The 241,287-nt window shown below is 37.6% G+C and overlaps 5 long non-coding RNA genes across 5 annotated transcripts; all 5 read left to right on the top strand.

Moving 5' to 3' along the window:
• Positions 1-14,698: 14,698 nt before the first annotated feature.
• On the top strand, positions 14,699-20,041 carry LOC135313293 (uncharacterized). The gene is made up of 3 exons (XR_010372911.1): positions 14,699-14,875; positions 15,534-15,592; positions 19,893-20,041. It is a non-coding gene; the product is annotated as an uncharacterized LOC135313293 (long non-coding RNA).
• A 2,305-nt stretch (positions 20,042-22,346) lies between these two features.
• On the top strand, positions 22,347-28,203 carry LOC135313291 (uncharacterized). The gene is made up of 4 exons (XR_010372910.1): positions 22,347-22,683; positions 23,512-23,610; positions 25,531-25,647; positions 27,132-28,203. It is a non-coding gene; the product is annotated as an uncharacterized LOC135313291 (long non-coding RNA).
• Positions 28,204-39,811: 11,608 nt separating this feature from the next.
• Positions 39,812-44,487, top strand: LOC135313169 (uncharacterized). The gene is made up of 3 exons (XR_010372791.1): positions 39,812-40,982; positions 43,014-43,085; positions 43,388-44,487. It is a non-coding gene; the product is annotated as an uncharacterized LOC135313169 (long non-coding RNA).
• Position 44,488: 1 nt separating this feature from the next.
• LOC135313170 (uncharacterized) lies at positions 44,489-53,791 on the top strand. Its single transcript, XR_010372792.1, has 3 exons — positions 44,489-47,197; positions 49,472-49,529; positions 50,949-53,791. It is a non-coding gene; the product is annotated as an uncharacterized LOC135313170 (long non-coding RNA).
• A 4,749-nt stretch (positions 53,792-58,540) lies between these two features.
• Positions 58,541-222,029, top strand: LOC135313290 (uncharacterized). Its single transcript, XR_010372909.1, has 5 exons — positions 58,541-58,884; positions 96,423-96,567; positions 133,223-133,324; positions 201,611-201,718; positions 221,939-222,029. It is a non-coding gene; the product is annotated as an uncharacterized LOC135313290 (long non-coding RNA).
• The last annotated feature ends 19,258 nt before the right edge of the window (positions 222,030-241,287 follow it).

Raw genomic sequence — 241,287 nt, 5'->3', positions numbered from 1 at the left:
TTGGTTTGAACCATACTTTCCATAAAGTTCAGAAAGAGCTGAACTTATTTTACTTCTGGAACTCAGCAGGAATCATATGGAAATATTTGAATTGCCTTCCAACTTACTGTTGCAACATTTTGGTGAAGTCAGCCTCACCAAAATTATTGACAAAACTCCATTGGTGTAAAAAACCTGTACAACTTTTTTTATTGCATTATTTGTTTTTACATTATACATACTGCTGTTCCCATTTTACAGTAGTATTAGTATTATAGGGAAAAGATTGGCAATAGTTAAATCAAAGCAGAATTTTCTTGGTTTTCTACCTTGTTAGTTTCAGCAGAATAACTACAAATGTGTTGGCAATAGATAAATATAGCTCGCAGGTTTGCCCAGCGTGCTTCCATCCTCTAACTCATTCTGTTGTATTTCTGCATAACATCACTTAAATCCACCGAGGCTATTACTTAGGCACCTAAGAGTAAAGGTTGTATTCAACCCACTGTAACATGTCCTATCTCTTATAAACCTCTTAAAGTTCGTTAGTGTATCTTATTGTTTGATCCTTGTAGCAGACTTTGAGGTATGTTAATTGGTTCAGAAGAATGAAAACCTGTGGGTGTGTATATACTATCTTTAGTGACCAGACCTACTGTGCAAATATAATACACAGTTATATTTATATACATTTATTCAATCTCAGTTGCTTTATCAAAACTCACTTGCTTTTCATTATAGTCAAATACAGGCAGCTTTTCTGATGTTTTGGCTCCCCTTTTTAAAAAAGTGAGTGTTTTGAAAACACCTTTCCATGTGGTATTGCAATAGGTCAATTTTCATAGCTATTTTGTTAGAAAGAAATCAAAACTAATACTGAACTCAGAGCACCAAAATAGGTCCATGTACTCGACAACTGAAAGGAGAGCAAAGATCTGTGAAATGTATCAGTGGTAGTAATTGCTATTTAAATTCTTTTGGTTCTTGCTAGTTAGTGGGGTTGTCTCCTACAACTAAAAATGTTATGATAACTAGACAATGTAAAAGTTGTACTAAGAATGTGCTCTTTTAGTCTTCTCTAGTTATTTGATCGGTGTAATACATTTTAAAGAACAGGCAGAACATTTTGTTTCTACAATTATGCTTATTTTAATAACATGCACTGCTATTTTAGGCCTGTTCAGTACAAAATCAGACTTGTAAAATATAGATTTTAAAAAAACCAAACTCAATAATGGACAAGTAACAGCTTGCAGGATCAATGCATTGCTCTGAAGAAAACAGGGGTGAAAAATTGGAGGGCAAGACTGGTGAAAGCAAAAGCGAGATCATCAGGTAGAGACGTGTTTCTGGAATATTTTAATTACTGAGAGTGTGCTTGTACGTAGAGCATCAACAGGGTGTAAAAATGGTAAATGGTTATTCCTAGTTACTTACTTCTGTTGTGCTGCTTTTTCTATTGAACAGAATTTTTTATTAGCTTTGTAGGTTTTCCACAATTTGTAGTGACTATACAATGTCCATACAATGCTTCTTTCAGGATATCTGGGTCACTATTTTATACTTACAGACTTTTATCAATCTTTTGTCAATGTTCATGGTAAAGTTTCCCAGAACATCTTCTGTGTAAGTACTAGTTTCTAAATTTGAGAGCTCCATGGATCCCAAGCACAGCTGGAACAAAGGAGAACCAAAAATCTGAAATTTTTCAAGTCACAGTGCACTTTTTCAAGAATCAAATTGATCTCATAGACCAATCTTTAGGAAACTTTAACACAAGCTGTTTTATTCAGCTTCAGAGACTTGGAATGAAACTGTACTCTGTGTTACTTTTTGTTAAGAACACTATATGCATAAGTAATATTAAAACTGAATATGTGGTTAGAGTCGAACAAATGAGGTCTGCAAGAACGGAGACTGGTATTTAAAACTTATGTTTGAGGTCAGGTAGACTGGCAAGTTAGTGCCTTCCTCTTTGCTTCTATTCTTTTTAGGTACTTGTTATGTCAAAGATGAGCTGCATTGCATATACATTAAGCAAAACTTAATTGTTTTACTTCAGCAAAACATGTGCATAATACTGTATTTCATTTTTACATAGTATGTCTTAGATTACGTTTTTGGTGGGTTCTAGAAAAAGATTTAAAAGAAAATAATATGGCGTTAAAGAAATAACTGGATATTCATATTTTTAGAAAACGATACTGCCCAAGTTCATTTAAATACCACTGAAAGACATATAAAGACTGCAAGACCTGACCGGGTTCTAAACACACATACTTACCTGGGGTGCAGTTACAACTAGGGCTGTATCTTTCACTCACAGCAATAAGGCAGCATAGCTGTGCATTTCTACAAAGCTTTAAACTACCTTCTCGCTTCTGGTAACAATAATATTTGGAGTAAAAAAGCTTACACTATCCAGAAAACTTGTAGTGACCCTAAGACGGTTAGTGCGAGGGTTGTCTCTTAAGTTCCTGAATATACTGTGTGTGATCGATATTTGAATTATACTCCTTTGAGAAGTCAATAATTTCATTTTACTGAGTCTCATTGCATTTTTATGTTACTTTCCACCCTTCTAGCACAGTATTGCTACTGGGTTGATTCTGAACTTTCTGTATCTTTCAGTTACTTGTAAATCTGGCAAATTCTTCTTCCTTATTACATAAAAACTTGTAGATACAGCAATCTATTATTAATCCCATATGTGATGTTTAGCATGTGTAAGTCCTTCAAAACTGGGGGCTTTTTATGGAAAATAAAAAAAATCTTTTCCCCTATTTTGATGCCAACTAAATATATTTTATTTTGACAGCCAAGAGGTGATGACAGCCCATTTAAAATGTCAGATCCTTAGCTTCACTGTTTCAGTGAACTGAGTTAAAACTGCCTTAAATCTCGCCTGAGAGGAGAACCAATATGGGCACACAAACCTGATGCAGAAACCTGAAGAAAAGGCACATGGATGGTGAATTTCTGTTACTTTTACTCTCTATCCTAGACTGTTCTTTTTGTACACATCAAAGCATCCCACACTGAATTAGATGTTGTGATGCTGAGCAATGCTCAGGTTAAATATGAGACTAGAAAAACCAGACAGCACTTTACCTTTGCCCGTCTCTTCCATTCCTGGACAAGGTAAAGTTCTCATTCAGCGTAGCTGCAAACACAGGGTTTGCTTTCTCTGTCTTCCACTACCCCATCTGCGCCTTGGGCATTGCTGCTCTCGAGGGCACTTCTCGGCCCAGGGAAGTCAGTTTTCCTTCAGCTTGGCACTGCCACTGGCACGGCGTGACATGGCTCCGTGGTGAGGGGATGGGAGTAGCGTGAGTCCCACCGGGTGGGACACTAAGCATTTCACCTCTGTTCCTGTTGTTGGAAAGTTTTAGCTTATTGCAGACCACCCTGCGCTTTCCTGACTAAGAGTTCTCCTGATTTCAAAAAAACCAGTGACCAAACAAAAGTAGGTCCTAATTACCTACATCTCATTTTTCTCTCTGATAGATTTTAATGGGTATGAAGTGTTAATATTGATTTCCACGGGAACAGGAAAGGGCTCGTGTTATCCAATACATACTGAAAATCCTGTGACAGTTACTGGAAGGCAAAAAGACACACTAACTCTCCTTTAAATTGCAGGATGAAAATTGTGTATTAGAACAATTATGCCTCAGGGTGAATGTGTAAATGTAATGATACAGAAACTTGGCTTCTTTTCAAAATATACAAGTCTATGACAGTTTGGTATTGGAAGGCTAGTGATTCTCATACGTAAAAAACCAGAAGCTGAGCAAAAATGTCAAGGTGCGACAGAGGGCAAACCTAAATGACTTCCAATAAGAAAAAGAAAAGTGTTCATTTTCAAAAGAATAATTGCTGAGTCTCTTTCTAGGAATATATTTATATCATTAAAATATCATTTATGTATTAGACATAATTATAAGTTAGATGGAATCATTTTTTAAAAGGTGCAAGTATATAAAGAAGCCTCCCACTCTGCACATTTACCACGCACAGAAACAGCTCACAGTACGGAGAGTAGGAGTTAATGGTCAGTATTCTTGCTGAAAGAAAATCACCATGGAGTCCCACGGGGACATATTCATCAGTCATCTGAAAAAGAGAATGAGCAGTGAAGTGACACAGTTTGCAAACTTATTCAGGGTAATGAAGACAAGGGTAGTGACAACAAAGATGCAGACAGCACTCTCAGGGACTGAGTGGTAAAATAGCAGACCAAGATCCATGTTGATATATGTAGGAAGAGAAATAATGGCAATTTAACATATATAATGGTAGGTAGTGAGTTAATTCTTACGCTGAGAATCTCGTTAGTCAGCATTGTAAGAAAGAGTTTTATAGAATTCAGCTTAAGTTTCCTCTGTGGTCAAAAATCCCAAATATTTTTAGAAAAAAAGAGAATAAAGCAGACAGTTTTGTGAGCCATTATACACACAGCTGCCATGTCACCTCACTTTGAACACTGGGTGCAGATCCACTCCGCCCTCTCGAAACAGTAGAGTAAAATGTGATACTATAGGGATAGCACAGTAAAAGTTGATAAGATACAAAGAAAGGTGACCAGGATAAGGAGAGGTTGGGACACATTTTGGGCAAATATTTGGGAAAAATCAGTAAAGGAGGTGGGAGTAAAGTATGTAAACAATGAAGTGCCACCACTCCTACATTCTTTCAGGGATATCTAAAACTGACCAGTCAAAACCTCACTGGTTTATAGACCACACTAAACTAGCTTGCTTTTTAGTTTATGCCAATATCACTATGCTTATGAAATGTATGTACTTGCATACCAGACTGTTGAAACATCCTATTTCTTTTTGTGAGAGAAAACAACCTTTTTATTTGCACAAACGTCATCCTTAGAAACATCTGCATAGCTTCTACTGAAGTTACTGGATGTCCTCCAAATTCTAGTGAGATGATAAACAATTGGGCACTGGACTGAGTAACACTGGAATTCATATGGATCCATAAGTTGTGAGTAAATGCCTTAGCACCCTTTCGAGCATCAGATCCTGCATCTCAGTAAGTCAATAATATATAATAGTTACCTTTAGTACCTCTACTGTGATCCAATTTAAAATGAACTATACCACTGTCACATTCATTTGCTTCCTATTTAATTCCTTTCTTTCTGGTGTTTCCAAAACCTTTTGTTCTTTTTTCATGGTTTAATATGGGACAAATTGAAGAAGAAACAAGAGACTAAATTACAAAAATATTTTTTTACTGTATCTCAAATTTTAAATGTCTTTTATCTCCCCCACCCCCCCGATTACTAATACCACCTGTTACATTTTGTGGAAAATGTGTTTTAAAACAACACGGAATGTGTGCAAGCCTTGGAAATACATGGGTTTATGACTGCGCTTAGGCTTACAGTCAGAGTACTCTTTATCTCCAGTCAAAGAAATGTTTAATCATTCAGGGCCAAGATCTGTTTTCAGCACTGGTTGTAATGGTGCTGGTTCAGAAATGCACAGTACTGCTTTGATTTCCATCATGCTTGGTTTGGGGAATCTCTGAGGAAGTGTGGTAAAAACTAGCCTAGAAGGATATGCTTAGCTTGTTTTGGCAGTGATTGCTTCCGAAAATCTCTCTTTAAGTCCATGTCAGTGTTTTGTTTTGCCATAGCGATGGTTTTGTTCAGAGTATTATATCTCATTCAGTTAACAGTATATTATTTTTTTGCTTTGAAAACACGTTTTGACTTCACGGGATAATTTCTAAAGGGATACTATGCTTTGTACTTATGGTGACCCTTAGGTAATGTGATGGTTTTACTAAACCATTGTACCTGTCTACTGTAAGATGGACTGTCAGAGTTAGTATTGCACTCTATGAACGAATGGTTATGATTTGTACAGCTGTGATCTGGGCAGAAATTCTCTTCTGCTCCAGCAGAAAATCAGATCTGGAGGAGTTTGGTGTTCTCTGATCTTTTCCACATATGAAAGGAGTATTTAAAAGTATAATGTCTTCCATGGTCTTATTTCATCAATTTGAAGGAAAAATAACAACAGCATTAAATGAATTCCTAAGCAGAAAATTGCCTAAGGACTCAGGCCCCAAATGGTTTAATTTCAATATAAAATGAGAAATAGCTATCCCAGCAATTTTTCCCTTCAGCTTTTCAATTCTGGCTCTGCATGTTGTGTAGCTTCAAATGTAGTGATACCCTGAGCATGAAAACAAGCTCTTCTGGATATTTTGAATCCAAATTTTTATGAATGCTCTTTTGAAGTTACTTATTTACGCACAAGCCTTTTTTGAGCTTTGTGTTCAAGTCAGCCACTATCGACTGAACAAGTGGGAAATTGGTGTTTATGCCTATTAGATCTATTAATATTTATTTTATTCAGCTACATCGCCTGCTTAAACATATATTAGCATCAAACCTTACAAGAGTAAGATATTAATTGGCTGACCGGTAGGGGGAGGGACAAGTTTGTAGATTTAGCTCATAACTTACACATTAATGACACCTAAGAAGTATAAGTGTGCAAAAACTACAGATGCTTGAGTTACTATTAATTAGTAACCAAATTAACCAAATCTGACTGTTTCTTTAAAAAAATCAAGTGATTTGAATAAATCCTTCTACTTAGATTCAGCACAGTCACCTTTAATTTGGTGTTGAATTCACTAGCAGATTCTGCAACTCTTAAAATCAGCTCAGGAATGCTAGAAATGTTTTCAATTTTTGATTAAAAACTCCTAAACCAGCCCCATTAGGTATTCTGGTAAGCGTGGTTTGAGCTGCAGGTCCTGAACGGTTTTGGTATTCCTTGAATAAGTTTAAAAAAAGAGACCAAATAGGGATGATTTAGTCTACTTCATACTGATAAACCCCTGTATTGTGAACCTTTGCTTTAGTTACCAGGATTTGTTCCCCCTTTAGCTCACACTTAATTCTCCAGCTTCCTTTTTAATCATTTGTAGTTTGAATCCTAGTTAGTATGAGGTAATTGTGTGTTGTGCCAAAAAGCACTTTGAAGCACTCTCCCAATCACATATAATTTCCCATATATTCTTTAAAGCTTCTACATATTCAAACCGGCTGTTTCCAACTCAGTATGATATTTAACAATACAGACTTATTTAAATATTCGAATTTAATTCCATGCTAGCTACTAGAATGATCCTGGATTTATTTTCTTTTTAAGTCTTTCAGAAACAGGCTTGGTGCTCTTCTACCTTTACAGGTAAGAACAGGCCAAATTGCTCAAACCTGGTAGCAAATGTTCGAGACCAAGGACGTATGTAAAGAACAATACAACGGTCCCCTCTTCTGTAAGCACATGACCAGCTACAGGTGCTGTAGCTTGGATGGGTTCCAAGGATCACGTATTACTTAAAATAAACAGCTGCCCTTACACAGCTAAACTGACATACCAACAGACAAAAATAACCCCATACAGTGCCAGAACTTGATCTATGGAAGCATCACACATGAGGTGAAGTGGTACTGCTTTATTTTTGATTCCAAAATGGCTCTCCCTTTTAAATAAGGTACAGATTAAAATATGATATTCAAAGCATAAGGGCCAAAGAATTTCACCAGATGTGCAATTACTATGAACTACAGAATATTACCTTCCAATATTGCTTGAGAAAACAAGGAGAGTCCTTGCAGAATAGCAGAAAAAAAGTATTCATATATTCTAAGGGACCTCTGTGCTTCCCAGGCTGATGAAAGGGAAATGAAGGTCACTGCTTATGCAAGGTGTGGCCTCTCGGAGACAATACCAGTAGTTTATTACGAGCAAAAAACATTCTGGTTTGACCAAGGTCATGCAGAACAGTTCATTTTATTCTGAAAAAAAAAGATTTTATTACGCTACATATGGCACAATTTAAATCTTCTCAACCTTGTGCCGAGAATGTTTCTTAGGCCACATTTTCTACTGTAATAGACTTATTTGTAGAAATTTCTGTAAGAAAGAACTGTCCTTGTCTTTTTCACAGGAAGATCATCTTCACTGAAAAAAAGCCCTTGGATGTATCAAAGAAGATTTACACCCCACCCCCACCCCCCGCCGCCCTCAAAAATTGTAAGACTAAGGTAAACATTGCACTCCTCCTCTTTTACATCATTAAGAATAATTAGGGGAAAAAATGAAGAGCCTAATTTTGTAGTTCTGTAGCTCTCAGATTATGCTTTGTGGAGTCCCGAATGCCCACTGACCTCTTCTTTTTTGTCAACAGACCGAGTTTGCATACGTTGTATTGGTTCATGAGCTTACATAAATTGCACTGCATTGTGGAATGACACAAGAGTGCGCTTTTTTAGGAACTCTGAAACAACAGAAGCAAATCTGGACCTTTAACTCTGTAGAGCAAGCACTTAAAGAAACTATGCAGTCCTCAGTTTACTGAGTCAGCAGTATGTGAATCCTAGTTTCTTGTTCCTTATACAATTCTTTACCTTGTGAGTTATGTGTGTAGCTCATGAAACTAAATTACAGTAAGATGTGGTTAGAACAAATTTGTTCATCCCTACACACAGATTTGCTACATCTGAGGACTAAGCAATGCCGAATCGGCATCATGCCCGTGGTAAGAAGTGGTAGCTGTAGGAACTGGATGTGAAATTATGTCATTTGGTTGTGCTACACCTGAGGCTGCCACCTGACTTTCCACACACTGCTTTGAGGCAGGCATAAAGGCTGCCCTCCATGAGCAACTTCGGATCACCTCCCCAGAGATTATTGTACATTATTGCCGCTCTTCTGTGCACAGTGGCAGCACCTGCATTGTTGAAGACCTTGTGTGCTGGAAGAGTGGCCGGGGAGGGTCTCCTGGTTCCCTCCTCTGCTTCGGTCCAGCTTCCCAGATGACTGAAGTCCCTTAATGTTCCTAGGGGGGGCCTGAGGACACTGCTGACTCATGGTAATTGTCACCTTTGCTTTATGAACAAGGAGCCCCTGACTTCGATGATACGTTGTTTTCTTTGGGATCTCATTAAAGGCTATGTAAGCTGGGAGTTAGCCTGAAACAAGATCCCTAACATATTATCTATGGGGAAAATCACCTTATTTTCTTGATTTTTTTTCTGTGCTGGAATGCTTTCCATATCGTAACTGAAACTTTGTCACAGATTCCTTTTACAAGGCGTTTAACAGTAACATAAGCTTCAGCTGAGCCCTTTTATGGTAGATATAAGGTGTTATACATAATCTTCTTAGGAGCTTTGCATGCGCTGCCTTATACAGGCAGAATAATAATAAAGTTATGTCGACTTGCTCACCAAGAAAAAAAAAGTTACTACAGCAAATTAAATATTCTCCTAAACAAGCATTTAATTAACAAAACAAGATACAGTAGTTATTGTTGGTCAATTAGAGATGTAATAATTACTCCTGATTAGCTGACAAGAACAGGATAAGTAGGCAATTACCATAAAAAAAACTAAAGTGTGAGTAAAATCAACTAAAGCATATATTATGTTCAAACAAGTGGTAACTGAAGTACATCATCAAGTCTTCTGTTCATCTTTTCAAGTACACATTAAATCTAAATTAAAAAAAATTCAGTATAAGAATGGTAGTATAGAGGCATAATTAAAATCTATAATTAATATATATTATAATAGTGTGTAGTATAGACCCTCCCTCTCCCTCACCCTCACTCTTCATTTTCAGTTGCTCCAATTTCTGTAAAAACAAGAAAAAAATGAGGCTTCTAGATTGTGTCAATTCTTCTCAGAGAGAAATTCAGGCTCAAATGGGGATATATTTTCTGAAGATTTTTATTTTTAACATTTACTAGAACTGGGGAAACAACTTATACAAATTAACATATTCAAGAATGTCTGCCCTTATTCTGTTCATAAATTATTTCCAAACTGATTGAAATTAAGGAATTCATTCCTATTCAGAATCACTCAGAAGTAGATTGTGCAAAGAAAGACTAGCTGTTCACTAACTCTTTTTATAATACTTACCTAAATCATATTCCATTGTTCCTTTACTTTGATTAGATCACTAAAATATTTATAAATCTGTAAAAGGGTAATCAAAGATTTTCTAGTGCTGAGTTCTTGAGGCTATCACTGAGATGCAGAGACTAACAAATCCATCCATTAATGAAAAATAAATTTGATTAGCAAATATTTAATCAAATGTCATTGACAGTAACTTAACCTTTCCCTTTTCACAGGAAGAGGTGCCTCTATTAGACACAAAGTAATTTTTATAATATTTGAAATAATTTAAAGGGAGATACTGACTCTGGACTGCACTGCTGTATATTTCTTTTGCTGCTCAGCTGCTGTAAAGAGATTACAAAATAAACTCCATCTGCTCTAAGGGATAGCTTTAAAGCGTGCTCAGAAGTGAATAAGTACTTTACACATCTTCTAAGGCTTGGTTTTCAGGGATCAGATTAGGGGTGAAAGTGGTCGTAGCCAGAGTGCTTTTACAGGCATTGGGGTCACGGTGCAGCCCACGCACAGGAGGTTTTTAGCAGCTGTCTAATTTAGATCAGGAGCACAGACTCTTCCCAAGGACTGAATTCTGCCCCTGAAGAAGGGTGCTACGTGCATTTCTTTGAAGGCAGTACTGGCTGCCATGTCCTTATCTCTAACCACTGCTCCCTGCCCTTCTTGCTCCTGTGCTGGTACCACTGTTTCCACAGCTTGGTAGTGAAATGAACAGGGGAACTGATTCCTTAGGAAAACCCGAAAGTTTAGGGATTTTTTTTAAGGGGGATTCCTTACTACTTTTTAATTATTTCTTTATGCTCTGCCTATATTAGATCCGCGGTTTTAGGAAAAATTATGTAATTTTTAGATGTAATCATACTTACATTGTCATACACTTCAAGATAGACGTGCAAAAATATTTTCTAACTGTAGCCAAGTCTTCTTTGAAATGAAGTTCAGACCATTTTCTTATTTAATTATTCTTAGTTTGATTGAGATATTCAGTATAATTATGTAGATCAAATAATGATTGTGAATCTGTGAAGTGATGGGTTCTGAATTCTAACATCAGATACTTCTATTGTTTTATTATTCTTCATTCATCACGTGCAACTTAAGAGGGGAGACATTGATTATACAGCTCTTTCAGTTCTCCAAGTACTTTAAAGATGCTCATCCCTTTTGCTTTCTGAGAAGCTGCAACTTAGACACAATGTTCAATTTATGCAGTTGTTATATTCCCACCATGGGAATACAGAGCACCGCAAGTAAGTTCTTTATAAAGATTATCATTTTGTTGGTATGGAAGATGATGCATATAGACCTCATTATATTAGATACTATCCTTACTCATCACCTTCTTTAAATAATTATACTGAAGGGTTCAGGGGAAGTTAAGCTAGTGAAAGGTCACTATTGGGTGGAACTAATTTTAATTTCCTATCAGGAAATGAAAGGCTCTTGCTTTTTCCTGATGCTAGGACAAAAAAAAAAAGACTCCATGATGCATTCATTATCTGCGTATCAGTCACCTTGGGTAAGTACACACAAATTCCATTCCTTTCCTTTCCCCTTCCCTTTCCCCCTTTCATCTTTTCAACTTTAGCACCTTTAGTCCTTAAATCATAGAAGTCCAAAGTACAGACTCAAACATCTGACTCTTTTTGAGTGTTATTTTGCAGTATTTGGTTTCATCTTGGCAAGAAACGTTACAATGCCAGCCTATTTTCCATTGGTTTTGTAACTTTATTTCTTAATCATGTCTAAACCACAAATTTGGCGAAAGCAGAAATGTTAAATGGACAACTATGAATTGAGAGTTTAGGTCTATGGTCTGCTGCACAGTAGGATTGGACAGAAGTCAGGAGTGCCTTCAATGATTGCTTAATGTTGTGGGCAGTAAAATCTTAGCCTGGGAATTTGGTAGCTCAAGAGAATAATATGATCTCAGTATATGTTCTTTAGCATGGTTTGGAAAGTGAAGCTTTTTGTCTTTGTTCTGTAGAATTGGCTCTTACTTTATTCCAGCCAGCCTTCCCCATAAATTGTGTTTTGAACGTCATGGTCTAACCCCAGCCGGCAACTAAGCCCCACACAGCTGCTCGTTCACTCCCCTCTGGTGTGGTGGGCGAGAGAATCAGAAAGGTAAAAGTGAGAAAACTCCTGGGTTGAGATAAAGGCAGTTTAACAGGTAAAGCAAAAGCCACGCACACAAGCAAAGCAAAACAAGGAATTCATTCACTCCTTCCCACGGGCAGGCAGGGGTTCAGCCATCCCCAGGAAAGCAGGGCTCCGTCACGCGTAACGGTTACTGGGGAAGACAAACTCCATCACTCCAAACGTTCCCCCTTCCTCCTTCTTCCCCCAGCTTTATATGCTGGGCATGGTGTCATATGGTGTGGGACATCCCTTGGGTCAGTCAGGGTCAGCTGTCCCAGCCGTGTGCCCTCCTGGTTTCTTGTGTACCTGGCAGAGCATGGGGAGCTGAAAAAAGTCCTTGACTAGTGTACGCACTGCCTAGCAACAACCAAAACATATCCTCATTATCAACACTCTTTTCAGTGTGAATCTAAAACATAGCCCCATACTAGCTACTATGAAGAAAATTAACTCTATCCCAGCCAAAACCAGCACAAACATGAGAGCCAGAAGGTTGCTGAACTTTCCAGTATCTCTGTTTCTTTACTGTGTCTTTTTTGTTTTCAGAAATACTTGTGGTGCGATTCTTGCTAATTTGTAACCTTAAGAGATAGATTATCTTGCCTGTACATCCATTCAGTTTTTACTGCAAAAAAACCCGAAAGGTATACATCCAAATATTTGTAGAAGTATAGTTATTTCAGTAGACTTGGAGGCAACTCTTAAAAACAGGGAACACTGTTTTAGTGCAGAAGTCAGTGGATCCAATAATGGACTACACTGGCACTGCTTAATCCCCCTCGCAACAAAGGCAATTTCAGCACAGTAGCTCTGCAGCAAAAGTATCTTTGGAGAAAGTTTGAAGGCATAGAACTTGTCATAATAACTTAAAAAAAAGGAAAACCTTTCTCCATGAAGCTGATAGGTCTACCTGGACTATCTTAATCTGCTGTTGGCAACTGAGTAGGAACAACTTTTGTGTTCCTCTGGCCTTTAAGCATCGGATCAGCTGGCATCAAGCATCGCCAGAATTCAAGGTCACCTTCTCACTGCGCTTTTCATCTGAGCAAACTTGGCTATGATGGGTGAAAGCCTGGACCAATATATAGTGATATGAGGAATCAATCCTTAATTCAGCAATAATAGCTAATTAAACATTGGTAATTTAAATAGATAGTCATAAGGAACATTTTCCTAATTAATGTACTGGCAAGAGAACTCTCTCAAGGAATGCCAAATTTATGTATTTTGAAAGCGCCTTACGTATTTGTAATTTGTTAATGTGACTCTGGAGAAACTTGACATCAGAAACTCTAGAAAAGCAGGCTGTATTTTAAAATCTTTAGCCTAATGGAAGTTGGAGCACTTAAAAAAACAGATGGAGAAAACTGAAGGGAAACCATGAAGAAACGTACATTTAATTTCTAAGGTTCCAGCAATTTAGAAATATTGGAACATGCTGAAATCTACATAGGCTTAAAATCATATCCAGCAATCCCAATATAACTACTTGTTGAAACTGAAATTTAAGTTGTTTAAACTTATATTTCCTAAAAAAACCAAAAAGCAAAGAAAACCAGCCCCATCATTTATATATTGCCATAGTTGTAGAAAGGTTACTATTTCAGAAGAGAGATACTAAGTCAAACAATCTTCTAAGTGTTATAAAACAGTCATTTGCATTTTTTCTTAAGTCAATAAGTGTATTACTATATGAGCAATTTTCCTGACACAAAATCAGTATTTCTTTGTATGACCTGGATTTTCCAGTGAAGGTGTCCAAATCATAGAGCATATCTAGTGCAATGAGAGAATATAACAGTATTTGAGTATTCATCATCACCATCAATATTATTATTACTATTAGCAGTAGATTAAAAAACCTGTATGCTTGATTTTTGTCATTATCAATAGCTCCTAAACAACTCACTTAGTGGTAAGGTTCTGCTGTGGTTTATTTTTTTAAACTGTGTCTGATCCTTACCTATGTTTTCCTGAAAAAAAAAATGTACGGTTGTATTCTAATGGTTGCAGCAATCTGGTCATTCATATAAAACTGGAAGCAACATTCTTTCCAAATTCAGAGTTATGACACACAAATAAATTCTGCGTGTGTGCTCTTCTGCAGAAAGGTGGACTTTCTGGCTAATGTTGTTGTTATTCTGATTCCCAAAGGATTTTTCTTTAGAAGTCAGGTTTGTGGAGTGATAGTTGGCCATGACAGCTACAGAGTGTTCTTGGATAACTCAGGTTTTTGTAGCAAGACCTGTCAGAAGGCAGACAGGTTGAACTATTTCACAAGCTGTCCATTTTTAGTAGAGAACTTGGGAAGTAGTAGTGATAAAATTTATAGTTGAGAAAGAGCAACCTGCTGTGTAGTGTCATGGCATTTTAGATCTAATCATAGAAGAAAGACATTCTTTTCAGTTGTATTTTTAAGATATCAGAAACCAATAAAATGAGCAGACAATAACTTCATTTTACACTCTAAATTACTGTATTTGTTTTTGAGGGGGTATAAGAGGGAGAAAGTGTGCGCTTTCAAATTTTGAGGACCGCTTTTCCAAGTACCATGCTGAAAGAAACTGCGCTGAGATAGAGACATAGAATATATTTTCTTCAGAAGGGACTTCTGGAGATGTCTGATCTGGCACCCAGCTCAAAGCAACTTCAACCCTGAAGTCAAGTTCCACTCCAGAGTTGAATGAGGCTGCTCAGGGCCTGGCCCAGTTGAAATCTCAGATGCATATTCCAGTCTCTCTGGACAACTCAGTGGTCTGCTACCTCATCAGCCACCAGACTGCACAGGTGCGTGGGGATACTGCATCCCAGGTGCAACACTCTGTGTTTTTCTTTATTGAGCTTCATGAGGTTTTTCCAGCTTGCCAAGTTCCCTTTGAATGGCAGATTTACCCTGCAGCTTTCCAGCCTTTCTCTTGAATTAAATACTTTTATATTTCACCTTTCATTTAAAGTCGTAGAATATTTTATGAAGAAGAGTATTGTAAGAAGCATTCAGGAAATAAGGAAACTGTCGCACAGAGATGCAGCATGTAATGTCTGAGGTGACCAAACTTTGGTAATTGTACTGCACAGTCCAAATGGAAATGAAAACCAGTTTTTTATATGTCTTTTCTGATCACAGATTGTACTAAAACTGAGTATATAGTGTCTGAACTTACAGATCGAGGGCAAAAACTCCATTCACATACCACTGCAGAACAGTCAATGACAAATATAATAGCGAGGTAAAATGAATGAGGAACATGGATCTAGAATGGAAACCTGGGGAGGAAAATCATGACTGACTTGCTTAGAAACTGTGTATTTACTACCTTCTCAGATATTTATTCTCTTAGTGGCTTATTAATATTTATCGTGTGTGTCAATATCAGTACAGACTCCACTAATAAGGACTTTTATATAATGGAAAATATTTTAAACTGTAGCTACATTTTTGTTTTAGATGCCTGAGTTTAAGAGTGCCTGAACTGCAGCAACTTCAAAAGAGCTAATTTTCAGTCGGTGAGTGGCAGGTTTTTTTAGTTTATCAGGCCTTTTGACATTTCCCCTTATGCTGAGCAAAGCAAACAAAATTCTTTTACTAAAAATCTAACTTTGTATTTAGTCACGTATCAACATAGTTCTATTTCTACATAGGCCTATGGGAAAATCTATTCTTTTTTAGATGATTTTTAAAGCAACTCCAGTGATAGGTTTGAACATTTAATCCTAAAATTTAAGGTGAAAACCACAGCAATCAAAATTGTCATTAAGCATAACTTTTATGGAGCCTGCAGTACTCTCTTATTCTCTATAGACCCATATATAAATAAATTCTGCAAATCTGTACTGATAAGAGAAGAAAATGTACTATGTTCCATAGTTAAAGAGCTTATGCAAATACATGTTGCAATATTACATCTGGGAGACATGATATTGCTGCAGTACTTCTAATATATTCATACTAATGCACATGGTCATACACACAACATACTCAGGATAAATGTGTCATTAAAACATAAAAATGCTGCCTCTTGTAAACGATGCATTTATATGCTCTTCAAACATAAGAATACATAAATTCATGGACATTAAACATAGAAGGGAGCATTAGATAATTTAGTTATAACATCTTTGGTACAGAAGAGTTCAATCTCAGCTACTACCAGGTACTTTGCCCAAAGAAACAGAGAATCTCTATTTTCATTTGCCTCATAGTTAATCGTATTCAATGCTTACAAATGTATATATACATGAGTAAATCTTTACAGTCTCCAGCAACCTACTCTGAAGTCATTAGGTTAAAATAACCTCAGCTGGTCCACCTGTGTGAGGCATTCTTACTTTTGTTTGATGGTACTGAGGCGTTTGATACACCTTTCTCTAAGACGTAAAAAACAACCTTTCAGAATTCAGTATTTTCTTGGCTTTCACATATATAATTATACAATCAGCTTTTGCCCCATGCTTTTTCTTAAAAGACAGAGGCTGAGATCTTTTCTTCTCACTATAAAGATTTTGTCTAGTATTTGTGACTCTCATTTTCATAATTTTTCAGTATTTCTTTTTTAATGTGGACATGAGATCAGAATACAACATTTGAGCATTGGTATCTTCAGTGCTACCTAGAAGGATTAACACCGCCTAACTGCTCCTGTCCATTATTTCTGAGTTTAGAAGACTGCAAGATAGCTTTATTTTAATTTCATTTTCCCATACCTAAGTTTGTTTTTCCAATATAATCCCCACAATAGACTCCTGTCCTTGGAAACCTTAGCTCAGCCTCCTGTGCTGTATCCAGGATTCAATCCCTTTTCATTAGATGAAAAACACTGCATTTTCTTCTTTTAAAACTCATCTTGCTGGAATGAGCCAGACTATCCAGGGTGAAAGGATTTTCAAGGAAGACACAAACGCTTTCTACTAATACTCCAAACCCAGACAGCAGCAAAATGGAAGCTGTGCAGTCGCGAGTAGCAGGACGGTGTGTTCAATAAGCTAATGAACACTGCTGAGAGTTCAAACACACTTGTTAGGCTGACTGCATCTGCATGCCTTTTGAATCAGAGCTAGCACGCGTCTGGCTGCCTCAGAGCAGAGCCAAAACCAACAGAAGTCAAATAAATATAACTGTTGTAATCCAAATCATACCAGATGAATGTGAGGCCTGATTATAACTATTTACCACTCAACCAATCCTTGCATCAGCCATAAATTTTATCAGCAGTGATTTTATGCTTACTTGCAAATCATTGCTCAAAATACTGAGAAGCATTTATCCTAGAGTCCTGTAGTGGAGTCCTGTATCACTCCACTACAAAGAGTGTCGTACGTTTTAAGTGTTTGACTCAAACTACTTAAGAAATACACACCTATAGATGTATACAGGTTGGAAGCATATATATTCATATATGGTTAGAAGTGTTCTCTAATAGCAAGAGACGCTCTTAGACAATACTAATAATTTGCTTAATGGTAAATTTAAACAAATCACATCTAGTAACCATATATAAATGTCACAAAAATGTGTCACAGTTTTTATCATTAAAAGGCCATGAAAACAGCTTGCCACACATAGGAGGCACAAAGGAGAAAGATATAGACTCATACTACAGAGTTAAAATTTCTGTCCTGAAAGTAAGGAAGTCTGCATACCTGTTTATTTAAAACTAGTAGCCTGGATTCTGGCATCCGTGTGAAAATCCGAAATGGGAAACATGAGTGATTTCACATTCTTTAGGATTGCTCTAATTTATAGTCTCGATCAACAATTAGATCCTTAGAAGGTTGCCAGAATACCATGTACTCTGGTCACTCCTCCCCTCTCCCCCTGGACTCTCTAGTCTTCGAGATAATTAAAATACTTGTTTACCGCTCAGGTCTTCAATTATGCGGTCAGTATCCCCAGCTGGCCACTTAATCCAGTTTGGGTTTGTTTTTACTAGTAGTACAGCATAAAAGGTACACCATAAAAGCTTGTGTGACAAGATCTTGACTATACTTTTCAGAAAATCAATTAAGTATTATTTGCTAATTTCGTTACTGCTGTCTAACTGATGACTTCAGAGTCTTGTTCTTTATAGTATATTAAGCATATGCACCACAATCAAATCTCTGTCTGCATAAAAAAGCACTGGTCCAAAATGCAGATGGAAGAGTAATATGAAATAATGGCCGTTTTGTTTATTTTTGGCTCTAGGCATATCTGGCTTTAAATATCTACTTAAGTACATTTTGTTTTCAGATGTAGCACCAATAGAGAAGTATGGTGTGCTTTTCCTAGGGAAGCTCTTTCGACTTAGGTTTTCTTGCACAGGTTCAGATTTTCAAAGGCAGTGCCTAGAGGACATGGAGGGATAAGAATATCATTAGCTCAGTAATTCAGAGCACATTGGAGTGACCTGGCTGTCCTAATTTTAAAGGTTATTTTAATCTTATGTAAATCTGTAACTGTCATTCACAAAAAAAAAAATATCTGCATAATATGTCTTGCATTTTAGTCTTTCTTGTCAACCACTTTTGTACATGAACATGAGTTAACTTATTTTTTCGTGTCTTCTGGTATGCCAGTGTCTTCTCAAGTGAAACTTTGAAGAACTTACTTAAGTTAGTTAAGTAGTTAAGTTAGTTAAGTCCTTAAGAAGGGGCTTTTCTCCCCCCTCCTTAGGAAATGCAGACTTTCCATTCTTATTTCTTTTTGCTCACCAAACAATTCTCAGAGTTATGTGCAGCTAGAATAGAAAAAGCTGACCTTTTCACAGATATGAAACAAATAATCTGAACCAAGGAAAATATTCAAATGCTTAGGCTAGATTCTGACCTCAGTACTCGTATTAGTGAAGGGTTATTCAGCTTATTAAAATTAATCCCATGTTCATGTCACTACCTGCCCCCAGAAGGCAGTTCTTTATTTTAATATTTATTATATTTCATATTCTCTACTTTTAATTAAATTTTATCTTTAGTAAATCCCTCTTTGCTTTGTTTCACCCCCTCTGTGATTCACTAGAGAAGCTGCATGATAGGGACTCTAATTTCCTGATTGGTTAAGCCTACTTCCAGAACACATCTCTAAAACTGAATGACCACATTTTAGATGCTACCAGAAAGTCAAAGAGAAAAGAATCAATGTAAGAAAATGCTCTCTCCTCAAAACCAGCAGATGATATCCTCTGCTCTCGGTTTGTACTTTCAAGTTATTTTTCACTGTTTCTTTGAAAGTCACCTTCTGGTCCTTGCCCTGTTTGGTAAAATAAAGACTTTGCATGGGAAGACATGGAAATATGCAAAAAAAACCATTTGCTTGCTTGTTTTAAACAGAGGAGGTGATTTTAAGGAGGCATGAATTTTCACAGATATTGGCATGTGGTAACATGTATGAAATTCAGGACATCCTGCCTCAGATACGTAAGAACTAGGCATCTACTCTTAGGGGGTCTCCTAGGCTCTCTAATCAATGCATAGAGCGTAATAAAGGTTAATAAATTAAGGCTGGAAGCCTCTGTAAGATAAGGGGGAGAATCACCCTTTGTAAAAGTCTGTCTCCCTTCAGTAATGCTAAATATCCAAACTATTTTCCAGCATGGTAAAAATCTATACATCTCTGAAGAACAGATTGACAATTAAATGAAGATCATCACTTCCTGTCATTAAAATAGTAAAATCAAGAAATACCACAACATCTTTTCAAAAACCTGAGCTTCCAGGTGCAGAGAGGCACCTCAGATACTTACACCAGGAAATTTACCTTTGTATCCATATAGTAGAATTATTTCTGTTAGTTTTGAAGTATTTGAATAATCTGGATTTTAATTGTTCCTAGATTTTAAATGCCCTGAAGCCCATAGCAATTTAGGGTGGATGGTGAGTACCTCAATTTATTTTCATATCACACTCTAAAATTGTTAAACCTTCCCATCCTTTCACACCTTTGTTCTGACTAGGAACACGGTGATAATGAAGTCTTCACAACAGCCGCGTCATGTTAATCTTTTATGTGTTGCTGTTGATTCTGGACTTTACCATTTTATAGTTCTTTTTGGTTTAACTCTCACAATGTCTTTGTTCATTGTTCTTGTTTTATGTTCAGCAAGGCTCGTTAGGTGATGAAAAAAGGCTTGAAGCATAAGAAACATCACAGAGACTGTCAATTAATATCTCATTAAGAAAGAAAACAACAACAAAATGAACAAATAAGCAAGGAAAACAGGCTAAGTGGAAAGGTGTTAATTGAGGAAGATCTGAAAGGCTTGAAAGATCTGAACAAAGAATTAAGAAAAGAGTGACTTTTTCACATGAATTCATTTGCTTGGAGGTTTGAGGAATTGGTCCTGCATAGCTTTGATGATGTGAAACAACATGAAGAATTCAGGCATAAGCAAAATTGACAGACTGGGAAAGAGAGTAGATGGACAGTCAGGATTCTGTGTTAGGGTAGGCAGAACAGACAGTCAAAAACTTCTTATTTTCAGATATCATTGGAAAAAATATATTCCGGTCATTTCTACTAGCAGAACACCAAGCCAGTGACTTGAAGTAAAAAAAAAAATAAAATCAATCAACATTGAAGACTCCTGCTTTCCTTGAAGGCCTTGGCGTGAGGGATGTGCAGCACATCTCAGGTCCTCGGAACTCTCCCATATTGGTCACTCTAAAAATTTTACATTGGTCTTCTGAGCTAGCTAGGTTAAATGCCAAAATGGATGAACGAAATTTGGAGACTAATTTAGGGATGAGGTTTTGTTTGTTTGTTTGTTTTTGTTTTGTTGTTTTTTGGTGTTTTGTGGTTTTTTTGTTTTATTTTTTTTTTAAGAATGACTAGAAGAGTTGGGATAATTGGAGAAAACAGAGAGGGGGGAAAAAAGGGAGAGACAGAACACTTCACATGTAAGTCACATCTATTTAAAATCCAGTTCAGATAACCACTGATAAAAATTAATTTCTTTGTGGTAACTTTCAAGAAACCAGTTGATATGTCCAGTGGAGATTACAAGTGAAAAATAGTTGAACTAAACCACTGACCACTGCATTATTGGCCCTTGCTGAGTATTCTAATTGATTAAGATAATTAATTTTGGTAAGGACTTGTTTCATACTGTTGTGCAGGTCTAGCTATGATTAAATAATAAAACATATAAACAAAATATGAAGGTAATTTTGATGCATTATGTTTAAGAGAAATTGTAGTTTGCCTTCTCTATGATTCCCATTAGTAGCATAATCATCTAGTATTGTGTGTTATTTTTCCTCTTATTTTCACTAAGACAAATAAAAAAAGTGTAAAGATCTTGGGATATTAAAGCTTTTTTTAATCTTGGATTTTTTTATAAGATGGAAAAGACTAGCTGAAATTGGCACAGAAAGAAAAAAAATAATCATGATTATTTTTAGAGCTGGCCTCTTGGGCTGGGTATTGGCATTTCAGCTGAATGGAGAAAATCTTACCTTTCCAGTGTCATACTTTCTTTGCATATTTTAATTTCTAACGCTGCCAAGTTAAACTGTTTTATCAAAACTAAATTGCCTGAACTAAAAAAATAAAAACAACAGCAAAACCTAGACCTTCTTCATTAACCACAGTGAATAAGGTGTACAGTATTTTTTCTCCAAGACCAATTTATTCTGTGAACCATGCATGCAAGCTATCAAAAGCTGTAAATTAGTGGTCACCTCAGGCATTAGAAATAAGAGCTCCTTTACAGGAGCTCCCATTGAGTCAGTCTTTTTCATCTTTGCTAATTAACACTTTTTTACCATTGCCTTATAATAAATAATTGAAACTATCGTGTAGGACATGATTCAGAAAAGAGCGAGCAAAAACTTTAAACTAGATCATTTTCAAAGAAATCTTTCTCTGATTGGCTTCTTCAGCAAAACCCTGAAAAATTAGAAAATAAACTGCTTTATGGCTTTAAAAACTCTTTGAAACTCTCTACTACCTGAACAACTTTAATTTATGCTCATATAGAACATCTTACTGGTGCTGAAAACCAAATATTTTGTTCCCTGAAAAATCCAGGTAAGCCTGAAAATACTTCACAGGAGCACAAGGTTCACAGCAATGTACTCTTGTAGTAGGTAAGAATGCTGCAGTATCACAGGATCTTCTAAAATGAGGAAGCACCTTTAGTATGAAAAGGGAGAGTTAATCTTAAAGCGTTTGGACTGCGTCTTTGATCCTAACTGCAAGCAGAACACCCAGCCAACCACACAAGCAAGGCTTTGCCCATATTTCTCGGCAGGTTTTACAGCATCCCAACTTTGTACTAATTCTGAGCTGGTATCAGCTTTTGAGTACCACCAAAGGCAGTAGTTATTTGCATATTTTCAGCTTCCTCAAGTAACATGATCACAAAAGAACATTTTTACGAACCTGGCTCTCATCTGCACTTTTGTGTGCTTCAAGCATTTCTGTAATAATTACACATACCTGCATAACCCTCATTTGCAAGGAGGACATTTCTGCCATACTGGGATTGGCAATATGAAGACTGGTTTGATTAAGCTGTGCTAAGCAAACACTGAATGCGCCATTTTCAGGATTGGTCCACAGAGCTTCACTGCAAGGAAATGCTGTACGAATAAATATCATTACAGAAAGGGAAAACCTAAAGGTAATTTGATAACCCTCTGCAGGATTTAGCAAGGTGTCTAAGAATGAAATGTTGACATTTCTGTGGTTGCTTTACTTATAGAAGAGGTACCTTTCATAAAAAGCAAAGCACTTACTTAACATTCCTCAAAGGTGGATCTAGTATTCTTCATTAGCTAAGTTTCAATTGCCTTTGTCAAGCTTGTCTTCCTGGCAAAGGTCTCTGTCAACTGTGAAATCCACTTAAGGTAATTAGTATTCTGCTAGATTTAACAGAGCCTGTGAATTAGAACTGTAACAAAAGAGAACATCTACTTGTTTCTTCATCATCAAACAAGTGGAGCTCCCAGCTCCTGTGGTGGCTGAATCTGACTCTTTTTCATGTCATACAGGCCACACTTAAGAGTAAGGATTAATAGCCCTGCTCAAAATTTTGATTTTCCATTTTACCAGAAAAGATGGTAGAAATAGAAATAGAAAAATGTTTCTGTTCTGATTCATAACAAGAGTAAATCTCATCGTCCCCACAATCAGGAAACAGTTTGTGTATTCCTGGTTGGATCAGCGTGTTCCTATACTGATCCAAATCAGTGGAACATTTTATTTTAAAATTTTCTATAGATGTTCAAATTTTAAGAATTTTGACATTTTCTTTGAGTTTTATTTGTAATTATAGTCACAGTGTTATTTTTACATTTGATTATGTCACAAAGGCACTGGCCATGTACAAATGTACAACTGTTACAGACCTCTGAAACTGCGATATAACAGTCAAAGTATTCTAATGCATACTTTAATACCTGTCACTGAATATTTGCCACTTGTTGACTGGAATATTTTCTTTTCTAAGGTGAAGGGAGTTTTTTTGATCCAAAAAAGGCATGCTGGAATAAAACGGAAAGCTTTGTTAGCATCAAGCCTGCACAGACTTAGAAACAAAAGGGCCCAAGTAAGTATAAGCCAATACAAAATATGGACAAGGATATAAAAACTGGGAAAAGATTGGGTTATTCATTATAAGGTCAAAAAGAGACAAGGAGGAAGATAATGCATCAACTGGCTGGAAATCTCCCTGTCTGTATACTAGTGCCAGAAATATGGTAAATAAACAAGAGAAACAAGGAAACCTTAATAGTTTTTTTAAACAAACATTCTGGTCTAAATTTAAAGATCTTGCCAGCATAACAGAATTTGATAGGGCAAGCCTTCTGACTGGAATAGTTTAATATTAAAACAATACATTATCAATAAAAATTGACATAACATGAAATGAAAATGTTTTGCCCTGTACTAACATTACAGGTGCACTCTTTGAACTGCAGACTATAAAGTCTGATGGTTCTGTTAGTCCTCTGTTAGCCACGAAGAATGGCTCCTTTTTACTCCTTAGCAGCCCAAGGGAGCATCCCCATCAGGTTCTAGTTTATACTTATTAGACATGCAGGCTCTTAATATTACCCATGCTAGCTAAATTCAAACTAGAATGGATGTCAGTACTGTCATCACACCTTCAGTATGCTGTGTAGACATCCTCTGAGATCAAAGTGTTTTCTATTTGTCTTGCAGTGACACAGTTTGACACTCTGAAGTATGAAACCTCTTCATTACAACAGAAGTAAGAGACATTTTGACGCAGAAAATCTGTTTCAGTCACTAGGAAGGGGTTGTCTACACAAAGATGATAGTGAGAAATTGGGAAGCATGTGAACTGAGAAATAGTAGCTGTTGCAGACTAATTCTTTGTTTGGGCAGCGTTGGAAGGTGCTTTCTGCAATTAAGCTAAAACCATTTAGAAAATGTTTTTAGTAAGAATTAGTAACAGCCACATCAGGGACTAGAACACATTAATAACCCAGGTCATTTCAGAAAACAGGGCTTCAGTAGAAAATTTTTCTCTTGCCATGAATTAAACTGACAAAAACATGAAAACATGGCAAAGTTCTGTACTTTTAAGTGTGAGTGTGAAATTCTGAATTTTTGAGGTTTTCTTAAAATTTCACATATAATTTCACATATAATTTAGTAATCGGGGGGGGGGGGATGATATAAATTCTTATCAAAATAGCAGCCAGTGCTTCTCCCAGACAGAGCTTTCACATTCCCAGTTGACCTGTGTATGTCCTTTGTATTGCTAAGGCACGCTCTCTCAGGGTAATGCTTGGGGAAGAAATTATTTTGCGCTGACTCGTTTGTGTGTCCATGCAGTTGCCCTGTGGCACTCTTACTGCTGATAGAATTCTTCAAACAGCTTTCATATCTCTGCTGACATACATGTATAGGTTGCCTTACTGTCTTATTTATGTATATACTTCAGTTTTTAATATACCGATACTTTTTCCTAAGTGCCTACTATCATTATGAATTGTCCAGGTGGCTTTTCAGAGCTGTGCTAATGCATACACATGTGGTGGGAGAGAAGGAAAGAGGGAGTCCAGTTGCCATCTTACTTATGTATTTATTTTCTTCTAAACGTACCTACATTTTTCCCTAAGTGCCTAGAACAATATATGCAATAAACAATATTAATCAATAACCGTGCTCAAAACATTTGGTTCCTTCAGTTCAGTGCTGGGAAACAAATGCAAGAAACTAAGTAGACCTTATAGAATGCCCTGTAGTTCAATAAATCCAAGGCCTATCTGATCACAGAGACAAGGTAATTTTAGCAATTGACATCTCATCTGCAGTACTCCCCTTCTGTTTTCCTTCAGCTTCACCTGGAGAATTATGAACCTTCCCCCCCCACCCTTTCAATTTATTTTAACTGTTATGAAAAAGGAGGAGAAATAGTTAAAAAGAAGTAAATGGGAAAGAGTCAAACTGTTTAAAGACTGATGGAGTACCACAAATAGCTTTAATTTTTACTCAGGACAAGACTTTCGGACAAAGAGGGGAAGAAAGAGGAAACTCCTAGTGTTAATTTCAAGGAAACGCTGAAATCCAGAAAAGAACTGAGAGAAGAGAGTTAGAAGGAAAAAGAAAGATTGTAAGTAAGCACAGTTGCATGTCTGAAGCGTTAGTTGTGTCTCTTGGTGTGTTTTCAGTTCTTCTATACGCTCTGCCCAGTTAATACTGTATTCAGTATTACTCCATAGTAACTCTTATTCCCATAAATCTGGGAAATAATATGAAAGCAGTTTCTTCTCATCAAAAGCTAAGAAGAAAAAAAACACGTAATTTTGTTTTTCAAAACCATGATCATACCAAGCACTAATTATAAAAAAGGTTATGCTCAGAGTTTTCACCTTTGTATGTTACAAAATTTTCAGTTGCTGAAGTTTCGAACTATTAAATGGAAAAACGCAAATGTCAAGAGATTCTTGTCTTAGGAAAATTAAGAAATTTGCACAGCTATTGTATATTTAGCATATAAGTGCCCTAATAGACTAGGCCTAATACAATGGAGAAAATTTATCAAATCTATGTAATAAAAACTGTAAAAGGTGACAGCTAACAAGTGTTTATCAAGGTTAATTTTTATTACTCAATTTTTTTCATAGCAACTCTATGATATCTTTAGAGTTAGATGTTGACATGACATGAACCCTCATAGCCTTTGAAATATAGTTCCTTTGACAGTGGTTTTTAGTTGAGTAATGGAAAGTGAAGACAACCTCTTCCCCTCCCTTAAAACGCCTATCTATGCCATCAGTATCTCTGTGAATTTATGTGAGAAAGAGAACACACACGTCTTTCTGTTGTATTTAAGAATTTATTTTCACTTTAAACACACCTATGTTTTTCCCTGTGTGTCAACTATGGATATGAATTGTTCAGATGGGTTTTAAGTCTATGCTAATAACTTTGTATTTTCTTCACGTGCTTATACTGCAATAATGCTCAGGAGACTTAATCATGGATGAGGACTCTTTGGGCTGTGAAGAGTGTGCAAACCCAGAACAAATTATTGGTGATCCAAATAATCTGATTTTGTCTACACTTTCTTCTGTCCTTCAGTAAGAATATCTTTAAAAACTGCTTTTCTTCACTAGGTTTGGAGTTAGAAAAATAATTTTCTTTGCTGTGGCCTGAAGATTTATTTAGCTTATATAGACTCTGCCATTTCAAAGTATGTATTTTATTATCTTCTTTTTTAAACTGCAAGACACATTTATTTGCAGAAGTTTTACTGGTAACTGAGTTGTGATACCAGAGACAATATGTTGCATAGGCAAATCCATCTCCAATTTGTATGTACACAGCTTGATATTCTTCTACATGGTTTGTATTTTAAGCACTGCAGTCTAGATGTTCAGGTTGATATCAGTCAAACAAGGGAAAATGGAGAGGCAAAATGCCTGCTTATCCTCAGGGATGCCATGACAAATTAGTAAGATGGTTTCATATTATAACAATGCTTTCTGTTGTTATGACAGTTGTCATATTTTAATTCTTTATGAGCTTTCATTTGGGCACTATCATAAAAATTCTTTGTACTAGCTAATTTGCTAAACCTCTTTTATTTCCCAGTTCTTTCGAGTATGTGCCGGCCTGGTCCCCTGTGAATCAGAGCATCCTGAGAACCACTCCATTTTCTAAGAGACTGTCTGTGCTTCCGAGGCATCATTTTGGCAGCAGCTGATGATGGCGATGCTGCAGCCATCCCCGCTTGTCCCTGGCTGTGGTGGTGGTGCTGCAGACAATAAAGCGACTCTGCGCTACTTACGCATTAGGCAGGAAAGTCAACTGAGAGCTATTTTAGTTGGGTTACAGCTGTCCTACACTTCCAGCATGGCACAAAGCATCTATAAAGCAACATTCGGGGCATGGGGTGGGGGGATTGTGACTGTCCTTTTGTATGCTGTTCTAAGCTGTTAAGTAATGCTTCTGTTAATATTTGTCATCACCAACCTGACTAGCTTCACACTGAAAATCAGGAGATAAATGATACAACTATGATTCCTAATCCCTGAGACAATTCTGCTCTCGACTCTCAAAAATACTGTGGGTTGGTATGTTGGGCCTTTGGCAAGAGATTCTTCAGAATTCTATTGCACTTCTTCATTTAATTTGGACAAAAAAATAACCCATCAGTGAAGAGTCCATTGTGTTTATTCTTAAGATATGAAGTGACTATTAGTAGCCGTCAGAGAGTGTAGATGACACTGTCCTGTACAGCTGCATTGTGGATATCCCTCCTCTAAAATAAATCTAAATAAACAGATAAAGCAGCAACCCCCAATCTTACTCTGAGGTCATGCATTGAGTGAATAATCTACTCTTGCTAGACAGTGGAAGCCTCTGTAGACTGAGAAAAGGTGTCATTAGCTGATTTTCATGCCAGGACCAAAACCAAATAAAGCCAGAGCTGAAAACAAACAAAAATATATTAGGCTGACAAAAAAGTCTCCAGTGGGAAATGGAAGACAACTAGAAACAATGGTAATAACATTTTCATGTGCTTTCATTACATGAGCAATTTGGGGATGTGCTGAACAATTCAGAAATATTTCAAATTGCTGGGTATATGCCATAATTGCTGGTTTACAAATATGTCAGATATTTTACCATGCAGGCTCCTTTTATTCACTACAAACAATTCTAGATCATACGTTTTCCATTTAAACTGTGAGAAGAAAATAGTGCAGTAGAGAAATAGTATTAATTTTCCTGGCTGCACAGATGAGGATTACTGAAGCATGATGTTATCCTGGCATTTATCAATATGTAATCTTAATTTCCATAGTGCTCTCAATTAGTCTTACTCTATAATAACTCAGTATAACATAGACTATCTATACTTACAAAACTAAGTATAAAGCTGAGTAGCCTTAGACAGTCGTTAAAATGGACACTTGCAAAGATGCTAGAATTAAATAGCAATTACCTTTCTTCTAGATTATCTGGTTTAACATTCATATAAACAGTTGATTTTGAACATTTGTTGGTGTTTGTATATATTGTAGCAGTAGTCACCCAATCTGAGGATTTAGCATAATACTAAATCTCTTTAACTGCTTACTGAAATTAGAACAATTTTGATATCATTGTGGATTTCTAACTTTGGGGTGGTAAATTTTCTATTTAAAAAGGCATGGAATTGTCCCCCAGAAGAGCAGTTACTTAGAGACCACAATATCTCTTCTTTATCTGATTTTACTGGTTCAGTGTAGAGAGAGGCAAAAGAAACCTTTTGCAATCAACTGGCACTGCAGGCCTGGAGGAAATGCCACCACTGATCAGGAGCTGTTTGACAATCAATGTGCATTGAGCAGTTCTTACTGTGACTGTTCACAACCCCACCAAAGATCAAGACCAGTGATGCGCTGTTTAGCAGATACTCTGCCTGGAACAAGTTATTCTCATGTGTTCCCTAATACATTTTTCCAGATTCTCATCTCCATCAAAACCAAATGATGTTCCACCATGGTGAAAACTTCAGTGGACTACCTGCCAGCTCTGAACAGCATTGGGTGGGCCAAGCAGGCACTGGGCAGTTGCTTTGGGATGCATTAACACAAAATCAATCTCCTGACCCATCTCTACTTAAGAGAATGTTGGTTCACACTGTGGAACAGCCTCAGAGCTCGAGAAGCACCTCCTTTTGGGCGAAACAAAACTGGAAGATGGACACTCCAAGAGCTTGCCTCCTGCACTTCAACCATCAAAGAATACTCACAGGGTGAGTATGAAGTAGCCCCTGCAGAGCACATATGGTGTCAACAGTGAATATGGTGTCAACAGTGAATTCTTGACAGCAAGTGTTTTGCTTTACTTGTGTGCTTCCACTGTACTGTAGAATTTGCCCTGGTAGCCGTTCCTTTTGGCTGGTGGAAGGGTACCGGTACCAAGACTAGGTGAACAGGCGGTCTTGGGATTTCTTGGATTGCCATATAAAAATAAGGGAATATCCTAATTCCTTCCGCCGTGTTACAATACTAAAAAAAGGAACCTGGGAAAATCTTGGCAACTTTTAGTCTGCTTATGTCACCAAACAGTGTCACAAAATGCGTTGGTCCCCCTGCCTCTGTATGATAAATTAACAGATATTTGTCTGTGAATCATTAACAGAAGTGAGCTTTAAACAAGGTCCTTGAAATTTTCTTTTTCTTGCAATGCCAAAGCCATGCATTGCAGAAAACAGTGCACAATGTCTGAGTAAACATTTTCTACGAAATGTGCATAAAGAATCATATTTTAATTGGAAAGTCTAACCCAGTGGAGGTTTTAGAAATGGAGTAGATTATACAAACAAAGATTTGTTTGGGCTGGATTGTTTGCAGAAGATTTAAAAAACAAAGAGGTTAGAAAAAATATGAATGTATTTATATTTTACTTCCCTCTGTAAATAGTGTGGAAGCAGTACCCTGTTAACACATCTCTTTGGTCTAATACAATTACTATATTAAAATTTATGTTGTTGATTTAAGGATGTCTGCTAAAACTGCCAAAGCCTCCCACTTGAACCCTCTGTCACCTTATGCTATTTAATGTGACATGATTATCTTAACTGATTTTGAAATTCATGTACAGATACACAATGCATTTGAATGGCTTTTTTCTTATATAGACAATTTGCATGAGATGGCATTGATGTAACTTAATTACAAGATGACTGTAAGCAAAATGCTAAACATGGACATAACTGTCCAGTACTGGAGAAGTGCCAACCAGAAACCCCATACTTAGAAGCAGCTTAGGTCTCCAATTTATAGGTTAAGCTTGACTCTTGCTGTAATGACATCTTCCTGTTTATCCTACCACTTTTGAGCCTTCCCATACAGATTTGAGGGTCCCACTAGACTAAGTGAGTAAATTCAGAAGCGATTATCTAGGTCTGTGTCTGTAAGTAATGTAGAGGATCATGAGAAAACAGTGGAACTAAGCTTATCATCATGATACATACTGGCCACCTAAATAATGACCAACGTTTTGTAAGCCAAAAATATTTCCTACATTTACTAGTTAATAATATTAAAGCAAAAGTAGATAACTAGGCATATAGGTCAGTATTTGCCTTGCAGTATTTTCCTTTATGGTAAATAAGCAGTTGCCTTATGTTTGTGGAGTGAGACTGGAATGAAGCTTGATGAAAATAAGCAAGCAAGGGTTCCTGTGAAGGTGGAAACTGCAAGCAATAGGTTCACCATCACTGATTCTGCACTGATAGTAAGTCACAACCAAGGTCAAAGTCTGAGCTTTGTTCAAACTTTGAAGCATTTCAGACTTAGGTCTTTTTATTTCATTCAGTCCCAGACCTGCTTATGATGGAGAACTGGTGTGTATACATGTATATATACACCAACATATAGATCTTAATTAGAAAATGGTAGTCCCGAAATGTCTAAGTGAAGGAAGCATTTCATTTTGTCCATTATTATGTTCCATTGTATGTGCTTTCCTATTGTGTCATATAGTGCAATGAGTTTGCATTCAACTAGGCAATAAGAAAGTTAAATCAATCCTATGTCCCGATGATATTACACCTACCTGTCAAAACCCAAATATTATATGATAGAAAGAATATGCTGTAGTAGAAAGCTACAGGGAACACAGCAGTGAACTACTGCGACTAGAATTTCAACCTCACCCTGAATAACGTTGGTATGGCTCTGTTCAAGAAATATTTAGGGTCCTTTCAACCGTGGTCATTCCTAACAGTCCTTGTAAAGTTAGATCCAATAAATTAAACAAATGTAAATTGTACTTGTTTTGTGACACAATACTTCAGCAATAATTGCACATTTCTCATCATCAATGTGATGCCATTTGTGTGCATTAAATGAGATTTAAAATCAAATTATATTTTAAATGTAGGAAATACACGGACAAGCATCAAGTCATTGTAACCTTCAATACGTGACCAAAACTCAGAATAGTAAACTTTGTTTTTTAGTTTACTTTTAACATTCAGTGATGTGCTTGAGTGCAGTACTGTACTTCTCTTGTCAATGGACATATGGTGGAAATACATTAATAGTAACAATGTGCATATTCTTATACAACTGACATGTTTGGAGAACAGTATAATTAAAATATAAGTAAATATATAAACTATATCAGATTCTGGAGCAGTTTCTTTAAAAATTAAAACCTTTCTTTTTCTTGCAATCAGGAAGAGAATATTATTAGAATATTATTCTCCCTTTAATCTCTAATTGGAAGAGTTTCTTTTGTAGGCTTTTAGAAAAATGGAGAATACATTGGCAAATTATACATAGAGGTCCAGAGCCTTCTCTATTATTTCAAACTGCAGATAATGGCTTCTTAAGTAACATATGGTTAATGTGCTGAAGTATTATCATTTTTTTAAAATCAAATTGAATATAAAATGCAAATATAATTTTTCAGTGTTCAATAATAACTAATGCATTTGAGCATCTGTCTTAATACATGAAAAAGTACAGGTTTTTCAGTTTGTCTTAGGTAACACCAAAGGTATTTTCTTTGAAATCCTGGCCTTACAATTATTGCCGTTATTCTACTAATTAAAAACTACAGTGAAACTGTTTAGATTTATATATAATTAACTTAAGTACAGTGAAAATCTGGAGGACGAGAAAAATGTCTGAATAGTTTCCATACCCTGCTTTGTGAAAATTTCCATTCCAAATTAATCTTGAGCAGGTATGATCTATAAGGAGGTTCGCCTGAAAAATAAGATCTTACTATGAGAGCATTATTTTTTATCAGGTGGCTAAACTGTAGAGCTGTTACTTTGGTAATGTTTTAAGAAATGTGATACACAGTGGGACAGTTCACAAAAATGATGAGCGTTCTTTAATGATGACGTTTACTAAGTGTGTTTTCTTCCTTATGGACAGAAACATGTTCTTTTTTCATCAACAGTGGCTGTGCTGTGGAAATGGGGTGTTGGATTTTTTTTCAGGGATATTTGTAAAATTTGAGCATGTTTTCTTTGAAATGAAAAAAAATTTAGTAAATGTTGAAAAGAGTTACTGTTTTAAGTAAAGCCCACATCCACAGCAGAGCTTTTTGTGGAACACAGAACATGAGGCACACGGGACTGGTGCTGTCAGCCTTTGCAGCAGCTGCACCATGGGACGTTTAACACTGTCTGTGCTCTTCCTCTGGTAAGCGCAAATGATAAGAAGCCATGAGTAGTTTTCGTTAGTAGAGACAGAGACTACAGAAATATTCTGGCAACCTTGATTTTTAATAATTTTTTTTTCCCCTGGCATGCTCTGGTTAGAGTTTTATTTAAAATGTTGATCTTTGATACTTGACATAGTCCTAGTAAACTATTACTTTTGTTGTGGATTTGCACTACAATTGAATATTTTGCTGATTCATAAACTGCCCGGTCCTTACTTGCTTTGATTTGCTCTAAGTTCTTATGTTGCACTAAGACTCTGTAGCCCAGATATTTTCTGCAATACCGTTCTTAACATCTGTGTTTTAGATGGTGATGCGAAAAACAGTTCAGCAGCTACTCAGGGTTGAGGACTGTCGCCTCATTTGTCTCCGCTCTTCAGCACAAGCAGAAGGCTTGTAATGTTCAAGCCCAGGTCTGTATCCTGAAGTGCAGCTCAATATAATCAGAGATATTGTTAGGCAGCATTCTACCCTAATGCTGTGGCAAGGAAAAGCCTGGGGCTGAGAAAGAACCGAAATAAACACAGAATGGGGATGGATAAGCCAGAGAAGAGATTCACTATCTAAAATGGAATATATAGGAGAAGATTGGACTGTATGGAGGGAGGATTCACAGATACAAAAAGTATGCGGATGAAGATGGAAGATTAGGAAAAAAACCCAGAATTCAGAAGAAATAGGCAAAAAAAAAGAAGAGCAGAAATCTCAAAGTGCAGAATCTCTTTTAGGTGATGCCCTAAACCTCATCAGTTCATCGAGGAAAGAGAAAAGCCTTATACCCCCCCAAGAATAAGAAACACTGCAGACAGAAAAAGTATCTTTCTCCTGTAGAGCAGGTTGTCTTCTGCAAGACAGAATAGCAAAAAAGAGAAACAGAGAAATGCCTGTTCTGAGGTGCATACTTGCCAAGTGTATGTCGCCTACCTCAGGAAAAATGAGGAAGCAAAACAAGAAGAGTCCCCATTCAGCCACAGCAGCATTCAAATTTATAAATGTTTAAGTACTCCTTCAACTTTCACAGGTTCTATATTTAAACATGCATTTTAATTGACCCCAGAAATAATTTCAGTTTATATATAGTTTGTATAAGCCTGGGGCCTACCTGTCCTAGGCCTATTTGAAGATTTATCTACAGAAATCTTTTATGAAGAAGGAGGGAGGATTTCATTTACAAAGGCCTAAATCCAAAAGCCTGTACTGGAATTTGGCTTAATTATTGATGTGCAGTTACACAGGGATTTCCCACACAACCTCCCAGCAGCACCAGATTACCTTGAATTTACAGTAATCACTGTAATCTGAACAGGATCCCTTGTAGGGAGCAGAAATATAGGTCCAGGTATACGAAAAAAGTTTCTAACTGCACACTTACAGGCTAGGACCACACTAAAACTGTTCTTAAATGATGCAGGTAGTGCTCTTTGCTACTTCAGATCTTTTCTTACCTATTTCTTCAAGGAAGAGAATCTTACAGGTTTAACTACAGTAGAAGGAAATGGATTTGCTTGGTAAAGCAAAATTACATGCAACTGGATAGTGTCAGGCTGAGGTCACAGTATGTGGGGGAAAGTCTTTTAAAGGTATTTGGGGTTCTATTTCCTTTTAAAGGCCCTAGTAGGATTTCCAAAAGCATATGGGGAAGAGTCCTCCACAGTATGCCTGACATAGATACTGGCTTCCTTTCTGAGGCTTTAAGTATCTAAGTACCTATAAAATCTAGCCTACAGTTCTTTTATGTCTTTGGTGGGGTCATTCCTGTACCCATATGGCAATGCGCCTACAATTTACGGGCAGTCTTCTTGATGAGTCCCTGGAAATGTCTTCCATACATGTTCAGAGCAAATGCTCCCATTCCTTCTAGAGCACTGTTAATAGGACTCTGTGGGAAAGGTTTCATTATGGTTACCCTTAAAACCAGCATAAACATGGGCATCCAAAAATAATACTTAGCCATCATAAAACTTATATTTACCAACTTTCATCCAACAAAAATTCAGTTTGTTTTATATATTGTGTTTTGTATATAGGGATCAGTTCAGTCACCTCTGGGGCAAAATTCAGCAGCTGTTTAATAGTGGCAGCAATGCTGCAGAACAGTTTTAGGACATAAAGAGTAGAAGAATAACTTATCTAATTGAAACTGTGTGGGGAATTTAAGTAGGCAGAATGTAATTACTCAAGCTGGAATTTGGCCATTCAAATATTGAAGCCTTTAAAGAAATGTTAATAACTATTCACAGCTTTAGGAATATATCTTCAAATCACAATTTTAATAAGAATAAGAAAGGGGAAAATACACTCAGCAGCTTATGTTAGGGAAATATTGTATTAACTGTCGAGGACAAAAATGAAGGTAAATATTTAAATACATCTGTTATCATGGGATAAGACTTTGATGTATCAATCCCATCTCCACTAAAGCTTCCTACTATAAAAATAAAACTCCCACAGTGAAGTATGTTCCTGTTTTGCTTTTGCTATGATAAATAGCTATCACAAAAAAGGAAATTTGGCATAAAGCATGGATAATAAAATATGTGATTTAAGAAAATAACTTAAGGCAGTGGTTTTTATTACAAAAAGGTACAAAAGATGGAGCAGAGCAGCAAGTTGTTTTGCATAAACACTTTAAAAATATTGTCTTTGTGATAGATGGCTTGTGTACTTCCTATTCCATTGTATTAGTGATTGCTAGCCAGTGTGGTTGTTCCTGAAGACCAAAAAAACTGGCAGAGTTAAAAAGGTGTCCTGTAATTATATCAGAAGATAATTGCAGTGTCTATTAGGTAGAACTAATTTACACTGATAATAAGACAACCTAGTCTGCTTCAAAGTTTCACTCTGAAAGTATATATAGCAAAATTTATGTACACTATCAGGTTACTGACAGTGATTAGAATTTTAGCAAGCCTCTTTACTAATTCTATTTCATTTAAAAAAACCTCCCAAGTAATATTTAAAATGCAAGTTGAAATCTGTTTCAGTTTGGATGGTTGGCTGAAGTTTAGCCAGATTGCATAGGAATCTGCAAGCTGACACAAAGGTCTGCACTGGCAATTGTGGTACTTGTATCCTCCTCTGCTAGTGAGAGCGATACCTGTTGTTATCAATCTTGTCACTGACGGTGCTAAGCAAGATCAGTTTGTGAAACCCTCCGAGAAATGCAAGGTTATGGAAACTAGTATGAATATCTTCCACATGGTGCAGTGCATTCCTGTGCAATAGCTACTGGTTTGTCTTGAAGGCATTAGAGCTCTGTTAGTGCGGTACTTTGTCTCAGCTTATTGTGGCTGAACTGATGAGCTTTGCTGCCATCCATTTGGTCATGATGGGTTTAGAGATTGCTGCCTGGTGTTCCAAAATACACTATAGACAGGCATCAAATTTATCTTAGGCTTAGATACAATTAAAGAACAATAACAACAAAAAACACAAAAGGGAACCTACAGTGCAGAGGGACAGCTAAGCGTTTTTGTTTGAGATTCAAAACAGTCAGCATACTGAGTAAGGTTGGCTGCAGGATTTAAAACTAATATGCTTTTTATGTGCTAGCTGAGCAGTTAAGGACTAGAGTGCTGTTCCCTCCTCATGACAAAGATTTCAAATCTCATCTTTCCAGAGTCTGCCCAAGGCTAGTTTACCCATTCCTGTTGTGACTGGGACTGCTTACTGTACAAGATTTGTGGAGACCAGAGAAAAGGGCATACCTGTATTTGACATTGCAGAAATGGGGTGAGTCTGGGTTTGTCCCTTGGGCCAAACTGTCCTTCCCATCCTTCTGCCAGGTGATGGTTGCATGCAGTCCTTTACATAATCATGCTCACACTGGTTTTCAGGCTGAAATGAAAATAAATGAGAGGAAACACTCAGGACAGTAAACAAAATAAGGAAGGTTGAATGTCAGTACCTTTTTCAGCCTCATTCCCCACAGTTGTCATCAGACTGCAATTATGTACCTTTCCAAATGCATCTGCGTGCCTGTCTGTGTGCCTCCCACATCCCCTGATAACTTTTGATGATTTCTGCACGGTTCATTGCAAACAGATTTGGTGGAAGGTAGAGGTCTCAGAAATAATTACAGGGGTTTGAGTTTTGTAGCCACAGACAACCTACGGAGGGAGGCTACCCACAGTCTTGCATAAATGCAATCCTGGACACCAGAGAATCCTCCCTGGAGAGGCCTCCTATAAAAAGCTTTATGGCAGAAAAATCTTTAATGAAGATTTCATTTTCTATCACATTAAACTAGACAACAAGAAAACCCCAAAACATGGGAAGCTTAACTTCCTTAGTTCTATTGGTTGTGGAACCACCTTTTATTTTTTAAATATGGCTTAATCATCCATAATTGTTTCAACAAGCCTCCCAAAAGCTAATAATGACATACTATGACAAATTTTATACATTATGATACATGTCCTTTAGGCTTTATAAAGGTTCCTTGTGATAGGTTTGACAAGCTTCCCTGAGGCAACTGAGGCTCCTTTACATAGTTCATTAGTTGAAAAGAGAAATGGGCTTCAAGGTGCTTTAAAAGGATTAATATTTTTTCAGTTCACTGTTCATGGGAAAAAGTGCACACAGAATAATTCAGGGCCAAATTTGGCTTCAATCAGAAAAATACATAATTTGGGGAAAAAATAGAAAAACTTAATAGCTGCTTGCATAGATTGATAGATTGATAGATGACTGTTCATGAGGACAGAATGTGGCTCAGACAAGACAACTGCTGTCCTTAATTTTAAAACAGAAGTAGTTTGTCCTCTTTGTGCCAGATGCTAACTTCACACTTTCTTCTTCCAAGATCGCTGCTTGCAACATTTATATCAGAGAACATTTATAATAAGCTAAGAGCATTTATAATAGGATAACCTAGGACAGGATAATGAGTGTTTCTCAGTCACTCAGGGAGAAAGAAGTACAAAAACCTGACTCTCGTCTTGAGCTATACTGCCTTGTCTACGGCTCAGCCATTAGTAAAGGCCTGTGCCTTAACATATTAGCATAACCTTTCCTCGTATTGTAGGTCAGAGAAAACTCCCATTTAAAATCTCCCTCATTTGTCAAGACAATTTCTCTTTTGACATCATCTAGAAGGTAGTTGCTCTTATTGCCATTATCTTACTATTTTTGCTGGAAACAGATTATGGGAGCAGCATCCATGGTCTTCCACATAATTACTCCCCTTCTGCCTTGCCACCAATCTTGATTTTTTGAGTGTGTCATTTAAAATGAACCACCGGCTTTTCCCTCAGGTGTAAATCCTGCATAGGAGTCTCTTCAGTGGCAATCATTACAATCTATCAGACAACACCAATAAAACAGATAATTAATGTTTTTATTCTCCTTCCTATCTCTCTCACAAGTCTCACGTATATATATCCTTAATTAGGGTTTTATATTAATGTTGTAGGGCTTCAAAGGTAATAGGACTGCAAAATTGACTAACATCAGTTGTCACTGGTAAGAATAGTGTTCAGAAAGTTCATGAAGATTTATTCCAAGCAAGCTTTAGTGTATCTAGTAACATGTATATAACTCTGAAATGAAGTAGTAGCGACCATAATGGCCAAAAACATCCCAAGGAATTTATGTATAGATGTGATTTATGAAAATATTCTGTAGGTATTAAAAGACCATATGTTAATATTCCCCACCAGGAAAAATTTAGAAATTTATGCCCTAAATAACTGGCAAATTTTTTAGTTGGTTTTTTTTTTTTTTAATAGTTATGTCATAATTAAAATGGCTTCAATAAATTCTGACTTTTGGTCATCAGATAAATTGTAATCCATTACCCTTTTTCCTTTAGTCATTCTTCTGTTATATTTTTAAAAGAGTTGTAATACTGTAAAAAATTTAAAAACTTAGAAAGCTTACAACAAGTTAAATTGTTATTCTATGAAATATCTTCAACTTATATGGCTTTTGAAAAATTATATTTAGAACACTAATGAACTGCATTTGTTATCATATGCATGTTTAGTTATTGCTGATAAAATCAGCACATACAGGCATAACAAATCTGTGAGGGAAAACCTGTAATGCTGGCCGCACAAAGGATTTTCATCTCTGTCTCTACTAATATAGCAAAGTCAAGCCTGGTTAAAAAAATGAATACACGCAGCTTATAAAACGTACTAATATGGCCATAGGCTTTTGCGTTCAGTGGGACTATTGCGCACCACCACTCAGATGATTTAACACTATATAAATAGGAGTGTCAATGGTTTAGAGAGATCCATCTTTCAGTTATGAGTATTTGCATTTCAACCAAGTTTTCTATCCAAATAGAACTTTCAGTAGCTAGCTAAAGATCAGTGGTGAGAATAAAATAGGTCCCAACATTCATTTTTTCCCAATGGCAGTTTCACATGACTTAGTTTTAAGAACTGATACAGCTAAAAATTCCTCCTTATTCAGTACTTGAAAATGTCTACATATTGTTTGTTTCAGTCCCAAATGTAATATTCTTTTAAGCACATCTGTACTACCATCTACTGGAAAGGTGAGTATGTGTCAGCAATCACTGTTTCCATCTGCTACTGAACCCAGAGTAAAAATAAAAAAAGAGATGAACCTTACATTCTCCCACAAAAGTGCATCATGGTGTGCACTTTAAGTTGTACTGACACTAGAAATCTCTCATTGGTAATCTTTTGCAGAGATCAGGTTGAACTAAGGCTGGATAGTTTTCATGAGGATATATTTCAGCCAAATGTGAGATATTCTTTATCATTTTCTTATGATAAGGTATTGTACATCAATAGTTCTCTTTCAGCTTCTGAGATAAACAGAGGGAGGACAGGGAGGGGGGGTGTGTTTGTGTTCAGTGACAGTCCTCAGGCAAGTAAGGGACTCGGAAAATTCAACAGAGCACAGCAGGGACCGGTACTGTGCATGCTCTTTTATGTGCTTCTGGACTCCAGATCTCGGTTATGTTTTCTCATGATTCTGTTCTGCCATTCCAGGATATCTTGAAACAGCTCTGCCAAGACTGGTGAATTGTATTCTTGTTTAGCAGGATGAAGAAACACCTTCTGAAGTGAGATTAGATTACCATTTTTTATATATACCTAACAGCCTGCGTTCTTCGCTAACCAGCTGTGCATGCACACACACAAACGCAAACACAATAGGAGTTTTGCAAATAGTACAGCTGGATACTGTCAAGGGAATATGAAAGCAATCTCTAGCTGCCTTGCACGTTATCAGCCTCCTAGACAATTACATCATTTCTGCAACTGCCCACACACTCACACTGTTACCTGCTTCTAGATAATTAAATAATATTTGATACTGATTAAAGGCTTCTCTGTTTTTATTCTTCCAAAACATGCACAGGCAGACGCAGGGAGAGATGTGCAGGAGTGTAAGATGTGTGTACATAAATGAAAAGCAGAGGATGGCAGCAGTGTTATTAGTTTCTGGATATGAGGAAATGGCTGTTCTCTGTATATTTATTTAAAACTGTATCTAGAATACTGCATAGGAATTATTTTAAAGGTCATTGTGTTGTTTTTAGACACATCAAGGACAGCTAAAATGATCATCATTTGTTCAAATAATATTTAGATGAGGAACTGTTAACAATGTATACTGTTATTAACATACATTATTTCAGCACATGTAAAGCAATGAGACGTGTTGCAAAGAAAACTTTAAAAAATATATTTGACACATTAGACCGAGCCTGTAACTACCGGGATATAGTTTACCATTGCCCTTTTGCCACTTACAAGTGAGTGGGAGAAGGAACCCTGCCTTTCCTTAGGAAGCCATGTAAAATCCATTGTGCATCATCAGAAATCAGACTAACAGCTCAGTTTGCATCTCTAAAAGCAGTGATAACTTATTTCTAATAACAAAATATGCAGTGCTTCTAAGAGGATGTACAGTGAATGCCTTCCACAAAGGTACCTTCATGACATCAGGACAGATAGTGAATAATCATCTCCCTCAGTCCCCAAGAAAAGAAAAAATAAAAAAGAAAATAGAAGGGAAAAATGAAACAAGCTAGCCCATAACCCAACACACTCCTACCTTTCACACATTTTGAGTAATCTTTGCTGGATTTTCACCTATTCCGCAGTGTCCTACTACACTGGGAGAACACAACATTTCATGGTGATTAACATACTTTACTGCTTCTTAGCCTTCAGCTTTTCCCCTTGTGTATTCATGTTTCTGTTCAGACTACATCAGTGCAAGTTCCTTCTGTCCCTAACCGAAGATTTAAGAACCTTCCCTGATGCTAAAGAAAATGTAGGTAGCTATTCAGTCTCTTTTCTCCTTTTTACCTTCTCAGCTGTGACATCCACCCCACCTTGTCTTGAATGCTTGCCTTCATGCTTTCCTTTCTCCAAACTGGATTTTACCTTTCTCACTTCAGTGGCTGCTTTCTGATACAGTTGTATGGTCTCTCCTCCTTTAGTTACTTAAAATTAACTTCTCTATAATTTTTAGTCCTGTAAGCTAATTTTTTTCCAAATCATCTTGCTTGATTGGCTTTCTTTGTCCCCATGCTAGTCGTTCATCTTAGAAAATGTTGTACCATCATCTTTCCTTGCACTTGCTAAAATTCAGCTGCCTTTACCTTTCACCACTTTTTATCATAAATATCCTATATTCCCTAAGGTTGCAGATACCAAATTCACTGGCAACAGTATTCACAGATGTAATACTGTTTCAACTGATAAATATCTCTACTACTGTCATTTTTCTTTGACCGTATTATCTGTGCAGGATATGACTTAAAAGTGTGAATTTTTTTCCTGATGCGATCTATAAAAATGATCTCTCTTTGAAATACTTCGTCAAGACTCAACTCTGCCCTAAGGCCTACAAAATTCTAGCTGTTAATCATGTTGAGGGAAGTGATGGGCTGTAACAGTAATTGCCTTCCTTTTCTTATTTCTTTTTTCTAATTAAACTCTCCATTACCCTCTTCTAGCTTTAAGTGAAAAAAAAAAAGCCCAACAACATATAATTAATAGCTATATCAGTTCTTCCCTTTCTTTATTTACTTCAACATTGTAGCTGTATTTCTTACCTATCAATCTACAGCACCTTTTAAGACTATAAGCCTGCTGGAGACCAAGGTTTGCTTTCTTCTTACTTGCTACAACTAGCACAACCATTCTCTAAACCTGAGGGAAGCTGTTGAATACTGCTATCAAATAAATGCAACATCTTCTCACTAGCTCACTGCTGTCAATTAGGCTAAAACCTATTCTACTTTCACCCTTTTTTCATGTTATGATAGAGGAAGGGAAGGGAAGAGAAAGGAGGGGGAAGAGAAAGGAGGGGGAAGAACCTATCAGTTTTATTTCAGGCTAAAATACATGTCTGGTCATACTTGGGCTGGTTGTATCTGTTGAATCTGAATCATTTGACAGGACAAATTGTTTGGCTGCTCTGCACAAGGGTTTGTAGAGGAATGAACTGAACTGCCGTCTGAGAACAGGATTAATTTCTCTGAGATATTCCAATATATATGTAAATTTCAACATACTCATTTCCACCATGTAAACGGAAACATGTACATAGAAACATGCAGTTTCCAATCTTCTGACAGCAATTTGGGGCTATCCTTGAAACTCTTCAGGCATTTTTGACACTATCCTCCAGACCGATATATATATATCAGATGTAGTTTTGACCTAATACAGGAAGGTATTAATGCACCAATGCAAGAACCAGTAAAACCGAATCATGTTCAGAACATTTCTTCCTTCAGTCATAGGTATAAAGTACGTCACCACCACAACCAGCATGTTCAACCCACCAAAAAAAAAATCACAAAAACCCTCCGACAACAACAGCAAAACCCCACAACCCCCTCTTCAACTTAGAGCCTGTTAAATTCTAAAATGTGATTATACTCTTTAGTTGAGCAGGGGGCCCAGCAGGAGAAACAGTAGCAAAACAACACCCTACACCCACTCCTGGGCTGCTGCTGAACTCATGAATATTGCAGAAACATTTTAGCTTGATGAAAAGGAGAGTGAAAAGATCAAATAAAAGCACTGAGTAGGAAAAATAGTTCTCTGAGCTATTCACAGTGGGAGGAGAAAAATATACTGAAAGTGAAGGGAGGTCCTTTTAGACTGGAGAACATTGAGATTGGAATGACATGATTTTGCTCTGTCATCATTAAAATGCATTGTTTTTTAAAATACCACATTTATACAGCTGTTTTCTGAGCCAGGGATGTAAAAAATGGGGGAAGCTATTCTTTAAATTACCTGTTTCTGAACGTTAAATCAATCCTATTTATTGTTCTTCATGTGGCAGGTATGAGTGGATCTAAGAGTGAAGAGTGCCACCATCAGGCCGACTGGCTAAATGGAAGCAATTTTTGTGAAGGTTAGTAACTCCCTCCTTTCCCAACTTCAAGGTTTACTTCTGAAAATACTCTTCAAAATTCTCTTATCTAATCTTACCTGAGCAATCAGACAAAGTTGATTGATCAGGTTATTTACAGGAGTTAGAGATTCCTCTGAAACCTCACACTCTTTTTGTTATTCTCCCTGTGTCACAGCACGTGCCTTTCTTCTCAGGTTTCACATTTTTCCACTTGGGGTCTGAGTTGTCTTTTGACTCTTTCATATAATGGCAACTAAATCAATCCTGGTCTCTTTTATTTTTTTTTTTCCCTTTTTGTTTAGTCTTTGAACAACAGGTTCTTTGGTTTCATTTATCGATAATCAAGAGAATAGTGATTGTACCTTCATTTAGTCTTGATGGAGAGCAGAGACGAGCATGTTGAGAGCCACCTTAACCTCTGAATTAACAATATATTGCAAGATCTCAACAAACATGGCAGCCTCATTCATCACATTTCATTCACACTGGGACTTCTTGAACTCAGAGGCATAGAAACATGTATTTGTTCTTTCACAGAATAAAATAAATAATCCAGTAAGTGGATTTCATTAAAAAGTTCATTAAAAGTGAAGCTCACTGCAACAAGCTGAGTAACAGACTAAATCTTGCCTTGGGCAACAAGCAGAATTTATTTACTTTTTGTCCCTTTATCTTCCAACCCTCTCATGTCAGACTGTGATGGATGAAGTGAAAAGAGTTTCCACACCAAAATCTGAATTCTCAGCAAATTGTTGACAGCTGGTGTCATTCCAAATTAGAGATAGGCTATTACTAGTGATCAGCTTATTCCATGAATTTAGCCTTTTTGACTGCTTGCAAATTATTTGTGAATTGGTTTTGATTTTTCATGTGCATTTGTTTGTAATTGATTTTTGTTTGAGATACTGTTTGTGTGGGTAAATGTTAATCATGTGGGAAACTGGTTTATCCCTGTATAAGCTTTGTAGTATTTTTTAGATATTCTTCTCGCTATTTTAATTCTAACCAAAAGAGGTTATTTTCTACTTAGCATTTATTCACTAGCATATTTTTTGAGAATTTGTTTTGTGAAAAATTTAAATTATGACAGAGAGATCTGCTATATGAACCATTCAACAAGTGTTTCTGAGTAAGTATACTCAGCTCTGCCTCTGTGAGAACATTCCTGCTAAATGAAACCTTTCTATCAAATGCTTTACGACTGGACAGGACAGAAAGGTCACAGCAAGCACCACAGCAAAAGCACATTTTCTTTGCAAGAACATGTAAAAATAACATTATGCTTCATTTGTGTAATTCTAATTCAGTGATCTCCTTTATCAGTTTCTTTCAGATTTGTCAGCTCGCTAGACACTGACAGTATCAGCAAAAGAGAGAAATTAAAGGATATGTAAAAACAAAATACCACACCTGTTTCTTGTTTATATAATTCCTTCCTGATGTGAAGAGTATTACTCTTTCCTTTTTTTTCTCTTTTTGCAACAGATAGCAATCATTTTAAAAAAGCACCTAAGCAGTAAAAATCTTCAGATTATCATTCTATAATTTGCTTATTATTTGCTCCCTGTCTCATCTTGGCTCTTTTTCTAATGAGCAGGATTCCTTCACCATTGATTTTATATTCTAAATCTCATGCTTCTCCTTTCTGACCAAAAAATATGAGAAGGAAAGAAAGACCAAACCAAGTTGTGTTGCTCTATGCTGTTTTGATGATTATATATACAAAAGGAACCTTGCTGCAGTGCTAGTAGAATGATCTTGATCATCTGGAAAATTTTGGCAGGGAGGAGAGACTTCACTCTGCTTTCTGCAGGTTGCTTGAACCAGTTCTTTTCCTTACCGATTGTAGGACGTTTTGTTCAACAGGGTCTTTAAACGCTTGCATACTATCTTTACTTCATATTTCTCAAAGCACAGAATTCATATTCATCGTTCCTGATCATGTTCGGTAGGAAAAATAGTCCCAGAATAACTCTTTACTCTCCAACCTTTATTTTTCAGTTTTGGGAGATTTTTTTCTCTCTCTCTCTCTTTGCCCTTCAGTTAGATCTAGAATCAAAAAACAGCCATTCTCTATATTTAGTTCACCAGTGGTAAAAGATGTCAGAAATCTCAGGAGACACTTGTCTCGTAGGAAGAGACAGGTCTGTATCAAAAGTGAATTCTTTTTAAAATGGGCTTTAGTTTGTGGAGATCTCATAAGCACATCTCTAATCAAAATGGAGTAATTGCTGCACCAAAGCAGTATTCATACAGAATATACATTTCAGTGCAGCTGAGCTTGAGAGGGAAGATTAAAATGATTTCAGGAAGGGATATGCATGATTCAACACCGAGTAAAGGAATAATCTTTAGAGAACACAGAAAAGTGGCTCTTCTCAGAAGTATAATTTCTGCTGCATGCAAAATGCATTAACATGAGAAAAGAGGGTTGTGATAAGGTTCCATAATACTGAAGCTACATTTGTTTGTTCTGATGCTCGTTGTGTGACATCAGTATTTATTGCCTTACTGATTTGCATTATATGTCAATACACATGCATCATCTCTGGGGCTTCCATGAATCACATTGCTCCTTTCATTTTTCAGGTGCCACAATGTCAGCCGGACTTGCGCTGCCTCCATTCAAGACTGATAAATTCAGCAATGATAGTCACCCTCCTTTTTCAGTATATATGCAGAATGTCTTTGCTAATTAAAAATGATCTAGCGTTGTAAAGGTACTTACAACACTGATGTCGTTTTCATCCCTGTGAAAACTGCACCCCTTACAACACCCCACTGATAGAGAATTACTACTATTATTTTCATTTTACAAATGCAAAATTGCAATAGACAGAAAAAATGACTTCTCCAAGGTTATACAGTAAGTCTATAGCAAAGAGAGGCATTATCTGAGATTTCAAAGCTTCAGGCTAGCACTATAACTATTGGACCAAACACTTGTCTTCTTTTCAAGAACACACAGTATCCTAAATAGAGAGGTGACACAAATCCTTAGAGGAAAGAAAATTAATCCTAAAGCACACATTTCAAATCTGTATATAACATTACGCCTACCGTACAATTTTCCCAGTACATTTCTGAAGCTTTAAGAGTATCAAGTATCAGAGAAGCTTAGATTCAGGTGCTAGTCTTTTTTTTTTTTCTCTCTCCCAAATAAGAAAAAACCCACAGGAAGTCTCCAGCAAATAGAGAATTATCTCAGTTTTCAAAGTTTCAGGCTAGCATTACAGCTATTGGACTAAAAATTAATCTCGTTTTCAAGATCCTTCAGCATCCTGAACAAAGAGGTGATAATAAGCTACTGCAAATTTGAAAGCAAGTAGGACTGTTGTTTGATTACTTCACTGCACAGTAAGTAGAAACAATAAAGCATGACATTTTCATATATTTTTAACAGTGGTTGATCAGAGTTTAAGGTAGGTGATACTCAAGTAGGAGAATCAGAATGAAGAAGGGGAAGACTCTTACATAATGTTTATTTTATTAATTCTCTCTTTTGTTCAACTCTGTTTAAAGAGAAAACAGACTGAGCTTCAGGTTATTCTTACTACATAAAGGTGATAACAGTTATTAAATTACAATCCCATTAACTTAGTATATTAGCCTTTTTTAAAAAAACTTCAGGAGTATTTCAGTTTGTCAAAGTAGACTGGTTCTTAAAAATGTGGTTGAAATCTCTTTCTGTCAATCTAAAATATAGGGAATAAAAAAATTTTTTCCAACAGTTTTATAAATGGAAAGGGAACAAAACAAGCAAGAGGCAGCATGTGCTCTAAAGCAGGCTGGGTACCATTTGCAAAAGTCATGTAACACACCCTGTAACAGACCGGTTCTGTTTCTTCTTCAGTTTAGTGGGAGAACTTGGGCCTTGCTTTTAGTGGTATTATTGAAATAATGAAAGATTGGTAAGCTGGAAACAAGAGGGTAGATAAAATGCACAGTTCTCTTTCAAATTCTAGGATGGCTGTAATATAAGTGGTGGAAAAAGAAGAAATAAAAAAAGAAAAATCATTATGATACAGATGTTTACAGATCAATTCCAGAGACAGTCTAGTTTTGGGCCTCCTTCTTTCTCAGATCTTTGACAGTCACATTTGCACATCAAGGTAAACTGTTTGCTTTACACGTTGACTTCACTACCACATTTTATTGATATTCATGTTTTAGTGAAATTCTTAACATTATGTTAATGTAGATCTATGTAAGAGTCTATCTTTTAGAACAAAGAAGTGAAGGGATATGCGAGTGGGATAGTTTTCTAGGATATTTATACTGGCTGTTTCTGGAAAAAGAATAATACAAAACCACGTTGGTATTAGAAAACAAAAATATTGACTTAAAAAAATGGGCAATTTGGCAGTGGTATTTGACACTGTTGCTAAACTGCCCTACTGACTGCTCTCTGGAGTGGCCTTCCCCACACACTTGCTCAATGAATATATAATTATTTACATCCGAATGAGATTTGCTTTACTGCCTTCTGCTGAAATTATCTATCAGGGAACTTCCCTAAAGAGTATTACATAGGAAGTCAGTCTCTACAGCCAACATAGCCTTGTCTGGCTTTATAATCAGTTAATCAAACTTGATTGAAAAAAATGACAGAGAAGACCTCCAGAACAGCCACTGTACTGCAGAGCACTCTAGGAATATGGGAAAATGATGTTCAAGTCCCTGCTACACACCAGTCAGGTAGATTGCTTCGAAATGGTGTCTCCCACTGTGGTGGGTTGATCCTGGCTGGAAGCCAGGTGCCCACCAAAGCCACTCTATCACTCCCCTCCTCAACTGGACAAGGGAAAGAAAAGCTCATGGGTCAAGATAAGGTCAGGCGGAGATCACTCATCAGTTACTGTCAAGGGCAAAACAGACTCAATTGGGGAAATTAGCTTAATTTATTAACAAACAATGAGAAGTAAAACCAAATCCTAAAACACCTTCTCACCCCTCCCTTCTTCCTGGACTTAACTGTACTCCCAATTTTCTCTACTGCGTTCCCTGAGCAGCGTAGGGGGACAGTCACTGGGGGTTATGGTCTGTTCATCATACGCTGTCACTGCTGCCCTTCCTCCTCAGCAGGAGGACCCCTCACACTCTTCCCCTGCTCCAGCATGGGTCCCCCTGCAGGGTCACAAGTCCTGCCAGCAAACCTGCTCCAGTGTGGGGTCCTCCCTCCACAGGTCCTGCCAGGAGCCTGCTCCAGCATGGGCTTCCCACAGGGTCACAGCCTCTGGCATGGGGCCCTCCACGGGCTGCAGGTGGCTATCTGCTCTACCACAGACCTCCACGGGCTGTAGAAGGACAGCCTCCCTCACCATGGTCTTCACCACTGGCTGCAGGGGAATCTCTGGAGCACCTCCTCTCCCTCCTTCTTCACTGACCTTGGTGTCTGCAGGGTTGCTTCTCTCGCATATTCTCACTCCTCTCTCTGGCTGCAGTTGCACAGGTTTTTTTGTTCCTCCTTCTTTAGTACTTTGTCCCAGAGGCACTGCCACTGTCGCTGATGGGCTCAGCCTTGGTCAGCAGCAGATCCCGTCTTGGAGCTGGCTGGCATTGGCTCTATGGGACATGGGGGAAGCTTCTATAAGCTACTCACAGAAGCCACCCCTACAGTCCCCCCGCCACCAAAACCTTGCCACAGAAACCCAATACACCCACATTACAGGGAAGTATTTTCACCACTGTTATTGCAGTACTCTTTTCTGCCTGCACAGGAAAGCGGTATCTAGGAGGAGACGAATGGTTGACAGCCTTGTGCAGAAGGAGACAGCTCCCTGCCCAGAACTGCTGCCTGTGTTACATAGGCTAACCATGGTCTGATTGCTCAAGTGCCATGGAAAGCATCACGATCCTTTCTTTTTTCTTTTCTGTATTAAAGGATTCTTTCTACAGACCTGTAATTCACATTGGGTACAAGCTAAACTTCCTAACACAGAACTGGATAGCAACCAAAAGTTACATGCTGGAATAGTGAGAAAACTTTGGAGGTCCCTTCTTACAGGACTACCATCAAGAAGAACAAAATACACACCTTTTTTTCCCCCCTCATCCGTTCCGTTCACTTCTAAATGGGTTAAGGAAGCTAAGTGATATCTGTACTGCATCCGTACAAAACATCTTTTCCGAACGCTTTCTTTGTTGCCACAGATAAAAGTTGTGGAGCAGCTCAGAGGTACAATCACCTCAGTAAACAACAGAAATCCATTTAACTTTGTTGTCTCTCTTGTTGTGGTGTGTTGTTAATAAATTAAGAAAAGAACCAAAGGCTATTTTCCAAGTGTGACTTTGTTTTTCAGCTTCAGAAAGCATCCCTAAAGAATTTCAGAAGGGGTGTCAATATTAGAGTGTATGACTAGAACTTTGCTATCACTTTTTTTCAGGTCTGCTGTAAATTAAAAGCAAAGCATGAGGTTCAAGTTGTGACAGCCTATCACGAAGGTATGAACCAGGTTTTTCTGATACTCTAAGTGAGTGTTTCAACCACATCGCAGTTAGTTAATGCCTTGGTCATTGCTCTAGGTGAGATGATTCTTTCAGGTTCAGTTGCTAAGCCTGTTGTAATGCATTGTACGTCTCCAGAGTCTCTTATTGAAAAAGCTATTTTCACTGAGGTAAAATGGGTTTTGCTAATAGTGAACTTTGCAAAACTGCACTCAGCTGGGTTACGCTGTATGTAATTGAAACTATATTCTTCTTTTCAGTTTTCCTCATGGCAGCAGAGACATACCTCATCACTGTAATTAAGTCATTATAAATATACATTGATTATTCTGAAACCTGTGGTCTGATATAAAAATCCCAGCATTACTGTGCTTGAAAACATCGCTTTGACATATTACTTACCATTACAGTATTGTACTCCAGCAAGATTGTAAACTATTCGGTATAATACTCTCAAGGGAATGGGGGAGGGAAGAGATATAAAATCAAAAACTTGGTACTGTATCCTCTAGTATTGATTTTAGTAAAATTGTGTAGTGCTTTCTGTAAAGGGCTAAAATACTCCCCTGCTTTGTTTTGGCTGTGAGAGTCAGACTTTTCATCTATCTAAACCTCTAAGGTTAAACCTACAACACTATTTAAAAAGAGTTTGCAATCCAGCACTTTATAAAAAAGTTCTGTGGATTGACACAAGCTGGGAGATGTAAAACTCAGGGATGTGAATAGCTGGCAACGAAATTAATAGTGTGGGCGGATTTATAATGTATATCATAGAACTGTATATCCAGGATTTCTGTGTTTCATCTGAAGGTTTTGGCAGGCTCTTACTATCTTAACATAAACTGGGTGAGAGAAACTTTTTTCTTTCTTATAACTAGTGAACAAATCAGTTCTACCCCTTTTTATTTCCTTAATCCAGCCTTTCTGATTTTGCAACGTTATTTTCAGTTTTATTGGCAACAAGAGAAATTTACTTTAAAATTCATATCCTGTAAGAAGGCGGCCCAAAGCCTTAGTGCTGGACAACACTGCCAAGACAAAGTTGAAGGATTCTGTTTGTCCTTCCTATGCCTGTTCTATGTATGACCCTCGCTTCAGACCCCTCGACTCATTATGAAGTTGGTGATTTAGCTGTTATATTGTGCTGTATTTATTAGCATCCGACTGCTCCATAACTTCAGTCTCACCTGTCAGTGACTCTCTGTTATCTCTCACAACACAGTCCATTAAAAATACTAAATTTATCACTCACATTCACTTGCTTTAAAAGTGTATCAAGTGGGAAGGAAAACATAGTGTATTAATTACCAAAGAGCCCAGTGTACTGTGCAGTCACCATTACTTATTAGTAGCTGCTTGTCAACAGCGCCTTTGTTTATCTGAACTTTAACAAGCGTTAATTTTGCTATTCTTCAGATTTGTGAAAACTTCTGTTACCTACAAGTACAGTGTAAATGTTCCTCAGGAGGAGGCACTGGATCACCTGCTGGGAAATCGGTGATTTTCAAAGTGGTTAGATCTCTCAGTGCTACTCAATGTCATCCTGTCACCATCCAGAGGAGAAAGCAGGCTGGCTGGTTGCTCGGCTTCAGCTCCGTGAAATAACTGTCAGCAAGGAGGCACAGAGAAATGAATGTTGTACCTTTTAGACCTCCACTCGCCACAACAGAAGCTCAACTTGCTGCTTTTCCTCACTTCTCTGTCCTCTGCTGGAACCAGTCACCCGAGGAATTGCCTGGGGACATGACTTCCTTCTAGAGTCCTGACCATCAGAAGGGTTGGCCATTTGCTAAGCAGAGCCACATGTGTTATGATCACAGGAAGGATGTGGTCCACTGAAGCAGAAATCTTAGGATGTTCAGTCCTATGTAGATTTCAGAGAAGGACAGAGGTGTCGGAAGGGACAGCTGTAGCTTTATCTAGCTCGGTCTTGGAAAACTCCAGGGATAGGAAGCCCACAACTGCTTGGGGCAATGTCGTCTCCACAGCTTTTTTGGGGGCTGTATCACTCTCCTAGTAAAGAAGGTTTTCCTAATATCCAGCCTAAACGTTCCAAGCCAAAACTTGTGGCCATTGTCCTTCATTTTACCATCTGTCACTACTAGGATGTACTGTCTTTATCATCTGCAGTTTCTATGAGTTAAATATTTGGGGCCAGCCCATGCTTCCTGCAAACTTTTCCTCATGTTTGTCAGTAGTTTCACCAGCTTCGGATCAAGCCTACATACAAATTTGACTATATCCATTTTGGTAATCTGAACTCAGCAAATCTGAATAACAACATTAATGGTAATTCATTGAACCATGCCTGGTTATAATGCTGACTTCGGTTTGCAGCAAAGGAGGAGCGCGGTGCTGGATTCTAAAATGAATATGTCAAAGCATACATTTTGCAGATCAGTAGAGGATGACTGATCTTTTTTATGCCTCTAAACATATTTATTTTTTCACTCGTAATATAGAATTCTATGGAGAGGGTTCAAAAACAAAAAAGGTAAATTCATTGCTAACCAGGTAATTCCACAAAAGTAGTATAATTATATGCTTTCAAAGCTGTGCATTATCATGCCTAAATGCCAGGACAAAGACTGCTTAAAATGCTCTTTATAAAGAAATATGGTTATTTTCTGGCTTTAGCTGAGGGATGGGCAAAGACACGCTTAAACACCAAATGATTTGAGTCTAATGTAGCAAACCAGTTAAGTGTGACCTTAATTCTAATGATGAATTTAGTTCATAGCAATATCTAAAGGATACTTAAATTTAGCCCTTTGATCCAGAGCACTACTTTTTTTTTCTTTTTTTTAGTGCTTGATATCTATTTGAAAGTGCTATTCTAGTGTTAACTTTGAATTTCTCACCTTTTCACTCACAGATATCCCTATTTATCATTTATCTAGTATCTGTAGTAATAATATCAGTAATATGATGCTAACTTAAAAGTTGATCAATATTGGACAATCTATTACGTACAACTGCTTTTTGAATTAGGATATAGCATCCTTAACCAGATCACTTACAATTTTGGTACAACTCTACAGAACTGAAGATGGTGACATCTTTGTAGCTGACAATAAAAAGAGGAGGAACAAGAGTCAGCAGAGAACTAAACAGCTAGCCTAAAAGAACTGGGACTGATGAGATTTTATGAACGATACTGACAATATTCTTATATTAGTATGAATATTAGGAGAAATAAATTTAATACAGTTGAATTGCATCCATTCAACTGAACACTGCCTCTTATCTCCAGACTTTCTGGAACTCTGGATCCTCATTCAGACAAACATGACTATTGCTTTCATCCTTCAAAGGTAAATTAATTGAATAGCATATAAATAACTTGGAGCTGTTACGGGAAGAAATAATAAACTTGTTTCTTGAGCATGGATAGGAAAACTTTTACTTCACTTTTTATAGAATTGTAGTAAAAAATTTGTAAAAAATATTTTATCTAAATAAATCGCTACTACCATCCCTTTATATGACCAAGGTAGCTGTTGGCTCCTGAGCTCTTGCAAACCATCCCAGTGGTGATTTATATTTCAAGTCTGCTAGAGGCACATAGATTCTGAAACTTATTGAAATCCTTTAGGTTAAAGGGTGCTATATAAATCTCGTATGCTTTAAAATATTTTTCCCTGTCAATGAATGCACACATATTTTCAGACATCAAGCAGAGATTGCACTGGGAATTTTGCAATACTGATGGGATATTGTCACTAGCATCACAGCAGTTATTGAATAATATGCATATTAAGGAAGACAACTGAGACCAGAGGTGACCTCAAAGTGAAATTCCAATCAGTTCATTGCAGCTCTTTCTGGGAACAGGAGAGATTTCATTATTTTGATCTGTACTGTCATTTGCAATACAAGCATACCCTTTAGTGAACCTTTCTAAAGCTGTTTATACTTACAGATTAAGATTCACAGTCTACTTTCCTTTGCAGGCCATTTAGGGAGTATCTGCTGCATGTGCAAGTCTTTATACTTTTTATTGAACTATATGCTTTTCCATTTCTTTTTTCTTTGGCTAAACTAATCGTGTGTTGATAGGAGCTCCTACTGCAGTAGAACAAACAGCCATGCTCTTTGTAGAGTTCAGCCATAGAAGGATGAAGAGGAAAGGAATGATTAAAAATGTTTTCCTAAGTATTTTCTAGTAATCTCTATGCTCTATGGAAAGAGCATCTTGAAAACCAAAGAAACATCCATATATTCATTCCTGTCTTTACGTTTGTGAAGTAAATGGTAAACTTAACTCTATTTTCTTTCTCTTCTTTCCCCCATGAAAATAAAATGCATTATCTGTTCACCTTAAAACAAGATGTTTCTATTCTCTTAGAAAGATGCCTAAGGAAATCTTCAGTTCCTAATCTAATTTTTCCCTTTTTTCCACGGCAGATAGGCACCTTCAAAAGTTATGAGAAAGTGCTTTAAACTCATACTTGCAAAAGAGACATATTCAACCACTGTGGGGAAGTGTGCAGATAGCTGCAAGATTCTGCTTCCTGGAAACCCTGCAATATTGCTGCCAGACCTTGCAATATGATATTTTTTAGCAGAAATAAATTAGTTGAGCTGATCTGAAGATCTCAGTTTTCCATGGGTTCTTGGAGTGCAACTCCCTTCTGTTAACTCATCACTGAATGGAGATGCTTTTTATATAGTATTTTAATGCTGAAACTGTCTCCAAATACAGGAGCTGGATTCACATCATTCCTCTGCCTCACACCTTTTAATCCTGTTTATCCCATCTGTCCAGAGAATCCTAATTATGCTGAGCTATAGCACAGAGGAAAGCATACTGCCTTTTTGCTGAAGTTATTCTATTTACTTAAAAGAAGTCAAGACTTGTCAGGCAAAGATTATCAGCATTAGCTTGGTTGGGTAACCAGTATGAGTTGTCCTGATACCTAGTCCTTGTCTGACTGATACCTTATCTATTCACATAACATCTACTTCTTGTAAAAACACATGAAGTTTATAAACTAAGGTCTCTCTCAAGTGAAAACTTTATTATGAGGCAGGAGATACATCTGACAGTGGCACTGTCTAATTTGTGTGGATTACACAGGTCACATTCAGGCATTCTGGAATTCAGGATTACACCACCAGGTTATCCTCTCCCTGAAGTGTTACTTTTCTTACATTATCTTTCCAGGTATCATTGGTTCATTATTTCCCTGTTAGGGTGTGATTTTTTATGAAGACAAAAAGAATTTTAAAAATCCTGTTGTAATGCCCTAAGAGGAACGGCGCAGGACTTATCATACTCCCTTAAAGTTCTTGGGAAACAGCCTAGCCTTGTTGTTTTCGTCACTGGAGCTGCCATTATTCTAGCTCACAGGACTAGGTCTGTAGAGAGTCCGTTGTGGTTATGAATTGAGAGTAAAAATCTATAGTCATACACTGACAGTGCATATTGTTGGGCAGGAATAGATAAAACCAACTGGTTTATATATAAACCTCTAAATTTTTTTCATACAAAATAAGCTTTCACAGCTTTAACCACACAACTTCTCTTTAATTTCATTTAAAGTTTTACACTTCATTTGATAGTCACTGAAATGCATTGTCTCAAAGTGGTACTAAATTTTGAGCTGTCATCACCAACAGGGCAGTCTTAATTTTGTCTATCAGTAGTATGAGAAGAGAGAAAAACATTTTAAAAAAACAGAGAAATAATACTTTGCAGAGTTAAGGCTTCAAGAAGACAAAGGCAATTAGTTTACTCTCACTGCTCAATCAACAATTCACAACCTGGAGAAGTGACAAGTCAATCATTGAATAGTGTGTCAACACATGTACCTCATCTTTGACGCTGGCATTATCCTGCTGTTTTTACATTCTCAGAAGTGGACCTGCTACTGAAACTTATCATTATATGGCAATTAGGATGATTTAATAACAGTAGCTTGATTCCAAGGTTTTCCATGTAATTGGTTATCTTTTCTGTAAATCTTTATGCAATGCCAAATTGGCAGTCCTCAGTTTTCACTTGTAGTATGTTTTTTTTGAGTGACTTCATTTTTTCCTGAAAATAATGTGCTTTTGACACTTATATCTTAGGCTTTGGAATTAGAAGGCTCTCTAAACATAACACAGAGACAGATTCCTTCCCACATATTGATGAGATAAATTATGGATTATTTAGAGACTTTTCTTTGTTTGTTTTCTAACTTTTATACAGAGTCTAACAAAATTAAAGAGAATTGACTTCCCCTGTCTCTCTCTGAAGTCTATGGGAGTGTTTATGCTGCCTCCAGTGGACCAAGGTCCTCTCCCCTAAAATTTACCTTAGAATAGACTGAGAGGCCACTTTAAGAGCTCAGCTGAAAGCTTCCCTACTGAGGCTAATTGTGGCACCTTTGTGATGTCCCCAGAAGCACTGTCAGCGAAAAAATATTTTGATCATTGAAGGAATTGGGCCTTCAGGCAGCCACTGACAGCAGTGACACTGTAGTCACTGGTATAGATGAATGCAGGGAATTCTGGCAAGCGCTTCAACTTTAAAGCAAATGCCTGTAAAAATCTCACCGAGTATGCTATTTCGGTAGAATGCAGACCAAACAGAGTATTTTTCATTTTCTTAAAGCAGGTGGGCTCTCTGCACAGACAGCACTGACATTCGGAAACTCCCAGATTTAATCTCAGTTTACACTCAAATTCCCCCTGTGATCATCACAGGCTACTCACATTGCTACTGTATTTAAATTCCCTTTTCCTAAAAAGGGCATGTCAGAAGGTTATTTAATGAAGGGAATTTTACATCTGAATCAATTGCCTCTGGAGCAATATACTGAAGGGAAGACATTGAGAGATTATCATGTTGCACAGCAACAGTGCATGTTTTAATCTCATCAGTGGTCCAGGCAGTGCCTGGTGGCCCCTGGCTCCTCTTATTTCCAAAGACATCATCCAACACCTCCCTGTTCCCTGTGAACTGCACTTTCTCTCTAACACTGGGACCATCCAGTCAGTCCATGCAGTGGAAGGGAGGGAGGGCAGAGGCAGCACGCGTGCAGAATGCAAGTGACTTTGGCCAGTACGTGCTTTTCTCCCTGACAGTATTGCCTCTGCTGTGACGGATTAGCTTCCTCAGACAGTCCTATCAGCACTGGAAGGTTCTTAGGCCTGAAAAGCTACCAAAACAGAGTGTTTAGCCTTGTCTGGACTCAGACTATTGTTTTGCAATGAAAGTTATAAATTGAACTTCAGCAAACAGTGTCAGTGAATAAATGGTGCAGCTGATGCTATAGCCTTTGAGTAGAAGAGGCCTTATAGTTTCTATCTCAAGAACATCAGCTAACACATAACACGAAGCTGACATCTTGCACCCTTATTCCTATTTTGCCCAGTCTTCATCTGCTGACTGCTGTTCCCATTCGTGTTGGCCTATGCCTAGGAAAGCATTTTCATTACTAAATAGAGGAGGCAAGGGATTTCAGATGCCTTCTTCAGAGCATAACAAGATTATAAGAGGAGTCATGAGACTGTTACCTCTGTTCATTGTTTGCATTAATTTAGACTTAGTAATGATGAAAATCCCTTTTCCCTGTTCAGTTACTGGATTCTTAAAGCTGTCAGCTTGTCCTGGTTGGAAACAGAATTTCAGTAAAACCCTCCTCGAAAGACTGCAAGAAATGTTCCTAAGCCAACTTATTGTCATTTAGAAAGAAGATTGAGTTTAAAACACCGTGAGTTGGCCACCACTTCATTTAATTAACATTGATTCTGAAAGCACAATATAAATTTTAGTGCTTTTTTTAATCACTCTTTCTTTATATTCCAGTTGCACTGATTCTAAAGCTTATATGATAATCATCATGCTCAAAGTAAAAGGATTTTTCCCATGCTTTCCATGCCTTAAATTGTTTTTAGATTTCCCAAGGGGCACACATTGTGTAAGATTATGATGATGAAGATTTTAAGGCAATTACATTTCTTTAGTTGGAAGCTGAAGTTAATGTTTCTGAAGGTTGCATTCCCAAGAGCCCTGGTGAAAACACAAGCCATGATGCCCCTCCTTTACATCTAAGTCAACCAACTGTCAAAAACAAGGCAGAAAGGCTAGCCTAGCTTTGTGAACCACAAGTCAATTTTTCACTTAATATATCTGCTTTTGGTTGACTAGAAGATGTCTATAACAGAACATTAACAAACACTGTAATTTGCTGGGGTCAGCCAGGTCTGTAGCTTTGTGACTCTGAGCCCTCTTAAATAATGCTATCAGCTTTCAAAACCTTATTAGGTTTAACCCATTTCGGCGCCACTGGCTTCTCGGAATCACCAATATACCTCTAATCAGAAAACCGCAGAGAAGCCAATCGGCTGCTATCAGAAACCTCAGTACAATTTTGTGTATTAATATTTCAGAAAGCATGTAGGAACACATGCTCCCTGCTGAGCATTACAACCAGGCAAGCTTCAGTAACAGCAGAGACTGATCGCCAGTAAACCTGGCCGGAGAAACTTACTGCTGTCTTTCGTCTGGCTGTGGATTTGATAAGCAAAGAAGGGAAAATGAAATGGGTTATTTGGCTTGCGATTAATACATTCCCATAACTGTCAGGTGAGAGGACACACAGAAGTTACATTGCTTACAGTAACAGAAAATACCTAAAACAGCTTCTTAAGGGCTAAAATTTTTGCACCATTACCGTACAGCTGATGTTACAGACCTTTTTTTTTTCCATCTCTGGTGAAAAGACACGCAGCATTGCTTAAGTGCTCCTCAGGCAGAAGCAGCTGTGCATCCTCGGTGTGGCTCGGGCTTTACTGTACTTAATATGCAAGCCACTGGAAAGGAAAAAAAGGAAAATGTTTTCCAGTGGAGAGAAACGAGACATCTCGCTTTCCTTCCGTTTGAAAGTTCGTATTCAAACACAAGGGAAACATAGTTGACACCTGTTGGCTTTTTTCGGTGTGGCACCAGCCAGACGAGCCCAGCTTTTGCTCGGGGTGGATCAGGGCCAGGGGGCCTTGGCGCAGGGGCCCACCCTTTAACCTTGTCACGGGCGGCAGCGGCGAACCTGAGGTGGCCGCTGTAGCAACGGCACTTTCCTCCCTCAGGTGGTAAAAGGGCTTCGTGCCGTTCAGCCTTCCTCAGCCGGGCTGCGGCGAGGCGAGACGCGCCGGTTCCCGGCCCGACCGCCCCTTGCCTTCCCTTCCTCCTGCCCGGTGAGCCGAGCCGCCGGCGGCGGGGAGGCCGGCGCCGCCTTGGTGCCCGGGTGCCGTCGGCGCCGGTCGGGGCCGGCGAGGGGCGAAGCCAGTTACCGCTGGGCGCTTCCCCGCGCTTCAGAGCACATCGGAGGAGACGGAGAGGTCGCCATGTCCGGCCGTGCAGGTAGAACCTCATCCCGACGCCGCGGTCCTCCCTTCTTTGTGCCACCGGGTGTGCGGGAAGAAGGCGGTGGGGGTGTTAAATCACTTTTTTTTTCCCTCACTTTGGACCCGTTTTATGTGGCTAGAGGCACCTTCTACTCGGGCGGTGCGAGCAGAGCCGCCGCGGGGCCGGTGCCTTGTGGCGGGCGGGAAGGGCGGGCTGGCCCCGCTCCTCTGCCCGCGTTGGAAGGGAGCAGTGCCAGTGTTAAACGGAGTACTTCTGAACTCTCAGCTCTGTCAGTTTCAAGTAAAAGGAGAGCTACTGCGAATGTTGACTGTCGTGGGACAGCTTAAGTCTTACCTATATTTAAAAAAAAAAAAAACAAAACCCAAACAAAATACTTTAAAACGTAAGTGTTTCACTAACATGGGATATTCGGTGAGGTATTTTTCCTGTGGAGCAGGTGACTGGAAGGAAGTATCGGTTTCTGTGTGGCCCAGGTTTAACTTGCTTAAAAATCGTCTCTCTGTAAGCTTCCAAAATAAGTAAATTTACAAACTACAAAAATATTGTTTCATTCGAAAAAAAATACACGTACATAATTTGGATGGCCTATCTAATGCCTGAGTGTTCAGGAGTCTCTTGTCTCATCCACTTTTTTTGCGCTAGACAGTAGAAGTTAATAATTTGGGTTGCTGTTATGAAATCAGCTTAAGGGGCCCTTCAGGACTGTCTCTTCTCTTCAGGCTTTGATTTGTTTGTTTGTTTGTTGTTTTTTTTTTTTTAAACTTCCTTCAGGCTAGAACACAGCAGGTGCTTTTGTTCTTTAGGCCTTTTGTAAACAAACTATGAAATGAAATTAACTGGATTTTAGACAGAAGCATACCCGTTGGACTTAATAGGTTATGGAGACATACAGATCAAAACAAATTAGTAAAGCTAATATTTACATTATAATCTAAAACCTTAGTATTGCTCTCTACAACTCCCTGAAAGGAGATTGTAGCCAGGTGGGTGTTGGACTCTTCTCCCAGGTCACAAGTGATAGAACGATAGGAAACAGCTTCAAGCTGCATCAGGGGAGGTTTAGATTGGATATTAGGAAAAATTTATTTGCTGAAAGAGTGATCAGACATTGGAACAGGTTGCCCAGAGACGTGGTGGAGTCACCATCCCTAGAAGTACTTAAAAGAGCTGTAGACAAGACACTGCAGGGCATGGTTTAGGAGACATGGTAGTGTTGGGTTGGGGGTCGGACTTGATGATTCTAGGGGTCTTTTCCAACCTTAATGATTCTATGATTCTATACCAAGAGTTGTCCTGACTCCAGGGAATCCATATTTGAGATGTTGCCAAAAGTTGATAAAGCTTATGAAACCAACCAAGGTTTTTTTGGTACTTTTTTTTGTTTGTTTGTTTTCTTTCCCCTATATTGATGCTAATGACATTAATGATATTTTAAAGGGGTTGTCCTGGGCAGATCAAAAGTGAGTGCAGAATTTTAAGAGCAAAACTTAATGGTGCTTGGTACTTTATAATCCTAAACTGTCTGCTGGTGCAGGTAATGCTCTACCATATCAAAACCTAGACTTTTTTTTTAAGTACTCTTCTGGATCTGTAAGTTTTTCAAACACACTCTTCTCACCAGCAACTTCCTTGCTTTCATATCCTGTTTTACCACTGTCTTTGTGCCAAGATAGTGTGGTGTGCTCACTCTCTGACTTCAATCTTTTCTGCTTTGTATGGCATATTAATAATATTAACAAGAGAGACAGATTTACCCTGATCTAGTAAGATAGCTGGGAAGCTGAACTGTTCACACAGGGTGTGAGAGATCTCTAGTTCTTGGTCATACCTCTTAGCAGAGTTCCCTAGTGTGTTGTAAATTATTACATAAAATGTAGTATTTGAACTTCTCTGCTTTTAAAAACAAGTGACCAAAACTGTTGAATGATCTCAACAAGCAACTACACACCTACACTAAGCAAGATGATCCATTTTGATCAATTGATAATCTGGGGATTTTTAGAACCCTGTTTACCTTCTGCCTGGTGTTTTTATCCGGAAAGAGCTTTCATTTCACTTTTTAGAGGTAAACACTGTCTTTGACCTTACCCAGGCATTTAATAGCTCATGCACGTTCTGTACGCTCTCAAAGGGTACTGACTCCAAGTTTGTGTCAACCAGTTCTTTGCATATCATAGAATGACATCTGAGATCAGATTACTTGAAAACAGACTCTTGGTGCCTAATTTCCTTTGTACTTTTCATGGTGGTTGACAGTTTTAATGACCTTGGAATACTGCTAATGCCAAAGAAGGTTGTTAAGACATGGAGGAAAAATACGGACATTAGACAGCAGGAACCAATGTGGAGGCAGCATAAGGAGACCATGAACCTTACAGGCCAGAATATATTGAGAATAAGTTAAACCATATGTCCTTCTATCACGTGTGCATGTAGGTGAAATGATTGCTATTGACTCTGAGCAAAACTGAGTTTGTCCATCTCTGCCCAAAGACCAAATGATACAAAGAGCAGATTGTTGCACATACAGCATACTGAGACCAAGTTTTGTTCTGTACTCTCTGTGATTCAATTTTTATATTATAATTCATGTTCATCTGAGAAAAGGAAGTTACAAGAATTAAACTTTTTTGTAAAGAATTTTGAAGATTTAATATTTATTATATATTTATTGATCCATTCAGCACTTAGTTTGATAGTAGCTAAAGGAGGAAGCTTTTAGGCACTAGTTTATAATGTCAAAATGCAAAACGTTTGGTAAAGAGCGGTAGCACCTGGAAGAAAAAAAACAATGACCATGTCTATCTGTAGATAACTAGATGTTCTTACCATTTTGTCAGTAATAAGAAAAAAGCTATGTATAAACATATATAAAGGAGCTTATCCAAAAGATCTCCTGTCTTCAGGGTAACAGCTTGTCTCTGGTGGTGCATTTTTTTATGGGGGAGACAAAAATACTCGACAAAACATTTGTTAGAAATATTTGCTGAACAATAAAGCCAAGTAACTTTCTGGAAATACAATAAGAACAAAGGGAAATTACTTTAATATTTAGGAATTTAGATTTTTTTTTCCTTGCTAATAGCACATTCAAAATGTAAAATTGGATCTACTAGTGCTATCCTTCTGATGAGTTGGTAAAGTAAGATTCTGTAAAGGGAAAGAGAAAGTTAATCTTTAATTCCACAATTATTCCACAGCATTATGAAAATAGCCATCTTAATGCCAATCTGACAAGAGAAAGAGATAAAGCTGTCTTATGGTATTGTGATTACTTTTTTTTTCCTCCAGAATCATGTTGGGGCAGGGGTTGTGTACTATAGCTTCTCACTGAATAAAGCTGAACCACCTTCTAATCTCTTATGCATAGATTCTTATGACAAGATTATGGAAATCCCCAGCTCATCCAGTTGTCCAAGGCTGGATCATAGAAATTCTGAAGCGCATGAGGAACATTACTAGCCATGATTGTAATCATGGAACTCATTTCTTGTGTGAGTAATCCTAATACACGGAAGTAAACCATTTTTTAATTTTTTTTTTTTATCTACCTAAGCACCCTGATCCCATTTTCTGTAGTGGGACTGTTGGCATGAATATGGATTAAAAGATCAGAGAAATGATGAAATGTATGAACTCTCTCATACCTGTTTTCTGGACAAGGGTCTACAGATCACATTAATATATTGGGAGAAATACATGTCTTTTTGTAATCTGATCATTGTAACTAAAATTTTTCTTATGGTGCAGACTGTTGGGGGGACCTTCTAGTAAAGGTTTTCCACACCTTGTTTTGTGCAACCTAACAGGCTTTGAAGTGGTAAATACAAGTGTAGTTAATGAGAAAAAGATTTAAATGTAAGATCAGTACACATGTACACACTTGTTTACAGAAGTGTTGAGGAAATATGCTCTTCAGACTGGGGGGAGAGGCGGGGCTACAGATGTCACTGGTACTTATCTTATAGTAATTTCATATTTTCATACTCAAAAATTATCCTGATTTGAAAGCAAGCTGGAAATTAAACCACTTCTTAAAATAGTCTTGAGACAGAAATCTTCATGCCATGTAATAAAATATATTTTTCTCAATTAAGGAAAACGTTTGCATTGCTTTTTTCCTACCCAAAGAAGTTGGGCTGGGAGAAACATACTTTTTTTGTGCTTTCATGAGGATTCAGGCAAAATCTTGTTTTGCTGAATTAAAAACATAGGCAAGGTTTCCTTTTGTTACAACAAGAGGTAAAAGCCTTCTTCCAGATCCTGTTGGATCCTGAGAGGTCAGCGGATCTAGATTATGTGATCTGTGTGGGGGCCTTATGTCATTGCTTTGTCCATGACCTCCTCCAGGGACCCTAGTTCACTACTAACAGGGTTCTCGTGATGTGCTGCTTGGCTCCATCTTCCCAGAACCAGAGGCAGTGATATCGTCTCTTCCATCAATGTTTCTAAGCCACGGTTTTTAATGCACATTTCAATTAATTGCATTTTTTTGTTGCTTTCCACTTCCAGCAGTTTTATTTTGACTCCATTTGCTTCCCCAAATATCCTGGGAACTGTACTGTTAAAGAATAACAGAGGTTTCTTTCCCTACAGATTAGACACCCCCAATGCCTCGCTACCTTGCTTCCAGCAATGCAAAACTGACGAAAATCAATGAAGGTCTTGCACAGTTTTACATAACATTGTTTGTCTGTCACCTTTCTGGAAGCCATATCTTACCTTTACAACTTCTGACCTTGCTATATATTATTATGAGTGATCTTCCAGTATTTTACTGGATGAATGCAGAGAAACTGGTGTCAGTAAACTAATGTTTTGCTGTGGCTTTGTGTAATGCAGTTATTACTTAAAACATAAAAGCTCATGTGGTGGTTGTGTACTTCCTTCTGAGTTATTAGCATCTCATGCACTTTTTACAAGCTGAGTTGTAGTTCATGGAGAAAAAAAATTGATACACTGAAAAGCACTCCACGTGTGCGGGCAGTATGGGTGCCCACATACAATGCTAATGAAATACTTGCTTTTGCATTGTGCATCACTTGTCCAGTCTTTCTGCCAATTGTCAGCGTAAGTAAGCACTTCTTGCAAAACTGCTTTAATTTCATAATGTTGTGGTTTAACCCAGCAGGCAGCTGAACACCACACAGCCATTCGCTCACTTCCCCACAGTGGGATGGGGGAGAGAATCAGGTAAAAAGGTAAAACTCGTGGGTTAAGGTAAAGATGTAAAATTGATAAAGGAATATACAAAGCAAGCGGTGCACAATGCAGTTGCTCACCACCCACTGACCGGTGCCCAGCCGGTTCCAGAGCAGCAGACCCCCAACCAGCTTTTTTGCCAGCTTTATATGCTGAGCATGGTGTCATGTGGTGTGGGACATCCCTTGGGTCAGTTGGGGTCAGCTGTCCTGGCTGTGTCCCCTCCCAGCTTCTTGTGCACCCCCAGCCTGCTCGCTGGTGGGGTGGGGTGAGAGGCAGAAAAGGCCATGGCTCTCTGTAAGCCCTGCTCAGCAGTAACTAAAAACATCCCTGTGTTATCAACATTATTCTCATCCTAAATCCAAAACACAGAACTATACCAGCTACTAGAAAGAAAATTAACTCTATCCCAGCTGAAACCAGGACACATCAATGTGACTGCAAGCTTTTGGGTCTCTAACTGACGTTCCTCCACCTTGTTCACACATCTCTAATCACAACACTGTAAAGTTAGCCCTTGTTTACAGAAGTGTCTTGCCAGCTGTTGTTCAGAAATCCTTCCTGATAACCTGTATAGTGAAGTAAACATCCTGGTAGAGGTGCATTTGTTAAGAAGCTTCAAAGCACTTGATTGTTGTTAACTATACTTGGAAATTACTCATTTGGATGTCAAAATTATGTTAATGTCTAGCTATTGGGACAGAAGTTGGGAGATTAAAGGATTAGTTAGCTGTAAACCTGCCTTTGTAGATTTATTAGAATTAAGAGATGAAAAATAGGTAGTAGGCTAGAGTTTTTGATTCTCACAAACTTCAATAGCTAATGATCTGACAGTGCATTGCTGGAGTGTTACTATTGGTGTCAATAGGTGCATCAACAGTCTCTGTATATTTGGGAGGATGGAAACATTTATGCATACATATAAATTAGTGTGGCATTAATGGTAGGAGTCTGAGGAGTGGCTATGGAGAGACCCTACCATTGAGTCACGAGGTTCAGACAGGACCCCCTTGCTTTCTAAACTCCTCTGAGAGGAGTCTAGGTGCGGCTAAGTCCAGTTTTAGTCTCAGACTTGGTCAAGGGTTTATTTTCTAGAGGGTTGTAGAACTAACCACTCATCAGAGTATTTGTTGTTAATAACTAATTTGGCAGATGCCCAGGCTGGTCACATTCAATGTGAATGATCATGGCTAGGTTAATGAATAGTGCAATTTATTAAAGCAACAGATATGCAGGTTCTTTGGATTACCGGTGATAAGATTGATGGTTACAAGGCACACACAAATACTAAGAAAATGAGTAACGCTGCCAGGCTACAAGTGTGTTAAGCAAATATGAAGCAACTCTAATGCATTGGAGATTTAAAGGGAAGCTATAGAGAGTTTTCCGAATTTTCCCGGGGAGAGACATGGTATAACCAAATGTTTAAATCTTACCCAAAGGCGTCCCAGTGGGGGGGGGTGGGGGGGTGGAGAGAGGCTCAGCCTGTTGACTGGTCCCAGAAGTCAGAGTGGTATGCGATAGTATCTTCCCTAACACCCTCTTTCTCTTCACACATTTTATACTATTTTTTTATCATTCAGGTGGAGCTTGAGTGATTAGTGCAAAATTTCCTTGCTTTACTTTTAAAAGTGTAGACTAGAAGAAATTCAAAGCACATGCCCAGTGAAGGGTGGTCGCACTTTAGAGGCGGGTAGCTTGTGGGATGGAGGTGTGTTTTGGTATTATAATGAGCAAAGTTCACCAAAAGGACAGCGTTTTGTCAAAAGTATGACAGACTGTTGGCCCAGGGTAGCAAATATGCAGCGTACCAGCTCCATGGCACCTCAAGTTCCCATTTATCACAGAGCCTGGCCGTGATGCCTCCACACCAGTCCACCCTCCGGACAACTCCTCTTAGAGTCAGTATGCCAAGTTCTCCTGGCATTGCTGACATCTAAGGTTAGTAGGGAACTTTTGTGGAATGGATTCCTCACATGTCAGGGTGAAGTGCAGCTGCTAGCTTCTTCAATGCTGTACATTTTCTAAAAACATAAGTTTAATTTCTAAGTCACCTTCAGTGATTATTCCACAGTTAGTGCATTTTCCCCTAATTTAATGTGTGTTACAAGAAAAATGTGTATGGAAACAGACCATCAATTGCTTTTCATGAAGGCTAGAAAGATTTGCGGGTTGTACCAGTTCTTTCATTAAACCCATTTCTGAAGAAGGGATGTTTGTCTCCTTTCTTTAAAACTAAAAAAAGAAAGCAATCGATTTGACATAACGCATTCAGGACTGCACCTAGGCATGATACGATTTGTTATTGTTTACATGAACAGGTTTAATTGCTCTTCAAAAATTGTCTTTTACATCATCTTGAAGTCAGGAGTATTCCATACGGATATGTAATTTGTGTTAATTTCTGTAAAAACAGGATATTTTTGTATGGCTGATAAGTAAAAGCAATTTCAGGTAACAGAGAAGCATCCTTTTTTTTCAGAATTTTCAACAAGCTGTCAAGAAGATTATTTTGGGTGTTAGAGGATGAGAATTGAGAAAAGCTTCTAAGTCTTCTTTTTATACTGTGTACCTCAGCACCTAAAGCACTTGCTTACCTGTTTTTTGATCCTAAATCTTATTTCTAAATGTTAATAATTTTAAATTGTAAATACTTAGGAGGATGCCAAAGTTAAACAGACCATTCTCCTATTTTTTTTCCCCAAAAGTCCCCCATCTTTTTCTCATGTAACTGGAAAACCTTCTGGCAGTGTAGAGATTAAGATACTTGCTTTGTAATTTTACTGTATGAAATAGTCCCTTTATGAATAGAATATTTAGGATATTGTAACAATTGATTTGCACTTGCAGTGCATATGACTCAACAGTACTGTGTCTGGTAGGATGCTTTTGCGTCGTTGATTACATGACCAAAATTTTTTCCAATTCTCAGATATTTTCAATTGGGTTGTAGAATCATTAAGGTTGGAAAAGACCTCTAGGATCAAGTCCAACTGTCAACCCAACACCCCCAGGCCTCCTAAACCGTGCCCTGCAGTGTCTTGTCTACATGTTTTTGAACGCCCCCAGGGATGGTGACTCCACCACCTCTCTGGGCAGCCTGTTCCAATGCCTGACCACTCTTTCAGTGAAGAAATTTTTCCTAATACCCCATCTAAACCTCCCCTGACGCAGCTTGAGACCATTTCTTCTCATCCTAATAGAATCAATATGCTACTCAGGAGAGCTTGAACCCGCACTCCCCTGCAAAATCAACAAAACAAAATCTTGATAGATGTCTTTGTTAGTGTAGATTCTCTTAGTTGCTTAAATGCCACAGGCAGCTGTTAAATGATTATTTTTTTATACTGTGTTTTTCCCATTTAAATATTCTTACTCCAGAACAATGGCTTTATGTCATGTTGAGGCTTCTGGCACATTGTTGACTTCCATTCACATCAGAGGAAATTGAGTTGCATGCAGTACTGCAATGAAATTGTTTGGTATTATTCAGTATTACCTTAAAAGATAATATAATGAAATTTAGTATCCAGCCAAAGCCTGAATAACTGCTAATGGTATCCTGTCAGAGTGAATCAGAAACTCAATATTGGACAGAGCTGTAAGTGTTATTCATTTTTAACATTGCCAGCAGAAATAACAGAACAAATGGGAAGGTACAGGACTGAGAGTTATCTGTGTAATTGGCACCACCTAAAGCTGACCTTTAGGTTTCCAAAGCATAATGTGTATCTTGGGTACATGGCAAGAAGAGAAATAATGAAATTGACAGGCTGGACTCATCATTGAGAAAAATATATAATCCATTTTACATTGACACATAATTCTTTGAGATTCTGGAAGCCATCCAAAATCCATTTTAGTATTTTCAGACAAATGGCTGACACTTTAATGATCAGCTATTTAAGGTCAACAATTTAAACCAGAGCGATCTACTTGTTCCAAATGAAATTTAATGTTTGAAAATGAGTTTAGCGTTCAGCTATATGTGCAGCATCTGAAAACATAAATTGACCTCCTAGAAGAAACATGTCTTCATACGTATCCATTTACATGCACATCTCATGATCTTAGAAAAGTTGATCAGTTTGATTAAGTGCATTTATCATGCTCTAATAACGTACACAGTGGCATGTGCATTATTTTATTAAAGTTCTACTTTATGAAAGGAAGGCTGGTTATAAAATGTTCTGTCTGCTGTGACATATTGAAAGACACATGGTGTGTATACCCAAATCATATATCAGATCTCGCTTTTCTAATTAATAAACATAGTGGCAAAATTTTGCTCTAGGCGTATTTTGACTTCTACTGCATATGTTTTTAAATATATGTTCCAAATGCTGGCCTGTCGGGTTGTATCATCCTTTATTTCATAACTTAGTACTCAGAACAGATTTTTGTAGGTATCCTGCCTACTGAAAACCAGCATCTTGGTCAATACAATTTATTTAAATGCAAAGAAAGCATTAACCTGTATTTAATATCATTCTCAGCATTACACATAACTGAATCAGTGCTTTGTCATGCTCCAGTGGTGTTATGCAAAATAATACCTACAACAGGATGAGGTAAAGTTCACAGAATTTCACAGTGCTTTTAACAAGAATAAAGCTAAACTTTAAGAGAATTAATTGCAACATTGGATGTAGAGCACTTTGGGTTATCTTTCTTCATCATTTGATAGAGAAAACATTTCCTACACATGCTTTCTCAATAGAAGATCAGAATAATTACAGATGAGTAAATGCCTCAAACCTCTTGTGTTTACACTGAGTAAAACAATATGCTGAATTGCCCTTGCCTGTGCTTATCCTTTCTCCCTGCTTGCCCCAGCTGGTTTAACGAATAGGTTAATATGAACAATGCGTGCAGAAAAAGCTGCTTTCTCTGAGAGTTTTCAGTAATTGTTTTTGAAGTTACCAGTCTCAAAAGACAATAGTTGCTCAGGAAATATCATTATACAAAGTTGCTTGGACTAGTCATACTACAGAACTACTATTCCTTGAAGTGCTGGTGCATTAAGCAGGGGGCTGAGCGAGGGGCCATCCAGAAGTCCTTTCCAAACTAGGTTATTCTCTGATTTTTTCATGGCCAGCTCCCACCCCTATAAAGCAAAATCATATAACTGAATTTGCTTCATTCTTCTGAATCTGCCTTTTTTCCTCAGTTGCTGTCCCATTAACTCAACTTGGAAATTAATGCTCCGGCTCGCTTGCTCTGCTGGTGGGACTTGCAGAGCTGGGTTAGGCCTTGTGGAAACCACGTGCTTGAACCGCAGTGATTTCGGCCTTTTGTTTTTGGTTGTCAAACAGGACATTAGTTGTCTTAGTATTTGATGTACTTAATTTTCATCCTTTTGTTGCACACTGAGAGGAGTAATCATACCCTTTTAGCTGATGGCATTTAATTTAATTGCCCAAGTCAGGATCTCAGTTGCACCCTGGAGCTGACAGACCCTCACTCCTGCCTGTGCTGGAAAAGGGGTGCATAGACCTGGCAGTCTGAAGTGCCTGCAGATGCATAGTGTTCTTGTACAGTACGGTACCTTGTGGTGGTAACTGAGCTATCTGGAAATAAGATCAGCTTTGCAAATGTATTCTTCCCAAAAGACTAAATTAGCTTGGTCAAAATGCAAATAAAGTGCTTCAGTAGACAAACTGGTTCATTCAGGCCTAGTTCTGCACGACCCCCTGATTTACAGGGAGTTATTCTTGAAGACCTGTCCAGATTAGGAGGGTACTGCTTTCGAATGGTACTGTACTGATGCAATGAACCCATTTAGTTCATTTATTGCTCAGCTGGTATGAGGTGGTAAGCAGTTGTGTGTGTAAGTGTGAGCTCCATCGTTTCTCGTGTCGGTTCCGGCTCTGCTGGAGCTGGGAGACGGACCTGCAGCACTAGGCAGGAGGTCCAGCGCTCCCTGAAAGCACCTCCCTGCAGCTGCCAGGAGGACGACTGGCTGCACCTTTAAAGTTCTTTAAACAAGCGGGGTCTGCACTAGTGTAAGGAGTGCTAACACAAGCTTAACTAGCCATGTTCAAAACAGTAAACTTATGCAACTTTCTGTGCCTTGATGAGGCAAAGAAAAGGACAGGAGAATGTTAATTGGTTTTGTGATATGGAATGGATGAGTCACCAGGTAAAATATTTGTAAAAGTGAGAACACCAGGGTTTGATTGAGAGGTGTTACTGTCTTTATTCTTCTTGGAACTTTATTAATGAAATAAGTATATTTATATAAGTATATAAGTATATATTTACCCTATAGGTAAATAAACAAAGATGATGAGAACTACAAAAAAATCTCCCTTTAGCATATTTACAGTAGAACTTGATGTTAAATATTTTTTGGCAGTTTGTTTAACCTCTCAATACTAAAAGGACTAAGGACTCATGAAAAAAACATTATTCACTAAATGTCCCATAACCTCGTATCTTCTTCAATTACTTACACCTAGTCACAGTGGATGCAAGACCATGTTCAATTGTAATTATCTCCTTGTGTGAAACAGTGCTAGCGTTTTATCATTTACACTTTGCCTGGTTGTAAATTACCCAGTCAGTCCTGGAACGTTCTCTCAGGAGCAGATTACATGAAGAAAACTTGAGAATGAGATCATCAAACTAGTAAACTCTTAATTCATAACTTGAATGTCAGTGTCCTGCTTTTGTTGAAAACACTGTTTGTGTTTTTTCCACCATCAGTGGGGAAGAAAATTAAAAACGAGGGGTTTATTTGAACTGCCTGAAAGGGATTATAAAAAAAGGAGAAAGAAGTTATTCACTGTTCTGTGGTTTGTATCAGGTACAGGCAGTTGGCTCTGCAGTTATGTCTCAGTCGTGTTTTACAATTAATATTGCTTCACTTTGTGCATAGGAGCTACCTGAGTGCTCCACTGTCAACACCATTGGAAGCTGTAGTGAGATCCTACGTGTCATAGGAGGTGATGTGTTAGTCCTAATGCAAACATCAAGCAGATTACGGGCTGAAGAGCAAGATGGTGCTTAATTACTTAATTATCACCTTTTTTTTTTTTGCTCACCCAGACCTTGTTACAGTTCCGCATTGCTAAAGGACTGCTTAGGGACAGACTGTACTGAGAAAAGTGCAGATGCTGTCTTATGTCAGTGCTGTAATTTCTGTTTTCTTTTCTCACCTTACATTGTGAGAAATAATCATCCTTATTTCTGCAAATACTTTTGGTCTTTGTTTTCACAGCACACCTTGGATTTTGAACAGCTCTGTTTTTTAAAACAGGGCCTTCGACAGCCAACAGGTGTTGATAAAGGTACGCAAAGAATTCTGTGATGTGTTTGATGGTGCAGCTTGGCCGTGGGCAAACTTTGTTGCTGTTGCAAGCTCTCTGAATATACAAAAAGGACTTCAAAATCAGACTTAAGCAGCTTGCCTATGAAGAGTGCGAGTGGTTCTGCTTGTGAGAGTAGCGCTGAGGATGAAGCTATTCTAGACTTACTTCTGAGGAGCTAGCTGTAGTTGAACAGGTTAGTAGTTAGTATGAAAATGACTCTGAAAACCAGGATAACATGTCTGGAGAAAGAAAATAGAACAGTAGAAATTTCGATTTTTAAAAAAATCTATTAAGTTGGTATCTATTAGTTGGTCTATGAAGAATTCCCTGAGGAAAACATCTCACTGAGAGTATAAGAGCACAGGGTAGACGGATGGCAGTTTTGAAAGGGGAATGTCCTAAAGGCACAATAATGGTCTGTTTGGTGTTGGAAAGGAGAGCAAGATACCAAACATGTATTTACCAGGGCCTTTCAGTGATCTGAAAATGGGAACATGGAAGACGATATATCCCACTCTGCTTAGCGCTTGATCCCGCTCTACTCGGCGCTTGTCAGGCCACGCCTGGAGTACTGGGTACAGTTCTGGTCCCCACTATACAAAAAGGGTGTGGACAGGCTGGAAGGGGTCCAGAGAAGGGCCACCAAGATGATCAAAGGACTGGGAAGCCTGCCGTATGAGGATAGTCTGGGAGAGCTGGGTTTGTTCAGCCTTGAGAAAAGGAGGCTTAGAGGGGATCGCATGACCATGTACTAGTACTTAAGGGGCAGCTGCAGAGAAGGTGGAGACTCCCTTTTTAGATGGAGTCACATGGAGAGGACAAGGGGGAATGGACACGAGTTGCTCTTGGGGAGTTTCTGGTTGGACACGAGAGGGAAATTTTTCACAGTGAGGACAGTCACCGCTGGAATAATTTCCCCAGGGAAGTTGTTGACTTGGCCACGTTGGACACCTTCAGGAGTCGTCTGGACAGGGTGCTGGGCCATCTTGTCTGGACTGTGCTCTTCCTAGAAAGGCTGGACTAGATGATCCCTGAGGTCCCTTCCAACCTGGGTTCTGTGATTCTGTGATATTGTTAGGAAAGGATATAAAATAAAAACATAAGAATGTTTGGACAAGTTAAGGAATGTTAAGGATTCTAGAAATACTCTGAAATCATGTTTGAAAACAGAGAAAGACAAAGGAAAGTATGGCTCCAATGCCTAACCATGGAAATAATGGATGAAATAAATGAGGCTGAAATGTTTAACGCCTTTGCTTTCTAATTTTTAAATTATTGGTGATCATGTGGTGACCAGCATGATCACAAAGCAGTTTCTATTAGCTATTAGGTTAATGAAATATAGGTCTAGAACATTTAAATAGACTACACATCTAAATTGGGAGAATGCGATGAAATTTATAGTAGGCTAGCTGTGGAGTTACCTGAAAAACTCTCTGAGTTCGTAGTATTTGAAAATGAGCATAGGATCCAGAGGACTCTAAATGAATGGAGGTCATCTGGCACCCTTACAGAAGCAGAGGAAGGAAGGTCTAAAATTCCGAACAAGTCAGACTAATGTTGATAACAAGGAAAACTTTGAAATAACTTATTAAGCAGTTTAAAAGCCTCTAAAGATGAGAAGAAACAGCCCAAGCTGTTCTGCCAAAACATTATGTCAAAAGCATTCTAATTTCTGTCTTGACAGAATATTAGTTTTAATTGACCTATTAGGGAGAAAAAGTTATGAATTACTGTGATTAGACTATAAAGTTCTTAGAAGCAAGAACGGGAAATAGTATCTATATTAAAGTTAAATGCACAATGGTGTATTCCTAGAGTAGCTCCTACAGTACAAACAGGCAAACATAAGTGGAGGATTTCAGGTATTATTTTTTACTTCTGTTAGTGATTTGATCACAGAATGGGGAAAAATCTAGTAAAAACTGAGCCCCTTCTGTGAATCATGTCTGATTCTTGTTAGTGTTATGATTAATTTAGCCTTCAAAGAAATTTCAATCAAAGTATACAATTTATTGAATAGAGACAAGCAAGCAGCGCTGGATGCACGGGGGATCCTTCCGCCTAACGTGCATACCGTCATACGATACTACAGGGTTTATATTCAGTTACTTAATTAATAACAATTAGTAAAAACACGCCTAAGTTTACACTCTTTGGTCAGTGATAAGCATTCCACTTGCCGTTGGTCAGCCGTATTTAAATTAGCCACGCTTGCCATGTAGATGAGCACGCATGCTCTTTACAGGTGTGGGGGGGCAAGTCTTTTTGGTCCTGAATTGGGTCGGTGGTCGCAATCTCCCCCTGCCGGAATTACCTTTCCCCCAGTTTTCATGCTTCAGCGCCTCCTGAGCCAAGAAGTTCCCTGTTATCACTGCTGGCTGATTTGTGGCCTTCCCTTATCTTCTTTCTCTCCTTTGTAGCAAGATGTTTCCACTGTTAGTCCTTGAAGTTACTGAGTTGTATCCTTTTAGGAGGCCTCTTGACAGTGAAGCATTCATTGCTAATGCCGTCTTGTCTGGCCTAAGCATTATTTATTATCTTGTTAAAATTCTCAGATGTTAGTTTCTACTCCTAACTAAAATTCTTTCTTAACAATTAACTACACAAATTGTCAATCAACATCCCAACCATTAAGACAGTTAACAATTCAATTGAACACTGAACGGCCTCTCCGTTACACAAGCACAAACAGAACGGTCAAATGCTAGAGGGTCACACTTCACCGTGTGACTCTAGCATTGTTCCATATTGACACGAATCAGACGAACACATTTTACAATCCCTCATCTTTTCTTTTTATGGCATTGATTCGTGTTTTTGTTTCCAATCTAGTCAATACTTGCTGAATTGGTATCAATTTTGGGTCTTCTTTTGTCTTTATTATCATCAAGGAATGAGTTTTCTTTTTCCTTGTTTCTGGATCAACAGGTATTGCAGTTATCTGCATTCCTTGTATAACCGAGTGTATTAGTCTAGTAAAACAGGGTATTAAACATGGAATTACTAACAGTCCTCCACATATCCCCAGTACAGCTATTCCAATTTTAGTAAGCCAATTATCATCCATAAAGTTCCACCCTAATTCTCCTAGATTGATTCCATTCCAAGTTTGAACTGGGACGTGTGCGATTTTCTTAATTTCTTTTACAAGTTCATTTACAGCTTTTCCTTCATCATCTATTTCTAGACAACAGTTACTAAGGTTAAATTCTCCACACACTCCTCCTTCTTGTGCTAGCAAATAATCCAAAGCTAAGCGGTTTTGATACAAAGCAGTTCTCATTTTGGTGTTCTGTTTTGCAATTAATCCAAGTGCATCTCCAGTCTTATTTACAACTATTTCTACCACAGCCTGTAATCTAATTATTCTATTTAACATATATATATTGGGGTCCTGTAGCCCCAAGATCCATCTTCTGCCCATGTAGCTGGATCATAATAAGCAATAATCCTCTCTGGAGGCCATTCATTATCTTTCCAATTTCCAATTTGTAAGCTCCGCTTATGACTTTTTTTTTTTTTTTTTTTTTTTTTTTTTTTTTCTTAACTCATCAGCCTCAACATACACTTGGACTCCCAGTCGCTCTCCCCGACTTATGGGTAACAGGAAAAAACTGGGTCTTATAGTTCCCCAATACACAAGATCCTGTCCAATTCTTTGGCAAATATGCATAAGCCAGTTTGCCGCAAATCCAATACTGTCCTTCAGGAGTTGGCCAACCTTTTGGTATATTTGTTCCATTGGTCCAATTCTTAGATTGATCATTCATCTCCAGTGGGTTTCCCCACTTATCCCAATTGTTCTGAGTTTCATTCCATAGGTAACCTCCCTCACACTCTAGATTACCTACTGGTCTTCCATTGTCTTTTAGATTCTGCCAGCAACTCCTTCCAATTATACTCGTCTGAAGCACCCATTGTTGTTTCCTATTACCCTTTCCCATTGTTTTCCAGACTTGGGGGTTACTTATATTGCTCCCCATAGCCTCCCATGGCCATCGTTCACCCTGGTTTGTCCCACCACAAACATAACAATTGGTTACATTCAGTGACTTCGCAATGTTTTCAGCAAGATTTACAAATAGATTTTTAGCAACTGTGGGAATTTCATATTTTACCCCTGTTTCTATTTCATGATAAAATGCTATAACCTTACTTGTTCCAATTAGTCTTCCTACTTCCGAATTTGTTTTCATTTCTACCCAATATTGGTAAGGGAGTTCTTTTGGATCATAGCATACGGTCCTGTTACCTTCTCTGCATAAAGCATACTGGGTCAGATTATGAATGCAGCTTCCTATTTCCTGGCCTTTACAGTCGTAGACAGTATGATATACCAAAGCTTGGGAACTTATCCGTCCCCTTCTAGTGGTTATCACACATTGACTGCAGTTGTTTGTCACAGCCAGGGTTAAGGAACTCACCCCAAGCAGGACTAGAAGAGGTCCGGTAAGGGCCATAGTGATTGGCGGTCACGGCCCAAAGGGGTTGCAGCCCTTGGCAGACCTTTTCAAACCACAGCACCAGTTCCCTATCCGGTCTTGCCCTCTTCCATAATCTTAAGGGGTGTCCTTTCCTGAGTTACCTCAATGTATTTAAGGATTCGTATGCTATGTCTGAAAGAAATCCAGGGTATACCATGGATAGCCTATTGCTATTCCCAGGAACCAATATTTAACTGATCCTTGTTATTGACATATTGTCTCCCCTAATGGGTATTCATTTAGGAGCTTCTCCGTTTACCAATTCTACAGGAGTAGTCACAATAAAATTCCCACAGCAACTTAGCTTATGTTCCTTGACGATGTCCTCATCAGGTTCTTCTGATGGTTAGCTTAGTTTCTCCGGGTTCAGATGTGACTGTCCACTCCTTCACTGGACCTTTCACTCGCGACACATGTGTCCACCCTTTTTCAGCAGTTCTCACAGCCGTTTCTGTAGTTAATAAAACAAGGAAAGGTCCTTCCCAAAGGGGAGATAAGTTTCTTTCTTTCCATGTTTTTATTAGAACCTTATCTCCTGGTTCTAACTGATGAATTGCAAATCCTAAAGGTGGTGTCTGGGCCACCATCCCAATCTCCCTTAACTCTTTTAATCTTTTTCCAATGGTAATTATATATTTTTGGATACTATGGTCTTCAATTATATTATTCCCCAAAGGCATCCCTTGAAAGTAGGGCATGCCATATAACATCTCATATGGTGATAATCCAGTCTCACTGTATGGTTTAGTTCTTATATTTAACAGTGCCAATGGTAAGCATTTCGTCCAAGGCAATTGTGTCTCAATCATTAATTTAGCCAATTGTTGTTTTATTGTTTGATTCATTCTTTCTACTTTCCCCGAACTTTGTGGGTGCCATGGAGTGTGGTATTCCCACTGAATGCCTAAAGATTGACATAATAGTTTTATTATTCTGGAAGTAAAGTGTGTGCCCTGGTCAGAATCAATGTACTGGATTATCCCATATCTAGGTATCAAATGTTCCAATAAAATTTTTACCACCATCTGTGCTGTAGCCCGTGCTACAGGGTAAGCCTCTACCCATTGTGTCAAATGATCTACTATTACCAATAAATATTTTATTCTCCCTACTTTAGGTAGTTCAGTAAAATCTATTTGTACTTTCTCGAAAGGTCTGTAAGCTGTTTTTCTCCCTCCTATTGCTACTTGTCGAAACACTTTCTTATTTACCTTTTGACAAGTTAAGCATCCTTGTGTAATCTGCTTTGCTATTTCAAAAATCCCAATACAGCCAAATTGTTTAAGGAAATGATCACTTAACGCCTTTGTACCCCAATGTGTTTGCGCATGCAAACGTTCCAATATTTGTCTGGCATAGGCTTTCGGCAGAATTTCTCTCCGGTCAGGCAATATCCATTTTCCTTGTTCTAACTTAGCCCCTATTTTTTCCATTTTTATCTTTTCTTCAGGGGTAAACTTCTTCTCTTTCTCCTCCTGTGTTTTTTTGCTGATGTCCTCCTGTGTTTGTACTACATTAATTTTAGCGGCCCTAGTTCTCAGGGCTGCTTCCTGGGCCTCTTTATCCGCTAAATTATTCCCTCGAGTTCGGTAATCTAATCCTTTTTGGTGTCCTCTCACATGTACCACTGCTATTTCCTTTGGTTCTCTTAATGCTTTTAAAATTTTTACTATTAATTCTTGATGTATTAGATTTCTCCCGTGAGTATTAATTAAACCTCTTTCTTCCCAAATTTTCCCAAAAGTATGGACTACCCCATATGCGTATTTAGAATCTGTAAATATAGTCCCGCTTTTGCCTTTTAATAATTCCAGGGCCTTACAGAGGGCATACAGCTCACAAGCTTGAGCTGACCATGATGGACTCAGGGGTCCTGACTCCACAAGTTCTAGGTCCTTATTAATTATTGCATATCCTGATTTTCTTTTCCCTTCCACCACTCGGGAGGAACCATCTATAAATAGCACCTCCCCATCTTCCAACTCAGTATCCCTTAAATCTGGCCTCACCTTAGTCTGGGTCTCAATTACCTCTAAACAATTATGTTGTAATTCTTTCTCTGATGACTCTCCAAACAAAAATTGTGCTGGATTCTGGGCAGAAGTCACCCTCAATTCTAAATCAGGGGAGTCTACTAGTATTGCTTCATACTTTAGGATCCGGCTGTCTGTTAACCATTTTTCTGCCTTCTGCTGTAAAATATTTCTGACATTGTGTGGGGTATACACCTTTAAAGGAGCACTAAAAGTAATTTTTCGAACTTCCTCTATTAATAAGGCTGTGGCAACCAGAGCTTGGAGGCAAGCAGGCCATCCTCTGCTTACTGGATCAAGCAACTTAGAGCAATACCCCACAGGTTTTTTGATTCCTGCCCAGTCCTGAGTAAGAACTCCATGTGCTGTCTGGTTGGATGTATTTACAAAAAGATAGAAAGGTTTTTCTAAATCTGGGAGGCTCAATACAGGTGCTTGTATTAATGCCTTTTTTATTTCCTCGAATCTCTGGTCATCTTCTATGCACCACTTGAGTTGGTTATTAGTTAATTTCTCATATAGGAATTTTACCTTTTCACTATAATTTTCAAGCCACGGTCTACAGTATCCTAATAATCCCAATATTTGTCGAATTTCCTTTTTAGTTTGTGGGGGTCTCAAGGATAGAATCCCAGATATCCTATCAGGATCTAGCTTCTTCCTTCCTTTACTCAGCCAATGTCCTAAGTATTTTACTTCCTGTTCCACAAACTGTAGCTTTGATCGGGACACCTTCAATCCCTTCTCCCCCAGAAAATTTAACAATTTAATGGTGGCCTCTCGGGTCCCCTCTTCAGTTTCTCCTGCTACTAATAAATCATCCACATATTGTAATAATTTTACCTCCTTGGGTAATGTAAAATCTTGTAAGATTTTCTCTAAAGTTTGTCCAAATAGATTTGGTGACTCTGTAAACCCCTGTGGTAGCACAGTCCATCTTAATTGTTGTTTTCGTCCTGTTTCGGGGTCCTCCCACTCAAAGGCAAAATAATTTCTGGATTCCTCATCCAGAGGACAGGCCCAAAAAGCATCCTTTAAATCTATTACACTATACCAAGTATATCTAGGAGAAATATGACTCAGTAAAGTGTAAGGATTTGCCACCACAGGGAACTTAGTGATCGTTCGCTGATTTACAGCTCTTAAATCCTGTACCATTCTGTATGAGCCATCCGGCTTCTTTACAGGGAGGATGGGTGTATTATGGGGTGACATACATGGTTCCAAAGTTCCTTTTTCCAGAAGTCTGTCAACTACAGGTTTTAATCCTTTTCGGCCCTCCCTGGGTATAGGATATTGCTTGATTCTAATTGGGCGATATGGATCTATAATTTGAACACTTATGGGGTCCATTTCTATCTTTCCAATTTCCCCTTCTTTATACCACACTGAGGGGTTAACAGCTTCTTCGTCTTTTTGTGTTAAAGTGTATAATTTAATCTGCAATTTATCTCCTTTACTCTGAATGCCCAAATTTAACTTCAAAATCAAATCCCTTCCTAATAAATTGTACTCCGCTTCAGGGAGCAAAAGTAAATCATTAAGGCAAATTTTCTTTTCTGTCTCTATTTCTACATCTTTCAAAATTGGTACTTTAAAAGGTTCTCCTTTTGCCCCAACTACAGACATATAGCTCTTCCCTTTTTCTAGTCCTTTTGGAAGTTTTTGAATGGTTGATTTCTCAGCTCCTGTATCTACTAAAAATAAAACTTCCTCTTTATGGGGACCAATTAATAATTTTATCAAGGGCTCTGTTGATGTTGGAGTCCCCAGAAGATATAGCCCCTGACACCCCTATTCTTCTTTAAACATTCTCTCATCTTGTTCCCGTTTTCGGCAGTTCTTCTGAACGTGTCCTCTCTTGTTACAGTAGTAACAGACGGGAGTTGTAAATCTTTCTCGGTAAGGTTGTCGCGGGGGTGTCTGCTCTATTTTTTTTTCCCTTTTCTCTCCAGACGGAGTCTTATTTTTCTGACTTTCTCTTACTGCTGCTACAAAAATTTTTGCTTTTGCTTTCTGTTTTTCTTCATCCCTTCTAACATAAACTTTTTGGGCTTCTCTAAGTAACTCCTCTAATCCTCTTTCTTGCCAGTCTTCCAGCTTTTCTAATTTCCTTCTTATATCCCCCCAAGATTTGGCTACGAATTGTGTTCTAAGGATTGCGGTCCCAGCCACTGTATTCGGATCAATTCCAGAATACATTTGTAAGCTTTTCCTCAACCTCTCCAACCATTCTGTTGGAGATTCTTCTTTTCCTTGTTGTTCATTAAATGCTTTATTAATGTTTTGCCCTCGGGGAACCGCTTCCCTTATTCCCTGTATGATTAACGTTCTCAAATCCCTCATATTCTGTCTTCCTTGAGGTTGTTGATGATCCCAGTGGGGATCCACATTTGGCCATTTCTGATCTCCCGGGAGCCCTGCCTGATTCTGTCTTTCCCAAATCCTTATTCCAACTTGCCTAATCATTCCCCTTTCTTCAGCAGTAAATAGGATTCCTAAAATGGACTGTATTTCTTCCCAGGTATAAGTATTGGGGCCTAGGAATTGATCTAGTTTTTCAGATACTCCGAGGGGATCATCTAATAGGGTCCCCATTTCTTTCTTAAAGTTTCTTACATCTGTGGTATTTAATGGGACTGCCACAAACCCGATGCCTCCCTGATTGCCTCCGAGGGGTACTTCTCGTAAGGGATATAGACAAGCCCCCTCAGATACGGCAGTCCTACTTCTCGTACATGCAGCCGATGGTTTATCTAATTCCGGTGCTGTTGGTGGGGGGGGGCAGGGATAACAGTGGGACTGGTGGAGATACTACGGCCACTGGAGGGGAAGCCGCTGCCAGAGGTGAATTATTAGGATATGGGGGCGGCAGGTTATCCAGTGGTTCCCATTTATCATCTTTTTCCCTTCCTTTTTCATTTTTATCTCCTTCTTCTTCCTCAAAGTTTTCATCTCTTTTCTTTAATGTAAGTATTGAGGCTGGAAAAGGACGTGAAGTCCTGATCCATAATTCTGCATATTCACTTTCCTCCTGACTAAAAGGTTCCTTTGAATTAACATATATATTCAAGGCCTGGCAAATCCAGTCTTCAAAAGATCCAAAAACAGGCCAAAAGACAAGTGGTCTTAAAGGTTTCTTCGGCCATTCAACCATACAATATTGAACCAATTTTAATTTACTTTTTCCTTTTCTGGGGCCCCTTTCATTCCAATTTCTAATCATTATTCCCAATGGACTTTCTGATGGTATGTCTGGTAATTTGCTCCCTTTCTTCTGGTCCTGGGTCCTCGAATTTGTCTGACCCATCTAGGAATTTTACTGTGGCAATTCCTACAGCCCTTGGTTACCGGTAAGAGTGTCTTGCAGGGGGTTTAGGACCTATCACCCACCCACGAATCCTATAGGAATCGCTTCGGTCCTTCACCGGCCAAGTCCCTCGCGGGAGATTGGAACCGCGGTTAGAAGACCTCCACAATCACTTCAGAACTAGGTTCTGTCTCAGTCACACTCTTACACACACAGGCAACCGAATCCCACCCAACCAAACGGTATACAACCTAAATCCTTACGACTCCGTCGTCTTCGTTTGGATCTTCGCGCGCAGAATTACGGGCAAAACAAACTGCTGCAGCCGGCAAGGGAGCTTATAAAAATTAAATTCCTTGCTTGTCCCTGTTCGGGTTCAGGATGGCGTTAGCCCTGACCCAACCTGACCAGGAGCCACCGAATGGTGGGGCGCCCCTCCTAGATCAAGTCAGAATTCAGGAACCAAGACCATCCCGGACGAGCCCCCAATTGTTATGATTAATTTAGCCTTCAAAGAAATTTCAATCAAAGTATACAATTTATTGAATAGAGACAAGCAAGCAGCGCTGGATGCACGGGGGATCCTTCCGCCTAACGTGCATACCGTCATACGATACTACAGGGTTTATATTCAGTTACTTAATTAATAACAATTAGTAAAAACACGCCTAAGTTTACACTCTTTGGTCAGTGATAAGCATTCCACTTGCCGTTGGTCAGCCGTATTTAAATTAGCCACGCTTGCCATGTAGATGAGCACGCATGCTCTTTACAGGTGTGGGGGGGCAAGTCTTTTTGGTCCTGAATTGGGTCGGTGGTCGCAATCTCCCCCTGCCGGAATTACCTTTCCCCCAGTTTTCATGCTTCAGCGCCTCCTGAGCCAAGAAGTTCCCTGTTATCACTGCTGGCTGATTTGTGGCCTTCCCTTATCTTCTTTCTCTCCTTTGTAGCAAGATGTTTCCACTGTTAGTCCTTGAAGTTACTGAGTTGTATCCTTTTAGGAGGCCTCTTGACAGTGAAGCATTCATTGCTAATGCCGTCTTGTCTGGCCTAAGCATTATTTATTATCTTGTTAAAATTCTCAGATGTTAGTTTCTACTCCTAACTAAAATTCTTTCTTAACAATTAACTACACAAATTGTCAATCAACATCCCAACCATTAAGACAGTTAACAATTCAATTGAACACTGAACGGCCTCTCCGTTACACAAGCACAAACAGAACGGTCAAATGCTAGAGGGTCACACTTCACCGTGTGACTCTAGCATTGTTCCATATTGACACGAATCAGACGAACACATTTTACATTAGTGTCAGGGAACCTGGGGACTCCAAGTGCGTAATAACGCTTGTACAATTTAGGAGAGGTCCGACAGAAGCTTTATTGGCTATAATCATAGCAAGAAAATGCTCCCTGCCCTCCCCGTAGCCCAGCTCCCCTGTTCCCTACCAAGGGAGTGCAGGCACCTCACCCATCTACTGTTTCAGGAAAAAAAGGTGCTAAACCCCAGTCATTTCGATGAACAAAGCCAGGTATCCATCCCTGGGAGGGATGGACTTGCTAAGTCCCTTGCTAACAGCCACAATTCAAAGAAGGAATCAAACAGAAGATAACGTGACAAGATGGAGCCAGGGCGCTCTGTGGAGCCTATGGGAGTGGTACACCCAGTGTTATCTGAGATCAGAAGTGGGGAGTTGGAAACAATCAGAGACTGTTAGCTTTTAGTCAAAAGGAAAGTTCTTTTAGTAGATAAAACTTCCTAGCTAGACATCTCAATCTTAAATATTATTTCTACCACCACATTACTTAAAGCAAAATTTGAGACTACCTATGAGTGAAAATACTGTTTACCCTTGGAGATCTTGCCAACATAGAATACAATTTCCATCCATAACTGGGGAATTCTCTTCTAATATTAGAATACATAGGTTTTGTGTAGTGCTTTTGGCAAAATGACATAAAACTCTTTGTTTGTGTTTCTTTATCTGTAATGTAGGACAGCAGAGAAATCTGCTTTATTAAATTTCTCGGTTTTCTCAGATGGGGAGCACCTCAAAATGCAAAGAACAGTAGGATTACATGAGAGTAGAAAGTGAGAAGCTTGTTCAGACTTGTTTTTTTTCCTTCTTCCATTCTAGTTTGAACTTGTGTATACCTGATCCATATTTAAATTTCAGTAGGTAGAAAATCTGAGTCCCCAGCTGGAAGCCTGAGATTTGTAGTGAATCTATTTTTGCTTTCACTGCACAGTTATCTTAGAACACATAGGCTAGCTTAGGTCACACCTCAGTAGCCCAGCAAGTATTTGACATGATCTTCATATTAGAAGCTCTGGTGGCCTTAGCATGCTGTTGATGCAAGAAGTATCGTCTCTCCTAAGGTACTGGAGCTTTAAAATGCAGAGGTTTGCAGAAGTTACCACTTAATACTAGTAAGTGTAGCATCTCAGTCAACGTGAGACATTGCATCGCGTGATAGAGCACACGTTTTTTTCACAAAGTGTAAAAGTGAAAGCCTGTTTTCCTTGAGCCTTGTACTGCAGTAATTCCAGCTCTTCCTTTATTCCCTTCAAAGATGTAACTCTGTAATGCTTCCAGTTGCCCAATTATCCTTTTTCAGCCAGTAGTCTCAGCTGTCTGTGTGTCCCTTAATTAAGAGTAACTCTTTTGCCTGGTTAACAAATACATGCGTTCATGTTGGCCACTCAGAAGACACAGCTAACTTTTGATGGCACCCTTGCCTTTTCATGTTGGAAACATTTAATGTGGGTATTTTCCCTATATCAGTTTTTCAGACTCCTACTGATTTTTCACAGAGCTTGTAGAAACTTCATCTTCTTGATATCTCTATCCTTCTCTCAGACTGGGTTAAAATTGGCCAATAAATCATAGCTTACTAAGGAAAATAAGCACAGAATGCAATTCCAAAAAAGTTTTGGGAAAATGGCTTTAAAATTGTAACAAGTATCAATCCTGCAGGTCTGTTTTAGAAGTGGTGGCAGAAAATCCAGAGGAGAAGTATCATAATTACAGTTTACCATTGGAAGTTGATTGATGAAAAAATTTTGCAGGTCTACAGCTAAAAGTCTAAGTCAAAGATGAGACCTGAAACTGTGAGAACATGTGTGATTAATAAATGGAGTGTGCACAAAAGCATAGCAGATAAATACCCAGTTTTCCTGGTAGTGGGTTGGTTGTTGTGCTGGTTTTGGCTGGGATAGAGTTAACTTCCTTCACAGTATGGGGCGATGTTTTGGATTTGTGCTGGAAACAGTGTTGATAACCCAGGGATGTTTTAGTTCCTGCTGAGCAGGGCTTAGAGAGCTAAGGCCTTTCCTGCCCCTCACCCCACCCCAGCAGCAAGCAGGTGGCGGGGGGGGGGGGGGGGGGGGGGGGGGCACAAGGGGTTGGGAGGGGAGATGGCCGGGACAGCTGACCCCAACTGACCCAAGGGATGTCCCACACCATATGACACCATGCTCAGCATATAAAGCTGGGGAAAGGAGGAAGGGAGAACGTTTGGAGTGATGGAGTTTGTCTTCCCAAGTAACCGTTACACGTGATAGAGCCCTGTTTTCCTGGGGATGGCTGAACCCCTGCCTGCCCGTGGGAAGGAGTGAATGAATTCCTTGTTTTGCTTTGCTTGTGTGCGTGGCTTTTGCTTTACCTGTTAAACTGCCTTTATCTCAACCCAGGAGTTTTCTCACTTTTACCTTTCTGATTCTCTCGCCCACCACACCAGAGGGGAGTGAACGAGCAGCTGTGTGGGGCTTAGTTGCCGGCTGGGGTTAGACCATAACAGTTGTGCTTGAGAAGTGGTCTGTCTTTGAAACAAAATATATATCATTTGTGTGATCTTAAATAAAAAATGTTTGATCAGTTACTTAAATCATGAAGGCTGAAGCAGTGTATTGAAAACCAAAAAAGGGTGTCTGATCTGCCTCCCCTTTCTGTGGGGCTTGTCCCAGTCACAACTGAGTGAAGCAGCAGAAGAGGCAAGAGGCTCAAGCATAAAAACACGCATATCCCATTATATCATAGAATAGGATCCCTTAATATATTATGAAGATTAGAAGTTATGATAAAAGCAGAAAGGAAGGAAATGAGAGAGAGAAGGAAACTTCTGACATTTTAAAGAGAGCTTGAGAGGGTACTTAAGCAACGTGGGCCTGGGGAAGCCTAGCAGTGCAGTTAAGATGGAGAGGTAGGATAGAAGAGATGTGCAGGAGGAAGGTACCTGTGCACTGAGTAGGTAAAACTTGGGGAAATATTCTTCCCTTCTTCAAAAATGGTATTCCTTTATCCATGTCAGTTTTAACTGATAAGTACAACAAAAATGACTAGCTAAAATACTGTTTATTGCCCTGTCATTCTATAGGTTGTTGGCCTAAATATCTTATGCACATGCCACAGACATAAAACTGTTTAGTTGATTTTTCTTTGGTGAAACTCCGAAGTATTAATGAAATTTTAATTTGTTTTGGCAAGTTGTGCATTTAGAAAATTATTTTTACTGGGGTGTAATGGATTAAATTTACATAACCACTGGAAAATAGTGATAAATGGCATGCTATTTTTCTAATATTTTATCTCCTTAAGTCTTCTATATCTTGATTAACTTCTATTCTTTTTCCATGGGAAAAATATCTATTTTTTACCACTTGCACTTCCAGGTTTTCTTTTCTTCTTCTGCCAGAATAATTGCCACTTGTAACTCCTAAGTTTTCCTGAACTGTAGGGATTTATACCTTTATGCCCAAACAGTCTTAAAACCACCATTGTCAGGCAATCTGAAGCATATTTTTGGGTGATTGTATGGTTGTCCTCTGTTTACAGTAATTTACACTTGAATGACCTATCGATCTGTTTCGGTGGGATCTGGAGTACCCTGTTAGGTGTAACAATGTATCTAAAATAATAGCTTCATGCCATATTATGTGCCAGAAATTCTATGTGATGAAAAAATCTGTATCATGGGATACAGCAGGCCTGTGAACTACTTAAGAGCTCCCCAGATATTTTGGTTCTGAGCATCTAATTCATGATTTTTTTACAATGACAAGAACAGAGCCAATGATACTGGATGTGCTTCGCATGCCTGCTAAACACACTTCACAGCACTACCTTGATTTATGTACTATTTCCCCTTTTTTAATTCAGAGCTAATTAAAGTCTTCTGACTGCTTTAAAGATACAAACTGCACTTCCCCCCCGCCCCCAATGGTACTGAGACACTTGGAAAGAAGAAAAGGAAAACCTACACTTATTTATTGCCCACACAAACTGCCTACCTTATCAGATATGTGAACTTTTACATTCTATATTCTCCAGCTTCTGCCACTGGTAAAGTCAGCACAGACCCACATATTGCTTTAAAGGCAGTTTCTCTCACCTTTTTAACTGCTACTTGTGTCCCAGGAGAAGATAGCAACTATGTGAAAAGGAATGATATAGAGAAGAATATTCTTCTGCTTCTGATCTGAATGTTCCTCATGTGTGTATTACACATAAAATACGAAAGTGTGTACTGTGAAGTATGTATGGTGCATTGCACTTCCACAATGGATTGCCTGGCTATTTTGTCATTTGGTCCAATTCAGTAAACAAGACACTTGTTCATTGGCTTTTTTATTTCTTAGCTAACATGGAAGCCAGAGGGATTGCTCTTCCTCCTGCCCCTCCACTCTGAGTACCTTACTGGTGTGAGGATTGGGACTTGGAAGAATGCCCGCTAGGCATTGGCTGTGCTTAGAAGAGGAAATATTACCGGTGACAAGTGAAGAGTTATTCTGATATAGGCAAAATAGTTCAGTGTCCTTTCCAATACATTGTATAATCTGTTTTTATACCACCTCTGCCAAGTCTGAGAGAAAAATATTTTCTTACAGTAGAGCTTTAGTGAACCGGTCATTAGAGATATTATTGGACAAACACTTTCAGTTTATCGTGAAAATTTCATTAGCTCCTCCCCAGCTGCTAACTGCAAATCTTGAATTAAACAAAGGATCCAAATCTCCTAAAGATTTCTAAATTTATTATCTAGAAATGTAAATCTTAACTACAGTTATTCCAAATTTTTGATCTATGAGTAGTGTAGGTTAGGAAGAACAGTTTTCGGAATAAAGAAAAGGACTATGTTAAAAATTAAAAATAAGGGGTTTTCTTCTTAGCTCTTTTTTCTTAGTTTTTAGTTACATAAGCTCAGATATTTAAAATGTTTCTTTAATAGAGAAGCAAAACTAAAGCTAACGTGTCAATTTAAATATTTGATATGAGCTGTCACTTGCTTTGGAGTAGTAATTCCTCCTGAATAAAAGCTTATTTATTGCAGGTGGAAATGCCTCATGTTGGTAAACAATATATTAAGGTGGATTAATAGTGGTATTAATATTACGGTGGAATAGGAAAAAGGCAGTTTTCAGAAGGGGACTTGAATTTTAAGGTAATGTTTATAAGGCAGCATATAGTAAAGGAAATCTTAAGTCTTTTCAGGCCATTTTGCTGTACTGACCAGCTGTGTTTCTTCCGGATTTATGGGAGCTAGTTGTTTTTGTGGTTACGTTTGAATAAAGTGACCGTGCTCAAAAAATGAAATACTGAGATTACTTAGGATGACTCTGTTCCCAGGCAACGGGATTTTGGTGTCAAAGTGTTAAAGATATCTAGGCTACCATCTTTTAAGAGACTCCAGAATTAATCATTATATCCATTTTGCCTTTAATGTTCTTCTTGATTTTTTTGTTCTTTTTAAGGCAGATGTACCCATCAGATGCTATAATTTCTGTTTGTACTGAACAACTTGTATGTTTTGTTAATATCAAGTGGTGTGAAGACAGTGTAATCTGTAAGAGTTTGTAGATTTTGAGATTATTTGAAGAGGCAAACTAAACACCTCTGTCTTGTCAAACCTGTAAGTCACTGGGCTGTGCAGAGGTTCTCTTAAAGAAGATCTGAAGAATGTAAGAGTGGCTTTTATGACGATCAAGTAGTGATGTTTTGTCACAACTATATGTCTTACAGCAGCTTTTCTTTATCACTCCAAAGCTCAAATCCTCACAGGGATTTTTATATGTATATAAATACACTACTCATTCAGGATGGGGAATCAGGGACTCCCTGGTGTCGTAGTATGGCAGTTCTGGTCACTGGAGCTTGTTTCACTTCCCAGACCAGCCCTTACAGCCAAACGGGGAGCTACAGGAGCACTATTTTCTGTTGTTCGTTGTATATACTCAGTATACAAAGGTTCTGGTTTCTGTGAAAGTCAGTTCTGAACTTGGTTTCATGAGTCACTGCATTCAGGAACTTATAAAGTTAGCCATTTGCTTTAGCTCAGCCTTGGTTAACATAAAATAAAAGTGCCTTTGGTGTTTTTCCTTTTAAAAGATTGCAGACTAAACACAGTTGAAAAAACTTTATACAGGTACAGACAGAAGACAATGAAAAACAAAACTGTATTTAGAAAATATTTAGATTAGCGTTGCTTTTTCTCCTCACTTTCTATGCATACAGCTGATGAGTCGACGGACGTTTTATAGATGTTTTGTAGGCTGATGATCTGAATTTTTTTTTTTTTTTTTTTCAACATGGTGATGTTAGCTCTCCTTCATGGAAACGAGTTGCAGTCTGGGGGATCCACACTTTCTGATGTGTAACTTGCATGGCTTTCATTTAAGGGGATTTACTTCCTTCTCTTTTACGAATGCCTTAGTCTTTAATATAATGAGGAATCAGTTTCAACTGTTCTTTGCACTTTAGCAGTAGAAGCATTAATATCCATTGGACATTGGTAGATGCAGCTGTCATCTATCCAAGTAGGTTAACAACTAGGCAAGCCAGAAATGTAATGTGAAGGCAATATGACACAAAATGTTATTTTTAATTGGCCTGGATAATGTTCGATAGGAGAGTAAAACCTTTCTGTGTATTTCTGACATTTGTATTATATATAAAAGATGGACGTTGCCAGTCACACTTCATACAGGCCTATAAATGGGATTAAGACAGGCACTCTATTACTGGCTGTCTTTTGAGACATAATATGATGGTTGGTAACTAGTCATTTTGGGGTGATACTGGGGCTGAGGTTCTGACTGACTTCTCAAGTGATACGATACTACATTTACAGAAATGATTCAATTTTAAAACCGCTTTCAACTATCAGTTCATTAAGTGATAAAAAGAATGTTGCTGCTGACATGCTTCGGCTTAAAATTTGAAACTCTTGCTGTTCTTTGATTGCGTAAAATGCTAATGTGTTGAATGTAAATGCTTACAAGTATTTTCCATATAAATGTAACCTATGATATAATTGCCAGTATGATTTTTATGTAAATGGTGGCATATGATATTGAGAAGTATAGGTCATTCAGGCAATAACAGTTTTTAAAATCAGAAAACGTTTCGCTAACATAAGTCCCTAATTCGTGTGATCTTGGACATATTAATTCATTGACCAGCAATACTTAGCACTAATCAGAAGGAAAAAAAAAACACCCAAAACTCTTGAAAAATAAGTGAAAGAAAATCTAATGCTTCTTGTTGTTGTTGCTGCATATACATTAAAGAGTTTGAGGCAGAAAACCACAAAACTCAGAACTGCTACCTTACTGCATGTTCTATTTATCCATGCTATAGAAAATAGCATCAGCAGGCCAAAATTTAATTTAATTTAAAAGTTAATTTTAAATGCCCCTTTGCACTTTGTCCGAGTTCTCTGTAACTCGGATAAGATAAACAGAAGTTAAATAATTGCTAAACCAGCAGTGAGTCCTATCTGAGAAAAGAGTGGCTTTCTAGGAAGCGGCCCCTGTTGAAAACTTTCCTTAGAGGGAGACAGATTTCTGGGAGAAAACAGTAACTAAAACTACAGTTACAAAAAAGAAAGTACTAGTTAAAATATAAAAAGCTATTTTGAACTGTACAATTAATTAAGAATTAAATACTATCAGTATAAGCATATATAAACAAATAGTTCAGTGTAATAGAATAAATAATGAATAGTTCAAGGCCTCCTTCCCATCTGGCTTTTTCTTGGAACACACCTTTTCTTGCATTTTGTTTATGTACAAGTCCATTAGTTTTATCATTCAGGTGGCAGCAACATCTGCTCCTGTGTGCAAGTAGGAGGCTCCTGTGTGGCCTTATGTCTGTCTTCAGAGAGGGATGGAACTTCCTTTGTACTCAGCAGTGAATGTCAGTACTTAAAAAACAAAAATGACATTAAGTTCTGTGATAAACACTGTAATTGACTTAACTTTGTGTTGCTAGGTATTGAAAAATCTATGTGAAATATATTTCACGAATTCAATATGTGACTGTGTTGTAGGTGAGATTTCTGAAATTCAGGCTTGCAGCGGTAGAACAGCTGACCATCTATTCTGATGAGAAGTGAATGTCCACAATGTAATATCCACCTCTCTGAGTAGGGACTGATAAAAGTTTGAAAATTAATGGTAGGATGAAGACTTAAACTTTTCCAGAGAAAAATAAAAATATTTTAATTCTTGATGGTCTTTAATTAGAACTCTGAAATAATTAATTTATGCAGTACATGTCTAACTAAATACTAAGAAAACAAATATTCTTCAAGCCATCACTGTAATTTGCTGTATTTCTCATATTTGTTATATAGTCAGTGACTTAGAAACCTGCTTTAATTTCTTTCTGAAGGCTTTGAAGTCTCATTAGTTAGTTGCTTAAGGTAACTGTAGATGTTTAAAACTGCATGCTAGCAAATATGTAAGTGGGAGTGTAAGTTTTTTTTCATTATGAACATGTTGAAGTGAAGGTCCAGTCAAATTATTACCTGCTTTCAAATTACAGTTGATAGATAGTGTGCTTCTACATTGATTAGCTAGTGTAAAATATCCTATAGAACTCATGAGGAGAAAATGTAAGTGGATATTTCTTCAGTTAAAAGTGCTATAGAAACTGAAGATCTCTGGGCAATGGAATTCTCCAAGGGGGCTATAAACACATGTATTGAGTTAATTAATGAGCTTTCAAATGAGTAAATTATTCTTCCTACATGTAAAGACATACCAGTATAAATAGAAACAAAGCGGAAAATATGGAATTTGGGGTGGGAGGAGAGAGGAAGGTGTATTTGTTGTTCCTCAACAGATAAATATAGAAAAGACCTTTCAAAAACATGAACTTAGGCAACAGTATTTATCAATAAGTTTGAGGCGAGGATACAATAGCTTTTTTTCTACATTTGCAATGCGATTTAGAAAGAAGTCTTGAAATTGATTTAAATTACAGAAGCAGAGACTTGAGACACTCAACTCAGCCCTGCAGTGAGACCAGAAGGAAAAAGCTAATCTTTACATTCTAAACTCACTTTTCTCCAAGCTGGCATCTTGGTCACTAAAAGGCTTTTATCATGTCTTCATGATTAATGCACAGAATCAGTACCAGGAGCAAGCTGATACCTCTCATGTCTATTCCTACATGTTTGGAAATCTTTTCCATTAACCTTAACTGGTTTTTCATATTCATGTACTACTTAATTTTGCCCAAATTTTTGTATTGCTTTAATAGCTTACCTTTTAAATTTTTGGTAATTGTAATTAAAACTTAAGTCTAGAAATAACTTTATATTGCGTGCAACACACAGACACACTCTGATACCTGTCTTATACATACTAGGTACCCACTTGTGTAATTTTTTGCAGGAAAGTTGAATATATTTCACATGTTGAGCATGATCTTGCTTTACTTTCAGCAGGAGAAATAGATAAATATTGGATTAAAAGTATTGGTAGTTAAGTGGTCACAAACAAATATGAAGATCTTGAGCAGAGAAAGAATAGTGGTTTTGTTTTATAGAGCGGGTTTTAAGAAGTCCAACAGACTGAACTCATGTATGTGTTTAAATCTTACTTGATGCTGCAGTCATGCTTCCAAACTTGAATTACTCCACTGTTACAAAGTCAAATAGATGAACTCTGTATGTTGATAGTCAAGTGGCTTGAGGATTTTGAAGGATATGATGTTGCTCAGATGACCTTAGTGTGTAATGTCCCAAGAAACAAGAGTAGCTTAATGGTATTATTCTTGCCATCTTTAGCTGAATGCCAGTGTTCAAGAAGTATCAAAAATGTCTTTCTCTTGTAGACTGTGAGCTTTCATATTAGAAGCTTCATACTCTTTCCTTTTTGGTTTTCCTCATATAAAATTGGTTGGTTAGGGAAGAGCAGGGAAGCACACTCCTCTCTCTTTTGTCTGAGCAGGTAGATGATTTGAATCCTTAGAGTATTTTCTTGACTACCATTCTCCAGATCTCCCAGGAAGAAGTAAAATTTTTTTGGGTTTTAAGTTGTTGCTAGCAAAAGATCTCATAATACTTGAATTAGAGAGGATTAAAGCCTAGCAGCAGGAGGTCACAGTGAAAGACAAGGACAGTTAGAGAGGAGGAGAGGTTGGGCAGTTTCCACTCTGTCCTGCAGTCATGAGGTCCCAGAAACCCTTCGTTGTGTTTTACCTCCTCCCACATCATCCCGAGGTCTCTGCCTTTACCTTCTCCACTTCATAGCCACTGGTAACTTGGGCCTTCTGCAAGGAGGAACAGGGCAGAAAGTGCTTTGGGGGAGAAGTGAGAGCCAAATAGAATGAGATACTAATTAATGCTTGTGATCTAGTGTGTGAGTAAAACACCAACCAGGTAAATGTTGGGTCCTTGCACAGTAAAAAATCAATTTCTAATAAATTTATCCTTTTTATAGTGATACTTGTTTTGGGGCATGCTATCTAATGATCTGCAGGTTGCTTGCATATTATTTTAAAAATAGTTTTTTGCACTGTAGATTGTATTTATTTATTTATGTATTCTCGAGTGCCCCAATTTTAATATGAAGTTTCTGCAGTTGTTAAGACTTTAACCTTAAGTCTTAGCTCCTAAAGTGATACGTAGAGAATGCTTCCACAAAAACAGCAGCAAATTTAATTGGATAGCCCTGACAAACATGATATGACTCAGATATTGCTGCTTTCCCCCATGTGCTTTATGAGGTGATGCAAAGGTATTTCCAAGTTCTGTGAAGGAAGTCTAAAGGATTGATGACAGTAGTAGCTTTATTTGAGCAGAGTGGTCAGTGAACAACGAGGTGTATTGTTTGTTTAAGCAATGAACTATCAATAACCTAACTTAAAATAATTGAATAATTGCCTGAACTTCCATAATTGTTCAGTATCTTTTTTTTTTATTAGTAAATAATCACTGGCAGTTTTGCTTTTTCCGCACTGTCCAGCATTCAACAGCAGTTTCAGGTATGAAACTTGTGGTTGGTGAACTCAAGAGATGTGAATATTAACCAAAAAAGCCAACATATACTGCTACTTTGACTCTGATACAGCTCATGTATTTTAGAATTGTATGAGAAGTCTGGTAATAGGATGAATGGCTAAATTCACATTTCCAGAATTGAAGTATTCCTTGTGGACTAAGAAAATGGTTTAATTTCTCCTCATTTCAAACAGTGTAATTAGCATCCCTCTTGCTCTTTTGAGAGCAGCCTTTATAACAGAGCTGAATAATTCTTTTGAACTTTAAACTTACAGCTGTGACTTATCAGTTCCAAGCCAGCCTCACCTTCTGCTTTCCAACACTCACGAATAGCTTTCTTAAAAATAAGTAGTGCAAGTGGAATTTAAACCAGTCTGCCTGTACCGATCTCCAAACTAGTCAAGTGCTGGGAGATGGGTCAATTTGACCATCTACATCAGATGCAAAAGCACAGTGAACCAAGGAGAACCTGGCGTGCATTTTGATGAAATGACAGCCCCAGACAGTCTTGCTCTGTCCCTGAGAAGCTTCGGGTAAACATTGAACAAGAAAGGCAACAGAGTGGAATGATGAAAAACCTGCTCTCAAGAGCCCTCTGGGCAGATGAGCAATTGTCCAACATCACCCTCTGAGACCTCCCGGAGAGGAGAGACCAGAGTCACTACACTGATTTGTGGTCATCCTTGCCAGCGTCTGCAGATGAGTCAACAAAACTTAATGGTTCATGTTAACAAAGGTTGCTGACAAATCTACAATAATCAGCACAGAAACTTGACCTCTGTATTTTGCCAAGAGGAGATCATAGACCAATTAAGCCAATGTAGTCTTTGTACCTTACCTAGGCTGAAAGCCAGATTGAAAAGGGTTGTGGAAGTCAGAGATGCCAGATGGCATAACAGCTGTTTAACATAAACTTCTCATTCACCTTGTTCACTACAGGCAGTTTAGACAGGGGATAACAATTGATAAAATTACCAATACTAAGCTGACATCTCAAATGCAGGTGTGTAGCTGATTATTAGAAGAATGCTGGCATTTAGCTTTTCAGGTACTGATGAGAAAAGTAGAGTCGATAACTCTTCTGGTTATTTGATTTTGTATCTGAAGAATGATTTAATCCTGCCTCATTTTACCGTGCCTATCATCAGGATACAGTTAAAATGTCCAGAATTCTTGGAATTGATCCATATATTTCTTAGCACTACAAATGCCTGTTTAAATTTTTTTTTAATTTCCTGTTGACACTGTAATCTTGAATTAGAAATCTGCAGCTTCCTTTAGGACTTGGGTGATTTTATTAATCTGAAGATCTGCTGGATACTGCTCTAACTTTTGCAGTTCAGCTGGATAAAACAAATCGTTCTCTGCCAAGGTGGAAAACAAGCTGATGCATCATATCAATGACATGTTACTGTTTTGGCAAATTAATTCATAAAATTATCAATAAATTATGGGTAAAATTTTGTTTGAGATTTTTTAAATGTTTATCCATCACCAGTTTTCAAACACAGAGATGCTTACATTTGAAGAAAGAGTCTCATTTATTCTTCTGTTATTGTGGAAAGTGAACTTCTTACAAATAGATTCTGATGTAAGAGTATTTATTCTGATGGTCACCATCATAAATACTGAAGAATTAGGTGAGGTTAAGATGTCTAGGTTTAATTCAGCCTACTGCAGTCTAAGGTGTTCTGGTCTGGAAATGTCTATGTGTAGTTGGTAAATAAAGCTGTATTGCTGCACATGCTCCAAAAACTTATAGCTCTAGCTGATAGATGCTTAAGGTCATGTAAGAAATAGGCACTTAAACTGTAATTTCTAAAGTTTAAACCTCTTTAAATCTGCTGAAAGAGCAAATCCATTAGGCCTTGTGATCCTCAAGCCAAAACGAACACTGACAAATAGCACTGAGCTCAACCTGAAACGTAGTGAGGGGAGAGGTTTTTCCCAGCTCTTATAAAACAGCCTGTTGCTCAGAAAACTTGCCCAAGAAGTAGAAGCCTGGGCTATGGAATTTCCTCAATGTGAGGTGTTGCTGTATGCTTCTATGGGAGAACTTATCTTGGGCCGCATATCTCCGGGACACAGGGCTCTACCCACCCTGGGGACAGTGATGCACAGACATCAATATGATGGATACAAAATGTCCATTTATTTAACTGCGTCACACGCTTATATAGCTCTTGCACTTCCTGTTCCTGCCACTCCTATGGGGAGGAGTCTATCTTTCCGTCACATCCCGTGAACTTCTGGTCGCCGATCTCTGTCTATTCCCCTACATGAGGGAGAAGGGACATGCCACATCACTTAGATACGAAGGTGTCTTAACTTCACAGCCTACAGGGCTACAGATTGGACCATCCTCCCTGCTTCTTGTGACAGGCTGCTGTGTAGAAAGGAATGCAAACTGGGGTTTGAGGAGTAAGAATAAACTGGAGGAAGCCTGGTCCTGTAAACATTGGCTCATTGAAGGCAGTCATGGCTTCAGGGATTACTTGTGAATTTTACAGTTAAATGAATACCTAAAATGCGCAAGTAGCATTACCAGTGTGGACCTGAAGGCAGAAGGTGGCTCTAATCCAGTCTGAAACCAGACTGATGGCCTACTAAGGTGTTAACTTACTGAATAATAAAGGCCTATGAAGTTCTTTTGAATTAAGTTTGGTTTCCTCACAGTTACGTTACTGTGCTGAGAGGCTATCTTTTGGGAAACGTCAGATGTAATCTAAAGGTTTCCAGTGACCAGCATGCATAGAAATAGAGACACTGTCAGATGGTCTGCGCACACTTCACTATTCTTGTGAGCCAGGCTCCAGTGATACTTAGATACAGTTTTCAGTAAAGAAAGCTCTACCAACTCAACCAGATTTTAAAAATGGTATTCTGCTTGTTTCTAGGCATGAACTTACAGAAATCATCATCATCAAAAAGCAATGAGATTCCTAGATGGGAAAGTGAAGGAGAGGAAGCCTGAAAGACATTTGCTTTCCTGTCCAGAGTGTTATAGAAAGGCAGGGGAAAAGTTGCAACTTGCACTCACTAGTAAGTGGATTTTTTTTTTTCCTCCTTTAGACTTCCTTCTAGACTGTAGGTTAAACTGGAACAATTTGAAGAACTACAGGTATGCTCATCCTTTTCTCCGGTTATCAGTGGCATCCTTGCAATAATCACAATGAAAAGAATGATTCACCCTGATGATGCAGAAAGCTTTAATACGCTCCTTTTCCTTTACTTTCCCATGGAGCTAACAGGTATCAGAAAGGGGCAGGAGATGAGAGCTCTTGCACATGTGCATTTATGTTTTCAGCATTGCCTGTGTGTTCAAAAGAAGAATCACTGTGGGACTCTTTTTTTTTTTTTTATGTGATGATCTTTTGTTGTATCAATTGAGAAAGGAAATAATCACTTGGGAATAGCTACTTTATAAAAGTTCGAAAGAATCCCAAAAGAGAAGAAAGTCATGCTTCTCTATACGATACAGCAAATGCTGGAAAAGGTGGGTCATTCTCTCCGCAAGCCACAGGACACATGAGGCCAAATTTAACCTTTGTGTAAATACCACTTGAAGTGACTGGAATTATCAGAGGATGAAACTAGGCAATCATCAGTGGGCAAAAAATAATAACTAATAGAGTTCTTTTGAATGTGTGGCAGTTTCATGTTTGTATGCACAAAGGCTATCGAAAGCTATTGACCGGTCAGGCATTACTTACTAATGTTTTTCCCCAACCAAGCGCTGATTAGCTGATTAGGTACATGTTTCCTTTCTTTTTTTATAAAAGTAATGGCTGTAATGGCTTTCTTACAGTCTGGAGGATATTACTAGTCCCAACCTAGGCAACCAGGTCTATTCATGGAAAGGTGTAGTGCAGTGTTGATCTGTAACATGACAGAGATCTCTAGACCTGACTCTGCTGGGAAGAATAGATAATCTTACAAACCACATTTTATTGCACACATCTACTCCATAATGAAGCTTTGTTTCTCCCTAGTTGGCTCACTTCTGGCTTTTTATACAGCCTACATAAAGGCTACCACAAAATTAAGAGAAGAATTAGATAAAAGTAAATAATCAGCATACACAGATCAGAATAGAAATTCAGGGACAGGTAAGGGAGGAGAGCACAGATCTGTATCTATGGAGACGCTGTGTCCCCAGTATTACATCAAAGTGAGGCTCTGCAGCTTTTGCTATAGACCCTGCTGTTACAATAGGGTTTTCAGAGCACGTAGGAGTTGCTTAATTCATATTTTCATTGGAAGCACCAGGATTTTTATCACTGATTGCGAAGTAAACAGAGGTTGCATAACACAAAGTACAAAGTAGCGTACCAATATAATGTTGAAGAAAGCATATTTTTAAATACAGAAAGTGTTTAAAACAGAACGTATGTGTATATGTTTCTGATTGTGTTCAAAGAGTTCTTCTATGAAGCCTTTGATTAAAAGTGATTCAAACCACAAGTAAAATTGCTCAGTAATTACTTCCAGCATCTTCTCACTAGTCTTGTATGTGATCTCAGATAATGCTACACTTCACAAAGTCTTACTCCAGGGGGTCCCTGCCACCTCTCTTTGTGTTGGCAGAAAAAAGAAAGTATTTAGCAGTAAGACTCAGGAGTCTGCCTTCAGACCTGTCAGATACCTCAGTGTCTGTATGTCTGTAGCTTCTCATGGCACCTTACCCCTTTTCCCTCAGCTTTGGCACCCAAATGGACTCATAAGTGCTAGCAGCCTCACACCAGTCAAAGGAGTTTAGGGAAGGATTATTTGTATTGCATTTTCTCCCTATGCTTTCTAGAGGAAAAGTGCGTTTTCTAGTTCTTTTCATCAGCCTTTTAGGAGTTTTGGCTTTTTCCTGCAAAAAGAAAGTGCTCTAGTTAGAATGCTTTTCATAAACAGAACAGTGGCTGGTTTATAAAACAAGTAGGTTTAGAATCATTTAGGTTTGAAAAGACCTTTAAGATCGAGTCCAACCGTTAACCTGGCACTACCAAGTCCACCACTAAACCATGTCCCTAAGCATCACATCTACACATCTTTTAAATACCTCCAGGGATGGTGACTCAACCATTTCCCTGGGCAGCCTGTTCCAATACTTGACAACACCTTAGGTGAAGACATTTTTCCTAATATCCAATCTAAACCTCCCCTGACACACCTCGAGGCCATTTCTTCTCGTCCTATCTCTAGTGACTTGTGCGAAGAGACCCAACAACCACCCCACTACAACCTCCTTTCAGGTAATTGTAGAGAGCAGTAAGGTCTCCCCTCAGCCTCCTCTTCTCCAGGCTAAACACTCCCAGCTCCCTCAGCCACTCCTCATAAGACTTGTTTTCCAGACCCTTCACCAGCTTTGTTGCCCTTCTCTGGACACGCTCCAGCACCTCAATGTCCTTCTTGTGCTGAGGGGCCCAAAACTGAACACAGCATTCAAGGTGCGGCCTCACCAGTACCGGGTACAGGGGCACGATCACTGCCCTGCTCCTGCTGGCCACAGTATTGCTGACACAAGCCAGGATGCTGTTGGCCACCTGGGCACACTGCTGGCTCATGTTCAGCTGGCTGTCAACCAGAACCTGCAGGTCCCTCTCCATGGGGCAGCTTTCCAGCCACTCTTCCCCAGGCCTGTAGCGTTGCCTGGGGTTGTTGTGACCCAAGTGCAGGACACAGCACTTGGCCATGTTGAATCTCATCCAATTCGTGTCGGCCCATTGATCCAGCCTGTCCAGATCCCTCTGTAGAACCTTCCTACCCTAACTTCTTGCTAAGTGTATTTTCCTAGCTGACAGTTTGGTGGCATTCTACTGCACTGTACAAGGTTTTGAAGAATTTTGCCTGTATTCACATATGTAGTTCTGAATCTTCTCTCAAGTAATTAGTTTTAAATTACTCTATCACTTTAAATGTCTAGTTTGTTACATCTACCTGCTGTGGTGGCTTTAATGTGCAGTGTTAGTAGTCATAAATCTGATGCTGCTGAATGAGCATTAATTGTAGTGGATCACATTCTTTTTTTATTAGAGTTTTTAGAAGGCCCCCCAAAATTGTGCTTGACTATTTAAATAACATTTATACTAGTTACCATTTATTTGTGTTTATTTTATTCTTTTGAAGAAATTAATGTGTTCAGGGAAAAAAATGGTGAGCAAAAAAAGTTTGCTCAAGCAAAAGATTTTTAAGTATTGAATTTAGGCAACAAAAGCTTGTATTTGTTTTTATTTGCTTTGTTCTCTTGTAATATTTGCGCTGATGGTTTCATTAGTTTCTTAATGTAAAGATATAATGTATATTGTACCCTCCTCTCACTGTGTACTAATTACCAGCTTGCAATAAATTTGGCAAGTTAGTTTGATAAAATCATCAGCAATTATTCTGATTTTTGCTGTTGTTGCTCTACAGATTTTTTCAGCTACAGAAATGCTGACAAATTCCCCTGGGTTTCCAGAACACCATTAGCCCTATACTTCTGTGTGTGTATTTTAGCAAAGGGTCTCCAACAGTAATTTTGAGTGTTTACAATTTTCAACCCAGCTGGTTGCAGAGCATCCACAGTGAGAGGCATGAAGCCAGTGCTACAATTTACAAGAAGAACATTCCAACTCCTTGAGGATTAAATGTAGTCTTCCTTAATCCCTGGCTTTTACTCTGAAGTATGCAATACTGATTTCATTAGGCAAATGCACTATAAATTCATCCCAAAAAGTGTTATTATGTGGGTTGGTTTTATTCGGTTGTTTTGGCAGCTCGATCTTTACATACTGTCCTCATTCTTACAATGAGAACATCATTGTATTTCTTGTATGATCTTTGGAAAGTTACTTTCTGGTTTTGGACAAACTTAATGTAATTGACACCTTACCACTTGTGGCTCTGTGGTTATCCATAATACAAACTAGTGCCAACTGAGCCCTAGTGATCAGAGAGTCAACTGGCAGGCTGCTAATCCTTTTTCATTTGTACTGTATTTCCTCCTACCTCAGTGATTATAAGGTTTATTTCACTGGCTCAATAGCCACCATTTAAAGAACTAAATTATTTCTCAGCATCACAGTGCTTGTTGCACTAATTGTGTGAGCTTTTTTTACATGTGGGAAAATAAACGACAATTAAGTAGTTTACTTTAAGACCATAAACTGCATTTGTTGCTTCTTGCTAAATAGAATAATGGGAAGCTTCTAATGTGTGTATGTGTATGTGTAAAATTCATTTGATTGTTACTCTGTTCACGCACATAGCATATAAGCCAGTTACTGTGTGCTCAGAGACATTAATTTTATAGTAGGTTGCTCGTATGATCACAGTTAGTCAGTGGAGATCATTCTGTGCTTCTCTGGGGCTGAGGTTGTTTACAGTGAGCAATGGGAAAGCGCTAATCCTCCCTCAGAGCTCTCCATCTGCAGAAGCAGATGACTGTTCATTTCAGAAATTTGTCCTGATATAGGGCAAAGAGCACATCTGCTTAATCACCCAAATGGCCCATTTTTATAAATGGATGCTTTCTTTTATAACTATCATGCACACATACAAATACAGACACAAACTCCACTGTAGTTTCAGTGATTGATTTCATTATTTTAATGGGTGATAATCCACATTATGGAATAACATGGATCTTTTAGGGTAAAGCCTGTACAAACCACTTTATTAGAATATGCTACCTAAAATAGTATGAGAAAACAACAGAACGGTTACTTACTACTTAACATATATATATATGTATTTCTTCTGAATACGTGAACTGACAGACTCCTAGCAACTGTTTATTGTAAAATAGATGCAAAGAAAGAATTATATATATAACAGATATTATCCCTGACCCAAACAAGAGAACACTATAGGTAGAGTCCTTTGTTTGAAAGACTGCTGCCAGAAGCACTGTCCCAGTACCCTACACGCTTTCAGCATTTCATGCTCAAAAGCAACCCTTTTACCTGCAGGAATAATGGAACAATTTTATGCATATAGAATTAGGCTGTGCAGTTTTCTTGTTAAGCCAGTACAGTTTGTAACAGCGGATAGCCGCTGGGAGAACACACTAAAATAGAAGTGGTATGGATTTCTGAGAGAATTCTGGAAGATTTTCCATATATTGGACAAATATTACAGTACTGTACAGTTTTCGTATTTTAGGAATGACAACATTATTTTTCTACTGACAAGACAGGCCTCAGCCCTAAGCAATAATAGAGCCTCTTAACTATGGCAGTGAGAGAGGCGACATGGAAGACAGTTTTCTATACTGTGAAACTTTTCAACTTTTCACGTTCTCCCCGCATGTTTCTTAAGGATTGAGAGAAGAAGGGCTTAACAAGTGCGTGTGTGTGTGTGTGCATTGAAGTTGATTTTCATAGGCAGAGAAGAGGAATATAGAGGAGAAATAAGATGAGACAAGCATTAAAAAAAAACCAACCCACCTCAGACACGCCAATGTGTGATCATCAAGTACCTGTGCTGACATCCCAAGTCAAGCTCTTAAATTATTAACACAGTTTGCCTTCTTTCCCGATGGGTGTTGTGCCAAAGCTGACATGCTTTGACTGAAATGTTTTATTTCTGAAAACCTGACATTTTTCCCACAGCCACAGTTTCATTAAAGCTTTTCCATTAGGAAAAGAAATGGTTCAGTGATGAGCTTCTAAGCGTGGACTCCACAGTATCTGTCCTACAGCACTGGTGAGGAATGAAGAGCAGCTACGTAGGGCTCCTGGAACGTAGCATACCCACCAGCACTCTGATTGTATTATACATGGCATACAATAATGTAGAAATACCATAATGTGAATGAATATTTTATACCTTTCCTGGCATAAAATATTAATCTGGTTATTCATTCACCTTTAATGAGCTAAATTAGAATCACATTTGAAACATTGTTTAAAACATTACCCACACTTACTTGTCTTATAAACACCCGTTAAAGATGCCACATATCAAGTTGTAGACCACATTTTTCTTCACATAACCCTCCTCCCTGAAGTCCTGCTGAGTTAGTGATATTTGTGTTGTATTTTTTGTTTAGTTATATGAAAAATTGTAAGAAACAGGAAGTGCTATATAGAAGTGCAGTTGAGACTGTGGAAGACACGCAAGAATAAGTTGTCATTCCTGTTCCTCCTACTTCAGTCTGGAGCAGATGCACAAGACTTCCTTTGTATCTACTTCTTGCGGTCACAGCGTGAGACTGTCTGACATGCCCACTCCAAATGACGAGGAGGCCTGGCTTCCTTCATTAGATGCAACCACAATTCAGACTCTGTGGTAGTACAGAATAAAAGCACTCATTTTACATCGAGCATACTCAAAGGAATGGGGAAAGCACAGGTTGAAATTGTCAGAACAAAATGAAGTAAAGTGAGGAAAGATGTAGTGGGGAATGGAAGAGTAATCAAAAAGGATGATGGGATGCTGGGTAATTGGCCAGGTAAATGGCACGAGAATGCAAAAGGGCATGAAAAAAGAGACGGAAAAGAGTAATCAAGGAGGTGAAGGAAGCGTATGTTAAGACACAAGACACCAAGTACAAGTGTTTAAACATTACCTGTGTGTTCTGTCAGATATATCTGAAGGGGAAGGTTTTAAGCAGTCATATTTTCAACTTTATGACTTAGTAATTACATAGCCTGACTGCCTCAGAAAAGTGAATTAAAATACAGTATTTAAACTACTATGAGCCGCTATCTCATCTGCCAGGTGTTAGGCATTTCATAGTAGCTTGAGGACTCTATTTATATGTATTATATGGCTTTAAATATTGTACAGATGTGAATACAATCACATCATTTTAAATGTGCACATTCAGTGAGGCATCTGCATTTTTCACAAACATCATAACTGCATAAAAGAGGGAATTGTGAATGAATCCTTGGATCTGTCATTTTAACATAAATATGTGGTAAATATTGTTAGCTCTCTATTAAAGGGGACACGGGCTAAATACAATGAGTGTTGAGAAGAGGTGTAATTTCCAAGTGCTTTGTGTTAAATATCTAATCAGCGTGGAAGATTCCATCTAAATCTCAGCAATATAACATGAATGTCTTTTGTTTCATCTTCCTACTGTATTTTTCAAAGAAAAGTGCAATACATTCTACTAAAAAAAAAAACCAAACCCCTCACCCCAAATTCCTAACCCTTGTTCCCAAAAAAATGGCTTTCAAAGTCATATTTTTATTACAAAGATTGAGTTGAATGCAATTCTAACTTAGACAGTTTTTCAGGGTATGGTTCTACAATGTAATGTTTGGTGAAAAGAAATGGGCCCCTTTATAAACTATGGAAAATAATTAAAATGCAGATATTTGCATCTTTCAGAAGTGATTCACATTGCATTGCTATCACCTGGTAGCCTCTGGTAGGTGTGGGTGTGATGAAGTAGCTGCTTGCTGCCTCCCAGCAGAAAGAAGACCCTGACTGCATCCGCAGTTCGTTCTTAAATGCTAATTTATGCCGGTACAGAGTAGAGGCAGTTGATCACACAGCTGGGCTGTTGTTTCACCTGGAAAGGGTATCGCTTCTGCATGAGAACGGTGTATTTCTATATGATCCCTTCTCTTTGGTCTGTTTAGTGTTGCTTATTTACTCCTGGTTTGTATTGGAATGGAACAGGCATAAGTACGTGGTTAACTGGTCTCAGATGGGCAGTTCCTTTGTGCTATAACTTGACCTTGCCAAGGGAAGGTCAAATGTGTAATCAAACCATCTTCAGTGGTTTTAAGCCTAAACCTACAACCATTTTGACTAGACACATTAATATTGTCAGATTCAATAAAGCAGATCGAGGTGGTTTCCTTGTCTTTGTCAGCAGTTAGTTGTGATCCTCTGGGAGAGACTCTATGTCAGTGTAACTGCAGGTGTAATTGCTATGTCATTACTGTGTTTATTAAATACGAACACAGCATGGCTGAGTTTGTTCTCAAGAGCTTGACTTCAGAGTGCCACAGACATGCCCCTTGTTGTGCTGGGTCATGTTTAAACAGATAATGTTTGCTGCAGAACTGATCTTCGGCCAACGTACCTGTCTTTGTTCTGGGGAGAGAGGCTTGGACTAACCTATATGGGAAGTGTAGCTTTATTTGGTTTAAAAAAATCCCATTGACTCATGTTTTATCATGATGTAACGATATGTAATGTTACATTTATGCTGGCAAAGCCATCTTGAGAGATCTGGCTTTTCGGATGTAGTCCATGTTACAAGCAATGTTTATCAAAATACATAGTTTTAATAGTTCAAAAACATTAATAAATTATATATCTTAGTAATTTACATTCAGGACTGAATGTTGTCAGAGCATGTTTTTGAAAACCTGAGTTCAAGCTAAAAAATTGCTATAATTTGATAACTAAATAAACACACAATTTTTCCGAAATGTGAAATTCAGAATATGGGACATTTTTTATGACTTACATCACTGTAGCTCCAACGACAGAGCTATGGATCAAGTTCCTGAGGACTTTCTACCTAAAACTTATGCCACTGCCGTTCAAGATTATTATATTCATAGATCTATTTGGTTATTTTGAGCAGAGAATAAAATTCCAAAAACACCTACAGCATTTTTATTGTAAGTTAATTTTTTTTAATAAATTCAGCACATCCTTCTGAGGAGAGAGTTATTATTACCACTGTAAAATCGTTTAGAATGCATTTGCATGGCTTAATTGACCTTGAATAATGCAAACTCTTCCACTCCGACTGACATGAGATGGAAGGAAAAGGCAGTGAGACTTGCATAATCTTCCTATTAAATTCAGACTGCCAAAATGAAAGGGAAACTGACTTAGAATTTGTCTGTAAATCACATTCCTCTTTCCACAATGACACAAAGAGATTCTGAAAAGAATTTGGTTACCCCTCAGGAAGGAACAATCATGCTTAATTTCAAGACATTTAATAATTGCTGACATTTTCTGTGGCTCATGGAGCTGTCCTTTATGACAATTACGGTTTCAGCAATGGTAGTCAGGTTATTTTAAGTTTATAGTAAATTCTAAATTATTTTTCCTGTTAGAGATTGCTAGTCATCATGCTGTTCCTCAGTGCATCATACAGCAATGCTGAGTTTTACTGAGATACCTAAGTAGCTTTACTTGTTGGTTTGCTTATCTGTCCATCCACAATGTGTAAACCAGTCCTTTCCACAACTCTGTACGAGATGCTTGTGTTTCCCTCTAACCTGTGATGACAACTCTGGTCTTCAGCTAAAATTCTTCTTAAGTACTTTCTCTGTAACCTTCACTTCTTCATGCTGTTGGTTTTCCCTTGGTGGCTTTATATAGTTACCTTAGATCTTTTAAAGACACATTATAATTATGTCCAGTATTTCCCTTTGATGCTGGTGGAAAAGAGCTTCTAGTTGGTAAGTTCGCAACTGTCTTTCCTCAAATGCCTCCACCATGTTTTGGGGTGTTTTTTTGAAGGCACATATTTTCCTATTTAAAGTCTGATAGATGGGGTCTACAGTTATATCTCGGAAAAAACCACACAACTTTACTCTGATTTTAATTTTTCTGTTGGGTTTACTGAGCTCTGTGGATTGCTTTTCTAATTCTGAAGTTGTGATTGCCTTGGAGCTACATTGCTTACGGTGATTCTAACCACAGAGGTATAGTTGAACAATAATAATCCAAATATAAGAGTTACTAGAATGCACATTACTAATCTTCATGTTGTACAACTACAGTATCTGTGGATTGAATTGGGCTTCCTTCTTTATTCTGTATTACAATCCTGCCTCCTCAGTTAAGAGTAGTGTTTGCTGCTTAATGAAGACTGAATACATGTTTCTAGACTTCTCATATTAATCATCCCCTGAATACTTCTGGTTTTGTTTCCTCAAGTTAGCAGTAATTTTTTCATTGCTGTCTTCTGTGGTCTTGTAGGTAAATAGTATCATTTATTGTACTTCCCTTGATACAAAGCCAGCTCCATTTTTATAGCAGCAAAAGCCACTGGAGAGTCTGTGGAAAAAGAATGGCCCCATTGCGTGAAAAATGTGGGAAAAGTCTTGAAGAGCTGGAGTTGTCTGTAAAGTTATAAAGCTTCTTCAAATACTGGAGTTTCTTTGCAAAGGAGCTTCCTTTTCCACTTCTCTGGCCTTATGAGAAACTTGGGATTGTATTGGGGCATCAGAGTGTACTTAGTGGTTCATTTCATGGCCTTTGTACCACACAGTTCCCCACCCTGGAGGCTGTTTGGGACCATGGAACAGCAGAAATCTAGTGGCCTTCTCATTTCAGGAAGAACACAGAATCCCAGCACATATATTAATTTTGCCGGAGTACATCTATTTATTATTTCTTTTATTTTATTGTCTTCCTAATTATTGTGAGTCTTCCATCGTCCTTTTGCTGACATTTCAGTAAATGTTAAAGAACAAAGATTAAAGAGCAGCCAATGCAAGTGTGACTTTAATTAAACTATTGAGCCAGGATATGTCATTCTGAATAATGCTGAACTTGCATTATCCAACATTGCATTGATTAACTGCATTTAAATGTAAATTTTGATTCCACATAACCTATGTTATTTTTAATCAAGATAATCTTGTCTTAGAATATGGCAATTTATTTCTGAATAAGTGTTAGTTGAGAATATAGTGTTTACCCTAGATTATGGTGGCATGCTCTTGGACCAAGAAAAGTATACTTTGAGCTATCCCATGTTTTTTCCTTCCATAGATATTGTAAGGCCTTTTGGCAATGTTTGTGGATTTTTAAGCAAATACCATAAATCTATGTAAAGTATGTCTGTGAAGTATAAGTAAGCATTGTACAGGGCAGGAGGTTGAAATTATTGAAAATTCAAGTGTCTGACAACTTCCTTATCATGTAAAAGGAAAGCATTTTAAATACATTTAAATAAATGGTTTGTATCAGAAATGGTGACCATTTCAGTTCAATATATGCAAAGCAATACATTTGACATCTCATTTAGAACTGCAGGTTTTGTTTGAAAATTGATCTAACCTAAGAAATATTTGTACTCCCAAAGAGAAAAACCAACTTCTTTCAAATAGAATGACATTTTAAGCATTTATTTAAAATTATTTTGAATTTTGCTTAATGAAAAAACCACAACCCTAAAACATTTAAATTTTAACCAGATTATTTGTTCTGTCTTCTTTACCATAATACTGCATTCTATATATTATGGTATTCTATGCCACAATATAGATCAGCTGCCTAGTTTGCTGACTGAATCAAGAGAGTCCATTCTTGCTATATTTAATGAAAAAAGGCACTGCTACAAATTTTATATTATGGTTGCCTGGGAAAAGGAATCAGGATCAGTAAGGGCAGCTATTTGCTTCAGTTCTTTTAAAAACAAGTAGAATGCCGCCATCTCACTGCCACTTGTGCATATGAAAATAACAAAAGTACTGAGCACGTGAATGGTGAGCAGTGAATGGTAAGACTGGGTTGGTACATTTGCTTTGTGCCCTTTTTCCCCCCGTTCAAGTTGATAACAGCTGATATCAAAGCTCCTGCAGCTCTGAAGCATATCGCTCCATTTATGGCCAGTCTAGCAGAATGAATCTTTTCAAACACTAGTTTAAGGTTAATCTATTTCAAGTACACTCACTCGTGGGTTATTGCAGCCTCTGCATCTTCTACAGCTGAGTAAAAAGTAATCTCACTTAGGCTGTTCCCACTTGGAACTCAACTGGGTGTTCATGCAGCTGAAGGATCTATTGATGCTTTCCACTATTTGGTGTGTACATGAAAATTGTTTGATAAATATTGCTAATATCTTTGCTACATAGCTTATCGTTTTAAATTTTGGACAGGGAATGCTCATACCATCTGACTAGCTCAATGAGATCCATGTTACGGGTTGATGGAAGCCATTCAGACTAGGCTGGGGAGTTATTAACCACCTTTGTTTCTTTTAAATATATGGTAGAGTGAAAATTAGCTAGTTAGGAAGCCTGCATACCTTGCAATGCACTTCTGTGAGACAAAACAATTAATGGCCTCTTGTTTAGTTGGGGTAAACAGAGTGATCAAACCCAAAGTATCATAAAAAGTTAAGAAAGTTAATGATACAGTTGTCATATTAACAAATACTACAGATAATATAAACTCAGCTGACAAACCACATCAGCAGTTGATAATGTATGATTAAGAATTGAATGTCAATGAACTGCAATAGCATAGATGTAATTTTGGTTTAAGAAGCAAATAGCCTGTAAAAGTCTCAAACCAAAAGTGACTGTATCTTTCCTAAGCTTACTCTGTATATCAAAGTAAATGGGAAAGAACATTTACTGAGTGAGAGTCTCTAAGCAGGGTTTAGTCATCCATACATCAAGAACAGCTTGGACCTTATGATGGACTAGTAGCTCCTTGCTGATGGTCAAGGTATCCTAAGACCCTGTCCTGCTTTCTGAATGGCAGTGACGTTGAGGATATTAAATATTTTTTTCTAAGAATAAGAGCAAACGTTTGCTTCTGTTATGCTTTCAAGTGTACCATTTCGTATGCCTAGTCTGCTGTGGTGTCTGAATCCTTAGCCTTGCCCGTTAGGCTGTAGCACCAAGGTCACATATATGAGGTAGGATATTGACAACCTTGCGGGATTTAAGTTGACTTTACTTTTTACAGGTGACATCCCACCAAACTGTAGATGTTACTGTTGTTTAAACTAGACTCGTAGCTTATTATCCTTATCATCATTTTTACAGCAAATGGAGAAAAATAAGCACTTCTAAGATAAGTTCATCTCATCCTGAGGTAGATGTCTGAAACAGACCACATATATCACAGAAAGCACCTGTTTATCCTCAACAATTTTAAAGACAGCTGAGGGTGATTAGCTCAAAAACAGATGTCTCTAGTGCAACAGTCTAAACCCAGGTGAGATAAATCTTAATATCCATGGGCGGCTATACTCTCCCTTAACGGCTTTAAATAAACAGACTCTCACAGCAAATGTATAATCACTTTCAAAATATTTATCACCCTACTAAGGGTTTTGAGTAGAGGGGGATACATTTTTTTCTGCTTTCAATGTTTAGCTTCTAGTTTTACAATACTAACTGCGCTGGGATGACATCTGTAAATATCATGTTGTTTTATGTAAGATTCAAGTCTTCCAGTAAACCAGTTTTAAAAATACACTCTATCTGCTTTTAAAGTAACTCATCGCTTAATAATAATCTTGTCCCATCAGCAGTAATTCTGTGAAGATATCTAAAATCATAGTTTTTGTCTTCTGTGTAGGAGCTCTTCTTTCAAATATATGAAATGATAAATAAAATTCTCTCTTAAATATAGGGGTTTTGGCAGCTTACTATTAGAAATTCAGGTTCTTGCTAACTCACAATGAAAGGAATAAAAACAAGTTAGAGTTTTTCCTGCTGAGAAATATCACTAGTGTCAGTGATGAAAGGGTTGTTCTCAGGGAACTGCAGAACAATTGTCTTGCAGCATTTGTTTAAATGAAGCCTATTTTATTGGCCTTTTGCACCTCAGAAGGACCTCTCAGATTCCGGTGGGCTGAATTCTTGTCATACTGTGATAAATTCATGCGGTCTCATTTTCACGAGCACTGAACAGACACTGCTCACGTTGAAATCCATGAGAGCTGTGTGAAATAGCGCTTCTGCAAAAGCAGGCCAAAAAGTTGTGGTGCAGTCTGTTATGCCTAGATGAGTTTGTGGGATTTGAATTTTTCTCTTTAAAAGTCTGTAGGCTAAACCACCTCAGGTTAATGGGAATGCTTGAGGATGTTGTGACATGCTTCTCTAAGCACAATTTTACACAAGCTCATGCTCTGTCTCACACACACACAAGGCATGCAGTCTTTTGAGGAGCAGAAGCTCATCTGAACATTCACATTGATAATATGCACACTCATACTGTGATGGTAGATATGGCCCCCACATCTCAAGGGACACTTTGTCAGTACATAAATAGCTATCTTATTGGGTTTGTATGGAAAAGTATATCAACAGTGGGAAAAATTATAAACATGTGATGTACAAATATGTTTATGTATGTATAAATGTAACACAAATATATAATAAAGACTTGACAGTCAGCAATTTCAATCTGGCTGTAGAGTAACTGGTGCTGAAGTGAGTAGCCAGCCGGGTCACTTGGTTTTTGTATTGTCTTGAAATGTCTTCAAAAGATCCTATGCTCATTAGCTTTTTTTTTTTAATATTATTACTACTTTTCAGTGGCTGTTTACACCAGATGTTTGCTCCTGTATATATGTATATGGCTATGTGATTGCAGCATAGGATTGCTGGGAACTACGCAGTATAACACATTTAACACCATTGTAAACATGCAAACATTCAGAACTACATGTGCCCTAGTTCCTTCTTCCCCCATCTCTTTCTCTGCTTCCCAGGACCTTATGAGGAATAGGAAGGAAAAAAAACCCAACTAATTGAAGGATTTTCTTGGATATTTGGTAGTTTTCCTCTTGTTTACACACAGTGCTTACAAAGTCATTTCAATTTCTTGATAATTTCTCCATAAATTACAAACTGACATAGATTGTCTGATGAGATCTTTGTGAGCAATATGACAGTAATGTATATAGCACTTTATGTGGTTTGAGAAGAGCAGCACACTGGGAGGAAAAATGTTTGTTTCTATTGAGAAAGATACGCTGTGATGTGGTATAAAGATTCTCTAAAAAAAAATAGACTTCTCTTGTACTTACAAGGAGAAAAGTGTTATTTTTGTTTTTGTTTGCTCTATTAATCTTATATATACTGTACTTAGTCTGTCAAAATCTCCTTTTAGAGGTATCTCCATGACCGGTGAAACATGACACATGAACCATGAAAATCAGAGTTGTGTGTACTGAGTTATTTTGCGGTACTGGTGGTTCTTTTGTAAGTTCAGCTAATAACAGCTTCACAGGTCAGCTGTGGTTTATAATTGAGTTAGATCATGTCCTTGTGGCTTTGAAAGAGCAGGTCATCCAGGGAAACGTTAACAGCTGTAACACTTGTAAGGCACTAAAACCAGTCATGATTAACCATAGTTTCAACTATCTTGAGTAGTGTCTTATCTATGAAGGTGCTACAGGTTGTTAGTTTAAATGTAGGTATGTAGGTGAATGTAAATATATGTGTTTATAAAAATAAATTTTTATAGGTAAATATAAGTGTTTACACATGTACTTATGTCCCATGGTATGAGTTTAATCAATATACTTCATAGCTTTACTTATTTTGAATAAAGATGGAAGAATCTGTTGCAGGTTTAGAAAAGAAAAATATTTTGGCTGGGATTATATTTTATTTAGATTTTATTAGGATTATATTTTATTTAGGCCATGCATGGAAAATACAATGTTTTAATGAATGCAACATGAGATCAGGGAAGGGTTTCCCACATTCTGCAGTTCTGTTTCTCATTTGTGTTGCTCTCTTAAGGACCAAACAAGAGGTTTCTGGCAGAAATAAGCTGCGGGCCTTGTTGAAGTCCTTTCATCTAGTGACTTTCAGCTCCTGTGACCAGTCTCACGGATTTTTATGGATTAGTTTCAGTAGTTCTCACAGATGAGTTTCACTGGTTGTTTCTAGGGAAGCACTGCAATGCTGCCTCCAAATTTCCCTCCCAGTGTTGTAGTGCACCTCTAGTGCAGATTGCTGAGCAATGAGAGCTTTACCTTGAAAAGCAGAAATTGCAGTGTTAGTGATCCAGGGTGGGAGCTTCATTGTGCTGCCAGAAGAGGGGAGTTGGATCCTTACTGTGATGTACAGCATTTCTGCTTCCAAAGTAGAACCTGCCCTGCAGGCAGCAGGCACGCCAAGTGTCATTTGCCAGTGTTCTTCCAAACCAGGACTGCAGCCTCTGGTTTTGTGCAGCTTCTCTGAGGCAGGGCCTGCAGAGGTTGACAAAACGGCTGGGTGATCGCATCCCAGAAGGTGATGGTGCTGACAGTTCTGCCCCGGGGGCCACAGGACCTCCAGGCCACCAGCGTGGCCTCCAGCGCCCATCCCGGCATGTCAGCCTGCTGCAGCGGGGACATCGTGTCTGCCAGCATGGTACATCAGTGTAATATTGGGGTCTTCCACTTCAGCCAAAGCTCTGCATACCTAGCTGTGATAGAAACAGAAGTTAAATCATTACAACAAGAAAAGGGTGGTTGTAGCTCTTACCTTGAAGCACAGCGTGGCCTGGGTTTGTATGCTGGAGCCAGAGCTGCATCACTGTAGGCAGGAGGTCCTGCTGGGCTTCGGATGCTGAGCTCTGGGGCTGACATGAAAAAAGAGCTGCTGTGAAGTTAGAGGCCTGCCCTAGAGGCACAATTGTCTGGTGGCAGAGATTAAAGTTGCTGCTGCTCTTTACTTGCAGTGAGCATCCTGCCCTGGGGGTAGAGGCACGCAGTGTCACTTCCAACATGACAGTAGCTCCTGGAGGCCGCGCTGTATGCCTGCCATGCCAAACAGTCTTGTCATGGAAACTGCTTCCACAGTAGGGGTTTTCCAGTGGTACAGTAGGAAATATTTGACAGAGGAATATGTTCTTGGTTCTGTTGAACCACATAGATGTAGGCAGACATGTCTCTACACACATGCTTCCAATTTTCAAAAATTCTGGAGAGAAAAAATAATGTTTCCCCCATCCCATCTCTAAAATATTTGCTTTCTATGTATTTATCAGGGCACTACGCTTGCTTGTAGGCTCAGTCTGTCTTGCGTGAGGTGAACTTTTTTCTGTTATATATGTAACTTTACTGAAAAAAACGACAAGTTTGAGTAAGGGATTTTTATTTCTCACTGTATAAAAGAGGACCTCACTCTTTTGGTTTTGTGACCTCTGAGGTCATGCTGGATTTTGGAGATACCTGTATGCAGACTGCTGGGGCTAAGGAGAATTAGTTTGTCTTTATTGTGTGGTCTGTGTTTCACAAGAAGCAGCTTGTGAAGGCATGACTGCTGCTTTTAAGGTAGAGAATAAGCTGTCCTCACCTCTCAATGCATCTGTACCGTAAGGGTGTAAAAATCTTTGTGTTCCAGTTTGCTTTTATTGGCATACCATTTTTGTGGGCAGAAGTGCTCAGATCACCTGTTTAACTGCTTTCGTGAACTGAAGAAAAGTAAACCATTAAGAAATGAAGCGTAGGCACAAGCTATTTAATTTTTAGGTTTTTATTTTTTTTAGTTTCAATATTATAAATTGATTCAGTCAACTGGAGATATAGACTAGATTTAAGAAAAGGGGTCTGTTTATTGTATTGTTTTGGCTGTTCCATTTGCATTATTTCAGTGAAGTTTTAATGAAATTGCAAAGAAATAACACTAATCTGGATCAGAATGTTTGGTCTGAGTGTATATTTTTAACCTGGAATCTGTGCCTAATACTTTTGATCATGGCAGTGTAGGACTGAGCCCTGTAGTCTGAAATTATTCAATAACATTAAGGTTGGATTTACAACAGCTTTTGTGTCATCTCCTTGCTGAAGTCATAGAAGAGTTGTAATAATTATCTAGGTCTGTGAACAAAGGAAAGCAGTTAAAAGTAGGGTGAATTGTGCTTTATACAATACTCCATGCATACGTAGTATAGGGTTGATTTCAAAATATTAGGGAAGATGATTGCAGATGCAAATATTGTTCAGTATTTTTCATTGGCTGCTAACAAAGAAGGAAATCACTGGTGTAACAAAGGGAATTATTAATGTTTCAAAGTTTTTTAATTACCTTTGAAAATTTTTCTCAGACTTGACTTTGAAGAATGTCTAAGAAATATCGTTTACGTGATAGTTCATTTACTGCCAGCCAATTAATTGAAGTAGCAGGTCAGCCAAGAGAGACCATAAAGACAGATATATAAGAAAAGTAATGTCATTTTAGTGACAATGAAAGGAAGAAGCAGAAGGCATATGTAATTCATATGTTTAATCATAAGGCATTGTATCGCATGCTCTGTATGTCAGCAGTCTTGAGGGACTTTGTCCTCTTCCAGTAAGATGACTTTCTGTAGTGCTCTGTGGCGCTGGGTCCCAATTACCATGGGACTGAGCCAGAATTTAGCTGAAATACTCAGTACTAAAGCTGTGTAGGGGATCTTACTTCAGTGTGAAATACTGGTGGTGTTGGGGTTTTTTTCTGCATGTATAATTTGAACTGTAAGTAGTGCTATATCAGAGGCGAGAAAGAAAACATGAGGTGGGCATTTGAGCAGGGGCTGTCCTACTGGAGGGAACTGAGTTCTTGTGAAAACATAGTTTTTATGTCTTTCACAGGCCTTGTATAACTCAGTAAAAACATGGTTAGTGATTCTTTAGATTTTGTTAATGGTTTTAGCAAGAGCCAAAATAGCTTTCCAAAAAGAAGAAAAGACCCCCCTCAAAATTGTCTGCTTTGTGTACAAGCAAGTACGTTTTATTTTTCTGCTCTCTACTTCCACCTGCTGAAAATGTTTCAGTCTCCAACCTAATCAGCTCTTTACTCCTCTTCAGACCAGCTGTAGGAAATCAAATGGAGATAATAGTGTGAATCAAGTTCAGGAAGTTTCAAATCTGATCAGAATCTCTGGCTACATCTTACGTCAATGCCTACAGTAGTAAGTTTCTAAAATACAGGAAATTACACTCTTGAAAATTAAGTGTTCAAGTGATGTATCTCCATTAAAAAAAAGGGTTTTTTTCTTTTTTTAACTAGTGATATGATGCTGCTCCGCATCTCTGGGTATGTTACAATATTCTCTCCATGCATGTTGAAATGATAAACGATTGTTGCCCTGTCAGTACAGGGGCATGAGATTTGGTTAGTATGGAGGGAGATATTATATTTGCTTCTTAATATTGGATTTAATACTTTTCTCCTTGCTCATGAAACTCATTTGCTTGGAATTAACTGAAACTTGGAATTCTCATGTAAATTCAGGACTACAGTATCATGAATTATTGAGAAAGTTGAAACATGTTTAATCTCCTGTATATGTACGTACATTTCACTAAACCACAAATGTCATCAGGACTTTTTCAGCATATATGTCTAAAAAGGAATGTCAGATGTGGCCATAAATTTATAATTTGAATTATCTCATAAGAGTAGCTTTTTACATTAGCCTTTGCTAGTAGAGAATTGATCTGATGTTCAATATGAGGTATCACCTTAATGTTACATGTTGTCAAGATATCCTTTTTACTGCTATATTATTATAGACTACTGCCTCTACAGTAGTACTGGCTTTTGCTTTGGCTTCTCAGGAGAGTTCACCACATGTAGTATATAAGGAAATACATTAGAACTCAATGAAAAAGATGTCTGGACCTGTATTTTTGTGTATTTGTAAAGCTCATGAAAAAGGCTGGCAAAACGATGCAATAGAGCTATGGCAATTGATGATCGATAATGCCGTGGGAACCAACTCATTAAGCAACCTATTGTGTTATTTAAGCGTTCACTTGGCTAATCCAAAACAGATGAGTGGGCTAGAATGGCAGAGTCTTTGTAATCTGCTCAAGGTGATAATCATATTTCCTAATGATACCTTAGGCAGCCAAGAACCATCCCACTATGATGTTTTCCTGACTTCGTTGTTTGTTTGTGCTAACATCGTGACGGGAGAAGCAAAAGACTGCTTTGTTCACCTTGTGTTTGCTGTGAATATCTGTGCTGATGACCCCTCTGCTGTTCAGCTCTGTTGGAGGGGAAGCTGCTTTTTAGGACTGAAGGTGTGCCTTCCGTCTATAGAAGCATGGAATACTGTCCCATAGCACAGGGGTCCTTCTCTGAAATGCTTCCAGTATGTTTTTAAATCAAGGAGACTTTTTGTGTGGAGTGGTGTGTAAGTTCAATGAGTGATTTTACAGCTGAATGGTTCTGATGCTGATCTTGTGAATCATTGTGAATCTCTACTAATTTCTGTATGTTTTAAAGCAGTGAAAATATGATCTGCAAATATGTGCATTACATCCCTACTGCTGACAGCAACATCAGTAAGGGTCGGGGCTCGTGGGTTGTTTAACCTTTGCAGTGTACTGTCTCGCCCCAGAAAGATGTAAAACATGAGAAATTTATTCATTAAGCAAAATTACGTTGCCCTGTAAATGTGCATGTTGGTGATGGCTTGTTTTAAAATGTTACAAGACCCATAAAAATCCTTGAAATGTATTTATTGGTTCGGAGAAATGGAGCTGCAATGCTTCCAAAATAGATATTAGTAAAACTCATTCAAGCACTGAAAAGTCATAAGGCAAAGCAGAAGTCAGAACATTAGTAAAGTTCAGTTGGTCGTTGAGAAAAAAGATGAAATACACATAGTGCAATGTATATATTGTCTTCTAACCCTTGATACATATTCTGCAAAGCATTAGTGGCATGCTCCTGCAGGATATTGTCAGCGCTTTAGAAATACAGGTATTAGACACAAACTGATCTGTAGCCCTGTCAATGTGTCCTTCCCCAATTACCTCTCAGCACGGGATTTTTCCTTTAACGTATTCCCCAGCTCATTGCCAATTTTAACTAGTTCAAAAAAGGAATTTCCATAACTTTTCTCCAAATAACATTTCTTACTGAGTATCACTATAAGTTTTCTTGATACTTCATCTAAATTTACATTCTCTTCAGTTCATCTGATGTAGCAGAATTTTACATTTCTAGTACCATCCTAATGTTATATTCTTACAGTCTCTTAGATGTGTTTGCATACATTTACAGCTTTTGCTGATTTTTATAGTCCTTTTCATCATGTGTTCAGTATTTACTGTTTTTTAAATCACAAGGAGCACTTCCCACACTTAAGAATTGTGAAGGTTTAGCTGCAGTTTTTATTTAGGTTCTATCTAGATTATATGCTTTCTTTTAGTCAGCATTATTCATTGCCCTTTTTTGCTTTCTCTGCATCCCTAAGATAAAATAGTAACCTGTGACTCTAACCCCTATTAATGCAAAATCCTTTTGGATCCCATTGTTTGAAGACAAGAAATGTGGTTTGACAGAGCGCAGAAAAGAGAATTAAACAATCTGGGTTTTTCCGTGAAAAATACGTAGCAATTGGAAAAATTATTAAAACCAAGAAGCAGATAAGTCCCATTCTGTGAAGGTTTGATTACCAGGGTTGTTTGTTACATACTTGTGACTGTTTTGAAAATTCCTGCAGACATACTTTTTAACCAAAAGTGTACTTTCTACTGTGCGGTTTTATTTAATGTTGTGTTAAGGTAAAATGAGGCAGAGATTTGATGCTGCTGATGTAACTGAGATACAAATGATGTTGTGCTAAAACTGACAGAAACCGTCGTTCGGTTTAGTCCTTTCAAGTAGTAAAGCAGAGAGAGCTCTTATTTTCCTGGTCCCAATTCTGAGTTATATATCCATATGGCTCATTTTCTTTACTGGTACAGATTTCAGTCACATATTTGGAACATATTACTTCTTAAGTGAATAAATTATGAGCACATGCTGCGCAATGTACTTTGTATTTTAATTAAAAATTATAAACCATGTATCTGCATTCCTGTCTGCTATGTTACATTGAAAATGAAGAGCTGGGTTGAGGTGTTCTGTGAGACAGAACTAAATGATACCGTAGAAAACCCTGCATATATTATTTCAAATTTGATTTGTAATTTGGAGAGGGTATTATTATTATTATCATTATTAATTTCTGTGAGAGGAAGAAAAGAGATTTATTTTTCATGTCCTAAATCTTTCCTCTTCATCCTCTTATCATCAGTGTTTGCCTCCACAAGGAAGAGACTTTCCATCACCTGGTGATCAGAGTGTATTGCTTTTAAACAGATTGTCCTAGCTGGCTTCACAGAGATTTTAGCACTCAGTGTATTGAGATAACACCAACTTGTCATTGCAGGCCTAACCCACAGCTGAATCCACAGGGAAGAGAACAAAGACATTTGTTTGGTTTAGCTGTCTTTAAAACGCCACCTCATGTAACTACAGTGTGAATGGCTGAAACATTGTAATACATAGTTACTAATGCCTGTGGAAAAATCAGAGGAAAATTTATATTTGAAAAAAACTTTACTAATGGATTTTTTTTTTAAATTTGAGAAAATATCTAAGGAAATACATCAGTCAGTTACCCATCAGTGTTCTGTATTTTTGCTTAAATTAATTTGTTGCTTGTTATACCATCCTCCTGTTCTAATTACCTTTGGTAAAGGTTTGCCAATTTATCTAAGGTCCAATCCACCACCTTAAATAAAGAACAGGAACTAATAAACAAGAAAGAAACAGATCTTGTGTGTGCGCGCTTTGTGAAAATGTTCCTGCTGATTCTAAGCAACTGACTGAAAGGACGACAAATGCAAAGCTATTTTATAAAATGACTAACGTGCCACAGTAAATAAACAAACAAGCAAACACCATTTACCAGGATGACCTTAGTGGTTTGATGGTAGTGGCAGGCTACTATTTTCATAATACTACCACGTGCCTGGTTGCTGTTGCAAGTAGCTTATCCTGGTGAATCCAACAGAATGGATTGCATGGCACTTGTGCACATATTAATGAAGTTTGGAAAATGTTTTGGCTGGATAATGAATGAATAAGGACTTTAAATATGTCTACATCTCAGTATAGTCCTCTTGGAAAATACAGTGAAGCAGCAATCCTTTTAGATCTCTGTAGAGCAGTGGGACACATCTGTGTATGGTGGGTCAGTAGGCACCATCACCATCTCACGACATTTTTCTTTTGTTTAAAAGTAATGTTAATAGTCCACAAAGATATTTTCAAATGAACTTGATTTGTGTCTTCCAGTTTTGTCAATACTTTAAAAACACTCTGGAAACTCTTAAACGTATTAATTTTTCAAAATCTGTTGCTATTTTATTGATTGAGAAAAAGCAGAAACACCACAGCAAGTTCCAATACTAACTTTAGATTTAGAAAAAAAGGGTTCTAGAAACTCATGTTATTTTGCAGTTTTAAAAATAATGCTGTTGGATGAGCATCAAAAGTTAGCAAACAGTGAGTGTTCCTCCATCAATTTAAAACACTAACCTCCCATAGTCAGCCATTCAAAGAATATTATATAACCAAGATGGTAGCCCCTTATTATGGTGTTTAGCTAATGGACTGCAGCTTTTATGACTAATCATTAGTTTAGGGATTTAGCTATATAGAGAATGGGCACAAAATCCTTTAATCTTCTTTCTTTCACTAAAATTGCGACCACTATAGGATATTAAGGTAACATAGTGATCTTTATAATGGTTTTGGGAAAGTCAGTTTTAGTAATACGAGTTAGGCAAATCTACTTTCTAGTCTTCAGAATTGTAAATTACATATTCACAATTCATGAAGCAAAAGCTGTTCACTGCATACTAACCGTTGTAATATAGCAGTGGCTTGGCTTTATGCATACTGTGTATACAGAATAAAATCTTTCATATTAAAAAAAGTTCTTATGCAATAGGTAGCATGCTTCTTATATCTCTATAAATGTAAAAAATGGCCCTGAGTTTTCAGAATTTGTGGCTGCTCATTTCTGGTGATTATTGTTTTCTGTAGCTGTTTTTTAACCAATTGAATATTTACACGTGGGCCCTTCATCTGTTAAATGGCAGGACAACCCAGATAATAGTCTCAGTTATGACAAATCTAAATTTTGTAGCGTGATGCGAGAGAGAGATATGGTTGTAATTTGGGTAATGTTGGCTCTGATCCTGGAAAAGATTGACTTTTTCCTAGCGTAGATAGAGAGTTACTGGAGTAGACGTTCATCTTTATGCATATGTGTAAGTGAAATCAGAACTAAGCGAACTTCACAGGTTTTAATTTAATTTTAGACTTGTCTTTTTTTTAAAATTTTTTGTCATACTGTTTTTGCCTGCTCTTCACTAGTAGTTACGCAGTTTGGTTTCAGTCATTCAGATGCCTGAAGGCAGAAATAGGTCTTACATAGCTTACATGAATGTAACTACATTATAGTTTATTTTCTACAGGCTTGACAATGTAATCATACCTGCTGTGACTGAAGCACAAAAAAATATTGAAATTTCTTATTTTTAGTTAGAAATCACAGAGTAAATAAATTTTACAAAGGAGTTAATTTTAAAGATGGGAAAAATTTGTCACTTTTAATATGAACCTGAGGAGCAAAAGGTAGGGGTTTCATCAAATTATGAGTTACAACTTATTAGCTTGTTTTATTCAGCACATTTCGGTCATTACAGAAGTCATACTACAGTGACACCAGTAGTTACAGAAATATTAAATATTTAGGCATACGTGTCTGAGAAGCAAGCTGATAAGCATTGTGGAGACTATGTGGATTGAGAAAATGAGGAACAAAAGTCTCCAAGTTACCTGCACAAAGGTATAGTTGAGTCTGCAGTGAAACAGTGAAGACTCATAGGCTCGGTTATTAGTAGCTTCTTTCTTCTGATGGTCACTGTTACACAGCACATACAAAATTCCTCTATCAGCACAGGAAATACTTGTGATACTGTTGTTCTAATTTAATTGTCAAATACGTTCCTGGTTCTTTTACTGTGATTTACCGTCACTTTGCTCCACCACTAGTCTTGTTTGCTTCAAGGGGCCACTCATATAATGAGCTTTCATGAAAATACAGTCACGAGAATGTGTTTGCAGTTAACCATTTTCATTGTTTGTAAATATCAACTCTGTAATGAAGTATTTGATGAACTTAAGTGTATACAGCATTTGTTTCATAAGCATCGCACTGTGCTTCTCTGGATACATTATATCCATCCTGAATAAGTGGAAACATTTGGATAGCACAAAAGCAAGCAAGTCAAACTTTGTATTTAAGTTGCTTTATTTATGTGCAGATGCAGAGTAATATTCAGAATGCTTTGAAAGTCTACCACTAGCTCACTAAGGCTTCTAGCGTGCCTGGATGCCTTTGTTAATATCCAAGGCATGGTGAACAAAGAACAGTTCAGTAATGTTATTTTGGATAATGGTATAGTTCAGTCAAGATGAGACTGCAACTCTTTTCACTCAACAGTTCCCAGGTATGTGACGTGGATGCTGTTATACTGGCAGACAGCAGTGGCAGTGCCTGGAAAGCAGTTGAAGAAAGATGGTTGACTGACCAGAAGCATGGCTGAGCTTGTATTGTTAATATTACATGGTGTCAGCATGAAATATAAAGGTATTCTTAAAGTGTTTTTTTTTAAATAAAGTAATTGAAGTTCACCAACCTAAAAGTGTTGAGCTCTCAATGAAATAAATCGGACTTTTGCATAGTAAATGCAAAAGTCAGATGGTGCACAACTCCAGTGCGTAAAACTTAACACTGTGCAGGAGAATGGACTGCAAGAACTTTATGCATTCACATTTGAAAAAAGAAGTATGAGTAAGAGGGAAAATTGTTGCCTTGTTCGGAGTCCTGGTATTGTTACAATCTCAGGGAATTTTTGAGCATAATACATTTGGTATTGAAAAAGAAATACCGAAGAAGTTAGATTGGTTCGTAATAGAGCTGAGCATATTCACACATTTTGTTTAGTATGTATTTTACATATCGTATAATTTAGAATAGAATGGTAGGGTGAACTCTGAGTTGTGGAAAAAGAATTATAATGATTCGAACATGCTGTAACTCTTTCTGAGGGTGGAAAGTAATATAAGTATCAAACTGAACAACAACAAAAAATTGAACCTTTTACATAGAAAACTGTTAAAAGAAACCTTCAAGTTATGTTCTTGTATGCGAATGACAAAGTTGCAAAATGCATATTTGGCAGAAGAAAAAAAAGAATCTCAGGTAAGTTGAGTAATCTGAAGTGTAAATGAGTTATATATATTTTTCAGCCTATTAACAGTAAGAAATGGTATATCAGAACCTTAGAAAGAACATAAATATCACTATAGGGGGTCTCTCTGTAAACGTTTCCAAAAGCAAGGATTGGTATGACTGAGAAAACATTTCATGACAAAGAAAATGAAACAAAAGAACAGCGTTTAGTGTTATGTATACATAGTTGCTGAAACTAGGTGAATAAAATAGAAGACCAAGCTTGACCTGTGAATATGTATTTTAATCTTATGTGTACCGCAAACAGTTCTTTCACCAGTGTGTTCAGGCACTGCGTAGAATAGTTTGTGTGTGATTAAAGTGCATTTTTTAGATGTCGAGTTTTCATTTGAAGATATCGAGAGGTAGAAAATGAATTACTTTTCTTGGTAATTTTTTCCTAATGGTTATTTTGAATTTGTCTGGCTTCGGCTTCTAGCTACTGAGTTGTGTTAAGCCTTTTTGTGTTAGAGACCTGTAGAAGCCCATATTTTCTCCCTTTGGAAGTGCTCCTATACTGCTGTCAAGTCACCTCTCAAATTTTCTTTGATGAACCGAGCAGACTGACATCTCTGAACATTTTTACAAGCAGCAGTGAAATAAATTTTTTACCTCTCCCTGAATGGTTTGAGATAGTTCTTTATAATGCCAGTCCTCAACATCATTTACCATGCTACCATTTTTGAGCTCATCACCCATAATTTTTTTTATTTCTTAATGATTTATATGTTGCATAAGATAATCCCTAAATTTAACTTCCAAGGAATCCTGCTTATGTTTATATTTGACTAATGACTGTTGTTTGAAAGCTGCTTTGGGCATTTATCTGCTAATCTGTTCTAAATTCAAATTAGTGTAAGCTTCAACAATACTGGATAGTGCTAATACTATAGTTTAAGGGGGTTTTTTTTTGCCAAGCAATATATGCTAGTAAAACAGACTTCTTACAAAGGTATCTATTAGTTTATATAATTATCTGTGGAAGCCAGAACGGACTATTCTGTATAAAACATGTTAAATGTAGTTTACTTTAACACTGAATATCTTCTTTTCTTGTGGTCAGTGCTGCACTGATTGCCCCATATTTTCATCAATGATGCTGCTTGCTATTTAAAAGCATAACTTGAATGCCCCCAATCTGTAGAATATCCCTGTTGTGTACAAGTTATGCAAAATTAATATCTCCAAATCGGGAAGTTCCTCAGGTGAATCACTTATGACTCCTGAGCACTAAATAATGAGGCTTGCTAATTTAAAAGAAGTTCTTGATCCATAGTCATAGTACCTCTCATTCTCCTTCCAGTACACTTCAGCATTTGAAATCTTCAGTATTGTGAAGTTGAGGGTTTTTTTTCTTCTGCATTACAGGCTGGACCTCAAAATATAGGTTCTTTATTCTCCAGTTTTTTTCAATGTTCTGCAACCCAGTTCTAGTTTGTATTTTTCTGTCCTGTGTTTTCAACGTCTGTGGTTCTTTATCCACAATAAAAAAGAAAAAAAGAAAAAAGCAATTATATTTTTAATGTGCATTTTCTATGCCATGTTCATTCCAGACATATTTTAAACAATATTTTAACTTTTCAGTCTTTGTCATCCAGGAATTTCAAGTAATACCAGCTTTGTCCCATTTCTTTTCAGCAGTATCTACTTATGAGGCTCAAAAATTAGGCCCATGTGAACCGCATGAGGTTCAACAAGGCCAAGTGCAGGGTCCTGCACCTGGGTTGGGCAATCTTGAGTAGCAATACAGGCTGGGGGATGAAGAGGTTGAGAGTAGACCTGCAGTGGAGGACTTGGGGGTACTGGTGGATGAAAAGCTGCACATGAGCCAGGATTGTGTGCTTGCAGCCCAGGATACGGTTGGTCTTCTGGGCTGCATCACACAAAGTGTGGCCAGCAGGTCAAGGGAGGTGATTCTGCCTCTCTGCTCTGGTGAGACCCCACCTTCAGTGCTGTGTCCAGCTCTGGGACCCTCAGCACAGGAAGTACATGGACCTGTTGGAGTGGGTCCACAGGAGGGCCACAAAAATTATCAGATGAATGGAACACCTCTGTGAAGAAAGGCTGGGAGAGTTGTGGTTGTTCAGCCCGGAGAAGAGAATGCTCCAGGGAGACCTTATTATGATCTTTCAGTACTTACAGAGGGCTTATAAGAAATAAGGGGACAACTTTTTAGCAGGGCCTGTTGCAATAGGACAATGCGTAATGGTTTTAAACTAAAAGAGGGTAGATTCAGACTAGATAAAAAGAATTTTTTTTGATGAGGGTGGTGAAACACTGGCACAGGTTGCCCAGAGAAATTGTGGATGCCCCATCCCTGGAAACAATCAAGGTTAGATTGGACGGGGCCCTGAGCAACCTGATCTAGTTGAAGATGTCCCAGCTCATTGCAGGATGCTTGGACTTGATGACCTTCAAAGGTCCCTTCCAACCCAAACCATTCTATGGTTCTATGATTTTCTTATTTGGGCCAGATTGTAATGATGGCTATGAAAACAAATTCGTGTTTTCTTTCTGTCCTTTCCAGGTTTGCTCATAACTCCCAAATGTGCTATATTTGCTTGGTTAGTACTCTCCTTTTCAGCTGTTGTGAATTGTCAGGCTGTTTTGACTAGCATTTGGTTTAGTAGAAATAGCTTCTCTGTCTGTGGATGCTGATATAGCGCCTTCTCCGCAGACCACAGAACTGGCATCTTGAGCTCCACAAAAGTTGGTGTCAGCATATCCAATTATTTTTTTCATTCTTGTTTGAGTGTAAGGATTTTCAAAATCATTCTTTTCTTTAACATGCTCTGAAGAGTCACACACTTACCAGTTGTATTTCCACGTTGTCTTACTATCATCTGCACTTTTTAAATCAGTATCCTAGGTGTACCAGAAAATTTAATGGTTATGATGCGTCTTAGGCACACATCTTGAGCTTTAAGAACAAAACAACCACTATATCAGTTCAGACTGTAGGCTCATCTCTCCTAATACCTTACCTCTTCAAAAGCATCCAATAAACAAATACAGGAGGAGCAGAGCAGAGTAGAACGATCCTTTCCTCGCATGTCCAATCAATGGCATTAGCAATTTCCTGAGGAATTGCATTCCAGATCATTATGCTTAACAGCCACTAATGGATTTATCACCTCTTTTTAAGAGACCTGAAACATCTGGCTGTTGTGCTGTTGTTGTGTTCAGTATTCTAACAGTTCGCAGTTCAGACTGTATGACTTCTTCAGATTGGTTAAAAAAAAAAAAGAGTTGTGCTTTGTACTCCTTGTTAGTATTCATTTTTCAGTTTAATAGGGATGTTGATATAACCTTTCTTAATAAAGCTATTAATAGCTTTATTAACTCACTCAAGAAGTTGTATGCTGGATTAGCACTTCATTTATTTCTTTGTGATTTTTTTTATTTTTAAACGCAGTGAATGGGTAGAAGGAGTCTATCCCCCTGTGATGACTTTTGTAGCCTTTAGGATCTGTAAAATCTGAGAGATACTGAGGGGAAATGGACCTCTTGCACCCACAAAAATAAGTGGTTTTCTAATTATCTTTCTGGCCTAGAACAGGAAAACAAAGGTTGTGTACCCTTTCAGTCTCCTCACTGTCTGTATCTTAGTGACCCCTTCAGTGTTGTAGGGAGGAATTACTGAGGAAGCAAACAAAATAGGTGCTTAAGGAGGTAAGAGGGCAAATGGCACTGACAGAGAAATCTCTTATTGCGAATCTGGCCTCAAACTTAGTCCTCTCTCAGGCTTGGAATTGCCAGCAATAAAAAGAGGCAATAAAGGAGCCTACCCAAAGGCGTCTTCCAGCAGTTTGAGATTTTGACCAGTTCCTTCACAATGATGAGAACAGTCCTACTTAAGATTAACAGAAATTGCCCCCAAATCACCAAAGATATAATCAGAACAGCAGTTGTGGTGGTCGTAAATCTCGCCAAGCTGGACAACTAGTGTGAACGGTCCTTTTGGGCCATTTAACAGTCACAGTATGAGGAAAGCAGGCAGGAATTTGAAAACAGTGAAAATAGTTCTATTGGTGCAGTTTGATAGGGCTACTCCAGGTACTGATGCTCCGTAAAGATGTACAGTCGCTTCACACCTGTCTGTAGTTGAGGACTTCTGGCTTGTCAAACCGAAGTTTTGGCATCCTTGCTTTCCTGAACTGTCCTTCACTTCATTTTAGAAACAGACCATACTCCCATGCTTGAAAGGAGACCAGTGCTCCTAAATTAAGGTTTCTGAGCCTCCTGATGGTAGCATTCTATCATTACAGTCCTGGAACAATTAATCAATAATGCCATATTGCCTTACAAACTAACTCCAATTCTACTGTTAAACTTTACCCAAGATCAGGAACCTGTTCAAGCCTGGAAATCAAAAACTGGGTACTTAGAGCTACTTATACCAGCTTTGAGTTCTCTTCTATAGCTCTTGCTAACTACCGCGCTAATTTCATCCCTTGCTTTCTCAGATTCCAATCCCAAACCCAGCCTTCAATGAGGAAAAGGAGTAAGAGCTAAACTAAAAATTAGAAATAAGACTTTTATCTCCTGATGTCAGCTGTCAGCTTTGCTCCACCCACCTGACAGCATTTAGCAATGGTTCAGGCTGTGCAACCCCAGTCTTTCTAAACCTGAACATTAACCTCAGTTCTAACCCTAGCTTTTATCTTTTAATACAGACTCAGCATCTAGTGCTGCTGCCTAAACTGAAAATAAGATATTCAGATCACCTAATGATTAATAAACCAGTCTCTATAGCTCTTATTTTCCTTGTGTTTTTTTTTTTTTTTTAATCTTCAGCTACAGTTACAATACCAGCTGAGAGTCTTGTGTGTCCAAGTTCTGTTTTTGAAGTTAGCAGCATTGTTTTGTTTTATTTTGAAATACCAGTTACTAATGTGTAGTGCTAATGCTGTTTGTTTGCTTCCACTAATATCATTGGTGGATTTTAAATTGATTTAATCACCCTTGTTCCTACATCCTCCGAACTGAACCTTTTTTGATAACGGCTTCACCAAGTTAAGGAATTACTTTGTTCAGTGGTTGCAGATTGCATTGAAAGGGTGGCATTTTACTAAGTTCCTTCAGTTTATTATTCACATGGGCTACTGTGCTATCTGTATTTTGAGCTGATATGTATTTCCGAAAGTATGTTTTTGTATGAATTTTGAGTGAACAGCTGAATTTTTCTGTGGTGCTTTATGTTAAATGAAGTAAAATCCACAGTGCCATTTATTGGCATGCCAATTCCTAGCTGTTCCTGTAAGTGCAGGCTTGTTACAGGAGCTCACAGATCAGCCATGTCAAACTATGTCCATAGGTGCAACTCTTGCCCTGCCAAAAATCTCTTGGGTGCTAAGGAGGTCTGTGACCTGCTAGGCTTGTAGCAAGTGCAACGCATCGCATGTGTCAACAGGTGGATCTAGAATGCCTTGTTTTCCTTAAAGCTAGTTAAAATACTTGCTTAAATGATGAGGAAAGTACAACTTTCTGTGTTCAAGTAAATATTAATATGGAGGGGAAATTAAGTCAAAATAAAGCATAAAAATATATTTAAATTTTGTGATTATGAATTTGCCTGGCCAAATCTATGAGAACCAGAAGGACTGGGTATAACCAAAATTATCCAATAACAAAATGATATTCTGGAGAATACTGTGCCTTTAATCTATTTTAAACATACGTTTTATTTAAAGGTGAAAAATGAGACAATGCTGGTGTAACTAGACTCTATACTTTTGGGGCAAAAACCCTAGACTTACACATTTCTGCTTTTAAGTTTCATATAATTTAATTTCTGTGACTCATAAAACAGGATGTTTGTTTTCTCTGAGACAATAATGTTATGTCAGTCATTTTATCTGCAAACCAGGTTAAGAAGATACCTGAAATGTTAGTGAATTGGAAGTGTCACCAAATATGTTTTGAAAATGTCAGTGCCAAGTTACAATGAAGAAATAGTAGTTTAGCAAAATGAAGTAGCGTTACATTTTTTAATGAGAGTTGCACGGTGAAGAAATGTCAATTTAGCGTAAAGAATTATCACTTCAACTTTCTTGACTTGAACTGAAAATCCTATTTTTGTGAGAAAAAACAAGTTATTCTTTTCCAAAGGATTTTTTCAGTTGCGTTTTTAAAATGTATGAAGAAAAGTATCTGTAGTACCAATAATAGGTAAAATAATGCTACAATGGTTCTTTTTGTAAGTGAGAATATATGTAAGTCAAAGAATTAATGCTTTTTGGTAGGGAGGTCTGTTTTAATTGAACACTATATCCTCTTAAAAATCTTGACTGTAAAAAGTCATGTTTAATTTCTGGTTGGAATGGATTTTCTTTTGATTTGGTGATTAATTTCTTGCATGCTTTATCTGTTTCCTCCAGAGTGTTAATATAGATGAAGAGAATATAAAACATTCCTTGGAGATAATAAGTTGTCAGATTTTGCTTTTGTGTTACACGTGGCATATGGGTATGTTTAAAACAAAAACTAATACTGCTGGAATACCTTTTTGGAATATAGCTAGATCAGACTTCAGACATTTGCAAAACTAAGAGTCCAAAATACGCAAAGATTGGGCATTCTCAGATTTTATCTTGTGGAGATTCATAAATTCCACTAGGAAACACAAAACTGCATTGCAAAGGATGGGGCGTTTTTAGTAATAGGTATCTATCAAGCTAAGAGAATGCAGTTTTATTGCAAGATCACTTACTTCAATGCTCAAACAGCATGTAGAAAGCTGATTTTACTTACTTTTTTTTCTAAAAGTCTTGACTCTAGGGAAGACTCTAAATTCATTCTATACACATACATGATAAAGAACGCTTCTGAGAAACAAATATCAGGTCATATGAGGAATGTTGAACCTGAAAGCAAAATTTCCTCATTATTTATTCTGTTATCATTAAGTATTGCTAACAGTAAAACAATCAAATGCACCTTTTCAAAACAGAAAAAAACCCACAAAAACTTACTGAAATGCAAAAGGAAGTATACGAACAAGCCGTTATTGATCCAGTAATAACGACGTAAAAAGGTATTGTACTTACATATGTGCTAAGGCGGATAGCACAAATGCTAAAATACCTAATCGTAAGTTAAAATGACAACCACAACAGATGATAATCCTCACTCGTTTTGGATTCTCCACACAGAGCTTCTCAGACCTCTTCAAATTTTCTTTTTAGTGGTTTAAACCCAAATTCGCTGCTGGCAAAATTGTGTCCTGAATATGTCAGGTACAGTTCCTATACTTTTGCCTAATATGTGGAACGTAAAGAAAGGAAAGGAGATTGTTCTCTTGTCCTGCTTGTGAAGAAACTGTTGCATACCACCATCTACCAGCTGATGGAGCCTGGCAAAGCACTTTCCTGGATACAAACTTTTGCCAATTAAATTTTTGCTGCTATTCAGCAGTAGCCTGGGAATGTATATGCGAGGTTATTTGTAAAATAGGTACTTTCAGACCTCTATGAATAGGAACATTGTGAGACCTTCACATGTTTTGCTGTAATGTAGTGCAATAACTTGCTACAGAGCATATATACTTAAAAGAAAAATCGGATGTGCTTAGATTATCAGAATAAATTTGTCGATGGTTTTTCAGGTAGGGAGAAAACTTTGCTGGACTGAATTGAGGATGTGGTTAAGGAACTTGCTCATTTTGTGCCCAGAGACTGTGAATTTACAACCTTGAAGTCAGGCTTCATGGTGTTCATAATTGGCATGGACAACTTAAACTGCTCTTATTTGTGGGTTTGATCAAGAAGGCAGTAATTATGCCAAATAAAACAACAGTGAATGCATCATTCTGTTCCTGGAAGTGCCTCAGTTGACTTGGAGAACCAGATTACTGGGAGAAATGGGATATAGAAAAAAGCCTGAACTGTCTGGAGCTAAGGAGAAATGTGGCAAGAAACGCTAGATAAAGCTCCTTAAAAGAAAACTAATTTTACGCCACTGAGGCTGGGGTAAGATGGTGGTGGGATAGCAGCTATTTGTGCTTCACACACTGAAAGGCACTGGTTTTCTTGCTGTTGAGGGAAAAGATCCCAAAAGTTGGGAAGAACAAGGAAATATGAGAAAATTAAGAACAAAAGCACTTGAGGTCCAAGTCTCAGAAAATCTGGCATACAATTTAAAATACTCTTTTGTAAGGCAATATTAATCCAGCAGGGCTGGAGCTGACCAAGTTTTGGAAAAATATGGAGATAAAAGCAGAAAATACATTTGATAGTTCAGTTTGGCTGTGTTATGTTAGGGAGATGTGACAGCAGAGTCAAGAATGGACGTGGAAATTTAATGGTACAGACCTGTAGTTAGCAGTTAAACCAGCACTCACACCTGTACAGTTATTGTGTGTAGCAGTGACCTCAGGATAATTCGGGTAGGAAGGGACCTCAGGAGGTCTCCGCTCCAACGGGCTTCTCACAGCAGGATCAGCTCTGAGGTCAGACCTGGTTCCTTAGGGCTTTATCCAGTTGGTCTTGAATAGTCCCCAGGACAAAGAGTGCACAGAACCGCTATGGGCAGCCAGCTCCGCTTCGTGACAGTACTGTAGTAATCTTATTGCAGAACAAAACTGGAAAGTATACTTGACACCAGGGGTCTGTATTGGAAGGGAAAAGAAACAGGTAAAGATTCTATATGGAAGTGTTAGATACAGTCTTGTGAGGAGAAATCTGAACACAGAAGATATGTTGGAAATATTGGTACACCTGCAGGTTCTGAGCAACATAGGAGTGGTGAGAATGCCTGACCTTCCCAAGATTTACCATCCGCTATTTGCAAATGTCTCCATCTGGTTTAATGCCAGGAGAGTGCCAAGAAAATAAAGGTTTATTCACTATCTGTCATACCCGCAAGGTGCTTTTGAATTTGATAACGTTGATTCACAGCTCAGTCCAGTACATGAGTCATCATGAAACTGAGGGCCTAGGACATAACTAGCAAAATGCAATATTAACTTCTCATCTTGTGATTTTGAGTTGTGGAGTTACAAGTTCTAAGGCCACTATTTTCCTGATACGGCAAACTCCAGTTTGTGAGATATTCAGGATTAGGAAGTAGTAGCATTATAGGTGTATTTGACTCAGTTATGGATATGCTGAATGCAGAGCAAGACAAAATATGTAGCTTGGCATAGAAAACTCATCTTCAGAACCTGATCAGAATATTAACTGAGAGGGATCTCATGTTCTGTGGAACAACTGCACACGCTGCAAACTTGAATCTAGATATAAAAAATTACCCCAGAACAGAGCTGCAGAAATTCCAGGTCCTGCTCAGATATGGGGAAGAGTAGCACAAGGTAGAGCTTTTGTGCTAGACTTAAGCAATTTCTATTAGAATCATAATCTTGGGTCAGCTTGGATATCACCAAAGATAAAATGTTCTGAGAGTCCTTCCTCATCCTCTTAGCACTAAGAAAGTGTTGGGAAGCATTTGTTCACAAGTATTATTTTGTTTGGCAAGCTATTAGACATTGTGGATCTCATTTGTTAAGGTGTGACAGCATCCACTATATCAGGTCAGCTAAAAAGCCTCGCTTTTTACTTTGGATTTTAATTTCACAAGACCTTATTCTGATGTATTCTCTTCAAATTTAATAGAAGAATAGTCCTGAAGGGTGCAAGTGTTTAAAGAGTATCCTGAAGAACAAGTATTCATCTACGTGGAATAGCTGGATGATGGTCTTTTATGAACTTTCTGACAATTGCAACTCCAGTAAATAGTTTTCCTCTTGCAGCAGTTGTAATATTTTTCTTTCCAGTAATTAGGGTGAATAAGTTCAGCTAACATCAGACTTTCCAAATAAAGTTATTGAAGTGAAAATCTGTGAAGATTACATGAAGCACTGTAAATTCTCTTCAGGGAATCCAATATGGAGGAGCGAGGAGGCGGTTTGTGTTCATCTGACTGTCTAAGTAACTGTCGCATCTTAGTCCTTGCACTTAAAATCTTGATAGCGCTGACTTAGGATAAGGGAACCTTATAGATTCCTGAGAATTCAAGATAGGTAGTTTCCTGTCACATTCACAGGAATGATGAGGAGGTATCTGTGCTTTAGGCACTGTCTTGGTGATTTCTTACTTTTTCTCTTAGCATTTGTATGACAGGGTTCCATATTCACAATATGGAAGTCCATCTGTAGTACACTGCAGACCCATTGGTGTTCTAGGATGATATTAGAGATAAGTGGAGTCTCTCAGTAGAAGTCCAGCAAGACGGCCAAACACTGTGTTCTCAGAATGGGAGGTGAATATGTGAATGCAAGCAGTAACTTGCAGAGCTTTAGAGACAGCGTTGCAGCGGTGAGTACTGAGGTCAGTCTCATTGGAGTTTATGAATAGGGAATGGACACCTTCAGATCTGCATAGACCCATGCATCTTTCGGCATTGTCAAAATGGTCCAAAAGCGAAGGAAGAGAATTGAACATACCTTGACTGGAGAGTTAGAGCACCATAATTACGCACAGGACACGAGCATGTGTATACATGTATTTGTGTACACACAAACAGACATGGTTATCATTAAAAGACACAGCCTGCATTTTGAATTCTACTTTCCTGCCTTCTTCCTAGGATAGGAAGGTCTAGGTCAATTAGCTCTCAGAAGTCACAAGTTATGTGTGTATGAAAATGGTATTTAAATAAAAGAAGAGCTGATGCTTAAGGTAGTAGATTTTAACTAGTGGGCTCAAAATACCGCCTTGATTAATAGATTTCATATGACCTTGAGCAAACTGTACTTACCCGACATGAACAGTGCTTAACTTTACATACAGTCCTAGTGCAGTTTAGCGGGACTACCTTCATGATCAGTGTGAAGAGCATTATCAGTGAACAGAGATGAAGTTAAGCAATTGCTCACAGTTAAAAACAAAACAGTTAATATTCTCTTAATGTTAATTATCTGTGACTTCCCATTAGCGAAGTATTGGAAAAAGCACTTTTTTCTTTTCTTTGTTTTGCCCAGTCAGGTTCCAGTCCTCGTACTTGATATGCGACTACTTGATATGTACATAAGGCTAGACACTGCTGCGTTGGAGCCACATCTGTATTTACAATTTTAATCCAGGTAATGCTTCAGCTCTCTCCTGTACAATATAACGAAATTCTAAAGCACAAGCTTTGTTAACAGAACAAAACAAAACAAAGGTAGAGCAAAAAACCAAGCACATAAGCTTGTTCGTGCAACTAGATTAACTGTTGTAACCTGCTGAAGGAATATTTTCATCCCCAAAGAACAAGGTGATTCACAAGGGTCTGCAGTAGTCATGCCATGAAGAAAATTACCTGTTGAAAGAAGGAGAATGTGTATTTTACTGTAAGGAGTCTGATTTGCATGCTGTAGGAGATCCCTAGGATGTTATCTTTAGAAATTTTTGGCCCTGAGTTAATATGAGAGTCCATTAAGATCTGCATCTCAATTGAAGCCTCCCAGTATATGTTAACACTTAACAGGAGGAAAGAGCAGGTTCTTGCAAAAATATTTTATTGTTCTTTTGATTAATGGAAGTGTGTATTTTCTTGACACTCTGGAACTTCCCCGGAAAAAAAAGAAAAAACATTTGGGAAAACTGTTTCTTAAAGGGATGTGCAATGATTTTTTGAGTCCAGAGCAGTAGTTAATTTTGTTATTTCCCTGAGGAGGACGATTTGATGAAGTAGTTCTCATAGGCAGTTGTAAACCTATTTTGTTTATGACACTACTCATTCTTTCCAAGTTTCCTAAAGCATGCCTTTTTGACCTGTACACTTGTTCTTCCCTTCATGTGGATCTTGGAAAGATTTGTAATGCACAAGGTACATTTCAGTGGTAGGAAAAGTTGTCAGTTTCCAGATGAGGAAACATAATAATACTCCATCATATTATGTTTGGTAAGCACCCAGCTCCTAGGGAGATGCAGCTAGCACCATGAAGTAGAAATGAAATATTTGTGATCGTGCTAAAGTGCAACTCCATGAAATGTACCCAGTGCATAAGAACTAATAGTTTCTGTGTAAGTGTTTGATTCTGCTTGTTTCATCAGAAGAGAATGAAGGGAAAAAAAACTATTTTTGAGCCTCTTCAGCTGTGAGAAGGAGCATTAGAGAGTGTAGGAGAACAGGCTGTTGATGAGTTACCAGAAGTAATTATTAATTTAAGAAAAATCTAAGCAAACAAAAGCGTTACTATAATATAAATGGCAAGAAATAAGGGACAAGAATAAGATTCAGACAATTCACCTTGGCAGAGTGGGTCATCACTGAATTAACTGTTTTAAATTTGGCAAATGTAACAGTTTACTTTTGCTGTACACAATATAAAAACCCAGTAAATTAAATACTCCAGTGTAACATTGAAAACCCTTGATACTGTTGAAGCACTGGAATGTGCGAACGTTAAATATATTATGAACAAAAGACTAGATTTGTGTTACAAAATAATAGATATGTGTTAATGAAGACAAATTGTATAGTATAAGATTTTCAATTTGATAGTGCCCTTATAATGTTTTTCACTACTTAGCGGGATGTGCTACAGGCTTAGACCAAGTAATTAGATTTTTAAGATTTATTTCCAGGCCAATGTTTTCCTAGGGCTGTGCATTACTTTATAATGCATTGCTTTGCCCTATAACTCTTATCGTGGGAAGATGTAATTATTTTAGTTTGGACTAGCACTGGGACACCAGCATTCGCTGTCTTGTGTCTCTTCTGCTACTATGTAAAGCAACATTACATTACAGACTTTTGATCAAAGTGTCTTTGGGTAACTTTTGTCAATCCTCATGCTGCGTGTTCCAGTAGCCTCAACTGTACCATTGCTTTAATTTCTGAGACTTTTTCTGCAAAGTGTTTGAATCCATTATTTTATGGACTATGGCTATTGCTACATTGGTGACATTGCTACGTTCCGTCAGTTGCATTAAAAAAAATTTTAATGTGGGCAAGAATAACAGGAGCAGCCTGGACAGTAACACAGTTAGCAGCAACTGTGAAGCAGTGTATGCTGCCTCAAAAATTCTGAGTATTTGCATGTCCAAAGGTCAGTCGAGGCGACTCCCAAGGGAATCCCGACGTGATAAGAAAAAGAAATTCAGTAAAAACAATTCACTGTGAAATAAATCAGCCTGTGAGAGTTTGTCAAACCTCATACTCAATTCATGCAATTACAGTCTTCAGTGCTGTCTATAAAAAGAAATGAGTTTGAGGCTTTGTGTGACATAAATAATTAAAAGTTACTTTTATAGACCCCCCCGCAAACCAAAGGTAGGGTGAAGTAGTTTATGGGCTTGAAAGGGTGCTCTGGTAATGAGTGAAAAATAGTTTATGTGTGGCAAAAAAAAATAATGTTGTTTTTATTAACAAGAAAAATATGAATATGAAATGAACTTAATTTTACCATTACTGCTGTTAATGTTATTTTTTCTTTAAGTTAATTTCTAGCTACTTGTCTGTGTCAACTGTTTATAATTTATCATCTTTCAGAGAACTTCTTAATCATTTGTTGACCTTTCAGCTTAGTCTGAGTCATTAAGTGCAATAAGAGGTCTTCTGTTCCTGCTTTCTTGCTTCCCTAAAGAATAATATTTATACCACAAGCTTAATGCTCCCGAAAGTATGTCAGTCTCTATAGCGTACCTTCAGACTTCCAGTAGGTAAAACCCAGCATTATTCAGTCTAACTGTGCAATTCCTATCATATCAGGTTTATAGGAACTTCACCCCAGGTGACTATTAAAAGGAAGACTGAATTCAGGATTAACATATTGACTTTCAAGGTACTTAACTTTGCCTCCTGAATAAATTTCTGTCTTACTAACCTGTATCTACCATGGCAGATTTCCAGATTCATTGCTGGGAATATATTTCTTTTCAGTAAGACTTTTAAAAAACCTTTGAGAGTTTTTTTTTTTCCACCTGAATTCATTAAAGGATTTACTGTCATCATATTTAGCCTTTTTGTGTGGTGTCTTTGCCTTTGAATCTCCCAGAAAGCGAATATGAATTAATCAGAATCATACCATGTACTACTTAATCTTTTTTTCCCTTAGCTATCACACAGGACCACATCATTTTTAACATATGACAGTTCTTTGGGGAAACTATATTCAAGCACTGTTTTCTTACTGTTATTCTCCTATTTCATCCACATTTCCCAAAATCTATTGTATACCTTCAAGAAACCACAGTAGGCCTGTACTATTAGATATATACGCAAGACTCCAACCTGGCTTTTCTTCTAAGAACAGAGAAAGAAATTTGTTTTATTGAGGTCAAAGAGAAAAGAAATCCGTACAGTTTGGGAACATTACTACAAGATTAAGATTAAATTATTTCTGTATTTCCAGAGGCTACATTAGTTTCTTTTCCTGTGCTGAATAATGTGTAATTTTGGGAAGCAGTGATAGAATTATTTAGAATCAACCAGGAACTCACACACAGATGAGAAATGATGCACGAAAAACCCATGACTGTTTTCAGAAAGGGCTGAAAGTTAACTGGTTTCTTCAGCAAATTCTGAAATATCATGTTCCTATCTCTCTTATCTTTTCAACTATAGGCAGGGTTTTTTTTTAATCTCCATTGCCAAGTTAGTCTTGCTGTCTGCTGCTATGGAGGTGACAAATTCCTTCTTGGATATGCTTCAAGGGAGGACAAAGCAATAGCATAATTCTGTTCTTAAAGAGGTTTGAGAATATTTTTAAAGTTACACTGAGTTCAAACATCTCAATGTTTCTGTTAGAATATGTGGTATTTTCTAGTGTAACACTAAATAACCCAAGCACTGTCAGTTATAGATTGTACTTCATGAGCTACATACAGAGAGTGTATTATAATGTGTGTCTTATGTCAAAAGGGTCTGTTGGTCATTTATAAACAATGGACCCGGTTAGTTTAACATTTCATAGGATGAGTTGGATACTTACAGCTTCTTCCTGACAAGTTCAACAAGATGTACTGAAGTCAGTAGTGTTCACTAGCCTGGAAGTAACATGTTAAAGGTTATATTCATTATGGTACACTATCTCAAAAGGCTGGAAGTTATAAAATGTCAGCTAACCATGTGTAATATTATGACAAAATTAATTAGGGCAAAGTATACTGGTTATGGCTCACTGCAAATGGCATTGCTGGGTAAGTTTCAACAATCACAGAGATAAAGGTGACAAAGTGCAAACCCGTCAAATAACACTTTATCATCCCCAAATTACTTCTGCTCATCCTTGATCTGGACTAGGAGAGTGTCTGTTCTGTAAATCTCCTTCAAGGAAAGTTCATCTAGTAAAACAAGTGGGATAAAAGTTAAACCGATTTCCTGATGCCTTTTAAAGATAATGACATGCTCTGAAGTTAGACCATGCAGAGAAGAACCCAAGTTATATAATAAATACTGTTTGATGAAAACCATCATTAGTATAGTGTTGAAACTAGAAATAGAGTTTTGGAAAACAAAGGTGTTTTTTTTTAAAAAGTAAAATGGGCAGTACATAACTGTGAAAAAACCCGTGTTTCTATGGTTCAGAGCAGGTGGTAGTTTTTATACATAGTATTTCTGATTTACTGCATAGAAGGATTTTAATTAAAAAAGCCTGCAGTAGCAGGTAGGATTTTCAGAGCTCTCTGAGGTTTCCTCCATTTAAAACTCAGGTATGGGGAAGCAAAGATGTTTATGAACCAAGTATGTCTAAACCTATAGTGCTACCTTTATTTCTCCCTTCCCCACCGGAAGGTAGACTTGTTTAGGACTGTTAAAATGTACATCTGTTGGCAAGAGCCATCTATCCACAGACTGGGTCTTAAAGTGTCATTACAGCCAGTGTCCCAAGGTCCTCCCACATAGTGCTTTCTACAAACAAGAAGGCATTTAAATATTCCCAACCAAAGTTCCTGAGATACGTACTGCCTCTATTCAGATTATTTTCTTCAATCTTGACTTTAATGTTGGAAACCAAAGTGCTTTATATAACACTGTGTAAGATTATTAACTCTGCAGGTTTGTTTTCCCCTTCTGATTTCATGATGATTTTAGAGCCAGCTACTGGGAAAAGTAATGTTTGAAGTTTTTGGTTTTATCAAGAAATGTCAATCAGACTTTCTTCTGAAATCTGAGGGTATATTTTTAGCACCAAAAATTATGGGCAGGTAAGCTGCAGTTACCGGCGCAAAACTCTTCCTAACTCTAGTGCAACTAAATCCAGGTTTGACAGCTTCTGCTGATAACACAATATTTAGGCTAGTGGCTTGTGTACTTCAGTCTGATGAGGCTATTAAGCACAAAAGATTAAAGCACACAAACAAGATGTTCTAGCAGGAGTGCTAAAAGTTACTTCATTTCGTATGTGCGTTTATATTAATGAAACGAAAAATGAGCTGAGAATAACATTCTAAACAAAATATGATATAGAAGAAAGTGGAATGCATGAATAATGCACAGAATTCTTAAGGAGTCTACCATTGGTTTTGGAAAAAAATGGTATTTATTGGTACTTAGATTTTCAGCACATACAACAAAAAACAGTCAACATCAAGTTATATCTCAATGGGGATATTTACATGCGACAACAATGTTTGAAAATGCGAGTCAAAAAAGATTGTTATGAGTAATTTTTTATTAACACTTTGCTAGTATTTACAGCCAGTCTTACAAAGTTGTAATGAACAAATCAACCATTAATAAAGTAGTCTTGAGGTATATATTTTTCCAAGCACAAGCATTGCACAGATCATTTAAACCTATTTTTTTAATCTCACCTTGTCAATATTTTACATTTGTACTAGACTTTGCTTTGAGAATTACTTTATATATGCACCTAATCATGGATACTGCAGGAACAAGTGTTTCTTTCTGCCACTTTGATTAGTCCCAATGAGATGAAGTGTATAAGGATAAGGGCCCTGATTTTAATTATTATTACTTTAATCTTCTTGTGTCCTTAATCAGGCAAAAGGCTCATTGTCTTCAGGTTGACTGTGCCCTTTAAGCACTAGTATAGGAAGGCAGCTATGTGAGAGAAAGGTCACAACTGGAGCGCGCCCAGAAGATAATTTCCAAAACTCTGTCTAGAATCCTCATATCCTTCTTTCTACCATATCTGGAGGTTTTAAAAACATTTATCCTATCTTCTGTTTGTTTGCCTTTACCTTTCTCCTATATCACTAGCCAGTTTTAGTGTGGCAGATTGCTGGGGCAAGTATTCAAGTTTTAGCCATCATTTCAGACAGATCTGCCTTGTTATAAATTGTAATATACATCATGTTATGATTAAAAGTATTCAGTGAGTTGAAATTCACAAAAAGAAGTAATTCTGTCCTGTTCGCTTAGAAACCAGGAGTATGTTTTGTTTGCTTTCTTGGAGGCAATGGTATAATAAAGAAAAGCAGTTCCATGTAGTTTATCTTACTTAGGAATAGATTATTTTGGAGTGGGAGCTGAGTGGAATTCATCTCCAATGGGATGTTACCTGTTTTTTTATAAAGCTCTTGAAACGTAAGGAAATGGAACTGTGTGTTGACCTCAAGAGGCCAGCTAGTCTTCATCCCAAGGCAACATTAATAACGTGCATGCAATACCTTATAGATGGTAATCCAACCTGCTCGTGAAGTCCTTGGTAACATTTCCAGTTAAATCCCTTCTATTCTTAAAAAATTTAAATCTGTTTTTAAAGTTAGAAAAGTTACAAGTGGAGATTTTGTTGGGCTTTTTTTTTTCTTTTTTTCTTGCCATTCATCGTAATCTTAAACTCCTCGGTTCTTGAACCACTCACCACAGTTACTGAAAATATAATATATTCCCTTCCCCTTGGCCTTTTTATATTTCTGAGTATCAGTATCTTCCCTATTGCTCTTTCCTCTTGTTATGAATAACTTCAGTTTGTGCAGTCTATAAGAGAGATCTTATTTTCTAGACCTCTGATTATTTCCAGTGCTTTTCTTGGACTCTGTCCAATTTGTTTTTGTCACTCTTGGAAGTGCAGTGTCCAAAATTGAATGCAGTACTGAGCTGAGAAAAGCAGAAGGAAATAACTTCATATGTTCTGAAGACTCTTCGCCTGTACATTCAGAGAAAAGTATTTGCCTTTTTCACTACAGCATCTCACATGTAATCCATTATATCCCACAGGTAATTTTCTGAATAGAAATTCTCTCTTAGACTCTTGTTTTTCACCCTGTATCTGTTCAGTTGGTTATTCTGTCTGAAATAGCCTAATTCTTCTGGCCTAAATTGTGTACCTGCACTTCTCCTTTAATCGTTGCATCTTGTTTTTCAGATAGTTTCTCTGATTTGGGGTAATGCAGAAACAAAATCTGTAAAAAGGTTTATGAAAATTCTGAGTATGAAGTATTGTAACATATTTTCTGAAAGTCTAATAAAGTTTCTGAGGATGAAGTAGTGTAGAAATGAATTTATGTATATGCAGAGATATTTGCTAGGAGATCGGATGTTCCACCCCATTCATGATGGGAGATCAACCTCCCTTGACCCGGTACTTCAGATACAGTACTGGAGCTATGCAGATGGATTACTTTTGCTTAGCTGTATGTGTCTGAAAAGTCTGCTTTACTCTGCCCTCTGTAAATACGTTTTTAGCACTTAGATTGTACTTCTGCCCTTCAAAAAGATGGGCACGTGGTGTGAAAACAGCTCAAAGCCAATGCAAAATCAATCTCAGTTGACCTATTTCTACAAGAATTTCACTGAAGGGGGGGAAAATTGGAGTATGTTAATAATCTCTAATTATCCTTCCTTATCGTCAGAGACCCAAAAATCTTCCTATCTATCCTTTCCCTGTCCTTTCCCCTGATGTACTTCTGTAGTTTTAACTTATTTCTAATGATTAATACAATGTTTTTATTACTAGTAGTGATGATTAATATAAAAACATGACGGGAAAAAAATGTTGTTCATACAAGTATATTTGCATTTTCAGGAGCTTTCAGAAAGGCAAATGACATGGAAATTATTATATGTTAAACTAGTAATTATAGGTTAAGCTAGTGTTGTGAACATACAGTACAAGAAATATATCTGGATTAAAAAACGCAGAAACTTAATTTAATATGATGTTAATTTTACTTCAATGAAATACAAATTCTACATTTATGTGTGTAGACACTATAGAATTTCCAAGTTCATGTCCATTAAGGCATGACCAAGCATCTAAATATGCAGTTTTTCTTGTTCTTGTGAAGTCTGGATTTCTACCAAAATATAGCTTGCTGCACATCTAACATCTGTGTTTTTCATCAGCTTCTGTTAAAATTTGAAATATCCCACATAAGAAATACAAATATGTAAGTAGGCCTGGAATGCTTAAAAATGTGGTCATTTGAATTTATTAATGAGGTTTGTTAAACAAATTGTTCCCAAAGTTTCGGTTAAACCTTAGTTCGTGTATTTCCTGTGCACATTTAGTGCATGTATTCAGATCTTTTAATAATATTCTCATTTAAAATTAGAACGCGTGTTGTGATGCAGGGCAAGTATTTAGTGCTCCTAAATTTGGGTTCCAACTCTTGAGTGGTAAAGACTGTTTTAACCTTCTGAATGTAGTTTTAATTTATTTTTAGTGGGCTAGAGGCAGCTAAAATTATTGTTACAAAAGAACTTCTAAACATAGATAACACAGCTGAGAGAACTAATTCTCATTCATTTCTGATATATGGTAAAACTCGGCTAGTGAATTTTCTCTGCCTAGCCAGTTCAATATTTATTTTTTTTTTTTTTTGTAACAGGTGGGTGAACAGAATAACCTGATTCAGTTAATGCTTCTTCCACACCATCTAATTTGGGAAGCCACTGGAGCTTCAGAATGAGAAATTAGGCATGTTAACAGGCATAGCCCATCAAGCATAAGGAAGAGCAGTAGTATCCTCACTGTTACTGTAGATAATGTATTCAAAGCCTGTCACTTTCTGATCAGAGAATATGTTCATTTAGATGTTGTGCAAGTCTATCCATTTAAATTAGCTGCAGGTTTTAGTCTTTGCTGCATGAGCCCAGGAGTCATGAAGACTTCTTACCTGCTGCGTTGTCCATCCAGTTATGCTGAATTAGGATGTATTAAAATTACTGAATTGTGTTATAAATAGAGATCCAGTAAAAATTACATTACTTGAAAAACTAAGCATTCTTTAGGAGTTGTAACAAGTTGAAATTCAGGTAGCTGATCTCAGTGTAAAGTTATTTCCTGTAATTAACTTAGTAATATTGGGGTTTGAGACTAACTTAACTAACTTAACTATGGTTAGAAGAAATAGTTCAATGTACAGGAACTAGAGTGGTTTGTGTTTGGTGTTTTTTTTTTAATCTGTGCTGTTTATTTAGGGCGTCAACAATGGAAATACAACAAATCGATATCTACAGAAATCTTTTGTTGTCTGTCTGAGAAACAATAGAAGTTTGCTGTCTTAAAAAAGCCTGGAAATCTATGGAAACATCTTACAAGGATAAATTCTGAAGCTTAGTAATAAATGTGTGTATGTGAAACATGTAAAGAGAGATTTCCTATTAGCCACTTACGCAAGATGCTATTTTAAGAAGGTCTCATTGAATTTAAAAATTTCATTTGGTTTAAGAATTTTTCATTTTATATTGGCTGGAAGTTAGTGTAAAAACCTGATGTTTTGTAGTTCAAACTACAGATACATATAGCTTTAGACAGTGTACTCAGGAAAAACTGTTGTGAAGCTGTATTTCAATCACAAAATTTAAATCTGTGTAATGAAAATAACATCTTAGATGGATAGTTTTAACAATATAGTTTGTAGAGACTGAGGTATTATTTCCAGTATATGGGAGAAAATGAAGAGTATAGAATATTTTTCTGCTTAAGTAAATTAAATACAGTCACATTTTGGAGGTTTGGCTCAAGCATAAAATTGATACTTTATTGTGGTAACTGAGACAAAATAACTTCAATAGATAATTGCTTCTTTTTCATAAGCAATTTGTATTGATGAAAATACTTCTTTTAAATTTAAAGATCATATATTTCCATACAACCACAAAAACCTGAAATTAAATATATGTGTAACCTAAAGTTGTAATCTGTATAAAGAAGAAAGCACCTGCTTCAAATTTTAAATCAGAGATGGCAGTAGCTCAGTGTAACAAGATTTCATTAATTAACACCAACTAAACGAGCAAACTAGAATGTTAATTTTGCAAGATCCTTCAGATCCTCACATCGCAGATTAAAAGGCATTTGAAGCAGAAAAATCACGTTTGTCTCATTGACATACAATATCTAACTAGCATTTGAAACTATGCTAGTTTTTAAATCTGATTTAGCAACTGTTAAGAATTTTAGAATGCTTTCCTTACCATACCATTGGATCTTCCTGTCGGTGAGTCCTTGCGTGTTGTGTGGCTACCCTGATGAGGATGTTTTTTAAATAAATAAAACCATCAACATAAAGAAAAGGTTTCTTCAAGGTTGTTAAGTATGCTGCTGCTGACACAGAAACCTGAGGAATTTGCAGGGGAATATTGAAACCAGGTAGCCTGTATGTCACTGTATTCAGCTACAGTAGTAGAGGATGAAATTACTATTCATAATGCAAGCACTTTATCACTGTTCTTGCAAAAAAACTGCCATTGAACTTTGAGACCTTGAAAACTAATATGCCAGAAACAATAGTGGAGAGATGGGAAGTTAGAAAAGGTAATTATTGAGCTGTTGTTAAATAAAAACCCATTTGGGTCCCTGTATCTGGAAATATAAAAAAAGAAGAGAGTTTGCTAGCTGGAGAGCTATCAGAAAAATGCATTTTAAGTCAAATCATTTTAGACTAGAGGGAATATAATTTGGGGTTTCACAGAACCTGTAGAGTTTTTATAAACAGTATCAAGAGTTTTGTTAAAATAAATAAAAATGTAAAGCTATTTCAGATAAACACTTCCCTTTCCCCAGGGGAAACTATTTGGTATTCATTAAAGCAGGGAGTGCGAGATGGTAGAGGGGGAAGGAAAAAATGGAAGCAACATCCAACATGCAGGTTTTTTTAACTGGCAGTAATCTGATCAACACTAGTAAAAACAAAGTTATCCAACTAGAGGTATAGGAAGCAGTTTGGAATAGTTCTAGTCTGATGTGGACCTCCTTTAGTTAAAGGACCTTCTCTTCTTACGCCCATTTTCCTACTGATTATTTTGCATGTGTTCCCGTTTTCCCAATTCTTGGCTCTCCTCTGTACTGTCAGACTGTGTTTTCCCATTTATTTTTCTTGAGGGAGGGAATACCCAGGACATGGTAGTTGTGTGAAATGGAGCAAAGTTCAGAGGCAGATCTGAATGGAGAAGGGAAATGTATTGGTTTTACTGGCAAAAGAAGACTGATTCCATCTAAGTGTTTCACTTTCTTTTGCCTTGACTCAGGAAACCCCAGGGAAGTGTTTTTTCTATGTTTCCAGGGAGGGTTTTGATTTGTTTGTTTTTGTCTGGCCTGAGCTATCATCTGACAGCAGTTTGTGATAGGGGTCAAGAATCTATTTGATTTTTTGAAGACTTCTGTGCTTAAGCATGCGCACACAGACCACATCTCAGATGTGTATGTACGCGTGGGGCACAAAGTGAGAAATGTTATCAGGAAGCCAGGTATTAAGAAGGCGTGCTTTGCTGTCTTAAATCTACAGTGTTTTTATATGTGATGTTGTTTGCAAGCTGGGGAAGAATTTCAATTTTGCGCATTAAAGCACTATGGTTGATACAAATGTCTGAGGTAACTGTGAATATCATCTTCCCTATTATAACCTTCTACTGGTTTGAAGTCTCCTCTGTTCTATCAGGAAGCAGTGTCTTGGCGCATTCAGTCTTAATCCTTGTATATACTGGAAGTTTTAAGATTTTGTTAGAGAAATACCTAAAATCAGATCTGTAACATTGCTTAGATATGATTAAAGTTTACCTTTCAATCCTGCTGGCCTTAGTAACCATAGTGTGGATGGAAATCTTGACAAATGGAAATATCTATGAACCTTCAGTCAAAAATTAGAACAGGAAAAGTTTTTTTTTAAAAAAGCATGCAAATCCTCCTGTGAATATTACCTTGCAACCAGGGCTTCAGAAAGCTTTTCAGGTAGATACAGCTTCTCTTGTGGCACGTTGGCAATTTAATGGGGAAAGAGTAAGTGCAGAAGTTCTGATAGGATCACCATCTTCATATATCTTCACATGTTTATTAATCCTAGTGTTTTTAAACTGTACTCAGGAAGAAAAAGGGAATTCAGGTCCTCATTGTATTACATTTCAAGTAGAAAGCACGCGAGCACACCACCATGCTAAAATTATTTGATGCTTATGTTAGAAGCAAAGAAAAAAATAACCACTTTGATCAATTTGCTGCCTTGAAACGACCTCTAATTTAACCATTATAGAATTATATTTGATAGTGGCTCCACCAGATGAGCCACTTTAGAAATGACGAATGTTTGTGTCAATTAATGCTCCTGTCACTTGTGCATCATCATTCGTCTAAATAAAAATGTAGGCACTGAATTTCAGCAGATTATAGAGTATGTTATTATATGAATATTTGTAGTGTTTTTAGTTAGCTCGTATTTGAGAAGTATGTGTCTGTGTTGAGAATATCTTTATAACCTCTTCAATAAAGCTTTAAATTAGAACTGCTGGAACATACTATTTTAATGAAGAGACCAATTCTTCAGTAAGATCGGTAGGCCTAGCAGAAGAGCGTGAAGTCTTTGTAATTTATAGTTGTCTTGAATCCATGCTACAGCAGCTGTCAAGTCAATTAAAGAATGTAGTAATATGTAATAAAATGGAATTTAGAGATCTTTTCTCAGTTGCTCTTTCATAAATAGACATGCTCTTAGAAGTTTTCATGAATAGACTGTTGCTTTAAATATATATATATGCTTTTAGGTTAAGTTTGTTTTGCTTGAAACTCTTCTGTTCCTAGCAAATGCCCAGTTATCACAGCTCTTGATGGACATGGCTCAAAAGTGGATGAGGCTTGTGGGTGCTGATGCTTATCCAGTGGATTAGTAACAGTCGTAACAAGAGCACAATCACGGTGTGTTCACCCTTCATCCCCTTCCCTCCATGCTTCATGGTGTGCTGTCTTTTCTAATCTGCAATGAGTTATACTGTTAAGATGGTAACAAAGCATGTTGTCTTGGCAAATCTGCTTAACCACTGACACTTAACAGTGCTTTTGCTTTGTGCAGCAGCTTTCCTGCTTTTTCCCCTCTCACCCTTGTAAATGTTTTTTATCATCTGAAAAGAGGGAGAAATAAATGTGTATCCTAGCTGATCAGTCTGAAAATGCCCCAGCATACCTGGTGCCTCCTGATGTTCAGCTTTCTTCCTAGAACATACGTGTGTTTTTTCTCTGAATGCACATTCAGAAGTATCAGAGAGCAGCTGTAAAGCTCATCTTTTCTAACCTTAGCTATGGAAGTCATGCAATCGTCCAAGCAGTTCTGGGCTTCCTGTCTGAGACACCAGGATACTCACTTGTCCTAAAATACGATCCTAAAATTGGAGGAATGACCAAGTTCTGAGACTTCATGAACAAGTTTTACAAAATAAAAATGAGAGAACATCCCATCGTGCAAAGCAGTTCCTCTGATAGGTACTACATGGCTGCATTTGAGTAGCTTGTTCCTATTCGTGAGCTTTCTGAGTACACGCCGAGCAGTATTTGTTTGTAGCCTCTTGTGAGATTACAAAAAATCCAATTTTCTGAATTGACTTTTTTTTGTTTCCTTTTGTTTGAGGTTCAGAGATATACTTCATTGGCTACAGAATGATGATTGTTGAGTTTGCTTTGCATGGTTTACTAGATCTGCTGTCTGAAGGCTTGTGCTGATGATGCTATTCTGTTACCGCTATGTAATTCAGCTTGCAAGGGGGAAAAGATGGCATCAGTAGACCAATGTGATGTGATTTATTTGCAGTTGAATTACAATGGTATTTTAAAAACTTCTTAGACAAAAAATTACTCATCAGCTGCCTTTTTGAAAGCTAGTAATGAACTTGGGGCCTGTTTGAAAAAGAAGAAAAAAAAACCAAACAAAAAAAGAATGCTAAGGAAAAGAAAACTATGTAAACACAAAATGAAACTCCCAAAGTATAGGGGAGATCACACTTTTTTGTTCTCCGTTCCAGTGAGTCCATTTAGCACATGCGCACTCTCTTTCTTAAGTAACGTACCGTTGTAGGGGAGTTAACTAAGGTACCTTTTTGGATAATAGGCTAGAGACTCTCATTGCTAAGTAAGGCGCATTTAATGCTAGGTAGCAGTAGACCTACAGTGGAATCTTTATGCTGTTTAGATTTGCTCTGGTTTAAATATAGAAAATAGTATTTGTTTCAAATGCATGTATATGTGTGTGTGTGTATGTATATACCTTAATTCCTCTGCCCCATAATTCCTCTGCTTTAGACAAAGAAAGAATGAAATTAAGTAAATCCAAACTATTTGGAAACATTTTCTACTGTATGTCGAATCTTGTAAATTGCCCTACCTTTCACATGTTCAGTACTTTCCACTGAAACTTTTGCTTTGTATAATAATCCATAGAAGAGAAATACATGTAACAGTTTAAGAAGGGTCAATCTCCAGAAATGTACATTGCTTTGGTGTTGCAAGCTGAGGATTTACAGAGAAAAACCCTCTAAATTTACCATCTCCTTTATAAAATGTGGCATTCTTGGTGTTTGTCACATGAAAGCTGTTCAACGTAATACATATATGAGTCGTACCTTTTTATGGGTAAAAATCATGGCCTACCATCCTGCATCAAATAACTTGGAAAAATGCAGTCATAATTAATTTATGTACATGGTCATTGTATCTATTTTATTGCACCTTTAAATAGAGATCAAAGGTACTCAAATGAAAAGAGAAAATGTAGCTGTATTCAAATGGCCTGAATTCTGCCCGTGTTCCTGAACCTGCTGTTTCCTAATTGTGTTTTGATGGCTCCCATTTTATCTCAGCAGTTTATTTAGAGCATCTGGATTGCTTTTTAGAGGCTCTCAGGAAGTGTTGACCTTTCTCTATTGACCAGATACGTGACTTTACCGCACTGTTTCCCAGGATGAAAAAACAGGAATATTGTGTTCAGCTGTATATACACTTTTACAGGCTGTCTTGAGTATTGCATCTTCTAGACTGAAACTTTTAAGTGATGCAGATAGGTCTGACTTAGTTAAGAGAATTAGCCACTGTAAGCATGCTAGGGTTACTTTCTTCTGTGCCAACAGGTTGAAGTACATCTCTATTCAAACCCTTTCAAGGTGCTGTTTACTATTCAGCTGCAACTTTATCTTTGTAGTTATTGTGGGTCTATAAAGCTGTTGTACTTTGTAATGGACAATGTATGTCTGCAAACTGTATAGGATGAAGTGGTTCTGTCAGGAGGTATCTAAAGGAAAGTTACTGATTGAAACCTTTTTGTTTCAAGAGTGGGATTAGTGTAGCAGTAGCTGAAGTAAGTCATTGTGGGCTACGATTCCATTTGGATAGTGTATATTTAAACTTATTACTTTTCTAATTTTGTCCAGGGCAAAGGAATGATATTCACAGTAAGACTAACCTGATTTTTGCATGTAGGCTCATGATACTGTATTTAAAGAAGCAGTTGCTGTCTTCAGAAAAGTATGTTAACTGCAGCTGTACCCATACCTGAACCATTTACGGTGGGGATGCTCAGCTCCTTGACGACTGAGGTCAGGTTGAGTTACAGAGTTTTGGTAGGTTGCAGAAGTTACTGAAACATTGCATTGCAGCTGGGTGGAAGTGTCCCCGGCCCAGGGGTCAGTAGGTAATTCTGATATGGAATATCAAGAAGATGAAGATTGGAATTAGCAGTGTAATGGGATGTAAGGGCAAATAGTTACGTCTGTTCGATCTTTCTGTTTGAGGGCAATTTCTTTTGCAGTTACCATATTTTTTCTCATTTCTGTTTGATGTTATTCCCACTACAGTTTCTGTGTAAAACGATGATTTGTCAAAACAAGAGATGTTCATGTGGAAGGTGGTGGTTTTGACTAATTCCAGAGGGGTGCAAGATTTCTGAGGAAAGCATCTCAGAATTATTTAGAGGTCTTACCTAAATAGTGTTGTAAGAATTATGATTATCTAATTTTTTTCACCATGATTTAGAAAAATTCTTGCTGTTAGAGTTTTACCCTTTGATTTGGTATGGTGCATTCTTATTTGTTGCTTTCTCTTTTGAATGGCATGATAAAGATGAGTATTAAGACATTAGTTCTCTTGATGCTGAGTATCTGTTTCTCATTTAATTCATTGAGCCTTTTTAGCTCATCAGTACCTTTTCTGCTAATGCACACACATAAGGAGAACATCTGGTGTTCATGAACATCTTCATAATTTGGAGTTTTAGCTTATGCTTATGTGCAGTCTTTTGTTCAGATATTGCGCTAAACTGTTGTTAGTAGGAAAGATGTTTGCTTTGCTTGATAGTGCTGTGTCTACAAGTGTGTAGGCGCATGAACTATCTAGATTTAATCTGCATACAGGAAGCACTCTACCTATAGTAGCGGTGCTTCCTTTCCTGGAATCTACTTAAACTTCCTGCATATTTCACAGATGTATGCAAGCGTATTCTAGATTTAAATAATTAATTTTAATAACTGAGGACAGTGTTAAAAGATCAGAATGTATGTAGCTATGAAATATTTTTGTAAGCTTTCCCTTGCTTTTAAACGGAAGTGTCAGATAAGAATGCTCTCATTTAAAAAATCTGAAACCATAAACAACATTTTATATCAAATATGCTTGTGTAGTAGAAAAAATAAAACACTTCTCTATGTAATAGTCGAGAGAAAGAATATTGAGATTTTGGGTCACATTCAGAACAAATCCTGTCCACCACTTTTCATGTTTAAAGTCCTTGAAAGATGCCTGAATATTCCTTGAAGGATGCTAACCTTTTGGCTAAGCAAACCTTGCGATTGCGGTCTACAATACTTTCATCCACAAATCAGAATGCACTTTACAAAAAGCAATCAGTAATACTTCATGCAGATATGGCTTTTTTATAACAGTTTAGCTAATCATATGGAAGAAAATAGTATTGGTAGGAGGTGATAGGATATGCAGAGGGGAAACAGTATTCTCCATTAAGTTTTTCAGACCTGCTGGTTGCTTGAGAAGCTCTGGTTTTCCAGGAGTTACTTTCATTATCCAAAATGCTTCAACTAATAAAACTAGCCACTAAAACTTTTTTGAATTTTCTTTTTTTTTTCCCCCCAAAAAATTCATACCCGAAAATACATTTTAATCTGTTTAAATATATTAAAAATGCAGGATAATTCTAACTACCTAACTTGACTTAGTACTCACCATTCCTAACACAGTTTGTATATAACAATGATGAGATACTCATATCTCGTACTCTCATGAGTATCGTAACAAGAGATACTCATGTGGAAGAGGGTGAGGGGTGCAAAATTCTTCAAGAAAACATTTTAGAATTATTAAAATACATAATGTAGTAACAGCAATGGTTGTATGAGAGTTTATCACCACACATTGTGTTCTCATCTCTATCCAAATGACAAAATTATAGTACTGAGTTATAGTGAATCACACTGTTCAGAGAGTATTACATCAGCAACATTCTCCATGCATAGAGGAAGCCGACTTCTTCCATTCATTATCTGATGCCCAAATCCAGAAGAAGACAGACAACTGAAGAAGTTTTTCATAAAAAATGCTTGTATAATAATGTTTTCTGAAACATCCTATCCCACTTTCTCTTGTTAAACATAGTTCAGTAACATTTTAATTACATGGAATTCTTACACCTCAGAAAGAAGCTCCTTGCTTGTGTTGAATACACTTTGGGACTGAACTTTAAATCACATTTTCTTTAATATGTGAGTGTTATTCTTAACTTGTGTATGGCATACGTTGCCCTTTTGGACAATAATGTTGAAAACGTTGTTGATAGAGTTTGGAACTAAAAATCAATTTATATTAAACTGATATGAAAAGAAATTTCTTTAAAAAGGCATGCACAGCAAAGCATGAATTTTTCATCCTCAGAGCTGTTTCAAAGTTTCTTTTAATAGTGGCAATGTGGCTTGGGTGGCAGCATACCTTAAGCAATATTCTGAGTTACTCTGATGAGTTTCAGGTTTCCTTCCTTAAGTTGTTTTCCATTCCAGTTTGATTTTGGTCTGGAAATACCATCAAAGTGAGTGGGTGCTATTTGATCAAGATATTCCTCAGAAAAAGCCTTCCCTAGCATAAGTTCCTCATAGCATTTAGAGATTCACATATGCATATGTACTAATCTATGTTCTTGGAAAGGTAAGACGAGATTACCTGCTTTCCTGTGCATGCCTATTTCAGCCTGTCTTTTTTCCTTAGCAGTTTAACACAAACTTGTGGATTCAAACACCAAAATCATTCGTATAAGTGCATGTTTTCTGTAGAGAGAGGCAAAATAGGAAGATTCAACTTGTGGGAACATTCATGCAACATAAGAGTCCGAATCTCTGGGAAGTACAGAGGCTTGCTCTGAGGCAAAAACAGTACAGACTGGTGAAATGATCCATTTGGAGAATACAGTTTAGTCACAGATTATATTCTTAAAAAATACGGAGAAACAGTGCATGAACTTCATTCAGAACATTGAATTTAATCCAGAAACATCATTATCTAATTGTATGTTCTGATGCTGTCGTAATATGATGAGACCATAAAAACAGTTCCATGCCTGATTCGCTGATAATACAGGCAACATTGCCATCTACATTGCAGTGAATTATATTATTTTCAAGTAATCCAAGAAGCAGGTGTGTTTGTGTGCTGTATGTCTACAGGCATGAGACACTAAAAATATATGAAGATTACAGAGGATCCATTACTCTAAGTTCATTTTCTTTTGAAATATTGATGTAATTGGAAAATTCAGTAACTACAACACAAGTACTCAATTCTGTATCTTACCCCACCCCCCAATAATATGGTTAAGCTTGTTTTTTTTTTAAAGCTCGGATATTTAGATTGCTTACCAAAAGTAAAGTTAGAAAGTTAAATGAAGCATTAAAAAGAGTATTGCTCTATCAATATATTGATATTTATCAGTTATAAACAGTAACGCAGAATTAATTATTTTTGAAATATACATGTATAGACAAAGGATTATTTTTGTTTAATAAAATTATTAATAGGGGTTTGCAGATAGTACACTCAAAGCTATTAAATAATTTAATTTATATGCAATATAAATACCATGACAGGTTGCCATGACATTATAGATACTTCAAAGAAGCTTTTGGTACCACAACTGCTGCTGTTAAGAATGTGCACTCTAAATAGAGATTGTGTTATTGTTTTCCAGATGACAATAATGAATTTTTAGAACCTTTTTAATTAGTTTTTATAACACTTTCTACAGTAAAATGTCAAATACAAGTAAATTAAATATAACAAAACAAGTTAGAAATATTTGTATGCACACAAACACTAATAAGGAAGAGCAAGGTTATAAGGAGCTATGACTAGAACTTACAAAGAATTAAAGGACAGACTCATAAATTTTCTTATTAAAAGACAATTTTTTTTCTTTCCCTTCTGTGGAGTAAAAACTCAGACTGAGCAGCCGTACTTCTGGGAAAAGAGTAACTGTAAAGGCTCCCCAAAGGCCGGAAACAGAAGAACCAAAGCTGTATAGTTTTAACTTTATGTATCTCTTGGTTTAGAAATCAAATAATTTAGAAACCCTTTAATGTTGCATTGGAAAAAACTAAATAACAATGATGAAATAAAATATTTTTTTAGATTTCTTTAAACCAAACCAAGTCTTCCTCCAAAAACAATTTTAATTGGTATCATTTTAAAACTCTAAGGGAGGTGGTTTTGCTTATTCTGTAGGTCAGACCTCCGATGAGATAGTGTTGGTCTTTTCCAGTGTGCTTTCAATTACAGCACTTTCCAACAAAATACTTACCAGCTCAGAGCTTCCTGAGTGCTGTGTGCCTGCGTAGCTTAAGGCAGACTTAATTTCACTCATGAGCCTATAACATGTATGGTCTTAGGAACATCAGAGTTGATCCAAGAATGACCCATTGCCTTTGGTCAGTTCAAGGAATACTTCCCTATAGCAAACATCTTAAGTATTATTGTTGCTAGATTTCCATCTCAGCATCCTCCTTAAGATGGGCGACACATGCTACAGACACAGGCATTTCTGTGAGGCATGTTGCTGTGATAGCTGTGAAGGGAACACCGTTGAATAGTGTGCCACGAGTCTTCCTCACAGGCTGCAGTTTCTCCTCTCATCTTTCTAGCCAAAATATGAATTACCGTGCAGGTGTGCTTCTGTGTTACAATACAAATGGTGATGCTGTAATCTAAAGACAGTTATCAGAGACCAGGACTGTTCAGGAGCAGCACACCTTTTGCAGATGTCAGTTCTCATCTGACTCATGTTCGTCCCACTGAGTGGTCGGTTCAAAACTGGCTGTGGAAAAGGTTTATGGTTCAAACATAGCACCTAATGTTGCAGCATCAGTAACAACATAGCAAATCATAGTGAAAGACGTTACAGGAAGGGGAATGGGATTCCTGGGAAGCCTGGGGTTTCCCAGGCTGGCAATGCCTGTGGGTCTGGGGGACCCTCTCTGTCCCCTGTTGGTGCCCACTGGGATGACCCTCCTTCCTGAGGGCCGTTGGAATTTCCTTGCTGCCTCCCTCCTGGATGTCTGGAGAAGCAGCACGAGGTGCATGCAGTGCTCTGGACTTAGTGACTGGCTGTTGCAGGTGCTGTTGGCTCCTGCTGCTTTGACAGCCCTTTGCCAGAGTCTGCTCTTCCTGTGGCTTCCAGACCCGCCCTGCCCCATCATTCATGTCCTAGCGCTCCTGTTAGCGTTCCCTGTAAGAAAACAACTTTTCTTACTGCTCAATGCCATGTACTGATGGCTTTCTAGTCAGCAGCTATGTTATGCTGCTGTATTTGTAAACCTCACCTACAGAGTTTGCTAATTCTTAGGTCAGTTATGTGGCAGCTCAGCTGGAACAGACAGGGATGACCTGTGATGGAGAGCACACCTGAGGACATGCTTCATTCAGGCTGGACACATCTAGCATTTTGCCTGGACTGGTGTCTTCCTCATATGCTGTCTGTGCTTCTTGTAGTGTCTTATGATTGATACCAGATGGACGACATGGCCTGTGATTCCTTGCAGAAGGGCTTACCTATTGTGAGGAGCAACGGCAGCTAGGCTTGTTAGTCCATGTTCAGCTGTACCTGAGTAAGATGGGAGTGCACAAGCATGAGACTCTTCTGGGACAGACCAGCTCGGGTAAGCACAGATGAAGTGCAGAAATTTATTTTAGCTATGGATTGGTTTCATCTCTTCCTCCAGAGCCTTATTATTTTTTCATTCTCTGTATAATTGTATTGCAGTTTTACTCCTGAACCCTGAAACCTTCTTTTGTCTTACTGTTAACTAAATAGCCTGGAAGGCTCTTAGAAGGACCCGTCTTAAATAAAGCTGAATTTCTTTTGTGGTTTGTAAAGATGCTAGTGGATGATCTCTCCTTTAACACCACTTCTTGGCATTGTCATGAAAGCTTCTAGCAGCCTTGACCTTCAGCAGTTCTCTAACTTCCTCAGGCTGGATGCTAGAACTAAAAGCTTCTTTCTCTGAAGTTGTTCCTTTCTTTAGTGGCAGCTTAATAGGAACTTTCAACAGAGCCTGCTGTTATGAGTACATCTCTGTGGAGAGGTTCATTTCAGACAGACAAATCACAACAGCTACAGCTGAAATCTTTGCACTCTGACTGATAGTTAATCTAAAAGGAGGCTTTTAATTATTTGTTTTTCTTTTCTTTTTTTTTTAAAAAGATCTATCCCTAAAAGACGTGTGCTCGTTCATTGTCCTACATACACAGGAGCACAGTCAAGATGCAAGGAATGATTTAATTAGGCTTCAGCTGTACTAACTCATCTGGCAAGTATCCAGCACTGACTCAAATAGGGCAGGTCATGAGTCTTCTCTGGTGGAAGCCTGGATTGCTTCCTGATTGATGTTATTGTCCACCTGTTGAAGAAGTGGCCCAGTACCAAAAGCCTTGCATACCAACTGGGTGCTGGCACTTCTAATTACTGATGCAACAGCTCTCTCTGTCAGGGTGGAGAGAGGGAGGGAAGGGAGGAGCATTGTGATGGTGCTGTGAGAATTAGATTTGTTATCTTGTCTTGAGAAGTTAAAAGAAATACCAAACTAATATTCTTTCTCAAAAAACAGCCACTTGTCATTGTTTTATTAGAACACTTAGCAATATTTCCCAACATCTAAAAATAAAAGCCAGTCTATGCCAACTTTGCCGTAGGGAGATTAAACCATAACTGAAACTAAAACCAAGGTCCTGATCATATTTCTTTGGCAGCCCCGAGCCTGTAAGCAGAAAATAGACATCTCCTTACATGTCTACGTTTTCCCTCAACATAGCACAGCAAGTAACTGCTGGGTATTTGTTTCTCCAAAAGAAACAGTTCTTCTGTTCCTGTGGTTTCTGCACCCCCGCGGCTGCTTCTGGCTGAACATTTCTCTTAAATGAAGTAATTTCAACAGTGGCTAGTATGCTTGGAGTGTGTACTGATAGCTGATACAAAATACAGGAAAATTACAGATTTTGTGGGGGGTGAGAGGGAGCTGGAGCAGATAGTGGCTGTAAAAGAGACCTGCTAAATCTTACAGTAGTTTTGCTAAATGAAATAAAAATTTCAGACAGAACTGAACGCTCACTAACCTTCATAGGATTTAGGCATTTTATGTTGGCTTGAATTACATGGCTGCTTTTTAAATATTTATGAAGAAAAACTTGTTCTTTCCCAAATTAACACAGATGATGTAGTCTTACACAAAACATTCAAAAGGGCAACCAGTTATTTCCTATTGAAACAAAGTTTCAGTTTAAGTGATAAATAAAAAGACTGTTGATTCACTGAGTTCACAGAACTAACTCAGTGGAATTCGTATAATGAGAATGTTTGCTTTTTACAGAACTTTAGGAAATATTTTGGTTCATTAGAAATATTTTGGTTCATTAGGGATAACATCTGGTCAACTGTAAGAAGTTTTTCTTACTTCAAAATGTTTTTATAGGAGACTCCGCTAATGCAGATATTTCCACTGGCAACTGGTTCTAAACAGAGGATAATGGATTCATCTATCAAGGGAAATGGTATATGTATTCAGTCTCTTGCCACCAAAGTTATAAGGTTTTCATGTAAATGCAAAAAGAAAGGAGTAGAACAGATGACTTCAGGCTTGTTTAATGTTCTTTCTCTGCTTTTTCAACTCTAGGCATATAATAGTCTTGTATATTTAGCTTCTAACATTAATACATATTTTAGCAACTCAGTGTACAATTGGTTCTGCTCAAAATCCTGTCAACCCTTCTGTTACACATACTATTTTTTTGAGGATGTTATTTAATTTATTCCTCTGTTTGAGCTAAAATGCCCAGGATAATATTACCAGTCTCGCACAGAATCTTGTCACATATCTGCCTATGCCCATTGCTGGAACACTTAGCTTGGTAATTGGAGAGATACATCAGATTCAGTTTTTTAAGCTGTTTCACCCATTGAGATTTAGCTTTCTATTCAGTGATCTTGTATGTGATTTTAAAGGTAGCTCACCTCAAGAATGTCAAATTATCTGTTAATTAGATAGTTTTCACTGATCCTAAAGGCTGGCGTACTATTGAAGAATGTGATTTTTTGATGTATCTTATGCTTTACTTTTTTTGTTGGATATTAGTTTCAGCAGCGATTTGATTTTGTCATGCCGCAGCTTTTTTTTCCGTTTTCTTTTTGTAGGGTTTCTTTAGCCTAACAATTGTAATTCAGTCTTCTGCTAGTTTTCATTGCTTCCCTAGATTTTTTTCACTTACTGTCACTGAATTGGTATTATAGCAGAAAGGATTCCATTTTATATCTAAGAGCAGATCTTTCTATTAAGTAGAATAATTTGTATGTATGCATGTAATATACAGAGATACATATTGGGGGAAAATATTATGAGAATGTTATTAACATAGCAAAGTAACTCATTTAAAATGTAAGAAATACCAGAATGAAGATTTTCCCATGCAAGCTTAATTGGCCTTTCCATGTATGTCATCTTCTTTAATTAGATGATCACTCTTTTTTTTACTTTCAGAGTCCACGCACAGGGCGCACTGCGTTACTGTATGTGCAGATATTCACAGTACTGTTGTTATCATCCCACAGACATAAAGGGGGATTCTGTTTTAGAAGTCAGGAGCTACAGCTTTGTATGGATCATGGGTCCCACCCTCTGGGGAATCAGGTGGTAGTGTTAGGAACGGAGGAACTCAGTGGGGAGCCTGGCATGTTGTCCGTGGGGCCTCCCCTGTGGGGCTGGGCGCACACATAAGCAGGCCTGTCCAAAGGAGTGATGGCATGTATTCCACCTACTTTGACATGTTTCAAGGTTCATGAAATGACACTTGCCGCTAGGGAAACAACAAGCAAGCAACTCCAGTGGAGAATTTCTAAGCAAGTTAACGTTGCCCTCATTTTAGAGGTGTAGAAGTGAGATGCTGAGAATTTAGATTGCAAAAGTTGGGTAGAAAAGTTGGTGAGTCAGAGAACAGACTTGTCTGGAGTAAGCAATTTTGGATGCTTAAAGAACTGCCCTCCTTGTCCTCCAGTGTAACTGTGAATCTTCAGTTCAACCAAATCTCTGCCTCTCAGAGTAAGCACCCTGAAAAATTAATTCATGCATACTTAATACAACTTCGATTCATATACTTACCCAGTATTAAGTGGCAACTTTGTGGGATAAAGTCCAGGTTTCTAATGTAACACTTGACTACACTAATGTGAACAGGGCAGAAGTCTGTGTGTAAGATAAAATGGTGTCAGTAATTTATTCTTCTTTGTATGCATTTCTTAACTTCTCAGGAACAAGAAGCATGCTTTCCCACTGAGACCAAAAACTATTTCTTAGGTAACAGAGGAATGGTGTGACCCTTGAAACCTTGTGAAGTTCCAAAATCTGGAATAGACATTTGCTGTCTGTGATAAATCTCTTACCATCGCTTGTCTGCTGATATTCTTGACCTCGTCCTGCCTCTGCTTTCTGCTCCCTTCCTGTGTTCTTGTCAACTTGCCTTATGATTCCAGTCCCATCCTTTCCCTATTCCATCTGTTCCTTAAATTTACATGAATGTTTTTGCAAACATATACCCCTCTGATTTTGCAACAAAATAGAATTGTTAAAATTCAGTAGAAAAGGAGAGGCTTTTTCGTTGTCATTTTCTGCTTTACTAATAATTTCTCAAAGCAAAATTCAGATGATGATTTTCAGTTCTAATCCATATTTATCAATTTTCATACTAGAACTATTGCTTTGTGAGCTATACAGTCTTAGCACATTGATATTACATGTGCCTCTTTCTACTCTTCCAGAAGCTAACTTTCCAAAAATGCAACCATGAAAAAAACACAAGAAAGATATGCTAGTATTGTTTTGAAAAGTACCTTACTTGACTTGTCCCTTTTAATATAGATGAGAAACTCTTGTGTAATTCTGACATTTACTAAATGATACCCAGCCAGTAAAACTGCCTGGAAAAATTGGTTTATCAAGTAGTTCATAAAGAAACAAAAGATGTGCAATTTTGCTCTGGGGGTCTCAAACAGCTCTGCTTCATGGCACATATGTTGCATGGTAAAATAGTCTGTGGTAGGTATCTCTTTTCACACTTTGTTTCGGAACACCTAACTTTCTCCCACTGAAAGAAAACAACAAAAACCCCTTTTTAGTGCAGTTCAGTAGAGGGCAAAACGCAACCTCATTTTTTTTTTTTCCTTCTTCTTTTTCCGGAATGGTTTTGATATCCGACACAGTGAACTGACTATTCTTTTGAGAAGCATGAATACAGCAATCAACCTGAGATATATTTGAATTATACTTAAGTATGTGAAAAGGATGAAATTTTTACTACACCTACTACTCTTAAGTAATCATGGAAATTGCAGATGTTTCTAGTACACGTGTAAGTTCACACTGTGTAATGTATGCTCCTTTCAATTAATATATATTACTAATTAATTTGAAGAAAGACATCTGTCTTTAAATTCATAATTAAAAGGAGGATCAAATATACCTGACTTCTGGCTCTTAAAAGTTGCCCATTGCCATGTTTCCCTAGTAGGTATTAAGCCATAATGTGAAAATCAAGAACTCTGTCTTAGATGCATAATTTTCCCATACAGAGTGTGTGTAAGAAGTAGAACACTATATAATCTTGAATACAAACATGGTAATTGAAGATTGTTTAATGATAGTTCGGAGGAAATAAAGAGCAAAGGTATATGCTCTATATTTTGTTTTGCTGTGACTTAGGGATCAACCTAGAATTACCAGAAATTCTTGCCTTCACTCAGACTGCCAGCCCTCGAAGCCTCTCATGAAGTGGGCAGCGTCGTCTTTTTTTTTTTTTCTCTCTTTTTCCTACCCTCCTTACCCCAAAAGAAATGAACATAGATGACTTTCTGGAGGAGGTACCTAAATTCCTTCTGCTTCCTGCTTCAGGTGTGCAGGTTCTTTTCTGCAGCTGTTTTTCACTCCCCAGGCAGATCAGCAGTTTACTGCTTATAACTGCACCCCGTATCCATTGCTTATACAAGGGAGGATTAGTAAAAGCAGTGGATGCTGCTTCTTGTTTGTCCGGGTTTTTTTGGTCTTTGTTATTCTTCTATCTACTTTGAACTTGAGCCAATAATATACAATAGGGTGTTACATGCTTGTCAGGCAAGCTACTATACTAATTTGTGAAACAGTTCTAAGCAGGATTATCAAAATAGGATTCAGGACTTTTTTTTTTCTCTCTCCTAACTAAATCTTTACTATAACTCCTGTTTTTTGCACATTAGCCAGAAAAATCAGGAATGATGTGCTAGGAGTGTGGATTCAGTTTTGGTGACATGAATCCTGGTGCCTGCTTCAGAAGGTTCTTTGCCTTTTTATAAGTAGTCTTTCAGTCTGTTTGAAGTATTTAAAATTGTTTCTTTCCCTTTAGAAGTATATTTTGCTGCTGAATTGTGTTATACAGAAGTGAGTCAACTTATGTAAATGACTATTCTGCATGGTGGAGATAAAAATAAATATATAAATAAATGAACAGTTTCAGACATCTGTGACAGAATTTCTAAATGAAACAATGGGAATAGTTAAACTGAAAAAATTGATAGAAGTACATGCTCACCTATTAATTCTTTTAAGTTTAAGTGTAAAATGCTACTTCAAAAGGCAAAAGTAAATCTCACACCTTCGGAGTTTTAAATCACCATTTTGCTTTTAAGCATGTCAGTTATTTGAGTCAATTAGCTTAATTTCACAATCTCTATTTAAATAAACACAACTGCACCATAGAATACTGTTCCAGAGCAGTCCATGCTGATGGGAACTACCTTACCATGAGAATGTCGTAGTGAAAGGTTGACACCCTGAACAAAACCAAGCCGGTTTTATTTAAGTAAGAAGTTCCAACTTCTTCCTCCGGAATTCAGTTCTGGGGGCCTTTCTTCAAAGGCAGACTTGATAGTTTCTGAAAAGATAGAAGTGTCCAATCTGAGACATCAGAGAAAGTCTGAATGTTAAAGAGAAAATACGTACATTTTCAAGGATTTATGTGATGGAAGAAACATTTAAGTCTGTGTTTTCAAGAATTTTGAAGTGTTTAGATTGTGTTTGTAGTAGGACATCCAAGGACAGCCAAACTGTCTTGGAAAGAGGTTTAGAGATTTACACAGGTATGTAAAAGTGATGTGCTGTGAGTACTAGTTGGCCCTAATAATAATGAATGGAGATCATTAGTTCAGGCAGAATGCTGTAGTAGCAAACCCCATTATATCTAGAAGCTGACATGATATGTCTGCACACTCCTGTGCTGTGACATTTCACTCACTGAGATAGAGTCGACTCATGACCAGCTCTGTGTGTGTAGTACAATGCAGGCCTGTCCTAAAGGTAGTGGTATGTTGCACCTCAGCATCCAAGTCCTTTATGACTTTAGCTTCTATCCTTTTGCTTGGGAGTTGCCACATCCAGGATTTCTTCATCAGTCTTTCTGCTGCTGATGTTTCATTAGCAGGAACTTTTTCTCCCTTGCTAATTTTTATCTAGAAATGCCCTTTCAATTATGAGTGACATAGGCAACTAGAAACCTACAGCAGATTCTGTTTCTGCACATCAGTGTGTTTTCCTGCACTCTTTAAGAAATTCGCATACTCATACAGATCTAGTCCAGAATATGTCTGATAGTGTTGTTAGCAGATTTGTTCTTCTTGTTTTCCTCATTATTTTCTCTTAAGCCATAAAATAAGATCTCAGGAGAAGCTTTCTCCACATAGAATATCTTTTTCAGCAAATTACTGTCTGCCTTTAATCCTGCAGTGTGTAATTGAAAACTGAAAATGTGATCAATAATTTCTCAACAGGTTCAGATAAATACAGTAGGATTACTTTTCTCCTGTCCCTCCTGAATTTGATTAAAATTGTTTCAGTACCTTTCCTCTGAAAGGAAAATATCTTCTAGAAGAGTTCAGCTTTCAGGCCTGATATTTTACATAGGTAAAAGCATCTGAAGGTAGAAGATTTGCATAACCACAAAGCTGTATTTCAAGATCTTTAGCTATTATATGTCAAGTGTAGAATAAGCAGTAATAATGTCATTTTGATTCTGGCTTACAAGCATCTCCGTAATTTTTTATTAATTCAATGTAAGATTTAAATTTTTATTTTTAAATTCAAGGCAGGAATAAGATTTAACTTCCATTCTCACCCCTGCTACCCATTGCTTCTTGTTCATTGTCTTTTCCTTTTGCACAATATACATTACAGTAATAAAGTGGGTATGGAATATACAGAGTCCACAACGTATGCTTTTTGCTTATTTCCAATGCTTTAACTCTCTTCCATCCCATGCAAACTCATTTTCCCTTATTATTTTAGCCATATTAAAAAAAAAAAAAGTTTTACATAAATGTAAAAGTGCAACTAAAAATTCAGTAGAATTGAGCTTTAATCAAATATTGTTATATTGTTTCTTAATAGTCAGCTGCCTGTGAGGCTTTCTTCCACTTAACTCTGCGAATGAAGATTTTAAATTATTTTTAGTACATGGAACTGTGCTAACATGAATATATGAAGATCATTGTTTGGAAGCCCTGAGTTAGCTTTTTAGGTCTATGAAAGAATAACTTGGAGTCAGTTTTTAATAGAATTGGTAATTTTGTCTAAACCACAGTTGCAAAAGGCATAAGGTGAGTAGGAAAAATAAATATCCTTTCTACATCAGCTGATACAACCGAGGAAAAAAATTGCAGGCAGGTTTTCAGGCATGTAAACTCTCTTTCTGTCACCCATGACAGTGAAAATATTTATGGCTAGTGTTCTTCTGAATCACCAAGCAGCCTGCATAATCTCTTTTCTTGGATTAAATCAGGTTTTTTCTTGTATCTTTGTATCTTGAACCATTAATGTCATATACCGTATTCTTTATTTTGTTTCAGCAGGATTTACAATTTATCAAAAAGTAACAGATGGGGGACTTCTGTAATCAAAGGGTTTGATCATACTAAGATATATCATTATCAGTGTTACCATTTTATGTGTACAAAGTGGTTTGGGTTGATTATTCCAGTTACTGAAGGTAGAAGGGACCAATTACCTCCGTCTATAGCATTGAGCACTACTGAAACATGGAAATTTACTTAAAGGAGTCCAGACATAACATAGCAAAGATTTCCAAAGAAAACTTCCATTTATCTAGTTACATCATCTTTCCACACCATGAATAAAGAATAGCAATGAAAATTAACGACTTACTTTTCCATCAAGTAACAAACACTGTCTGCCCCATCCACGGCTAAAAAGACTGTGAGAGAGAAAGGCCATTAAATACATCTTTTGTGAGATAACCCATCTTCAAAATCATACTGTTACTCCCGCATAAACCTTGAGAAGATGAACAACTCGAAGATCAGTCTTTTAATTCTACGGCCACCTCCAAAATTAACAGAAAACTAAGAATATCTGTTTTCAAAAATAAGAAAAAAATTCCTTGTAAATAGGTGAGTACAGTTTGCATGAAAAGCTTTTGTCAGTCCATCTGGAAAAAGTGAAGCGGGGTTTATTAATAATCGTTACATCTGATGTATTATTCTGTCCTAATATGACTGTGCTTTTCAGACCATGTAGATGAGCTAAGATTTCAGACACACACACACAAGAAGTTATGTAGAAGCTACCAGAACTATGAAGACTAGTTACCGATATTTTGTTCCTATGTTTTACTAAAATCAGCATTTTACATGGCTAAAAAAAAGGAGGAGGTGGAAGAGGAAGCTACTATTCCCTCTATTATTCTTGTAGACAACAGTTGTGCAACTCCTCTATAGGAATCTTTCTGCAAATGAATGATACCTACAACTAGGTAAATAAAACACAGAGAACGCAAGATATCACAGTCACAATTCAGGTTAGAAGCAGCAACTCTTTTGGGAGTTTTTATTTAGTAAACCAAACAAAAAAAAAAAAAATCCAGCTTGTCTTTCAGCTAAAAAGAGGCTGTTAAAAGGGTAAGAATTTCTCATGTACACTGAGAACCAAAAGCTACAGACCTGAGTCAGAGGGACCTATGAGATCATGTAACATATGCAGGGCTTGGCGTTAATCAGTATCGCTGGGATGTTTGCTGGAGGAGGATCCGTGTAGAGTGAATAAAGCCTTAGGCTGGAACAAACGCTGTAAAGTCACTGCAAAACTCCTCCAGAGTCTGAGAGGGGAAAAAATTTTTCTTCTTTTTTCTCTCTCACTATATGTTATGGTTGTGCGGGCAGTTTGGTAGGGCCTGATTCAGTTCTCAGTGACAAGGTGATTTTTCTGGCATTAGTGTGTTGTTGGCGTCTAGGTTTGGGGTCATGCATACACAACATACAATCGCTCAAAGTTTCCGAAGTTTGGGCTGGCATTACTTCTTTGTTTTCTGATGAAGGTGACAAATTCCTATAGAAGGGGTGCCACCAGTCAGAGTAGACCTGTGTCCTTGTCTGTTTGATGAAATGCCTTTGTTCTTCACGTGTGTACTCAAAAGCAGTCACACAGTAATAGTCCTTTCACAGGGTCCTGTTTATAAGGGAAGATGGCTGAAGTCAGGTGAGAACCTTTTCTGTTTTATGCCAGTTTATGAAATATGATTAGTAGCGGAGACCATCATCTTGTGTCTTAAATGCAGATGAGAACAGGGCTGAGCTCATGACTAACTGTTATTGTTTACCCTTTAACGTTTTATTTCAAACTGGTGTGCGAGGAAATGAGAGAGGACTTAACGGGCAGAAATCAGTCATTCCCAAAGGACAATCCCATGGCAATCCAACCATCACCTCTGGCGACTAAACTCAGGAGCCTGGCAGAAGTGAGCAGCCCTAGCGAGCCCGTGGGCAGCGTAGACTCTGTGGCTGACGTAGCACCTACGCAAGGGGTGTTTGTCCAGCCATGCTGAGCAGATTCAGGTTAGCTTGTGGCGATGCGAAAATTTTAATCCAGATAAAAATGAGCACCTACCTGTGAAGCATGGGAAACTGCGCATAAGTATTTTAGCAAATAATGGAAAGAAGAATACATTTTGCAAATGTTGCTTGGAAGGATTTGTCTTCACAGTTAATGAGAATTTTCTTACTTCATACTTGTGTTTTTTTCAGATAATGTTAGATATAAATAGTGGAAAACGTGAAAGGGCACATGAAAAGATGTCATGATGTAACTGTCTTTCCTGTTACATTTAAAGATTCCAAAGAAAGTTGTATGATTTTTTCACTGGAAGCAAGCAAGCATGCCTCTAGACTCCCCCCGCATTTGCTTTTGTTTTCATTCCTCCACTTAAGCTCTGAGCGTTCTAAATGGGAGATGGTAAATTGCAAGCTTTCTGCCGCCCTGTTCCTACGTACCACTTACTGCTTCAACAGGCTTTCTTTTTCTTAAAAATCAAAACAAAGCAAAACACATTTTGTTTCCTAAGAAGGGTCTTTGCCTCACTTACCGTTCTCCAAAAACTTGAATTGACTAGCACTGATGGGAACTGAACTGCATTTTTCACTTGTGCAGAATGTCATGCTAATACTTACAACTACTTAAAGCTATGCTTACTTAGCATTGGTTCTATTAATAATGGTGTGAAAATAACAGTGCTATAATAAGTAAAGCTGTAAATGCCGGCCTAATAATTATATGCTGCCGTGTAGTTTACAGGTTTTATGGAAACTGCAGTTAGAAAGTTACGAAGAATTATACAGATCTTTAATTGCACAATCTTTCAAATTATACAGTCCATGAACACAGGTTTTTTTGGTGCTTCATGCTACAGTAGTTAATTTTATATCCCCATAGTTCTGGAAACCAAGGAGTTTCTTTTAACAAGTGTGTGTTTTGGTATCAGCCAAGTTCTGAAGTTTTCTTTTCTTTTTTTTTCTTTTTCCTCAACTGTTTCTTTCATAACTAAGTTCTGAAAATGGTTACATGCAAAATTGCCCTCAGTTTTATTTTTCAAAGAAATCTAAGCTTCCTACTGGCAAGAAATTACATACTGTTTGTGGAGAGAGGGACCGAGTGAGAGGGTGGTTACTCAGTAGGTACCAGCATATGATATTCAGGGCGCACCTCTGTGGCTCTCTAAATGTGGGCAGCTCCTCGGACTAGAACTCCAAGGTTAGATTCTTGTACAATACAACTCTGAAGGCGAGCTCCCTAGTTCATGTGTGTATCTCACAGGCTTGAGCTAAGTGAATACTTGTCTTTTACATTTAGTGACCAAAACCCAATGGGATAGTAAGCCCAGGAACGCACAGATACCACATTTTGATGATGTGGAGTTCTTCTTGTGCTGGATGTTCCTGTGCATTTGGGGAAGGAGCAAAACACCAACCTATCCACTGATTTTTATAATGGCAAAAGAGTGGTCTAAGTGTAAGGGAGCTGCAGTACAGAGGAATTTTAACAGCATCATTTGGAAGGTTTCTGCTGTGAGATATCACCACCTCGTCTATAATGAACCCCCGTGAAAAAAAAAAATCAAAAAGCCTTTTTCTTCCACCACTGATACATAGTTGTCAAGTGTTTGTAGCTCTGAGATGATTACCAAATGTGAACTTTGGTTTAAAAAAAACCAAAACTTTTATCCATTCCGATACCTGTTTTCAGGTATGAAATGCAGGTCCTAATGTGTTTAAGAAGAAATGTTTATATTTGCTTGCCTTTCAGCAAATGTTATCTGTGCTTGATTTGGTATGGATTTCGCAGTTAGTCAGTTCTGCAGAGCCAGTTCCCAGAGAGTACTAGGGGTCAGTCTAGGGCTGAGCTCATGCACCCTTCTGGGAAAGAAAATTATCTTTAATATGCAGAATCTGCATTACATTAAAAGTATATCCTACTGTGCAATGTGGGTAAATTTGTATTGTGTGTTGGCATGTATTTTTGGATACAGTACAAATATTCTTCACATCCAAAAAGAGGCTGAAAAACATTGTATTTCTAGTGTGTCAGTGAGAGTGAGAAGTGAAAGGGGAAGGACACGAGGATTGGCTTTTTTAAATTTTGGAAATGTGAATAGATTATATGAATTCTCTTAAGAATCTGTTCTTCTTTCTCTTCCACCTTATCAATTATGCATACAAGTGCCTGCAGTATGTATACTTTCTGTACTGAGAAAGTGACCTGGAGGGTATCTACATTTTCCTTGGGAAAAGAAGCTAAAGCCAAGCAAATATAGTTTACCTCAAGATATTTTATACTTCGTTGAGATTGGATGGAGATTTACTCACTTGTAGGTGATGGGGAACAGAAGTCACTGAAAATAAACTCAAGCTTGAAGGACTGCAATGACAAGCAGGAAAAAAAAAAGAAACTATTACAAAATAATAATGCTTAAATTGACTGTCCTCTGCCTTAGCAGCTATGGCCAGCCTTTCTCCAACACACATTTTCAGTCACAATCCACAGAGGAAGGAGGAAAGTCCTTTCAGTTATGTTCTGAATTCACTGAACTGTAATCTCAGAATAATATATTCACATCTCAATCTATGTTTCCATAGGGTAAAAAAATCTTCTCCAGAATATCACTTCTGTGTTGTTCCTTCATTGTAGAAAGACGGACCAGGATTTTTGAAAAAGCTGAGGTTAGAAAAATGCCTTTGAGTGAAAAACAACAACAGATGTCTGATTATTCCATGGGAACCTTATTGTCATTCATTCTAAATCTCTTCTTGATGTAATTTAACATAAATAATTCAGAATAAGTAAAATGGAGTATGAAAAATGTCATTTGACAGAGATAAATTTATAAAGTAGTTGAAAGTGGTGTCAGGATTTTACTAGCTGGATTAAATGTTTACTGCAAGTATACGGATGTTTCATCTGAAGAGAAAAACACACTGATGTTTTTGTCATTTGTATGTATCAGCATAAACACACAATTCACCTTCCCAGTCATAAACAGGAACGTATAACAATTGCATTCTAAGATGCTGAGTCAATACCATGTTGTACATGAAGGAACAAGTCTTAGTGCCTTCAAGGAATCCTGTTAAATTTAGGTGCCTTTTTGTAGGGAACGATGCAACGCGCATTAGAGCATCAGAGCAAAATTTGGATCAGAAACCAAGGAAACTGACAGCATTTTTACTAATGAATATTGAGGGATATTGAAAGTGCTAGAAGTGAGAGTAAGACAAAAGGAAGCAAAAGTAATAATATTCTAGACCAATAGCTTATTTTACATTATTAATTGAAGGAAAATTAAACTATTCACTGATATTTAAGGATTAGATTTAAAGTTTCATTATTCATGCATTTAAAAATTATAATAAATGGTTAATACTAACAATTTTCATAAGTATTTTAGTAACTAACGATGTAACCAGTATGTATTAAGGATTTTAGGTGAACCTAGCAAGAAACTTCAGCATCTATCATTTCCTAATTTTTTCAAAATTCTCTCAAGGGAAATGGTACATAATTGCATACAGTGTAAAACTTGATCAGTCACATTTTAAAATAATGAAGTTTGTTCACTGAACTAGAAATAGCAGACTTGGTTTACAAGACACTGATATTCGTATTAAGAGAGGCTAGAGTTCAGTTATACTTTCTGACTTTATTGATAATACCCACAGTTATTTATGTTGGTTGTTAAAATGTTTACATTGATTTATATATTTCACTTATTTAAAAAAACCTGTTTTATGCTTTTTTTTTTGGTGAGATACTGACATACCTCTTGAAGAGCTGAAGACCACTTTCATTTTTCCGCTTTTATTTTCCCCTTCAAAAGATAGTAATTTAAATCCCAGTATTAGGAATTCTGGGTACTTTTTCTATGCCTATTGTTTTTTTCTCTTAAATCTGCTAGACCGTTTGCTAGAAAGTGGTACAGTGTGCTTCCTGAATAAGTCCGTTACGTCTAGATGCACTTGGATCTACGGAAAAAGTGGGTGAATGGTTGGATGTGGAATTTAGGGACCAGCTCTTGGTCTTTGGACTTCATCTGCCTTGATTTTGTACCCAAGGCTTTTCATGAGCATTACTGTTTCTGTACCTCTTATTTGGGAAAGAGGAATAACAGCGTTTCCATACCCCTCTCAGGCTGAATAATTAAATAATGAGTGTTCTTACACTTTCTTACAAACAGCTTTCTACATGTTACCTTGACTATTTCTACATGTTACCTTGACTGTTCACAGCAGTGGAAAGCAAGGATAGGGCAAACTCAATGTTTTTTACCTGCAAGGCTTTTCAAATACAGATCCTTCTAAAGAGTGTCTGCTGAGCTCAGCTGCTGAGATCAAACTGATTGTAATAACCTTGTTTTATAGGCTATCCTGTGTGACAGTCTGTGTCCCATATACTGTGCTGTCCTGTTGCTCTGCACAGCCTAGAGAGAAGTGATACGTCACGTATTCACCAAACAAGGCTTGTGAGAGGATGGAGTGCTCTGGTTCCTTCTATAGTATCACCTTTTAAGAGGCAGAGTTTCTACACGCTGCACCTTGCTCTCCGGGATCACTCAAAAGAAAGGAGTTGAGACACTCTTGTTGACCATGGATTACACTAGAATACTTTTCTTTTTTTTGTGTGTATCTTAAGCAGGTTAAAAACATAAATAGGATTTAAAAGTTCACAAAACATTTACAATGTGAAATAGCTATCAAGCTTTACTTGAGATATTTATATTCCTGAATATGCCATATTAAGTTTCCTTTAATGATATTTGATTTAAGTAGATGTGTAGCTTAGGTGATATTAATTTGGGGGGTGGTGGTTTGTTTTTTTTTTTGTGGTTGGTTTGTTTGTTTGTCTGTAGCTCAGGCCTAACAATATTGTACAGCTTAAAACTGGGGGGAAAAGCAATTCCCTTTCATTTGGAAAAGATGTTAACTGTGCTGAATTATATGATACAGAGCATGAAAACTTGAAAGAAAACAAAAAAAATTCCATATAATGCTTTAAAAAAATACTTAATGCAGGGTTCCATTTTCCTAGTTATTCCTTCATGAAAAAGGAATAAACTGTTAGAACTCTTCAATGCACTTTGCAGCTTCAGTAGATTGGGTTGAATAGGTCTCTTTTTACCTGGATTATCACTGCATGTGTATTGAAATCATGTTCCTTGCGAACTGAAATTTCATCTTGTTAACAAAGGGGACCGGCAGAGCTTTTTTGAAGTTAGCACCATTATTATGAAGCCTCTTCCTATCCTAGCATTAAACTACTAGAGCCAATTATGACATGACACTGTTTTGTCAATTAACGCTTAAAACAAATATTTGAAAATACCTAACTTAAGAACACGATAGCTATTCCTTAATACTTCATTTTTCCTTTTAGTGATACCCTAAAAGTGAATCCTTAAGGACATAAGAAAGGACTTTTTTAGTATTGCTTTTAAGATTTTTCTTGTATCAGAGAAGTCCCTAGCCCTGAATAATGATTCCACCATAAAGCAGCATAACTTTCATTAATTTCAAAAGTCTAGTTCCAACTATTGTCAGCTTCTGTGCCACCAGACTTTAACTTCCTAGGAATATTAAGTAACAGTGGCTGAAAATGTGCAAGAGTCACAGGGGTATGCACGTAGCTCGTAATTACAAAGAAACAGTTCATAAACATTCCTGAAAAGGAGTTGTAAAGGATGTGATAAAAACTAGTAAGAGGGCAAGTCCAAAAGCCGAAGGCTAATGAAGGAAAATAAAGTTGGGTTTTCTTACTCATTCAGACAGCCTTGCCATATGTACTGTTGGTATGCTAGGAGTTGGCATGTTCTACTGTAAAATCAATGACTAAAGAAATGGAACAGTTATTATTAAATGTGATTTCTGTTTACATTTGTATTAGACCAACATTTTGTATTCTCCAAAAACTTCCAGTGTATTTGAGATTGATTTTTCTGTTTCCTGCTCTTATACTTTATTCATTTGCTGCTAGATTGGTCTTGTACCGTAGAAGATGAGGAAGGAGCGAATTTGTTCAAAGTAAAACCTGAGGTATCAAGGCACGTACGAGATTTTGTACATTGAAAATATGATTTTTGCGGCAAGTGGGAGAACACCAGGAGGAAATAGCATCTGCCAGACTATTACTGGAGGCAAAGTGTGTTTCTTATTCAGTATTTGACATGTAAATTTTCGCAGCTCAGACTGCAATGATAAGCATGAAATGAAAATTAGAGGAAGTGACAGAAGATGGCTGAGAGCCTTTAAGAAAGTTTGCTCATTTGCGTGCATTTGGTGAACACAGGTTCAGCCTGAACTTCGTGTCCCAGAAAAGTGGCATGACATCCCATAAAATATGGTGTATTGCTTAAATTACATCTAAGATTATCTGACAGAATCAAAGTTTAAAGATCAAACTTGTTTAACCTGAATGTAGCGGCTAAAATTGGAAACCCATAATTACATATCTTCATCAGTAAGGTTACATACAGATTTTTCAGAAGTGATTGAAAACCTTCACCTCAGATTGTGTGGAAATACCAAGTGGACCATTGAGGTATGTTTTAAGTAAGTTACTTGGTACCCTCATTTCTTCTCTTGCCAGTCTCCTTTCCAATGAAGTTCAGCACTTTTACCTTCTGGCTCTTCAGAGAAAGCAGCACTTCTTTGGTAGCAATCAGAGGCCTGAACGGCATGGCATTACTTCCCTGGTTTGGTAGGTTCTCAGATTTAAAGATAGTTGATTTTTTTTTTTCTGGATTGTCCCCAGTTAGGATATGTCTGAAAAGTAGTTTAGAATAAAATCTTCAAACAGAGGTCCAGGCTGCAGTCAGCAAAATTATTTTGAAGGGTAGCAGTGTGACTTGAAGGACAGGCACAAACTGAGGAGATTTCAAAGGACTGGGAAAGGTCACAGTAGGGGGAAGGGGCTAACAGGTAAAAAAGAAAGAACAGAAGGATGAACTGAGGAGGTGAAGAGGACAATAGCTCTGCAGAATATAATACATAGTGAAAGTTGAATCCATAAAAGATGGAAAGCAACACTGGAATAATAAAGATACACTACCTGTGCACTACAAAGTCTGATGAAAAAGTAGGGGGGAGATTCTTTAAAAAAAGTCTATTTGAAGACAAAGTGAGGGTATAGAGAAAATTTCTGTAGATCATGATCAGAAAGGTTAGAAAACACGGGAGGGAAAAATAAAAGGGAAGTCTGGGAGGTAATATAATTGACAAGGTTGACAGCCTCCTTACCAAACTGAAGATAATGAGCGTGTGGAGTTACATATTTTTAAATCTGTTGAACAAATGTGATACTCAAGAAGGCAAAACATATTAGTGGGCTTATTTGCAATGTCACTGACCATGGAGAATTTTAGAAGGGAAGCTAAGCTTTTCTGACAAATATTGCAGGAAAAATAAAGCAAAAGATCTTTGCTTTGTAAGAGCATAACTCTTACAAAAAGTTACGTGGCTGAGTTTTTTTTAGTCTGTCACTGTTGGTTAAGTAGATCAAAATGCTAATTGATAAACAGATATTGAAAAATAGTCATTCCAAGTACTTGCAGAGAATGTCCACATACAAATGGGGAATTAGGCACATAAAGTACACTGAAGCAAAAAATATGCTGACTATAAATTACATTTTAAAATACATTTTTTTTAACATGGAAGTGAGCATTACCATTAAGCAGTCAAATCTTTTTTGTTGGTGACTTTGTCCAGTGATGGTCTTGAGAAATATTAAAACTTGTTGTGATATTATTTGTTGAAGACGGTATACATTAGTGCATGCCATGTCATAGAGAAAGATACAGGGTATTTCCTCTTTCAGTGTGAATCCTAATCCACTGAGGTCCGTTAAAAGGCTAATTTTGATGGATCTGATGAGAGCGTAAAGACAGAGCCAGGCTCTTTTTAGTGGTGCCCAGTGACAGGACAAGAGGCAGTGGGCACAAGCTAAAACACAAGAGGCTCTGTGCGATTCCTCCTTGGACACTGGCAGTGCCACTGGGATTTTTTTTTCGTATAAAGGTAATGTACTATGTATAATTTTCTTAGTAGCATTAGCCTACCCAAATGCGTCAGCAAAGACCTGTGTTCTTCAGAGAGTTAACTTTGCAAGCTCTTGATTAGGGAACATGTGATTTCCTATTCAATTAATAGGAAAGATGGAATTCAGTATCGAAAATGCATTTATACCAGCGGCATCTTACACCAGTTCAATGTATGTGGTATTAAATGAAGCTGATATATAACACTTATGATGACACCACTCCATTTTTGCATTTTCAAAACTTTAAGTTGACCTATGCCCTTTTTTACCTCATCACCTTTCTAGTCACGATGGAATCTAAATACACAGCTAAAGCTAAATAAGCGATTAAAGGTTTTTCAAACAAACGTGATCTCTCAAGCTAGCACATGTGATGATAAAGTACTAATCACTCTTGACCCTTTAGAGAACAAAAAAAAATCAAGTAAAACTTTTAACTGCTCTTAAAAACTACTTGCTGACGACTACTTATAGGTAGTACCAGAATACAAACGGAAATTCTTCTTTGAGCCTTCCTAGTTATCAGTTTTCACTTCCTTTTCCTACTTTATTTCTATTCACATCCCTAGAGTACCTAATTTTGACAGAAAATGTTTTTCATCTCTAGACTCTGAATGCCGTGAATCTCAATCATACTGCTGTTGATGGTTTAGCCTTCTTAATGGTTATAAATATTTAACAGTGGGTGCCATTAGACTAATTAGTGGTATATGCTCTAATCATTTCACATGTGGACTCTTACAAAATTTTCCTGTTTAATAATTGACATTTAAAATCTGTTAATAAAAAAATAAAAATCTGTTCTACAAACAGTTTCTTGCTATTTTACTCTCAGCTGGGCCACCTACCAGTACAACATCAATATTTGAAAGATACATCTTCAAATGTAGAATCCAGCTTTTTTCAGTAGCCAGCTGAAAGCACAGATGTTAAAGCACAGAAATATGTCTACAAACTATGTCTGAAAGGCATGCAGTTAGTAGACTGTTACTTGCCAGCTATTAACACTGCTGAATATCGACATAGGTCTGCTCAGGCTAATACAGGCCTATGGCTAAGCGTGGGCTGACAAATACACTTCCTTACCGCTCACTCACGTACACTGTAAACTATTAATCTCTTGCTTTCTGATAGCTGCAGCTATGCTGAAATGTTTTGCTGATATATAGGATTTTCAGGGATATTTATTAGCTTGTGTAACGAAGCAGCTGTTGATACAAAAGCTTTGATACAAAACTAGGACAAAGTTACCTGAAGGTAGGATGATTTAATTGTCCTGCCAAACAGATATATCCTGATAAGGTTTTCAGTGTGTTGACATGTTTTCTATGGGTGTCACTGTGTTTCCGCACAGCACTTGTGGAAGTTAGCAGGAATTAGTCAGTAGTTAGTGAAATTAATGTGTAGGCAGCATAGCACTAACAGTATGGAAGATGGTTATCTCCCCTTCCCCACCAAGAGCCATCCATCAGGAGCTTGTCTGAAGGCATTTGCTTTTTTAAAACTGTTCAAGGCTTTTATTCTTTTGTGTAAAGAGAATCGCTTGTTCTAGATGTACCTTTTGTGCTGTATGCAATATCTGCATGACACTTAAAAATACCAGTCAGAGAGTAGTTAAGCTGTTTGTTCCTCCATGTTTGGCTTTCAAAATCATTGCTGACCTTTTATAACTTAATTCAAGTGGTTCTCTGCGTAGCCTGCTTTGCTAAGTCGCAGCACCTTACTTCTCTTTGGTGAGACAAAGCAAGCAAACATAATTTTCCCTGTTATGAGTCGGTGAAGCCAGCTGGGGTTCTCAGAGGAACCATGTGGAAGGGATGGGAGATCTGCAAGGTCGTAACGGGAGAGCAGGCAGAGTCTGTGGTCAGAGTGATGGTAATACATCACATTATAGGCATTTTGGAGGAATCCAGGATACCTCTTGAATTTCACATGTGACTATTCGATGCGTAAGTTTTCATTCTGTCTTTTCTAGGATTTCAGTCTTTGAAGAATCCCTGTGCCATGTCTGATCATGAATTTTGCATGCCTTTCTTGACTTTGCTCCCTAATAACGCACTTTACTAAGACATGAAGTCCTTATGAAATTGGAGCTGTAAGTGTCATTACAGTGTGGCTTTCTCAGGTGGCAATTTCGGCTATCGCCAAGTATTTGTGAGATAGGAAGTAATCCAAAGTTATATGTGTCAGGTACCCTAGAACTTTCTATCAAAAGGATGAAGACATTGTGCTCAAGAGAGTGAATTCTTGGGAAGAGGCTGAAATGATAGAATGAACTTCCACATAAAATAAGGACAGTTGTAGGCTTTTCCTATTCAGTTCAATCTTACCCTATTTCAATGGGTGCAGTGAAATAAAGGCTAGGAAAAAAAAAAGAAAATAAACAGTGCCTTGTTAAAATCCTTCTGTAAAAGCATCTTTTCAAGCTAGCAAACTTACTTCAGGCCTCTTTATGAATGTAAAGTTAACAAAAAAAAACTAATGAAAAAATTAAGTCTTGAGAATAAGTGGGTACTTTAAAGGAAAGGAAGAAATAACACCCCACTTTTTCCTGTGGACTTCTCTTTTATAGAATATTGCCATCAGTAATTCAGAATCATTCTGTGAGTACTATGCCTGCATACTTGTGAACCCCATAACCATTCAGTGAGTAGTGTGAGTGTATTTGAGTGACAGTAAAAAAAGGAAACACAATGAAAAACAGTGAACCTATCACCAAGTAAATAAAAGTAAAACCAAGTCCTCTCTTATTACCAGGACTGATGAGGCATGAAAAAGAAAGAATCCATTATGAGATACTGATCTCATGCTTAGTTTTCAGAGCTGGCAGATGAAAAAAATCCTTAACAGATATCAAACAAAAGCATGGTTTTTTTTCTTGAATTGTTAACATGCTGACTATATTACTAGTCACCTTCCACTCTCAAATCATGATCAAAGTTTTATATAGGTTTTGTATCATTTTAATAAAGTATTTTTGCAGTTTAATTTCACAAAAAAATTACCAAAATTGTGACAAAACCACATGAGATTAAAACAACTAAAAAAATTCTATGGAGGTGGCAGAGAACATTTTAAAAATTATGCTTCTATAAGTAGGTAAGGAGAACACTGAGAGCTGAAGAAAGAAAAAAGGGAAAAAACCCCAAAAGTAGTAGCAAGCATCAATATTACTGAAAGTTATAAATTTCAAAAGCATCTACTTTTTACTAGGCAACTTAATCCTAGTTTCAAAGCCCTTAAGGTGCCTTAACCACATGGATTTTCAATATCTCTTAGGGCTAAGTTACACAGAGAAGTTGCTTGAGGGCCATATGTTACCAAGCCTCAGCTGCTATGCAGTAATTGCCTTCACTTTGCAATAATTGTGATATAGTCCATAGCAAATGCAGGGCCTTCTGAGATAATTCTGCCCACAATTAGAATGCCAAGGGGACTTCACACATGATGCAGACAACAATTGCCAATGTCAGTGGTATCCAGTAACTTCTCTGTGTGTCTTGTTTGTATATGCTAAGTGTATTTCTAAAGAATTTCCGTTTCAAAAGTGCAAATAGGTACCAAATAGAACCTTTTAAAGCCAGGCTCATAAATACTTCTTATAGTATCGATAGATCAGTATCTTCAATTGCTTTTTGAAAGCAGGATTTAAAATCAGATATATTTATTACAAAAGTTCATGAATGTTCCCTTTTAATCCCAATATTTTACTCAGTATGTAGGAAAAGGAAGAAATCCTTGCGTGCGAATACAAATACGGTGCAAAGTTGAGTTTTTACCTAATGTGGAAGATATGTTTTCATACTATTTAACATAGGTTGCGTAAATCTATATTATTAGAAACAGTCGATGCAAGCTCTGAAAGATGACTCTACAAACTTTAAAACTTCTCAGAAACTTACTAAATCTGGTGGTCCCATTGTATAAACTAGAGGAAGAAAGTTTAGACTACATCAGGGGGAAAAACAAAATCTTGTTTCCATATGGCTTTCAGCAGCCTTTTAACTGCAGAGGGGTTTTTTGGGGGGGGGTTGTTTGTTTTTTTGTGGGGGAGTTTTTGTTGTTTTTTATTTTGTTGTGTTTTGTTTTTGTAGAGGCAAAACCACAAATATTGACGGTTGTATAATTATTGATTTAAAGATTAATGCTAAAATATTGAAATAGATTGGCCTGTTCCAATACAGGAAATATTTATAAATATCTTTTATCATGTGATTTTTCTAAGGTTCATTTTTCCAATGTGTAATAGCTATTTCACTTAAGGAGATGTTTTAATTGTATTTTTTTCTGCATTCTAAGTATGATTTTTTTTTCTTGCATCTATGCCACTTGCAGTTTTTATGCTCACTCTGATTTAATGTCTGAGAAATCACGGCAGTGAACACAAGGAACAGAGATGTGGTGTCATATTCTTTCTAATTCTAGTTCTGATCCTTGAATGATAGAAATGTATTGCAGAAAGGCAAGTAATAATCAAGTACTCAGGGTGAAAGTCTTAAAGCACCCATCCTCATGAATGAGAAACAGTCTTTGGGAGTGGGGTTTGCACATTTTTAACCAGTCACTATCAGTCAGGGTTTGGGTCCAGTTCACCGCATTATTGCCCCAGCCAGTGTGAGATGTGGTGGTTTGCGTGGGCTGGGTTCTGAATGTCTCCCCAGCCACAGCTAAAGACTTCAGGCAGAATTAAGTCATCATCGCGCGAGGCAGTAAAACAATTTTTAGATCATCTGTTTCTCACATTTATTTATATAAGGAGTTAGAAAGTCAAAGTATGTCTTTAAATCCCCATTTAAATTCAAACGGGTGCAAGTTGTGGAAGCAGCTTTCTGAGGAGCGGCTTTCAGACTGCTGGTTATGGTGGTGTCAGCTTCAACTGCACTAGCCCTTGGAGGCTCCATACTTGCCTGACCTGAGCCTTTGTGTCAACTGCCATTAGATTAATTACAGTTTCTAGATAAAAGCAAGGGCTTTAAATACAGAACACTTAATGAGTTCATGCAGTGATATGACAGGGAAGCTGGGATAAACCCATGTGTGTTCTGGTACGTGGCTGGATGACAATAATTGATGCCCTCTCATAGTCGTCAGCTATCTCTCAGTTTAAGCATATGGCGTATGACTGAGCTAACAACAAGGCGATACATCATTGTCAGCATTTGGGTGTGTCTTTTCTCAGTGCATGGAGTACGTGATGAAACACCAACATCAAATTACGATAGGCTTGGGAGCTGACTCTCCTTGATTAATGACACTAATTGAAGTTAAAGTCTGCGCACACGTCAAGGGCAGAGGAGAACCTTCTTAATTTGTCTCTTTCTACACAGCTGACACCCACTTTTCATGGAGAAGTTCCAGCGAACGTAGGCTTGTAAACATTTAAGGTTCCTGCTTTCTTGCCATAGGATGCTAATAAATCCTACCATCATATCAGTTTTGATGGGAGTTATTTGTGCTCTACTTCTGGTTTTGGTTTGGTGCTGGTTTTTTTTTTTCCCCCAAAGAAAAGCTCTGGGATCATACGTACTGCATTCTGCTAAGCATTTCTTAAAAAAAAAACCACAAACAAACCCAATCTTTATAATCGTAATAGAAGTAGCATTTTACCTACTAACTTGTTATGTTGAAACTCAAACTTTGGACCAGAGTTATCAGCATACTGGACATGGTTCTCAAACCTGTCAGTAACAACGGATTGGGTTTTCTGTTATGTTTGTGGGTGATTTACTGATTTTTCTGGTTATTGATGAAGAAAGTGCAAGTCTCTATTGATGCTTGACTGTGACTAGAAGCATGGAACAAAACCAGTAATTGTTCTGTTTTTCTTCTAAACTTAGAGTCAGTCTTGGGGCCCTAAAATAAAGTTTCAAGAATTTATAATTGCTGAAGAAATGTGAGCTCTTGCCAGCTCAAAATTGATGAAATTTATATTGCTCTGATTTATGCTACTTAGAAAAAGCGAGATAAACCACGAACAATTATCTGTCATTTAAAAGGAAAAAATGAGTAGGTGATGATGTCTGGGTAGCTTGAAATCCTCTCTGTTGTACAGTTCATTTCTTCTTCACAAACTTTCTTTTTTATCATAATAAGTAGTGATGGCCTTTCAGAAAAAAAAATGTGTGAAAGGTTAAAGTTCAAAACTGTTTAAAATAGGAACTAATAACTGCTGTTCAAACTGCTAATAATTGCTAATTATTAACTGCTAATAAACTAATAACTGCTGTTCAAAACTGTTTAAAATAGGAACTAATAACTGCTGTTAGCATACATTTGAAATAAAATTAGAACCCCTTAACCCCACGAAGAGGGACCTGGGGGTGTTGGTTGACAGCCAGCTGAACATGAGCCAGCAGTGTGCCCAAGTGGCCAAGAAGGCCAACAGCATCCTGGCTTGTGTCAGGAATGGTGTGGCGAGCAGGAGCAGGGCAGTGATCATGCCCCTGTACCCGGTACTGGTGAGGCCGCACCTCAAATGCTGTGTTCAGTTTTGGGCCCCTCAGCACAAGAAGGACATTGAGGTGCTGGAGTGTGTCCAGAGAAGGGCGACAAATCTGGTGAAGGATCTGGAGAGCAGGTCTTATGAGGAGCAGCTGAGGGAACTGTGGTTATTTAACCTGGAGAAGAGGAGGCTGAGGGGAGACCTTCTTGCTCTCTACAACTGCCTGAAAGGAGGCTGCAGTGAGGTGGGTGTTGGTCTCTTCTCACAAGTAACTAATGATAGGATGAGAGGAAATGGCCTTGAGGTGTGTCAGGGGAGGTTTAGATTGGATATTAGGAAAAATTTCTTCCCCAAAATGATTGTTAAGCACTGGAACAGGCTGCCCAGAGAAGTGGTCGAATACCTGCATGTATTTAAAAAAATGCGTAGATGTGGTGCTTAGGGACATGGTTTAATGGTGGACTTGGTAGTGCCAGGTTAACGGTTGGACTTGATGATCTCAAAGGTCTTTTCCAACCTAAACGATTCTATGATTCTTCTGTTTGCACCCTGTGTATTTGTGAAGAATGTCTCAAAATCATCCACCTATAGCATAGCAGGTAAGCTATGAAAATATGTAGATAAGCAGTTACAAAATGAAGAAATGACTGTTGAGGCCGCAGAAGAGAAGGCTCGGGGAATCTCATCAATGTGTACAAATATCTGAAGTTAGTGTACAAAGAGGATGGAGCCAAGCTCTTTCAGTGGTGCCCAGTGGCAGGGCAAGGGGCATAGAGCAGAAGCTGAAAGAGAGGAGCTCCCTCTGAATGTCAAGAAATACTGTCACTGTGAGGGTGACTGAGCACGGGCTGCCCAGAGAGGCTGTCGAGTCTCCTTCCCTGGAGATGTTAAAAAGCAGCCTGGACACAGTCCTGGGCAACCAGCTCTAGGTGGTCCTGCTTGAGCAGGGCGGGTTGGACAGGTTGCCCTCGCAAGGTCCCTTCCAACCTCAGCCATTCTGTGAATCTGTAAATTATGTCAAATGTGTTTGAGAATAAACTTTTTACCTTTTGCAGGGCACTTACCCCCTCTTTCTGTAGCAAGAAAACCTGTGTAGCAAGAGGCCTATTTTTTAAGTATAGTAGTTGACAGAGGAAAAATGTATGCTACCTTATTTTAAGTCTTTCATGATATAAGCACAGTACTATGTTATTGCTATGGGTGTTCTGTTTAAATTTCACCTTTTTTAAGAACAGAAGGGATTGACATTAAAAGTATTATTTTACTTACTTCTACATTATCCCTATTCTGACTAATCAGAGAAAAATCTTTGGAAAATAAAACTAACTTTTTTAGTGCTTCAAGCAGTGGAAAATCAAATTTCTGTAAGTAATTAATTTCATCAATATTTTTGTACTGTTTTCAGGGCTACCAATTGTTGTTGCAAGTCTTTGAAAAACATATAGCTTATTAATGTTCTTCTACAAGGCAGATCCAAATGTGGGACACTAGTAAGAGTATCATTAGCAGTGGCATTAGTATTCTTTCCAACTTCATTAGGTTAATGTTGCCTGCATAAGGCTTTATTCTGCTGCGTAAAAATGAGAATTGTAAATTTCCACACGTATTGATGTTGGTTGTTGGGCTTTATTTGCACATTAGGAAGAGATTCAGGCTGGCATTGCAAAGAGCACGAGGTGAAAGAGGATGTGGGGTTGAAGGAAGTTTTGTGTGTGGTAGCAAATGCATCCATCATTAGGATGTCTGGGTGCTTTGTCGGACAGTTGTTAAGATGAAGTTACTATACATAAAAAGTTAAGAGTTTATTAGAAATATTTTTGTAGCAAGGTTTTAGTTAGATCTGCACTTAAGTTTTTGTCTTTGAAGTTACTGGAAACTGTCTGGTTACTCAACATTTTTTTTACTGCCTCCTGTAGTGACAAGGCTTAAAAGCAGCCTGAGAGAAAAATCGACGTTAAATCCTCTGTACTGAGGGACTAGAATAGGTGGACAGCATTGAACCTTAACACTGTGGAATGTGAGTTAACAGGAGTGGGTAAGAATTGTCCAGTTTTCATTAGAGCAGCCGAGGACAATGATAATACACCACAACTTGATAAAATAAGGTATAGCACGTACTCCTCCTGTCTGTTTAAGGATCCTGTATCTATCAACATTGCTGTTGGGCAATTACATGGCAAGAAAAATAATCACCATGCCTGCTGCTAATTTTAGAAATATAACCTCATTCAAACCCAAGCCAGAGATAACGAGTGCCCTGAAATGCCTAAACTTAAATAGTGTCCCTTGCATTTGTAGCTCTCTGCTTTTGCTTTTAAAACAGAAGGAAAGCCGTGCCCTGCATTCTTCATGGAGGTGAGCTGATTATCGGGCCGTGCAAGCCAGGGGTGTTTCAGTGCCACTGGTTCCTAGGAGAGGAGCGCAAGACAATATATGGGTTGCAGGGGGATTGTATCCATCAAATTCCTTCTTTCATGTCAAGACCTATTTAGAGGGACAGTGTGTTTAAATGACTGCTGCACATAAGTAGAGGTTATATTCCCCTGTGCATATATTATTATACAAAGGGGTTGGTTCCTATGGTAGCTATAAATCAGTTTTTCACATTGTAAGCTGGCAAGGTTCATCTGTTCCAGGAAGTTAGAATGTGATGCAGTATAGAGCAAAACTATTTTTCCGGTCAGTTAAAATTATAGTGCAAGTCCGCACAGCTGCATGTTTCCTTGGGAAGACCTGTTAACCCATCTGCGCTGACAATTGCAGACTGACCTAGGTGTGCTAGCCCTGCAGGCCTGATACACAAACATGACGTCTGCCTAGATTCACAGTACTGGACATGAGCTAATATTTGTAACACTGAAAAAAATGGATATAATTCATGGAGACATGGCTGCTAAGCCTGGATGGTCCTATGCTATGGAACAAATTTACTCAAGAAGCTCTCTACTGACTTCAACATTTCTGCATTGTGCCCTGTTCTGCTCTGTTTCAGAGAACGAAGTATCAGTCAGAAATAGTGCACTTTAAATTCAAATCCAGTTTAGCAAACGTTAAATTTTACCACACAAAGAGAGTTTGGTTGTTTGGTTCTTTTTTTTTGTTTGGTTTGATTTGGGTTTTTTTTTAATGGGTTTTTATATAATCTACAATATCCCTACATTTACAAGGCCAATACAAGAAAGGCAAAAAAGCCTCTAGTTAAGTAATAATATATAGAAAAATACAGAGCAAAGTGTTCAAGTGTTTTGCCTCAAAAGCTCTAGTGAGCAGTGCCAATAGAAAAGCACATAAACTGTAAAAGTCCAAAAATTTTCAAAAATGGAAATTAGAAAGTAAGTGAAAACTTAAGGAGCAATTAGCTAATATTAAAAAGAACATTGATAAGTATATCCAAAGCAAGAAGCCTTTTGCTTCTGTTGCAGAGTTATGGAAGTAATTATAGATCATGAAAACATTACAGAAAAATACTTGATTTATTTACTCAGCTGAAAGCAAACATCCTTCCTCGTTCTCTTAGGGAAAGAGCAACAAAAAAAGGCAGTGAAGAGCTACTAATAAGCAAAGGTAGATTTTTTTTTTTTTTACACCCTCCAAGCTCTGAAGAAATGTAGAGGTAGAACAGCTTTTGGTTGCTGGATCATCCTGATCACAGTGACATCCCTCCAAAGATGAAGTCGCTGGTGTGACATGCACAAAGAGGTCTGGGATTAAGTTTGCACAATAGGACCAAGCAGCAATAAAGGAGAAACACAGAAAGAGGTTACAATTATTCAAAGAGTGTAAAATCACAGATGGGAAATGGTTCCTTTCAAGACTCAAATATTAAACTACTGTAGTTATGAAGAGGAGGGAAAATAGGTTTAATGTGAGGGATAAAAGCAATTCCTGTCAGTTAAGCATGAGGAATAATCTCCCAAGGGGAAATAATGATACTCCTATCACTTAGCACTTTCCTAATTGGGTTGCATAACACGTTCTGAAATACACAGTACTGAAGGGAACAATTCTGCACTGTCGGGCTATTAATTTGTTACTCTTAATAAACCTCTTTTCTCTTATGCTTATAAAATGTAAACTCTACAGATACTTTTCCTTCTTGATAGCCTAAGTGCTTCTGTTGTGCGTAGCACTCACACGTATGCAGTGATCTACATACATAATTTATTTAGCCATGTAGAAAAATGACCCACAAGTGTTCACAGCAAGAGAGTTAATCAATAAGTCTCAGAATATATCATTGTGAAAGGTATGCTGTGTTTGTTGACTTTAAGACGATCCAGGACTTCATTAACTTGATTCTTTCAAGATATTATCTGAAGAACAGACTCACCTAGATAATTTACTGCATATAATTTGAATTTGTTTGAATGATGTTGACATCAGTGGTCAGATAAAGATGTGCTTATCTTGTTTCAGACGTTTTTAATACATCATTGATGATATATTTCTTGTGGGGCTTAAAATCTAGTCTAAATAAATTTGTTTTCACTAAACGTGATGTCAGCTTCATAATCCTAAAGAAGACCAACGATTTCTAAGGAACTTTGTTGAATTAACTGCACTTAATCTTTTCTCAACTACCTAGCACAGAAGAATAAGATTTCAGGACTGACTGCTATTTGCCAAATTCTTTACTTTCTCAAAAGACAAGGAATGTCTGGTTTACGATAGATAGAGAAGAACGCAAAGATGTAACGAAGATGCCAGACCCCTGCAATTACAGTCAGGGTGGAAAGAAGTAAAAATGTCTGAACAGGTAGAACCAGGTAAATATTGCAGAACTGTTTCTAAGTTACACAGTTAAGCAAATGGACTTAGGCCTTTTTCTGGAATTAATAATATTTTTTTAAAAGTTTACTTGTATAGGATACTGAGCTGATACTTGAACTCACCAGCAGGCTCACACTGGGACACAGAAAGGTGCATAGTTTTAATTTTTGCTACCTGGAGCTGTTCCATTTATTTTAGTTTGTATTTTTAAAAACTTTTTTCTTAAATTTATGAGTGTGTTTTTAGAATCAGTTAACAATTGAACTTGTACCAATGTTTCATTTTCTTTCTCTTTACTGAGACAAAGCCTCCTGTAGAAAAGGAATGCAGAGCCATGTTTTGTGGATGCTTCTACTGCTGTATTTCAAGAGTGAAAATAAATAGCAACTCATTACACAACAGGAAGGAAAGAGGAGGGCAATGGGGAAAGAAGAGCTATAGATTTTTGACCTTGGCTTCTTTCTAGTCATTATTATATTGTCAGTCATTGTGTTTTTTAATAAGCATATTAAGCAGTGGAAATCTGAAGACAACATTACTGAAAGGTGGAACTTCTCTGTCTGCTCCCCGTGGTATATGTGTAGAAAAAGGGCTTGAAATCATCTCTGTATTTACTGTATTTTAATGCACAGATGAATGATTACTCAAATCACTTATTGATCATAATGAGAGACTTGCACAGCTAATTATGTAATGTATTGAAATCCATGTGTTTCTGCTTAATTAGTCATGCACTTGCAAGAAGTGATAGTTGTGTATATTTTATTGGTAGAATACATAACAAAATAGGAATCAAGCTTCTATCAAAGTACAGATTTTAATAATAATCTAGACAGTAATGCCAGCAAAAGTCATTAATGTAGAAAGCAAGCCAATTTTGACTCTTTGTCAATGGCAAATACAAAATATAGTTCCAACTTATTTTAAAAAATTCACATAGGATTATTTCATGAAGCGAAAGCTTCAAAGAAATCTCTTACTATATTGATGATTATATTGTTCCTTTCTCTCTCCACCTTTGTCTTTTCCTGCTTGAAACTATTTTCTGTAGTCCTACACAGAATACTCTAGAACTCTATATAAGGATCCATAGTGCTACGTTTTATAATAGCGGAACTGCTCTAGTTTGGAGGGAAGCAGCAAAAAAAAAAAAAATGACAGAGGAGAACAGAAGAGGTTACTTTCTATCCAGGGTGCCAGCACTGCCTTGTGAGGGGTAGAACAGATTTTATGCAATGAAATGTTGGTTTGAATGATTTTCATGCAATGTTGAGATTTTCCTACGAGGAGGCTGCCAGACTTTCTGGAGCAGGCAACTTAAAGAAGCCTAGGATTTAGGATTGCTTCATGAAGGAAAATAAGAGTTTAACTCTTAGCAATGGAAAAGCCTGCTGTGCCTATGTACAGCAAAGCAACAGAATGCTTAGCACTTGATACATGCGGTGGACTGGAGCAAGAAGCATTTTTTCCAGGCATTTAAGCAACTGGAATCTTAAAAGGAAATACCATATTGTCAAGTCTAAGAACCTACATGCTATTTGCTCATTTTGTTTTATTTCTTAGTCTCACATCCTATATTTATCAAAATTTGATTTCAAACAAATGGTTGTTGCCCAGCTAAGGATAAAAGTGCATCTGGGATGGAATTACCATAGTCTCTTCTTTCATGCGGAGGAGTATTCAGAGATGGTCAAAACTTTACCGAGTCAAAAGTGTCCAGTCTGAGGAGGTACCATAAATGATGGCATTAAGCAGCATCTTTAACCTGCTGACCAGAGCCCAGTTACTATTGTACTGCATTTTGAGAGATCTGAAGAGTTTTCCTGATGGCTTGTGATCTTTTAGCGATCTGTAAAATTGCACTTGAGAATAGCTTCAAAATCCCTATCAAAAGCTGCAACCTAGCATTGGGTGACTCGACAGGACTTAAACTCTGGACTTTTAAATCAGTAAGTTCCATTTTAAAAATAGGATTGGTTTTTGAAGCCTAAAAAAAGTTGTCTTGAATGTGAGTGAAAATATGAGGAAAATTAGCAATGACACGTCTCAGCTAGTTCCATTCTGCTGCCAAAGGCTTTTACTTGGCTGGAAGATGTATGCATGTGAAGAAGTCATACCACATGGTTCTTCAACTAAAACAAATCATAAATAAATTACGAATGCAAATAGATAGTTGCAAATATTTATCACATAAAGTAATGATAGGAAAAACTGATTCTAGAACACTCACTACGAATAATCACCATTTCCTTAGGACTGATGCGTTTATCATGATTGTGGACTGGAAGATGTGATAGTGGAAGTTATGCAAGCACTCAGTCTTACTTGCAGTGGTCTAATTCTTTAACTGAAGGACTTGGAATCTGTCTGGTATCTTTAGAAAAACTGTAGGACAGCATACTTCTTAGTATACTGAGAGAAATGCACAACAGACTTCTGTACTAATAGCTCGTGCCTACAGATGAGTAGATTTAAGGCCAGGAAGAATTAGGGCCTAAAAGGGGATCAGGAAATCATAATGAAGAATAACAACATAGCTAAAAAATGAAAATCATCAGTGAGGAAGAAGTTGTCTGTTGAAACCTTTTTGAGAGGTTAAGGTTGTCTCTTTTGCTAGGTGGAAAGCATCCTTCTCCTGTGACAACAGAGTAGATTATGTTCATCAGCTGAGAATTCATGTTGGATTATGCATCAGAAGCGTTGTACATGGGAGAGCAGCCCCTCTGTGCTTCCTGGGAGAGCTTGGTTTGCAAGATGAATGCCCGAAAATGGGATTTCTGTAAGTGTGCCAAGAAGCAGTTTCTAGAAGCCTTGACAGTTTGGTGGAGTAAACTCTGGAGAGGTTTAAAGGCGGTGATTTAATTTTTCATCTAAATTTTTTAAGAATGTTATCTCTTGGACCTGAGGCACATAGGTCTCCTAGACCTATGGATTGGGATCCTAACAGTTCTTTGAAACGTTAACTGAATCTCCTCTGTATCGGTGATTTAAATATAGTTTATGCGTTGTAATCATTAGAAAATAACAAGTAGAAGTTTCTTAAAACACACAGTGCATCAATCATCTGACTGATTTCTAAATGGCTCTCCAGATTAGAATATCTTGAAGATGGCTATTTTTGTAAAATAGCAGCGCCTCAATGTTGTACATACTTATTGGTAGTTGGTGTAACAGTTTATCATAGCTACTGGTGATATGCTGGTATACTGGTGCATATATGCACATATACTGGTGATATGGAGTAACAAATACCACATAGCACAGATCATAATATTTGGAATTTTCTTTTCAAGTGTGAATCTTAAATTCGCCCTTGACGGAACCTATAGAAAGGAAGGATAGCGTAATTCATGGTTTGGAAAGCGATAGTCATTATAATTCAATCAAAAGAACATAAGTAGCTAAACTCATTGCTCCTTCAGATTCAGCAATGTACTTGTAAGCATTTTGTATGCAAATACATTTATTGATATATCCATAAAGAATTGAAAAAAAAAAAGAAAATTGAATTAATCCAGTCATACATCTTATTGTGGCTGAAGATATTTCTATAAACGTGTGCAAACAAAAGCAAAAGGGGACTGGCTTGACATTGTAAAGAAAGGAGTGACATTTTGGTGGCATCTACTAATCTAATCTAAAATTGTCCTTCAGGTTCCTGATCCCGTCCAATTAAAGACAATAGAAACATTGATATGTATTTTATTTAGCATTGAATATAGTCCTATCACGTAGACTGGGATTTAATGAGGTCAAAGTGTAAAGTAGCTAACGATAATTAAATATTGCATTTTTCTTTCTGATCTTTGCATCTTTTAGATGCTGTCTTTCAATCATACTATTTAAAATGTAAATTCAGTGGTATATTGTATGTCTGACGATGGTCAGGCACAACAGAGGAACCAGGAATTCCAATATGTTAGAGACAATAAATCAAAAAGGTGACAACAAAAGGCAAGTAGTACCTAGCAGTTTTAATACAATTGTCTGGCCATTTAAACTGTATTAATATAAATCTATTTCTGCCAGTTTAAAAAAAAAAAGCAAACTTTGTTTTCTAATGAATATACCAATATTTTAGTTTATCACCGTACTTTTAAAAAGGCAGATCTTAGTGCTGTTGGGTAGCGCTTAAATGAACCTTGTTGAGGCTAAGGTTAAGGAGAGCATTCATCAATGTGATCTAAGAGGAGAGTGTTTTTTTCTGAACAGCTTTCTAGTTGATAAACCCTTTTCTTTATAATTTAACACTTGGAATATGCCTTCGCTTTTCAAAATTAGAATGAAGAAGTGTGTATGTAAGTATGAGGATGTATTTTTCCTTCGCTTTATTCATACTTACTTGAACAGGGTTTCACAGTGTGTAATTTAATGTGGTGCTTGGGCTACTGTTTGTTCAATTTGTACTTTTTGTGTCCTGTGTATTATTTTCGCCCTTTGTTCGCATTCTTTGTCAGTGCTCTGAACAATATGTACCTTCTTCATTCCTACAGAATATATGGAGTTATATTTTAACTCATGTTTAGGATGCAAACCAAGTCTTCTTTATACCCTTGAGAAAGAGAAGTACTGCTATCAGGAATAATTAGGTTTTAATTATCATTGACAAGTTGCATGTACGTGGCTTTGTCAGACCTTGTTTATTCCTTCTTCATGCTTTCTTTTTTTCTTGTATCTAACATCCCTGATATTTCCTTCTGGATATATCAGTTTTGATTTCTTGGATAAAATAACTAAACTCAGGGTTATTAAAAATACTGAAAAAAGCACAAATAAACACTTTGTACTTACTGGCAGGCTCCACTTAACCTTTTCTTATTCCTCCAGTTTATTTGAATTGCGCTCTGGTTTAATTCTATTAACCAAAGTAAAGAACACAGAGGGTCAGCAGATACCACACAGAAATTGCTTAAAAGTGTTCAAGACTTTATTCCTCGTTGTTAATAGCAGATCAATATCTGGCCAGATTTTGTGTTCTTTTGGGTGGAATACGGTGATGAAAAAAAGCTTATTTCTTTTATAAGTAATTATTTGCTTAAAAGACTCCTTGGCCTTTCTAAGCCCCATTGCTTTTTGAGTGTCATGCACAGTCCACACTTATCCTTTTCTCTAATCGATAGGTATTAGATGTTCATCCAAATGTACTAGCTGTGTCAGCTTTTAGGTCCCTGTTCTTGGGTGTGATGTGCTACTGTTTAACCACTTTAGGAGGACTTTTCGAATGCTGTGGCATTGCTATATTCCTTTTCAGTTGGTACAGCTGCAAAAAGAGTGTCAATACACTCCTTAGCAAGTATAAGAAAAACATGTTGTAAAGTGCTAGAACCTTTCCATCGTGTCACTCTCCTTCAGTGCTTAGAAGGCTCTTAGTTGTAAAGCCGAACAAGATTGTGGCCCATGAACTAAACTCCTCTCTAAAAAAATCCCTGGTTTTCTCTGGTACCAAAAAGGAGAGAGCACAAAGATTTAACAGTTCAGGGATCACAGCTTCATGCTATAGTGCAGCAGCTTTTCACACAGCAGAAGTGTTGAGGTGGTGGCCCTGTCTTAATAAAGCAGAAATATCTACAGGCAGAGCCCTGTAAAGAGCCCTCAACTTTGTCATTTTTTTCTGCAGCCTTCTGTAATATCTAGCTACCCTGAGGGAATGTTTCAGAGCTCATTGCTGTTGGATTGTTTGTGAAAGGTAGAAAAACAGATGTGCAAGGCAAGGTAGACTGGTGATGGGAATCCTAAGTGGTCGTTGGCTGGCCAAACACATGGATGACTATATCATGTCTGTGTATACTCTTGTTGGGTTTTTCCATATGCCTGCTCATGAAAGCCCTGCTCTTATTAAAATGCTTCCTTTTCTTAGTCAGGAAAAAAGTTAATGCAAGTAAAGTCATTCTAGAGGACATTCTCAGTAACACAAGGGAAAAACAGAGGGGAAGTGCCGGAGAAGGAGAACTCATTTTGCTGCATTTACTCAGTTCCATTTTAAAATGCCACTAGTGTTTGGCATTTAGCCATTTGTTAAAGAAAACAGATTCCCAGTCTCAGAGTCCTAATGATGTACTAGAGATTAGAAGGGAAAATTATAATTAATTTTGTGTAAAGTCCAAAGGCGAAATGCACTTGAGTTAGGGAAAAAAAAAATTAAAATAATTGTCCTATTTCAAGTGCTGACATTCTTCAGAGTGGTGATGGGGACATATACAGGAAGAGGAGCTAATGAGCTGCTGTTTTCTAATCAAAGCAGAAAAATCTAGTGGCAAAATGACAGGCTTCCCATTTCAATGTCATTTACAAAATGACAAAAATAGCCCATTGCTTACTCAGTGAAGAAAGAATTACAAAGTTTATTGCTAATGAATATTTTTGTTGTCATTTTTCTTAATAGGTCAAATGTATTCATTTAGTTTGGTGTATTTTATGTAAAAATGGCACACCTACCATGTTTTTTAAAATGGATTGATTAGTCAAAGAAGGCAGGTAGTGATCGATGCTGTCTTTTTTTACAAGTTTTTCCAGTTGAGAAGTTCATCAGTTTCCACATGTGTGTGTACCTATGTCTGCCTGTCTGTCTTGATTAGTAATAGATGCACAAAATAATTAAGAGTAGAAAGTCTTGTGCAGCAGTGCGAGATGGCAGTTTCCTGAAGAATCTAGAAATAAAATGTTGAGAAATACTGATTTAGTCCCATATGGAAAAATTGTCTGCCAAGATGATACACTTGAAAATTACCAAAAAAACTTTCAAAACTTTGGGTGGGCAGAAACAAAAATGGAGAAGAATGGTGTAATAACAGAACAACCTAGAAGCTAAGGCCTATTCACCTAGGAAGACATTGTTATAGAGAAGGAGATACAAAAAAAAGAAATACATTGAATAGTTTTGAAAAATTGCAGAGGTTACTTTGCTCCCTAGACTACTTGACTCCCTAGATCTACTTCAAGTTTAAGCCATTCTCCAATAAATCCTCTGATTTATGATTTTTTTTTTAATGTCATCTGCTCCTCTATTTCATAAGGGACATAGTTAAGCAAGTCAGTTAAGCAAGACTGCTGAGTAAAACAAACAGGAAATCCTGGGAAAAATAATCTCTTAAGGCTTTTTAAATATTTATCCAGATGGAATTCCCTTCACTTACTAATATTTTATAAAGAAAACCGTAACTTTGTGTTCTAATTTTTCTGGACTTGTACCCAAACTTAGCAATAGCAATAATGTCCACTAGAAATCACGCTGTGGTAGCAGTGTCAAGAGAAGAAACAGCCCTTGAATATTCCAAATATTCCAAATATGGATAACAATGCTAGCCTTTAAAAGTTAAGTAGCCTTAAATATTATGTCAAGGATATTTTTCTTCACCTGTATAAAAATTGTCAGGTTCTCTGTCTTCCATGACTCAGGTTTCTTGAAGCACCCTCTCCCCTTCCCTCCTCCCAACCTATAACTAACCAGGTTACCCTCTATCACATGACATGTACAAGTATCATTATCCATGTCTTTAATATTTGGACCTAGCTTTAAAGAACGAATCTTGCTGATGGTTTCTAGTGTTCCCTTGTTTTACTGTTCTTCAAATATTTCTCAAACATTTTATTTTCTTTTGTCTCTGAGACAAGATCTTGCTGCTCAAATTTCTCTACTTCAGCTCTCCCTGCTAACTGTTCTTCCTCTTTTTCTGCTTCTGACCCTGCCCTCCGTTTTTAGTGCTTTTTTTTTTTTTTTTGGCCTGTCCCAATGCCTCTGGCTTCCCCACTACCACTTCGTCAAGGCTCTGTGCTTGTGTGTGTGCTGATGGCACATCAGGAGGAAGCCAATTCAGTAAAACAGTAGCTAGTTCCCTCTGTGTATAAGAGACAAAAAGGACAGCTGGTGAGCACACGTGCACCTTCAGTACCAGTTCAGTTCCTTGTTGCATTTTTAATCCAGTGCCTAATTTCATCCAGATTAGTCAAAGCAAATACCAGAGCAAATACCGATATGTGACATATTGCAACTTTCAAGTTACATGCAAATAAAGAGACATGTAGGAGCCTAAACTCATTCCACGCCCAGTAAGGAATCGTGCCAATATGAATTCCACCCTTAGTTGGATATCCTCACACTAACAACTAACCCATAAGAATTACGTTTCAGATAGATCCATAAGAATTAATTTTCAGATAGAACTGTTTATTTTTTCTTCAGAGGTGGTGAGAACTATTTAGACAAGTTATGTGAAATCAGAGAGAACCTGCATCTTGATCTTGGCTCATGCATTGCTCCGTAGAAGAGTGTTAAACTGTAACTGGGAAGATGACATGTCTCCTTGCAGCTTGGCTTGGTTCAGCTGAAGTCGTAGGACTTAGCAATGAGCTAGTTTAGATGCAGAACAAGATTTCATAACTTACAGAACGTTTCAGAGTTTTGTTCATCGCACTCGTTCATGCTCAGACTTCGGCAGCTGAAAGATTCACAGTAACAGATCTAAGTTTGTGATATATTGCCATATATTTCAAGCCTCTTTTTTTTTTTTTCTTTATTGCCAACTTTGTTTTCTGAAATGAACCCTCATTTGCTGCCTGATTGTTCTTGTGATTTGCTCTGCTAAACTTCACTTGGATATTTTAGTTTTACTGCTATGTTGTGTTTTTTGTTTCCAATGGACAGCTCCCTGTGCAGGCACTTCAAGTCTAGTCAGTTTTTAGTCTGAGAAAAAGTAAGCGTATCTGAATGATTTTTGGAATTGCAGTTTAGCTTCAAAGGACACAAAAGGCACAGGGTGGGAGGAAAACAACTTTCTGCACTGTATTCACATTTAATAAGAATTTGGTGTTTTATTCATTGGGTAAAACAATTGAGACTGCATATTTTGGAAGCCCTTATCTTTGTTTCAAAGGTAGATATACCTTTTGCTTATATACAAATGTCTGAATTAAAGTATTGAGCAGAAAAGCAAATATGCATAGGCTGAAGATTACATATCTGGTATGGCTCATTGTTTTACCAAGAAGGAAATGGCTTTTTGCTCCTGTATTTGCCTAGACAGTTTTATTACAGAGATCATAGATGCCTTTCAAATATATTCTCATGCGTGTATGGTTTGTATGAAAGTAGTTTTTTAAAAAAAACACATGAAGGATTGAATCTGGCAGTGTTTAACTGTAAACAGTGTGAAGTGTGTATAATATATTGGCACAAGTAACTATGGGTAAAATGTGAGTATATAAAAAAAAAGACACAAAAATTCCAAGATTTCCTGTCAGTCTGCAGAAATAGGTTTCTAACTGAAATGATGTGCCTTTGGACAAGCTCTCAGTGTAAGTGATTTGGAATCAAGATGAGATTAAATTAAACTATTAAATGCCCTCTATGAAATTAATTTGATCGTCTAAGCCCAGAAAACAACAACAAAACCCCATTCCCCATGGGGGAAGTAGACATCCCCTTTTCTTGCCTTCACCCCATGACGATTAGGGGTGGTTGCACCAATGAAAGGTGTGGCAGTCCCCGTGGGTAAGGAGGTTAGTAATAGCAATATACCGTTGACATTTTATGTAGAAGTGATTCACCTCAACTGCAACCAGCTAACAGTAAAATATCTGTTCTGGGGCAGAATAGCTGACACTGGTTCTTGGAGAGCTGTCTTATGCGGCTCAGGTAGTAACAGCTCAATGCAGTGGGAAAGTCAGGCATTTCACATGGGGTAGGGAAGCAGCAGAACTAAAATCTTTTAAAGGGGCTCAGTTAAAAGTGCTAGAAGGGAAGTAGAGGGGGGATGAGCAGAAACAACAGCTGCCTACACGGAGGCACAAATCAATCACAGAAAATAATGAAACTGAGCCAGTCTGGCAAGGGCACATGTGTGGTGTTTGGGCCAGCAGCTGGAGGCAGGGCCGTTAGAAAGACCCAATATAGCAGAGGTAGCTTAGGCAAGCCAAGTGTGCTCATGGGACAGCTTAGGCAGGGTGAAGCCAGCCCTGATGGTGGCTTTGAGGAGTGTCTGTTATTCGGTGGCCAGCCTGGAGTGACCAGACTCTGCCCTTCAGCAGGCAGATGTTTTGAATTAGAAAAAAAGCATCAGTGGAGGATATTTTTATTTTCATGTGCTTGTACTGGTTTTTCTTGCATGCCATCCTCATATAGTGCAAGGATGCTTGTCCTTGGGGTCATACAAACTGTGTGGTCTCCAAGGTGCAATTCAGAATCTGAGACGGTGTATCGGCTGCCTGCTAAGCCCTCTGGAGCTCTGCACTGCCTCCCTAGTCCTGACTATTCCTCACATCTCCAGCAAGCAGCTCTGTTCTGTCTACAGAAAGACACTGTTTAGGGAAAGACACCAAAAACACTGAAGATTTGGGTGAGGTTATTACTGGTGAGCGGGGAACTTTATGACTTAATCAGTAGACCTGTGTCACTGCCCAGACCTCTGCATCCTCCATAAGGATAAGAGGAGGGCTGGCATCTCTCTTGCTTGGAAGTTGGGGAAAAAGGTTATAACAGGTTCTTGTTGCTTTTAAGCCTGTTAACTTAGTCCTATTGTATCAGCAAAACACCTACTTTTCAGAATGTTCCCCAGGATTCAGCAGTGGCCCCACCCAGCCTCCTTTCCAAGGTCTGCATCTCCCATTAAGCCTCCCTACTGTGAGATCTCCTCTTCCCCATCCTTCCAGTTGCAACCCAAATAATGCTGGGGTCAGGGAAGTTGCTCTGGAAGATACTGCAGGACACCAGCTTCTCGAGGACCAGTGGGTTTCAGGGACTGCAGTCCTCCTTAGTGATGATCCTGAGCAGTTTATAATCCACAATTATAGATAAAGCCATTAGTCAGATGACCAGGTGATAGCCTAGGACACCAATTATAGAAACTGTTAACACTAAGCTATGCTTTTTTTGTTTGATAATCAAAGACTGGCTGAGTTGCCTACCCAGTCCTCAAGCTGAAATTCAGATGTTAGTCCAGCTCAGGAAGAGACATACCGAGGGGTATTGTAATGTGCAGAGCTGACAGCAGTGCAATGGCTATTGCACGGCACAAGATTTATGTGCCCCTGGGTATTGATCTAATTCGTACAAAATCCACACACATATATGAGAGGTGAGAAATCAGTTATTTGTAATGCTGAAATAAAGTTTCAGTGTAAAGTCCTACCTTTAATTTTTGTGTCTTGTACGTCTTGTGGCAGCAGATACAATGAACTGTAAAAACTGAAATAAAAAAGTCAGCTAGATTCTGTCAGCTAACATCTGAAAAGAATGTCACCTATAGAGCAAAACAGCCAACAGTGTATATATTTACACAGTGCAGTGTAAGAACACTGCAATAATTTTTTCATGCCTATTTTTGCTTTTTCCCAGAGACAAACTTTGTGATGTATCAGAAAATGAAGATTTTAATTAAAATTTATAATACTGAGCCAGCTGCTGCTTCTGGCCTTCTTACTAAAAGGCAGCAGAGTTTTCAGGAGCAGCAGTACAGAAATCCAGGCTAGGAGACTGCAAACTGGTAGTACGTTAGAATGGCACATACTGTAATGGTAAATTCAGAATGTCAATATTAATTAGGAAAATTTATTTAAAATATATTTTCCTATCAATCAGTTCCTTGCTGTCAGTGTGCATTTTCAGATTTATCTGCTTAGAAAAAAAGTCAAGTTAGAAAAAAGTACACATATCAGGATACGGGTAATCATGCCCACCAGAATATATGTTAAGCTATTTTATGCCAATAGTACTTAATGCATATTAACCTGACTCCAGCCACATAGATCCCTGAGATGCCAGGATGTCTAGTTCTGACTTTTTGTTTAGTTACTTGATTCCTACCTACTGTGGAGCAAACAAAAGCCACACTGAATCCCATATGTATTAATAACTTGACGTAAGAACGAGACCTCAAATTCATCTCATGCTCTGAGGGTGGATGCTAGGGTGATAACCTCCTAGCTTTAGGTAAACAAAAGGGAGGAAACTGCCCTTCCTCATAGAAGTGAACAAATATTACCTGAATAAGTATGTGTAGTTTTACAGTTAATTGAGAGAGTAATGTAATTACAGGCAGTAGCTTTAAAGTTGATATAAAGTATTAAATCAGCTATTTCATCAATGTGCTTGAGGAGCTACACAAATGATTGAAAGGAAATACTGGACAAGACTTGGCAAAAATCTCACTTTTTTGTTAAAAAAAAAAAAAAAAAAAAAAGAGAGAGAGAAGGACCTAAATGCATCTCTATCTTGAAATACAGGACAGATTTGCCAGATCCACTGCATGTAGTTGTTGTTACCTTTTTCATTGAAATGGTGCATATCAAGTATCTCTAAAACAAATAGAGATATCTCTGTATCTCACTTTCCCTAAAATAAATAGCTCTTAAGTTTAGATTCCTTGGTACAGATTTTGGTACTCAGCTTTGTCAAAGTACCAAAAACTGTATTAGCCTTTAACCTTAACTCTATGCCTGCTTACTCAGAAATAAAATGCAGCCATACTTAACACTCGTAAACTCTTCAAACTGATTGCAGCAGTGTAAGTATCATATAGTCTTGGTTACTTCATTTCTATTTCGGAGTCATTCCAGAGGTGTTATGTTGTTTGATGTTAGGATGTTACCATCACATCTTTATTTTCTTTTCTATATATTTTAAAAATTCTGCTACTTTGTTTCTTAATAAGGGTAATATGTCACCCAGATTCAACAATGCATCAGAAAACATCTATAAGGAAAAACAGTTCATGCTTTATCGGGTTGTCCTCCAAAAACGTAGTCTTGATGGTCCATACAGCAAAATAGTGTTAACTAAAAGAGAACCGTCAGGGTTTCAAACAAATAAAACTTAGAAGAAAATTTATGGTTTCATTTTATTTACATTCTATTTGCTTTAATGGAAATTATGATTATTTTTTTCAACCTGTTCGTAATAGTTAAATATTTTTGCTAAAAAAAAAAAAGGTTCAAATGTCGTTGTGTTTAATTTAAAGGAATGTTTAATTATTATTTTATGCTACAGAAATAGATGCATTCATCCAAAGTGCAGGGTCTTCTCCTGGTTTTCTAGTCCTTTTCCTGAGTTCAGAAGGTTTTGTTGTTATTGTTGGGGTATTTTTATCCTCTTGTGGAATTTATTTTGCATAATATTCCCACAAAGGCAATTATAGGTGCAGCCAAGATACTCCTATTCGATTACCTAAATATATTGACCTGCATCTGCCTCCTTGGTTAAGAATGTTTTCCAGTCCTGTAGTAATCTGTGGCTTTCATCTGAACCAGTTCAGACTTAACAGCACCTTTTGGAGGTGGAGGTGTTAGAACTGCACGCTGATTTCTAGAAGGGCTTTAGCACTGTCACAGAGGTGCTGTCATTTTTCTGCTCTAACATCAGTCTCTCCCACTTGTATATCCAACAGAACCGTTGGCCTTGGATCACAATATCCTGCTGAAAGCTTATGCCCTGCAATTCTTAGGGGAGAGCTGGTGACTTTGTCATTGGTTGGTTGTTGTTTTTTTTTCCTGGCTTCTTCACTTTCATTAGACCATACATTAGGTAAATAAAATTTGCATATGCCTGCTTTACCAAGCTTTTGTATTTTTGATATCAGTCATCAGTCATAATTACATATTATTCCCTCCACATATTATTTCTCTGATGTGATTTTGTGGCTTCTTTTACTTCAGTGCTAAAATTCTGGAAGAGGAGGAACAGGAATTGCTTCTTGTGGATCTCTAAAAGCACTTTTATTTAGCAAAAAATCATCACAAAAGCACATGTCTGGAGAACCAGGCAGTCAGTTTTTAATGCAAATATTAGATGCTATATTCATTTTGTGTTTTTCTGGAAACTCTATCAAAATGTCATGTACACATTGTCAGTTACATAAATGTGACTATCTTTATTAAATTTCTCCTTTCGTATGTAGAAAACAGATTGGTTGGTAGGATTTATTTAAATCTGCTCACATAGACAGGAATTAATTCTATTACCACTTTCAATTCTTCAGTTCTTTATTATTTGGGGTTTGTAGCATGGGTTTTTTTTGGGGGGGGATGACGACTAATAAGGCTGTAATTACATACCTCATCCTGTTTATCTTTTTATACATGCATTATCAATGCATTAATTTTCTATCAGTTGCCTAGTTCTTCCTCAGCATTACAAGACTTAATGGAAAAGAACATTAGTGGTCGAAAGTGGTTCTCAGAGAATGCTCAGACGCAAGTTTTCTAGACTTACTGACTTAAAATGACTTAACTGTTTAACTGATCCATTCTGTAGAATGAAAGGTACTTCATCATCACTTAAAACTCATTTATTTATACAAATGCAGACCAAATCTGTTACCTGTTGATGACTGTTAGTTGCCAGTTATCTGCTAGTATCTGTTTATTAGTTAACAGCTTTTTGTTTTTAGTGGTGTTTGCTGGTGCCCCATGGGATCACAGATATTTTTTGCCTCTTCAGAACTATAATATTCAATTCAGAGAAAGGAAAGCTTTCCAGCTTTACATAGGGAAACTTGGACTCTCTGCTTTCAGGTCCATTCTTCCATCACAAAACAAAGTGCCCAAGTCACTGTAGAAGAAATTAAAAATAATTTTTAAAAATACAGTTTTCCATTTCCCAAGCTCCTTTGCCTGCAGGGAAGATCGCCTAGCAACTAATTTATACCACACATTTTGATTGCTAAAAAGGATCAATTAAATACTTTAAGTCTTGAAATCTCATCAATGATTAGAGACGTGTGAGCCTTTTTCTCATTTCGATGCGTATTTTGGTAGTAGAGGTGACTGCCTTACATTTGGTCCAGCAAATTCAAGACAAAACTTTCTGCCAAAACCGCCATCATGCAGTAACTCTCAGTCGTTGAGCAGGCACAGTTACCAAGTGCTTTTCTTCACAGCATTTTATGTCACGTCCTTCAGACTGTCATTTAGGGGTCACAAAGTCTGCTGTTTGTGATGAGAAGCACAATCATGAAGCTAAAACACTGCATAGATTAATTTTCCCCTCTTTACAAATGGGCCAAGGCTAATGTCAGCCCTCTGAAGAAGCAGTAGTGTGCAGAGACATGGCTTGACACAATGGCAAGGAGAGACATCAGTCAACATCAAGTACTGTTTGTAGAATTTGAATAAATTCACCAATATGCGATGACTACAAAATGATCACATAAAATTCCTGAATATTTTAAAGTTTGGAGAATCATATTATCTGAAGGTTTATCTGAACTTCATGAATTATCACCTTCTATGGTGGATTAAATCCATACCCTGGTTCAAGACATTCAGACTGCAGGCTGAGCTAAATTTGTTTCCCCTGTCTTAATAATGCTATTTTTGTATATAGGGAGTTTTTAAATCTATATATAAGTATTAAGATGGAAAAGATTTCTACGTTTATGAAAACATTCTCTGAATGCTAACAAATGTGAACATAACAGGAGCAGTGTAAATGGAAACGTCTCCAATACTTTTCTGATTAACTTGGGTATCAGGCTAGATTTGTTAGCTATAAGTTTATAACAAGTTTTGAAACCTGTTTTTTTTTTTATTTGTAGCCAGTCATGGAGGTTATTTCCAATAAGAAGTCAGTTCAGGTTCAGTCCTTGTGGTGTATCAGTAAGATTTTTTTTGTGATTTATACTTATTTCTTCAAGCAATGGACCAAAATGATTGACTTAATTTAATTTAAATGAAGTTTTATGTCCTTTGGGCCAGGTTTGTAAATTTATTTAGATGTTTTAAAATGTGTAATGTCATTTGCTATCAATTAGTTAGTACTGCATGGATCCTAAATAATCAGGTCTACTAGTTTGCATCGTGCACCACTGAACTTCAAGACAATACAATGTAATGTCAGTTAGTTACAATAAATAACAAATGGCTTGCACCATTAATGTTGCCACATGGTAGTGTGGTCATCTTTAAAGAAAGGAATTAGAAAGTATATGTTTGTTCCTGATGAATGGAGACCTTTGCCACAATAAATTGTTCAGTGTTTGTTTTAAGGAGAGAGCTTTACTAGCAGCTACTCAGTAATAGTGATTTTCCAGAAGAAGCCCTGTGATTAAGTAAGGTTCCTACTAATTTTAAATAGCTCCTTTCAGTAGAATAAGGAATAATTTATGACAGCGAGGATAAACCATGTGTATTGTACAAGAAATTCATGTACGATTTAATTCAATCAATAAAGTAATTCATAACTGAATAACATCTTGTTTGTTGTGGGCACTGCAGAAAAGAATATAGCCAAAGCACCAAATAGCAGAGGCTCAACTACCCTCTGTCATATTAGTTTAATGAAGAATAATGTTAAACAGGTTTTCAGGACTGAGTTGTAGAAGTGTAAATCATAGCATGAAGACAAACTTGCGGAATACTACAGCAGAAAAAGCAACATATTTTTATATTATTTGAAGGGAAAGACTTAAATCCTTCCTTATTGTTTCTTCTTCATTCATTTTGACTTTTGCACAATGTTCTCTAGTATTGTGCTGACTTCTACACCTTGTCAGAGCCCTGCCTGATAAGAGAATATATATCAGTGAGAATCATGTTGTCTTAGTAGATTAAATCAGTTCTGCTCCTTTTTTTTCCCTTCTTCTAGTGTAGGGAACCTGGAAGAAAGTGGACCGGGTCCTATTCCTTCTCATATGCTTGTACTGGGTGGGGCAGGCAAACAGTTTTATGCAACTTTCAGGGTAAACCGCAGTTACAGGAAAGCGGAGACAGGTTAACTGCCAGGAACAGTGGAAAACAGGAGAGCTGTACCAGCAAATTTGAGACAGAATATTTAAGTAAATTCCACCTTCATGGAGAAACTCTGATACCAGTTATACTTCTAAAGACTATCGAAGATGGTGATGTATAATGTAGGTGAACTTCAAAGACAGCACAGATTGCTCAGGTGTTTCTAAGAGGACCATTTGACCATATAATCTGCTGGATGTTTTTCCTCTCGTAAGAGCAGATGAATAATACATTAGATTACTCTTACACATGATAACTCAGGAAAACTCTTACTCCATGAATATTGAGTTCTTCAACTTTACTGTATTTTGAAGTAAGTATTTCAGAGATTGTTTATAAAAAAATAATCATTTTATTCTTTCTTTATTTTGGTGTTCTTTTCTGTTCCCTGTATGAATGGTTAACAGACTAGAAGGAAATGTTGATGCTATCCATGGAAATGCTGTCCCTGTTGCCATTCATAAAGTGCAGTGGTGTTTTGACACACCATGTGTATGTGTATACATATATGTACATATATTTTGGTTCACGTGAACCAGTTTGGCAGTTTGCTAGCTTGCGCATTCAGTTTTGCTACACAGAACCTCAGATTTTCTCCAGAGTGTGTACTGCTTTAGAAAATGCATTTGGAAATCACAACCCCCCACTCTATTTAAGAAAGGAACAAATAAGAGATTGATTTCTAGATCTAGTCTCTCTCTGCATCTCTCTCTCACATAAATATATATATACACAGAGGTATATATTCATACATGTTTATGTACATCCCTGTCTGTAAATAACAAAAGTGTCCTTAGGTTCTTCTGTATACTTTTAGTAAGTGCTTTCTAAAACTAGATCTGTTTCATTTCTTTAAAGGCCTCATAAATGATCTGCAGTGATTCGTCTTCTACCTGATACGAGCACAATGTGAGCTTCCCCTTCCTTTACTTGACCTGCAGCTATACCTTCCTTGATCTGAGACAGGTAATCATTTCTCACTTTGCCTTGTACATAGTGGTTTCATTTCCTTGTATCATAATCCCTTCCTATGAATATTTATTCAATATTTCATTATCTCGTCTATAATCAAAGTGACAGTACATTTGGATGCTGAATGCTGAGGCGTGTAAAGATGCAGTCCCTGTGTAAATGGTGGAAATCCTAATTTTCTCTCAAATATTTATTCCAAATGTTTTCTAAGACAGAAGAGCAGAATAAAAGAATTTTAATTCCATAATGATACCACACATAGCTGAGACTGGTTACAAGAGGTCTAAATGTAAAAAGCTGCTTCTTTTCCTCAGTCTCACAGATGAGACTCCAGCTCCGCTGGGGCTTTCTGCTTCTGTCACTATGCAAAGAAGCCCTGGAACTGTTTAAACAAGGAGTCTTTTTGGTTTGTTTTTCCTTTTCCAAAGATCCATTTGCTGTGAGTCTATCTCCAGTAAGAATATAAATTGATGCTATATTTTTAAAGGAAAGTGGTCATTGTTATGGATTGTTTAATAATCACTGCTAAGTAGAAAACAAATAATAATAATAGGGAATCTGATTTGTGTCACACATGACACGGAAGCATTAGTCAAAGTAATTGTACGAATTCATTGCAAAATGCATTAATCATCCCTTGCTTCTACACATTAGCAAGATATCTACATGTGGATAAAAAGGCAATATTTGCTTGTGGTGTTCCAAGCTGCAAGATGTTAATAATTTATCTTTCTTTATGAGGAAAAAATGGAATAATTAAATAGCTAAGTGGACTTAACTCAAATTCTGACTGAAGAGAAGTATATGAGCTTCAGATTGGGTCCCAAGGTACATAGCTATCCAAACCATAAAATATGAAAACCAGGTTTTTGATCAAAAGCAAGCCCTCTTTTTCCCCTCTCCCCCTCCCTAAAATATGACATTGCACCATATAATTGCACAGGAAATTAAAACTCTTTTCACAGGTTTAATAATAGATGAGATATAGGCTTTGAAATAATTGTTTTTATTGAGCTCTGCCATTCTCTAGCACAGCATGCAAGCTGTGGCTCACAACTTGCACCTCTGTCAGCTCAGAGATGGATTAGCAGAAACAATACGGGGTTCCATTTGGAGACCACAGGAAGCAAACAGGTGCCAAAAGCGCAAGTCACTCTCCTCCCCTTTTTTTTTTTTTTTTTTTCTTCCATTACGAGTGCTTGTTTTTAATCACTTCAAACCATCTGGAATAAGTCCTTTGTAGAGTTGTACTTCACAGTACAACTTAGGTAGCTGCTGCTGCAGGTCAGTATCTTCTGGAAGCTCCTGACTATTTTCATACCCAATGGTTCATTCTGCTGTTCTTGCCAAAGGTGCCATTTTTAGATTCTGAGTGTCCTGACAAGGGACTGTGAGTTTAATGAGGTATAGACTCAGAATGTGACTTCAGGGAGAAAATAGCCCCACCTACTGAACTGTTGAGCTGTCACCCTGAATCTGGGCAGTTCAAATACTGCCTAACTTCATATCAGACTGACAAATACTGCATAATCAAACACAGATATACTTGAAATCCAAACCTATGACCGAACCTGGGGCTTTTGTCATCTCCACAGTATTACGATTTTCTAGCAGCAGGGTGGTGTTGAGTTATACCAGCCGTATTGTTTCAGCTTGTCATGCACTATGGTGTTTGGGTTTGCCTACACCTCCTCTTTTTCTGTTGGCTGAGTCTAGATATTGTTGGTGATGTACTCGGACAACACTCTGAAGGTTGTTTGACAGACTCTTGGGTGGGAGCAACAAGAGCTGGCTCTACATGCAAAGGCAGTTGGAACTTTTCATTCCTAAAGTTGTCTAGAAGCAGAATAGACTGTAAATTACAGGATGAAGTTCACATACTTTTGGGGAAGGAATTCCCAAAATTCCTGTTTTATGTTTTCAGAAACAATGACATTTGAAGACATTTTAATTTGATGACATTTTAAACCTGTTTCTTTGCTATGCTTTTATTTTTGGATTGCAAGTGGAAGCTGCTGGAAAGGGGATGTTATTTCAGAAGCAGAGAAAAAACAACTGGGAATGCCTTGTGAGCAAGAAGCAGAGGTCAGGCTGGCAGAGGTTGATGTTGCTTAGTAACCTTCAGCAGGGAAGCATTTAAACAAATTTTGCATACTTTGGGGCAAAGGAACGGTTTGCTTCTCCTTTAGTTTTTCATTTTTCATTGTCTATCAGAGTTCAAGGAGCATCTGGATGATGCTCTTAGTCATATGGTTTAGTTTTAGGTAGTCCTATGAGGAGCAGGGAGTTGGACTCGATGATTCTTATGGGTCCCTTCCAACTTGAGATATACTAGGATTCTATAATTGTTGTACTCTTAAAGTTATTTTTGCCTGGTGCTCGTTTGTGGTGTTTGTCAGCAGAATTCTGGTTTTCTTGCCTTTTTAGTAAAGGTGCAAGACAGAAAACAAAGAGCTGTTTCCTTAAAAAGTCATCAAAATTGTGTTTGTTTTATGATATCACTGTGCATCCATACAGTTGTCTGTACCCTTATCTCTTTTTATAAGACTCCAGTGGTATCATACACAAGGCAGCAATTGCATTTATCTCCTTCAAATGTTGCACCTGCTTTGTAAAACGTTTCACAACCTCATGACTCATTTCCTACGACAAGAATTGGAGGTGGCCACTACCAGAGAGAGCTCAGCATCCAGGTCCATGATTATTACAATGGCCAATAGTCATGTGTTAAAACTGAACAGAGAAACAGCATGATGCAGAGGAACTACTTACTCAAGGAGTAATAACAGCATATAGGAACTTGTGGCATGCAGTCATATTTTTGTCATACTTGGTATTCAGGATACACAATTAGAAAGGTTAGCCAATAATTGGTCAATATTTTAGTAAGGAAATAATTAATAATTTGTTGTAGCACCCAAAAGGTGTTATCAGGAGCTTGTATCATTCATATGTCTGTAACATGCTTGTAACCTCTCATGTACATGTATTAACACTTTTTAAAAACTTGTAAATTCACTTTTAGACATATTTTATATTTATTTAACATCAGTAGATATGCTGGAGTGAATAGAGCTGATATTTTCTATGAATAGTATGGAAGGTTATAGTACAGTAAAAATAGTTATCAGTGACAATTTTATGAGGACTGCAGGATTTCTCAGCGAAGAGAATTTACTGAACTATATGATTAGCATACATCCTTGTTGATTAAGGTGTTCAGGAAGGATGAATACAGAACAATTACTTTTAGACAAGCAATGTATGAGCAAACAGATAGGGAACAAACTCCCAAACTCTGGATCACTACCCTTCCTGAAGCTGCAACTCCAGAATTATGATTGGAATTGGGAAAGTAGAATCAGCTGGAAATTGTCAGTTTAGGATGTACCTATGGTACGGTCATAGCAATCACACGTTACGCTACATCACAGGCATGCATCAAGCATCAAAGAGCTCGGTAGTTAACCTGTTTCTGGGGTCAGTCTTACTGTCCATGCTGAATTTACTGCTGAGGACAGTTTGCACCTAAAATAGTATACATACATGCACATATATATATTTTTTTACGTATTCTCAGAAGAAGAAGAAAGGTCAATTATTAGAGAACTCTGATGGGGAGTAGAGTTGGCAGTCTCTAAGGATTTGGGACTTTTCAAATCTAAAAGAAAGCAAGACTTCAAGAAAAGCTACAGAAAAAGCAGGTATATAAATTAGCATACTGGTTTTGGTTTAGTATTTTAAACTGTTCTGATACTGATGCTTACTTTCAAGACTCCCATTTCTTTTCTAATCACTGCAGTCATTGTTTCCAGAGGGAGGGAAAGGAAGTCTGAGCTTAATTTATTCTTAGTGTTAGTACTGTAATCTTGTAATCTATAGGCGTATAGGGAAAAAGGGAATTGTGTGAATCTGGTGTAAGGTTATTAATGTGTGAGTATCTGGAAAAATGTGTGAAGATCCACAGGGAGCCACACCTATTTCCATATTTAGGGTGAGTGTGGCAGACCCTGAGTTAGATCATCTAAACTAATGTGGAGTGCTGATTTCTAGTGCTTGATTCTGCCATGCTTTAGCTGGCCGACAGTTATTTCCTTCCAAAGATAACATGTCTCAGAAATGATATTTTTTTTTTTAATCTTACTGAAGTGGGACATGGTATGATTTTATTTCAGTACAGTCTTATCTACATTCAGACAGAGCTCTGAGAATTTCTTCATGCTGTGTTAGTGTGTTTCAGTACATTTTAATACTATCTTAATAAGTGTACACCCCAGAATGGCTTTTCAAGAACCATAACATTAATAATTTGTAAGCTTAAATCATAAAAAAGAGTATGCGAAGTAGGGTGTGTTGGATCTCTCAACACAGACCTCTGAAAGTGTGCTGGTGTCTTGTGTCATCAGGACATTAAGGCAGACAAGCACAGGGATTTCTTTCCTCAAAAAAGTCACAAAGAAACTGATAAGGTTTTCTAAGCTGTGCACTCTGAGAATATTGTAGGTAACGTATAGAGAGTCAGGACTGACACAGCTGAATGAGTATCCAGCATCAGTTCAGTGGTGTGTGTCTATTCTCGGGAGGTGCAAATGTCAACCTAGCAAAGTAGTCTGTGAGGAGGTTGAGGTCAACTGCAATTATCTGCGCTCAGGACAGCTGACACCAGGGGCAGTTACTTCCTAGGCAGATTTCTGCTGTGAGAATTTGAGGCTGAATTTTGTATTTTCTTTCACGCTTTTGACTGGACATCTTTTGCAGAGTATTATATATTTCCAGCTGTGTGGACCTTCCATGACTTAAAGAATTATGACTGAAATTCATGGGACTTAGTACAAAAATGAATTGATGTTCTTGTCGTGGTTGAGCCCCATTCTGTTATGTTAATGTACTGTAATGTTACGTTAATGGATTTCTCTTCCACTCTGAAACCAGTTCAGGGATCACAACGTTAAATCAGTGTTTGGACATGGGCTATTGTTTCTTAAGCAATTTCTTTCACATGGATTTTGTCAAGTAATGCAACAGTAAGTGCAGATTTTTTCATTCCTATTTGATTCAAACAATAATCACGTGAATGGATGAAAGTGTTCTTTCACCCATTAAGAGAGAGTGGCTGATGAAAAGACCGAGCCTTTTGTGTCCCACGTGATGCAGACAGCTTGACTTAGCTGAATATTGACATCTGAGATGCCATTACACCAGGTTATGTGACAGGTAACAGCCCAGGCTCAGTCCACCAAACTCTCATAACCTATCCAGGGTCAGGTGACAGAAATGATGGGCTATGTAATAACCGAAGAAGGAGCTGCCTAGGAGGTGCCTATGTTTGTAGAAGGTTGCTGCTCAGAAATTCGATCAGAGCTTTTCCTTACCATTGTGATTTTACAGCCAGGTGCAGACCAAAATATGAGAGTCAACCATAATTTAATGCAATTGGTGCTGTGAATGCATCAGGTTGGAGACCGGGAGACAGGGCATGAATTGCCCACTGATAGAAGACAGCCATAAACACAATTTGTATGTAAACATGGCTTCATATAAATCATGTTTATGGCTGTCTTCTTTAGTGACCTCTTTGTTTGAAGAACTCAGCTCCAGAATGGACTAGTGCCCTGTTGCTTGACACTTCAAGGCAGCTCTGCAGGGAGCTTCCTGGTAAAGAATCATAGAGGTTGTCAACAGTCTATAAATGACTGACTGTATTTTTGTAGATGGTTCTGTAACATCCACCTTCCTTTGAGTGTGACTGTGGTTCCTGCCTCTTTTCCTGTATTTGCAACTTTTTGGCAATTATATTTGTTCTCACGTTCATAGAATCAACAGATATAGTTCAACAGCCTGCTGAATTAAAAACTTAAAATAAAAAAGATGTTGACTGTGACCTTTGAAAAGATCACACACCTGTATTTAAAAGAGGAAGATATTATAGCAAGTAAACTCCCATTAAAAATGGTTATACTTTGACATTCCAACCATGAAAGTCCCACCTTTATTGTAGTGTACACTGTACTAATACAAAATTAAAGGATGTCCCTCAAAGGAACCTTAAGCCCCACCTCAGAATAAACATTTCTAAAGCATTTATTATCTAACATAGAGATTTTGACCTGAAGTTCCCCAGTAAATACTGGTATGCTATGTATAGTGAAATGAAGGCAGGTAATTGATGCAAGGACTGCCAAAAGAAAGGTATTGGGCTCTGAATGTGACAGACCACCTCAATATAAATTTAAAAAAAGCATAAAAATGAAAGATAATTGAAGGTAATATATACTCCTAACTTGGAAATGTAAAAGTACGTGTGGTAGTCTGTCTTTCATTTATATTCCAGCCTCTTTAAATTGCCTTATTCTGGAATACCTACCTCAGTTACATTAACCCTGCAAGGTTTGTCAGAAATGAGCAAAGATGCTTTTTTCACTATATATCTCCAGATTGCCTGGTTTCAGGTAACACACAAAAAGGTAGTAAAAGCTACACCAATCATTCAAGGAATGAGTTGTAGCTTATCTTTCATTTCTTAAGCAGCAAACATGAGCGCAGATGCAGCAGAAGCCCCTGTGCTCATCCAGGGGGCCTCAAGCAGAGAATGCCCAAATGAAGGGAGGAAAGAAAGTTTAAATGTGTTGTACGAGGCTGGATGGTGCAGTCATTGACTGTATGTATAAACAGAGGCAGAGGTGTCAGCACCACTTATCTTCAGTGTGACAAGCTTTCACAGGTGCACAGAAATGCCCAGAGTTTTGACTGGTAATTTGACTTTCAGTGATAACTCAACCACCGTTTGTACCAAACAGATTTTGTGATGTAGACCCACATTCTGCACCTGTAATTGTGGAGTAACACCCTTAGTTGAGTGACATTGCTATAGATTTAGCCTTTGTAACTGTAAGCATAACTTTCTGAGCAGATGCAGATGATGATTATTTTTTCTGTTTTCTCTTTTCAAAATAGATAAACTAAAATTGAACAAGCTTAAATAAAATAACCCGACAAACAAGGACTAACATGAAATATGTATAGATGCAATTTTAAAGCATGTGTTGAACAATGAATTTAGCAAAAGGTTCATATAAGAGAAAGATGTTTAAGTTCTAATAGCTGGAAACTACAGATTCCAGTTTGGATAAATTCAGCCTGTAAATAAAGTTGAGATTTTCCCACAGTGACAGGAATTCAATGCTGCCCCAAACTCTGTAGAAAGTGTGTCAGACTCCTTGTTGGCTGATAGGTTTAAATCTTTAAAAGTCTAGAGATCGTTCTTAGCAGCGGTGGTGGAAGTCAGTCCAAAGCTGTGGTTTTAAAGTAAGAATCAGCTGACAAAAGCGCACAGCATTTGTTCACAGAAAGGCAAACCTGTGGGTGTGTGGGTGGGGTGTTGCAGGCATTTCAAGTGCTGATGGAATCATTTTTGTAGATACCATTCTGCTTATAGGGGAAACACATTTTCTGAGGGAAGGCATTCAGTTTTAGGTTTGACATGTTGCCATAGACGTTTTGATCTACCAAGTACCCCAATGGCACTTGTTGGGAGTTTTGTGTCCTGAGTCCATCAGGCAGGAGTAACTGGCTGAGCAGCTGTGGGAATAAGGATTTTGTAGCACCCTACAATAAGCTATTTTTTTCCTATCAGAGGTTTGAGTGTTTGAGTTTAGTATAGGTATATAAATCTATTATCAGTCTATGTACACAGTAACAGAATAACTTGTGTATCAGTATTTATTTTAAAAGTGAAAATCAGAGGAGAGAGTGTCTAGATTGTTGGTCTGTGCCTTTGACTTACATTGATTAATTTTTGCCACTAGAAATACACTTTAGAGTTAGCTGGATTTCCAGACGAAGCTTCATTTTTTTTCTTTCCTGTGAGTTATTAGCAAAGCAGTGTCTGTGTGGAACTTGAGCATTGTGTGGATAAGGTAGATGCTTTCCCTGTGCTAATTGTTTTTTTATGGCCATCTACCTCGTTTCCTTTTTTCTTTTGGGAGATGATGTTTCAACAACAAGCAAATGATTATTCTAAGATCATCAGACATGCCATGCCATTGTTGGCAACTGCCTAATGCTGTTCTCAATGCTATTTTTGAAAGTGTAGGTGGACAGAGGCAAAGGGCAAACTGCCTATTTCATGGGTAGGCAGGTGCTGCTGATTAGGATAAGGTCTAAAATGCTGGCCTTATCCCAGTTATTTTAACGTAGTTCTACAAGGGATGAAGCTGGTCCTGTATTTATTTTGTAACTGTTTCCCTGGAGACAATCTGTGTGAGCTGGCTCAGTTCTCAAGAACACATGCTAATAAATAAATAAATAAATCCATAATTAATGGGGCTGACTGATGTTGGCCTGGCTGCCACATGTGCCGTTCCTCTGAAGTGGTGATTTACAGTTCTTACAGACTCTGAGTGTTTGTTTTGGGGGCTCTTCAAGTGAGACTGTATACTGTAAATGATTTATAATGCTGTGGCCGTGATTATTTACTGAGAAACCAAATATACCGTGTAGGGATTACAACATGGTTGCTATTTCGCAGACAACAAGAAATTTTAAAATGAGGGATTGTTTTAGGATAAATACTGCAAAGTTTGTTCTTTTTCATATGTGCCTTGTAGCTGGTGCTACTGCACAGGCATTAGAATTATTCTTGTTTTGCAATACAGATAAAATAATGGTTTATAACTTAGTTCTCCTGTAGTCTATAACACCTGGTCATTTATACTGACAAATGCTGAGATATGATGTGACTCCGATTCTCCTTCCAAGTGTACTTTTGTAAATCAGGCACCCACCAAAGAAAGCACAGCTGCCATGATATGGAGCTGGTTCTTGTGGGAGGAAGGCAGGCAGGCGAAGAGTGGCTGAACATCTGTTAGTAATCTTGCAGGTAGCTAAATATCACCCAAAAGAAAGCTTAGATATAGTTACATTTTTTGTGATGGCAGTATGAGATAGGTAGTTTGCAATTGGGAATCAGCTCAGCTAATGCAATTACTAATTGTTCACTCCCATTTTAAAATTAAAAAGCAAACAGTTAAGAACAGTTATGGTGTTGATTTTGAGGAATTAGATCAAGGTTCCTCTAATTCAACTCCTAGACTTTGCAAAGCTTTTGTCTGTGAAACTGGGCAAATATTGTTTGTTTACTTGGTAGTCTTTGCTTCCTTTGTGTGCTTCCAACTTTGTCATTCAATAATTTTGGGATTAAATCACAGAATCACAGAATGGCAGGGGTTGGAAGGGACCTCTGGAGATCACTTTGTCCAACCTTCCTGGTTGAGCAGGCACACCCAGAGCAGGGGCACAGGACCACGTCCAGGCGGGGTTTGAATGTCTCCAGGGAAGGAGATTCCACAGCCTCCCTGGGGAGCCTGTGCCCCTGCTCTGGTACCCGCACAGGGAAGGTTTTTTTTCTCATGTTTAAGTGGAACTTCCTGTGTTCCAGCTTGTGCCCATTGCCCCTTGTCCTGTCATTGGGCACCACTGAAAAGAGTCCAGTTCCATTGTCCTGACACCCACCCTTCAGATATTTATAAGCTTTGATAAGATCCCCCCTCAGTCTTCTCTTCTCCAGGCTGAACAAACCCAGGTCTCTTGGCCTTTCCTCATAAGGGAGATGCTCCAGTCCCCTGAATATCTTGGTAGCTCTCTGCTGGACTTGCTCAAGCAGTTCCCGATCCTTCTTAAACTCGGGGGCCCAAAACTGGACACAGTACTCCAAATGCGGTCTCACTAGGGCAATAATAAATAATAAATAGAAGAATGTTCAACCTGTAGCATAGTCACTCTGCCACCTTCGTTTCCTGCCCTTTAGAAGCTAACGGCCTAAGCCTTCATTGCCAGGGTTTAGATTAAAAGTATCCCCATTTTGGTGAAGCCCGTGGTAAAAACATGCTTCTAGAAAACAGAAAATGTTATAATGAGAGAGGTTTCTATCAGGTTGTCTTTTCATGGGACTAACTATGCACACATTTACACATACAAAAGCTCAGGTAGATGTAGCGGATTTATAATGAGTGGTGTTCTCCGTGATTAAGACACTTACAATGCCTAACTTCTAGTTACAATAGCCTGATCGCCCTTGGGTGTTTTTATAATCAGCTCTGGGGGGATAGATGAGACACCACAACTATTCAGATCTGACCTTAATCTCAAACATTTGAAATCGCTATTAGGAAAAAGGCCCTTATTCTTTTTTCACTGACAATAAAGAGTAAAAAGGAGATGCCAGCTTCATCAGTAATCTTCCTGTGTGCCACTGGTCCACACATGTGGAATGGAGGTGCTGCATCCGTATGGCAAATTATCATACACGGCTGTTCTGTGTTTTGCCTGTGACGAAATAAATGAACAAGTGATACCCGTAATATAAATTTTAACTACGTTGTTGTGAAAGCAAGGAAGACAGTTGTTACTGGTTTCTTTGACCATTTTGTTTGTACTGAAGACAGTGCCTTAGGATGTGATTACAGATTTCCATTCCGCTCCAGTTTTATGAATTAAACAAAGCAGAGCAGAAACAAAACAAACATAAAACCTTGATAGACTGATAAAGGAAGTGTGTAGAACTGTAAATCACTCAGGACAGGATGGTAACTCTTTAAACTTCCTATTGACAATCTATTATATTTACATTTAAAGTGATTTTTTTAAACTCCCCACTTCTTTTCTGTAATCCACATTTATCACAATGTACAATAAAAGCAATCATGCTTTATTTCATAGTGTTTGTTAGAAACATACTAATTTATATTGAAAGCAGAAATTCTATTCCATCTAGAATAGCTGCTTATTTATTAATTCTGTATCACTAGGCAGACACCTCAAACAACTCTGTTCTTCAATTGGAAGTGAATCAATTTTTTTACAACATGATAGCAGGCAGGAAGGTTTCTATGATGGAGCACTTGCTGGTTAGGAAGGCAGATCTACTGCTACTGTAGCTAGAAAACTGTTTTAAATTCACCTTTTACAGTACCTTCAGTATATAAACCAATCAATGAATAATAAGTCATAATACCTTATATATATATTTTGATATTTCCTACTACAGCATGTCCATTAACCATAATAAAAATCTGTGTGACTGTCGTATCATTTAACTATACATGCAATAAGAAATCATGTAAGCTGGGCTGTGTTTTTCATAATAGAGGTGTAACTGCTAGCAATGTCTTTGGAACTTACTTTTTTCAGATTATCATGATAATGTACTTCAGTTTCATTGTTTTGGTTGTTACTATGATTTTAAACAACTTGAATTCTAAAAATGTTGAAAGTGTTTTAAAAATCTTTTTCCTTGCAGTTTATCTTGTATCTCTGGTGATGTACTAACTCTCTATCAATAGTGAAAGTTGTAATTAGCCTGTTATTGCACGGCTGTTCTGAAAATAAGCTCAAGTAATTTTTTAAAGATAGAAACACCCAACAACTTTTGCTAAGTGCATATCATCCTTACTGATTATTCGAAAAATATTAGTCTTAATTTTCATTGGGCAAAAAATGTTTTTATGCAGAAATTTATCTCCCACCATATGAAATCTGGTATTTTTAAGTGGTAGGCTTGCTTTCAGATCCAGTGAGTGTAAAATCTGAGCATTTACTGAGGCTTTATGTTTGAACCAGTGTAAAACAAAATGCTGAGCTGAAGAAGATTGATTTTCCTCTGGTTTTTGTGCCAAGCTGTGGAAAACCTTGATACCTTATTCTTTAAACAGAAAATAATAAATCAGTCACACAAAATTTACAGATGAGTCCGGGTTTACTCATAAAAGTTCACAATATAACTTTACTGGATAGTAAAAATCATGGACCCGATAGAGATATCCATTTTATGACGTGATAATTCCTTCTCTCCCTCCCAAACGATCGTGTCATGTGCTACCAGCAATAAATCTTCTCTCATCCTTTACTGTAAGAGAAAACTATCTTATCACTTTTCCCCATTATTATATTTCCTCTGTTCCAATAGTCCTAACCACCTTTTACCTTAGGTATTTCCCAATTAACGTACCTATTTAATCTCAGAGCTAGTCTTCTCTGCTTGCATTACCTTTGAAAATTGGTTTAGTTTTTTTTTCAGACCAGAAAAAGAATGCGTATTGCTGAAAGACTGACTATATGAGTTTGTCTAATATAGCATATTTTCATTTTGAGGCACTAGCATGCCTGTAACAACCCTGTTAATAATAACATTACATTCTTACCTAGTATTTCAGTACTGCAAAAATTTCAGAGTGAAGAAATGTTTTGTTTAGTTCAGGGTTTCCTAGCGGAAACAAGTTAGGTAATTGATAAATAATTCACTGATAGTGTGGAAATTATTACATATCCTGAGATTAATGGGGAGAATAAGAGCCTATTGTTGAAAAGATGATCTAAAATGGGGTCCAGCCTCTGGACACTGTTCCCTGTAAAATGATTTGATACTACTTCCAATTCTCATGTTCATTTTTGGCTATTAAATTACATTCCTCTAAAAATTTACTTACCCAGGTAAGGTGTTTTATATTACAGACATTATATTCAGTTAGAGGATCATGTTAGAGCAAGTAGAAGAATAAGCTTTTTATTTAACTGTGAGAATGAGAAAGCGTTTCTTGATACATTACCTCTCTTACAATGGGGTCTCTACAATGAAAATTAGGATCATGTCTCACTTCAGATTAATTTCAAGCTTAGAAGCACAGCTAAGTTTAGTCATATATTACGTCTAAAAATATGTAAGAAAATAGTAAGGTTCTACAAGTTCCTAGAAACCTGTGAGAAGGCTGTGATGTGGTACTGCCTGCGCAGGTAAGCACGCTGTGGTTGTTACAATCAACTTTCAAAACCTGTTTGGCAAAGTTTGTCCTCAAATGGTCTTTAAAAAAATCCTCTAAACTTTCAAAGAACTAAGGATAAAGATGGTTACTCTGATGATTGCATGCAACTGGGTGTTACAAGAAAAGAAGTTTGTAGAAAATGATGAGTTGTCGTGGCAGGGGTTGCTACTGGAGGCACACAGTAACGTGGTCTGAGAGCTGAGCTGTACAACATATGTGGAGAGGGAGTTACCAGCAAAGCTACAGATGAGGCTCTGCAGATTGTACTTAAGATTCTAAACACAAGATGTTTTATTGTGAAGAGTCCCATTACTGAGTGATAGGGCAATAAAATGGCAGATGAAATTCAAAATTGATACATGCAAAGTAATATTCTTGTGGAAAAGTAGTTTTAAGTTTAGAAAGAGTGGTGAGCTCTAAATTATCTGTTCCTATCAAAGATGAAATGGCAGTATGTTTGACAGCTGTGTGGAAGCATCAGCTCAGAAGCAAACAGAATTTTAAGAATGTTAGTCAAGGAATAAATACAGAAACAGAAACCACCCAATAGTTCCCATGAGATAATAACGCTTGAATATTGGGCATCTCTCCAGAGCCTATATTTTGAAGAATGAAAATTAAAAGTGTATAGAAAGAATTATAAGGGTTATCAAAGTGCAGAGCTGCTTTCACACAAGGAGAGCCTATTTGGACTAAGACTTTTCACCCTGGCGGGGGGGGGTAAGTCAATCAAGGTACATAGGGTGCGATACATGTTTCTAAAACATGACTGTTTAAAAAATAGTGACAGTGAAGTGATCACAATCCAAGTACTAAGCACATCAAATGAAACAACAGATTTAAAGCAAACAACAGGCTTATAAAACAACCAATTTGTTTAAAGAGAGTGAAGTATTTCTTCACACCAGATTGGCATTTACTTACACAATATGTTTTGACTGCAAAAGCTTTACAGGGGTTCAAAAAAACCCTGAACAAATCCACAGAAGAAGGCATTATCACCATCATTATCACATAGAAAAGAGGTGCTACCACACAGGTTTTGGAAAGCTGGGCAGGTTTTCTGAAATAAGTGTTATGGTTGGTTTTCTTTCTTTTTTCACACCCTCTTTAGGCATCGATTCTGGCCAGTCAGAGGTAGGACACAAGGCCACATGGACCTTTGTTCTAAACCTGTTTTATTGTTTGCACCTGATGAAATGCAAATAAATACTTCTTTGCCATTGTACTTTGAAAGCCTCTAACAAAAAATAAAGATAAATGGCAATCCTCAACAACAAATATGAAAAATGGCTAAGAAAATATGTGAAAATATTTGGTAATTTCCTGGTAAATATATCATACAAATCATAATGTTTCTCAGTTTCTAAACTTCCTCAAAGTATTTCTCTGTGTTCTGCCCCCCCCTTTTTTTAAAGGATTTAAAGTAGTCTATATCATGTTTCTGAATATAAATATATTTTGCTATTCATGTTGTTTGAAGTAAGCTTGGCTTATGAGCCTTCAGCATTAACTTCCAGAACAAAGGCGTATATAGGTAATTAGAAGAGAGAATGCTGTCATCCCTGATACCTCTGACTTTCCACGTGCAGTTTGTTCCATCTTCCTACCACAACTGTCCATAATACAATTTCAGAGGGGACACAAAACCGAAAGCCGTTTTCCGCTGATAAAAATGAGCAATGCTACTTTCAGGATGGGAAACCAGGTAACTGGAGAACAGATCTGAAATAGTTTCATTGGCTATCTCTTACCCAATTTTGGCAGATGACTGATTTTTTTTCTTGTTCTATTTCACTTTAACTTCCTCTGACGTTTTGGTTTTTTTTTTTCTAAAGATTACTGACTTGTGTCTTAATACTCCATTATACTGTAGTCTCAGGAGTCAAAGGAGTCAATGACTGCTGGAGGTGTCCAGAGCTGCTTCAAAGTTACTCAGAAAGTGGCAAGATTAAATCTGCAGGGAGAAATAAAGACCATTTTTGCCATAAGACATTTGCTAAGCCTTCTCTACTTTAGTACATAATTCATTTTATTATCTTACACGTTGAAATTTGTGGACTATGAATTCCTGAATCTTGCATGACAGAATAAGTTCTTGTTCAATACTCAAATCTTGTTCAGACACGTTTCTTTGAACCGAGCAGCTGAATTAGGACTTAAACATCTTTTTCATTAGGTGAAAATGTCACTTCTCAGTTCTTAGATAGGAAGTACATTTGGTAGCAAATGTTAATAGGCAGGAAGAAGCTCTTGGCTTTTGTAGTTACACTGCATTTCTTCATATCCAAATGTTACAGAGTTAGAGATGTTGCCTGCCAAAACTCCTGGAGTTAGTGTTCTTCAGTTGTCCTTTACTTCGATTGACATATGTTGGAAAGTCTATAAATAAATAATTGAGGTTCTTTGCAAGGTTCATTTACTGTTAAGACCAATATATGCCTTGCCAGAAAGTTTGAGTAGTAGGTTGCTTTCACTCTAAGTTATTCTGAGCTATTGAAATATATTGATAGGAACTTTCTCTCCACTGCTGTCCTCAAGCATACTGCTTCTGTTCTGCGTCTCAAAGAACAATAAACGATGGAAAGGGTGTCTTTTGTGCAAAATACTTAAACTGTTCTTGATGCATTATTTATATAGGCTAATCTTTCTAAATCAAAATATTGAAGCATTTAGTGGTGCACTCTAAAATTTTTATCAATTGTTACCTTTGCTTAATGTTTTTAGCTTAAGACAGTTATGAACACAGGGATTGCTGATGAGGCAAAATTTGAGGTGCTTATTCTTTTAAGATGCATGAATTGCTTACAAACCATATTTTTGATTATGCTACTAAGGGTCACACATAGAAAGTTGTAAACGTGATTTACACAGAAATGAGCAATCATGTTGATTCACTCATTTAAAACTTGTTCAGCAAAAGACAGTTTTCAGCAGGAAGATGAAAAAGGGAAATTATATACAATGAGGCTTATTACCATCAGCTTCTTAACCCTTTCAGTGCAATAACTAATGGAAGTGCACTCTTAGTGAATTTTATTATCTAGGTTTTCTGGTAGAATGAATCCAAATGATTAGTCAAGGAGGTCAGTCTTTTTGGTTGACAGGAGCTGGAACCTGTCTCATCATCTCCTATTATTAGTGGTTTCTGTGTCACCTTTTGCCATTGATTGTCAGATCTTTTTACAGTGTGGAAGCCTACATAGCACTTAATAGATCTACAGGTCTAAGAAGAATATAGAAAGATATATTCAATGTATTGGTTTTACTTTTTATTTCAGTATTTTATTTTTAATCTTTCGAGGACACAGTGAGCAGTGCCACACAGACATGAGCTACACGTATAAAATAACTCTCATTTTCTCATAATTTTTTTTCACAGGAGCTACACGTTTTTCATTGGTTCGTAAAACAGTTTGCAGCAGTATATCTATACCCTATCTATTACTGAAGCAATAGCTGAAATTGGTTTTGGATTAGGATTTATTTGAGGCATTGAAGGATAAATGTTTGATTAAGGGGAAATGGTGTGAAAGAGCACTCTGTTGGCATCTGTTGACTTCACTTGGTTTATACCTGCTTACCAGCTGAATGCTGTAGGACATGGTGCAGGGTTTCCTCTGTCTCCCTTCACCTCTCTTTATATACACATAGCCAGTTATGCTGGCTGATGCAGTGAAGTAGGAGGAGAGCAGAAATGTGACTCCATCCACTCCTCAACCATTATCTCTTTGCCTGGAGGAGGCAGGGAATAGAAAAGGCTCGAAAACCCCACAATAATAAGTGTGTATTTTGGGGCAACTGTGAAAACAAGATACAGTTCTCCCTTCTCTTGATGTTGTAATCCCGTCAGCTTTCGTTCGCTCTTTTAGAGTTGTAGCTCTATGTAGATATATGCCAAAATGTATTTAAATAAGCCATTCATTTCCTGTCTTGTAGAACTTCTTTCCAGGTACAATTCTTACTATCTTTTTATATTGTAAAATTTACACTTTAAATGAGGCTGCTAAGAGAAATGCTACAGTGTCTCATAGATGAAGAAAGAATTATTCATAGGAATAAATTCATTTCTCAGCTACTAAAGCTGAATAGCCCCTATCTGTGTGTTCTGTCATTGTTTAAATACTGTTCCTTTCAGATGAACTACTTGATTGCAAGTGGTTCAGAATGTGCCAAAGTTGTTAAAATACATTTTCACTTGAGTATGAACTTTCCAATAATAATCACTTTTGAAGAAAGAAAACAAGAGAAATGGAAGCCACAAGAGAGTGAAAAAATGACAGTAAATATATCTATCCCATCATTTCTTCATTTATGCCTTCAGTTAGTCAGCTTTATTTATAACATCTGCTGGTTTGTTAAGTGCATGATGTTGTCCTGTAACGTAGCATGTTGAGTGAGTTTATCAGTAAACTCTGAACCATCGTTGTTAACATTCTCCATGAACAAAAGAGCAGCCTTGATAAGTGTCTGTCTCCTCTGAATTTGCACACTAGTGTTCTTCAAACTGAAAACTCATTTGACTAGGCTGCGTGTTCCTGATAAACACAGCAAGTTCTAACAATGTAATATGTCACAAGTAAATATTCTGTAGCTGGAAACAAACAAATGAACAAACAGAAACCACCCAAGCAACTCTCCCCACCACCTCCCCTCCTTCACCCAAAAGCTTATCTATGACAGGAACAAATGCTTTGAAAAAGGCGAGTCAGTAAGTCCTCCAGCTCTCTCCTCAGAAGTAAGAAATAAGTACAAAATGATAAATCCAGATGTTTGGCGATGGACTAAAGATTATTTTATATTAGTATAAATATCAAGGTTAGTATAAAAATCAGAAGTTTTTTGTGATTCTGTTGTACTACTGTGGGGTTGTCTGCTCCTGTTGACACGTCTAAATATGGTGAAGAAAAGAACACCATGTGCTCACCAGGAAGGGATAGTGAAACTTATAATTCCTCTTTGTCCTTCATACACTCAGCCTGCTGACCTGGGAAGTCTTTAATGAATATTACAAATTACTCTGCCTTCTCCCCAGAGCAGATACATTATCTCATGGTGCTTCCCAGTGTTTCTACTTGGGCGCTCTAATTCCGTATTGCTCTTTCTTCGGGTTTTGACCCCAAGACAAAGGCACTACATTAAATCTATGTTCAGCATCAAGAATCCTTTACATTTTGACAGAAGTTACATCTTTATTAGTGACATAAACATGAAACCATAACGATTAGTACCTAGTCTATCACTTTATTATCTGCTCAAAGCATGGAGTTGCATTTGATGCTGTTATTAGAGCTTTGTGTAATACAGTATAAGGAGAAGATGTATAATCAAGTGTTAGCCAAAGTTTGTACTCTACTAAACAGATAAACTGGCTGTTGAAATTTTGGAAATACTAGAAAATTTAAAGTAATTGTTCTCCTTCCATTAAAAAAATACGTCAATTTAGCTCTATCTTGCATAAGGTCTTCACTTTAAAGAAGAAAAAAAACCCCTCTTAACACTTTTGGGTTTTTTTCCTACTATATATGTGACTAAACATGAAAACAAAGTGATTGATAAAAACCTAGTTGTTATTTAACACTTATAAAAAGCTCTGAACACCTGTATTAATCTCTGCAGGTGCTTAGTCATTATTCTGAGGTAAGCTATGATGAAATGAAAGTGAGCGAGTATTCAGTCTGATCTGCCTGTGCAGATCCAAGAAATACTATTACCAATCCCCATTCATGGTAAGAAGAAAGGGAAAAAAGCTGATTTAGGACTCTCAGGTCTGATATACAGGGAAAAAAACCGATTGAATACAATAGATTAGGGTTTTTATACCAGATACTTTATTGCAGAAGGGTGTAAATAAGTTAATAAATATGCCATTTTGTCAGAAATACTGATTACAAATAAGCAAAAAGTAGATGTCCGAGACACCTCTAAGAGTTATTCCATGTCGGTTACTATAGAGGAGCACAATGAAATGATTTCATACACATACCTCCTATGAACTCCCATGTGCAAACAGATTTTCTCACATGATAAGAAAGTCGTCTTCATTCCACGGAGCTGAGGGGGGACGAGGAAGGTCCCTTAAAAGCCCAGAAGAGTTCTCATACATCAAAGCTGTTCATTTTACAGCTCAGTTTTTTAGATAATTTAATGCTTTGGAAATCACACAGAAGTTTTGACTGACGATGTGGCATTAAACTACGTTTTAAGTGCCAACAGAAGATGCGGCAACATCATTACCTTGAATTAAAGAGCAAGAAGAGCATTCTACTGAGAGCATTATGGTACCTATAGGAAGGAAATAATTCATGAGTGTTCTTCATGAAATTAGCTTTTTACCTCAGTTCTAGAATAAATGATAAAATTGTCTACAGATTCTGTCCTAAATCAGTAGAAACCTGCCCCTCCTAAATCTCAATAACTGTCTAGGGTAATCTTCAACAGCTGGGTGCCATTAGAGTTTTTACTAATGGTTATAATGTAGAGTCCTCTAACCCAGAGCTTATTGCTACTTATCTAACAGGGGCTTGAAATGAGGTGACATAGTAATGAGTTGATACAAATTACTTTTATAACTTTCACATGGCTTCTAGGCAGAGGCAACCAATCTAAGAAAAGCTATTGTCTGCTTTTTTGAGATAATCGTAATGTGTTCCATTTGATTGAATACAGCTGTTTGTTAAAATATTAGAAGAAAATGTGACAGTGGTTTCCATTCTCTACCTCCCCTTACTTGCTCTGGTTAGACAAAATGACTTACCTAGCTTTACCAAAATAATGATACTTATTTTGCTGATGACAGCAAAACAGACGTCTGGATGGTGCATGAGCATTTGCTGTTATAACAGCCTAACTATTAGAATAATTTGCAGCTCTGTGTGTTACCTAATGCCAATTGGTGTGACTTTACTTAGGGCACATCAGTTCATAATTAAAGAGTATACCTGCAGACATTTTATACTTCCTGACACAGCAAAGTACTGTCATAAGCACAGTGAAGACTATGCGCTTGATTCCTCCCTCATTTAAATTGGTGGGAAGGAAGATTGGAATGGTGCAGTTGGATTATCTGAAAGCAGATGCTGTACACGACAAGCCCTTTAGACTGTCATCTTTGCAGAAAGAATTTGACAAGCAAGCAAGTTTTACATATGCAAGGAGTCGCTGTAAAAGAAGCACAAGATACTCTTTCAGTTTTGCGGACTTGTAAAATTTACTATTTGTGCTAGACTGAGTGAATATTTATTCAGTATATTTAGCTGCTTTCTCTTCTTACGAACAGACTATAGCTTCCCACTGAATTATTATTTGATGATTCTTTTTCTCTGAATGTTTTTTTTTTTAAACTTACATGAGTTGATCTCAAGAATGTTTCTTCTGCTATTTGATACTTTTCCGTCAGTGTGAAGTATCAGATCAGATAAAACATGAGAAGAGACTGTGTTGAATATGGGACTGACTGCACGTGTAAGCACTTCCAGTGTGGATCTTCTCACCATCAGGTAATAATTTAACATCTATGAAGAATTGTTCTTGTATAGAATCGTGATGATGCGATCTTTTTACTGTTACTGTACGGGGCCATAGAGCGCCCTGTGGATGAGCAGTAACATCACTCTATGTAAGAATGTATCACTGAGAGGTAGTTGGAACCTTAAATGATTGAAAACTTCTAAAAACACAGAAAGGACTGTTATTTGTTTGCTTCTTTCATAATATAAGTATCTCTATTTTAGATATTCATCTCCATATTAAACTACCCTGTTATGAATTACAGACCGACCCATTAACAAATTAATTGCTAAATTGGAAGAAGCAGCACACAAACTAAGAGGGGCTGCAGTTTGTAATGTGTGTGATCAGTGTTTAAAGAATTAGCTCAGACAAGTTTTATCCACACCATATGGACTTTCATGGGGCTCTGAAGGATACTGGATCACGTTGGTGATTGTTCACTTCAAGTTAATTTCCTAATTTCATGTGCCTGTGTCTGGCATCCAACCAGACAACATGAGGGTAAGCACATATAGGATAGCAGTGGGTTGGATCCCTCTTCACAGAGCACATGGAGCAACACAAAGGCTCATACAGCTGCAGTCCTCCACCTGTCATTCTTTCTGGACACATTATAAAAGTGCATTTGCACTTTCTAAGTGTGCCTGAAGTTGGGAAATGTGATTGGGAAGCAGAGCTTTATGGCATGGATGGATAGCGGATTTGGCAGCAGGCCTTGCATTTTGTCAGGATGTCATAAAATTAACAATAGAAATGTGTTCTCCAGTGCCCGAGATATACTTTTCTCAGTAATATCAGAGTTGTGGGTGAACACATGCAAATTCTAGATCCTTTTTTACTTCTTATCAGGTAATATACTCCAACCTTGAATTAATTTCTCAGCATGTCTGGATATTCATTCAACACTGCTGTCCTAGCTTTAGCTGTGTTGTTTATTAAATCTGTTTATTTACATTTTTAGTCATTTGAATAACCTTTTCCATCCTTATCAGCAAGGTAGTGTTTCAGAGGAGGCAGTTGTCTATCAGCTTCTCTGAACTGATATTCCTGTTAATAGGATTAACATCTCAGTATGATACTATGATAACCTACATGGTCAGTATCTATGACATTAAATTACAGATTTGGCTGTTGAAGGTCATTGATTGCATGTGTAACTTTCTCACCCTCCAGAATGTGGCATCTTCCTGCCTGGTGCAGAAACTACACCCTCTCAATACTTTTCCCACTTTGTTGGGGGGCAGGAAGGAGGGGTTGTCATATACGAGTTCCAAACTACAAGGTTCCAATACAGTTTGAAATAATTTCTTCTCAATTGAAGTTCAGGAATTATAATTGTGTTATTCAAACTCTATGTATAAAAGGAAATTACTAAACCCCTATATATCTATAGAGTTTTTCCGCGATCCACATGAGCAGAGGTAACACAAAGTATCATTGCCATTATCTGGGAAGCCAATTTTCTGAGAACCCGAATTTATTAGAATTATATTAAGCTTGATTTCTTTTCCTTCAAGAACGGGCTTTCTAATGGAGTCCTATCTGCAGAGCAATAGACAAGTCAAGACAAAGATAATGTAATTTGGTGCTATTTATATGGAAAAGTGAATTAAACACAAGGGGGTTATGCTATACCCTACTTAAAATCTGTGGTGGAAATTCCGCTTAATTGGGATGGCTTGACAAATTTCTCAGAAAATTAGGGTTGTCGTATGTATCATCTGTAAGAATGCATTTCAGAGACTTAAGTTAAAATAAGTCCGACAAGTACCATTTGCTTTACAGTTACGATCAGTTTGTCAGGTGTTGATGAGATTCGCTGCTTAATGCTCAGCAATGAGAGCCTGAAATGGAAAGAGTTATGTCAAGATTTATACACAAATGGTCAGGGCACTCAAATTTCCTGGTACCAGGCTGGCCATCCTGCTTGGTGCTTCAAGAGAGAGTCCAGAAGTTCAGGAAATCAGAGCTTAGTTGCCCATCTGGCAGGAAAAGTAGGTGGGAACTCGGAAATCCCAGACACAGGTCTCTGGAATGAAAAAGCTTCTTATGAAATTAGGGGGAGATTAGGACTGAGAAAAATCAATGTGATACATGTGGAAAAGATAAAGGATCTGTTAAAACATCACTGAAACCGAAATGTCTTTGCAAAACATTTTTATGTTTCAGAGTATTACAAGTATTAACAAAAAAGCCACAGATTTTTTTTCTTAAATTCAATATTTGCTTTCCTTTCAGAAGGAGTATTTTGCTGAGGACTTTTTTCATTTCTAAGGTGCTAATTTAATAGTTGCAGAGTAAGGCCCTCTTTTGAAAATGGAATTTCTAGAATCCCTCATACAAAACCTCCATTCCACTACATAAGGGAGGAGTTTTTTGCTGTTTGGTATCTATTGCTAGTTGTTCGTAAATTTTATTTCTGAAGTGTCTTTCCTAAGTCTTGACTTGAAATACAATCCTAAATTCTCAGACTATCCAAGATTGGACCTAATTACCTGAGTAAAAGTATATTATGTAGATAGAAGTGGTCCTGAATGTGTTATCTGTTGAGTCTGTCGGTTCCTTAGAATCACGGAATCATTTAGGTAGGAAAATACCTTTAAGATCATCAAGTCCAACCATAAACCTAACACTGCCAAGTCCACCACTAAACCATGTCCTTAAGCACCACATCTACAGCTCTTTTAAATACCTCGAGGGATGGCAATGCAACCACTTCCCTGGGCAGCTTGACAACCCTTTTGGAGAAGAAATTTTTCCTAACATCCAATCTAAACCTCCCATGGCACAACTTGAGGCCATTTCCTCTCATCCTGTCATTTGTTACTTGGGAAAAGAGACCAACTCCCACCTCACTGCAGCCTCCTTTGGGGTAGTTGTAAAGAGCGATAAGGTCTCCCCTCAGCCTCCCCTTCTCCAGGCTAAACAACCCAGTTCCCTCAGCCACTCCTCATAAGACTTGTTCTCCAGACCCTTCACCAGCTTCGTTGCTCTTCTTTGGACAATGAGACTGTGTAGGGTGAAGCCTACCCAAAAAAACCTCTCAAATAACTGAGGCCTTGATCACATCTGCTCAGCTGTAAGTTACTAGATAATCTGGTAGGAGCTGGAAAAACAAAGGATCAGTAGGTAAATTAAGTTATAATGAGCTGTAGCCCTACCTGGGAATAGTGGAGGTGGTAGAGCTGCTATGTGCAGGGGCCAAATTGCCATCCAGGACCTGACGTGTTTGGTGAATGCCTTGTTCCCCAGTGCCGCTAGCCTTGGTTAGTGCAAGAGTCAAGTGTCTGAGTGTCCTAGAACAGAAGTCTTGGAGTAGAGGTTGCTATCCATACACTGTACCAACCCAGACTAGTAAATAACTTTTAGATTTTAATGATTGGTAGGAGCAGGACAAGCATGTATCAACACAGCTTTACAGCAGCTGGTAACTACAGTGATTTATGCCAGCTTTACATTTACAGCTAATCTTAAGGACTAAGAAGTGATACTAGGTTTATACTGACTCATTTCGTTGATGGTACAGAATGCAACTTAATAATAATAGCTTGAAATACCATACTTAATTTTAGTTCAAAGACTTTTTTTTTTTTTAAATCTGGTAGTAGGTAGTCTTTTTACTCTTTAAAGGAGGAGAAAATATGCAAGTCCTTTTTTGAGAATAAAATAATTAAACAAGAAAATGGCTTACAGGAAGAGTTTTGAAGACACTTTTATCTGAACTGATACTGACTCATAAAACCATTAGCAATATTGTCCTTTAGAAAACAAAGCAAAAAAATCCCCACAACAAAATAAAAAAGAAATCTCAAAACATTTTTCACTCTTTTTGCCTTTAATAGTTCACAGGGAAATACAAAAGTATTTTCCCCAGTTCTCTTTTTTTTTCCTTTTTTTTTTTTTTTTTGCATGGCATATGCGCCTTTTAGCTCTTTAATTTTCTTCCACAACACTTTTTTCCCTCTCTGCAATTTAATGACTCCCAATTTCCTTTGTCGTACCATCTGGTTCACTCCACGTCTGTGAGACATCATTCCTCTCAGACACATGGTAACAACACCGTGCCTAATTTTTTAACTGTATGTAGCATTTTACAGAACCATTTGTTCACCAGTTTTGTGAGTGGAAAATAGGGTTACTCTCCCCCAAAGAAGACAAAGGCTAATGAAAAAAATATATAGCATAATTCAGTTATTTTTACTACTTTGTTTTCCAAAGTTTGGTCTTTGTGTATTGGTGTTAACAGCAAAAATACTTAGGATGAAAAATCACTGATCAAATTCTTACAATTTCTGTGTAAGAAACATCCCAGATCCTATATTCCTGACTTAGGCAATATTCAGAAAAGAGAATATTCCTTGTTTATTGCCTCCTATGATCATTCCTCAGCCAAGAAGTGAGAACTTCACTTTAACGCTTTTTTGGAGACATGCTGCTATACCTGTTGAGACGGTTTTGTGCTTGCTTACTCTGTTTCATATTTCTGCTTGATTGAAATAATTTACTAATTCTCCCTAAACAGTAGTTGAATGCGGGCCTAGTTATCTCCCAGAATTAGGGTGTTGGGGCAAAGGAACAAGGACAGAATCTTGTGTCAGAGTTATTGCTTCAGCTGCCTAATTGCATGAAGGGGCTTAATGGTTCTTTACATCTGTCCTAAATGACAAGTGACTGTTAGCATCCACCGCTCTCAGCAATTCATCACAATTTCCATAACCTATCCATAGCATTAAATATTTAATCAGGGTTGTAATAAATAAGTTATACATGCAAGCCAAAATGCAGTCACTCACACCTACACTGAGAAGTAAAGACAGCAAATAGACTTTAAGAGTAAGTATACGTTAAAGGGAAACCTGGTAAAATTAGGAATTCAAAAGCAATTCAGGAAGACCTGAAATGCAGTCATAATGAATCACAGTAAGAGACTTAATTGAAAGCTGATGATTTTTTTCACATTCTCGTTACACCTAAAAAATTTCCATTGCTTTTAGACCAATATTTTTCTGCTTCAACCAGTAGGCATTAGACAATTCATTTACTTACAGTTTCCAGACACCATATTAATGATCGCTTGAACCCACTTGTTCATACTCATCATACACTATTGTATTTTACCACTATTCACTTCTGTTTTCTTTTGCCGAAACAGAAAAATGTATCTCATTTCTTCAACCTGCAGACTTTAAAAGGTTTCAAATTGAGTATGACATCCTCACATGTAGCATTTCTATATATTACAGCAGGAGGTCAGCAGGATGACTCATCAGCCTTGTGTTGCACGAGGCATTAAGTTGTATCTACCTTTGGGAAGGGAAGAAAGCTGGAGAGGAGGTGAGCGTTGCAGATCCTACTGACCTGGGAGAGAACAAGTCAGTCTTTGAACTGGAAACATTGGCCAGAAATGCATTCGAATGCTCTGAGTCAGCTTGTGCCTGAAATCAGTGTGGTGTTAAGAACACAGAATCATGTCCAAGGTTATAAAATCCACAGATTTTGAACTGGACTTTCAGTCCAAAGCTGGTAGTCTTCATGGTGCAGCAGCAGCCTATTTGGATTTATCAGCCTCCCTTGCTTGTACTTCTTCGTCCTATATTTAATCACATTTCCATAGCACTGCTGCCTACCTAAAGGTGATTGTCAGTAAAGGGCTGAGGGTAATACAGATGGCATCAAAGAGGAAAGTTACATTTATTTACAGGCAGTCTAGTCAATATGATATAGCAGGCCTTTCCTGCAACCTGCAATGGACACTCTGATCATTATTTCCATGACGTGTCTTATCTGTCAACTGACAAATCATTTTTATTGATTTTGAACCAAATGTTCCTGAACACTAGTTCATTTCAGCTTGTAACCACTTATTTAACTCTTAACTATGTAATGTATAGCCTCTGAGATGGCTGGCTAAGCATAGGTTTAGCTTTGAGACTTCAAAAAAACTTCCATATAACCTTAAAAGATACTGTGGCCCCAGAAGTCTTCCTTTAGTGTGTTTTAAAGTGATTTCAGAATGGGATACTACATACACCAACTGTGCCAGGTGAGGGAATGAGCAGATTTCTAGTCTCTGGCTTCTGCTGAGCAAGTATAGTCAGAAAACATTTAAACTTTCTGGATTTCACGCCTAACTTACCTAACTTAGGACATAGATAACATTTCTGTAAACAGGGCCCATGTGCACTAATGTGCATCGGCATTGAATAGAAGATGCACCTGATGAGTTCACTGTTCAAATTCAGTATGTATCCTGTGAATATTATTTCTTCTTACTAATGCTGGTTACTGAAAGCAAGCAACAACAGTTTCAGAAAAGTCATATAGAAGAAGAAATAATCAAGTGGATTTTGTATCTGCATGTATTTAAACATGTGACTCGTGGTAATGAGTTAGAAGATTAATAATCATATTAATTTTTCTAAATGACAGAGAATTAAATTTTAATATGTCATGTATTTACCAAAAAAACCCCATTAGTAATAAGTTATCATTTATATGAGGATATATGAATATTCCTAAAGTTTGCAGTTTTACATAACAAATAATGTTGCAATTCTTTCGTGGGAAATAGTGACCACTACTTCTTTTTCAAGCATAGCTTGAGATTCTGACTTGAAAACATGTTTGACATCTCTTGTTTCCTCTATTGCTGAGTAACTGTAGCATTCACACTTGGCATAATCCTCTCTGCCATTTATAGAAGATTGTTTTCTGTTGCTTCTGAATGAAACATTAGCAAAAGGTCAGTTGTGAAATTTTTTCATTTCCCTCTTCCTTTAACTACTGCCCACACATACTGCAAGCCTCACACTTAATTCTGCACGGATCCGTTCTGGCAACTAGTCCTACGTGGTTATTAAAATGTAAAACTACATAAGAAAGCAGGCAGTTTTTCTGAAACTGTCTCCTTGATTCACCTGGCTAGCTTTGGGCAAGTTTGCATCCAAGGGAGTAAACATGGGTAAAATAAGAGTGGTGTTACAGGTTGCAGCGAGCGTTGCAGCCATCCATTTGGTTTAGTGACTGATTGATGAGCATCTGGTGGCTGCAAGTGAGGGAAACCCAGGAGGAAGGAACCGACCTCCCTGTCCCTTTCTAGCTGTAATTTGTCAAAGCAGATGCTCTTGGCCTGTGTTTTGCTCTCCCACCTCTTACAGTGCTGGTCTGCTGATGGAGCTCTTGGGACCACCACTCAGTAGTAAGGGGTCCTCAGAAGACATTGCTGATGAAAGGGCTGTAAGGACTGTCCTATGAGGAGCGGCTAAGGACTCTGGCTTCGTCTAGTTTGGAGAAAAGGAGGCTGAGGGGCGACCTCATTGCTCTCTACAGCTTCCTGAGGAGGGGAAGCAGAGAGGGAGGTGCTGACCTCTTCTCCCTGGCATCCAGTGATAGTACGCATGGCCAAGCTGCACCAAGGGAAGTTTAGACTGGACGTTTCCTAATTTCTTTACCAAGAGGGTGGTCAAACACTGCAACAGGCTTCCTAGAAAGGTGGTCGATGCCCCAAGCCTGTCACTGTTTAAGAGGCATTTGGACAATGCCCTTAATAACATGCTTTAACTTTTGGCCAGCCCTGAATTGGTCGGGCAGTTCAGCTAGACGATCGTTGTAGGTGCCTTCCAACTGAAATAGTCTCTTCTATTTTGTTCTGTTTGAAAGTTGAAAATTAAATAAATTAATAGAATAAGTTGTTTATTTAACAGGTTTAAAAGAAAGATGGCTAAGTAAGTTCAAAACTCCTCTTATCAAAAGCTGGTGAGTGCAAACTGTCATTCCTCTTTGTCTGGAATGTATATTTAAGAGGAACTTGAAAGGCCACTATCAAGATACTACCAGCTTTTAATTGTTTTTAATATCCCATCAATGAATTTTGTACGTCAGCTTCCTGGTCTTTGAACAAATTTGTAAATTAAGCTTTATCTTCACAGTTGTATCAGACTCTTTTCTAAGGTACCTAATGAGAGACTTTTTGACGTTCTTTTGGGAGAGCTAGAAGATGACGCTTCCTTAAAGGACTTGCTTTTTGGCATTAAATATTTAGAAGAAAGAGATGATCTAAATCTCTAACAAACTAATGTTACAGCCTTACCTGCAGTAAGATTTCTACCATCGATAGCATTAAAGGGTATTTGCAGATCCTTAGAGTTGTAGGTCTAATTAGCCAAGTTAAATTAAAATATGAATCTCTGTGGGATAATAGATTATTAGATTATCTTTTCAATATTGACAACTAGACTTACTCCTAGAAGGACTTTTCCCTAAGCAACTCACTTAACTCTTGTTATCCTGTACCCTCTGGGTTTGAGAACTAAAGATGATTAGAGCCGATGAATCCCGATAATGAAAGAATACCAGAGGCTGTGAGTTTTTGATTAAGTAAATGATTTGTCTTAGCTCAACTGCTTTTGGTTGTGTGCACTGTAAGTGGGAAAAGGAGAGGAGAAAAAGCATACGTATGTTTTAACTTGGGTGGAAAATTGTGGTCATTGCAAATGCATGATGTTTTTCAAAAGAATAAAAGCAAGGAGATCTAGGTGGATAAGCATCAGAAAAAATAAGATAAAACCAGAAGAAAGAGGAGCCAATTTCCATGATCAAATAAAACTCCTTGCTCAATAGCAGGAAGAAGCAATTTCCGGGGTTTCTGTACTATTGTATTTGTTGGATTTCTTCCATCTCTGCCTAATGTTAAGAAACAAACAAACAAGCAAATAAGACATTTTGAAAGGGCTAGTGTATCTCACATGGAGGACTGAAGATTCAAGATAATTTCCTTTATGCCATTGGCAATATTTCATCCCTCTCTTGTGAAAATTATGTTCAAGATAAAGAAAACTTATAATTTAGACACTCCTTTATGTGACCACAAACTTTTGTTTCATATTCTGTCTAATGTCCCTACACATACTCAAAAAAGCGTATACCTTTTTTTTGTTTCCACACTGCCATATTTTATAATCAAGTTCTGGCTTCCTTGAATTGCCTACAGAAATACTGTGGGTTTTTTACCTTATAATTTCTACATCATCTTCATTCCGTTTTATTATCTTCAGCTTCTGAGAAAAACACTGATGTGCAAGTTAAAACTTGCTTATATTTGGATTTTTTGAAAGGATTAGAGATACTTTAGCAACAATTAGGGCTGCAAAAGAAAAAGTCATTACGTTATTGATGTATGGTTAATATTTGTATTTATGTTAATAAAAATCAATAGGATAGAAAAAACATCAGTCTTCATGAGAAGGAACAATGCATCTGTTAATTTTAAATGTACTGAAGCAACTCTGAAGCTATTGCAATTTGATAGCTGCATACACTACAGTGTACTTTCCAGAACGTGCCTGAATTATTTTAACCTGTTTGTTTTACTCCTATAGTAAAATTCCAAAAGGATTACTTGTTCTAGAATTTTTATTGGGCATTGAAGAAAAAAGAAATTCTTAACATTTTCTTACATGAAGATATTTTGAAAACTTGTTTTTCTGTTTAAACAACTCAAAAGGAAAAAAAATAAATGCTACAGTCTCTCTTATTATTTGCTAATCCTCAAAATCCTATTTCGTTTTTACAGAGTTTCATGAGCAGGAAACTAAGAGGGACCCAAGGCCAAGAATAATTACGTTCTGTAAGTTCCAAAATGAGATAGAAAAATCTTGTCTCCACCTACAAAAGATGTATCCTTACAATACGAATAGGCATTTATAGGTGACTAGACTTGGTGGAAAGGATTAATAGCCTTTATTTAAATTTTCCCAGTGTTGAAATTAGCATGATGATTTCGTTCATCAGTTTGCCATAATAGGTGAAATAACTCTTTTTTAATATACGTAAATGCCTTATCTGTGAACCTAAGAGAAATATTACTGTACTGCCATTACCTGGAAAAGTTAGAATTTTGTGTTAGAAATATAAAACCATGCAGTGCCTTGTGTCAGTATAGTACTGAATTGCAACTATAACATTTATGGTAGAATAGTAGCAAATGTCGTTCTTTAGTTCACACAATACTGTGTATTTTGAGGCAGCTGGCACTATTCTGTTCTTTACCTTGAAGCCATTATCATGTCCTATTTGGTATATTATATTTAGCATATACCAAACAGCAAGTATTTCAATTTGATCTGCTTCCTTCTGTGTGTTAAAAACGCTGTGAAGTTGAAAAAAATTAAATGAGCAAGATTTCGAAACATTAAAAGTGAGATTTTTTTAATGTTTCACCAGAACTCTTTGCAAATTCTTTCATTGCCTAAGGGAGATACTTAAAAGAGTGCTTTAAAAATAGGGCTAAAATGAGTCAGACTTTTTTTTGCTGTGGCTGAATGGAGAGAATGGAGAGAATATTGCTTTTTCTATGGGACATTTGCATTTGAAAATTTGATTATTGCAATGCATAGCATTGCTAGTATAGACTATTGTTCAGGGACCTTGTGCTGTGGTGACTGCTCATGCTTAAGTTAATGTGTTTGGAATGTTCCTGCTGAAATCAGTACATGTGATTAGAGAATTTAAAATTATGTACATGTGCTAAAACTTTGAAGAGTTACGTATCTGTTCAGCTTGTGAACACTGTCATTTTCCTCAGTAGAAGTATGTTTAGAAAAGGAAAATTGACTGAACCTCACTATTTAATGAATAAAAAAAGAACAGTTTCCTATGATCACAGAAACATTATTTATATCACAGATGTTCGAAGACAAATTCATATTTATGTGGAATAGAGCACAGTGTGCCCCTGCTGACTAGAGAGAGCAAGACATTTTTAATGAAAAACTTGTTTATCCTTAAATATTTTAATGTTAGACTAACTAAGACCTGATGACCCATGAGAACATTTGAAGTTGTAGGAAGACGCACTGATTTGAAACAAGATCTGCTCATGTCTGTTTTCTGTTTGTGCACACATCTTTCAGTGCTTTTAGTACCTTGGAACTAATTCATTGGCATCTTATGCTCAAGACTGAATGCACTTTGATGTCTGAATAATAAAATCTGAGGCTCCATGTTTATTACGTTGATCTATGTGGCTGACTTGAAAATAAAGTCCTTCCAGAAGAGCTGTTAGGACTTTGTGCTTATAAAGTGGAATCAGTGGGAAAAGTAAAAAATGAAAATACAATAAAATGCAATAAGATAAAATTTAAAAAAAGGAGATGTAAGAATGAGGGTGACAAGGGATCATTCATTAAGGGGGGGGGGGGGGATTCAATGGGACAGCTTCTCTTACTGGGTCCGTCTAGGATGCATCATCATGATTTCGATGCTGACATCTGGGACTCGGGAATTAACTAAAGAGAACAGGATATTTCTGTGCCCAGCAAGTCTCGCTACCAGCTGCCCCCACGGGATGGGGTTTAAGATTACCTGCCACCTGGATAGACCATAAAGACCACAAAGACCACAAACTGGCTGTATAAAGCAAGCAGTGTCTTTGGCTAAGTAATGTCTGCAAGTTGTCACAGTGTAAGATTCCCTGTCTCTTTCTCAGCCACTGTAAGCCCCGTTCACACCATTCCATGCACCAGATTGGTTCCTTTGTGGGGGCATTGGTGTGACTTTCTTCCTGTCCTTTGCGTGCCTGGCTGTCCTTGTATCAGAATATCTCCCTTTTCCTTCAGCATTTGGTCCATGCGTTGTTAAAACCCTCCTCTGGGGTTGTTATGAACCTACTTTTCCTTTTCACACTGGAGACATCCTAGTAAAGACTGCCTCCTCTCAGTTGGGTGCATTCTCAGAAGCCTGGCTTTACCCTCTGGTCAGAGTTAACATGTACACTGAAAAGTATTCATATTCGGGGGAGGGGCATGTCAAAAAAACACACCTGCTCTAATCCTGTAGTGTTGTTTAGTGTCAGTGGTAACAAATAAGAGGGTTTTTTCCCCCTTTGTTTTCTTATTTTTTGGTGTGAGGGCATGAAGGGAGTTCGTTGTTATGTTTTTGGAGTGGTTTTTTGTTTCCATGACATGGGTTTTTTAATTGCTGTTTTCAGAGTGTCTTCCTTGAAGACAGAAAATCCTTTTTTCACTTTTCACCCTATTTGCCCACAGAGCTGATAGATATGGTCTTTATGCTGCTTTGCTGCTGCACTGCATTACATTTATCATTAAGAAGGCTGCATGAGGCCAGATATCTAATTAATGACATTAGAAGGGCACAGGTTGAGGGAGGAAGGGAATACAGTTTCTGATGAGGTCAGGTTGGTGATTACATCTAATGTTCTTCAAGCAGCCTTGCACTAATCCATGGGAGCAAATCCCATATACCTATAGGAGAAAGGCAAAGAGAGTCTTGTAAGGTACATATTCATGATGTTCAATAAAATAACCCTGTTTTTTTTCTTACTTGTCTAGAAAACCATGCCTGCTTACTCAAGAAGCAGCAAAATAGTAGTCCTTTCGTGTCATATTATGGCTAGTACACTTTCTGTCTCTGAAATTCCACTTCATGTTGCCAGCAAAGTGTTCAGACGTCACTGTGTCATGTTGACTTGTGCAGAGCATTTCAGGCTTGTAAGGGAAAAAAGGTGATGGTTTCCTGGTAATTTGCATTTGCAGCTTGCTGCCTGTTCGTGCTTCGGAAATTACTATTGTATGGCTTGGTCTAAATGAGAAATGATGTTGATAAAAGCTTTACTGGAGAAAGGGAAAAATAAAAAACTTTTAAAGTTGTGCTTATATTAAAAAAGCTTTTTAAATATATGTATTGGTCCTAAGCGGGGGAAAAAAAAGCAAAACCAAACCCAAACAATTTTCTAGGATTTGTTTTACAAAAGAATTTCAGAGTTTTACCTTTATAAAGCTGAAGACATTTTAACAATGTCATTGTGCGTAATACATATAAATTGTACATACACATTGTAACACGTCAATGTGTCATGTTTGCTGTTTTTTTTTTTTAATTCCCTACCTTATCTTCGTTTTGCTTGTCTTTTTATCATATTATCAAGCGCTCAAAACCCTCGTTCTGTAGAATGTTTTCTGTCTTTTGTGTGTGTGTCTGCGTGCTGTTTGTAAAAAGTAGGAAATGCAGCAAGGAAGATAATGAAGGCAACATTGAGGGTAGCAAAAGTGATCTGACCTTCCCTATGAACAGTCGCTGCGGTAAGAGTCCTATATTGGTCATGCAAAATGTGCGGGGGAGGGGTGGTGGTGGCAGAGGTGCGGGGGGGCGCAGGGGCTTCATTTTAACCAGGCAAATGGCAGAGGGAAGAAGGCATCTTTATTCAAAGCACTGGTTACAGTTTTGAGCAACTGGTAAGAGACTAAGAAGCAGGATGTGGATATTGAAGTCCAAATAGAGTCTAGTTCACACCTACCCTTAAGAAAACAGGCAGAGCTGGCCTGCAACTGCGCGTGTATGTTTTCACTTGCTCCACGAAAACAAGGTAGCAATTATTTAGCATTCTCTGCACTTGTGGCACTGGGAAACTTCCTGCTCTCTAGCAGTCAGTGGAGATGGAAGAGGGCTAAAGGAGTCTGAATGATTTATGTACTGCCTGAACAGATTTCCAGCAAACGAAAGAGTTTCTGATGCCAGGTCCATTCTTCAAAAAGAATCATTAGTCCTACTAGTGATATTTTTATGACTGTTGCCCATGTTGACATGAAATTAAGTTGTATTCTGGCATCCAGTCCAGCTCTTTGTGGTTTGGGAGCTGGAGTCTGGTTAGACATGTGTTTTCTGTCTTAAAAGTATGGTCCTCCTTCCTGCACTCCTGCTTCAAATTCCTTTATCCTGATTACAGCTTACAGCACTTGCAGTTTGGCCCAGCTTGGGCAGTGCCACAGTCATAATATTCTTTTCTGTGCCTTATCTTACAAAATGTATTTTTGTGAATATTGAAGTCCGAATAGAGTCTAGTTCACACCCATCCTTAAGAAAACAGGCAGAGCTGGTCTGCAACTGCACGTGTATGTTTTGACTTGCTCCACGAAAACAAGGTAGCAATTATTTAGCAATTACATTACAAAACGTAATATTTTTTATCGCCATAGACTAAGAATGTCTCAGCTGTGTCTGTGTTTCAGAAGCACTGCAACAGGCAAGCAGGAAGGAGGAGTTTCTTCCCTTCAGGTAAGATATTCGAGGTACCACCAAAGTGTTGTAGATTGTTGCAGTGAAAAGCAAACCAGACATACAAACAAGGAATAATGCCTAGCAGGCAGGAGAGACTATGGGAGTGACTTACTGAAATAGGATGAGGTGCTGTAAAAGTTGTCAGATGGACCACCAAAGTGCTTCAGCGTGGAAGGGTCAGCACAAGAACACAGCTGCAGTTTAATTTTCTCAAGCAGAAAATGATTTATAGGTAAGACATAGAGTAAAACATCTGGGTTTCTTCCCATTTAACCAGACTGTGTTGTGTTCACGCAGATGTTTTTACATTTATGCAACTGACTTTCTGCAGAATGAATTGTATGTGTAGACTGTCTTTGGTGATTTACACAGCACTGTGTTCAGTCTTGGCCAAAATATGATTTGGAAAATGGCGTGAGTACCTGTGGCAATTTAAAGTACCTAAACAGACAGCCTATGCAGTTTGCTGTTGGGAACTCTCTGTACAGGACAGGAACCAAAGGCTGTTCTGAATGGGAAGATTGTTTGCATCCATATTTGTCTTCCCTATACTTCAAGTTCAACCCTGCAGGAGCTGGCAGTTTGCTACTTACCCCTGCGTACTCCCACTGCAGTATAGACACAGAAACTCTTTAGCAAACTTCAGTCTTCAGTGCAAAAAACCTACAAATCTATGGAGTGACAATGAAAAAGATGAAGGGGATCACTGGTGTCCTAGGTCGATGGAGCAGCAAGAAGGAATTTGTCAGACAAAACTGTCAGGAGAACCTGTGAAGTGAGCAACTAACTCTTCAAGCTACGAGAGAAAGCAAAAATATTTTTAAATTCCTGCAGCTCAGGCTGGGAGAAAATTATTTTGTAGCTGCAACCCGGTTAAACCTGAATGTCCGAACAATATTGGACATACTCAGCTCTGCTTCCAATCTTACATGCTTTGTGGTCTCCACAACTGTATTTAAATAGGAACAAAGAAACAACCAAAAAAATTTATGTTTTACAGTAAACAAAAGGCTACTGTAATTAGCTCATTCTGTTGTGCAGCCATATGACAGAGAGCTTAGTTATTTATGTGCCCTGTTGCCTTGTACTAAGTTAGTAAATATTCTATGTATAAGATGAATGACCTTTGCAGTATTTGTGTAGGGGGAAGAATTTAACAGGCATTCATAGATATTTTATCAACTCATGTCTACTTTTCCAAGTTATGGGATATGCTTCTGAAACAAAACTGAACTCTAAACATTGGCATGACCGATAATATTATAACTTTTCTGTATTAGAAGTTGTTGAGCTGAAAACTTCTAGGTTTTTCTCTGTATAGTTTATATGTCGTTCTGATTATGTAAAGTCTTGAAGAGGTTTAATCTATACATAAGGCAAGAAGTACTAATAAGGTGATTAGCTAAACAAAATGACAAGTCTTGAACATTGGAAAAGGGAGAAGTATTAGCTGTATATTCTGAATTTAACTGAGGAAAATATGGAGAAAACATATGATGGAAAGGAAGAGTTTGCAGGCACAAAGTATGAATAAAAGATAATCTCTTCTAGCAGCAGAAGGGTAGAAAGCTAGACTAGGAAGTAGGGAAGGTCTAGGTACTTCTTTTGCATTAGGAGAAAAGGAGTTTTTAATGAGTTCTGTTTGACAAGCTTTGCTGAGCCAAGCTAGGACAATTTAAGAGGTTATCACCTCAAGCTGTCCATCACATCCACTGAGTGGTGCTTACAAGTTCCAAAACTGGCTGAAGAGCAGTGGGTCTGGTCCTAAGGTGCTGCAATTCAAAATCTAGCATATTAATGCAAACCATCATTGATTTTAGTCTGTGTTAATATATTGATCTATGAACTACCATGGCTAAGAGCTCTGATTCATGATCGCTGTGGGATTTAGCAGTATTTAGGGGCAGAAGCCAATTCAGCCATTGTAGTGGAGAGCAAGGAGAGGCTATGAGACTGGAGAATGCCGCTAAGAGGTAAAATTGGTTTATCTGACCAGCTAGCGTCATGACCATTATAGTCCCTGGGTGCGTATGGAAGTGCTTTGCTTATACTCCTAGGAGGTTTCACAATGACAGTTCATAAAACAACGTCGGGGAGGCTGGGGAGAGCCATTGGCTTACCTCTGCACAGCACACTGGTTTAAGGCCAGCGTGGAATCAGCTTTCAATAGCTCACTCGCTGCATTAGCCCTGTACATGTGAATTCATCGAACACCTCCTTTTCCCTTCCCATTCTATGCAATTATGTTGAATTATCTTCTGGATAGATCGGTGGCACTTTGGTGAGTGTTGCAGTGGCTGGCTCATGTGTTTTGCTGGGTGCCAACAAAGTAAAAAACTACGTTTGGTTAGTTAAAAGGCGTTCCTTGCATTGCCAGTTGATGAGCTGCTGGTTTCAGGCTCAGACTGGCACAGCATTCTTGGGGATAAGCTATACTATACTAACAGGCAGAGTACGGTCTCAAAATCATAACTTAGCCACTTTGTTCCAGACTTAGGTGTCGTGAACATATTTCATGCAGTATATGCAGCTAGCACTTCTGCACTTACAGGCTTTTTGGGTTTGTGTGTGTTTGTAGACTTTAATAAAACCATATGTTATGAAAGGTAATGCATTTCACTGGAACGTTCGCAAAGTCAAGAAATCCAAAAGTTTACATTCCAACAGTATTGATAATATGTTGCCTCCTCCATATAATAAATTTAATGTAAGGAATAATTTTAAGTAAAACAGACACCAGATTTGAGTTGCTGAAATCTTAGCAAAACAATTCGCATTTTACTTTTTTTTAGTTTGTTTTTTTAAGATTCGAATTAAGTAGATAACTATGAACTATGACAATAGTAAATGGTTACCTTACTGTAATACTGACATGGAAGGTTTTCTTTTTTTGTTATTTTGATACAAAGCTGCATTACAGGTGACCTGAAAGTGGGGGGAGGAATATCGTTTTTAAATTTTACTACATTTAAAGATGGACTAAAAATACTGTTAGTATATCGCTATCTGTTTACAGTACAAAGCTAAATGTATGTCTCACTCACGTGAAGTATTCCGGAGAATATGAGGGGTTTTATTGCTGATAGCTTCAGAAATATTTGGGAAGTGGACATGAGAACAGACGAACAGTCAGGTTGAAGTAAATGAAATAATTTGGTAAGAATGTTCTTGTTACCCTCTACAGGCCATGAGGCTCCTTTGTGAGGCTTGAACTGCCATCGTGCATCATTATCATGAGACTGTCATAATCTTCAAAGGGAACCATGAGGACACCGGTTAGAATCTAACTATGAACTTTGGCACATAGAAGGGGGTGGAAGTGCCTGGAATTAAAATTGCAACTTACATAATGTAGCACTCTATTAACTGAAGACCATAACATTTTATTTTTTATCCAAAGGTCAAAGGAAGTTGTTCTTGTTCTTGTTTTTTGTTTATTCCCCAGAAAATTCTTAACTTTGTTGAGAAAGTAATCCTTGAAATGACTTACCTTTCATTTTCTGATCACCTTTTGGTGTATCATTATTCTTTAAGTTTTTTCTTCATCTCGGGAACCAAACTGCAGTGACAAAGGACAAGCTGTTTCACACCTTTGCTCTTACTATTGATTTTTCCAAATTCACTTTCCTGTTGCTATCTATCACAGCAACTATGCCTTTGCAATAACAAAAAAGAAAGAATTCTACTTAGAACATTGGACATTTCATAATGTGGAAAAAACTGAAGAAACACTGGTCTAATAGGATCATATTCAGTGAAAAAGGCACTCTCAGGTCACAGAGATTTCTTCTTGAGGATGTTCCTTACATGCACTGAAACATTTACAGCTTTTGTCCTGCATGGCATGTGTCTTTTAGTCGGAAGTACCACTACAGTTGCAATTAAACTGGAGCTATATGAGCACATACTTATCTCAGCATTCATATAGTGAAAATCTCTTGTCTTTCTTGATTATGAAAGATGATCATGAAAAGCCCTGCAAGGCTCATAACTCAGAGGCGAATAATAAAAAGAAACTTCTAAATATTAGCTTTTAATTTTTGATTGTGTGATGTTAGTGAGGAGTGGGCTTTTTAAAGGGATTGGTTTTTCCTAATGCACTTTTTTCTTATTCTTTTCTAATATAGGAAAGAACATATTAATAATATCACAACTAGGGCATTATTATTTGTTCCACAATACTTTACATTCAGAAAAAGTATTCCAAATCAGGCATAAAGCCAAGAAAATCCAGGTTCTGACAATGTGGTGTAATTATGCATGTATCTTTGTGAATATAAAGTAAAATAACTTCGGTTACCTCAGAGAAAGAGGGTATATATGTAGGCTTTTAACAGAATGGCCAAAATAGAGTAGATCTACCTCTCAGTAATTCATTTGTGTAATTACACCCTTAGGCTTCTTAAATTATGGCAGAGACTTATTCAGGAACTGTTATTAGCTTAGAATCAAGAAACATGCATTTTTTTATTCCATTGAGAAATTCTGATTCATAGCCCAAAGAACAGGGTAAAGAAATTTCTTGGGAAATTTTGAAGAGAAAGAGGGATTTCACTAAATCTGGGAAACGTGATGCATGGTGCACATTTGGCATTCTGGAGAAAAAAAGTTATTCCGATCTATCAAGAAACATACGTCTTCCATCATCTGATGGAAAATTTGCTGTTGCTACTTCTTTTTTAATTCAACTGAAGTATTGTGTACCTGATAAAAATTCGTATACCGTTTTTGAATATGAAAATATGTTTTTATTCTGGGATATAGAAACAGAACGCAGGGATTTGGGGAGAAAGTAGAGATTTCAACAGGTCTGCTGTGGAACGTGCGGAAGCATAACTACAATATTTTCTGTTGTCAGCAGCCAGTGTAAAATAATTCAGTACAGAAGCTGTATGTTTAGCTCCTTAGATGCAGTGCAAATGTTCTTTTTTTAAGCTTTTTTCATTATTTTGCTTTCTAATTTTTGTGGTGATCACTTAATATAACCATTCAATATATGTAAAAACTCAGAAGAGCTAAGAAAGATTTTAGAAGTTAGTGAAGGAATAATGCATTTCAGCTGGGCAGGTATTTGGTTTGGGGATTTCCTTAGGTAATTCAGGTTTTGAATGTTTATCTGTACCAAAACATGGGCATTTTGTTTGTTTACATGTAGCTAATATG

Source organism: Phalacrocorax carbo, chromosome 4, assembly GCF_963921805.1.
Source record: "Phalacrocorax carbo chromosome 4, bPhaCar2.1, whole genome shotgun sequence".
NCBI classification, from domain to species: Eukaryota; Metazoa; Chordata; class Aves; order Suliformes; family Phalacrocoracidae; genus Phalacrocorax; species Phalacrocorax carbo.
This window is presented reverse-complemented; position numbering and strand designations above follow the sequence as displayed.